At 40.3% G+C, this 288,358-nt stretch overlaps 14 protein-coding genes and 1 long non-coding RNA gene across 23 annotated transcripts; 6 read left to right on the top strand and 9 right to left on the bottom strand.

Moving 5' to 3' along the window:
- Positions 1-26,618: 26,618 nt before the first annotated feature.
- Positions 26,619-52,122, bottom strand: LOC124408683 (L-galactose dehydrogenase-like). The gene is made up of 10 exons (XM_046885810.1): positions 51,996-52,122; positions 51,098-51,246; positions 50,028-50,145; positions 49,801-49,962; positions 49,495-49,728; positions 49,281-49,412; positions 49,032-49,204; positions 48,441-48,765; positions 44,558-44,559; positions 26,619-26,632 (listed from the first exon to the last, which is right to left on the bottom strand). The coding sequence occupies exons 2-8, from the start codon at positions 51,232-51,234 to the stop codon at positions 48,690-48,692; spliced, it is 1,032 nt and encodes a 343-aa protein (XP_046741766.1). The 5' UTR covers positions 51,235-51,246; positions 51,996-52,122; the 3' UTR covers positions 26,619-26,632; positions 44,558-44,559; positions 48,441-48,689.
- Positions 31,073-38,631, bottom strand: LOC124408661 (dynamin-like 120 kDa protein, mitochondrial). Of its 2 annotated transcripts, XM_046885771.1 has the most exons (18): positions 38,351-38,631; positions 37,571-37,814; positions 37,147-37,282; positions 36,725-36,856; positions 36,102-36,146; positions 35,303-35,389; positions 35,051-35,208; positions 34,792-34,955; positions 34,389-34,653; positions 34,048-34,239; positions 33,744-33,928; positions 33,461-33,622; positions 33,186-33,373; positions 32,888-33,102; positions 32,501-32,758; positions 32,129-32,329; positions 31,815-32,019; positions 31,073-31,731 (listed from the first exon to the last, which is right to left on the bottom strand). In XM_046885771.1, exons 1-18 carry the CDS (start codon positions 38,377-38,379, stop codon positions 31,667-31,669), a joined length of 2,931 nt encoding a protein of 976 aa, XP_046741727.1. In that variant the 5' UTR covers positions 38,380-38,631; the 3' UTR covers positions 31,073-31,666. The 2 variants fall into 2 exon arrangements, with proteins under 2 accessions (XP_046741727.1, XP_046741729.1); XM_046885773.1 differs by lacking the exon at positions 36,102-36,146.
- Positions 38,980-41,416, top strand: LOC124408672. Of its 2 annotated transcripts, XM_046885793.1 has the most exons (6): positions 38,980-39,172; positions 39,316-39,387; positions 39,478-39,669; positions 39,897-40,067; positions 40,156-41,166; positions 41,222-41,416. In XM_046885793.1, exons 3-6 carry the CDS (start codon positions 39,496-39,498, stop codon positions 41,411-41,413), a joined length of 1,548 nt encoding a protein of 515 aa, XP_046741749.1. In that variant the 5' UTR covers positions 38,980-39,172; positions 39,316-39,387; positions 39,478-39,495; the 3' UTR covers positions 41,414-41,416. The 2 variants fall into 2 exon arrangements, with proteins under 2 accessions (XP_046741749.1, XP_046741748.1); XM_046885792.1 differs by lacking the exon at positions 39,316-39,387 and having other exon boundaries at positions 39,479-39,669.
- Positions 41,520-43,620, bottom strand: LOC124408682. 2 transcript variants are annotated; one of them, XM_046885808.1, is made up of 5 exons: positions 43,483-43,620; positions 42,829-43,019; positions 42,514-42,702; positions 41,818-42,339; positions 41,520-41,726 (listed from the first exon to the last, which is right to left on the bottom strand). In XM_046885808.1, the coding sequence occupies exons 1-5, from the start codon at positions 43,585-43,587 to the stop codon at positions 41,636-41,638; spliced, it is 1,098 nt and encodes a 365-aa protein (XP_046741764.1). In that variant the 5' UTR covers positions 43,588-43,620; the 3' UTR covers positions 41,520-41,635. The 2 variants fall into 2 exon arrangements, with proteins under 2 accessions (XP_046741764.1, XP_046741765.1); XM_046885809.1 differs by having other exon boundaries at positions 41,524-41,726; positions 43,467-43,606.
- LOC124408675 (E3 ubiquitin-protein ligase RNF14-like) lies at positions 43,874-45,910 on the top strand. Of its 2 annotated transcripts, none has more exons than XM_046885797.1 (4): positions 43,874-43,948; positions 44,088-45,083; positions 45,232-45,399; positions 45,516-45,910. In XM_046885797.1, exons 1-4 carry the CDS (start codon positions 43,946-43,948, stop codon positions 45,771-45,773), a joined length of 1,425 nt encoding a protein of 474 aa, XP_046741753.1. In that variant the 5' UTR covers positions 43,874-43,945; the 3' UTR covers positions 45,774-45,910. The 2 variants fall into 2 exon arrangements, with proteins under 2 accessions (XP_046741753.1, XP_046741754.1); XM_046885798.1 differs by having other exon boundaries at positions 43,929-43,952; positions 44,092-45,083.
- On the top strand, positions 46,912-48,431 carry LOC124408690. Its single transcript, XM_046885818.1, has 2 exons — positions 46,912-47,321; positions 47,384-48,431. Exons 1-2 carry the CDS (start codon positions 47,023-47,025, stop codon positions 47,898-47,900), a joined length of 816 nt encoding a protein of 271 aa, XP_046741774.1. The 5' UTR covers positions 46,912-47,022; the 3' UTR covers positions 47,901-48,431.
- A 48,335-nt stretch (positions 52,123-100,457) lies between the features above and the next one.
- On the top strand, positions 100,458-214,611 carry LOC124408660 (pleckstrin homology domain-containing family G member 5-like). Of its 3 annotated transcripts, XM_046885769.1 has the most exons (20): positions 100,458-100,883; positions 110,070-110,163; positions 110,238-110,328; positions 124,013-124,136; positions 182,079-182,303; positions 190,533-190,633; positions 198,716-198,855; positions 203,278-203,354; positions 206,834-207,119; positions 207,651-207,796; positions 207,870-208,181; positions 209,256-209,405; positions 209,493-209,753; positions 210,192-210,446; positions 210,829-211,052; positions 211,443-211,622; positions 211,695-211,900; positions 212,348-212,577; positions 212,988-213,308; positions 213,409-214,611. In XM_046885769.1, the coding sequence occupies exons 5-19, from the start codon at positions 182,124-182,126 to the stop codon at positions 212,991-212,993; spliced, it is 2,754 nt and encodes a 917-aa protein (XP_046741725.1). In that variant the 5' UTR covers positions 100,458-100,883; positions 110,070-110,163; positions 110,238-110,328; positions 124,013-124,136; positions 182,079-182,123; the 3' UTR covers positions 212,994-213,308; positions 213,409-214,611. The 3 variants fall into 3 exon arrangements, with proteins under 3 accessions (XP_046741725.1, XP_046741724.1, XP_046741726.1); XM_046885768.1 differs by lacking the exons at positions 100,458-100,883; positions 110,070-110,163; positions 110,238-110,328; positions 124,013-124,136 and adding an exon at positions 134,819-135,032 and having other exon boundaries at positions 206,831-207,119; XM_046885770.1 differs by lacking the exons at positions 100,458-100,883; positions 110,070-110,163; positions 110,238-110,328; positions 124,013-124,136 and adding an exon at positions 141,606-142,043 and having other exon boundaries at positions 206,831-207,119.
- Positions 157,425-159,481, bottom strand: LOC124408689 (27 kDa hemolymph protein-like). Its single transcript, XM_046885817.1, has 4 exons — positions 159,309-159,481; positions 158,627-159,088; positions 157,809-157,971; positions 157,425-157,708 (listed from the first exon to the last, which is right to left on the bottom strand). Exons 1-4 carry the CDS (start codon positions 159,349-159,351, stop codon positions 157,555-157,557), a joined length of 822 nt encoding a protein of 273 aa, XP_046741773.1. The 5' UTR covers positions 159,352-159,481; the 3' UTR covers positions 157,425-157,554.
- Positions 167,109-168,781, bottom strand: LOC124408688. Its single transcript, XM_046885816.1, has 4 exons — positions 168,631-168,781; positions 167,962-168,423; positions 167,559-167,727; positions 167,109-167,445 (listed from the first exon to the last, which is right to left on the bottom strand). Exons 1-4 carry the CDS (start codon positions 168,668-168,670, stop codon positions 167,292-167,294), a joined length of 825 nt encoding a protein of 274 aa, XP_046741772.1. The 5' UTR covers positions 168,671-168,781; the 3' UTR covers positions 167,109-167,291.
- LOC124408703 lies at positions 174,775-175,977 on the bottom strand. Its single transcript, XR_006929460.1, has 3 exons — positions 175,877-175,977; positions 175,057-175,520; positions 174,775-174,908 (listed from the first exon to the last, which is right to left on the bottom strand). It is a non-coding gene; the product is annotated as an uncharacterized LOC124408703 (long non-coding RNA).
- A 525-nt stretch (positions 214,612-215,136) lies between the features above and the next one.
- LOC124408677 (serine/threonine-protein kinase STK11) lies at positions 215,137-219,960 on the top strand. 3 transcript variants are annotated; one of them, XM_046885802.1, is made up of 7 exons: positions 215,137-215,568; positions 215,806-215,926; positions 216,187-216,372; positions 216,565-216,701; positions 217,096-217,439; positions 217,949-217,997; positions 218,875-219,060. In XM_046885802.1, coding segments are annotated over exons 1-7 (1,182 nt in total). In that variant the 5' UTR covers positions 215,137-215,224; the 3' UTR covers positions 218,876-219,060. The 3 variants fall into 3 exon arrangements, with proteins under 3 accessions (XP_046741758.1, XP_046741756.1, XP_046741757.1); XM_046885800.1 differs by lacking the exon at positions 217,949-217,997 and having other exon boundaries at positions 218,875-219,960; XM_046885801.1 differs by lacking the exons at positions 217,949-217,997; positions 218,875-219,060 and adding an exon at positions 218,202-218,339.
- Positions 219,961-221,992: 2,032 nt separating this feature from the next.
- Positions 221,993-228,336, bottom strand: LOC124409143 (vesicle-fusing ATPase 1-like). The gene is made up of 11 exons (XM_046886561.1): positions 228,321-228,336; positions 228,019-228,173; positions 227,137-227,225; positions 226,722-226,946; positions 226,002-226,629; positions 225,691-225,915; positions 225,298-225,597; positions 224,890-225,180; positions 224,575-224,759; positions 224,325-224,483; positions 221,993-224,230 (listed from the first exon to the last, which is right to left on the bottom strand). The coding sequence occupies exons 1-11, from the start codon at positions 228,334-228,336 to the stop codon at positions 224,113-224,115; spliced, it is 2,391 nt and encodes a 796-aa protein (XP_046742517.1). The 3' UTR covers positions 221,993-224,112.
- Positions 228,337-228,531: 195 nt separating this feature from the next.
- Positions 228,532-236,643, top strand: LOC124408733 (integrator complex subunit 1). The gene is made up of 14 exons (XM_046885881.1): positions 228,532-228,642; positions 228,917-229,140; positions 229,364-229,839; positions 229,937-231,226; positions 231,328-231,503; positions 231,594-231,746; positions 231,831-232,508; positions 232,590-234,380; positions 234,487-234,801; positions 234,878-235,340; positions 235,416-235,540; positions 235,620-235,816; positions 235,913-236,185; positions 236,302-236,643. Exons 2-14 carry the CDS (start codon positions 228,975-228,977, stop codon positions 236,415-236,417), a joined length of 6,219 nt encoding a protein of 2,072 aa, XP_046741837.1. The 5' UTR covers positions 228,532-228,642; positions 228,917-228,974; the 3' UTR covers positions 236,418-236,643.
- A 430-nt stretch (positions 236,644-237,073) lies between these two features.
- LOC124408734 (nuclear RNA export factor 1-like) lies at positions 237,074-239,021 on the bottom strand. Its single transcript, XM_046885882.1, has one exon. It carries the CDS (start codon positions 238,759-238,761, stop codon positions 237,148-237,150), a length of 1,614 nt encoding a protein of 537 aa, XP_046741838.1. The 5' UTR covers positions 238,762-239,021; the 3' UTR covers positions 237,074-237,147.
- A 309-nt stretch (positions 239,022-239,330) lies between these two features.
- On the bottom strand, positions 239,331-241,330 carry LOC124409317 (nuclear RNA export factor 1-like). The gene has a single exon (XM_046886862.1). The coding sequence runs from the start codon at positions 241,174-241,176 to the stop codon at positions 239,596-239,598; it is 1,581 nt and encodes a 526-aa protein (XP_046742818.1). The 5' UTR covers positions 241,177-241,330; the 3' UTR covers positions 239,331-239,595.
- Positions 241,331-288,358: the final 47,028 nt, after the last annotated feature.

Below are 288,358 nucleotides of genomic sequence, written 5' to 3'. Positions count from 1 at the left end.
CGACGTAAAGGCGTGGAGGGGTGTGGGGTGTACTCGGAGACAAACAAGAGGCGGTAAGTGCCATCTGCGGCCTGCTCGTGTCGCAGCCACCTCAACGCGTCACGCTGCCGCTGCTGCAGTAACGTCGGTCTGAGCGGCTGGCGCGCGCACGCCAGGGATCCGAAATGTTTGCCGAGGGATTAGCGACCGCTCTCACCCTCTCCGCAGCAGCGCTCCCGTTTCTCCCCCGGCTCAGCTCTCGGCTCTCGTCGCTCCTCTCTCCGAATCCCGGATTAGCCGCTCTTCTGGCGGCTCTCCGTCCCGCACGTATACCTACAACACGTGTGCAGGTGGGTATAAGTGTGCGTAGGTACTCGTCAACAGTCCGAACGCGCACTGGCTCGCTAGCCTCGTCTGGCCTGGCTTGGCCAGCTAGAGTCTAGCTCGACTATCTAGCGCACCCAGTCGTCGACCTGTTTTCCGCACTGTCGAGAGACATGGCAAAGAGAAAAGAGAAAGAGAAAGAGAGAGGGTAAGAGACGAAGACGCAACGGAGAACTATCTTCGGTGGTTCGGTAGTAGTATAGTAGTATAGCGCCTCACGCGCCCACCCACAACGCGAATGACGCAACGTGGGACGCAAGGCGAGGACGACCTCCCCCCTCCCCGACACTCACCCTTCGCCCCATCATCACCCCACCCCACCCGCTCCCCCGTGAGTTCGCGCGCGCTACGCCAACGTCGCCTCTCGGCTCTCGCGCGGCACGAGCTTGAAAAGTTTCGTCCGTCGCTGACAAGGCTGCGAGCTCTACTCGTCCTCTGCGCCTCGACAGCCGGGTTGCGGCGTTGGAGCGGGGGGATCGATCGACGGTCGGATGGGATCGCGGGAGCCTCACCTCTGCCCCCCGCCTCCCGGCCGCGATCCATAGATCCACGATCGACCGGCGAGCCGCGCTCCGCGCTGCCTCGCCTCGCCTCGCCTCGACTCGACTCGACTCGAGACGCTCGCGCCGCGGTCTTCTCGGATAGTCTCGGACGGTACTTGTCCCGCTTGGTGAAATATCGCGATACCTAAACGCGGCGCGCCGAGTGCCGCCTAGGCGGTTGCGGCGGGGGCGAGACGGAAGCTGTGAGCCGAGTGCCGAGAGAGACGGGAACGATTTTCGAACACGGGTGCTCGCGAAACACCCAACCGAGAGAGATCGCTTCTTATAGTTGAACGATCTTTATAATCTCGGACCATGTTCGGAACTTATATGGACTCGTCTTGAAAGCAAGGCGAGATTGGAATAATCAACCACTGAAAGTGAAACGGTAATGAATTTGGCGAAAGAAATGTTGTAATGTTTTGCAGTTGGCACACTTTCTTCCTTCAAAGGAACAAGAAGAAAGTCGAACTTCCAATTTTTACTATCCGATAATCAGATAATTTTTACTGGAGTAGGCTTTACTCTGTTACTGACATTAAAGGGCAAGTTTAATTTCAACTTTGCAGTTTCATATTAGGCTATAGACTTTACGGAAATTAAAGAATAACCCGCTTCGTTGAACGCACCTATATGGAATCAGGTTCTCTTTTTCCGGAGCTGTTAACACAAACTTACTCACTACAATCTCTACAGCACCTAATACCTGGTAATGATCAGCATTGTGAAAACGGTACTGGGATTATCGCTGATGATAATAGTCAGATTAAAACCATGCAGCATTAAAAAATGCAGTCAGATAATTTCAGACAGGTATAAATTTAGCCAGATAATCAGTGCGAAAGACTAACAAACGCTTTATCCTGTCTTTTTTCTCACTCCCTTAACAAAGAGTATGGTCCGTGCAAAATCATTCTCCGCGTTAAAATGCAGGAAAATGTGAACAATGCAATCTGCCAAGTATGCATAATGGTGATGCTCCAGAGTGCAGTTACCGAGAAAGCAATCCGACGCTGGTCTCTCTTCACACTCGAATGAACCAATGATCGTGACTGGGAACGATCAAGTTCTTGCAACGCGTACTCGATCGCCTCTACGTCGATCCGGAGGCAGGTATAGATCATTATCCATTGGGCGTCGCAGCGGTAGAAGTGCAACGTCGAAAAAGGTACTTCAGAAACACCCCTTGGACAGTAAGGTATAGTTATATAACGCGTTGGCCACCACGTATTCGCAGGGAGGCCACACGGTCTCCACTCTTGGTTTTATTGCGAGCGCGGAGACTCGGTAAGCGCGTGGTCGTGGCGGTCTCCACGGACTCCCATCCCCGCGGCCTCATCCTCATCCTCTTCCTCCTCCTCCTTCTCCTCCTCCTCCTCCTGCTCCTCGTTCTCGTCCTCGTTCGCCCCGACCACTCCCATCCCCTGAAACCCGCGGGTCCCTTCGTCCGCCGGTTTGCCGTCAGAAGGACCATCGGGATCCCCGGACGCTACCGCTCCTCGAATACCAAATGTGAAGCGTCGAGCGCCGGTGTAATACCGCGTGGCGAACTCCGAACTCCAGATCCGACGATCCTCATCGATCCTCGGTAGCTTCGCACCGCCGAATCAATCGCCCGTATACGCATGCCGTACAAAATTCCACGTGTGTTTGTGCCCGTGTGCGCCTGGGGACAGACAGCACGCACACACAGTTACGCCGGCTCGAGGCACGACTCGATTATTCATTCGCCCTCGTCGCCGCTCGACCAGCTCGAATATCCCACCTACGTCACGGCCAACTGTACCGCTCTATCACCGCTGACGTAATTACCCGCCTATGAGAGCCACTCGCATGCCTCGACCAACACAGGCACCCAACCAGACCTGAACTTCGTTGCAGTCTGTCCAACGGGTACAAAAAACCCAGGCCTTCAACGGACTGTTCAAATTTTCCCGCTTTCAGGGTAACTGGAAGTCACATTCCTCGATGTCCACTCCTCGAATACCAAAATTCACTCTTTTACCGCCATGGTCTGATCTGAAACTTCAGAATATCGGTTTCGTTTGTGGGTTCCCTTATGAGCTCCATTCCTATGTCATCGAACGAATTGCAACGATTCACCATTTCGCATGAAGCCCGTGAATTCTAGTAATACTTCGTGGCACTTCGCAACGCCATTAAACAAAGCCACGTGATGAAATTTACCGTGGCATGAAGGCGACCGACTTATTTTTCGGAAAAAGAAGAACGAACTTGGGGGATGGATTGGTAAACGAATGAAAGAACCTGCACACGCAGGCGAATACTCGCATGAGTGACCCTGCGGGCGATGGTCTGACACCCTGACCCTCCACTCCGCTCCCCTAACCCGGAGCTCGGAGTCCGGAGCCCAAAGGCAGCGCTGCCTTGGACGGCCTAAAGTTACGCGGGCATCTCTGGTATATGTATGCCCATATATATCGTCGAAGTACATAGGTAGAAGGTATATGTACCTGGCACGGCCGGAGATGCTAGCAGAGAAAAAATACCTCGGTGGAAACCAGAGACGGCCGAATATCTTCCGACGAAAAAATTCACCTCTGATAAAGACACGTGAGCTAGCTAGCCGCTCTGGTGGAGTTATCGATGATTTATGCAGCGGATTTTACCCCAAACTGTTTTAACAGCAGGCTTGAGGTTCTCTATTATTGATATTTATTTTGTCTTTAACAAAGTATAAGTATCGCTGCGTAAATGACCTGCACCTGTCGTGCAAAGTTGCAGTTATCGCTGTGGGAATTCACACTTGTTGGATTAACATGTCCAAAGGTGAAAATGAATTTGCTGGTAATCCGTGATCGTTGAACTGAAGCGTTAAATAACGATCGGCTTGCGTGCTGATGCCACATATTTCGAGGGTGCATTATTTCAAACGATTTTAGAATAATTTATGGATTGGAGAAAAGTTAAAGTGTCTTATTGCGATATTTTTTACATATCCGGATGTCTCGGTTGCATTCCAAAAAACTTTGAATTCACTTGATAGAGATTTCGTTGGATATGAAATCATTCGATGAGATTCGATACCGTTGTTCTACAGGAGTGTTTGGACCAGACTTAAGGGGTGGTCAACTTCCTTGCTCGCCAACCGTTCATGTAGTAAAATCGCTTGAGACGGTTCTCAGAGGTGTGATAAAACTTCAAGCCCGATCTGTTACCTCGAAAAGATTCTCGCCTGTACACACATATAGTTAACGGTCCCCACGAGATGCGACATGATACCACGATCCCACGTGCTCATTAATTATTCACGCAAACTTTTTCTTTTACCAACTGTGGTTAGGATTTTACTCCTTTCCTACTGCCAATCGTTAACGCGTTGAATAAATACCAAATAGTGTATATCCATAAAATTCAACGACGATTAAATATTTACATCAAACGGCTATAAGCCACGTGCAGTTCTACTTCGTTCCTTCTAAATAAATCCATCTCTGGATGTCCAGCAAAATTGTCTGCCACTTTTTTTATACGGTTTGATGATATCCTGCGAATTCGCGATAATTTTCACATCATCATTAATTAGCAGCGGAATTTTAATTTTTTTTTTTCTACAAATCGCAAAAGTCATCACTGATTCCTAATTCTCAGACTGACAGAAAACTTTGCTTTGGGTACTTACATTAAACGTTTCCAAGGATTCAACGTACATTCCTCGCATGTTTTACTTGGAAAGTCACGATTCCAGGGATCATCGATATGACATTCAAACCACCGTGTCGAACAATTGTCTTGGTGGATTCCCGCAGTTGCATTTTAAACATTAACATCCCTCGAACTTTCGATACAGCTCGCATGTCAAAGCAATCAAAGAGCCACTCGGCGCATCGGTGACGCTGCTGCATTATGCCCGACATAAAATTCTGTCCCGACATTGCGGAACCGGGAAAATAATGCGTCAATCATCCGACTTCTCTAGCGAGGAGATGGTATTGAGAAAAATCATTATCTGAACAGAGGAGTGCAATATAGGCGCCCCGCGGAGCCGGGCGCGCAATTACGAGGACTCGCCTCCTTGCTTCCCGGTCTCCCGGTTCCTCGGAGGCGGGAAGCGGCGGCGTAAAGCATAATACCCACCGCCGCCCAGAACCACCCTCGCCCATCATTACCACCCTCCTCGAGACGGGTGTCAGGCTCGGGAACGATCATTGTTTTCCACGAGGGACCGTGACAAACCCATCGAGGCGTTCGATGCCCGGCATCCACTTCTCGAGACGACAAGGATCGTAAAGTCTTATCGATCGAACGCCACGCCACACCGGCCTCCGTCTTCTTTCGGGCTCTCGGTCTCTCACTACCGGAACAAAGAAGGCTACATGGATGTATTTTCTTCTCATACACACGCCGTCTGCACTATATAGTCTGACTTTCCTATCGGGATTGTCACTTTGCAGCGCGGTGTCTGGTGGAGAAGAATCGACCCAATGGAATCAGGTTTTTCGCGTTGCGATGGTGGACCGAGTATAATATTATTTGACTTATGTGAAACTCAAAAATTGACGATTTTCCTCCATAAAAACAGGATCTCAGCTTATGCGGTGGCAAAATGGCGCCAGTAACCAGGTTAATTGTGACACCAGGAGGATTTTTCCCAATATATATATAAATATATATATACCTATGGTCCGTCCACCACCGGCGAACAACCTTCATCCCTCCACTCACTCGGTGGCGGTGAATTAATACTTAATTGGCGCACAGTCTGATCCATATTTCAGGCCGGTCCGCGCGCCCTGATCCCTTCGACCTTTTGCCCGGGAGGAAGAGGCGGAGGCTGAGGTTCGCGGACAGCTGCCGTTATCCCGAAACAACGCGATTGTGCATGAGGTATATAACATGGACGGGCAGAACTCGTAACACGCCCCGGGCTCCCCGCGGACCCACCCGAGAGGGGTAGAAAAGTCCTGATCCGGCGCGAAGGTCCTGCGGGAACACGCTCGAGATTCGAACCCCGGCGACCCGGAAGGATATCTCCTCCTACCATCGCTCATTTCCGCCCTCTCGCGCTGCACGGTTGCCTTCGGGCGCGGCAGCTATCTTCCCTTCTCTCTCTCCCACCCTCTCTCTTTCTCCCTCTTTCTCTCTCTTTCATCGGAGTCACGTTCCATCCGAGACCTCCGCTTTGGCTGGTGCACGCGTCGCACCCACGCTTAACTTGCGCCCTGAACATCTATACGGGAAAACTGTCGGGCATACGAACAGGTGAGAACGAAGCCTGACGCTTCGGATGCAAATTTTCCATCAAGGACTCCACCGTCTTATCTCCCACGTCCAACGTCCGGTGGGAAATATTTTTCCTCAAGACGACGGAGCCCGGACGAAATGCTATTACCACGCCGAGGTGTCACGATTGGACTCAACGTCTATTCAAATTCGGGGTGAAATTTACAATTCGACACTAAGATCAAGACTCTTACTCGACTTACGGCCCAATAGTTTGAGGCTGCCGCCGTAGCGCGGAGTTCTTATCTTTTCGGAAAGAGACAATCGAACATGAATTGTCGGTAAGTTGTGGAATACAGTGGGAAATTATGCAGCAGACATTAAGTCAATGTGCATGCATGGCTGTCTCCAAGCTGCAATCGAATTCACGTTGTAAGGTAAGTCTGACAGTTATTGGCACTTCTAGACCCAATTACTGATCCTCTTGTTTTTCAAAATTGTAAATTGACGGCAAAAATTCTTGATTTCTTGACGACTAAAACCAATTGCTGGAGGATTGGACAACACAAATTCATTTTTTGAGTCATTTTAGAACTAAGGATCAAACAGATGCAACCAAAAAAGGTTAATAATTACCTTATAGCGAGCTGAAAATTGCAGGCAACTTCGATACCATTTTTTAGACAAAAATTTCGGCAGGATGATTTTTGAGTCCGCGTTTGAGGCGAGATTCGTCGTCGATAAGCTGGTGTCGAAGGAGGAGCCAGTGATCTCTGGGTCGGCTGCGAGGGGTGGATGGATGGTCCAGGTCTACGGCGAAGGAAGAGGGTGAGTTTTAATCATGGGGCTCCTTTGAGCCCCGCCGAGATTACCGCTAAGCCTCGCGCAGTCGCGCCTAGCCGGCGAGAGAGAAGAAAGAGAGAAAGAGAGAGAGAGGGAGAGAGAGAGAGAATTCCGTATCTCGCTTTTGCCTCTCGTCGAGTTTTTTTATGCGACCCCGAACAAATATCCCGGCTCTCTCGTTGCGGCCTCGTATTACCTTTCTCTCCTCTCGTTCCACTTCACTCCTGCCGCTTCTCGTCCTTCCTCCTTCCCCACCCTCCTCATCCTGCAGGATCATCTCGCCGACTGGTTTTGCACCGAGATCAAGAAACGGAGAAAAATCACTCCTCCGCGTTGATACACAACGACCGCATCTTCGCTGTAGGTTCTTCGCACGCATTGCCTTGGTGGCAACGGTTTCAATAATCTACAGGTTCTTAGCTGCAGGTTTCCGATGTCAAAGGCAAGTGGGAAAAGGTCTTGAGAACCTTTTCTGTAGGTCGATCTGTTTTATCGTGATCGAGAATCTCAGTTTGCCAGAAGAAGATTATTTTTCGAGGATGAATCCAGCCTCAGATTACTAATTAGTCAGGTGAAACGTACTTCTTCAGATCGATTCACCTTGTGTATACGAGAAAAAATTTATTTTACTTCAATTGGATCGGTTATCCTCGAAATAAACGGTTTCACGTATCTGTACCGCAATTTTTCAAATTTGAAAAATCTAGCACAAGATTCCCAAATCATGTTTTCAAGGTGGTTGCTAGGAAAATCGATACTTTATCATTGAATCATAATCCTATGTTAAGTATTTATAAACTCGTCAAATTATCGTATCAAGAGTTACATTGGAAGATCATTTTTTCAAATATATAACTACGAAAATTCCAAGAATTATAAAAAAAATTTCAGTTGATAGCTTCAATTCAAATAGCTTTCATTTTCATCCACGATGGTTCGTTTTATTTGGAAAATCAGTTTCTACAAGTCACTAATAAACACGTTTTTTTTTCTTCACTAGTCAATTCAATATTACCAATTGTTGACCGTGTCAGTATAATCAAAAAGAAGTGAATCAGTGAATTTCATAGGAAAAGTAATTTTCTAAACAAAATAAATCATCGTAGAGTGAAATCGATTGAATCTGGTAAATTCTTAACCATTTCCAGGCAATTTGCAAGCTTTTGCTTATACGATTACTCAATTTTGAATTTTTGCCATTTTTAGTTCGCGAAATGTATAGGAATTTAATAAATACTCAATTTACGCTGACTATGTATATATCACGATCAGAAAAATACGAAAAAGTATCGATTTTCGGCCCTTCGACAAGCAATCTCTTCAAAATATTCTGCATGCACACACTGCGGAGGGCGAAAATGGAGTCTGGGGGTGGCGGAAAGCCCACTTCAGAGGAGCATCAGGGGTGGGTTTGGGGGTTGAGGGGGGTGAGGAGTATAGGCAATCTGCGGATACCTCGGGTGTCCCTGATTACGTTGCTGCCTCTCTAATTACACGGCCGAGGCACCGACGATATCCGGCGAACGCGGCGTCGAAAACGCCGCCCTATCCTGCGGAGAATTGCTGGGAGAGTGGAAAGAAGGGAGGGTAAAATAGGGGGAGGAAATTGACGGGGTTCCATTTGAAAATTTTCCCGTGTAGAAAGCTCCGGTAGGTATTGGAAGCTTCGCAAAGCACCGGGGTGCAAGTCGCAGGATTCAACTCAATGCGACGCGACGGGGCTTTGCATGAGATGCCTGGCTGATCGTGGGCTCCATTTTTCGCCTTCGATTCCTCCCTCAGATTTTTACTACGATTTTTAGATTTTGGCACGTGTGAGTAACACGAAGTACAAGTGCAACTGCCGTACTTGTGATAATAAGAAAAGTGTCGAGAAGTTACGGATGGTTCAAGTTTTTTTACAGTTTTTTTTTATTGTATGAAAAAACGTGGTCAAGTTTTCAAAATTATCTGACGAGTTGTAATTCGATTTAAGAAACGTGACGTATGGGATATGCGTTTGGTGAAAAAGTGTTAAAACAAAAACGCGATCAAAGAAAGGCTTAAAAAGTCTTTCAGAAGCTATAATTTGGTTTCGCCTAAATGAAAAAGTTTGCTCTTATAACAAATTATCATATCACTGATAATTCAGAGTCATTTATGATTGAATTAAGTTATTTTTTATTAGAATTTGACAAAGTAAATAGATTTTTCGGTAAAATAAAAGCAGAGTAGAACTGCAATTTGTCTGATATATGTTGTTAATCATAACGTGTTTACGATTGAAGTAAAGTTATGAATATTTCCCGATAGGATCACGAACATTTTTTCTAACGCCTTGCAATGATTTTTGTATCAATATATTTTCAACCCGATTGTAATACTTCCTACACACCCTCGACAATTGCTTTTTCAAAATGCCTACAAGTTTTTCCTCTGCAGGTTATTCACCTCCCAATTAAAAATTGACATCTTATAGAAACGTTTGCAAATATGATATAAGTATTATGGAGAGTGAAGTACATATGTCCGATAAATTGAAGAGTAGAATCAAAAAAAAAAAAGAAAAGAAAAAAAAAGGGTTGTGCCGATATAAATATTTTTTTTATTTCTTTCTGTAGAAAGTACGCATGTGCCAAGATGAGTGTTTTCTTCCAAAAAATTAGTTTTTCGTCTCTTCTTCTTTTGTTTTTTTTTAGAATTCGCCTCTTTACAATTAACATCTCGAAAATCACGAAGCCCTTCGAATGATAGAACGATGCTGCACAGCCTTACATCCCCATAATACCCAACTGTATAGAAGATATACGACGAGGAACGAGTCGCGGAAAGTTAACGATGTTTACCATATCTAATAAATAATTTATCCCGGTGTACATCTTTGCGAGAAGGTACCCTGGAAGTATATATGTATACAGGGTGAAACGAGGAGAATTCCGGGGGTGGCTCGCCCCGCCCCCCCGTGGACGCAATTTCCTGCTGGAAGGGGCCGGCATACCGCGGGGGTTCTGTTTGCTCGGAGGAGCTGCCGCGTCGTCCGCTGCCGGCACCCTCTCAATTATAACCGTATTAAACCAGCCGGCGCGACTTTTTAACGCGTCAAAGAGCCGAGCCTCGCCGCCTCCAACCCCCCCGCCCCCACGGCCACCCCTTGCCGCCGCCTCTGCGCCCGGCTGCCGGGGTGGCAATCAGTCTGGCCCAGCCTTCGTCGCGGCTTCCGCCGCCGCGGGGGATCCGGGGGCCGCGGCACGCGCGCTGACGAATGCGAGGGCGGCGAGCTAGCGTGCCTTGCCAATGTCAGAGATAAATGCACCCTCTCGCCGAGCCTTGGCTCCCTTATACTTACACGCGTAGAACGCTTACATTGTAGAGCTATACGTCTAGGTACCGCATATGTGCTTTACCCTAGAGAGCGGAGCGTGCCGAGAGAGATGCCGGCGTTTAGGGGTTGCGTATAGTGACTTTGTCTGTTTTTAGTTTGTCACGCGTGTATAATGAAATAGAGAAACGTTTTTTCAGTTACGAATAACGAATCTAAGGTCAGACTTTAAAAATTTGTAATCGTGGACCCATGATTAGTGGTTCAAAGTAGTAGAAATTGTGATATTTTTATGTAATACGGTGTCTGAAGGCCTTAATACCGTTAATCACGAATCTGAATTTGTAGTTTGAAATTCGGATTGCTTACTTTCTTGTTTTTTCTCTTTCGACTTGGAGCCTGCAGTGTGAGAAGGGGAAGCTTGAGGTCTAAGACCGCTTGTTTCTCAATATACTTGTCTTTAAGACACTTTCGTGTCTCTCGAACACGTACGAGATGCGCAATAATCGTTAGAGGAATAGTTTTTCATATTTTCTGTAACGCAGTGACTTCGATCTCATATGCATTTCATGGATACTCAAGGTTATTCCAGATTGGCACATTCCTTTATTCGACCAATCGGCTACTGTGGATAGTCTTATATTTCAGTATTTTTCCTTTTTTTTCTCTCAAGTTTCGATTAGTTGTGAGGATGTGTTGGAGAAAAGTTGCGAGGATGTGTATTTCGTGAAAACGTCAGACTCGCAATTCAACGTAGGGTAAATCCATCGAGGTTTCTCCAGTGATCGATGATTAATTGGAAAGTGAGAAGTCAGCCAATCGTGAACATTGTCACTGTAAATTTGAATATATAAAACGTAACATACCGCGATAGTTGCGATTTGCCAAAATGCAGACAAACTTTGTTAAAATATACCCTGAATTGCAAAGCGCAGGTGAATTTACTCGTGCTAAATCGTCTCTAATCAACGTTCCAGAACGTTGGGACTTCAGCCTTATCACGTGTCTCTTTTCTTTCGACTATAACTGCCTGAATGATTAATCAAAATGCAAAAACCATACCCAAGAGATCCACCCTCGTGACATCGATTCGAGGTAAAGATATGGTTTGGGTTTCAAAAGTCCACGTGGACGAAGGGCGGAAATGGAGCAGCTCGAGTTGGTCGGTTCGACCGGGAGCGTCTTGCGGCTGATGGCAGGCGAGAGTCGGGGGTTGGAATACATTACTCGACCCGAGAGCCTTGCTTCGCCAGCTCGCGCCTTTCTCAACTTTTTCCCGAGATAATCAACGGAGCCACCGCAACCCCGTCGACCCCTTCACCATCCCCGTCTTTCCAAGTATCGGGTTCTTCGTTGCCGGCGCCGAGGGATGAGAGTCCATATACATACATATATACATGTACATATATATGTATATGTATATACATGTATACATCGACGAGATATTCCCTCCAGCCCCCCAACGGACCCCTTCAAAGTTTGATCGATTCTCATCCGGAACATCGCTCTGTCTAGGTATCAAACTTGGCGCGTACGTATGCGTGTACCTACTTGCCTATCACCGATTTCAGATTAATTCCCCTCGAAAATTTCCCAAGATTTGTACCTGGAGGGTGATTTAGAATCTTCGCTGTCAATCAACGTCGTTCATTGTCACGAGATGCAAAAGGGGATGAACTCCTTCGAACTTCTGAATTCGTTTCTTTATTTTATTTTCGTAAAAGAATCGTGATGATGTGTTTGGTCTATTCTTTATGATAGATGTCTGGCTAAAAGTTGAAAAACAATTCTCACCTTTGTAGACGCTAAATTTTTCAATGGGAAGAAAAAGTCAAGTTTTCTTTTTATACAACAGAATTTTACATAATTACTTTTGCATCTTGGTGAATCTGTTATATTTTCCAACTAAAACAAAACTGTTGTACGCGTGTGCCACCCTATCTTATTTGTTACACTTTTTACTTGAGTGGTTATTAGGAAAATTTCGAAAAAAAATTTCGGTAATATTGTAAATATATATAATATATACGGAGATACTACGCTACATGGAAGGAAAGGATTATTTGAGTCAAGTGATATTCGTTAGGATCAACCGAATGCGACGAACACAATATACTTAATTAATTCAAAAAAATACATTTGCTGGTCTACCAAAATTAAGTTGAATCAACCAAACATTTTTTTGTACCGATAAATGTTGAATTGAGACAAACAAATATTCACTTCACCGGCCGTGACTACATATTTACTTGCTCCAATGACTTTTTCGGTATTCATTTATACTCTACACAAAATTCCATATTTCCATATTTTTTCTATTTATAAAATATCAATTTTCCGAATTGTTTTCCTCGAAAATACTGCAGGCACGATCGTCAATCGCTGACTGTCATTTCCCAAAGTTAGAAACGATTTCATCGTACGGGAGGGATCAAAACTGTTCAAAACGGTTTGCCTGCTCGCTCGGTAGTCTCGGTACTCGACATCCCCTTAAGGCGACATCTGCTTTAAGCGCGTCGCGACGCGCGGTGGATACATATCCGTATCGGTGGTTCGGATGGCGAACGGAACCAGCCCCCCCCCCCTCCGCCCCCTAAACCTCCCCACGCCTCCGGCACCACCGCCTAGGAGCGGGTAAACCTACAGCTATATCCACGGCGAGAGGTGGCGGCGGAGGTAAATAGGCGTGCACGTATGTAGGTAATATACTCGGCTCGCCTGGTTGTACATAATCGTACATACAGAGGCTTATTTTCATTTACACATGCAGAGACGCAGGTACGACGTGGAACGCGGCGTTCGCAACGCCCTTAGCAGGCGAAACCGAAGAAAACCTGGTGCGGTTATGTGCTTGCGTTATTTTAGAATTTTTTCCATTCGTAAATAGGGGTGAGATTGTGCGGACTCCAATATCTGAACGCTATAGTTAACCCCTTGCATTTTTTGAATTTTTTACACCCTCAAATGCACTTGTGTATTTGAGTTTGTGATGTAACGAATGTTAAGTTTTGAGTCTTCGCGAATGCGGATGCGAATATACATTTTTAAATCGCGCGCCATTTTTCTGTGGCTAAAAGTGGATAATTGACTGAATGATAAGTATGTATACAGCATCATGCAAGTCGCACGTACACATTAGTGCCGTTTGCGTCTTGTTCCGGGAATTGCCGAGCGGTTACGAACCGAGCCGATTTTTTGTTTGATTATTATTTAATGACAAATTGGTAACGGAAATAAATTAGTTTTGAGGTTAGAGTGTGATTGAAACGTGAAGATAAACCTTTATAATAAAAGTTTATTATCAAACTAATTTTTCTTGTTTGATTTATTATTGTTTTGATAATTTTTATAAGCAATATATGAAGTATTTGTAACAGTCACATTTGCAAAATATTTGCAGGATTTTTACAAATGCGGATGTCGAGAAATATGCGAATATTCGTTACATCGTTAGTATCAATGTAGATGTGGGGTGGATTTTTAATCTGTGATTAGAAAAAATTTCGATGCATCGTGGAGAAATCCAGTTCCGAATTCAGCTGATCTGCGCATTAGAGTGCAGACAATGAACTGGCTGGAATTCAATTCCTTGCTTATCACTAATTTCATCTATTTTCTCGACTAAAAAACTGTGACATCGTTCATGGAACAAATTTGCGAAGAACTCAAGAAATTCACTAGATTGCTGGTGACAAAATAAATGAACGACTGATACTTTGACTTGTTCACGTTAAAATGAAAATATTGACTCAAAATGGCTGTATTTGAGTAAGAAAACACGTTTTGGACCATTTTGAGATGTTTCGGACGTGTTTCAGAAAGCGAGTTCTTTATCTTCAAAATTTGTCTTTTTTTCACAATTTGAGAATACTTCTACAGAATAATAAAAACGATAATCTGTTTTTCACAAAAATATTACCCCTCTTTCATATACTTCACAATTATTTAATATCCATATATATCTCAAGAAAATCGTAAAAATCGAAAATCAAGACTGTGCACTATAGTTTACAAAAAAGCGAATGATTTGAAAATTGCTTGAAATCGAATATTATTCGATTCAAAACCGTTCGAAATCATTCGAAACCATTTGTCACCAGATCTGCAATCGACCAATCTATCGAACGATACAATCTAACATGTATAAAACAGTGTCTATACCACAATCGCAAAAAACACAATTTTCCTAGCACCCTAAGCCCACTTCACAAGAATATCATATTTCAAAAACTTTCGTGCCCCAATTTAAATTCTCTCTTTTCTCCAAATCCCAATTTCTCATCATCCCCCCTACCATTATCCTCAATGACATACCAACCCCCATGCGCAAAAAAAAAAATACCCAATTTTCTCAAAACTCCATTTAACCCATCAAAGACTCGCCGGTGCATTGCCTAGAAAAGCGAGGAGTCATTAGTCCTGCGATACCGATGTGTATCTACCGATGGACGCCGGAGCGAGAGGGACACCGGCGACAACCGATGGTTCCAAACACCCCAACCACCTACCTTCTCTCCTCACGAAGCTGCGTTTCGCGCGAGCACAGAGCTACGTGGGGCGCGAGCGGCAGGGGGGGGGAGTGGGAGCGTGAGCGCAGAGTGAGATCGAGCGGAGTGGGAGCGACTGCCGTGCGTCGAGGACGGCTCCCCCCCCCCCCCCCCCCCCCATCCACACCAATCCTCGTGGCTCCTACTCCGCCTTCGGTCTGAATTCCCGAGCGACGTGGCTCGGCTCGGCGCCCGAGGCTGGCGCGAGGAAGGAAGACTGATCGAATTACGAGCGTCTCCGTCGCTGCCACCCCCCCCCCCCCCCCCCCCTCCAGCCGCTGTCTCCTCGTATAAGTCCGCGCTGTCCCGCTCCCGCCGGCTCTTCCGGTTCTTTTCCTTCTCGCCGTCGCGGCCGCCGTGCCTAGAGCCTTGGATTAGACGGTATATCTTTATCTCGTGCGCCGGGAGAAGTTAAACCTATGCAGCGGCGTAAATCCGGGAGCGCAGACTCCGCGTTGCTGCCGCCCGGCGAAACGGGAAAGTTTAACCACGGCGTGTGCAGACCCAGACCCGACGGACTTTCGGCTAATGGCAATTAATGAAGGCCGGTAACGTCAGCTCGCCGCGCACTTCTCTTCTCTGCAACCCTCCGGAATTGAATGCGAACTAGACGATTCGAATACGCTTTACGATGTGTGTGGCACACTTATGTGGGCAGGATCTATCTGCGGGGGTGCGGTTTTGCATGTATTTTTGAATCGAACCAGCGTCAGTCTTCTCTCTCGTACATGCACGAGCGGTTTTTATAGCTTTTGGGTCACTGACGTTGGGCGTTGTGCTCGCTTCACACTCCTCCGGGTTCCGAAATTTGTCAGTATGTTCGCCGCTGCTGTAATGATTATTATTTGATAAAGATACGCTTGCGGTTTCTCGATACTCTTCGGTCGACATATTTTTCAGCTTATATATTTTCAACGCTCGTTATTCATAGGTACTCTCAGATTTTCAATTATCAGGGCAAATCTGCATCTCACCTCGAGCGGAAGTTTCTATAGGATAAAATGCACAATACAGCAAGTTTGAGGCTCTATTTTCTGTCCACCTCGAGCGATACCTCGAGAGTGCATCGAGCCCTCAAGCAGGGCAAATATGTGCCTATAAACCTCTTTTTTTTCACAAAAATCTGTACATTGTGTACATTCGATCATTTCGGTACGAAAGTAATAACGTGACGGGACGAGTTTTGTCCGGTTAAAACACACCATATCCTATCGATTAACGATTATCGATATTGAATTCACCGATAACTTGTTATAGAAAATTTTTCAGAATATTTTTTTTACCCTGCACTGATCACACACCGACTAACTTTATACATATGTGTATATGTATATCCCGCACGGAACGATGCACTGACCACAGCTTTAAATTTCGCAGCATCGAATATAACCGAGGAATATTACAAGCTGACCACATGCCTCGAATACCGTGCAACAGCCAATGTATTCTATTATAGGTACGCATCACATATGTGTGGATAAATGTACACCGTGTAGTATAATGCGGTAATCACTGCATTGCCCGTATCCTTGAAATAGAAAAATTTAGTAACGATACACATGAACGAGAATTATTTTTTTTTATCAACCGAGTACCTGTCTCTATAATTACACAAACAATTAAACATTTACAGAGAAAAACAAATAATTATACAATTTTGAATGCATTCCCAAAGAAATCTCGTATATCTAATTATGCAGATATGCACGATTCTTTGTTCAAGAGACGCGCAAAGGCTTGAGGCGAATTTGAAAATCGATGTCCCTGCCGCGCATACAAGTCATCTCCTCGATTTCGGCGGTGGGTGTGCTTTGGAGCTGCTGAGTGCTCGGAGATCCTGGAGAGGACAAAACAGCGGAATTATCCAGCGAGCTACCAATAAGGGATTGATCACCATCGGCGGCCTCGAGAGCGGCTCGAGGCGAAGGAGGGCAGTTGATGGGAAAGCCTGCGGCGGGTTGAATTGCGCTGTCGAATATATCGTCCCGGTATCTGGTCCCCGGCTCTCTATCTCGTCGCTCCGAAATTCGATCCGCCCCCTTCCGCCACTACGGGAAGGCGATATACCTGAGCTCCTTCAGCTCGATCGCTTCCATGCTTCCTTCGGCTTCTGCTTCTACTGCAACTCATCGCCTGTCGTCACCGATATCCGATCGAACGACCTCCTCTGCTCCTCCACTCAGGCTCCTGGAACCCTCGTCCAAGTAATTCCCCGGCCAGGATGAGCTTCTGCCTTGCTCTGCGCTCTGCCCCGAGAAAATGCGGGCGAATCAAGTTATCTCTGGCTAGCTTCCACCGTCGCCTCGCGTACTTCCACGATCTTAAGGTCTCTGCAGCCACGCCGCTTTCTCGATCCGCCACAACGATAAACGGTTTTTCCATTATTTGCGAACCGAATCGTCGCATTCTGCAATCCCAGTCGTTTTGCAGAAACCCGTGCTTACAGCGCTTCGCGATCGTGGCTTTCAAAAACTGCAAGGAAAGTCGTTGAAAAAGACGTAGCAAAACATTGCAAATAGAAATGAGCATCATCGTTGTAATAAATATTGATCCGATGTGTTTTTTCTCTGGATTAGAAAAAAAAATCCAAATTTTGAATTAAAAATTGGGGGAAGAAATTGTCAGTTTAAAATATTTTCAATAATATTATTGAAACAGCATTACTGCTATGGGACAGAAATTAATCTGAACAAATTGGAATAATTACGAGTTTAAAAATCAACTGTTTGAGAAAAATTTGTATACCTAATTAGACCGTTGAAAATGATTTGAGTCTGGTGTTTTTGATGAAATTTAAATATTTTTAGACACTATTATGTTCTCCGGAAGTCGTCTAAATTTTTATTTTAAAATCGGACCCCTCTTTATCGATCCCTCCCGAAATATAATCTCTTGAAAATGTTGTCACGATTTTATGCTGACAAACGTTCCGACTTCTTCCTAATTTTGCCCTTTTTGCTCGGCATTTTTGTAATTTTCGATAAAAAAGAGGTCCAATAATTAATAAAGAGATCCAGACAACGAGACTGCGTATCGTATTACCCGTTCGGTTGGAATCGTGATAAAACCCAATTTTACCTCGTTGTACTAATTACATTGTACCGTCCATATTGTTAATCTGATAACCATGCCATATACAACACATCTAATTATTTACAAACATGCTAATAAACACCTTTGAAAACACAAGCCAGTGATATTAATTATACCACAATTATAAACAACCAAAGTGACACAGATTTTCAAAATCTCGAACCTCAATACAGTACCACTGAGCAACTTTTCTCTTCCCCAAAATTTTTATTCAGACAGTGTAGTCGATTCATTTTTAACACCAACAGCATGCGGGTGTAAGCCTGAACAATAAACACCAACATTTCCTCCATAAAGCTTCGTGCCAGGCTTCCTTGGATATACAGATATAACATGTGTGCGTACATGCAGGTGTACGAGTACATGCTCAAGTTATTCACCTACAGGTATATACGTGCCGCGATTGGCGATGCTTGACCTTTCAATGACGTCGTGTCATGCCCACACGTCGTTGCAGAAGGTTGCGGCTAAGTATACCTACACGCCTATTCAGAGAATAGAATAGAAAGCACGAGCACCGGTTGCGTAAGAGGGGGGGGGAGGGCGCAGCGTGCGTGTGACAGAGCTTGCCTAGCCGCAAGCACATAATTTGCCGAGGGACAGAAACGGAAAATGTGCTTCTGCATGTGAGCGTCGCGTCGCGTCGTCGGAAAGTTTGCGGACCGAGGACCGCGACGCCGGCAGCGCCGGACTTTCTGCACTCTGCAATTACGACCAATTTCCAAGCGACTCGGTACGCCCACCCTACCAGAGGGAGACGCCAACGGCGAAAACGAAACTGCGACCGTACCCTTCCACCCCCCTTCCTCCTCCTCCTCCTCCTCCTCCGTAAGCTCGCTCGTGAGATACGACCCTCGGCTAGAACCCAGAGGCTGGAGCACGACGGCATGGCGCTTCTCTTAACAAATGCATCGTGCAACTTTCCTGTTCCACTACTTTTAGGGGAGGTTCCGATCGGGTACCTACAAATATGTTATATTCGACATGACGTGTTAATGGATTAATCGCAAGGGATGGATCTGGCCGCCGATGTTGATGTAATGTCAAGAATCGATTCGGTATAGAGTATAAGGCGATGCCATGCAACAAAGTTTTTAATCGGTACATTCAGCTTATTGAAATAGTTGTTTTTGTAAGAACTGAAGTATCAAGAAAACCGAGGGTAACAAGAAAAAATCGGAGTTCTGATCGTTGGAAACGAATTATGGAGGCATGTAAAGACTGCATGAAGCAAATCCACGTGGACAAAGCTACTTGCGGAAATATTTTCATGTTCCATATTTCAGTGTATGCACGGGCATTGTGCTGTTATTGTTCCACACACATAATAATCAGTCTCAAAATGACACGTTTCGAATGGAACACTTTCCAATGATTTCGCGATTGCAGCCCCTAATGTTTACATCGTTTATAGATACAACAATACCGTAAACAGAAAAACTAGTTCTTCTATTTTGCATCTGATTTTTCACCCTTCTCTGACAATGAGTGGATCTTGTACGGAATATTTTCAAAGGAGTCAACAGCAGGCTCTGAACTCCGGGCGATTTATTATGCGGATGAGGTAGAAGGGAGAAAGAGGGAGGGTGGGATTCCCCGCGTTGCGGATAACACGAGCCACGGGGTGGCATCTCCTCGCTCCGGGTTCCCCGCACAGCCGGCACATCCGCCGAGCTGCGTCATATCCGGCCTCCCTGTAATTTTCATCCTGGATAACGAGGCGCGAACCGCCCCAATCGAACTCTAGCTGGGCTATAACAATCCACTCCATCCAAAATGCAGCCGCAGACTCGACGCAGCGTGCGGTGGAGTTTCAGGTTTCACGTACGCCCGAAATAATGATATATCATGTATAGCGCGAGATACGTATTATCTGCATGCATTAACTTCGCACCGCGCAAAGATCCGAAGGCAGCCTGATAGGGTCGCTTAGTGAAAAGGTTGAACGTGGTTCCTGATGTGTGAGATGATGTGACTCGAAAGTTAGACGTGAAATCTAGTAGAAATCTTTGAGCTAGGTGAAGCATGAACGTATAAAAAAAGGGACGAGCCTGTTATCGAACTCTGAAAAACTGGTTGAGAAAAAATTCTTTAAACAACTTGAATGAAGGCTATTTAATTCGCGATAAAGATCTATCCAATTTATCTGAGGTGAGCTGCCCAAGCTGTGTGGACTTTGAAATTTCCCTCATTCTTAGTAAACTTTCTTTGGACTCTTTGGAAAAAATGATCGTCACATTTTCGGGTCTTCCAGCTACCCTTAATCTTTCTCCGCGTCCACTCTGCGTATCATAATCAGAAATCGCATCGTAATTTTCAGACACCACCACTTCGCCGTTTAGGGGTGTATCAACGGCACGGTTTACAACAAAAGAGAAGCAACCGCGCGGTCTTAATGCAAGCAGGATCACGGCAAGATCAGAAGAATAAAAAAGTGACAAGTCAAAATCCTCGCGGAGCTGTAACCGCACCTTCACACTTATACCTATATCCTCGCGCGTGGGAGCCAGCAGATAGCGGTCGCGTTTTATTCCCTGGCACCCCCGGCGCCTCTATTCATCCCTATTCGCGTCCTCGTCGCGCGATCCTCGCAGAGCCGTCGCGACGCCGTTTCGGAGGGTGACTGAGGGTTTTACGTCGGCATCCGCGGGGGGCAAGGCGGGGGCGTGACCGCGGCCGTGCCGTGCCGCGCCCTTCTCACCCTCCCCGAAAGGCAACGTCGTCGCCACCGGACGCGAGCCGCGCCGCATCGCAGTTACCGAAACTTATCCATTTTTTTTCCTCCAGTTTCTTCCTTTCCGTTTGGCTTTTCCTCTTATTTTTCTTTTTCGTTCTTTCTGCCTCCTTCCATTGGTTCCCCGCTTCCCTCCTTCTCTCCTCCCCACAGTCAACTTCACCGCTCCATCCCTACACCACTTAAATACCCCCCGACCTCGGCTGAAAGCTATGTACGCGGAACGGTGCTGCGGCTTTGCCCTCTTCAATCTTTCGTTCACTTCTTGCTGAAATTTTGCACGGTTCGCGAAATTTTTTTTCGTTTTTTCGTCCCCTTGCACATTACATTAATATGTATCTATTATTACTAGGTCAATTTTGCACGGTATGTACATGAGCCTACAGAATAATAACCTCTATTATTCTCATGTATTCGTGTTATTTTGTCGAAAAAATTCGACTAAAGCATTTATCTGGAAACTTTTCTTTTCAGCAATTTCTCCTGGGTATCTAATCACGATTGTCAAACTCCATATCATACGAATACCCGAAAGTGACAAGCGTCTCATCCCGCAAAAAAGAACAGCGTCAAAAAGACAGGTTCAAAAAGCGCGGGAAAAGTTTTCGATGACGTCGTGCGACACCAGCCAATCACAGCTAGCACCTCAAGACAGTGGCTCTCATTCTCCATTCCTCTCCATATCGTATAAAATCGACATGAAATCCGATTCTATCAAGTTGTCTAGTGAGCTAAAATAATTCACCTCTATACCCATAACTCTATGGGTACCCATTCACACTCTTTACAGTTGCGCATCATTATCCACACAGGTTTACCAACCTACATATAAGTCCGTACATATTTTTGTAAAAAGTACGCGATTCATATACCGCTGCAACAAAACGAAACGGTCCGCTCGACTCCCCCGCGGATGTTCCTTTGTTGGAAATCGTTCGGCGCCCAGAAGGTCTTCCTTCCTCCTCGGGGTTCGATTACCCACCCCGCGGTCCCGGAGCGGAGGCTATTAGTAGCCTGCGTCGCGGTCGCTTCTCGCCCCCCCCCCCCCCACACCCCCCGCCACGCCCCGCGCCACCGCTCTTGTCTCGCAGACTCCGCATGCAGCCGAGCGAGTATCTGCCACCTCTGCAGACCCTCGTTGATATAACGCGTCCCCGCCTCGCTTGTGTAGCCGAAACGAGACGCGTTTGTACATATGTATAGGTCTATATACACATAGATACCCACCTATATAGGCGAGGGCACACCCGGGATTGGGATGGGGGATTTCTCTCTCCTGCGTGAGATCCGAGGATCGTCGTCGTCGTCGTCGTCGTCGTCGTTATTCTGGTCTCGTTTTCGTCTCGGCTCGCTGCTGCAGGTCGACTGGTCTTGCCACTTGGGTGGCTACCGGCGACCCACTGCTGACTGTGACTACCCACGTCGACCTCTACGCACTCGTTTTAGACTCCTCTGCTGCAGTCCGAACAGCTACGCGCGATGAATTTTCCCGCGCCGTTCTTACGGAGCCTGAAGCGTTAATCCGCGGTCGTCAATGGCTCTTGAGGGATGCATTCCATCGCTAAAAGTGTTTCATTTTTGAGCCAATCAGATCAAGATCGGTGATTTGACACTCTGAACAAGATCAGTATTGCGTTTCTTCTGAACGTAGCATTTCGGCATCCTAAATATCCAAGGATGCCATTTGGTGGTAAGAACGTGTATGGCACTTACATGATCGTATTTGAATTATGAAGGTCGTTTTCCAACGTATATTGTTCGTTCGGTATATTAACTCAACGTATCTAAACAGAAGTCGAATCACTTGCAAGGCATCTTCTGTCTCTTTATGTTCGAGTATTTTGGCTAGCAATAAGCCGATCAACTGGTAACCCAATTGCGACGCCATATTGCTCTAGTAACGCCAGACGTTAAACGTGGATGAGCGAGTGATCTTTGTCACTTCCATCTATTACGATGTATGAAAAATGCAATAAGGATAAATGGATTGATGAATGCGGTGCGGACAGTAGGAGGTTGTTTAGCTCTTTTACTCCGGCTCGTCCTATCGTCCTTGCAATTTCGCCTGATATTGCGAAGCGCGCGAGAAGCAATTTCGTTTGGCCGAAATGATCTCGACTGGTCTTCGGCTCCTCTGTACGTATACCGCCGGCTAAGGACTTCCAGGATCTGGATTCGCGGCGTAATCGTGACTCTTGGGTTCTGCTGATGCAGCCTAGATTCTCTTCGGCTTCTTGGAAGGACGGCATGTTATGTATGGTTCTCGCCCCGTCTACCTCCTCGACGCAAGCTCTCCGGTTTCGCGATATTTTCACGCTAAATTTATTTCCCACACAGTGAAGTATCCGTGGGTTTTTATAAGTCAGGCAAGAAGCTGTGTATGCAGTTCTCTTCTTTGATTGAAGCGTCGACTCAAGAGCAGGTGTAATCAGTTTTTTTTACTCTTTATTCAAATTGCAGTCAAGAGCAAGAAACAGGGATTTTTTTATTGTAATAAGTTTCTCACAACATACCGTGACTAATCAATGATCGACTGCAGCAATCGTGAATTATTGGCCTAACATTGAATAACATTCCAGGTGATGCCTGCTCGAGAATCTTGACTATTTGAAACAGAGGTAAAGAGAAAGAGAGAGAGAATGAAATATACGTGAGCAAGTGGATTATAGGCGCAGAGTATCTGGGGGAGAATGTACATACTTACGCTCGTGCTTTATTAAAAACTGTATATATATGTACATAAAAAACGTTCCAAGTGTCTGCAAAGCAAAAACCCGCGCGTTTATTGCCACTTTTAGCTGAGAGTCGAGACCCCCTGCCATACACTTCGCTGCTACCCTCCACGAGTCTTCATCAGTCTGAGCTTAGAAGCCCCGTGACATTTTTCCACCGAAGAAGGTGCACCCGACGCCGTGTGTAACTTCCTTTTCTTTGATAAAGAATTGTTTGCTAATGTCACGGCATTATTTTCATCCATTTTCTCCCTTCAGGTACATAAAATGCAGACAGGAATAAAAATTTTTTTAATGCATTATGGCCGATAAATGTGTTGGAGCTCAAAATTTCAATCATATTGCATTTTTTCCGTTCCTTTATCTGTTTTTGTTTGAAAAATATATACATATATTTTTTTTTGTTTGTTTAAACGGCGGAAGTAATGAAATAACTGATACGAATTGTACTACAAACACTGTAGATCGCTGAATATGGACAACGACTTGATTAGATACTTCATAAATCCAAATTCTTTCACATTCGAAAATGAACTTACTATGATACCAGCTATAAGAATGTTTAGAAAAGAAGTTTTCTCACCGTCCGAGCGGATTACAGATTTCGATCGAGTTCAGATAACTGTGATCGAAAGTCAAAATTTCGAACAAAATCGCGTAATATGTATGTCTAGAGTTAAGGCATGACTAAATTCGTTCTAATTTTTCCCATAAAATCCAAGAACGTAAGTTCGCCCAAGTATCGTACACAGCATTCTAGATAGCTCGTTGAGAAAAGCGAATGAGATTGTAGAAGCTTCAAGGGTCCGACAAAGCTTGCGGAAGGCTTGTCGGTGCGCAGTGAACCTCGATCGCATCGGGCCTCGAAGCATTAAGAGGGATGCACCATCCCCTGGAAGGGTTCGTTGGTCATGCAGCGTCATCTGTCGCCGGGGGTTCCTTCTCTCCGAGGGATATATTTGCGATTTATTGACCAGGGAGAAGGGAGCGTGCGGAATGGGCGAGCCACTCGCCTAACCGAGAGTAATGCCATATATCGCGATTAAATTCAATAACCGGTGCACAAGGCGGCGCGTTCTCGCGGATCAGTGCTCGTGCAGCCTGTGCAGCCTGTGACTGGCGGGACGTAATACTGCAGCCAGCCCGGTCCGATTATGCCGGCAGAGGCGATACCTATACCCATGCCGTTGAAATATTCAGCGACTTTTCTCTCGATTTACCCGCCCCCCGACCTCCGTTCGACCAGGTATCCCACCCCCTCTCACACTCCGTCGTCATCCATTTCCCTCTATTTCTACCTTCCTCTCGCGCCATCCTCCTGATTTTCCTATATATCTACCCACGTACATTCACGCTGTGACCTGGTCGCTAAGAACGTGCTCTTCGGGGAGAGGCTGATCAGCAAAGCGAGGTAAACATCAAGATAGTCGGACGGTAGGTACTTCAATTTCTTTTTTTACTCTTGGCAGAATTTTTGGAGGACATCCCGCTGGCACTACGCATCTTAATTAGCTGTATCAGGATTAGAATTTTTGGATTTTATCTTCTACTTAATGCATGTCAGGACTTCGATCTATGAGATAGTTGTATACATTCTTCAAACTAATGTTATCGGAGATCCCTAATTCGATGTACCTATATACATGGTATATGTATACAAAAAAAAAAACTGACTTGTATAAGTAGAGATCTAGTGTCTACAAGAAGATCCGCGACACCCCCTCGCCCCTGAGTAAAAACTTCCAACGTAAAAAAGGCAAGAATGAGAAATAGAGAGAGAGAGAGAGCAAAGAACCAGTCTGCACATTTACCCGACTTATCAAACACCCATAGGTAGACACATATATTCCAGCCAGTCTTATGCCCCAGAGAAGCTCGCGACAGGCCTTGCAAGGGCAGAAAAAAGAAGGAAGGCGATAGTCACTTACCATACAGATTAGGTAAAGCTGCTCGGTGGTTGGCAGAAGAAGAATCGCTAAAGCCAGCGACATGGTCGGGCCAACGGCCCCTTACAGTCAGTCGATTCTAGCCGCTACGCGGGCGGACCGCACCCTCCGAGCGAATAAAACGGGGTGCATACGCTTACAAGCCAACGATTAACTGTAGGTATCTATATCCCCGAGCACACCAATACGTATGCAAATCGTCTTTACACGAGAACCGCACCGGGTGGTGCTTTGCACGTGTTCGGCACCGCGCGTGCAAGTAGAACGATTCTAGCGGTCTTCCGAGGTACCGGAGGCAATTACTCTCTGCGGCCACCGGAATTATCCAATATAGGATACATCCCGTTGTAAACAGGCTGCACTGTATCTCCGGAACACACCACGGTGGTAGCTGAAGGTCTTGTCCTGAGCTGCTTCCGGTTCTTCATCCTCCTAAGGGTCTCACTACGTTTCCAAAAACGGTCTTCGGAACGTGTGTACAGTCAAAATCAGTGTGATCAGTGATTTTTTCCGTTGGTGCATGTATGTGGAGTAGCAAATAAAGGTAGGAAAAGAAGTTCGACGACCTACACTCTGGCATTTGAAGACATCGGCTGTATCCACGGTGGAAGTGCAGATATTCGGGGAGTTGCAGGGGGTGCCGAATACGGTGCTGGGATAGACGAAATATCTGTTATAGCCTGCAGCAGAGATTGTCTTGAGCTTGCCCCTTCCCACCCGAGGTTAGACATTCCGATACTCTGCAGTTCGATGTGGCGTGGGAATCTGGAGGCAAACCTGCACGCCTCAGGATGGCTGACTACCCGCCTACCACCCGCAGGGCTTACGTTTAGAAAATCCTGCTCAGACTAATCACGCGCTCGGAGCTTGTGCCTCGCAAATTTCCAGACTCGGCTAGGTCCTTTCTTACTCCTTAAAATCTGGGGTCCATTGATTTCGCCCTTTGTTGGTGATCCAGTTCTCTTCTCTAAGCAGAACTCTGCACTCTCTCTGGGAACTTTGGTATCAAAAAATGAGGAAGAATTATCTGAAAAATCACTGAAAACGTAGCAGCAGTTCATTGTAAAAAGAAGTCATTTCAGCACATGGACTTAGTCGGCGGTTGGCTAAATGAAGATTCCAGAAATTTTCAGAACTGCGGACCTTACTATGAGCGAAAAAAGGGCGAAATCAATACCCCATCCTGTCGCTCAAGTCCAGGACTCTTCCTCCTCCTTCTCCTTCTCCTTCTCCTCCTCCTAGTCCTGCCCCTTGCAGACTCCTTCTGCGGATGAGCGGGCGCGTTGGCGAAGCGCTTGCCGATTCCTGGGACGAACGGGTGCTGGAGTCGTGCTCCAGAGCTATTATTACCTCAATCTCTATTCCGACTCCGGTCGAAAGACGCGCCAAGGATCGGTCGGTCGGTTCGCGGAGGAACGAACATCATGAGCGAAAACTGACGTGACGAGGAGCGCCGCAAGCAGGACCTGCGTCTAGGTCAGGCTGGGTATTGCGATCCAAGGTAAACTGGTGCGAGGATCGGCAGATTCCCGGAACGAATTCACCCGCCCGATCCGCCTGGTCCGACCTACTTCGCAAATTCCTCCGGGTATATAAGGAACTCGGCGGAGGTGAAACTGGTCCGGGTATACATAAGCCTGCAGAAATAGTGTACGTATGTATACACACGTGTGCGGTATAGAGGTTTTACAGGACACTTTTTTCGCCCGCCTGATCCGGCGGAGGTCATCGTTTTTTATGATAGCCTCGAGCTGCATGCTGCTGAGCTTGTAGACTCGAGCCCTAGAACTACCGTCTGTGGTTCCGTTCTGGGACCATTTCTCGCCAATCTGCATGGTTCCCATCTCGGTGGCAGGATCGAGATCTGATTCCAGCGAACCTATCTCGATACTGGAGATTCAGAATGTTGTCCCCAGTACCGCCATTTGCAAAAAAATGAAACTGCATTTTGAGAAAATGTTATATAAACTGCTTAGAATAGGTAACAGAAAAAGTTGGAGCTAGTCAAAAATTGGAAAGTTTGAGAAGCGTGAGTATTAAGTAGGTCAGCATTGTCAACTTTCTTTTGGTTTTCTAAGCTTAATGCTTGTACAGGAGAGACTGCGAAGCATCGGTGTCCCAGACCGATTTAGGACAAGTCTGGAGCATGTATAGAGGTTGACGTATGGACGACTTGGGAGTTCTGCCTCGTTCCCATCTCTCTCCAGCATCCTTTAGCTCTCCCTTCTCCGCCTCCTTCCCCGCCTCACGACCCCCAAGCACGCGGTTCCTTCCCGGGGGAGAGTGAGGCTTATGGTAATGGTGCGTAATACGATCTGATTGCATTTATGACGAATGGGAGAGCGCGGGTATAAGGGCGGGCGGCTCGGCACAGCGGAGGACCGAAGGGTGAGGAGCGAAGGGTGCGCGATACGCGGGGACGCGTGTCGGACTTGGGAAGCAGCGTGGAGAGCTGCCTTCTCCATGGTTTATAACGAGACCGCAGTTCAAGTGTGGCGGGATGCCGTCGAAGCGAAACACGTTTTATAACATCGTTGTGGGTGATCGTATACGTAAAAAGAAATAAGACGAAGAAAAAAACAAACACGAACGAGAACATTCTTCTAATTCAGTATTTGTTCTTTATATCCACAATAATTTTAAAAGCGTCGGATTATTATTGAGGTGAACAGATCAGAACAGAGCCATTACACACATTTTTAAACGAATCTACGAATCATGTTTCTCTATTCTCTTCCCCGCTCTCTGGACCTTCTTTAATTTCTGTACTGATTATACCACCCTAGCGAGACCCGTGCACGAATTGTCAAGGGGTTGGGCAAGTCCCTTGGGGGTGATCGAGGGGATAGTTGCGTCTGAATCGAACACCCGCCGTATGCGCCGGTGATGCTTATGTGCATCGCATCGCACGTGAAAGGCACGTGCGCCGAAGCGCCGGCGTTGAGAGAGAATAATGGTCGATGACGATCAGTCGGCAGGGTAAAACCGCAAACGGGACTAGGATTCAAAGTTCGGGGAAGGCGATAATCGCCCGGAAAAACGCCTGGTCGCTCTTGAATCGTCATTCCAACGCGCTCAGCCCTCCGATCTCGACGCTCGATAAGGTGATCGATGATTTATGGGCTCGTCACGGTTGCTACCGCGACGCCTGCCCCCAGTGGAAAAAACCAAGAAGCGGTCAGACGATCGAGCGTCTAGGCGTCTGGCGAAAGTGGGAAGTGGTAAAAGACGGTATCAGGTACGGAAGGTTTGAAGGCCAGTGAAAAAGTCAGTAAGTGGCGTTACGGTAAGACGCATCCAATATCGCGTCGCGGTCGACGAGTATAGAGAACTAACGTACAGGTAAGGCACAGCTATATAGTGCACTCGTGCGCCTAGAGGCAGGCAATATGCCAACAACACGTCGCCTTATTTCAGGCAAAATTATTGCATACACAAAACTCAGATTGTTAGTTTTCAGGCGCTAATTGAACGTATCCCTCTTCACTACTTTTTTTCTCCGAAACGAATAATGCAAAATTATTCTCACCCTAATATAAATTTCTTTATACTTTATCACGTTTTCAATTGATACATACGTATATATCGACGCCTCTTACGAAAACTGGCATGTTTCGATTAATGCAATAAAGATTTTATGAAGATTTATACAGAAATGCGTTCTTTCGCTTTAAAACAAACTTATAAATATGATCCAAATTGTGTTGTCGATGCAGATCTTAGAAAAATGAATACTTTTTTTTACACTTTCTTTGCAGATGTTTGAAATCTGTTCAATTTTTTATCAATTTAAATATCAATTGGTCTTACTATATTTATATCAAGTAGTCCTTATCTAAATTATGCGTAATCTTTCCACAAAATTGTAAAAACTATTGTATTTTATTGGAGATGACTAAGTAAGTCTTTATGGATATTTATACCCAGCAATACTACCCTCTTACTGTATTTAAACGTGTTAGTTTTCGCGGTGAATATCGAAACATGCTAGTTTTTGCAGTGAATGTCGAATCATGCTAATTTTCACATTGAAAATTGAAACGTGCTAGCTTCGCGGTGAAAACCACAACGTGTTAGTTTTCGTAATAAATCTGAAACGTACCACTTTTCGTAAGAGGCTTCGATATAATGTATACGCAAGTTCCTCGTTTCTGATATCTGATTGATGGTGTCATTTTCAATCCGCATACAAAACACAGATATTTTCAATCACTCTCTGAAGTTCCTCTCATCAACTAGTTACAGATATTCTTCTTTGATTTGAGATATAGAACACGAATATACACACTACGACTCTTTTTACACACTCTTTGCTTTGTGCGCTCTCGCTTTCTCCCCTTACGAGATCCCTCACCTCATTTTTATACCCGCAAGGGAATTGATAATTCACAGCAGTGCCTCCCCTTGTTTCTGTCGCTTCATCAGGCTCCCTTTACTGCCGCACAGTTACAGATATGGTACTTATGTCTAAGAATTTGGATTTGAATCTGAAAATATTCATGCCGCAGGGAATACTCATTCTTTTTTTCGACTCCCGTTCGGATAATGCATAATTTTTCATGCATCCAATTGAGCGATAACGAGGCAATTGGTTTTCACGGTATTATTCATACTGAAGAAAGATCGTTGACGATACACTGAATTCCTCGTTCGTTACTGTGACGATGGACGATGTGATATTGCACTCCTTGAGTCGCCATGGAAGGCCATTCAACGAAATTTACTTTAAGAACCAAGTCTCGATGTGTCGAAATGGGTTGCGGTACGAAACGAATTTACGTTACGAACGCGAGGCGACTGCGGAGCTCGTAATACCATCTCCATATACCATCTCGGGCTCAACGGTCGCCGCTGTCTGCTCGGTGAAATGAAATCCATAACTGCCTCGTAAATTCTGACCCAAATCGCCTCGGAATTATCACCTCGACGGAACCAAAAAAAAATTACTTTCATTCTCTGCCACCGTCTGCGGAAGCACCGACGTTGCTTCTCATCGATTTGTAGCTGCGATGTAAAATTTAAGGCAAATTCATTCCATATCTATCCCCCTATCCCTGCCGCACTAGATCTATTACTTCAGACGCTAAGGCCAGTCTCAAGTCGCAACTTGCATATTCGATGTCGATTTTAAGAAATTAGTTTTTCGTCAGTGCTTGAGGATAATTATCGCCAATTTTATAGATGTTTCCAGCATATTCAACCGGTTAGATGAATTTTCAAAACAAAATATCGTTCAAAATAAGAAGCGAAAAGCTGAGTTTAGGTTCAATTAGATATTACCGATTATGCTAGACATGTGAACGCATCACTTATACTTGCAAGAGTTCACCCCAGACTACGAGGAAGTGAACTGGATTAGAGGATAAGGGTTTCTTTGAGGTACTACGAGGGTAGACGAGCGGCGGAATATGACGCGCTTGCCGAAAAGTGCTTGAAAGCATTTTCTATTTTTTTTGCACAAGTGAGCGTTATACTGACGAGGTTTATCTATCGCTCGAACTCAATTTACAAACCCCTAAATTGAAAAGATACGCCAAAGTTTTGGCTATGTGATAAAATAAAAGATACCGTTGAGCCATTTAATTTCGACTTTTCTGGGACGATTATTTCAAAATTTACTCTTAAAGTTCAGTAATCCAAAGTCTCTGTGCATTGATTACTGTTATCGCACGACTATCTCGTGCAAACATGTTCTTCAAAAACAAATTACAACTTTGTTTTAATAACCATCAGTCGTTTTAATCAATCCGATTTTAGTTGATTACGAGGCATTAATGTTAGGACGTCGAGTAGGATGAGAAACATGATTTATTAGCGTACTAGCGACCTAGGTGATACAGTGACAACACACTCATACCTGAAAACGGTAAAGCTTCACTGTAGTTGAATAATTTAAGATATTTTATTCTTACATTAGATGGCCTGTGTACATCGCACAGCCTGTTTGGTAAGCACGTATTTTCCTAGCTGTTCTCGATATCGGTTAAATTAATTTCAGTTTATTATTTTTTTTTTTTTACATCATCCCGCCAACTGTAAAGAGCGAAAATCTTTTCGTTCCAGTACGGTTTTTGTCGCGCTTTGTCGGGCATCAGGCGAAGAATTATTCGTATCGAGAAAACGCTGGCATGATCCATTTAGATGAACGTTTGGAATTCGGTGGAAAAATGATTGCAACGCCACCTCATCCGGAGATACAGACATGCACACGCGCTTCTCGCCCAGTGAGCGCTTCGAGAACGGTAACATTACCGTAATTGATATAACTATACTAGACTCTAAGCACGCACACAACTGTCAAAAGTCTTCTCAAGCATCGTTGAACGCGTTTCACAACTTCGGGTTATTGTTGGTTCAATTTCACTCGATTCTTGACCTAATCCTTCACTTCTCCTTGTTCAAAGCCTGTATAAACTCTTCTAGCTTTTCTTGGATCTGTCTCACTCGCTCTGAAATTAAAAAAAAAAATACAAGATAAAAATATTACAAAAACGTGTAAGAATCATCGCGCAAAAGCAAGTCAAAAACATACTTAATTCTTCCGCTAGGGTAACACGTCTTCCGGTCAGAAGTTTTTGCTTTATTTCAGCGTCTTGGCTGTAATCTTCGAGTACGTCTTTGATTTCCTTGTCCAATCTACGCGCTTCTCGGTTCATCACTTGTTGCCTCAGCGCGTTAGCCGTCACCTTAAGCATCTGTTGTATGCGCCAAAACAGCACCACATCGTTGCACTCCACCTATCAATGCGAAAAATACCTTTAAGCACCAACTCAACACGGCCACGAATCGATTGAAAAAAAAGGTATTGTATTAGTATACGTCAATTGTCACGTTTTTGGCACGCACTTCGTTCTCATGACCCGTATGGTAGAGATAGTATCCTTTTCTACAATCGTAAGCTCTTGCCAAGCTTTGCTGCAGGAAGAATCTTCTATAAACTGGATGCCACGTTTCCCTGATGAACTCATTGTCCACCTCAATGCCGTTACGTTGCAAGTTTTTCCTCACTGCCGTCAACTCGTCCTGCGTCAAGGTTGGCGTGTGTTTCTAGAAATAGTAGAAAAATTTGTTTACTGAGCTAGTTGAACGAGTGCGATGTTTAAATATGCAACAATCACAATCTAAACAGATATTAATAGGTAAGATAAATAACTGGCAGTCCCATTCTTATGGGATTTCAGACTTTGCTTTAACCAGAGATTTAAACGATCTCATTACCTTGTCCGAATAGAGGATTTTATCCAGCTCATTCTTAACGGATGTTCGTTTTTGCTGTTCTTCTGTTTGGCTCTGCCAATACAACCAGCGTTCTTTTCGTCCAGGGCCGAGCATGTCATTTAAAATTTGTTCAGTGCTTTGCAGCTTTTCCTTCACTGATGTCTCTAAAAATCTGACTGCCTGGTCCCAATCTCGTTTGTCATTTACACTCCGATCCTCGAGAGTATTCAACTGGATAACGCGTAGCATTTCGGATGCCTGAAAAGTGAAATAAGATAAAGTAAGTTTACTGCGTCTTAAGATTTTTCTTTTAACAAACCTATATTTTCGGCACTTTATCACATTCAATACCATAAACAGACACATTGAAAAAAAGTTTCACAATACCTTGTCCTCCCAAGAATGCCTCTGCATCGCCTCAGTGACAACTGTATTCTTCAAATTATCAAAGATGTCGTCATGGTCAGGGCTCAGCTTTGCCTGGTTCATGAAATGGTAAAACTCATGCTGCAAGCTTTCCCAGCCACACTCAACGCTTCGTGCAGGTAACTGCTGTTCAGCCCAATGTCTGAGCTTTATGTCAACAGTCGTGTTGAAGGTTCCTATAATGAAAGACGTTGTTCGGTTAAGACTTTCACAAATTTTTCAAATCTTTTCACCCTACAGAAGGACAATTTTTTCGAACCTGGATTCCCGGTCTGGGCAGCAGGCATGTAGATGTTTTCGAAGACGTGCATGCTGACCTTTTCCCAAAGACAAGACATCAGGACTTCTTCCCAATGCCTCGGAGACACTTGAGACAGATTTACTATCTCATCTAAGATTTCACCCCGCGCTTTCTCAAACAGTTCGTCTCTGTCGAGCTCTCGTAACCTAATAACCATGAATGATATCAATAATTTCAATATAGACTCGACCGTGTTCTGAATGTTTTTTATATTTTTTTCTTTTTCACATTACCTGGGGAAATTATTCTTCCACTCAGTTTCTAAATTAAATCTAGTGGCCTTGAAGGCATCAGCCTGTTGTTCCACTGTTTCTCTAACCATTTTCCAGAAGCACTCGGCCACTGCCAAGCTCAGGTTTCTAGTAGTCACTTGACCAGACATCGCTAAACCGTCTCTGCCAAGTAAAATATCGAACTTATTACATAGGTTGAAAATGCTGATACACCGGAAATCAGAAGGTGAGTTGAAGATTTATTCTGGTCGTTAGGTTTTCTTTCATGTGTCAGTAAACTTACTTAAAGAGCTTGGAATTTCTGAAAAATCGTTCCTCGTAATCTTTGATGGTCTGTATGGTGTCATCTTGTCGGCCACGGCCAGTCACAACAGCAAAGTATCCCAATGCCTTCATGGGAAACAATTTTCCAGCCAAAATCTTTCGAAGTCTATCTGGATTTGTCAAATTTTCTTCCGCCAAGTCGACCTGCAAGAGTGAATTCAATAACTAAATTAAAACAAGTAACGTTTGAACATTGGATCGTAGATTTCGAGCGGCAAGCAATTAATTTTTGACATTCAGAATCCAGAACAACGGAAGCTTGCCTTTGTGAGAACAAAGATGGTTCTCTTTCCTGTAGGATCCATTTGTGATACGAGATCTGTGACGTTGCTTCTCTCTGCATCAACAGCACCGTCTTGTATACAAAGTATAATGGCGTTCGGATTGCTCATGTATTGTTGGGTCATTTGGCGAATTGAATCTCGAGTATCTTCCGACATGTCGACCGTGACTGTCTGTTGCAAAGTATAGAATATTTCCGGGTTAATAATTGATTATTTTTAACCTTGATTGGAGAATTCATCAGGAATTCTAAGTGAACTGGGACAGCGTAATTGTTTCGATAAATATTCATGCTATCATTGAGATAAAATGTCATTCTTACGCTAATGATTCCAGGCAAATCAACTAGCACCATGCGCTGAAGACCAGGTCCCTTTACAGTCATTGAAATAACGTCGTGACTGACTGTCTTCCCATTCTTCACACTGTTTTTCATTCGAAGCTCTACTTCTTTTCTCAACTCAGCTAATTCAGACTCTTTAGTCAGGTCAAATTCCCTAGAGCTATCTTTGAATTGCGCTATATGGTAAGGACCTTCGCTTAGAGTCACTTTAACCGGCGCTCTTGTCATCATTTCGCCACCGCCTCTGTTTAACAAATAACAAACAACTACTTAAATCAAAGTTATTTTGGACTAATGTTTTTTCATGTTTTCAATTGATTTAAATAGCATGTTTTTGCAAAATTCACGACGTTCAGATGAAAAATTGTTAATTTAGAGTCACCTGGGGAAAATTCGAGCCTGGGCTATCATTTCCAGAACGGACGTTTTTCCTGAGCTCTGATCACCGACTACTACAACTCTGGGAAGATGATCTGCAGTCGAGTATGTGCTGTCATAATCACTGAGTTCATCCAGGACATCACTGTACATGTCAATCAGTGACTTCTGAAAGGTAACAATGATAACAACAGATGAACAAAAAATGAACAACTGCTTTGTTCCTGCCCCCTTCTCCGGTTCCATCAACATTCATTGATTACCTTAATTTTGCGATTGCTGAGCTTTTGATTTCCACGGAGTAACATTTGTTTGCGTAGCTCTTTGTTCTCCCGCTCGAGCCTCTCCAGTTCACGTTGATACTTGAGCTGTATCTGCATTACTTCTTCCTGCATCGCATCTAGTCTTTGCTGTGACGTTTCTAATATTTCAATAAAAATGAGGATTTAGATTATAAAGGAAATGAATATCATAGTGAATAAAGATGATATTTCAGATATGTAGAGAACACTTACGAGCTTTTCTTCGCTCCTCTTCAATGTTTTCGTTGATCAGTGGACGAGCGAATGCTACAGAATTCATCATCAATTCTCCCTTGGCATCTTTTGATAGAACAAATACTTTATTAATTATGTTGGATAAAAAAATGTAGCAAGTACAACAAAGAATACAGGAATTTTCCATATGTGTGCAGTGTGATTCAAATTTTCAAGGATACAATCTGGATACTTTGAGAAATTTACTGTTATATATTAATCATATTGATTATCAATAGTTTGATTGACTTCAGTTTTTTGTACATTATCATACTTATTTTCAATGACATCATTGCATAGGCATTGCAGTTGCACAATTTATAGATCTTGGTTCATGCATGGAACATTTTTAAATTAGAGAAAAAAAATTAAAAGATTGTGAATTCGGAAAAAAGCTGACTCTTTAGATACCTAGAATAATATTAGCATTTATTAAAAAATTGAGGAAACTTCTATACTTCTGAAAACCTGGTAAATTGTTCAAGCGAAAAAGTATTAACCTGGTTCATACGAAAAAATTACCTTCGATTTTATCAAAGTTAGTAGAAGAGAACTTTAGATAGGTGTAAGTCTTTACAGAATCACAGTTGAGCTAAGAAAAAATACAATGTTGATGGGCGACATAAGATTCTAAAGTAGTTCGACTCTGCTGTGCATGAACACACTGTGCAAAGAAATAATTCGCTGGCAATATTAGATTCGCAGAATTGACAACAAGATCTTCCGTTGAAAATAAACAATGTACAATAGATAGATAAATTGTCAAGTTTTTACACACCTGAATAAACTTTGTTTGCTACCGCAGTGATTGCTTCGAACACACCTGAATGGAAAAGAGGAAACGATAAATTAATGAGTAATGTAGATTATATCCGAGGCATCAAATCACAATCCTATTTTAAACCAGGAAATGTTTTGATTTGTGACATTGTCGAAGGTTTGAGAGCAAAGTCTCAATCCTCGTAGGAATACCTATCACAGCATAATCAATTTGAAAAATTTGATTCCTCGTTAAAAATAGGGTGACCAAATAGTGAACTGCAAGCCAGCTGATTATTTTAATGACGAAAAAAATTCTATTCCCAACAATTTACTTATCTATTGTAAATGAATTATTCTCAAGTACGATGTACTCTTGCGCAAACTCGTGATCGTTACAATGCGCACAAACTTAAGAAAGAAATAGATGTTAATTGGACCGGTAATAAACAATGTAATGGGTGAACGAAAAATAACGAGATTAGTGTATGACATGCAATGATTGATGAACTGCCCAGCCAGTCAAAGAGCCTGAAAACTCTAGACTCAATATTTCTTGATGGTACAAGCGATGCTTTGGGATTAAACACAAGGAGGGGAGCCAGGAAGACCTAGAACAAAAAAACCAAAGCACGGACTCACTCTTCATTGGATTCTCCGTCTTTGGTGCATCAGGTCGGCTCTCTGCTGCTTTGATAGCGTCGTCCAGCCTCTGGTTAAACCAGGCCTTATATTCCCTGTACTTAGACTCTCCAAGTTCCTTTATACGTGGGTCTATTTTTTTATATCGGGTTCATATTTAGTCTTGGTTTAGCACCCTTGTCATCATATTTATGTTTAAGAATTGATTATTTTTAACCAAACAAGGCTATTTCTGATAAATATTTTTGTTTTTTCTGTTACTGTTATCTATACTGATCTTGAGTTATCAAAGGATGATATCTACATATATAAACTTAGGTGTTCATCATTGTCACGATGACGTATCTATTTTGATTTATTGAACACAAATATGAAATTTAACCACGGTACTTCGGTATGCAAATATGTCAGAAATTACTTACCGATTTCAACTTTTTCCGAGATGTTGTCCTTCATTGTCAACAGCGAGCCACGAAAGTCTCGCCACTGTTGTTCGGTCGGCATGAGACTGTCCACCCATGTCATGTCAGGAAGACCTTCTTTCCATTGCTCATATTTCTGTGATACCAGAATGGAAATATTTAATTTGGTAAAAACTTGAGTATTAAAATTAATTTAGAAACTATACGCAGGTGATATTTCACATTTGATATAACTTGTAACAAAAAATTGTAAAAACACTTGAAAAAATAATATCACCAGCTAACACTGTGGTGTAATAACTATTTTCAATGATATGTCTCAGTTCTATTTCCATCTGTCTCATCTTAATTTAACACCCTAACAGAAACACTTTGTTAGAAATATTGAGAGTATCAATGTGGATTGGATTGAGTTTCTGGTTACCTTTTGTAAAGTGATGCCTCCGCCGACAGCTCCTCCCAGTACCAAGTACCTGAGTTTAAGAGCTCCTCGCAGAACTTTAGTGATAATCATGGCGTAGCCACGGTTTGAATAAATCATATATCGCGGCTGTGGCGCAGCCAACAATGGCCTGCTTAGTCGAGCGATCTTCCCAGACATCAGGCTCCGGGAACTTATCGCAGATACGGGATGCCGTGAGGATTTTGCTACGAGGAGGATTCCGTAACTGTAAATTAGGAACAAGCAATAATGATTTCTTAAAACTGAAACAGTGAAACAGTCTTTCATTACAAACGAACAGGATTATTTCCATATGACGCATTGAAGGAATTTGAAAATGAGACGGATATCGAAGACTTAAGAAGTTCACTGAAATGGGCTAATGAACTCGGACGAATTGACCTTTGGAAGTTTTAAAACGACTGATAACAACGAATTAGAACTGAGTGAAACAAGCTGATTCAGTTTCGAACTAAATTCCGTTAATTTAAAATCGTGATACTTTAGAATTGTTCGCTTTGATCTTGTTCACCGGAATAGTCATTCACCGATAAAAACACTGTAACTTTATACAGAAAATTAGACTATTTATCGGTGCTTGGGCGTATTTGACATAACCTATTCCAGCCTGGATGAAGTTTACGGAAAACCGATCATATGACAGGATTAGTGACGAACAACCGTCAAGGTGAAGGAAACGAAAACAGACAAATGCGCTTAAATGTTAAATTCCTAAAGTACCGGTAATTCTGCTGTTCTTACCCAAATTTGCCGCATAATATCTGCTCCATTTTAACCGACTTTTTGAACTTGAAATAATTACTTTCTATTGATCACTGGAGCAAAGATACACTTTCACGCTGACAAACATTGAGTATCAAATCACTGTTGTAAAACATGTATAAAACTCGTGACACTTTGTATCATTATTTTGTCATAATTGCTGGTATTTGCAAAGAGACGTTGGTTACACAGTCGAACTTTTTAGGATTTGACCGAACTTATGCTGGCCTTGAAGGCTATTCGGCCTTCTGCTTGAACCCGATTAAGTTCAGTTCGACACCAAGCGGCGATTTTGTGAAGTTTTGAGCGTGCGCGACTTCATGTCTTGAATTTGACGTTCTGAAGTGTTCTGACGACGACCAGAGTACTCTTGGATTTTCGTATTATTCATATTTCGTATTTATTTGCAAATGATGAAATTTATCTGTGACCTTTTTACTTCCATTTATCAGAAAACTGCATAACATTTGTATGTACATACATACTAATTTTCGAAAATAAGAAAAAATATTCTAGAGTACTATTCTAGGGTAATTTATACTAGGGAATTTAACTATAACATGTTGACAGCACGATTAGCCCTAACTTCGGTCATTGGGAGATTTAAATCAAAGAAGAAAAACTGTTGTGAAGAAAGGCTTGCCTGTAGCATCCAAGGACGGTTCAAGTTTTCAAATTCAGTAGTTATTTAATTTCTAAAGAGGCTACGAAGAGAATACGATCAAAATTGGGTATTTGATTTTATTCCTCGCGTGAAGTAGTGTAACACGCGAAAAATTCAAAGTTTTTTATTTCATTCAGGTAATGAAATCTTCCATAAAAATTCGTGACAAAAAAAACCGTTGACAAATCGACATCCCAGTCGAAGGTACTTTCAGTTTTCGTGAAACAGTCAAATAACTCGTTAAATTTACAACGTTTCGGATGTTATTTTCGTGCCGCAGATCATCCATCACTCCGAACAACATACTTTTCAACCAACACTTGTCTAAAATTCGACAGACCTTTACATCAAAGTGAATACACAGTTCGTTTTATACTTTCTTCCAAACATTTTAATTTTTTTATAATACTACGGTGAATCGTAATATGAGTGGTACTTTCAGGTAAGAATTAAAGCAAGCATGGGGAGCTTTGCTAGTAAACTGTTGGGTCGCTACGGAGAAGATGTAACAGAGTCAAAGGCCAAGTCTACATGTTTAGAAGAAACTGTTCCCTGCACTCCAACAGCTGTAAAAAAAACAGCACCAGTAGATCCGAGATCAGCTTCCGCTGGAATCCCTCGCACTCCAATTGAGGTATGATATTATATTATATATATACATATTAGAGATGATCTTGTAACTAATATAGTGGTGAAATATAATTAACTATTCTTTGCCACATTTGGTGTTACAATAGACATAGTTATTTGGTTTTGGCCACATGATTACATGCATTTCATACCTTTTTTTGACAAATGAGATGAAAAATCTGTTAAAACTGACAGAATATATATCTAATTCTAATGATTTGGAAATTCAAGATCGTTTACACACCACCGACTGCACACAGACGCCCTATCAGTGCCATACCACCGTACTTGCAAAAAAAACAATATCTAGAAACGGACTTGGATGATATTGCCACACTTGCTCCTCGCAAAGGTTCTCCTGCAATGCCACCAGCTACTGGCATTCTATCTGTCCCCGATTTGGTAATGTAATCAAGAATTACAAAAGTTCAATTCCAAATTCGAATTTTTTTGTCATACATATTACTAACTTAAAACATCACTATTTCAGAATGGCTCGCCAAATGTCAGTAAGATGAATCGACCAAACATATGCGTCATCGCTGAAAGCCCGTTAGCTGCCAAGCAATCACAGGATACTGATACACTTGTTGATGAACTGCGCTACAGAATTTTCGGACTTGATCCTAGGTCGCCTGCCGCAGACTTCAGCAGAACTCCTATACTTTCACCTAAATCCATAAGACGTCTGAAGGCACGGTCTTTTGAAAACCTGAACAGACGTGATAGTTACTTTGAATTGAATATCCCACGCCACACGAGATTATCTTACTGCGAAACTACCACAGAGGGTTACATCGCAGAAGTTCTTGCATTGCCCGACATTGCGTTGAACCAATGCACAGATTCGAGCTTGCATTTGTTAGCAAAAAATTTGGAAACTTGTGATTCATGCAGCACCAGTTCAGACACGAGTATAGAGACTATTTATGGTGATTGCGATGAAGTCACAGTTATACCCAACCCCAATGTTAAGTTGGGACAAAGCATTCCTACTTCGCCTGTGGCGTCAAGTTCAGGCTCTAGTATCGAAGTGATTGACGATTGTCCGGATGTCTCTTGTCCAGCTCAGGCTGAAACAGAGGATTACCTCCATGGCCCAACGGAAAAGGTCAATCGCGTTTTATCTATTGCCACAAAAGCCCATGAAAAACAAAAGTTAGTTTCTGAAGTCGAGAAAAGAGTTACTGTCTGGATGGACTCGATATCCTCTGAGGTTTCAGAGACCCTAAAACTCAACGTGCCCAAGGATCTAATACCAGTGCAAGGCGATGTTAATTCACTGCCGAATGAAGAGGTGCTAATAGAATTTGATGATGATGAGATAACGAAACCCACGAAAACTCAAGCTACAAATCTCTTTGATGAAACTGAGAAAAGTAAAGTGAAGAGAGCAGAGACGGCAGGACGAAAAAAGAACAATCTTGAAGTAGATAGCAAGGTCTTCTTCCAGGAAAAGATATTCACTCCCGACGGGAAGAACATTAACCAAGCACCAAAGGTACTAAACTAAACTTCAAATTATTCATGACTCTAAGATTGAATTCTGCTTTTAGGTACGCACGCCTCTTGGTAATCGATCAAACAACCATGTTAAAGCAAAGAACATGCCCATGAAATCCCCGCAGCAACTACTTCGAGGGAAAGTCATGTCTGCCAAATTACATCAGGAAAACACGCCGCCACGTTCCATAAAATCAAAACTTAATAGCACCCAGTGGGATCCCGATTCCACTTTCCTTATTTAAAGATAAAATAGACTTAAAAACAATTACAAAATTTTGTGTGTGTAGATGTTCAATTGTTTTTAGAAGTTAATTATTGTATTTAAATTATAAGGATGGTAATCACTTCAATGAATTTAACAATAAGTCGTATAAACTGTGTATTTATTAAATTGAAATAAAATATTTTTATACCCTTCGAAGTTATCGTACAAATCGATAAATATTTGTACATCACAATAAAGCCTAATTTTTCTTCATTGCTTCTCTGATCTGGGACTTTGCCAAACTTATAGAGGACTGGAGATCCGTGTCAGGTTGTAGCAGGCGAATTGTACTGCAACAGTTTCAAAGAACACTATAGATTAATCCTATGATTCTCAACATTGTTCACATTTATTAGTAGCAGATAAAAAGAATTGACTCACTTTGGATTTTTCAAGACAATCCTTTTTTTATTTTTCTGCTTTTCAGGCAATAGTTTAATTTTAATATTGCTTTCGACCTTCTTGATATTCGTAAACACTGGTTTTTCATCAATACTGTTTTGCGGTGGCGTTGTCATCTTTGCCATATTCCGTGTGTCTATTATATACGGTCTTGTAAGCTTAACAAATCTTCTCTCCTTGATGTTTTGCCCTTTGTAGTTTTTATGCTTAACAGAGTCTGGCCTACTGGAAATATTTGTCGAGCTTCTTGTACTAGCAGCTATCAGAACAGCATCGTTTGGTTGATATGGTGCAAATTGTAGTTCCTGGTCAGGCAGTGATTTACTACTATGTGGCAAAGGCCAGTTTTGCGGTAGGCTTGGTTCTGCGACTGGTCGCGGGTCAATTGACCGAGGAATCCCATCATATATTGATGTTAGAGATTCTCCAGGGTATGTTTGACTAAGGCGATCTTCAGTGAGAGGCAGCGCAGGTGTTTTTTTCTTTCGGTGGTATTGATCTCTATGGAAAAATGAATTTTTCATTTACACTCAATGCATAAAATATGCCAGTATTGCATGCTGTATGCAAGTTTTTTCACAAATTGCTGTTTTCATTGACAGTAATAATAACAGTAATCGAGAAGTTGCCTAAAAGTATTTTTCTTCTATTACTTCTCTAAATTATTTATCATACTTAGGGGTGAACGAGTCTGTTTCTGGGTTTGCCGGATCTTCCTGATTTCTCTTTATCCGGGTAGCTATGTCTCTTCGTCTTTGAATTAGTTTGGCTCGTGTTTCAGATATACTTTCTAATTCTGGCGCATAGAATACATGTAGCAGCCCTCCGTAGAAGTTCTTACAATCTATAAATCGCTTGGCTATTCTGCATGACAAAGAAATCAAGAGAATAAATAAACGTAGGATCCAACACAGGAGAATAAGAACAAGTTCAAAGTATAACTTTGATTAAATGAATTCCCAAAACAGATTCGGATAAAAATTAAGAGACCTGGCGCTTTGAATCCGTCCATAATGCACATGATACGCCTCGGTGAATTCTTCTGTGGGATACTCTGGGACGAGTGCGACTTTTTTTACATCTCCGTAAGGAGATGCAAGCTTCCTTACCTCCTCACTGAGCTGTAGCTTAGGCACACCACATATCATCAGATGTTGGGATTCGTCATTTACAGTATACACCTGTTCACACAGAGCTAAGGTGTCAAGGAAATTTTGTTGTATAATATTTTTTGGAACAATTTTAACCATCTAAAAATTATGTGGCAATATGGCCAGCACATCAGTTATAGACTTGCATCATAATTAAGGCTCATCGACGAGATAAACAAACAATCCCTGGTTTTAATTCTACACAAGCTATTGCAGATTATATACGAAAACCGGCATTGAATAATCAAGAAATACTTCGGAGCAATATTAACTCTCTATAGTACGATGAGATCGTCTCGAACCAAGGGGCGTCAGATTTTTTTTCAATCAACGTCAAGACAATATTTTGTAAGAAATTTGAAATTAAAGCAGAGCATAATTCAGTGTATAACTAAACTTTACCTAACCTAACTTATCGGGTGTAATGTCACACGACAATAGGTGCGCACGAACCAATTTTTATATTGTTTAGGATACATCTTCGTTTTGCTACCTTCACAGCCGTTAATTTTCTTCCTTGTCTGTACGTGGGTCTCGTTACGCACAATTCTTGTTGCTCGTGATGGGCTAGCTTTACAATTGCTCGGGTTACCGCCATTTTTTTTGTTTATCATCTTCATACACTGAAATCACAAAGTGAAATACAGCTGTGTCAGCGTTCTGCTCCTGCACTATTCTTGGGGCGCGTTCCGAAATTATCTGGCAGCGCTAAAAAGTCCCTAGGATAGAGACAGATCGAGTCATAAGCTCGGCAGTGCAAAAGAGATAAGACATTGCTGGTAGCACTGGAAGCTAATTTTGGAACGCATCTATGGTAGTATTTAGCAGCATATAGTATTGATTAAAGCAGGTGTGTGACGTTTCTATATAGGGAGGGCTGTGGATGCAAAAATTTGATATCCGCCAGTGGCGCGAAAGTCTAGTATTGTTATTGTAAACGAACTGGTAAAACGAACATGGTAGGTAGACGACATTTTTTTAAATTCTACAGACCGCGATATTTACGCAGTATGAATGAACCCGAATTTAATTTGTTCTAACGATGTGTCAGCGTACATTTATTCTTACAATATGTAAATCGTTAATCTTATTCTTAAGGCAGCTGACAAAGACAGACGGGAGGATGAAATCGCGTCGCTGGCTGAAATCTATGAAGCAGAGGAGTTTTCCTGCATCAAAAAGGAGGATTCGGATAGTGCAGTAGAGTGCAGGCTAAGCGGGCTCTTCAGTTTGCCAGAAAAACTGCTGAAAGTGAAATATTTGAATCTTAATCTACAGCGCAAGTGTCCGTCGTTGCCCTACTTGAAATTTTTTGTACGACACCTGCCGCCTGCCAATTTATTTGTTACTTTCCCCTCCAATTATCCCTCGGAAAATTCGCCCAGCTTCAGAATCTCTGTCTCCTGGTTACCGATCTGGGAAACTTCAAGAATTTGTCAGAAACTTGATGAACTGTGGTTGGAAAATAAGGGAAATGAAATCCTCTTTATATGGATGAATTTTTTGAAGTTTGAGCTGCTCAGCTTCTTGGATATTCGTTATTGTCTTGATATATCTTTGATCTTTACAGCTTTTGAGGACCCTGAAGAGTACTTAAACTCTGATTTGCTTGACCTATCTGATCCCAGAGCGGTCAATGATCACATTTTTTTGAACCCTAAAGTGTATCTGACCAAGTACGACGTTCATCGTCACCGCATTCACTTTCACAGCAGTTTTTACACATGCAAAATTTGCTTCAACGAAATTTCAGGCAGACATTGCTTAGAAATGAACAGATGCAGTCATATTTACTGTAAGGATTGCATGAGGCAATATATCAGCTTAAAAATAAGGGAGGGTCAAGTTAACATCATATTTTGTCCTGAATACAAATGCAAGGCAGAAGTAACGCCTGATCAGATCAAGGAACTCGTGTCTCCTGAGATTTACGAGAAATATGAACACTTGCTCCTGAAAGTCACACTCGACTCGATGAGCGATATCATTTATTGCCCACGCTCAAGCTGTCAGTATCCAGTCACTACAGATGGCGACGACACTCTTGCCACTTGCGCAAATTGTTTTTATAGTTTTTGCGCCTTTTGCCGTAAGGTACGGTTTATGCCAAGATTGAAAGCCAAAGTTTTAGTTATACTTTGATAACTGTTTGGTTCTATCAGTACGTCATTATTTTGTTTACCCTTAATGTCGAATTCCGTTTTCATGATGCAAGTGCAACTGGGACAATTATTAATTGCAGGTGTATCATGGCGTTGCTCCTTGCACAATGAATTCTCAGGAACAGATGAAACTCATTGTCGAATATCAGACTGCCAATTGTGAACAGAAAAAGTTGCTGGAGAAAAAATATGGGCGTAAACAGTTACAAATTGTTGTAGAAAAACATTTGACTAATTCGTACTTGAAGGTAATTTTTCTTACATGATAATGTTGATCAAAGTGCCAGCCAAAATTTATTTTTGCAGTCCTCTACCATTTCTTTCCTCTGAATAACAATCCAACGAATTATATACTTAATTATAGGAATATACTAAACCATGTCCGAACTGCTTGGCTCCAATAACTAAGATTGAGGGATGTAATAAGATGATTTGCGGTCATTGCCAAGCACACTTCTGCTGGCTTTGTGGAAAGCATTTAACTGGATCAAATCCTTACGAACACTTTGATACGGCTAACAATCCCTGTTACGAACGGTTGTTTGAAGGTATGGACATGACGGTAGATATTTTTGAGGATGACATTGAGGGAGAGGAGATATGGGAGGAATTTCCTGTTTAATAATTTCCCCCAAATTGCTTGAGAGTGGGGGATGAGCTGTAAAGAGCTTATATCTGCAGCTTTTGGATAAATTGTACTTATGCCAGCAAATAATAAGATTAAGAGAATATGTGTTTTTTAGTTATTTTTGTCTGTTTCTTTTTTCAACTTTTTGTTCATTTCAGATTTACAGGAAAATAATTGCTTAACTTTTATTTAATAATCTGGTTCACTAATTAAATGAGTCTATTTCTTATAGACTTTGTCCAAATTCTTCTAAATTAGGAGTAATCTGAGATTAAGAATTGTAGTGTGTGCTGTATTATACTTCGCAGCGTATCTTCAGAAATTTTTTGGATCTGATTATCATTGAGGCTAGAACCAAATCTAAACAAATGTATTCGTTTAATAATTACAGCCCAATTGAAAATGTAGCTATGGATTTCTCGCCGAAGGCATAATGAATTCTGTAATTTTCTCTTGAATTATGTTATTTTTTATTTTTGTACTATTAATACACTCGTTACCGTGCGTAAAGACAATAACTACGTTTTGTAATTGTCACACATTTCAGGGATTTTTTACTAGTTCCTAGAATATATATATTGTTAAGCATCGTTTAAAAATAGACCCGCAGATTTCAGGGATTTCAGATTTGTACGTCGAATATGTACTTTATACTTTTAAGTGTCGTCTACAAATAAACGAGTTGGTAATCGTTATATAGTTACTTATATATTGGTACTGTATAGCAAACTATAAGTAAATTCTAAATTTTTTTTCAATCCACTCACGGGACGATAAGTTGTTACCGATTTTCCGTGGGTACTATTTTTTTTATCGTAATAAGTGATATGCCATCGTGCGACTAAGCGTAAGTGATAATCGCGTAAGTTAAAAATTCTTTCGTATATTAGACTTTTCGTTTTTCAAATTATTCAATTGCTCATTGCGCTAAGTAGTCCCCTCATGTATCCGTTTTATCGGTACGGCAATTGATCACGTCGGCATTGCAGAATGCGTACTGATCGATTGTTCCATAAAAGACCCTTGTTTTACAACGATTGCATTTCGTAGAGATTAACCTAATCTAATCTAATCTAACACATGATCTGACTTCCCGCAGTGGTATTGCATGTTCAGGAAAAAAAAAAATAAAGCGAGCTTGTGTCAAAACTGAAAGCACTAAACAACGAAGAAGTGAATAGTCATAAGTAATTGAATTGTGGTAGAATAAAAATTTGAAGATTGATTTTTATATTGTCAAAATATGAGTCACATAGTAGTGATTCGTAGTTACAAACCAAGCGACGAACTAAAATGCCGTGAAATAGCCAAGGACGGTATAATGTCGTCCTTTAACACGGCATTCCTCGGTAACGTGTTTAGAGAGGTTACGTTCGAGATAATGATATTTTTCGCCGCTCTCATGTTCATTTTCTTCGGCGTTCCATTTACAATCTGCATTCTGGTTATACCAATTGTGATAATTTTAACCTACGTCATCACCTACGCGTCCCTGATGGCTAAGTCAATGGAAGTTGAGCAAGAAATATCAAACATCCCAAGGTACGTGGAAATATGAAATTCAGTTCGAATGGGTTCGATCTCACATCGTATTTCAATCACAGGATCTATACGTCCCACGCATTTTGTGGCTTCTGGGTGGCAGAGGCATTCGAGCCGTACCTAATGACGAGGAATCCGAAAGATGTACGATATTCGATAATGACTGAGAAGCAGTTCCGTGAATCCAACGTCGATGTTTCCTCTCAGACAAGAAAATCGGTGGGCATGATTGCCTTGACAAAAAGTCGGAGAGTCGACAAAGGAGCATGGATCAAGAGGTTGACGGTCGATCGACAGTACCAGAGAAAAGGAATTGGCACGTGTCTCTTGAATGTTGCGATTCAATTTGCGATCGATCAGAGATATGGCTCAGTTGAAACTGTAGCTTCTGAATACACGGAAGGAGGAAGAGAATTATGCTTCAACAGAGGATTCGAATTAAGGCAGATGTATCATAGGCAAATCGTTGGACCGTTGATCACTGTTCTCATGTACGAGTTAACTTACCAGATAAAACCATTGGAGAAAGAGGTTGTGATTCCCCCAATGTCGCATGCCAGATCCTTTATGTGTAGTTAGCTAAATCATTGTGGAAAACAGAGTGTGACGTATATAAGCCTGATACTGCTACATCCAAGTATGTTAAGCATTGATCAAATGGCACAAGGTGTTGAGCGCCAGGTCGACGTACCCATTCCAAATGTTCTGATAGCTGTTGCATTGTTCAAATGTTATCTTTGCAACTGGACTCACCAATCGAGTCCTAATTCCTGTGATGGACATTTATATTTCCTTAACGTACCAAGAGCGTTCATCTTTTGTGTCCAGCCTTTGATTATAGTGTTATTTGTATTATTATATAGTTTTAGCAGAGTATTCAACTATGAGAAAAAATAGTTCAGGCGGTTATGCCAAAAACATAATTTGTTTGGGTGTACCTAGGAGCCATTGCAAATGTGCTAAGTTCTTACAATTTACAGACTTTTTTGCCAACGGACTAAAAACAGAAAAAAAGTATTTACTGTCCGCTAAGCCGCTGTTGAAACAAATAATTTATAAAATAGGTATTATATTTTCGCCCTTAACGAATCTCTTAAAATTATGTAGTTGTATGAGGACCTAGATTTATGATCGCAATATTCTTACGATTTTCAACCGCTTTGATCTTGTGAGGAAACCGTCTCAGTTATTGGCGACTAAGGCTGATAGTTACATTTTTACACTTTCATACGTAATAATAATGTATATTCTGTGATTTAGAAATGCATAGTTTAAGGCCGACATTAATGATTTCGCATTACCAGTCTTGTATACAGGGCCTTTACGTGTCGATAACCAACGTGCCCGTACTTGAAGCAATATATTTTTCTACTTCTTCATCGCCTTCCAGTAATTTTCTAATTCAAATCCTTCCCAATGCTTCTCTTTTAATTTTGAAAGGTATCTATAACAAAAAAAGGGATTTAATTCCATGTCTAATCAATTCTCATTCAAAGTTCCTATTAATATTTAAACGAGATTATCAGATAAGACATCTTAATAATGATCGGAAGATCGTTTTGAGGACTCTGTTGATTGTAGAATTACAAATTGCGGCTGATATTGGTTGTGCTTATTGCTTGTCATTGGTCGTGAATTCTCGTAAAAGAACGTTGATACAAATATGCCGGAAGTACACTTAAGATTTGGACTAAGTGCAAGTACACTTACTTATCCTTTGTCGCAGATAAAATCTGTTTTTCATTTTCCGTGATACCGTTTATCATAACATCAAGGTTCGAGTGCACAAGTTTTAAACTTTGCATGCCGATTAAGTTCGTGGTTACATCCTCGTACTGCATAGAATGCCAGACTGCGAGTTTACCCAATTCGACGTTGTTTTCCTGTGAATTGGAATCATTGCTGTGCATTACTGATGGAAAACAAAACCAAACTTATTTACTGTATTTCACATCACACTTTGCAATATTGTGCAGCCTCTGAGCAGATTTTCTTGAGATCCTCTGAAGCTGGGTGCCAATCGGGTGGGCCTTGGCTTGTCAATAAACCCAAGGCTGGAGCGGCGGCATTAATTATTCCGATATTGCGTTCCTATTGTACAAGAGACTCGTGTGATTACATCGAATGCTTATGGCTGATATAATCGCCTATTATTTTCTATCGATTCTTATACCTTGAGGAAGGGTATGTAACTTAGAAGAGTATCGTCGATTAAAGTCAGTCGCGCATAGCTCAATATGCACTGTATTTTGATGTTGCTTTTCTCAATGCATTCCTTCAGGATCGAAACTGGGTATCCGCTAATCCCGATGAATTTCGCCTTTCCGTCCGCTACTTGTCTAGAAAGTTCGGGCAAAGTTTGCGTCAGAACGATGTCCAGCGACGGTGCGAACTCAATGTCGTGTACCTGCGTAATTAACAATTAGACACGTAAAACGATGAATGTAACAAACTTGTCCAAGTTTTCTTGGAGTCTTACTTGAATCACGTCAACGTAATCCACCCCGAGAAGCTCTAGGCTTTTGTGAAAACTCTTCCTGGTTTTCTCAATAGAGAAGTCGAACATTTTCTCAACGTCTAGTTCGTATCTTCCGACTTTGGTTGCCACGTAATAAGCTTGCCGCGGAATTCCTTTGAGAGCCTTTGACCGGAAGTGAAAATAATATTAAAGACATTCACTCCGAGACTAAATTCTGATTAACGTACCTTGCCAATCACTCTCTCAGACTGACCCTGACCATACCAAGGTGCAGTGTCGATGTAGTTTACGCCGTTCCTAAAAGCTTCTCTCACCGCTGCTATAGCATCTTCTTCATCGTATTTACTGTTAATGCAAAGAAGAAAGTTGTGCTGTATAATCGTCGTTACTTAGCCGAGCCTAATGCTGTTTAAGAAAATGATTAAGTGATGGATTCGGTGCATCATTGCTTCTCATCTATTGACCTCCACTCGACGAAACTCGATCATCGAAAGTTTCGAATATATGACTGAATGTCATGTTGACCAGACTGACTTTCGTTGAAATGAATTTGATTTATGACACTTTGGCTAAAGTATCAAGATACATAAGGGGCCATTCATTAATTACGTAAGGACGATTTTGGCCGTTTTTGACCCCCCCCCCCCCCCCCCTGCCCCCATGTAAGAACACGTAAGGTTTCTCGGACCCCCCTTCCCCTTTCTTACGTAAGATTTTACCTGGAATTTCCCTAAGAAGCGTTAAATAGTTGAATGTTGTTGGAAAAGGTTCAGTTACACTAAAACACGTCATTATTTGATATAAATCAAAGATTTTTATTTTTATTCTGAATAATTATTTAGTATTTGGAAGAGTAATAAAATATTACGTAAGAATGGCTTTTACCCCCCCTCCCCCCGAGATAAGGTCATGTAGGGATTTTTTAAACCCCCCCTCCCTCTCTGGACCCTTACGTAATTAATCAATGGCCCCTAAGACAGTTTGGTGTGATACCAACGCGTAGCTTGTGAATGGAGGTGCAATTAAAATTTCTTATCATATCATTATCTTATCGTAATAATATGATCTCGTTTAAATTATCAGTTGCCTCTTACCTCCCTGCACTGGAGGACTATTCATGACATTCTTTAGATGAGGAATATAAAATGAGACGACGAGACCTTCAGGGGTCACGTTGCACAAATGCTACGTTCATTCACGTCCGTGTCTATATTTGTTCGCCTTGTTGTCGACGTAACGATATGAGCAGGCATAAACAATAAATTGCGAGAAACACCGGTAAACAAGAAATATTCACCCGTAATGACAACCGAGTGCACCACCACCGAAGGATAGTTTGCTGACTAACAGTCCCGTGTTTCCAAGGGGTCTGTATTCCATCTTCTTAACGGCTTCCAAGTCATGGAAACCCTCGACGTATGTTGGTGGAAGCATTTTTTTTTTTTACTAAAATTCGTGAGTTAACAGTATTAGATTAGATTCTAAATGTGCAAGGCTTATACACATTTAGAATCTGCCGCCTTGCGCAAATATCAAACTTTCGAAATATACTAGAAGAGGACAGGAGCTAAAAGATAGTCTGGCTAAAAAGTATAGGCAGATGCGTTGGGTGACCGGCGCTATAGTTTGTCCTTGAAGTTAATTTAAAGGTACAAGGTGAACTATGATGTATTAATAGGACGTACTGCAATCCGTGTACACTGGCTCTATATAAAAATTGCATTATTGCAATACGTTTCATCGATGAGATTTATTTCTTGCTCGGATAGTTTTAAAAATGAATAATTAATGAACTGATTATAGAATACCTCAACTGCTATTTAAATGTTCAGGTCAGTGACTCCTCATTTAACGTTTCTTTGAAGTTATCAAATTGCTTTACTTATCACAGCTGATATAACACTGTGTTATATATATCGAGCCTTCTAACTACGGACAATTTGATAATGCGGTTTTTGTTAATAACTAATCCTTGATAACTAGTTGTTTTGGTTTTTGCTACTGTACCAATAACTTGTTAAAAAATTCTATTTACAGTAATTATATTTTTCGCGGGAATATTGAATTCAAATTGAAACGTCTGTCGCGGCGATTGAAACGTCTTGCTGTTATTGAAAATGGTCGACGTTCGTCACTATCACGAATGCGTGAAAAAAATAACTCGATGCATATCAGGAATAGATTATAATACCTACTTGGTATTTTTCTTAAGCTTGTCGATTGAAAACTGATCCAATTTTTTCACAAGGAAAATGTGCACGTACTATGGAGATACAAGTTCGTCGTATCTCTTCGACAGTGTTCTTTTTTTAAAATTGTAAATAACTGAACAATGCAATACAATCGTTTAGACACGATCCACGGTGTCAAGTTTGACGGTCAAGTACCAGTGACCGACTCACTAATAAACGTTATGCGCATTATCATCTCTCTCTCGTATCCCCATCGAACAATCAGTATTCCCCACTTATCTGGCAAATACCAATGACGTCAGAGCGTGCAGAGAGAAATACTCGCTTAGAGTAAGGAGCCCTCTGTAGCTCAGGCTTGAAACTTTCGAGGATAAAAACGGTATCGCGTTTTTAGGTGATTTTTTAGTCGTATCCAAAGAGTACGATTGCCACTTGACGGTAATAATCTATCACTACGACTTCTTTGTTCTCCACTACTGATAAGTAGGTTTTCACATTCCACACGCCTAACTTCTTAACTCGCTTCCAAGTTACCGGCAGAATGCACAAGCCAACCTGCTAAAGTTCGACTTTACCACACAAGTGAAAACATCAGTTTATGACGGATCTTCTTCGCTCCAAACCTTATCATCGACTTGTTGTTAGGGTGAACTTTATCTTAGTGAATGGTACTTGAATTGTTGGTCACCGGGAGAGATAGAGGAAACGTTTAATTCAAGTATTTCTAGCCGTTCTATATCAGAGTTTGACAACAACGTTGACAATGGCTCTGCAAGTCGTTACTCGGCTGGTCTCTGCAATTAATTCTAACGACTCTCCTGGGGACCATAAAGAATATTCGTTAACGATTTGCCACTAGTTGTCAGATAATAATGCTAATCAGATCGGCGATTACGATAGGATGTCTGCGCTGACATTAAGTACTAAAATCATAAAAACATTTCGACTAATGGCATAAATAAGTTATACCAATTACGATTATCCGCAGTCCTGCATTAGTAGATCAAAATCTTTTCAATTTGTAAGGTAAAACAACATGTCAGCTGCACACAATGTTCTTACCTTAGAGAGAGAGTGAAGGGAAATATCGTATGTTTTTTGTTTAAGGTACAAGCTTAAAAAGCGAGCTTTCAAATTTTTGCATTTGCATACGAACTCCCTTTTCGCGATTCACGTTAGGAATCAGACTTTAATAATACCTTTGGATTGTCGAGAGATACGACAGACTTATCGGTATAAATAAAACTCTGCTTACTTTGTTTGTTTCCTTTTTTTGTCTTATTCTCACCAATTTATTCTCAACGAGTCGAGCTTTCTGTTTTCATTTCATTTTAACCCGATTATTATTTTAATTTTATTCAACCCGAGACGAGATGTATAAAAACAGATTCCAGTTGTTACAACCAAGCATTGCTGCAGGAATCGAGTTTACAGCTTTGTTAATTAAACGTTGTACTAACGGGGTGTCTCTGCTCGTTCACTCCACCCATAATGTGATCACAACTTCAATCTTCACAATGACGCTTATTTCTCAAGTCAAAACGAGTTCAGCATGCGGTTTTCCCCTGGAAAATGACCCTTGATGGATATAACATGGACGCAGTCTAACCCAGCGTTAAGATCAGGGTGTAAACGCGCGTCTGGACTAGAATCGAGATGAAATGTCTACATGCATGTTTACATCAATTTACATGCGGAAGCGGGTTCGTTCGTTCGCCAACCGTGCGAAGTACATTCAAGGTGTGGTGGCCTTTAATACACCGAAGCCAGGGGGTGAATTTTACACCCAGGGTACGTGGCTTTCAAGGGATCAACTTTTTGCTTCATTATTATACGCACACGTAGCCCTGCGCTGGCAGTCGCGACTCTCACTTCTATCCTAAGCTCTGTTAGCGGTGATAAATTACCTCTTCGACCGTGCGCCGCCACCCCTTGTCTCCATTTTCCTTCACCATCCTCTGAAATCACCGGCCGTCGAACTGTCCCCGACTGTCGCTTTAATTTTGCAACGAAAATCTCTTTCAGTGGTTCCCAGACTGGACCTTAGCAATCTTGTTCAAAACTGGACTCCTGATGTACACAAATGGTTTATAGACATTTTTCTTGGTGTTTAGCAATACTCAGGTACTAAATGACCGTTGCAATGCGTGCGTGACATCCCAATTTCAAGTAAAAAAGACGAGGCTGAAGTTAGTAACGTTAACGTAACGAAACGTCAGGGAAACAATCATTACTGTGCAATTTCTGAATGACTTTCAAGGAGTTGGTTATTAAAAATGTTAGTTGATATGTTTTGTTTATCATGGTTTTTCCCATTACAGTTGATCGTAAAGGTGCGAAGTAAGGTCTTCTCCTAAACATGGATTGTTAGACTAACATCACAAACTTCACCCTCGTTAAAAGACATTTAACACGTACTGTAAATTATGATACAGTATGACTTCAAGTTTTATATTAAGGTTCCGGACACACACAGCAGGAGTTGGGAACTCTTATATTATTATTATACACACCATACACTATACCAACTAGTATGCATTACAATATTGCAAAGATGGGACCCAAATCCTGTAGGAGTTCTTTGCACTCCAAAGACGGTTTCTGCACAGGTTTTGTACCTTAGCAACATCTTTCAAATTTGATATCTGATTTATGGGAAATTGGAGGTGTTACTTTCTTTCTGAATTCGTTCGTTTATGAGGGTGAATGACATCTCACCTGCACGTATTATTGTGATAAAGACGATAGAAGAGGCTGTAAATTCTTGTCACGTGTTTCTGTGTTGAATTACCCAATTTGTTGGAGATGCTCAAGCTTGCGTAGTGATACGGTATAAATATTCCGCCTTATTTTCATTCTCTCGTTATCGCCGTCCGCCACCCGTCGACTTAGCAGTAATAACCGGCTACGAAAGTGTTGTTGCAAATCAGAGCCGAAACCTGGCTGATTATAAAAATTGCCATACTAGAAACGGTGTTTACTGCCAAAGCTATGATCGAACGAGGATTAGGGTGTTCTAGACCCTTACTTACGCTCGAGGGCAAGTGAAAGACTGCCAGGATTGAATTTAGGTCGACTCGTTAGGAGTCTTAAGATGTCTTCTTTGGCACGATCTTGTGCTTTCACGTATTCATGAAAGTTCTTAAAAACTGTGAATCGTAGTTTTTAACTTGAATGAAAGCTACAAATCTTACTTCGACAAATTCTATCGTCAATGAATTTTTGCCACAGTTTCCAATTCGAAATATTCTATGATTTATACTTTGGCTCTGAAAATATTTTTTACAAATTGACGTCATACACTTGAAAGAGTCTGTCGTGTTTCGTTTGACAATGATTACTCAAAGGTAGAAACAATGTCGAAGTAGATCGACCCGCATTTTTGCTTGGAAATATGTGAAAGTATCAAACTCACCGATTCCAAACAATGTGGGAATATAATATAAAGTAAAATTTGAAAGGAATCGATGACGTCAAGAAATAACACCGATATTTCCCGGACACCCTTATACACGCACGAATTTTTCTTTCACCTGCGAAGCATGAGCCACTTTGTCACTTGATCGTGGAAAGAGAGTGATGATGATCGGGCTCGAATAGCGGTGAGGTGTTTCCTTCTCTCTCTCTGTCTTTCACTCTCGTTTACTCTCTCCTTGTTTGCTCGACAAATTTAATCTGTCCTTGAGTTATTGAACCTCTAGAAATAGAGAGGAACAACCTTGGCTCAGGCCTTGGATATTATCGTCCGTAGTGACTCGTAGGCAGGCTACAGCCCTAGAACTTCTTAGGGTTGGAAAACTCGCCCGAAGAGATGGCAGGGGTTGCCCGTCGGGAATTAACTTGATCCGACGTTTCAATAACAACTCTTCCCGTACGAACCACTTGTGTTCTAAATTTTGATGATGCGCGATGAAATTCAAATTAACCAGTTTCCGCTCATCTGAGATTCAATACGATACAAAATTATCATCCGACCGTTTTTGGCCGATGATTGATGACCCAAAACGAGCATTCTCAATTCGGCTGTAGTTGCTACTGGTGTTCCGGGTTTGGGGCCCTAGTTGAGCTTCATCGAAGCGAAAAGGGTCGACCAAAAGCTGATCTCAGTGGTTTGGTATGTCCACTTAAAACATCCTTAGGGTCGTTTCGCTCTAGTTTTCCTGGAGCGGAATGTCATATATACACGTGGGCAACACATAATATGTGAGTTTATTCATCTCCATGCAGATCATCAGTGAGGATGTTGAAGAAAATTGCAAAGTTTAGCCAATTTGCGACTACTTGGCGCGTTGTGTAAGATAATAATAATAATTTTGCACCAGGTTTCGGGTTCGGTACAAGGTATATGTTTGTGTACATGACCCATGTGACCCTTGCCGAAACCTCTAGAGCAAACCACTCAATCCCTGAGTCAGCTTGAAACCTTGAGCCGCAAATTAATTTGCAGACAGAGTGATGGTCAGCGAGATCTGCACGTGAAACCGAGCGAGAAGGTTTGCTGGTGGTGGCTCAACCCCACTAAGAAAAAAGTCAAAGTCGGTTTCGGGTGGACGAAAAAGTTCCCGAAGCCGTTATCGTCGTCAGAAACACCTTGACGGGGTTGGAATCAGGTGAAATTGCATCGCGTCCTCGTCGCCGATGAACGTGGCTTGGTAATTCGGGACTAGCAGCAGGATCTCCGCGATAATCGCGTCAATTCTATTTTTGGGTTCTCATTCTGCGAAGCCGGTTATCGCCCAGGACACGCGAGTACGCCATTAGCTCGGCGGCTCCGACTTGGACTCAAATTCGCGGGCGTCTCACTCTTCCATGCGACCCTCTGACCCTGGTGATGACTCGCTATATCCCTTGCCCTTCCAGATCGGCCGATAACCGAATCGAATTACCGAATCTACCTCGGTGTCAGTTCAGGTGCGAGAGAGGAATAATGAATGAATTACCTAAAAACAACGCAGTGGATGGATGGTTGTGATGGATGGACCCTTTCGTCCTTTTCTCTCAATCCTGAGAACTTTCAGAAGGGCGAAATGTGCTTCCACCAGGATGGTTTAGTTTTTGGAATGCAACCCATCAGACAGCTGCCGGAGTTTCCGCTTTACAATAAACCGGACCGTCGAAAGGATTAACTTAGCATTGTGGATGGCCTGAGCTCCATATCCCAACCTCCATCGCGGATACCTTCTCCAGTGCATATTGCATTCCTCGGCCACACAGCCAACACTGGTTTACTACACTTGTTAGGTATATTAATGTTCGAACTATTAATACCGACATATTGCTCAAATTCTGCACCCGCTTTGGGACCAGGTGAACCAACTTTACAAAACCTGGCTTTTAGTGGGAAGCGAAACTTGCACCGTCTTATGTAAGTGTGCTTGTGTTTAAGAAAGTCATATTGGCTAATCTGAATCTAAAAATGAAAATGATCGATGTTTTAGAATTAGTCAATGCATAGTTTTTTAGAGAGTTTTTTTTTTGACATGACTTTCATAGAGTCAATTCTGACACCTAATTGCACATCAGACTGCATAACTCGACCGCACCTCACGGTGTCACCTGCGTTCAGTTCTTGAAAATTAATTCTATCCGAAAGCTCTTTACCACGCGACGTTTATAAATATACAAATTTTGTTCTAAGGATCGGTGCAACAGCTGTTAACGAAGTTGTTTTCGCCCTCTTCTTTCCATCACCCCTGGCGCACAACTTTTAGAAAGTTAATTTTGCTTACCTCGTAACTCGGTCCCTGCAGCACCGTAGAGTTTTTGCCTTCTTCTTTTTTCCAGGCATTTTCAGTCGCGTTCCTTTCCTTACTTCCTTCCTTCCTTCCTTTTCTATTTTCTGCACGAAACACAAACTAGTGTCGACGTGGCAGCTATTTCGCCTCGTCATCTTCTCCTCGCTCTCTTGTGTGAAATATAGCAACTTGCACCCTGAAACTGGAGACACCGGCGGCTATTAATTGCCAGAAGGTACTTGGTACTGTAGGCAGCAGGCTTCCCATTCCCGTTTTCGACCCCGGAAACCAGCTGCAGCGCTAAGCGTAACTTCTGCACGTTGTTACAAGCTACACCCCGCATCCCCGAGGCATTTCCGGTTCACAGTTAGAACTGCGGAATGCCAGCGAGTCTGTTTAATCTCTGTACATATATATGTATATGTGTGATATTAAAGTTTTGCTCGATTGTTCGTAAAAGTTTTATTGGATCATTTCACGCCGCTCGGTTCATGGCCTAGCCTTCGTGCTTCCACTCCCCTATTGTAGGTCTGAGTGCCACCTTAACCGCCTTACAGTTTTCCGGAAGGGATGTACCGCAATCGCATTACAACACTGTCGCGTGAACAGTTGGAAAAACGAATACCGATTTCTGTTTGACACTGTGTTATCGACAAAGTCTCGTGTCTCAAAAGCTGACAAGTACTTTTCAAGTATGTACAGTACAGTTGAAGGTTGATTAATGCCAGCTCGAAGTCGTTTCCCAAGATGGCGTCATTTTCTTCATATTTTTATGAACATTTGAAAGGAATATCGTGGATTTGGACTGTTAACAGAAAATAGAAGTTTTCTTCTCCGTTCATTTTCTAATTTTCAATACTTCTCGGTGAAGGTGCAGGTCGTGAGATTTGTCTTCAGCCCCTCTCGTATTTGAGATGTATTAATAGAGAGGGGGAGAGAGAGAGAGAGAGAGAAAGGGAGAGAGAAATCTCTGAAAATTAGTCAGAGCCTCCGCCTTCCAGAGGTGTAATGTAATGTACCGTCTTAACGGAGGTGTGAGAGCCGTTGGGATTTGCTGGCGGGATGAGTCGCGGCAGAGTCGGAAACGTGGGAAAATGGAACCATTAACCAGGTGGTCCCCTTGGTACTGTTCGTTCCCACCTCCGAAATCCCGACAAAGAGCTTCGTCCGAGGATTGACTCCAACTCTCTCGCCTGTTCGTATCACCTCCTTGTCCTGTGATAATACAACACTTGGTCCACGCGTGAGGACTCAGAGTGTGCTCTGTGGGTGTGCAAATAAACAGGATCATCCCGAGTTTAAGGATTTTTCGGAAGGTTTGCTACCCCTTGAAAGCTGAAACCAGGCCAACGATTATCCTGGAGGTGTTCGATACACAAACGATTTGTTGGTTATCCTTGAGAGCGAAGAAGTGTTCTTTCAGAACTTTGACCCCTGATCACGGATGCGGTAGAACATCTCGTGCATGAAGAAGACGTACTTCTCCTTTGTTTGCGGGCACATCAGCACGTGAGGGCTCAATGGTTACAAGGAGGTGGAGAGTCGTCACGTACATTCTGTATTTTGGTGTTGTGAGGTATAGAGCTTGTATACATAAGAGGTAGAAGACAGCTAGCCACTAGGTACTGGATATAACAGTTGAACGCATAGTGGAGCCCGAGCCATTTACAAAGTTGTTTTAAGTCTTACTCGCATGTAGCGCAGGTAGGCATCGCGTGATTTGAATTGCAAATTCCGTGCACCCTGCAGCAGGAAGGAAGCTAGGTTAAGAGGCCTTGGAGGGTGCGGGCCGGCCCAGGCAGAAGGAGGACTCGAGTGCTATGCGCCAGGATGCACCACCGCACCCCCCACCCCTAATTCAATTCCCTCCCGTGGTTCGGGCTGTTTGAAAATATATCTCCTAGTTGCGACCGCGTGCATACGCCTATTTTCCATGGCGCCTAAATCACCCCGCCAGCTTTTTATGCATTCAATTAAAGGGGACGTGAAATGTGCAACAGACTTTTCTGAAACTCATTCACGATCTGGCCGCTGATGAAAGGATCCAAAAGCCAAAGTAAGTTTTTTCCATAATTTCCTTCAGTCAACTTTTAGGGGTTGTTTATTCAACACTTTTCTTGTACAGGTTGATCAAATTTTTTATCACCACGATATTTCTGTTTCGGGCATTAATGCATTGAGCGTTAAAGTTATCTGCTCTTTCCCCGTCTTTGTCCGTGCTTTATTGTGTTTTCATTTTCAAATCCGTATGGCCGGCTCTTGACCAGTAAACATAAACTTTGACTCGGGGTGGCCGAATGGAAGAATGTGGGCATCCGCCTGACGCAATTTTAAGCCGGACTCTCCCGCAGGTCCGAGACGAATGATCAACGTCGACGAGACACGCAACCCCAGAAGACATTGCGGTCCGCGTTCACCTTATACGATTCCCTTGAATTACAAGCACCCGCATTTACGCTGGTAGAATGTTAGGATCGCGTTCTAAAGGAAGACGTATTGCCGAAGTTCGAATTCATGTTTTTGTTCTAAAGTGGTAGCTAGTCGACCCTGCAACTTTTACCCTTTCAATTACCCCCCATTCAATGGAAACAATGTCTACGGGATAAAAGTTGTTTCTTATTTTTTTTTTTTTTTTATCTTTCCAAATTTCAAATCCACCAATTGTCACGTATACGTACAGTATAATTTTCAGATCTTCAAGCAATCTCGTTACAGCAGTGGTATAAACTCAACGAGATATCAGCGCGAAGAAGGAAACGTTTGGAAAACAGAACAAAGTAAACATTGAACCGTGTCTTATCGCGACAGAGATTTTCAGCGAGTGTCTTATCTGTAGCTCTGTTAAGCGATTACATTACACCTTATCTACTCGCACATATTTTTTATTCTCCTTATCTCATCGCGTAACTATCTTTGTAATTTAATTGCGATGAGGATGAAAAGTCGACGTGGACGATGCATTAAAGTGCAACTGCAATATCACGTGATATTTTTTCTCTAACGGTTTTCAATTCACTGAATTGTCATTGAGAAAACCCCTCGACAATAGTTTGTAGCTTCAGTTTCATCAATTTTTATCATCAACTTTCTTTCCACCCGTTGCTCCTCGTTCTACTACGACAGTCCATTGTGAGTTCCAAGCTGCAAGATTGCTGGCGCTCATGTACCTATCTTGGTGTATGTGTTAATAATTTTTTGCGTGGGACGAAGTTGGTCCTCTTGGGGGGTTTCGATTTGAAATCTGTAAAATCTTTCACCGCTTACCTCTCGCCTCGTAGCTCTGAAAAACGGCGCAAGGTCGAACGACCCCCTTGGTACTGGGTGGCCCAGACGAGGTGAGGGGTTGTCGCCCGGTCGATCGTCGATGAGGCTTGACTTGATTCGTTTCGTTTCGTTCGCTCGTGGTCGTTTACGGGTGGCAGCAGTCCACCGGAGGAGTCGACTGATGGAAATTCTGGGTTGAAAAAAACTCCCGATGGGATTCGGCCCAGAGTTCGATATTGAAAAGATCCACGAGCGCCCGAAACGCCGTTGATCGTCTCGTACCTACGTATTTCTATATTCGTTTCAGGTTCAGAAACATTGTTCGTTCCGCGGACCATTGACGATAGAATAACTCGTGCGAGGCTAGTCTCGAGAGAAATGAAGTGAAAAATGTTGTTTTCGAACTTCGTTGTAACGCCCCTAGGCAGCATTGCCTCCAGCTCCCGAGTACTTAGTAAGGTTGTTCGATCCTGTGTAAAAAATCGATCTCTGGATCGATTCGGAATCGGGCGTGTGAAAATCGATTCTACTAAAATCGAATGGTAAAAGATCGATCTTGTTGAAATCGATCTTTTCATCTTACGTGTCCCAAAAAGCCAAATTCCAAACGAAGCGAGTGATCGAAACCTCAAGCCGAGCGAGTAACCAAAATCCTAACCTCGATGTCTACTGTTTAATCTCTGCTCTAGTTATTCTTTGTTCTAAGCGTTCTCGCACTCTATTTTCACGTGTCTCGGCATTATAAGATTTTTTATTGTGTTATTGCCTTAGAACCCAAACACCCGCAATCCAGAAGCAGGTAAAAGTATCAATTCCACCGTATAAAAATCGATTCTCTCGAAAATCGAAGACTGGAGAATCGATACAAAAGATCGATTTTTCTCATCAAAAAGATCGTTTCTCCTGAAGGTCGATTCAGAATCGAACATCCTTATTACTTGGTGGCAGCGGTGGGATAAGCGAGTGGGTTTCACGGCATCTACATCCCTTCGTCGACTCATGACCGCCAATTAGCCGGTGCAGTGGGTTGATCATCGATCGGGTATTGAATCGCTTGGTAATTGGGCGATTATATACACCGTGGATCGGGAATTCTCTTGCTTTCGGTCTCCTGCATCGGGTATTAGAGGGCGAACCGCCTCCTTGAAAATCTATCGTAAACACGTTAAAGCTGTTGGTCTCCGAGGTGCTTTTATGATACGGTATATAGATTACTTATCTCTGTGTGTAATTTCTGTCGTTATCTAGCCGCTAATCGCGACTTTTGATCATGTTGCTTATGGATGGATTTGGCTCGAGAGGCTGAGAACGTAAAACATCGAGGATTCGAGGCTGGCTTGTATTGTTTCGAAGTAATTTTTCACTGCGCGCAGGATCGATTGGCAGCATCTTTTCCGTTGTATTGACTGATATTTGTGAGTGAAACGCGAGATACGTAATTCCCGAAGTGATACGGCTATTCGAGGTGTCTCTACGATACTAGGATGGTGGAAAAATGTGCATCATTGTATGTGTATTCAAGAACAGTATTTGAGATAGCCAACCATTCTTACCGAGGAAAATTGCGCCGCTCTGTTTGCGGAAAACTGAACGTCAATACCCTGGTGCCTCTGATATTGTCGACGTATTTTCATAACGAAACCCCTACGGATTGCCAAGAGACCACAATCGCAGGCACTCACCCTTTTACCTCTTTATTGTGTCCTTCGAACGTCCTCTTTGTGTTGAGAGGATGTATCGAAAGCCTGTGGTAGTATAAGCTCGCTGCATGGAGTCGTTCTCTGGGATATCTTCATGAATAATAAAATAAAGCATCATGTTATTGAAAATATGATTCTTCAGGCGTTAGCTTTATGAAAATAGTGTAGGAGTGAAAAAAGTATTTTCTATTGTTAATGTCTGATATGCTTTCAAAAGTAAATAGAAGTTACTCTCGAATATCTTAGAAATTGTTTATAATGAAATCAGAAACGATACTTAACCTATGCGATTTCCAACTGAAATAAGAACACTTTGGTAACCTTGTCTAATTGCTCTAATGGCTGATTATTCTAATATTTATGGATGCATGATGAATAACAGAAAATGTATGAGAGTAACAGATAAACTGACAAGTCAATTCGGAATTCAATGGTCTCTTGAGACTATCTGAACAAACTGCAGTGTTATGAATTGTTTGGACCATTCAATTCGGTACCGCGTAGGGATACACCACAAATAATTAATGATTGACCGACCCAGTAGTCAAATTATGAATTGAGGCGATGGATGTGTTGCATTGCAAAATCCTCGCTAGGTTGAAAAGATAATTTACAATCATACATCTGTAGTTATAGTACCGGAATACAACGAATCCCAGAGAGAGAGAGAGAAAGAGAGAGAGAGGGGAGGGGAGGGGGAACTAAAAAGTAGGAGAAAAAAAAATAACAAAACTGTATACAGGGAAGTAGGTGAATTAAAAAAAAAAGAAAAAAAAAAGCAAGTAGGGACTGTAGAAATGGAGAAATAAATAGGAATATGTGTATATAAAATGGAGAAATAAAAAAAGAAAAAAAGAAATGAATGAATAAATAGTGAAATAAAATAAATATATGTATAGAGAAAGAGAGAGGGAGAAAAAGAGAAAGAGAGTTGCGCGGCTCTCTCAGCGTTCACCCGCGGCCCGCGTCGCCCCTGCTGGAATTGCAATTCCCCGCCAAGGGGTGGCTCCGGCTAGCAGGCTCGATTGCCCGACTACCAGTGGGGGTAAGAAGACGCGGCGGCGTGCCAACGCCACCCCCGGTGTCAGGTACCTCGCCACGCGGTCGCCCCGCGAGTAGTCAGTCTCGTCGAAAACATACCTAGGTACGCCAAATTTGCCGGAATCGCTGATGCCGGTCCGCGTTCTTGCCGCATTTATCTGCATCACGGTAGCCCAGTCGTTGTGTACATTTTTCTTCTCGTCATTCCGACCGATGGTTTGAATGCCGTGATTGTTGCTACTCCTGGTGTCTTCAATCGCGCTTCTTACTCTCGCTTCGTTCTTCGCGGGATTTTACACTCAGTGACAGAGAGGTGCGGAGTGTCGAGTTCGCCTCGTTGAACGTGTCCGAAAAGGTACGGAACCACAAGCACAAGACTCGTAAGCCAGACAATCTTCGGCCAATTTATACGCACTTCATGACGAGTCCTGACACTCCACATTTAGTGAGGAGATATGTAAACAGTCAATGCTGCGAACACGGTTTTTGAGAACGCACATGTAGTATTTTTCAAAGCCATAATCATCGCTTTCATTGTCACTATCATCGCAATCTTCGTCTTCACCATTATCTCCAACTCCTTTGCACTTCACTTGGGACTATGAGGTCTCGTCTAGAAACTCATGATGCTAGTCACAGAAGCACTGAGTGACCTTTGGCATGTCGTGTTCTTCATTCCTCTATTCCATTATACCTAAGAGATCCATTATAAGTTCACCGTCATTATCGTAACCAGTGTAATCACCATTATCATTACCATGATTATTGTCACCGTAGCCGCAACTGACTTAACCACTGATTGTTATTCGAGTAAATTGATTCGGTTTGTAATTCGCTGTATCGTGAGAAGCTCTCACCCTCGGATATATCGGTTTCCACTTCAGTTCCAGAGCGGTAGAGAGGAAGAGAGAGAGAGAGTGGTAAAATCGACTTATGGGCATGATTTGCCCACAGCAAATAAACCTCGTTCAGTCACCCGCGGCTCGGTTCAACATGACCTAATCCCCAAAATCCGATTAGAGAGTCGACGGGTTCAAGGGTGTCACCAAAACTCTTGTGGGATCGATTAGGAATCTCTAGGTCTAGCTAGGCACGAGACGTGGGCGTATGGACAATGGGTTGTAACCAGGACGTCGACTCGACCCAGCCGCGTTGAAAACTGGGAGCAATTAACACCTCGACGGAGTTACGGCTCCCTAGAGAGAGTTTTTACCCTGAAAAAGGCGTTCCAGGTCGCGACTTGGAGGGCCAGGTTGACTGTGAATTTGTACCAACTGCTCGATTTCACGAAACTAATGACCGGTGCAAGATCATCAATTCAATTGTAATTAACGGATGCGCGTATATCATATCCGGGGTGGAAGAGGAAGGGGAAATTTCTCTTCCTCATGCAGTGTAATTAATTGATCCTGGCTACACGAGGGAGGCGATGCGAGGCGAGGCGAACCGAACCCTTCGCTGTAATCAGACCACCTGCACTGCAGCGATGCACGTACTCGTGGTTCATCGTTTCGTAGACTATGAACAAGCGTTTAACGATCTTTCGGGATAAATTCTACTCACAAAAAGTAGAACACTTGAAAATGCGCTCCATCGCATGAAGAGAAGCTTGGGTGCTCGAACAGTCGAGTCTTCCGCATGGATACATAACCGAGTTTCGTCATCCGTGTATCCTGGAAACTACACCCGATCAACAAAATATACTTTATTGTTCGTTAAGATACTTGAATTGCCTTCGGTAACGTCTTCGCTTTTGATTTGTTCGACTTGAACTGGATTTTCGATATATCCTGTCTTCAATTAAACAGGATGTTTCAGGGTATTCTTCAATAACGATGTCTTACATCAATCTGGTTCAACGGTTCTTTCAAGGGAGCGTGATACCAGTTGTAACCAAAAATAATAGCTATTTTTACCAGTTTTAAGGCCTTTTTAGTGGTCTTTTTCCTTTCACACAGCGCGCAACGGATAGATTGCTTCGTTGAATTTTGCGATCACACCGGTCACTCGGTACACCTTCGAACACAACTTTTCCGGAGTGCTGCTCCGTGTATTGAACGTTTTGTAAGGCACGTCGGGCGCGTGAAATATGTACAATATCTCGTTCCTTTCACCTCCAAATGCTCCTCATATTTTGAGACAGAGTATTGCAGTTTTCCAACTTGGACTCTGGCTGCCAGACGTATCCCACAGAGTGGGCTTGGAAATATGAATCTGTAATGGAGGCACTGAAAGTGAACTTTCCAGAGTGAACTGTCCTGTGACTGTAAAAGGAGATAAGTAAGACGAGAAAAATATTGGACGTGGAAAGTACTCGATGCTTTCCATTTTTAAATGACTTTCTCCTCATCGGTCGGTGATCAAAGAATTTGCTATTTTTTGAAAGGGTTTTTTAAATCTTCTAGAATTTAGTTGTTATTCTTTACGCTTCACGCCTTGATCCCTTGGTTCATCGGCTCTATCGGCTCTCCATCTTTGCCACTAACCGTAAAAGTGATCGGAATTTGTAGACCGAGAGAAACTTTTGCGAGATTGATTGGCGAGGGGGTTCTCACAGTTATTGGCCATAAATATTGATCTGAGTTAAAATCTGCGACCGGCAGTTCAACATACCTGCCAACTTCCGTCTATGAGTAGTTGGCAACCCAGATGTGTTTTAGACCCTCGCAAATTCTTAAAGAAAACTTTTGCGATGTGAGGTGAAAATGGGTTCGTTTTCTTCCATTTTATATAAAAATGTGAATATTTGTTCAACACGGAGAAAGCTCGAGATGCTGAGTTTGTTTTTCATCGTTTTAATAAATAATAATTAGGAATCAAATTTATCATACATTGAATTTCATCAGTTTTTCATCTCGCACATCGTAGCTTGTCGTGGATCTAAATTAAGCCTCCTCGACTATAAACGGTTCCAAAAATGTCCAAGCATTTAATAAATTGACGACTGAAAGTATAGCTCAGGTGGAATAATCGTGTAAGAGATAACAAGCTCAAAAAATATGACTAGAAAAAGGTTAAAAACAAAATTAAAAAAAACATGATAAAACCCAAAATAAGGTTCGGGTCAGTATTGGCACGGTTCCAAGTAGGATGTCAAGAAACAGAGAAAAATGATCGAAATATCAAATTCAAAATTTCGTGAGACGTCGATGACACGTCATTTATTTCATCATACCGATGTCACAGCGGAGTAAAATTAATCTTCTCAAAGTTCATGGAAGAAATTATTGATCAGATGAGAACGAATCGTTCGCTAGTTCCTGGCAGATAGATGATGTTCCGCACGTGGGAGTTTCGGCAAAAACGAACGATCACGAGGAATTTGACGTAAAGCCTCAGACCCACGTGCCATCGTAATGTCCTCTGACACCGGGAATAATAGCGCGATGACCTAACAGTCTGATGGCAAAGTGGAGCGAGATATTTGACTTGACCTAATCCATCTGGAGTGGTTCGCCGGCGATTTCCTGTCCATATTATAAGGCAATATCGATCACATTCGGCTGAAGGGATGCGGCGAAGTGGCTTAGTGACGTAACCCCAAAGAATTTATCGTTGGCGGCAAACGGAAGGGTTCTTTTTCTCTTTCACCGCTGTCGAGAGTTCTTCGCTTCCGAGTCCCACTCGACGGATCGTTTCGAGCGAAATGCTTTTAGACAATTCAGTTTAAAAGCTGCAATTAAAGAGTTCCGTGCGACCCGTGGTAGTGCTTTGTTTTCCGTTTCGTCGCCTCTCGGCATTCACTTTGGCTCAGGAACTGGACGGTTCTCAGCTTTCTCCTGCAGGAATTGAAAAGGCAACTGGGGGTGTTAGATTGCAGATTGGGGCTGGTAAAAGCGGACTCTGTATTTCCAGTGCACACCATTTTTCTAACTGAATTTAAAATTCTAATCTAAGGTCCGTTTGTCACCTGTCGATATTCCATTCATGCTCTGTTCAGAGCAAAGAATCTCAATGCACTGACGTTTCAATACGTATTTGGCGTATACTATTGATCGAAGTACCAATGATCGACGCCACGTGGCCTGTCGGTATCGGACGTATCGGACAACGCCATCTGGGGAAACAAAGTATCACACCGCGTGCTCTGAGATCGTCGTAATGAATGATGAATCTTCTTTTCCGGTGTATTCTTCACCCTCTATCAACCAAATACAACCAAAATGAGGCCTATCAGCTCGCACGATGTTTTCCGTGCCTTGTATTCCTATAATATCTCCCGGAACGATCAGTTGATTGCTTCTTTCGCCGCCATATTGCTTAGTCACGCTTCGAATTTAATGCAAAGCCATTGGTTATAATACTCAGGTGTTTGTGAGCTAGGTTCGCTGCTCGAAACCACAGTGATCGTTTGTTCATATTATTCGCTTGGAATTTTTGAAAAATTTATCAAAGTAAAGGGAAACTTGCAAAATTGAGTTGAATTTTTCTGACTCAACCAGAGGGCAATGGAGTTATAAAAAATGAGGGTGTTTCTAGCGCGGTTTAAAAGTTATACCTATAATAAATATAATTCAACGCTTGCATAAAAAAATAAGAATAAAAGCTTAGTTTATATCCACTCTGCGAAAATGGGGCAGCTATTTTTAATTCTAGAATTATATAACGTTCTGCCCGGGGGCTATTTTCCCGGAGTTTTTATAACGTTACGGGGAAAGAAAATGTACCTCAGCGTATTTATGCAGCAACAAAAGTTTGACGGCTCTAATTGAGAGCTGCGTAAAACGAGTAAAATTGCGGAGCTCCTCGAGCTCCCCCTTATATTCGCGATGCAAAACCCGACCCGCCTTCTCACTCTCGGAAATTCATGCGGCAATCCGGGCGAAATCGCGAGGCGAATTGAGGCGAATTCGACACGCTAACACGAGAAATGAAAACGACTCGATCCTAAATCCTCGGTCATAAAAACCCACCCTCCACCCCCCAAGAACATTGCACGGCATCTATTTCAGTCCTGACAGAATCAGTCGCGCCTGTGACGTCAGCAGTTCGCTACGGGTTGTGCGTTAACCTATAGGTGACATTATGTGCCAGTGATTAGCACCAGGTGGCAGGTACCCTCGGTTATTGGGGTCGCGGCCAGTAATCGCCCCTAAATACCATCCCCTATACCCAAAACTGACAAATGTTCCCCGCTTGTTTTCCCTCGTCACAGAGCTTTCGCTGCACCGGACAGCGCGGACGGAGCACGTAAATCTCCTCCTAAATTCTTATGTCTTTGTGTTCCAGGTATGAACGACGGAAAACCGTGGATCGGTGAGTAACCTCAAAGCTGCGAACAAAACTCGTGAGACCCTGGAACACAAGGTGCTTATAAAGACTTGTTGTACACCTCGAAAACGTGGGGATGCAAAACTCCTATACCGCTTGAGCAGTCAGAGTGAAATTTGGGCAGTTAATGCCTTATTTTGGCAAAAAGTGGAGCGTCTTTTTAGTTTTTCAAAATTTGGAAAAAAAATTTACAGATTGGTTACCACCCACAGAAATTGGCCAAATTTTCACAGTTGCACTGAATGGATCGAAATCTCCCGTATGATACCACTCGGCGGTGATGAAACACACATTTTGAGCCCAGTCCCATGCGATTTGATGGTGAAATGACGAAATGGCAGCTGATCTGGTTTTCGATTTCGAACAACACCAAAATCGCATTTTGGCAACATTTGTTACCCACATTTCCCGCATGCCGGTAATTTTTTACCGACATTACACGCATACATTACCGGCATGCGCGTAATGTCGGTAACAAATGTCACCAAAATGAGATTTCGGTGTTCTTCGTAATCGAAAACCACATCAGCTGCCATTTCGTCATTTCACCATCAAATCTCATGGAACTGGGCTCAAAATGTGTTTCATCACAGCCGAGTGGCATCATACCGGAAAGTTCGATCCACTCGGTGTAACTGTGAAAATTTGGCCAATTTCTGTGGGTGGTAACCAATCTGTAAAATTTTTTACCAAATTTTGAAAAAGTATAACGACGCTCCACTTTTTGCCGAAGTAAGGCATTAACTGCCCAAGTTTCACTCTGATTGCTCAAGCGGTATAGGAGTTTTGCATCCCCGCGTTTTCGAGGTGTACAACGCGTCTTTATAAGCACCTTAAAGCTGGAATTTTCGCACGGGGTGAGCTGAACATCGGATGAGGGTTGGTCGTTGCACCGCCACCGACATCGATATGTCAGCCATAAGGACGTGGCCCGTTTTATAGGGTGGCCATATAGCGAACGGCTGGCCTTTCTGCACCTCTGCTCTGCTCTGCTTTGCTCAGGAGTCGCGCGTATCAGTCGGAATTCAAATGTCTATAGATAATTTGTCGGTTTAATTCCAGTCGTGCGAAACAGCCGCGTAAACATTTCATGCAGAAATTATATGCCCGTTGCGAATCAGGCTGCGAAGATTAATCGCTGCGCCATATTCGTTACGCATCAAGTTGTGCAAATTATTACCCACGTAATTCTGATGACCCTTCAGATAATTGCAGGTTGATGTTAATGCGCGCCGGTTGATGATTCTTTAATTCAAGTTTGTTGCTATGTCTGATTATCGGGAATTGAAATGTCGATCGTCGTGTTCATTCGGCTGATTAATTTATCGCGTTCATGTAGAATTGTAATGAACTAGGCGTTACAGAATAAATAATCAGTGAAATAAACAAGCATTAACAAGCTGTGAAATTAATTGTGCGGAGAAATAATTTAACGGCAAAATGTGTGTTTACAGTTTTAAGTCTGAAATAAGACTGTTTTTTTTTACAATAATGATGGTTGGCGCAGCACCTTTATTCATTTTATAACATATGAGATCGTTTTTATGTTTTTTTTATCTATGTTGACTACTAGATCATTCGAGAGGGTGGCAAAACGGCTGATTTCAATCTTTGCAACAGTGTTATCAAATTTTTCAGAAGCAAATTTTTAATGGATCTATCGAGGATTCGGTCAACTAAAAATAAAACGAGACGATCGAATCGTGGAAACTTGAAAGATTACAACGAACTAGCAGAAGTCAAAGAGATTTGTATTTCATATTTTCTTTCACACGGAAAGAAGTTTATGTATTGATTTGTTTAAATTTCCGGAAAAATCGGACTAAACGTTTCTTCATAATCAATGTTTCCAAGAACTCTTCAATACTTGCAATAGTCTTGAATGTCGAGACAGTTGGACAGTATGCATAAAGAAAATGATCGATCATATGGATACTCATGTGCGTTTCGATATTGCTAAAGACAAACCGTTCCATAATTCTCAAAAATCTGTCGATAAAACAGTAAGCAACATTCATTTAAGAGGGAGTAAGAGGAGATGAAAAGAAAAGTTTTTGTTCAGTAAAAGCATAATTTCCAACTACCACACGTCTTTCACGTCGCATCTAAGAACAAAAGAATCATCGTTGCATTCAGTACACTCCATTCTATCCAACGGTTGCCAGTCATAAAAGGACAAATCAAATTTGCCGTTGAAACAGCTGCAATTGCACCGCCAGAACTAACTCTACACGTCGGTAGGTAGTAGAAATTACTCTGCCAGGTAGCAGCGTACCTACTCTGGTTGGTGTAGAACGAAGTTACGACGAGCTCATTGCCCCAGAATTTTGGTGTCTAACTTCGTCAAGAACCACCATGTAACAATGTCTCCTCCGGAAGTCACCACTGCATGGCTTCCGGACGAACGTCCGCCCTGGACCTTGGCTATTTTCTCGGCCAGCCGTGGCTCTGTTCCATATTTGCACTGCGACTGGCGCCCAATTTGGCACTGATTTAACGGGCCGTACGTTGGCCATGCAGCTTCTAGCTCTTAAGGGGCCATATTGGAGCGCTGATAGCATCGTTTGGGCAGTTTGTTCAGAGAGAGAAATTGTACGTATTATGAGCGTTCGATGACGTACGTTTGTACCAAATGAGATTTGTTTCGATTCAAAAAATGGTCTATATGCTGTTCTTTAACTTTGTACAGAACTTTAAAGAGTTTGTTGAACCTAAATAAAAAAATAAAAGATAAAACTACACGGTCAGAAGAAAAATGTCCCAGCAGGTCTACTAAGATTTTTGGGTTGATTTAACCACTTTTAATTGTATTACTAAGTGAAAAAAAGAGAGAAAATTACAAATATTTATGCCATATTCACTAATAGAATAATCTAACAAGTAACATAAACATTAAGTGCACCTGATGGGATATTGTCTTGAATAAAATTTTGCTGACATTGTAGTGTGTTCTCTAACCTTCCCATATTCATAGCAGTCATTCCAGGTCAACTTGAAAGTCAAACGTGAAAGGGTGTAGAATGTGACCCTCATTACCCGCGGTTCATTATACTCACGTATTCTTTCGGAGAGAATCCATCGTTTTCTTGGATCCTCCTCGATCCTTTATACCGATCGATCGCTCCGCCAGCCGGATCGGTAATGTAGCATATATGTGAAGTAGTATACGAGGGTGGTTTGCACGCGCCGAGGTTATCCCGCGCGTTTATCCATCACCAAGAATCCAGGTCACGGGTCTGTAAGAGAGGTGAGAAGGGCGATAAATTAAAACTGGAAGGTGTAACACGCATACATAAACGAAAGGTTTGACGATTGCGCGAGTGTTTTTAATTTTGTGGCGGGGGGTTGGCAGTGTCTCCTTGATTTCTAAGTGTCGCCGTTTAAATATTCGAGTTTACGGCGGGACGTTATCCCGTAAAACAAATTGAAACTCAGATAGCAGGTATAAGCGGTGCGACGCGAGGCGTAATAATGCTCTCGGCGGCTGTTTGAGGTTATGCACGTCAAGGAGCAAGCAATGAGTGTAAACCTTAGCAGCCCCATAAACGTCAGCTTATCTCATGAATTCGAGGACCTCGTCCCAATTCCTCTAGAGCCCTAGTCGCAACCCCCCAGAGAATTGTCGAACCTTTTCACAATCAGTTGGATTAAAAAAGCGCGCGTGCCGGTGAAACATTTTCTCAAATTCACAACGAAACATGATCCTATCAAAGTCAATCTTCCGGCAAGAATGAAGTGAAGTCTCCTTGAGAGAATAACGCGATTGAGGGATGATTTCCGAATATCCGACACTTCGTCTTCCTGCAATGGACAAGATCGATACCCTCCAAGTGTACACGGAAACGAGGGCCTCCTTCACCAGGTATCGGTGTGAGCTGCTGCAACCTTCGCCGGTTCTTAACGACCCTTACCTAACGCTGGTTCATTGCAGAGCACCTGGAAGCACGTATCGGATGTGCAGGCAGTAACTCCGATACGTGCTGGAAAGTGTATATCGGTACATTGCTTTTCCACTTATCTATAAGTTACTGCAGTCTGTAATGGAAACGTTAAAATTAATACGCAATGGAGTGGAAGACGTTTATAATGACTTTTTTCCCGCTTTGTATATATGGAAAAATGCACCCGGTTTTGGCCAATGCAATTGGACTTCTGTAGGTACCTATATCTACCATTGTGCAGAGGCACGAAACTGGGCATAAATATTTTAGTGTTGTATTAGGTAGGGTGTTGGAACGCGGGTGTCGGTGTGTACACTATGGTGTTTGAGGAGATTTGTGCTGGTATGCGCGTCGAAAGTGGATATTAAACCGTTCCGGCTCTGTTTGAAACTTTTACTGCTTTTCAATATTAAAGCAGACCTATTCCGGCCAGTCCGGAACGGAAGTATGTGCGCTCCGGGTGTTTCATCCTGCCGGACCGCAGTTGTTGTAACTTTAATCAGAAGCCCCGGGAAATAGTGGTCGTCATCTGCAGTGGCGTGTAAGGGTGGACTGCGCAATAGGCAGTTCACGTCAATGGGATCCCCGCCGTTTCGACGAGTCTTATGGTTTCCGTCGAGGAATGGATATTTAAAACCTTCGTGTATCCGCGGAAAGAATCGGACCGCGAAGAGCGGCTCTTGCGAATCGAGACGCTAACGACGTTGTTGTCGATTCGTAATTGCGATCAGAACACAATCGATACTGCGAATTGAATATTATCCTCGTTTTAAAAGCGGGATTTTTTGCCGCTTAATCAATTCTGTTCCTTAATGATGTACTGGCTATACATTCTCAACCAAAAGTGAGTCTCGTAGACAATATTCAATACTTTTTGATGAGATAAGAATCGGAACAAAATCAAATACAATAAAGACGATAAGAAAATTAAATTTCATTAATAATAATGTCCAAAAGTTGTCAATAAATTGTTTAAATTAAATACTGTTTGACAAATTCTTAGGGAATGTTTTTCTTTTTTTTTGTCATGTGTAATGAATTCGTCGATTATTCTGAATACACATGTGAATTTTTTAAGGATTTTCTCATTATTTTGAAATTTCCGTTCTCGAAAATTTGTAAATGCTGTATTTACGAAACTATTTGTTCAAATCCCCGCAATGTTCTGAATTGTAGTAATGTAGAACGTTTTTACGAAAACGTAAAATAAAAAATGTACCATTTTTCCTCCATTTTTCAAAATTTACAAATTCTCGAAAACGGAAATTTCAAAATAATGAGAAAATTCTTTAAAAAATTATATATGTATTCAGAAAAATCAACGAATTCATTTCACATGATGAGTGAAAAAAAACATTCCCTAAAAATTGTTATTCAAATTTAATTTGGTTGATTTTTTTCCGATTTTTATCTTATCACAAAGTATCCAATATTGATGAGACTTACTTTTGATTGACAATGTATAGCTAGTACATCCTTAACGTTGCGTATGAAGGACCCCGATATTTTTCAATTTTATTTCGAATCCACGTCCGTTTACCCCAGTTAATGGATTTCAATTTGTCGCTTCAACCGCGAATATAATACGCGAGGTTCATCAAAACACGACGAATTTACAGCATCCAACCGTTCTTCTTGGAATAAAGTTGTATACTAATTAGCAGGTTCCACGAGGATAAAATGTACCTACTTGAATATAATTATAATAATTAACGGTAGCTAATTGAGGGATTGAATTCGTTGATGGGAATGAGTTCAACGGTGATAAACTACCCTTGCGAACCCCTTACCCTAAACTTTTCCAACTTGCCGAGCCTGACGAGGCATTATTTGAGGTCTCTTCCGCGAAATGAATCGTTGGAAGACTTCTTGCGGAGTGAAATTTTCAAACTAGTAGCGCAACTCACCGGATGGTATATTCGATTAATGACTGTTCAAGATTAGTGCTGATGCACTTAACGATCGACTTAACGGGTCACGTTTCGGCATTCATCCGATGCTCGCAGTAAAGCAGACGATGATTGATAGTGGTTCATAAGAGGGTTACACTTCGATAGCGAGGGTGAAATTTATCGTAGAAAATTCGGGTGTCGATGAACTTCGGCGTGCAGCATGCTGCGCAAAACCTTGTTAATAGAAAAACGTCTGGGTGCAGGATTTAGCACCATGGTGCCCGGTAAAAGATCCGTAAAAAATTCAGGGACATTTCCAGGACAATTTCAGGTTATTCGAGGACATTGGGAATAGAATATATGTAGGACAGGAAAAGTAAGTAAAATTTAAGGACATTTCAAGGACCACCGGACATCATGCACGTTTCCCTCCCACGTTTCCAAATGACGGTTAACTTCTCGCCCTCGATACTGAGGAACAAAAATAACAACCGACTCGCGTGTTTCCTCAACGGAACGAGACGTCGCAGGCGAACAAATAATATTTTTCATTAATTCCGAATTGCGAGCCTCATTCCCTCCTGCGTAAACATTTGTTCGAGGTTATGAAATCAATCACCGGCTAGGAAAATAGTTGAGACCCGAAGCGAAATCCTAACCCAATCCAATGTAATCAAAGCAACAAGCGAGTTAGATTCGCCTTGCCAAATTTCGTTTGGGTGAAAACTGGACGACCAAAATGAGGAGAAGAAGAAGAAGGAGGAGACGAAGAAGACTTCGTATGGTGCCATAGATCAAACTGTAACACCGGCAATCCCATTACCCAGCAGTAATTTGGCATGAGCTCACTGCCTGCATTTCTGAGTAAGTGCTGCACTAATTCAGGCACACACAACCTGTGAAATCGTCTATGTAACGCGGTAAGCATATACAATGTGTGCCCGGTTGGTGCCTGCACCCAGCAAACATCCGACGACTGCATTACGTGTTAAGTGGGCGTTTGCACAGCACCATTACCGCACGTTTGACGGTGGTAGGAAAATAGCAAATGCAGCTTTACACCATGATTGGACGCCGATGATCGTCGTCGCGACATCGACGTCACGCTTGGCCAGGCATGGTATCGATGAGGAACTGTTGCAACGGGAAGCGGACTGCATGCCGAGGGTTAATAACGTGTGACCAGAAACGGGATATGACGACAGGGTCTGCCATGCTGGTGTAAGCGGCTCGGAATCAATAGCAAGCGGTACACGGAAGTGATTGGCTTTCTCAGGACGACGTGCGGCCATTCAAATTTAAATTGGCCCCTCTGTTGTGTCAGTCGCGGAGAACCTGCGACTGCTGTAGTCTCATCAAGCCCTCATTCAAAGGCCTCATTCAAACGTCGAAGAAAAAAGTAACGAAAAACAACAATCTTCGCGGAAAAATATCACGTGAAATATGTTTCTACTCTACATACACACACACACACACACACACACACGTATTTAGAGGTACTAACAAGCAGAGCCACAGAACTAGGAGCCCAATAATGGTCTCGGAATGTGCAGGTTTCTATACACGGAGAATGACTGCGCGCTAAATTACAGCCGTCTATTCAGATTATTATGATCACTATTCGTTCCTGTAAGCGCAGATTTTTATCAAACGAGTCGAAAAACTCATCCATCTAATTGATTCATCAGGTATATATTCCTACATTCCAATAATAAGCGATGCACTGTTTTCAATTAATGTTAAAAATAAAACAACAAAAAAACAAAAAAAAACATGAAAACAACAACACGTCGTTTTTATCCGCTTGTTCTGTAAAGGATATTTACACATACACATATTTTTTTATTTTTTCACGTACGGTGAAGGTATTTCAGGGATGCAGGGGGAGACCGGGATTTCAGTTGAACTACCCTTTATATTATGCATGCGGAAGAAATGCCGGAGAATTTAGATACACATCGGTTTGCTTCCCTCTGGGAGAGCCATGCCAAGGCCCTCGAGTAGTGGCGCATAAATCCTTACACAGCAGATATTGAATCGAGGTTAGGTATAGGTTAGGTATACGTAGGTATAATCGGGAAATCGGTCGGTCGTAATTCCTCTACTCTTGCACCCTTGTCACCCTTGTCGGAAAACAGTATTGCGATTCCGAAACTCGGTTTTCCTGCAGCGAGTTTTCGCCGTAATGATATTATACGTACAGTCCACTCTAAAACTTAACCTCGATATATGTTTGCATATAACAGCGATGAAGATATTTTTTTTCAAAAATATAGGATAATAACAAATGTTGTATTTTTATTTTTCTTTCATGTTATAAATTCATTATTTGTAGATTCTACTTGTTTTTTTTTTTTTTTTTTTTTCAAAACAATAACCTAACCTAACCTAACCACCTCTAACTAAGAATATCGATATTTTTTAGGGTGTATCGTGTCATTGATTTAGGTTTAATTAATATCGAAGGGTGCATAAAGAATGGCGAAGATTTGCACCTCTATCATCACTACTGTCTTCGTGACCAATGACTGGTTCATAATTGACCCCGAGGTGGCGGGTCATTATCACAAATGAAGATCAGCGACCTCAGAATCATATTGGGCACAGCTGTCCACGAAATGTAATTGCATTTGATTCAGCTTCTTCGCGTGTGTTAGCTGTGTCACATTCGGTCAGAAAATAGACGATGTGTTTCACCTTCGCACACATCGCATGAATAATTCGTTCGGTTATTCCGGGCTCTCTTCAACCCAGGAATAAATTTCTATCCGAATGGAAAAATCCACGAACCTCGCAAAATCTTCATCCATCCGTCGAGGTTGAACAGATGCTTCTATCTTTTTGTCACTTTCTGTCACTTTAGTCGCAAAAAAAGTATCGGTTATGGTCTAAAGCGAACTTGAAGTGTTTTGACGTATCTCGGCGATTCTTCTCCTCTGGAAACTTCAAGGAAAAATCCGGTTTTAGCGAAATTTGAGTCTATCTGTCAGTTGAGAAAAGGCTCGGATATTTAAAAGTCGGGAAAAATGTGTCAGATTTTTTAGCTGTGAAAGGAAAAAAAGTTTGGGTGGAAAATCCTAAACAAGAGATTGTAATAGTTTAACTTTTTGCTCTGATACAGAAATATATTCAGTGTGAATCGTAAATGCAATGGAAAGGATAATTTGTGCTGTTTATCAAACATTTGTTTCATTCCGAAAGAACCAGATCTGAAATCTACAGAATATACTCAATTCATACTATGCAAGATTATTTTAAGAAATTCCAAATCGATTCAAAGTTTTACGAAGGAATTAGATTGTTTAAAATAGCAGGAAAATCTGGTTTAGTGATAGAATTCAGGGTAAGCTGTAGGAACTATTAAAAGATAACCACTCTTAAATCCCAGGTGTTGAAAGTGGTCTTTTCCGTACTGCGCGCATGCGCTGTCGCGAATAAATCTGACGTTACGTGAGCCTAACCTCACTTTCGTGCTTCAAGCTCTAGTTGTATTAAGAATCGTGTGCAACAAGGAGATAACAGTATCTATTTTCGTGCTAGTTTTCGTAAGGACTCTAGACACACACTATTCGCAATACACAGAAGCGTTCTGTCTCTCTTTCAAACACAGCCAGCTTTCTGAAAAACGCATATTGCGCACATGATGCGGTACGGGAATTACGCAGCCTGTAAGAAACGCTTCGTCTTCCTGGTAGATTTAGGACTACAGAGGTAGGCGATTTGGGGGCCTGATTAAAACGAGATGGTGATTAATCGAGGCTGCGGTTTTCCCGGCCCCGCGTGGATGGCAGCCCGGCACGCGCGACAAGTTCGGCTTTTACGGCTTTTCCCGCCCCGATTGCGGCCATTTTCCAGCGGCCGATTGGCCGAGTTTGCGGACGCTGGCTGTTTTCCAATCGTGATTATCCGCCGAGAGACTGGCACGCGATTCTCCCATAACGAGACGCGCTCTAATCAGCTTACCGACATCTCGCCCTTTCGCGTTTTGGGCGCGCTTCGACGCCTCGCACCATCGACCCTCCACCCCTCCACCCCCGCTTGGCCAACTCAACCAACCTCGCGGAGGCGATGCGTGTGCTTATATTTGGCCTGGCATTAAGCTTCCTCTGGCTTCTCGGGTCGATGGGCAGCTATTTCTTGCCCGCCGATCAACCGCGACCTTTCGAATCCGATGGATTCACCCTCGCTTTCACATCATCGATCCCCGATGACGCCCTTCGACTTGGTCTGATGTACGTCACGCTAATACCGCGGACCGTTGAGACCAGGAGGTTATCCGCTTCTTTTCGAATCAAGAATCGCCTTCCGTGAAGCTATTCCTGAGAAATCGGTTCAGAATCACGATTTAAATTTAAAATTAAATTCACTCATAATTATTTACTAATTTTTTTTATGTTTAATTTGTAATTGTTTATGAGAACTGGTATCTGATAAATTTTCTTCTCGATTAGTTTAAAAATTATGAGAACATGGTGAAATGTTTCTGGCAAACCTGAATTCTCTTCTTTTTTTTTTTGTCTAACGAATTTTTCATCCACCCCTGGGCATAAATCATATTTTGTAAAATGATCTGGGCGACAAGTGGAATCGGAAAATATTACGTTCTCACCTGAAAAGATTTTTACATCAATTTTCTTTTTCGCACATAATGGGATAAAGTACCGAATATGTATGCCGTAGGCTTATTAAATTCCGTAAAAAAGAATTCCTTGTCACGTATGTATTATATAATGATATAATATAGGGGGATCTTACGGTGGTGACCTAGTAATTACATTCCATTACGATTTAGGAGTTTTCAAGCTCATGAGATGGAGAGGGGGGAGGTGGTAGGCGAAAGTTCTTTCATTAAAAGTTGCTTGTTGAATCAGAGGACTTCGAGTATTACGTAGGCATTGAAAATGACGAGAAAAATATTAATCAAATATAATATATCATGTAAATATATATTATATATATATAAGCTGTAAAATTTGCAAGAGGATCGGTACAACGAATTTTTAATCCTGACTAATTTTTTCTCCCGTCAAATTCCCCCGTATAACTACAATTTTTTTTATCAACCAGCTAAAAATGCATCATTGTTCGATTTTCATTCAATTACACCTACAAGTTTTCCAGACTTTCGATTTTTCAACGGTTAAACCGAATTATCGATTCATAACAACCATCGTATAAGGTGAATAAATTCTGGGAGAGGTTATGGAACGAGTTCATATCGGGTATTTACACTGCAGACAGAACAAGGCCCAGATAGATCCATAAATCCACGTCGGTCTGGCCGATATGACGCATCGCCGGAGAAACGAGGCCTAGGTCTGGCCTTATACGGGTCGCTTCTCAGTCCTCATTGTCAGTGATCGGCCTTAAGGTGCTTTGAGTGTGGTGTCACGTGACCGACTTAAGAGTTTTTGTGACGAGAATCGATGTTGTACTTTCGTAAAATATTGATTCGATTTGAAATTCTTTTTTTTTAAATGCATTTCGATGTTACGAGGGGCGTTATGGTCGGCCAGGACCGATAAATTACCCACATGAACTGATAATCGAACAGTTTGGAAACCATAACCTCAAAACCCACCTCGCGACGAAATAAATGGATAAAAAATTTGTGCGATGTTTGTTCAGCCCTAGTTGACCAGAACGCACTTTTCAACAATGGCAGGGTCATTTTACGAGGAATTCCTAATTGATTCAACGTTTTACGAAAAAATTAGATAGATTCTCGTAAAAATTTTGAATCGGTCACGTGACGCTGCGTTCAAAACAGCATTTGACTGGATTGAGTATTTTTCAAATTGCTTTATTTGTCATTTCTGCACGACAATGTGAGGGAGAAATACAGAAATTGCAAATCGCAGCATCTTCATCGATTCTGCATATCCAATCGCTTCGAGTGGTTGAAAATGTATTACACGAATTCGCTCGATTTCACTCTTCGGTTATTCATTTTATTCGGAAAACTGTCGCTGCAATCTTACTAAAACACTGTTTTATTTTTTTTAACACGTCGAATCGTTGAATAATATTTTGAAAACTATGTCTTCGAAATTGCAAAAACAGTTATGCAAATCAGTGCAGTTTTAAATTGGTACAGTGAAGTGAAATCGAATGAATATGCAAGATTTGCATTACAAGTGTGACCGATCCTCCGGGAGAACGAAGTTTCCACGGCTTCTGAATTATGCATACTGATGCACGTCATGTGCATCACGCGATTAGTAAAAACCAAATTAATTTATAATTTTTGTAACGCAAATTTCCGTTGAAAATTCTCCCTTTTATAAGTGAAATTTTTGAAATTTGAAATTCAAGCCCAACCCAGACATTCGATTAGAACTAGACTCGGTCCAACGAAGCAGGGAATGATCCGAGGAACCCGGAGTGCCTGCGGGGCCAAAAACCACGCTCGAATTATGAAGACGAAGCTGTTGTTGGGGCTCGAACGAAGATTGGATGACATCGAGAATCAAGCGTCGTAAATCGTGATGTGAGAGGAACCGGGCTGCAGGATCAATTCGGGACAAAAAGCGGCGAAGAGGAACATCGCTCCCCTCTTTTTACGCTCGTTTCTCACCCCCCTCTCTCATTTCTACGGCCCTTTATCTCCACAACAAGTAAGGAGTTTTCCCTCTTCGAATTTTTGAAGCGTAAACGATCACGGCTCGCGAAGATGTTGCGAAGCGTTGTGCAGTGAGAGAAGAAGAAGAAAAAGAAAAAGAAGAAGAAGGAGAAGAGACCGCGTCTTCGGGTACCGGAAACCGGCTGCTTTTTTCATTCCGCGAAAACCTCCGATGAATTTAGGATGTACGAAACGTACAGTCTAGTCGAAGAGCTGTGAACAATGAATTTAGTTGGAACAATATTCCTTTTGAATAGAATTTTTTGTTTCTAACCGTAAATTTCAATTGCAATAGCATAATTATTGATGACTTTGAAGAGATCTGAGTATCGAGTCATTTCTAAGATTGAAAAATTGCATCGTTGGAACGGTTTTTATGAAACAGGACTCGTTTTGATCGTCAATGAATTTTTCACAAGTCAACAAAGTCCTATTTTTGATTTAGCATCTCAGTAGCAAAAAACGATGATAAATGAAATCATTACAATCGATGAATAATGAGCCAATACCGTAATAAAATAAATAAAAAACACTACCATTATCCAAAATCTATAATTCGACAATGGAATCTCTTCAAAGTCATTAATAATCGTGCCATTATAGCTGAGTGTTATGGCTTTTCAATATCTTTCCGAGTCAAGAGTATTTTGCTTCAACTCAATTCAACCCAATAAACACCTGAGTTGCACTTATTTCAAACCTTCGTCACATCACATTTCTGTCTTTACATCTCTTTGTCTGGACTGTACAGGTTTGATACACCCATCACCCTGAGCTTTTACACTCTTATGCCACATTTCATCTGCGCAGAGCGCGTGTTCCATTTGGTTGTATCAACTCGAAGAATACCATTTTCCTTTCTTTTGCAACATCTGCGTGACTCGTCATGTATCATAATCATCATGCGGGAGATCAGGAACTTTTAAAGTGCGAACTTGACGTGCTTACACTTGCTTTGTACTCTCGGTCGAAGGTCGAAATAAACGTTTGATCAAGCATCTAAACCCGATTCTGAACCCACTTGTTATCCGACGATTCAGCGGAAAGATCTATTTGGTCGGACGGCTAAAGACAAGCAGAAAACGCGCGCGTTAATTCAACTTTCTGAAATTCACTGACGATGAGAGCGGGACCCTGGAGATAATGCCTTTGGACGAAGTGCTGAAAGTTTTGAGTACATCGTGCGGGTGCAAATATTATACAAAGGGTGGCCCGCTTAGGACCGAGTGACAAGAACATCTCCTGAACTCACGATTTCTATCGAAAAGTCTTTTAGAGACGAAATTTCTGAGGTTTTCAGGAAGACGGCAAACTCAGGGTTTTCAGTTTGGTTGTTCAATGAATTTCCTAATTTTTGACGAGGTTGTCATGACAGCAGTACTGGCTTCTATTTTTTTTTGTTTTTAACAAATTTTTTTTTTTCTTGGAGTTAGAAATCGAAGTTATTCTTATGACAACGTCAAACGTTTTTTAATTCCGTCACTCGGATGATTTTCCGTTGATTTTAAAGCCATCCAAAGTTTGAAGAAAACTTCAGAGATTGAAAATCGAAGAAGAATTTTATGAACTGTATGAATGAGAAGAAACTTCATTTCAGGATCAGCTGATCGCAGATCTGGATTTTGGATACTCCAATGTGACGGTTTTTTGAAAAAATCGCGTTTGCTTTCTAAGGGCGACTATTCTCAAATCCAAAAAGTCGTAATGACCGTTTCTGAAATTTTCAACTTTTGTGCTCTCTGAACTTTGAATCCACAAACTCACGAAAACGTTCACAAATCTTTCAAAAATGGTCATTTTTGCGAGAAGTACTACAATGTCTTATAAAGAAAATAGGTATTCAAAATTTTTATGAGTATTTAAGGTCATGTAGTACTCCTACCCTTACCGACCGAGCAACCTGGTTCTGGTTCAAACTGGAAAAGGGTTCAAATTTCGACGGTGACTATTTTAACTTTATTTTAGAATATGAGTAACTTTCCTGTTGTTTCCATTATTTATTCATTTAATCTAGGGAGAAAAATGGTGAGTTTACTCGGTCGGTAAGGATGGAAGTATTACATGAACTTAATGACTAATGATTCGTTTAAAATGGGACACCCGTATGTCATCACGGGTTTCTGAGAAGAAAGCGTGAGGAAAGTTCTTCGTTCTGATTCCGGAAAGATCAACAGCCCGCAAGCTCATCGCGACTGAGTTGTCGAAAGAGAGGAAAACCACCGGAGGGAATAGAATCGGATCAAGTTTATTTCATACCGCAGTCTGCCGAGTTTGCGACGCAAGCAAAAAGTAAGGCAGCCCTCGTATCGGGTCTCGGACCAACTCGCCCCAGATTTTTCCCATGATTATAGGATCAGCCTGATTGGGTTCGCCACGATCCGCGGTCAATCGAACAGAGCAGGCTGGACTCGGACGAATTTCCCGAAAAATATTCAGGTCATGTCCTTAAGGGTGGGGGTAAAGGTGTAAAAGGTCATAAAACAAGAGGGTCACGATACGGAATTTTCAAAGACGCTAAAATCTGTTTTACAGAAAACCTTCGATGCGAAAAGTCGAAGAATAGAAAAATGAAAACGCGTTAAGAACGAATTACAAAATCAAAAACGCCAAAAAGAGTTTGAATGTCGCAGGATTTTGGTGACTCTATGTTACGGTTTTCCATTTAGAAAATTTGATGTTTTAGCTATTCTATTTTCCAAAATAAAAATAAAAACCCTGATTCTAATCGTCCTTTTTGTTATTAAGTATACATATAAAAGAAAAAAGGTTTTTGAAGCAGTCTTTCCTTTCTCGAAGCGTGCGTGAAAAGTATGGAGTAACAACAGAGGATTTCATTGTTAGACGGAATTTATCTAAGTCTAACTATTGCTTCCGTCATCCGTGATACGGATTCCGTACCCTGTTTGCACGCTGCGTGTATAACGCGTAGAACACGTGATACAGATGCGGATTTTAAGCGTTACGCAAACAGTTTCTATGCTGCATCGTTGTGTCGAGCAGCTCATTAAATTCCATTGATATACCATACGAGTTGTAGGGTGGAATCAGTTAATTAATCAAACTGCAGAAGCCGCGAGATATTTTCACTAATTCCAATCCATTTCCCGTTTTCGGAGTCATGGCAACGAGTTTGAGTTCGATTTATCATTCGCGGTACGTTTTAACTTGTGAAAATCTCTTACCGAGTTCGGGTTTTTATCATCGTCGCGTTACAGAGACGATTGAAGATATCTCGAATGATGACACGACGAAAGCTTCAAGAGTCGAGGTATAAACATCAGGATTTTGAAAGGTTCGAAGAGACTGCGAAGAGCTTGAAAGGATTCTCGAGAGCCTCGAGGTTACGATTCGAAATGGAAAGTTTTTTGGAAACGCGTCGAAAATATAGATTTTAAGGATACTTCATGGGACAGAGGTGTACCGTCAGGTTAAAAATGCGTCGAAACAAAAGTTCAAAAAGTACAATCGAAGCGAATCAAATTAAATTTAATTCAAAAAATGTCAATGCTTTCTTCCAAAAAAATTTACTTTTTCCATATATCAAATTGAACTTGTAAATATCTCGTTGCTAGCATCGTCAGCAAAACATTCGTTATAATTTACAGACGACAAGTTTATGATCCAGCAAAAAACACGTTATAGTATTAAATCGAAAATGTAACTCTCACAAACGATGTGCAGAGAATTCATTGTTAAAAAATTAATGATAAAATCACATTATAACAATATATTAATCTAGTAAATTGTCTCGTTGAGAACCCCTGCAACGAACCACGTCGTGAAATCCCCCCACCCCCTCTTCTTCGAATGTTCACAAGTGCTTATACATTTGGTATCATCGCACCTATCTGTAAGCCACTTGTTCTCTCTCTCTCTCCCTCTCCTTTTCTTATTTTGCCCCCCCCCCCATCCTCATCTCTAATCCTAAGGTACACACTCGACTCTTACTCTCACTCACGGAATATTCCCCTACCTTCTCTCGCCTTCCCCTTCCCCTTCCGTTCTCTCACTCACTCCCTCGCTCTCTCTCTCTCTCTCTCTCCGTTATAGTGAGCATTACAAGCCAGCTTTGCTTACCTGTCGTTAATTCTCCTGGTTAGTTAGTGGTATCGGAATTTTTGCATTCGATGCACGCGTGTCCGCCGGTTCTTGCCTTCCGTTCTGTTCGATCTGCGGGTGTTGCAGAAACGGAAGTGCGCGTCATATTTTTAGTGAGCGTATATACGTGTACATGGATGAGTATATATGTATGCATCTGCACAGCAGAGAAGAATTTGTTTACGATAATTCATATTTTAATTACTGTGTCAATTGTATGGTTCGAATATAATAACGCGGGGTACTAAAAATTTGTGCGATTCGCCGTTTGTTTGTTTGTTTATTTATTTTCTTCTTTCTCTCGTCGTGTCTGTGTTATATATTTATGAATTTCATGGATGCACCTTAAACGTCTCCATCCAACATCGTACGCAAGTGATAATTATTTGTTGAACAACGAACACTATTCACGATAACTCGACTAATCATCCGTGGATAGATATACTGCAGTATATAGGTTATACGTTTCTATAATAATGATATTGTAGGTATTCATGTTTGTACGTCTGTATGTCTCTGTCTGTCTGTCGACTAGCGAAACGATAAGGCGAAACTCCCAGGTTTACAATTCACGTTATATAGTTTTCGAATGTCTAGTAAAACTACATCCATATATGTATGTGTATAATGATGTGTAGATGCAATCGCCTACGTGTACGTATAGGTGTACATACATATGTGTAATGGCTTACAAGGAGTTAATTTGCGGACTACGTGCCGCAGCAGCGTGGATCACACGTTAGGTATACCTACGTTTGCTACCAGATCCGTAGATAAATAGACAAACAGATAAATGGATAGATGGCGGATAGATTATGTAGAGCTTCATTAATCATTCGAAGCTCCGTTTCTCCGTAACCTTTTATGATATGTACATAGGTATAGGTAATATAAACGATAAATTTCGCGAATATATCTATGTATATATACCGTGTGTACACGAGGAAAGTGCGCACGTCACATGCGCGTGCGTCAAATCGTTTGAATTTTATTGGCCTGAAGTTATCGCCTGATTGAACAGCCGATGCAATGCCAATCGTGACTGCCAGGAAATGTCCCTAGGAGTCCATAGTTAACGATGGGTTTCTAGGGATATTTTTTTATAGTCGCGATTGGTATTGCGACGGTTGTTCAATCAACGCAAAAAAATGTCCCTAGGAGCCAATAGCTAACGGTGGGTTCCTAGGGACATTTTCTGATAGTCGTCATTGGTGTTGCGTCGTCTGCTCGATCAGACGCGGTAACTTTGGACGAATAAAATTCGAACGACTTGACGCACGCGCATAAGGTGCGCACTTTCTTCATGGACACACGTTATATGATACCCACACGTCGTTATCGCTGTTACAACGCGGATCGCTGACAGACTGCGGATCAAAAGAGAGAGAGAGAAGGAGAACCGAGCGGTTATCTGTGCTTCTGGGATACTACTGCAGAGTTCTTTTTAATTGCCTGACGAAGAGGCGACGTCAGGTGAAAAAACACCGCGTTTTGTCCTCGAGGTTGGTATATGGGACTATGGAGGGTAGAGGTAAGGAGAAGTATCTCGTATGGGTTTTAGACTGAAGAAGTGTCCTTCAAACGCGAGTGGGAGTCCAAACTTGGAAGGATCAACGTTTCGAATGATCGATGTATCGAAATTTCAAACATGCGAAAATAAAGTAAGGATAGATGAATTGTTCGAAATCTCGATTTTCAAAAGTGTCACTGATTAGTAGTTCTACTATTATTATTTGTAATTAGTATTCCTTCGAATCAGTGACACTCTCGAAAATCAAGGTTTCGGACAGCTCATCTTTCGTTATTTTATTTTCGCATGTTTGAAATTTTTATACATTGGCCGTTCGAAATATCCGACCCTTCCAAGCTTTTACCCCCACCACGAACGAAATACTGGTTTAAAAAGTCACCAGAATGGCGCTAATAAGCAATCGGGGTTCAATCTGATTGCCACTTTCTTTTAAATGTGAAACTTTTAGTACAGCAATCCCATCTTGATTGTACTCTAGTTTATGGACACTTTCCATACTCGCAAATAGTCCTCTTTACCTCTTACACGTTCTACCCTCCACAATATATGAAATGGAGTGGTTTGATGATGCGCATGCGCTGAAATCCGAAAGCACACGAACAGTTTTTTTTTCAGGGCGACCAACATTCTTAAATCCACGTGACAAGTCCCCGCGATGTATAATAACCTAAAAAATGTTGGTCACCTTGACAGAATAATTGCTCTTGCTCTTAAATTTCAGCGCATGCGCATTAAACCATTCAAGCTTCAGTCCTAACCAATTTACTCTTGGAATTTTTCACACCATTTGTTATATAATTTCGAATTGAAGACGGTATAGCAAATTGAATTATTATATACGAAGCGTAGTGAAAGAGTCGAGAGTGAGAGAAAATTCTTTTCATATTTTCCACGGGGTTTTTAAAATCACCAAAACTTATTCCTTGAACTGCATGACTTCACTGCGCAATTTTTTTTTTTTTTTGCTCCGGGCGGGGGGGGGGGGAATAACGCTTTCGTGACGAATTTATTTCACGAGAATTACACGCGTCTGTAGAAATTGTCGGTTATTCACGTCCCTGAAGTTACTGCGCTGGTAACAAAGCAGAGAGATTGAGAGTAAGAGAAGGGGCGACGAATTTTAGCGATGATTCTTATACCAGGATTCGTAAGACTCGCAGTTATAGGTATAGATACGGCTGATGATTCTTCAAGGATTTAAATCTCGCAGGCGAAATTATACATGCATGTTATTAACTGGGAATCCAGACTCCGAATATCGTGTAGGTTATGTACGATGATGCAATCGGTGTTCTAAGAATAGTTTCCATACAATATATTGACTGTAATACGTTAACTCGTGTGACAATAAAAAGCATACAAAAACACAATTCTCATTAAATTTACCCAACTGTACATCATATGCTAACGGAAGCGAGAGAATTAATCAAGTTTCGTTTATTTAAATATAAACTCGGTTTCGCTGTCTAATGCAAATTATTGTTCTTATCGTTTCCCCCCCCCCCCCCCCCCTTTTTTTTCTCGAATCGATCAATCACATTATTATTCTTTAAATGAAAAATATTTATTTGCAAGGAATTTTGAGCGGTGCAAAAAATGTTTTAAAAAAAATTTATAAAAAAGGAGAAATTTAGTGAGAAAATGTGAGGCGAGGATTCTGTTTCTAAAACGTGTGTAATATAAATTAATAGGCTAAATCGCGTAGCTGGAACAAAGTACAAGACACGGCAGCCTTGTAAGGCAATATCTTAGAGGGTAGCGAGTTATAATTTAAACCCTAATTTGGGACGTGTCAAAAGTTAAGGAGGCAACGATAAGTCCGCTTGTTAGATCCGGAAGGTTGGTAAAGGATTTCGTAGAGGGTGAAATCCGAATCCTGCATGCGAAAGGTTGGCGCATTGGCACCGGGACGAAATCCCTCTGCATATTAATTAATTATAACGTTAGGAACGGATTAAAACAGACGCGTAGGCAAAAAAATGCAGGCGCAACGAGGATTAGAGGATGAACTGCACAGCAGCAGCAAAAACGCGATCTCGACGGATTTTATCCCTCTGCAGCAGCTTCAGTGTAGGTCGGATTTTTTAAATTAATTTCCCATTTCTTCTCTCTCTCCTTCATTATTATTTCGCGAGATTCTTAAAAGTTTGGCTCAATCTGCACGCGAAGATCATTCTGCGAATCGTGTTGAAATTTTTCCTCATCGAAAAAAGTATCAGGCTTCTTTTTATGGCTGCTTATTTTAAAGAAGTTCGATATGAACGAATATCGATGCTTTTTATAAGCTTTGTTACATGTACGAAAATAGTAGCGATTTAATTAGGTTGTTACAAAATTTGATATTCCACGATGCAAATATTATGAAACAACAAAAGTCTTTCATTTTATATGTACTTTGAGGAAAATATTGTTCGAAGTAAAATAAAAAATCGTTAAAATTGAAATCTAACTAAGCTGTTAGATTTTTCAAAATTTCGAAACGATCTGAAATGAAGCATCGATATAATTCCAGTATTTCTTATATTCTTGTATATTTACATATTCAAGCATTCCATGCGGTTTCAAATGGTCAAAAATTTGTTCACACACAAAAAAATGGAAATTTTGTCAAATTACTTAAATATATGCAAAAATAGAGTGGCGTAAATTTTTTTTAGGCAAATCGAAACTGACGTACCGATAGAAAAAAATGATTTTTTCATATTTTTGGTAAAAATGGTCATTTTTTCAACTCGAAAAATGACGAAGCAAAATTTTACACAAATTTTATGTAAAACTGAAACTTTTTTTGTTAAAAAAACTTTCTGTTCAATCGTAAGCTTTCAAGATATAACGGTACTTGGAAAATTTTGAAATTTTAAAAAACTCTACAAAAAAAAGGGATCCAAAAATTTTCAACAAATTTACGCTATTCTTTTTTGCATACATAATTAAATAATTTGTAAAAATTTCAATTTTTTTTATCAGAGTGGACAACTTTTTGACCGTTCAAAACCGCATGGAATGCCTCATATACGTCAATCTTATTCGTCTCGAATTTCGTCCGCGTTGCAATATATTATAGGTAAAAAAAAAAAAGAAAGAATTTTGTAACAATATCGCACAGAGTTATATAGAATAATACGACGATTCGATTTGCATTATAAGCTATACGTATATATGTATGCGTGCGAATACGTAAATGAATTATATCATAATTACCTAGAAATACCGGGGAAATGTTAAATTCATTCTCTCGTCATGTAATACGTGGATATCTACCTACGTACATATGTTTTCCTGCAACGGAAGTGAACGAGGATGTGAAACGATTTTGAATTTCATTCGGTGTATCAATTTAGGCACATCATTACCACGCGGCTTCCACTTTCAGCCACAGTCGTGCAGACGTAATTGTTTCAATCGTTTCCCAAATTTTAATTATATCACAAAATAAATTTTCATATTATATCTACAAAATCGATTACATGCGCATAAAATTCTTTCTTAATTATCGATCAATTTTTTTCACCAATTATAAAACTGTGCGAAGAAAAAAAAGGGGGGGGGGGGTGGATAAAAAAATACTGAAATAATTTCTGAATTGCAATACGTATTCGCAAATTCCGCAGACCGTCTCTCGTGTAATTTCTTTGGCCAATTAATAACGCGAATTTCGTACCGTGGATTCGATTGTCATTTATCAGAGCTTTTTATTAATAGCACCGCCATTATTGTTGTGCTTGAATTTTTTTTCATTGATTGCCTTCGTTCGTTTTTCATTTATTTTTGTTTTTCCATTTGTGATTTATTAGATCCCCCTTGGGATGTGCAGTGCAGGATTATTTTTATCCAACGAACGATTATTATCAAATTTATCGCGAGTAAAACGGTATAATCTGTTCAGCTTGCGAATATTTGTATAAAAAAATAACGGTAGATGAGTAAAAATTTGTTGTTTTTTGATGGATTGAATTTGTTTTAATTTTTTTTTTAAATTAGAAAATTTGTAAATATATTGTTATTGTACTGTAGAAATTATTATGTGTTGTCTTATAATTGATATTTTGAATATTGGCGTTTTAAAACGAATCTCTTTCGTTTTTTTATCAATTTTTCATGAAGAGAAAAGGAATAAAATTTCTCAATGCACATGCGGTCATGAAATTATACACTCCTTACGTGCCAATTAAGTTTAATTTTTCTGTCTTACACCGCATCGATGCAACATTAATTGCTGAAGGAAAAATAATGAAGAGAGAAAGAAATAGGAAAGAAAAAATTGCCCGGAAAGTCGCCGTGTCATCGCTCGTGATCCTTGTACATACGCACATCCTGCCCCCCCCCCCCCCCCCCCCCCCCCCCTTCTCCTTGCAAGTGTGTCTTGTAATAAGGAAATTGAAGTTTACAAAGTCGATGCAACGGAGAATTTTCGAAAAAAATGAATGTTTTGAAATTTAGTACATCGTAATAGGATCGCAACATTCTCATATTCTATAACGAAAAAACTTGAAACTCCGTAAAAGTTGTTACAAAATTTCAAAATAGTGTTTTCTGTTGTAATATCGCGTTACGTTAGCGAGAATAACTTCAACCGAGTTTATATAATATCTCTGTCATATTATACGTATGAGTGTAGAATTATTTCCTCTGTTTTATTTTTCAATCATCTCTGTTCTCTGATCTCCTATTTCTCTGAGTTTAATTCTCATTTCTGATCTCCCTGTTTTTAGAGGGAAAAAATGACGAAGTGAGTTACTGCAGTCACTTCGAAAATAAAGATGGATTTCTGTCTTTACTGTATTTCCACATTTCGAGGTGCGGAGAATTTTCTTCGGCCATTTTTATTCCTCTGTGTGTGATTAATTTTTGTCCAACTATGTATATGTCGAGGATGAATGAACAGGTTTTTGGTTTTTCGGTTCCAGTCAACGTATAGTAACTATTTTTTAGTCAGAACTAATTGGATTTTGAATTCAATTTCTAACCTCGAAACGTACGCATCGGAGATTAAACACTTGTTCTTCTGTGTAAATAAAATCTGATGTCTAGTCGACAAGTAATTGAATTAGTAATAATACTTTATCGAGAATCGGTGGGCGGTTGAATCGACACTTTTACTTCAGTTTTACCGCGAAATTTGAGTATTCCTTGAATTTTGAATTCATATACTCGCAAGCTACATAAGACGATTTTCCTGGAAAAGGAAGAAACAAATATACTTGTATTGAGAATAAGACGTTATAGGTATATCGATAATAATTTGTTTCCAACCTGTTTAGAATCGGTCGAAATTTGGTACACTCGTTTAATTTTTATAATCAGAACATCTTTTTTCAACAAATTGACTGAAACTCGTTTTATGTTTTTTCTTTCTAAATCATATTTGGGATAATTGGCATAGACGAAAAACCAATTTTTCAGGATTTTACGTAAAAATTGATTTTTACGAACAAATGACAATATTTAATTAACTAGTGAAAACTTTTTAGACAAATTAATTAGTAATGTTCATTATCTAGATAATTTAGTCTAAGATAATCATTCGATCTATCCAAAGAATCATTCGCCACATCAAAAGCAATATCTCATGAAACAAAAATTTCCTTTTTCTCAATATATTCAGAACCTCATATTATTCTCGTTATCTTGTTGATTATCTATATTATCTTCTATAGAGACAACTGCGTCCAGGGAAACGATCTTCGGTATTATTTAGATAAATTATTTCATCTTCATCTCCAGATAATAGTGATACCTACATTAGTATTAATTACATCCAGAAAAACAATCTTTCACATTATCTCGACAAATTATCTATCTCTGAATCATCTTATCTGCAAAGATAGTCAACAATATCCATTATCTCTTACAACACTCTACCTTATAATATACGCATGTATAATTCATCTTTCCACAAATTTTCCTTCTATTTCATTATCAGCTGTAACTTCTGTCGAAACGAGTGCACTGCAATAAATCCCTTGCAGTTAGATAAGAAATGCCAAAGTGCGATGCCGCATGGCAGCGTTGTTGTTGATCAACAGAATCTATCTACACATCGTCGAAGGAACGAACGACTAACCGGTTGAATGAGGCTGTGCGAACTCTACGTCAGCGGCGGGGGGGGGGGGGGGGGGGGGGGGGAGTCGAGTCTTGAATTTTGGCAAGTTAGCCTCAGCGACTAGCGAGCGGAAGATTCGACGATCAGTCTACGTCTGATTACGGACATTGAACCACGCGTCGTCTCCTCGCCACCTGTCGAGTATCTATATATGTCTACTCGTGACTATCTCGAGAATTAAAGATTGACGTGAACCTCGTGCTGCATGGCAGCTTTCGCCCTCGCGAATTCTGGGAGCTTGCAGGATCCCGATGAGTGCGGTGAACGTATTGACGATAAAAACGGAATAGAATTTGAATATTAAAAATATAGAAAAATATTTAAAAACGGTAACCTTCAACTAATAATCGCGTTTCACAAGTCACACGTCGATTTTCAACGCGTCGAAGGGCGACGGGAGGGGGGCAAAGTGATAGCAGCGGCAAGTCACCGTTCATTACCGACTCGATTTGTCCTCGATACGATATCTCTCTTTCTCTCTCTCTCTCTCTCTCTCTCTCTTTCTTTCTCTCTCTCTCCCCCTCTCATCTCCTTCGTCGTCAAACGACACCTGTTGCCCACCTCGCGTCTTAACATGCAATTAGCTTTCCAATTTTAACGAATTTCAAAGGTGTTCGCGGTGATCGAAGAGTGCGAATATTATTGCGTCCGCAATTGGACGCATTACACTTACTTACTTTCTTATACTTACTGTAAGAATAATTTGGTGTTAAATTTTGTTTGATTCTTAGTTATTTAGAGGGAAGAATTTTTTTTAAATCAATTCGGGAAATTCACCACCAGTTAGATATATGTGTATAGTGTTAACTTGACAACAAATTTTAGTTTATAGATTTCTAAACCGAAATATATTTATTACGGTCAGAAATTTGTATACATCGGTTCGAAGGGTGATGACTTGCTGTTTTCATTTTTGTCTTTATGTTTCTTTTTTTTTTTTCTTCTTGTCAAAGACCTTTGTAAATATGTACCGGAAATTTTGATACGCGATATATTTATTGCAGGCATGGTTATCGTTCAAGTAACGCGTTATATATCCTGTCGAATATAGATTGCAAAGGGTGAAAAATTTCGATATTATGTACAGGTATAATCGTCGTTGAAGGGTGAATTGATTTTCGAAAATTTGAACATTTGAAACGTAGAATTTAAACCTACATTGATTCGGTCGGAATTTTTGTCAGGTAGTGAAAACATTATCATTATAATTATTATTATACACATGTGAAATAAAAAAAAAAAAAAAAATAAAAGTGAACCGATTGGATCTATAATATATAAATAAATAACGAGAAAAGCCTGAAATTGAAACAAGAGAGAGAAATATAAATAGAAAGAATAAAAGTGAAAGGAAAACGCGAAACGCCGGATGAGGAAGTGCAAGTGATCGATCGGTGACTTCAGTGAAGTTTGCTGTGATTATTCCCGTCTGCAGGAAGAAGGGAGCTTCTCGAGTTGCTCGGTTGTTAAGACGAGTTGGAAAAATGACGCTGCGGAAGGACGGGAAGAAGAGTTCGGCGAAGGGAAGGGGGGCTGGCCGGAAGTCCCGGAAGGACAGCGATGAGGGGGAGGAGGGGGGCGAAGGCGAGGTAGGAAAGGATGTCGAGAAGACGCTTCACGCCTCCTCCAAGGCCAACTCTGCGAAGAGCAAGGCCTCCAAGGGTGGCAAGGATACGGGGGGAAACAAACCCCCGAAGGACGTGAATCAGGGGTCGAACAAACCAGGTGATTTTTTTATTTTCGAAAAAAAAAAGGTGAGGGAAGTTTTTAGGTTGGTAATACGGAAATGAAAAGCTGACTTTTTACTGGATTTCGAAAATTCGAGTTCTTGATCGATTGATTGATTAATTTTTTTGATTAGGGATGCCAGGGTGGTCAGTATTCATGAAAATTATGGAATTCTCAAGGAATTTGATATCCCCTAGAAAATAGCTGGAAATATTAGGGAATTTCATGTCGTAATTGGAATATAATAATTTTTATCCTAGGATCGTAAAGACTTAGCCATTTGGTGAGAAAAGAAATTTTTTCTTTCAACTTCAAGGCACTAGTTAAATGTAAAATATTCTTGTTCGTATGACTGTTGCATTTTTTATTTATTGATCAACCTGAATAAATAATGATTCTTGTCTGGAAAACCTGGAATTCTCAGGGAATTGCGTTTTCATAAATATAACTGGACACCCTGGAAGCGGAAGTTGGTAGTCAGAATTAGTAAACAAGCGTGTTGCGCTTTTTGGATATAGAAATATGGAGCTCAGTTTCACCCTCGTAATTCTATAAGAGCATTTCCGGTTTCAGGTATTTAAAAATTTTCATCTCCGGACTTCATTACCTTGTTTGAATAAACATTAGAACGTTTGTCTGCTGATTCTAGTTTTCATAGCTTTAGTTTCGTGATATTTTTGCAGATGATATCTGGACAACGAATGAATGGATTTTTGCATGATTTTGGATTCAGTCGATCGGACTTTTCTTGACTGATTAGAACTCGTTAGGTTTTTTATGTTATTGGTAGAGTAGTTTTTGAACTTTTAGATCGACGACGTCAAGGAAATAAATAAATAAATAAAAATTATGTTGACTCGAGAATCGATCAACAAATTTGATGATTTCGATCTTACAATCGATGCAGTATTTTCGTCTTAGAACTGACTGACTGAATTTTGGATTTTTTTACGGATATTTCAATAACAGAATGCAGAAGTAAAAGATTTCACTTGTCGTTAAAAAAAAGGAAATTAAGTCTTTGAGTCGTTAACAATCCTGATTTTGAATTTAAAAATTTTTCTCGATGTGAAATTAAAAATGAAGATTATACACAACGATTGCAAAATTGGAAAACTTGGAAATCCCTCGAAGTCATGCAGTTGAGTTGAAGCAGATTGAAAACGAGCTTTTTTTTTTTAAATCTTGAAACAGAATAGATCAAGTCGTGTTTTTGAAACATTATTTAAAAAATAAGACAATCGTAAATTCTTAGTAACGATAATTCGGATGATCGATTGATCGTTGAAAAAAAATCAAAAAAATCGTGAATCACTCGTGTTACTGTCAGTGAGCTTCCAGTAAAGCAAAGACGAGTTTTTATTGGTACAACTCGAGCTGAAGAGAGCTATAAATGACGAATAAGCAACATCGTTCGATAGGTGTCATGCTGGCCTCGACCGGAACCGGAAACGACGTAGAATAGTCGATACTTATCGTTTTGACGTATCTTATCGAGCTTTTCGTTCAACGAAACTCACTCATGTAACAAACTGATTTATTTATTTGAGTTTCCGTCGAGCCGATTGCGAGCAAATTACGATTATGGTTTATTTGTTGGCCGTAATTGAAAAAATCCGTAGGTACCGTTTCATTAATTATATATATATATATATTACATATATATTAGGGTGGCGCAAAAAAACGACTATTTTTTTTTTTTTTCAGTCTCGTGTGACAAAATGTTAGTTTTTGATGTTTTAAGAGCCCACTCCAAAGAACAGCTCAAAAAAAAATTTTAAGAGGTAGCTCCAAATTGTTTAAAATGTCAAAAATCGTCAAAAAATTAAATTAAAAAAATTATATTTTCAGTATTTTGTTTGATTTTCAATTCATGTCGTGGTGTATTGTTATCGATTCTTTCTTACTAAATAAAAGAAAAAAAATTTATGAAATTTTAATATGAATAATAAAAGGTCGTTCGAAAAGATCTAAAGATATGCACCAAAAAATTGAAAAAAAATTATGAGCGACCTTTAAAAATTCAAATTTTGAACTGAAACCTTCGGCAACTTATTTTTTTTTTTCTGTCTATAAAATTATACTGTAACGAGAAAAAGATTGAAAAAAAAAAAAAATAAAAAATCGATTTTTGACGATTTCTAACGTTTTAAAAAATGTGAAGCGACCTCTTAAAAATTTTTTTTCGAACTGTCCTTTGGAGTGGGCTCTTAAAACATCAAAAACTAACATTTTGTCACACGAGACTAAAAAAAAAAAATAGTCGGTTTTTTTGCGCCACCCTAATATATATACATATTTACATGCACATCTAGTTTATCGAATAATTATGGCAGCTAATTTTTCCGCGACGATGAGATTGCTTTATTAACGTATAGGTACTCTGAAATAATCAAAGTCATTGCGTTTTAAGTCTGATTAAAATCGGCCTGAAAAAATCGTTAATAAAGTCTGTATATGTAATTAGAAGAAATATCTGCACGGTTAGCGGAAAAAATTGACGAAGAAACCTCCGTTTATAAAAGATCCCGAGCTTTTGTTTCGGATATTTGGAAAGAATGGTGAGAGAATGAGGAATTATGAGAGAATGAAAAAATGCTGGGAGGATACAAACGGAGAAAAAAAGAGAGAGAGAGAGAGAGAGAAAGTACGTGTAGAAATAGAGAAGAAGAAATAACGGTGCAACTTATTTCAAGAGATATAAAAAAGATTTCTCGTTCTCTGCTTCACGTTCATTTATAATTCACTCGTTGTGTGTTAAATTCTTTATTTCGTTGTTCTTTTTTTTTTGTTTTTTTTTTTTTTTTTTTTTTTTTGCTTTGCTTCAACCTTTTTTTAATTCGTTTTTCTTTAGAAATTAGATTGCCAAGCTCTGAATTAGATACCTCGTGACTTTGATGATATTAAGAAGAAAAGGAATTGAAAACAAAAGGATTTTTGGATAATTATTGGCCAACTTCTTGTATCCGATGAAATTTTATTCAAGATATTTTCAACATCGTTGATGCTATCGATACGATATTTTCTTTTTATACCGAAAGTGTTGGATATTTAAGCTTGCTACGAGCTTTTCAGACTGAAACGACGTGATCTCACAAGCAACCGGAAACGCAAATCTTTTTTCGCACGTCGTGTCTATAAATCCTTGCGTTGAGTCATTAGGCTGGAATTCGCGAGACAAAATCTATTGACAGCCGTTGTAATCGAGGGGAAATTTATTTTCAGTCATTTATTTCCTGTGTGTAAGCTGACTATTGATAAGTAACTTGACTTGAGGCCTTACATACGTCTATAGCAGCGCCAAAAATTCGGTAGGAGAAAGTTTTTTTTTTTTTTAGTAGGGATAAGAATAGAAATTAATAAAAATAAATAATACACATTGTTTATTGGTATTTAAACTTGATGAAAAAAATTTATTTCACTTTTTTTTTTTACTAAAATTACTGTATAAAAAATGACGCGATCCACAGAATTAAGGAAAAAAAGTTGCTCCACGTTCGGCATCGTATCTCGAGTAAATGTTGATCGATTTGAAATTTTTTTTAAAAATTGATGTGAAATAAAGTTGTAGTTATAGTATGTCGAGTCGGATTTTTGATGTTTTGATTTTAGAATTAAAAAAAAATTAACGAAGTATAAAATTTATGACGTAAAACGCTTACTTTTGTTTTAAACTACCAAAAATGGATAAATTTTTCGAAATTACAATTTTTCCGGCTCGACATACTATAGCTACAACTTCATTTGACAAGATTTTTTTGAAACTTTGCAGTTTCGCAGATCAACATTTACTCGAGATATGATGCCGAACATCGAGCAACTTTTTGTTCTTAATACTAGTTGTGGATCACGTGATTTTTTTTATACAGCAATTTCAGTAAAAACAAAGTGAAATAAATTTTTTCATCAAGTTTAAATACCAATAAACAACGTGCATTATTTATTTTTATCAATTCCTATTGTTATTCCTACTAAAAATTTTTTTTCTTGTAGCGCATTTTTGGCTCTACTAGACGTATGAAAGGTCTTTAAAAACGAAAATCTGTAGGTTATGTAATATAACTGACGACAGAATTGAAAGACATAAAAGAAGAGCATGAACGAATAGACGAAATTCACCTCAGACACGTTTCGAGTCTTGTGTAAACGTCCGTAATCGGCCCGAAGTCGATATCTTGGCGGTGGTGTGAAAATCCATCGCGTGGTGACTAAGAGGAATGAAATTTCATTGTCAACTAGCTTTAGATTTTGTAAGACGGATTTAAGCGTTTGCGTAAATTGTTTCCAGCAAATTTCAAACGTGATTCATAATTAAATGTTACTTTTCATTTTCTAAGAATACAATTAATAATTATAATTATTGTACTTAACCGGCATGGATAATAATCATGCAATTTACGATCGTCCGATGTAACTGCCTGTATTTTCGCTTTAATTCGTTGCAATTGGCAGGAATTTTTTAGCGCTAATTTTACCTTGTTGTAAAAATTTATCACAAACTTTCTCGCGTGTGCGGAAAACTTTTCACGGTCTTATAACCGATCATTAAGTCTCGAGACTCGGTTAACCTTCGTTGAGGACAAAAAGAAGCCAGAATGTTAAAAGCACTCGCCGACGTCGAGTCGAACTCGCTTATCGCTCGCTCGTGTTTTTCTAGTTTTATTGTTATTACGTTTTTTAATTATAGATGTTTCCGTGTCCCTCGCTACTCCGATAAGATAGTATAACTCTTGTAGGTACTCGATTATATTGTGGTCATGCCTCTTGTAATGCGGGTCTCCGCTTCATCTTATACTTCCCTCAATTTTTCGTACACGCAATGAAATAACAGATCGCTGTTTTACCGACAAGAAACTCGCGTCAAGTCGAATTTACACGCATTTTAATACATACACTTTTTTCTTACGGATCTCGTACAGAAAAAGTTGATTGAAATATCTGCACATTGAGGGATACTTGATTCTACTGAAATTTAATTTTAGAGGTTATGGTGGATTCTCGATTTCCATTGGAATGAACTCTGAAGAATCTCGTATAAATATTCAATTTTTCTAGAGTTCTCAAGAACGATTTTCACGATAAACTTGTCGGAAACATAATGAACAGAAGATCTGACTCTCCTCTCTCACTTTTTAATCTTAGCCCTTTTTTTCGTTTTCACCGAGAACCGGAATTGAACGTTTTTTGTCGGTTTCCACACGTATGCGAAAGAAAAATTCTAAACACTCTGAAGTTATGTTCATTTCTGCGATCTGAAACGATTTTTTGACAAAATCGGCGGTGAAACATCGCCAATAAAATTTTCCTCAACCCTTTGAATCTTTACTCTCCCCTCTTTTCTGCCTTTCAAAACGAAACGAGAACCGAAATTGGACGATTTTTAATGGATAAAATTTGAAACATCTTCAAGTTACTTTTATTTCTACGATCGCAAACGATTTTTCGATACGATTCGCGAAAACCATTGATCAGAAAATCTTCTTCCACCCTCGTCACAAAACAAGGATCGAAGTTGAAGAAATTTTTTGTGGTTTCCGCAGGTGGTGGGAAGTCGAAACCGGAAGGCGGTAAGCTCGAACGGAAACCGTCGCTTCGTCGAAAGTTTGGCGCGCTGATAAGAGGGAGCGCCGATTTACCGGCTGCGATAAATCGCGGACTGGCGCCGATCCGGCGGAGTTTCAGCTTCAGCAAGGAGTTGAACCACCTCCACGAGTCTCCGACTCCTTACAGGACTCGGGGGGCGCACTGGTACAACAGCCTCGTTTCCCTCGCCGAGGATCAGATAATCGACGATCGGAAACAGAGCGACGAGGAGGAGGGGGGGGAGGATGATCAAGACGCCGTAGATCATCGGGCGTCATTTGCGCAGCCAATCGCCTCGAATTCCTTCGAATTTTCTCATCTCGAGGACGAATTTGGCGGAAGAATTCTTGCCAGGGCACAGAGTCTCATCGAAAAACATCCTGTAAGCATTTTTCCGACATTTTCTTTTGTTTTTGGGGTCAATTTTTTATTTTTTTTTCCTTCTTTCTTTTTAATCTTATCTTTTGTTACTTTATGTGTAGGTAAATTTCCATCTTTGAAAAATATTTTTTCTCATTCGAGGAAGAAATAAACGTTTGACAGAATTTTTGTTTTTGTAACGAGTGATTCGACTTGTTCTACAACGCGTACCAAAATTATCGTCCCTTGTTTATCACTTTGTTTGATGTTGATGTAAAATGCCGATCAAAGAAAGAATGACTTTAAAAAAAAAATTTTAATTATCGTTCAAATTGAGTGTTTCGTTTAAGAATGCGAGAGATTGTCGTTGAAGAAATGAAAAAATCGTTAACGAGGACTGAGATTTCAAAGAGATTTGACTGGGTGCAATTAAGTTTCGAATAATTTGTTTACGCTGATTATAATTTTTTCGCAATTTCTGTTGGACATCTCGCTTCGTATAGCGACAAACGTTTCGTCACAGTTTTCGCAAACAAATCAGTCGGCTCGACCCGTCGAGGATTTTATTATCCAAGGGAAGGGAAGAAAAATTAATCAACTTCTGACCTTTCATGCGCGTTTTTAATTAGAAAATTTATTAGCTTGGACGAAATTTTATTCCGTCGACTTGACGATGCGATGCTTGGTAAATAAATGACTTTCTCATTATACGATTAATCAATGGTACAATAAACAGCAGTTTTTTAATATACTATTAATCACGATATTTGATGAAAAAAGAAAAAAATTCTTCACGTTGCATTATTCATATTTTCATTTCAAACGAGTCTGGAACATTTCCCTGTCATCGCTGATAATGCTTACCGCGACTTTGACAATGCATATCGCAGAACATGAACCGAGGTAGTGTTTAAATAACCACTTCCTCACGACATATTACGGCTTCAGCATCATATCAACTGAACAATTCTATTTGTAACTGATATAAAATGTCTGACGAATCGAAAAATTGAACCTCTGCGTTGGAAAAGGCGTGCGTGATTTCCTGTATCGAATACTTGATTAATTCGACGCACATGAAGACCCTCACTTATATTGTTTTCTTTGCCTCATACCGAATTGCATAAGATATGAGTTTTGGATTGCCGAATTCGGGCAAAACCGATTATTTGTTCTTTATATTTGATTTTTGCTTTCTTTTCTCGTATTCGTTTCGTTATTTCATACATATTTCATCGAATCGGGCAGCCAAATTCGCGACGTTTTTTTTTTTTTTTTTTTGTTTTTTTTTTCGTAAATATCATGACGCGCGAAAATTTGGAAACATATTAAACCGTTTTATAATATGACACGCATAAAATAAAAAAAAATAAAAAAAAAAAAAAGTGGCAAACTAAACTAAACAGCGTTAAAAATTATTCACCTTAAAAAATCCAGTTTTGTTCGAAATATCTTTGAAAAATAAGAAGAGAATAAGAGATAAAAGCTGTACTCGGATTACACATTGACAGTTGCATATGAATTAAATTATAAAATTTTCCCCAACATTCGATTGACAATAAAATTGTTCTCTGCAATTTGTAATCTGTTTTACGCTTGCAATATATATGCGAGTCTTTTTTATACAAGGCGAAATGAGAAAAAAAATATGATATTGCAATTGGCTGCGTTAAACAACGGGTTTAATTTGCGGCTAATTTTTCCTTCTTTTCTTTCCGAAATTCAATAATCAGATGATAAATTAAATTCTTAGAACGATACGTACTGATATAATACAATGTTTATTGAACGCGTTATTAATTTATGCAGTAATAATGATGTCGAAAAATTTGACAACAATTGAGGCTGCCTCGTTAGATAGATTAAAAATGTTAACAAGATCGTTTTTGTTGTTTGTTGCTAAAACATACCATTATACATATACATGCCACCACCTGTTCGCGTGTAATCGCGTGTCATTTATGGGGGGGAAGAGAAAAAAATGTGTTTTTTCATGTCTTTTTTTTTTTTTTTTTTTTTTTTTTTTCATACGCGTCGCGTGGCGGTGGGCTAGTCGTGTTATATTTATACCTACACACACACACTCATATATGTATATGCAATGTTTCTTGTGCAAAGATCCAATTACGAGAAATTTCGCCTCGCGGATAATTAAATATCGACCGAAGTTCGTCGACGTCGCCGCCTCGGTTCGTTCAGCTCCCAAAGGGAATTTTCCCCTTCTCACCCTGTGCAAAACGATGGTGTTTGTTGGGGTTGTAGACATACATTCTTAATAGAGGCACGTGATTTTGCAAACTTTTCGCCGGCTGGTTTGCATGTTTTTATTGTTTTTATTTATTAATTTTTTTTTTTTTTTATTTCTCATGCCACTTTTTTTTAATTAGTTGAAAACAGTTTGACATTGTGAAAACTATTGTCATTTGTTTATTCCAATCATTTCAAAATTTGTTTTAAGTTGAAATAATTTTTTCTTTATTTTTCCATTGTATTGAAACTTTTGAATTTACAAAAATTATTGTTGACGAGCTTCTAAGATTTTGAAGAAATTGTTAATTGTATGCCCTCTGCTGTAGGAAACAAGTTATGAAGTTATATTGTGCAGGTGAAAAATAAATTTTAGTGAATATTTTTAAGCACAGGTTTGTCAAATTTTTACTCAAAAGCAGTTTCTTCCGTTTTATAATCGATTAAGATACTTTTTACATGTCGAAAAATAGTCGAAAATAGCGTATATATATAGCAACTGTTTAATTTTTAATAATGGAAAATTTTCAAATCAGCTAAATCAAAGAAAAATAAAGGAAGTTAAAACATCAATGATAAGATATCAAATTTTCTGGATACAATGAACACTGACAAAATCGGTGATTCTAGACAACCGACTGTTATTTATCCACGTAAAAAAGTTTCAACCAGATTGAAGAATGCAAGGTCGACAGCCGGTCGAGTCGCCACGGAATGCCCTATATACGAATGCTCTGGACAGAAATGTCCGTTTTTTCCGCCACCGCGCCGCTTCTGCTACTTTCAACTCGTCCTATTACACACAATGCAGACTGTGATTCACTATCGCAACAGGGAAAACACGACGTAGTTTTATAATGTTATTTACACCCAGACTTCCTTTCAGTCTGCTTGTATCGATCATTCTCTCGACACGTTTGAGAATCCTTTACTTAATTCTTCTTCTTTCTCAATGTCGTTCGTGAAAAAAACGTGTAACGCAACATTTATCAATCGTTTGAATCATGCCGAAGAATTGTCAGATCAAAAGATATCTTATATTTTTTATTTATTTCTTTTCTTTTTGTTTAAATATTGAATAAAAACTTTGCGGATAAGGAATCCGAAGAGTATACGAATGTATAATAATTTTGTGGTTGTGATTAAATTTTGTGTACTTAACTAGCATAGAATTTTTTACTTCTGATTAGAAATGAAAATCTTTGATGTTAAACTGTGATTGGGTGACTAAAATAAAACTTATATAATAATATCTGCAAATAAGTTTCATAATGAACTTCATCTGGAATCTGATCAGTATTCTACCGTTTTATTCCAAAGTACGTATTTGCAATTACGTGATTAAATTGATCTGCACATCTAGATCTATCGATCCTTTAATCTGTAATTGAAGTATTGTGAGTGGTTTTTACTGTAGAAGTAATCAACTTGAGAATCTTTATTACAAATTACGAGGTGAATAATAATAGCAGTACGTGGTATAAGCATCGAATTAGTGTTTTTCATTCGGATTTTTCTGCCTCGCCACAGAATGAACTTTTTTTATAAACTGGAATCAATCCATCGCCGTTTCCTGCACAATGTGCACGTATGAGTGTATAATAATCGCTTGGGTGCATCTATATTGGTTTGAATAATTCATAGAACGATTTATGGGAATGATTTTGCGGACAATACGTCGAAATATCGAACCATGCAGTCTGCATGCTGTGGATTAAAGTGAAGTTGGCTTCTGTGAATTCTGCGAGACGAAAATTATACCCCCTTTAAGGGTGTTCACAGAGCGTTGAACCCTTAAGTTTTACCGATAAAGTTTCCCAAATTATGTATATAAATTTTTCTCTTTTCTCCAAACTTTGAACAATCACAGGGCTTATAGTCCAGCTAATGTTCTCGCCTATGAAAGGATTGTGGCATACGATTTGGTTACTCGGTCGGTACATCGTTTACCATAGTGATAAAACAGGAATACCAGCATTCTACTGGAATCCATACTAAGGATTAGCGATTAGCTTGTGCTTCAATGAATCCATCAAGTTTCGTCTGACCTGTTTTGAAGTTTCACAATAGTAAGGTTTCAAGTCACTATGTACATACGTCATAGTTCTCATGGCAAAGTGGCTATTTTAGGAAAATTTAATTCAACCATGTAGTGAAAATTAATCGTGATCGGCGAATGTGCGTCCCCAATGATCCATAGAGTAAATAATTTTGAATTGCTACAATAAGATGATCCTATAAAATTTTATTTGATGATGACACGAGCAGATTTGCATAAACTCGACTGTATTTATGAAAGTTCAACACGACTCGGTTGATCGAAAGAGAAAGAAGTGCGACATACGATTTGGTTACTCGGTCGGTATATCGTTTAATGATAAAACAGGAATACCAGCATTTTACTGGAATTCATATTATATAGTTTCGTAATAGTAAAGTTTCAAGTCACTGTGTATGTCACAGTTCTCATGGTAAAGTGGCTGTTTCAGGAAAACTTAATTGAACTATATTTACACTGAAAATTGATCACGATCGGTGAATGTGCTTCCCCAATGATCCATAAAGTAAATATTTTTCAATTGGTATAATCAGATGCTCCTAAATTTTATTTGTCCATAGCATTTGTCAATTTGTGGTTAGCTTTCGAGCGGGATGTCATAGGTCGAAAGCGTTCCTAAATCGTTGGTTGGATTCATCAAGCATTCTTTTCTTCCGGCGAAGCGCGACGATGTAATCCGTAAGAGGGTGGTGCGGTAGTATTTAGCCCGAAGTACTCGTACCTACAGACCGTGGGCGAACCGAGCACCATTAGTCCTACATTAGGGTTATTAGGGGGTACGAGTACCGATTCTCTGACATACAAATGGCGGGCGGACGAGGCTTTTTGAGAGAGAGCGAGAAAGAGAGAGCGTAATTGCGAGTGGCTGTAGAGAGTCGCCGAGTATATAGCAGACGCCGCTGAGTCTTGCGAATTTTTATACCTACTCAGGGCTGCTGTTTCTCGGGTTGAAGAATTTCTCTCCTGTACTTTCGTCATTCGCATTAATTTTCTCTTTGTCAGACGTTCGCCAGATTTCGCGGAGGACTTAATCCACCGCCGAGACTCTCGTGGCTCTTTCACCTCGTTGCAACCTTTTTATAATCGTTTTGTCCACCGTTTCTTGCGCCTCTGAATTCAAGGGGTGGCGGTCAAAACTTGGAAGGGGTTAATATTTCGAATGGCCGATATATCGAAATTTTAAACGAAAGTGGTCATTGTAATCAGTGACACTTACGAAATTCAAGATTTCGAACCGTTCATCTTTCGTTGTTTTATTTTCGCATGTTTGACATTTCGATATATCGGCCATTCGAAATATTGGTTCTTCCAAATTTTGACCCCCATCTGTTACATACTAGGTTGTTTGTGAGGTAGATCCGCCTGCATTCATGCAATTCGGGATACATTTTATCGATCTTCGCCTGAATTCCAACAACTCGGAATACATCTTGCCGATCGACATTTGTCTCGTTGTACACCATTGGTTGAGTACTCGCTTCGCGTTTTTCCGATCGTCAATCGAGAAATAAGTTGCATACAGGCAGGCGCATTTATCCCTATATGCATGTTAAATAGTCGATACGAAAAATCGACGAAATAACAGGGTATGATGTATAACCTTATAACCTATCAAGGTACTAATTCGCTTAACTTTTATTCAATTGTACACTTACTTACGACGAGTACCCAGGTAGTTGAAAAGAGTCGTAAAAAGACTCGGTTCCATCTCGTCGCGTGTGCGTTACACAAATTGAACCCTTGAAAGTTTAAAACGTGCTGCAGTATCGAAGAAATTGCAAACTCGCTAAATTTAATCAGGCTTGTTTATACTTGAAATTATGATCAACGAGTTTAGCAACTTTTTATCGGGACACAAAGAACCGATGAGCCAATTGTACAAGTTTGGCGAAGCGCAACGTGGATAGTAAAACCCTCTTTCTCAAGACTCAGACACAGGAAAACACTTTACGTTGTTTCTTTACACGACACTCGAGCTTCTCTTTGTCGTTCTTTTCTCATCTAATTATGATCAGAGTCGTTGACACAATTTGGAGGTGGCCTAACACATATTGAGGAAAACTTCAGAAATTGTGGTTTTTATAGAGTTCCGTAGAAAAAGTATCTACTTCTAGCAACGATTCTCTATAAGGTTATATAATATATACGCAAAATATGTATGAAATTATATTCCTTAAACACTGCTAGACGTCGCATTTTTCTTACAAAGTAAACTTACAAGTTGAAAACATACCAGATATAGAATTAAAACCACAGTATTCTACGAGAAACTTTATTTAAAAAAACTAGGCGATAGTACGTTTTGAATTTCTCATAACAATGGTAAGAATTTTTCTTCTACAGAAAGACGACGTTGAAGTTTTCAAAGTTAAGCTAACGATGCATTTTTCACAAAAAAGTTTATCCCAAAGTTGAATTACAAGAAAGCAAAACATACTGATAATTTAGAAACTCAACTCCAAACAACAAATTGGTCATTTTTAATGTTTCCGTCACGGTAACGTTACTAATTTTTCCACTCCATATATAAAAAGAGTATTCCTTGAATGTTAATGATGCGAACGAGGTTTCGCCGGCAGATAGGCAACCTCAATTACACCTAACATACTTACAGCGTGTGAGATGTAACTTCGGTTGTCTATTTGCCGGCGCAAGATCGTTGGCGTTGGGAACCTTCACCGAAAACTCCCGATGGAATGAACCAGTGAGACATAACAAGGACGATGAGGCTCAGAATCAGGGCGATATTAATTAGCGCGTAACTACTGATCAAATAATCATCATTCCTCAGAGCTTCCCGGTAAAATCGCCGCATCCCCCCCCGGCCTACTTTTCCCCTGACTATTCGAGCCGACATTGCATGGATATGCAGTTATGGGCACTACCTTCGAGATATACTCACGGTGCTGGCTGGTACGTGGCGAGACGCAAACATCCATTGGGCGAAGGTATGTACCAGCCTACACCAAAGCTAATCGATCGATCGCCTTGGCGTGGCAGTTATGTAGGCGTCTAGGCTGCAGGCTTCAGGATAATATCGTTTGCCCGTCATCCGCGGCGAACGTCACACGCAACGAGTTCGCACCCTTGCCGATCTCGTCGATGCATGCAAGCACCGCGAAGCGCATTTTGCCTACTTCAGGGAGTTGCTCGTGGGGTGAGAATAGATACTGTTTCATCGCTATTTTATAGCTTGACATTTATCGAGTTTTTATAGTCAAAAGTTACGATAATTTAAAAAGAAGAACGAAAAAAATACAACATGGAAAATACTTGCGTTATTGGAATTGTCTGTTTCATTTTTTAAATTCGTTTATAAAATTTGTTTTAAAAATCACACTCAAGAAATTGATGTACGAAATGCATTCCCGATCTATGTAGCATGAAAATCTTCAGTTTAGTACTTATTTATTATACTCTGTGAGAAACGTTATATTGGTAAAATGCTAGCTGGTCTTATTTAGGAAATAAGATCCATCTACTCTTACAATTTTTTAGATCCGTGCGTTTAAATAGTGTTACGACGATCCTTAAATCATTTCCAGCGAACCTTCATTACGATTTTTATGCTATTTCGTAACGCTCAGTAATTGAAACGAAGCGTGAAATCCTTAACTCAGGAATCCCTTTAGGAAAATTCTTTTTCCTAATCTTTCTTTTGCCTCTCTGTATTTTTTTTCAAAAGGACCGATGCTTTATATGTACAGTGTTATACCGTCTTTGATCGGTAAAAGTTGGATAATTGGGTCGGGACCCATGATCTATGAGTGATGTGACTCAAAGGGAGAACCGGATCCAGAGCAGGCAGCTCTTTGAAATTTTTTCTCCGAGGCTGGACAATTTCGAGGAAACTCGATTTTAGACTAGGAACTACCGAGGATTCAGGGTTTCGAGGCTTAACTTATGCGTATATATATATATATATATATATATATATATATATATATATATATATATATATATATATGAAAGAAAGTAAGAAATCCCGTTCGAATGTACGCGTCAAAGAAAGAGAGACAAAGAGAATCTCTTTAACTTGCTTGTATAATTCTTTGCGTTTGTAAGAAACGAGTTCTGCGATCCTCAATTTCTTCTTTTTTTTTTTTCTTTCCAGCTTATAAACTGATCCTTGAAAACGGGATTGATTCTGTATTGAATAAACTTTTCAGACCAAATAAGAAAGGAGGAAAAATTTTATTTGAGATTGAGCGTCTTGTGTATAAGCTTTAGGGTTTTATTCCGTCTTCATCGTCTGATTACGTCAGGTGGAAAAAAGAAACGTTATTTAGAAATATATTAGCCGATTTGAGGAACATCTTATATTATTGAAGATTTTTCTTCAAATTCAGATTTCAAGTGATTTAAGCCCTTCGGACTCGCAGAACTGGATTTATCCGTTTGGTAGACTTATCGAGCGGCAACGATCCCGATATTCAGAGTGAAAAAATGTATCCAGAACGGAATTCGATCAACTTAACCTCTCAATTCATGCTAGGATGCTTAGCGTCCCGTCTTTTTTTGGAGCTTTTTATTTGTTTGTCGGCCATATTGGATCCGCCATTTTGAATTTTCTAATTTTGAGTACAGATTCATAATCAGTGACCCCAAAAGCCCATGTATGCAAAATTTTGAGAGAATCGCGTGCAAGAGAAAATGCATGCATGAAAGGGTTAACCTAGATGATGACCCACTATCGCTCACCTGTAAAATAAATTTGCGCATTTAGATGAATTTGTTTTTATCGATGTACCTAACCTATAAACATAGGTTGAAATTGGGTCGATTTACGACGTCTTCATGATGTGAGCTTATGGCTGAGTAAATATCATCATCGAGACACGCCATCGGAAGGAGTCGTTACTGCGTCTTATCACCGACCTCCATTTCGTATTCTTGTTGCAGGCGACCTTCGGCCACAAAAAAAGGACATCGACCCGCAAGGGACAGACCCTTCCGCCCTTCGGACGTCACAGCGATCACTATGACTCGAGAATAGGTGAGGAAACCTAGACTTAAAACTAACAGCCTGATTTCATATTGAATTTTTTAATCCTTCTCCTCGTTTTTCAGACCTCACTAGGCCACCCTTTGAAGCCTCCAGTCTGCCGGCTCTTACAGCCCCCGAAAACCTCGAGGAGGATGAATCGTCGCCAACGAATGTGTGAGTATTCATTTCTACGGTTTTATGTTGGCCATTTTTTGGCCTGGGAGCAAAATGATTTTAAAAATTTTATCGCTTTTTTAAACAACGTGGCTAGAACTTACGGTTAAGGGGGTGAAACAACCCTTTGATAACTTTTGGCGATAGCCAAAAATTTTGTGCTTTGATAAATTCTCAACCCGTTTTTGTCGAATTTCGTTTCAACGCGCTTTACATCAAGTTCTTTAGAAACCCGTCGTCGAAATTATAATTCCCAAAATGAGGGACATCGGCGTGCATTAAAAGCGAAAATTCGATATCCAAGAAAAATTGATTTCTACGTGATTTTCGAATCTTATTTTGAAATTCATTAGATTGAGTTTTTACCGTTTCAAAATTGACATTTCGGATCTAGAGAAAAGAATGGCTTTTAGTATGACGTGAAGTTATCAAACCTTTGAACGTGCGGCGCTATGCGTAGGAGTGATTTTTGAAAATAGAATTTGTCTGAATGCAATTTGAAACCGAATCCGGTGAAAAAATGGTCGAATTATGTTCTGAATCGTGTGGCTATTTATGGAAAGTCGCTAAATAGTTATAAATACGAGAACCTGACCTTGACATTGCAAAATTCAAACCACCAGTTGAAAATAGCAAGAGAGTACAAGAAAGTGCAGAATTTGATCTCAAATTTTAGTTGCCTTGGATCCTTCAGTTTAAAAACCAATATCTTGTACTTAAATTCAGAAAAGTCGACTCCTAAGATTTATAAACATAAATTTCTAGAAACATTGCGATGTTTTCCATTTTCTCCAAGCGATATCTGATCTGCCATTTTGAATTTATCTACTATAACCTGAAGTTATGTAGAAAGGAACGGCTTAAAAAACCTTTAATAGACAAATATCGAAGGATAAAAAAGAAAAAAAAATCAGGTTGTTATATAAAGTTTGTAGAATTTTTCCATGATCTGTGTAATAAAAATGAAATTTAGATAAAAGTATATAAATCAGATTGAATCGAAGATTCTATGACGAATGAAAATGAATCTTCATAATTTGTTTTCAGACCCGCGTCGCAGCGACTGATAATAAAGTTTACTCGCAATCGGATAAAAACGTATCTTCGTTATATGGCAGCCGGGTTTTGCCTCATTGTCAGTCTCTTTTCACTTCTTTCTTGCAGAGTGTTATCCCGTCTTATGCCAACCATTACGATTGTTAAAAAATGGCTAAAAGCTCGCGATTATCACCTCCAAGAAGCAGAGACTTTTATTTTTTTCTATTTTTATTTTTATCAATCCGTCGTCTTTCCTTTTCACTTTTTCCTCGTATTATCATTATTACGTTTCTTCTTTCCCCCACACAAATGGGACAAAATCATCCTACTTGATTTCGTAATTCTCTTCTTATCTTATAATTAAATTTATTCACCCTCCGCCAGGATTATATATCCTTCCTCCCTTTTCGCCCCGCTGCTGCGCTCTTCTAGCTTCCAGATTTCTCACTTCAATATCGCAGCCTCATTCCGCTATAAATGGTGTATAATATCCTCGACCTCGATCTGCAATCGATTTTAAATGCACCGCGGCGTTGAAATAATAATAATAATGAAAAAAAAAACAGGTTTCAGAAAGAATGAAGAAAACACCACAAGGGGATGAGAAAAAAAAAAATTCATCTCCCTCGATTCTTAATTGCAATTCTTTCTTGCGCGCTATCCGATCGGTTAATCAATCAATCCCAAAAATTTGCCACATCAGCTCTGGATAATTGAAAATAAATTTTTAACCCTAGGGTAAAAAAAGTTACCAAAAATAAAAACGAAAAATCGTCAATAAATTTTACTAGTGTGAAGAAAAAAAAAAAAAAAAGAAGAAAAGAAAAGAAAATCTTCCTCTCGTAAATTATTGCGCAACTTTTCGCCGGCTTCCCACTCAATTCTCGACGTTTTCTCCCCTCCTTCGGCTTGACCCCCGCAGCATTCATTCCCTCGGAACCCGACCCACGGAATGGGCGAATCCATTGTCGTTCGTTTCGATTTTGACCATCAATAAGTTTATGTCCCTTGGGACTTCGAGTTCGGAGGTAACCTGGAGCGCCGCAAGTAGTAGAACCAAGTCGTTGGTCAGACGGCCGCCGCGCTGTTTCGCCCGCGGCAAATCGACCTAGAACCAGGCGGTTGTGTTTACGTACAGTAGAACCTCGATATTCTAAAACTCGTCTGCAAGCTGATTATTTCTTTACGAAACTATGTAGATCGAAAAAAAAATCGAGTCGGGAGAAATTGAGGAGAGTTAAAAAAGGATGTAGGTCTCACTTGATAAAATAAAAATAGGAAAAAAAAAAAAAGAAAAAGATTGACAGATTATTTCAAGAGATAAATTTTATAACTACATATAATACAGTAAAGAAAAACACTTTTTATTCCCGACTCAACCATAATCTTGTTTTTTTTCTTTGTTTCTTGCGGGACAAAAGTGGCATATCATTTTATTCCCTCTTAACTTTTTGCCCCTCATTTTGCGGGAATAAAGTAACACGTTTTTTTTTGTGGCAGTTATTAAATCATTTTTTAATTCTACTTGGTAATTATTCACGATCAATGTTTCGGTCTCTGCAAATCGAATCAGTGACCATTTTATTCGACTCCGATTTGAGGTTCTACTGTTATACGGATCTTCTGCTCGAATGTGATATAAAGTTGACTCGGTCTTGATCGCAATATTTCCCATTCCCTCCAAATTCGAGCTGAATAGCGAAGTAAACGAATCGAATCAGAAGCCCGAGATAATATCGTACCTACTATTTGGCTGAATCGCTTTATTTAGTCGACCATTTCTCTCGGCAATTGGTCCAACTTTTTTCAACCCTCGAAGTGTTGAGTTTGACGGATTTGCATTCAGTTATGCGATGATGATTAAACCAAAAAATCAAACTGTTTTAAATTCAGTATTTTAATGGCCTTGGAATGAATGATACGAGTTTTGATATTTGCAAAATTAACAAAATGGCGGTGATTTTTTGAAAAAGTTGAAAGAGTCCGTTTTTTTTGCTTTTATTTGCAAACAAAATACGGCTAAAATCAAAATTTCAAAAAATGCATGATTCATTCCAAAGCCATTTACCTGCTGAATCTAAAACCGTTCGATTTCTTGGTTTCAGATTAACCATCTCCGAGAAATCATCAACACCGTAGACCTACCTTTTTTCAGACTGACTTTTAACTATAATTTTCGTGTATAAAATTTTTTTTCTTTAATGTAACTTATTAAGCCTAATAAAGCCTGCGTCAATATTTACAGTTGAGACTTATTAAAAAAAAATTTTGAAAAAACATGAATTATAAAACCGATCTTGACATTACGTATTACACTGTGATGTAATATTTGCGAGTACTTAAATAATTGAAAAACAAGAGCAACCCCTGAAAAATGTTCCCGAATTATATTCTCACCTCATCTCATGCTTATTATTTCATTCTCCCTGTACCACCAAATTTTTCCAGCACCCTATCCGTTGTTGTGCTGCATGAACCCTTCTCTCCTTCTTCTCTCTCTGTATAAATTTCTTTTCTCTTCTCCCCCTCGTAGCTTGAACTTTTAAATTGAAGAAACGACCCGCGCTTCAACCCCCGAAACACGCAAGAGTTCGCCCTTATCTTATGCAAGCCTATTATGCGAAGCTTTTGAGATTGCGAGAAGAAAATCCTCACCAAATTTCAATTATCTACCTACAATTATCACTCGGGTATTCCGTCTTTCGAAAACTGATTATATTCATATCTGTATACACAGATCTGCGCAGAGCCCGTGATAATCCGTAAAGCATTGAGATCGTGGCGAATTATTCTCTCAATCAATCATCGCGTTCCACAGCTTAAAACTGGAAACTTCAAAGGAAAATCGTTATCTCAATTATCTTCCACCCATCGACCAAAAAAAAATAAAAAACTTTGCTCTCCAATATTTTTCTTCTGTGATTTTCTCAAGTTACATGCTAATTTGTAAAATTTTCGCTTTCTCACATCACTTTTAATTTCTCCTCATTTCCAATCCACTTACGTCGAGGTGCAAACGTGCTTTAACCTCCGAATCGAAGTATCTGCAAGAGCCAGAGTGAGTCGAGCTTCCGGTCTGCAGCGTACTATAGATGAGACTTTGGCCGTATGTCTTCGCCTCGAGATCGAGTGCACCTCCAATCTACCTTCTACCTTCTACCTTCTACCTTCCACTTTACTTTCTCCTCCTCCAAACTACGCGACGTTATTTATCACCACCGCACCACCTTCTCCCAATACGTTTTACAGACGTTCCTGCAGAGGCTTTGAAGGGTACAAATATATACCCATACCTATACGAATACACTGCACGTCCAGGAAGTCAGTGCACCCGACGAAAGCTGCATCAAGGCATCGCGCGAAATGATGCAATTTGAAAGGATCAGTTCTTTTTTTGAAACTTCCCGTTTCTCTCTTTTCAGAGAAAAAAGGATTTTCGGTTTTTTCTTTTCTTTGGTCAGTCACGTATTATCAAACTTTTTGAAGTTAGTTGAAATTGACCAAAGAATTGAGAAAATTATTTTCATCATTTTTGTAAATCGAAGATGCAAAATTTGCTGTCAAAACAAAGTTTTCCGATTTTCCGAGTAACAACTTGCCAAGTATTTTCTCCACGCTGATGGATGGCAGTTACTTTAACTGCATGCGTGAAAAATCTGTTTAGACTTGGTGGGAAGTTCGCTGCATACGAGGAGTTGAAAATTTATGGGTTTATTTAAGGGCGCGGAGACACGTGCATCTACGATGCAAAATGTTTTTCCACCGCTTGCAGAATTTATGTATGTACGTAACGAAGAGTGTTGCATGGGCAGGGATATCCATTGCCAAGGGTATTTCATGTTGCCGTGGCGAATTTTCCCTTAAGGTCATTTAGTACTCCTATCTTTACCGACCGAGTAAACTCACTCCTTTTTTTCATATATTAAACAAACAAACGAACGGAAAAGGTTAAAATTTCAAGACTATGCATCGCATTTTTCTAGCAGAATTCAGGAAAATTACTCATATCCCGAAAATCGTAGATAAAATGTGTGGTTTTTTTTTCAGGGGTTAAAAAGTGAACAGCTGAGATGTTTTGAGCAATTCCGGAGAACATTAGGAGTAAAATTAGTCATCGCGAGACTCTTTTCGTGCAGTATTGTGGTCGCTAGACGAAAACTAGGAATCACATAATAATTTCGTTTGTTTGTTTAATATAGAAAGAAAAAGGGCGAGCTTGCTCGGTCGGTAAAGGTAGAATTACCGAATAACCTTAAAATGTAACTATAAAGTTGGCAAAACGTCTGTTTATGAAGGTCGAAGCGAGCATGGAATAAAATTATACGCAATGTATAATACGCAGAGTGTTGAGATAACTGGAAGCTTTTGCAAGCCAAGTGACGCATTTCAAGAGCTTTTTCCTTCACCACTTGCCTCTCGACGGATTCGTTTTTGCTTTTGCTTTTTCAACTCGTAATATATCCCCTCAAACACGTTTGCACATTAGCAAAGCGTCAAATTGCTTGAGGATAATCAACGCGAGCAAACATTGTCTGTTATTATACCATGTGTAAATATATCTATACATATATCTACACTCATTAAATATACGATATACATATAGTTGTGTAGGTATATAGCTATAACAACACACGGCTCTATGCGCGCTTTGAATTACGGACCGAAATAGACAGCCGAGAGAGTCGATAAAGAGCGACGGTTGGTATAATTAATTTACGGGGGATTATGTTTTTCATGGATTTTTTTTTTTTTTAACTTTTTTTACTGTCTTTCACTTTTTTATTAAAAAAATTTTTTTCTTAATTTTTCTTTTCCCTTTTTTCATTTTGTTACTATATACACATACATTATAGAATACGTTACGCGTACTTTGCATAGTATTTATACCGGTTGAATGCACAGATAAATGAACGAGACTGAAAAAAGTAAATAATAATTGAGCTGTTCGTCAAAGATTTTGTATAATAATAATATCACTATTTTTTACGTCTTGCGATCATTTGATGTACAGTATTAATTATCAGATGCACACACACACACACATATTTTGTGTAAAAAACAAAAAAACAAACGAGTACTAGATTCGTTGGTGTATTGATAGTTTTGGAAAAAAAAATGTAAACAAATTTGTTGTACGATATTGTTTCGTATATTCAGTTACACATGTCATAAATTGTGTTGAGAAATTTGATGAAATTTTTCCTCACTGCTAGAGCGAAACGAGTTGAAATAGCCACGCTAATTTGATATTCGTTTGTAGCAAAGTGCAGAAAGTAAGAGAAAAAAAAGCAAACAAACAAACAAAGAAAGACAAAACTTATCTATAAACACCAAGTTCACGTGATTTCGACGTCACATTTTATACGAATTTTGAGTCTGGCTTCAAGATGTCAATAAATAAATAAATAAATATTGGTTGTAGCGATGAATCAAAATCTTCAAGATATATTTATCAACGTAAAAAAGAGAAAAGTAAACTTTATAAGTAATAAATGAAGACTTTGGTTGTCATTCCAAGGTATAGAATCAAAATCTAATTATTATATTTAACTGTAAATTGAAAGAAAAAAAAAAAAAAAAATTTCTTGTCCACCTGTGTTATGCAAGATCCTGAAGCGTCAACCTACTAGTTTTGAGTCAATTTACAATAACACACCGAGTCAGTCTCACGGCGATCGATTCAGACGATGGGGTAGGTCGGAGACTATCGATTCACCCGGAGAATTGCCAGGAAACACACCGTAGATTCTGTGAATTTGTGATCACGCGGCGCGTCTGCAAGGCGCCCCTATCCTGGGGGTGAATAAACCGTCGGCCACCCAGCAGGTCGCACGATCCTCCTGGCCTGAGGTACTTCCGCTTTCTAAAAAAGTTTGAGCCTGTCTTATGGTTCCTTGAATATTCGAACGACAGGTCGGTGGTTATTTTTTTTCTAAAAATTTTTTACGATTTTTGTCAAGAGATCAGAATACAAAAGTAGAAAAACAAATATGTTTTAAAAAAATTTTTTTTCGTAGTTTTTGGGTTAAGGACTGTAACGTAAAAATAGATATAGATAAATGTAAAATAGTCAGGGTAGTAATAGAGGCTAGACAATGTGGCATGGAATTTATGTTTCCCCAATAAGTCTAAGACATCAAAGTTATCGATAAAAAATTGCAGAAATCGTAGAACGATTTTCATCTTTAAAATTGACCTATTTTCAATCGAATTTTTACATCAAAGCCACGTTTTATAGATAAACGAAATTGGTTACTTATCCAATCACACAAGCTAGATTCAATCCTGCAGTTTCTGTCAAAGTAAAAAAAAAAAAAAAAAGGAAGCGAATTTAACCGTCTGATCTGTGGAAGATAAAACGGAACGAAAAAAAACTAATAAAACCGATGAAAAAAAAAAAAAGAAAAACTAAAGAAATCGAATGGTAAACTGTCCAGAACTGTCGTTAAAGTGAGCAGGAAAATACCTGGAACCGACAGGTTCCTGATCGTAAATGGTTTTACCCGTTCATCGGTTGCACTGGAAACCTCTATTCGAAGAATCAATTATAGTTCCGCTGAGAAGAAGAAGAGATTAATTCAAAAAGCGGTCACTTAGGTCACCGTCAGTCAACCTTTGTTTTTATTTTAGCGTTATTTGTCTCGTTTCTCATTTTGTTTAAATTGTTTATACCGTATTTTTTTTTTAATCATTCATTTATTTCTCTGAAAAAATTAAAAAATTGTGACAAAACCGTCACGTATCGACGACGTGTTGCTAATTCTTCTATCATCCATTCATTTAATCCCATGTCGCTGTACGATGCTTCAGCTTCGCTTTTTGACGACTTGTTTTACGACCTCCCGTTGACGGAACGGAGAGAAAATTCGCGGCAAAACCGCCCCAACGCCTGTCCTTTATACGCGCATTAAAGCTAAGCTGTTATTTCGCACGTTTAATCGCGTCTGTTACCTACTCCAGTTTTCAACTGTTTATTCGACTTGCCGCGGCCGGTAAGGAAGATTAGCCAGAACGAAAACGCGGAGTTTATAGAAGTGTAACTGTATCAGCCGATCGAGTGAAATTTGATTTTATAGAAAATCGTTCTGTAATAAAGTAGAAAATTTTTAAACACTATACTTGAACTGTAAACAACGTGTTGTATTGGAATACGTCCTTATGACGTCAGAGCCTGGTTGTCAGCGCCATTTTACTACCACATAACCTAAGTCTTTGACTTCAATAAAGGCAAATCATAATTCTTGGGACTTCAAATGACTCATGTCACATAAATTAATTAAACGTAATTAAGAATATATCTGTTTTACTATCCACACGCGCAAAAAACAGCCAATGGTCAGCTATCAGCCTGGTTCCATTAGTTTGATTTAGCTATGAAAACACCAGGGAAATCATATTATATTATTTCACTATTTTTTCTCAAAATTCGTACAGTTAGTCCAATTTTGGGGCAATAAATAGCTCGTTTCATTTCTAAATGAACTTCTCAGGAATCGTCCAAGATAGATTTTGTTTTGAGCTCGTCAAGTAGCAGAAAAATCACTTTATCAACTTTGGATTACGTCAGGTTTTTGCTTCGATAATTTTTACATCCGACTGTACGCGTCCGATGCATATTTATCTTTCGATCTTGATTCGATTAGATAAGGTATCGCGTGTCTAATAGTATAAGAACGTACGCGCTATTACACAACCTTTCACCACGCGTAAAGACAATAAGGCGTTATTTTCTCCTTTGTACTTACGCGAAAGACATGAAGATGCTTTCGAGAACGTTGAAATTGAAAAATGAATCAATCAACAGTAAAAGGTCGTAAGTCTTGTCGGTTATGGCCTTTCATCACGAACCTTATGAAAAATAATCATGTTCACCCGAAATCGACGAATCTTTACGTTTTGAAGGTTTTTACGTCATTTACGATAGAAAAAAAAACACGAAATAAGTGGTAGAAGTGACTTAATATAATTTATAAATCTTGTCGTTGTCGTTGTTATTGCTCTTTCGTTCTTTCCGTTGGTACACGCTGCAGAGTTGCGTATAGATTGAAATTGAAATTGAAATTGGTTCTTCGAGGGAAAGTCGATAATATGCGGGACTCTGCATTCGTGTAGGTATATCAGGATTTTGGAAGGGCAGAGGCGGAGGACTGGAAACCAGATCTGCGATTATTATTATGCGAATGGCAACCCTCCCGCCTCACTATCCGGGTCGTTATTAGCTAACTTTGGAAGACCCGAAATTGCTCGATCGCTTTCTCTCCTCTCCTCTCCTCTCCACTCCTCTCCGCGCCTCTTGGGCGATTATACGCGAGATACAACCTCGCAGCCGCGGGATTCGGCGTCCCAGATGATTCTCACCAATTAATTCCCCCCCACGTACCTTAAGCTTCGTGTGTATTAATAGTTATTTTGGGAATCTCTCGGGGATCCGGATCTCCTTCTCCATTCCCTGCATCTAATGTCGGGTAATTTGCTCGGCTTTAACACTCGTCTGAACACCGAATGAATTTAACTGTCGTATAAGGCTTGAATGATCTCTCGCTCGGCTCGGAAGGCTGTTTGATTTCATCACGTGGCCGATAAAAGCATTAACTCTCTTCTCTAATTCGTGCATACACAGTAAATTGTACAATTTCTTAACCTCTTCAGCGTTCCATAGCGAAACTCTTCGAGTCACTTTCACAGGTTTCAATTTAGAAAATTCGAAAACACACAACGGCAAAGCCTCGGCAGCGTGGTGTGCCTTCGAAGTCAAAGCCTTTAAGTGAGATGCGTACCATCTGTCTAAAGAAATCCCTATATTGTTAGGGAATTATTTTTCTTGCGAACGCTACCCTGCTCGGTAATGTCATCATGTATAGTTATGGCTTGAGTTGTTTAAACTCCCGCTAATTTTTTCCCCACGCAGATTCAACGTCATAACAATTAATCACCGCCGATCTAGGGTATTTTGGTGCTGTGAGTACGGATTCTACTTAAGTCCAGTTCAGCGCGAGAGAGAACTTTTTTGGAAAAAGAAGTTGTACTCCTACTCACACCATTCTCTGCAGTTGAGAGATTCGAAGCGCCATCTGGTGGCAGCATTATTCCGACGCAGCGAGTACACCCATCTAGATACTACAAAGTTCAAGCCTAGTTGCTGCAATACGATACCATTACTGTCCAATTATTCTAGCGACGTTTTAAAATGTTCGACTCTCTTTCCGGAGCAAAAAAATTGCTCGTTAAATAGCCATCGAGGACTGAAAGATTAACGATTACATGTGGAGATAAGAAGCTTTGTATATTATCTTCTGCAAGAAGTGTAATAGATCAACGTCAACGTGAACAAAACACTTGGCTGCGTATCTTCGCTCATCGTATCTACATAGAGTATAAAAAAACGGAGAAAAAAAAAAAGAATAACAACTAACTCATTCCACTCGATTATATTATTCGGGATCAAGGATTACGAATCCTGTCGAAATACGAATTAATGAAGTTTGCTGTTCCACGTTATACTGGGTGGTTCAGAGTTAACGACTAGAATCTGAGAAATTGCTCACCTCACGGGTCTTTTATTTACTTGTATGTTTACTTGAAAGATCATATTTGGAGATTTATTGCGAAATGTTTGTATAAAAATATCGTGATCTCATATTAATTTGAGGGAAATTTATGTGTTCTTCATGAACATTTAATACTTGTACACAATACTTTTTGGTTGCGTGCATTCGGCAGTAGACGATGTAATGGATAAATCAGTATTAATGTCTTTTTTTTTACAATTTTGTGAATGATACAGTTTTCTCATGCTCTAACTTACCGACAGACGAAAGATCGGTCGGTAAAACAGAGGGTGAAGTTACCAACGATTCACGCGAACTGCAAGTTTCACCAAAAAAACTCTGTTTGTAACGCGTGAGATTGGAAAATTATGTGTTTTTATTTTTTTCTACGCAGTTAGAAGCGACGAATCAATGAAATTTTATTCGGAGGGCTAAACTCTCGACGTTTTTGCCACATACTTGTACAGGCTTTGAATTTCATCGTAATGCAGGAAAATGGAAGTTTTAGGAAACTGAATGAAATTTATCCTGCGGCGGAGCGCACCCCTCGATAAACTCGCGGATCGAGTCCTTCATCCCTTCATCCCTTCATCCCTTCCCTTCTCTTTCCGCCTGCGAACACCGTTTCACGTTTATAACGAGCAGACGTCTCGTTTTTCCGCGGCGTTTCATTATGACATGAACCGACGCACTTTACCGGCATCCCTTTCGCATCGCTCAACGATGTAACCCCGAGTATCAAGGTAAAATCAAAGCATCTACCCTTCGGATGGGGCTCGAAGTTTCTTCCCTGAAAAGCTGCCACTTGAACTCTGGTATTGCAGACTCTGTATTAGAAATTATATAAATATTATCATCGAATTGATAGAGTAATTCTACTCCTTTGGTCATTGGTTGATGGTCGTTTTATTGTCCGATCATTAGTGGGCAGGTTGGTTTTCAGGTTCGTTTAACCAACTTGGAGAGAGATTGAGGGAAAGAAAATTTTGGACGAAAATGAAATTTTTAGGGGTGTCAAAAAGTGGAATGATTTTTAAACGTGCTAAAATCTAGTTTTTTTTTTTATAATATTTTAAAATGTAGAAATTCGAAATACATAGGACGTTCGATGCATATAGAAATTAAGCCAAAATATAGAACTATCAAGATAAACGTAAATACATTTAGAAACAATAAATTGTTATTTTGGCATTCTACTTCTGTATCTTTTTATATTTTCATCTTGATATAATTCAAAATTGTAAAATATTCTGAGAATTCAAGATTTTTTATCTTTCCATGCATTTGAGTTATGCTATATTTATTTAATTATTATACGTATCTTTCCTACAGTATAAGCATAAAATTCGACGATAAGATTTTCCCACACTTGTGAATTCATTCTGCCTGTCCTTTAATTTGACTTTATACGTATTTTGACCATTCAACATTTTATCTTTTTCATATACTGAACTCCTGCATTTAACAATCCTATAAAAATCAACTATTCTGTAATACTTAATCACTTTATTTCCCGACTCTCTGCCGAATCGGTGAAGATTTTTGTAGCGCCAGACGGAAACTGCGGGAAAGCTTATGGCTTCACTGGTGCGTTTAGCGTGGTCCTTGAAAGTCTAGCTTTTAATCATGAAATGGACGCAGGAGCAATCATCGTCAGTGGCGAGAGTTGGACGCATCAGCGTAGTCGTTTCGGATTTCGAGCAACTGGGCCAGGGGATTATTTACGAGCTGCTCTTATTTCAGGAGTTTTCAGTTCACGATGAAAGAAACTGCAGGTGCATCACAGCGAAATCTCGGGTCGAGTCGAGGGCTGCAGGGAAATTTGCAGATGGCGAAAATTAAAATGGATCTATCGCGGCAACGCCGCTGCAATTTAGGTCCCGAAGATAATTGCTCAGCCTCGAATCTCTTTCTCTCTTTTTCTCTTCTTCTTTGTTCCAACTTACCGATCTCCAGTTATTTTTCTCCTTTACCCCGTTTTGCGGGGGATGGAAATCGGCCAATATTCAATCCCACGATGACGGCTGTTGTTCTAATCCAAGGTACTCAAATTTGTGAATTCTTATTTGTGAAAAACACGAATTTATGCACAGATCACCGCGGAGATTGAAACGAAAATTGCTATTTGAAAATATCATCGTGAGTTTGAGAAATTTTTTGGTATTTCAAGTATATTTGAGTGTCTTTTGGAAGTTATTTTCAATACACAAGCTATTTCTCTGATATCGAATAGCATCCTTAAAGATCGACTAATTTTAAGAATCCACCAGTAATCAGAGACGTTGCAATTGTCTCCTCCGTAAATTCTGATGTACTATATTCATCTTTTTTCTATTTTCTTGCTACTACTTACGAGGTTTATTCACTAGGGTGGTTTAAAAAATTAACTATTTCTTTCAAAGTTACACGTTTAGTAAAAGTAATACTTGTAGGAAGAGAAAATACGACGCCTGTTATAATTTGACCCATTAATGTGAATATTTAATGGTTTTTGAATGCAATTTTACATTTTTCATTTAATTAACACGCGAATAGGAAGAAAAAGGAATATTGCCTTCAGAAAGCACTAAATTAATTATCATTAATGACTCAAATTATAACAAACCTCTTATTTCCTGTTCTTACGATTATTGAACGTGTGACTTTGAGAAAAAAAAAAATGCTAGATTTTTTTGAACCACCTTATATCATTCCAGGACAGCCGCTTCCGGATACTAATTCGGAAATCACAGAAAGATAATTTGGCACAAGCAATTATTTATGGTTGAACACAGTTTGCAATGTTTAAATATTTTCTGCTTATCGGAAAATTAAATCTGTTTACTAGAGCTATTTTTTTTTTTTTTTCGTTGCATTGGCGTCAAATTATTACAATACTTATAATAATTTTGGAAAATAGATCATTTTCTCAATCAAGCAATCAAGATGGAGTTCATTAGAAGAGAACTCATCAATTCTATTCGATGTCTACGATTTTTGACCAGAAATAACGAGGCTTCTTCACAGCAAAAATTCGTTCATCAAATCTTGAAAGTTCTTTAATCCTTTGGGGAAAAATTTCTGCGGCGATTGAAGCTTTTATTCATTACCGATTTCAGTCGAACAAGAGAACCGCAGATCGGAGACGGATGGGGACACTTGAGGAGCGGCGTTCGTTACAGTTCTATCGCCTCTTTCCTGCATCCGGGTCCTAAAAGTTCCCGGAGTCCTGTAAGCTACTCGGTGAGTGATAATTATATCTTGTATAAAAAGAGGAGATGAATTTCTGATCCCGAACTTTTATATTGCGCGTAGTAATTTTTGTGCAAGAACGTAATTAGAAGCTGACGGCGACGACGACGAGATTTAGAAGTAAAATTAATGAAAGAACGGATGAATATTGAATGAAATATCGAAAAAATAACTCTGCTAAAAAGTAACCTCGGTGCAAACAGAACTTGATTAAATCGGTAAAAATTAATCGATCATTTCGTATTTTTTTTTCTTTCATTATCTAAATGGTGCAGTTGAAACGGAAATTTCGTAAATTTCAATACGTAGTCATAATAGCAGAAAAGTTTTTTTGGCGGTTTATAGTTTCATTCGAAATATTTTTCAATTTCAGGACAAAATATTCATTTATCCTTAACTTATTATATCAAATAGGTACTTAGTGAGTAATACAATGATACCAATCGATACTCTAATAAAAAAAAAAAATGATATTTTATTGCATCGTTTATGGGAGTAAAAACAAAAAATTGTTATGCAGAAAAGTAATCGATTTATTCGAAATCTTATTATTTTTGGTAATTATTATTCGATTGGCGAATCAGCCAAGCATCTTCAGCCCCAAAATTGTTTCTACAAACTTGCTCGATATACTCTACGGTTAAATTAAAAAAAAATGACATCTCGAATTCGATTTTTGGACCTGAATTTATCCCAAGGAGCCGAAGATTTTTTAATTTTGGTTCAACAGTCGCGGGGGGTGCAGGGGGGGGGGGGTGCAGAGGGGTAATCGAGTATTCCCGAAACGTATATCTCTTGCTTAAAAGCCGGGTCACAGCATCCCTCCGTTACTTTGTAGCAATTAATGCCGACGAAACGAGCGAACGAAAAACGCTCGGCGAATACTGTACGCTGAGGTACAATGGCCGCCATTGTTTCACGAATTTTTCGTTGATGATAATTGCAAACGGAGATCTGTGTAACGAAGCAACGAAGCGTTAAGAGGAAGCCGCAGATTCCTGCAAGCCTGAAGTGTAAGGTCTGCTTTAATAAAAGTGAAATTTAAATTTTGGTTCGCAACATGTGAACCCAACTACGGAATAAAATTGTGTTGTTATTATTGTGTCGGAAGTACTTTTTGTTAGAAAGGTTAGGAGCAGGAAAGAAACTCTCACGTAGGTATTCTTTTAACCTAAATTTTGTTGTTTATTGTAAAAGAAGAAAACTTGGTACTAAGAATGGAGACGACCATAGACTAAACAAAATGCGAGACACGCACCTCATGGTTCACGATAGCATCTCTGTGTCTAACTGTTTTGTGGCTAAGTATTTTACACTTTCGTGCATACACTTTTCCTTACGTGCGATTCACTTGGAATTTTTTTATGCTTATACGCTTTTGGAGTCGCTGATTACGAATCTGAAATCGATATTCGAAAATTTGAAATAGCGGTTCCAATATGGCGAACAAACAAACAAACACGACAAGAAGAAAAATATTGAAAATATTCAATATAATTTTTTTGGTGTATATTAATTTTGTGTAAGAATTGGCAGAAAATACTTTTTTTCACGGAAAAGTACGAATTTCGACCATTTGTTTACATCTGCTATTCTTGAAGGAAATGAATAAATAAATTTTACAGTTTTTTTAGACACAGAAATATTCCAGTGAACATGTGGAACCAAAGAATTAGTCAGTTGTTACCAAAAAAGTTATTTAATAAACGAGAAGTTGCAAAAAAAAAAAGGTGGAATGCTGAGCGTCCCAGCGTGAATTATGGGGTCGAAGGATTACCCTGTCGGTAAAATGATTTCCAACACTTTTCAATACAGAATCTGCAGAAATTTCGGTGACGTCTATCAATTACTGTAAATAAGTTGTAAATTTCAGTTGAAAAGTTTCTGTAAATTCTACTACATTGAAAAATACAATTTAGGTAAATTCTAAAATTCATTTATGTTCCGTCACGGGATTTTGACTTGAATTTAAGCCCGCACCCAAAATTCTGGATCATTTAGGCGTGACGATACGACGTGTTTTGAAAAACTAATCTCACTATCTGTTTCGGCTTCCTATCCCTCTGCGGCAGTACGCCAATCGGAGTTTCTCTTCAGGAACAGGCGGACATGTACAGTCCCGGTAATTTCCGTCCGTAAATCGCACCTTATACGCCCCTTCGATATTCTCCGGATACGGGGGGACAGGAAATGTACCCTCAACTGATGGTTTTGGCGCGGAAACTTCTTCCCTGCTATGTTATATATATAGTTTTGATGTCAATTCGTTTTCGAAATTCATTGACGTTTTTAAAATCAGAGCTCGATGAGAAATATATAAGCAGGAAATTCTTTCGGAAATTACTGTAAATTTATTAACTCACAATCAGCAACAAGTTTTGAACCTCATTATTTTTCATTTCGATATAATTATATTTAGAAATAATTAATCAAGTTTCAGTCGTACGTTTTTTGTTTCAAATTCTTTACTCATGTGAAAATCTTCGAGTTATGTATAGTTTTTTTTACCTTTCAATCGTGCTTTGAAAGTTTGAAAAAATTCTACCGCATCCACTTTACGGTTATATGAACAAAATAACTTGAAAGTAACTGCGGTTTGCCGACTCTTTCGGATGCTGCAGCGCGGAGAAATCAAGTTCTTTGTTGTAAAATGTGAATGTTATACGCGCAAATTGCAGTGAAAACGAGAAGATGATGACGCAGGCGTGATATTGCGGCTGCTTAAACCACAATTATGCTGTTTATTTGTTTGTTAGTACAAACAACCAACCGAAATGCAATTACGGTCTTTAGCTCGTTTCACTAACTGTATTATTCAATCCACCACCCCGTCAATTGGTGATGGTTATTTCTTTTTTTTTTTTTTCATTTCCAAGTGGTCTCATATTTTCTTTCATCATGATAATCGCCGCGATTTGCAATCTTGCGACTTTATATTAGAGATAAAGAAAAACTTGTCTTCTTTTTGTCTATTCTTATTAATCACGATATAAATTTTCTGAAAATAGTTCCTAATTTCCGCGACCAGAGGGTGTTATAAAAAGTGTTCCGAAAATAAAATTCTTATAAGACGTAAGAAAAAGTTTTCGGAAAACTTGTTTTCATTTCTGAAAGACTTTTTGCAAAGCCCTCTGGTCGCGGTAATTGGAACTAAATTCAGAACCGCTATATTGTATCGACTAAAAAATTATTTACGCATTGTCCGTACCGCGTTCGATCTCTCTCTTTCTCTCTTTCTCTCCTTCTCTCTCTCTCTCTCTGCAAACAGCAGCCGCCAGCATTACACGGAGTAGGTATAATAGCGAAATTTCGCTGATGCAATTTTCCAGCGGTGATTTCAATTCTAGGTCTGATTAAAAACCAGAACTACTGCACAGCCTGCAGACCTGCGCTAGTAGGCGAAAAGCGGGTTCCGGATACACAGACGGAGAATCGATTGATTCCATCTATTCGATATATTTCACGCATATAAACGTGTATATATTAGAATAGTCGTTAAATAGAAAATCATGCTGGATAGTCGTAAATCGGTTAATAATGAATGTCGAAAAAAAGTTGCTCTATTTTTTCAGAATTTCATTCTGAGCCCTCAGTATCCCTATGGATCCACATGAGTCGTGGGTGTTTTAATTTAGTGAATAATTTTTCAATCATTTCTCAAGCTTTACTATATAACGTCGTATTTTATCCTTTTTTTTATTTTTAATCTTCCTTGAATTTTGAATCATCGTTATGTTCGATTGTACAGGAAAAAGATGTGTGAGGAATTCCATTCCAGTGCTCAAGAAAAGTACAAAAACAAAGTCCAGCACGGCGACTCAGGGCTCAAAAGAGAAATGTAAAAAAATTAGAGATTTGTGTTTTGTTTTTTTTTGTTTTTGTTGTTTTTTTTACATTTAAAACCGATCCGCGACCATCCCGCACTGAAATAAAAATAAAAAACCATCTAACGACCACCTCAACTACATATATAGTATACATATATGTATATTTGTAAAATATATAAATATATATATATATATATATTTCGATGTGATAACCGCACATTTCACACGTATGTCACGAACGATTTTCCCCCGAGATATTCGCCCTTTTGCGGAAATAGCCTGCTGGTCGATAGACAGAATATGTATGCCTCCATGTCTTTCCGCACACGCGAGCACCTGTTTTTCACCTCCTCCATCATTCACCCATACTCTCTTGTATATTTTTCCTGTATCGACCTCATTGACCACGCGGAGAAATTCTCTCCACCTTCTCATCCTTCATCTTCTCCTTCTCTCTTCTTCTCTTCTATACATATATCTATATCATTTATAATATAAAGGGGCGTCTTTCCGAACGCATGTTCGCTTATAAATTCAAAACTGCCCAACCCATTTCGGGTATTCGTTTTTTTCTGATCAATATAGTTTTCAATATACAGATAAGAAATAAATCAGATCAATACTTTTTTCATATATAACGGTATTTGTAAACCAGATCGGAACGGAACGCTGACTGAACTCTTAGAGATAGAGGTTAGGTTAGTTTAGTTTAGTTTAGCTTAAGTTAGGTTAGGTTATGTTACATTACGTTACGTTACGTTAGGTTAGGTTGGGTTAGGTCAGATATTACCAATATTTATTCAATTATTCTCAACTGCGAGCAAAATTGTTTTACTTGAATGAAATTTTCATTTTATTACATTAAATTTGGATGCTTCGGTGGGGCCGTGACGGGCTGCTCGTGCACATATCCGATGTGTTACAATGAAATTGAAAACTGGAAAGCTCTCCGGGGAAACGATGAAAATTGTGCTAAGTCATGTTTGGGCAACGTGCGATCGAGTATTTCTACGGATCGGATGTGGTTGAAGCTGGAAACGATCGCGTGAAAAGTTTATTATAAGTATTATATACTTGTAATAAAGTTGTGATTTCTGTGGAATATATCGAATTAAGGATAAAAATCGTTGGGGTACAGTCCAATGGGAAATTAACGCAGCAGATGAATAGAGCAATTGAAAACAATACAAGTCGTGTTTAATTATTATGTTTATACGTGTGAGCTATTTTTTTCCTTTTCATATAGTGTTGCGTTAATTCATTTTGTAAATTTCTCTGTAATTTTCTTCGAGTAGAAAATTACTTAAAATTTCGTTACGCATCTACATATTATGTAAATTTCTTGGAACAACATGTGGGAGAAATTTTGCGAAAAGTATACGCTTGACTGACGACTAGAGTAAAATAAAATAGAAAACGAAAACGCAAGATTGTTTCAAAAGTAAAGGTTGTCGAGTCACGGAAAATCGTGGTAGCGAAGAAATTGGGATCGGAAGAATTTCTTTTATTGCGTTTCTGCACACCGCGCGGTCGAGAAATTCCTGCAGCCAGGTCGGATGATCGAGTCCTTGGTCTTTTTCTTCTTAATCTTTGCCGTTTTCTTCTTCCTACATCCTAGCTCTTCCTCTTCCTCCTTTATTTTTGTTAAGAGAGCGTTATTACTTTTCTTGGAAAAGTTGTGCTTACATTCTTACTTATACATATAGCCTGGGTCCTGAGGATACGATAGGAGGTAATAAAACCGGATATGAAGCGGGATCACGCGTCGAGCTTAGAAACGCCGCAAACGCCACACCCGGGGTTAAGGACCATTTCTATATCCTTTATATCATAACGCGAGCATCTTTCACGCCGTTTTCCATGCGTTTTTCCCGTACACCAATGACCCGTTTCTACGACGGTCGAGTCAGTCTGCGTATGCGCATGCGCTGAGTGCTAAAAAGACCACTTTTAAATCCTCGGTGTTGAAAGTGGTCTTTTCCGTATTGCGCGCACGCGCTGTCGCGATCGAATCTGACGTTACGCGAACCTAACCTCAATTTCGTGTTCCGTGAAAAAACGCGTGACATACACTTGTTGTATAAAGAATTGCGTGCAATAAGGTGCCAACGGTCTTTCCGTCTCGAGCATATGCAAAATTCGTCTTCGGCTCACCGATCACCCATATTGCAAACTTACGTTGGGCCTGAAAATAAAGAGTTTACCTCCTTGTTACACAATGTATACTATTCCTTCACAGTCTACATCGATTTGGATCGCTTCGCCGTCTCTTCGAGGCACGCGAACCTCTTTGCTTTGTCCTCATCTCGACTTCCCGGTTGGTGCTAGACGACGCAACACGCATGTCTCCCCCCCCCCCCCCCCCCCCGCCCCCGATACATTCTAAAGTCCATTAATCCTGCGCCCGTGTCACCGAACGGTTCTTCATCCCGATTCGGAGAGGCCTTTTGTCTCATTCCCTTCGTCAAATGTCGCACAAAAACTGTAACTAAGTACTTAGGGAGTGATGAATTGCACATACTGCTGCGAAAAAAAGTTTCTTCGTTTTTTGAAATTCGTAGAATGATGTAGTGGTCATTGAATGGGTATCGTTTGCACGATGTAACGGTTTCATTTTTTTCCTAGCTCATGTTGGTAATCTTGGTAGGTACAAGTTTTAGGTTATACTACCCCTAATGCAGTCTTTATATAATGCAGTTACCTACATGTTATGGTCACTGCAATGTTGAATATGTTTGTCCAGTTTATTTCAGTTTCTTAATTCGAATAAAACGCGAATTTGTTGTTGCGCTGACATCAAGTTATCGTAATACAAGTTGCCAGATAAGAATATATAAAAGTCTATAATGAGCTTAGTTTTTTGCGGCAGGTGAAGATCTGCAAGCTTTATTTATCGAGCTCTGTCGAGAGTCTTATTCCTGATAATGGACTTGGAATGTTATACCTATTTATAATAAAATGGTAAAAACTTTCAGGTGTTTTTCACTTTTGAATTCGAATGTCTGAGAATCTTAACCTGATGTACGCCATTTCTTTTGCAATAAGCTTTTCGTTCGTGCGAAAACTCTAAAAATTAAAAGAATTGCATTTCGTTAGGGTGGATTGAAAATATGATTTTTTTTGTGCCAGGTACGGAGAAAAATGTCTAGTTGTCGTCACTGTATAAAAAAACAACATGTAACGATTAGCCTGAAAATAAAGTTCGAGTCTTCACCTTTGTGGGTGAAATATTTGTTTATTAAATAGTATTTATTTTTTTAGTCATGGCGTGAGGTGGGTTCAATTCCACTTTCCACGCGAGACCATAGAAAATTCTCGATATAACTTTCTCCTGGAATTGAAATGCATACATTTTTTTGTTTGCACACGGTTATTGGATTACCGATATATTGGTGTCTCGATTGCTGATGCAAATTTTTCAATATTTGTAGAGAACGTCGGAAAAGCAGTGATGAAAAGTTGTAAAACAAAATTGCGAAAGAATATCATTTTGCACAGTTTGCGTGTTTGGAAAAATAGGTGATCAATGATATTTTTTATTTTGAGTATTGAAAAATTCTGATGGTAATTAATCTTCCTTAATATGGATGCCATTAAAGTTGTGAAACCAAAATGACTAGCAATAAAACATATTAAATAAATGAATCCATTTGCTTAGAAACTTTATCAACTACAGATTTACTTCACTTTCAAGAGCTAGCTTGAATTCACAGTCCTTTGTTCGCGTTTTCCGAATTCACCATTTTTCTTTTATACTCTTTCAACTACGTGAGTCGTACAATGCTGACACAATGTCGACGCGTACTTGTCGTAAGAATTTTTTTTTTTTTTTACACCCGTCGATTCTTTACTGCAGAAAAATTGTTCATCCCGGACACGTGACCCATTTATTTCTGTAATAAGTCAGAATATAATCTTTGATGGAGTGAAATGAAATGTAAATAGAAGCTGCTGGAGAACGAAGGGACTCGATAATTGTACTCGTCAGAAAAATGGCGGATCGACGAAGGTTTTAAGCCTTCAACGAAATTCAATTTACAAAACTTAATCAAGGCTCAGTGGAATTCATCGCCTCTCCCTTTTCGACGGAAAAAAAATCTAAACCACTTTGCAAGTATTGATGCGAAAAAAATTTTCCGCTTGTTTTCACTTACTTACTTGGACTGAAAATATCGTCGATTAATGAGGATCAACGAGGTTCAAAGAATTTCGGAAATATGATGAAACGAGATAACCGTTAATAATTGAATAAATCAGGCGTGTTTTTTTCTTAGTTCAAATTTTCCTCGAGTAAATTTGTGAACAACGTTGCAGACCAAATCCTTTCTGTCCAAGTCGGGTAAAAAAAATTGCTCGCCACTTTGTGGCGGCGAATTGTTCGCGTGTAACGTTCAGTCACATATAACGGTATACAAAGTGCGTGAATAGTCAAGGAGACACTTGTGTCCTCGTGTTCCGTTGGGTCCAGCCGCTGGTGAAAGCGATAAAGACCCTTGCCGGGGGTGAGATGGAGAACCGAGAGTCTCCGAGGACAGAAGGATGGCCAAACTTGGAGGACAGAGGACAAGGAATAAAAAAGGAAGCCAAGCGATGAAAATTTGAATAAGTCGAGAAAAAAAAAAAAAAAAAAACGATTAAAGAATAAAATAAGAACTTTCAGAAGAGCTGCAGAGACTGGAGGAAGAATAAACGGCGCTCGTGATCAGCGTATTTTTCCATAAATTTCACGTCTTCAGCTGTTATAACGAGGACCTTTAGACCTTATTTTTGCTGCGAATAGACTGTACATCTAGTGAATATTTGGCCAAGAATCTTCCGAGAAATCACCCGTGAAATGAGACTTGACCCTTCTCTCTCAACGTTTATTCGGAATTTCTTAACGTTAGAGTGAGCGCTGGTCAAGGAGAATAATTCCGATTCGTTTTACAGGTTTTTCGACACGTTTAAAGAATTTTTCACTCTTGCACGGCGTTGACGAAATTTCAAACTGTTCTTTGTACCAGAAATCATGTTTTTGATCCCCTTTAACTTCGAATGCTTGGCGGAAATTGTATGTGTAACGTTCAATAAGAAATCAATATGGCCACCGTTGACACGCTTCAGATTTTATTTTCCCTATAACATCATGTTCCGCACTCGACAGCCATTCAGCGCAATCTTAAGCCGAACAAAATGATGGCAAGAACAGTTCACGAATAATTTCAACTGAAAGTAATAGCCTAAAAATCGAGAATTCAGCTTGGGAAAATGATCGCAAACATGGCTGTCGGAGTCGAGAATGTCTTACAGCGCTATGTCTTTCAAAACAAGTCAGAACCTCTTAGTAAGATTGCCGAAACTCTGGAAAAGATGCAATCACGTGATAAAATATGCCTAAATATTCTGAATTTGAATTGCAACTATAAATCAATAATACTCCAATTAACTGGGAATATTTATAATGATGATGATAAATATTTAACCTCTTCAGAATATAACTGGTAGAAAAATTTACGTTAAATATTTATCAACGTCACTGTAAATATCTCCACTGATAATATTAACCGATGAAAATTGAGATTTAATCAAGCTTCTCAAGTTCGTCATAAGATGTTAAAAAAAATGGTCACATCACTATTTTACTTTTTTTTTTTGTTGACACTTTAAATTTTACTTATAGAAACTTATAAGTTTGACCAAAAAAGAAAAAAAAAAGAAGTTTAATTATCCGCCGAAAAATTCCGGAAACGCGTATCTCTTCAAATGTATGTACGTCAAACGTCAAAGAACGATACACTTTATTGCCAGAAATATTCGAAGTTTGGTATATAGAACGATTTCATACGATTTCAGTCGTGCATAAATTCTTCAAAAACGGACCAGGGTGATATTTGAACGGCGTAGGCGGCGGCGGCGGCGGCGGCGGCGGCGGCGGTGGCGGCTGACCTCTACCCCCGTATTTCCCACCCGGCCCTTCGGCGCATTCAATTTCACCCCCGGCGTCAGGGGCGACGGAAGGCCGGCATAATAGTGAATATACTTGGGGATGAGTCGAGACTCGATACGGCGGAGATACGCACACGTCGAATTCACTTCGAGAGGACGACGCGGACGACGCGACAGCCGCCGGACCCGGTACCTACAGCTAGGACGTTGCGCGCGTTCCATGCCAGCATCGGCGTTCAGGCGTCGCGGCGCCGGCGTCGCCGTCACCGTCACCGTCACCGTCACCCTCGTTCTCTCTAAGCGCGGTTATTTTCCCCAGTCGAACGCGCGACCGCCAGGCGGAAACTCCGCGGCGTGTAAATCTCCTCCAAGAGTATCTGTGACCGGGAGCCACTTTCATCGGCAACGCGTGCTCGAATCGAAAAGCAAAACAAACAGGACGAAAGTACAAAAAATACTCCTAAAAAAAAAAAAAAAACACAAAATACAATCGCTGGACGTCGTTTTTCCTTTCCTTAATCTCATCCCCTCTTCCGTTTTTTTTTTTTTTTACTTTTTGTTCCTCCCCCCCCCCCCCCCCCCTCCCCCAGCGGACAATTATATATTTATATGTATGTATACGCGTTTTATACACGTACGTAAAAAATGTCCGCAATCGCGTTCATGTTGTATACACGTGTGCATAAATTATTACGACTTATCGTCAATCCGAGTGATAAATAACATCGCGAATTCCACGCGCTGACTCTCCTCGCTCGCATACGATCGAGTATGAACCGATTTTTTGGGTCTCAGTTGAACAGGCCCACCATTCGATACTTCAATCTTTACTTTCGCCGGACGAATCGGCCGCATATACCATAAACTAACGAATAACGAGCCTTGAATGATAATTAATTAGTTGGTCGAATTAAGGAATGGATCAATTATGACCGTATTACGAAGCAACGATCAACAAGCGAAAGAGATAAACAGACGACAGACTCTCGTCGTGTAACGAATGATCAAAGAAACTGAAAGGAAACCGAAAGCTCGTTCTTCCCGCATGGCGGAGGGGGGAGGAAGCTTTTGTTGTCCACCCCTGCAGACGAAGTATGCTTCTAAGATACGAGACGAGCTCAGGAGGGATCGAAATGTGAGTGAATTATACCTAATTGGTAGAACGGCTGACATGAGGGTGCATATCGGACCTCGAGGCTGACGGTGACGGTGACGGTGACGGTGACGGGGAAAATCTCTCTCGGTTTTCCCCAAGTCGTTAGGGTCGTTAGGGGGGTGCAAAAACACGAGGCGAGGCCGTCTTCTTCGTCTGATACTAACGACGAGTGCCAGCCTCCAGACGTTCGTTTAAACTCCTTCACGCAGGAGCGGGGTAACAAAAACAGCAACGTCGAGGCACCGCGATTATCATTCTCAATTGCTTCGACGCTACGTTGTTGAAGCTTTAATCGTAAATCACCGATTTGAGCTGGCGATTTGTTCGTTGTTTTTTTTCTGTTTTTTTTTTTGTTTTTTTTTGCACAGTTTTAATTGACGTTCACCGACCTCGATTCTCGCCCCTCGTTTCTCTAAGGCGCTTTCAACATCCTCCACACACGTGATTCTATGCCGCTTTTCACGTCAAATGCTGTCGCTCTACTTCGCCCGTCTTCTTATTTCACAATGTTTTTGATATTTTTTTTATTTTTGTGTGTGTTTTTTGTTTTTTTTTTTTGTTTTCACCAATCAACGAGAGTTTTCAAAGCCTTTCTGTTTATCCCAGAGTCTTGTTGTTAGGTTGAACTTGTTCACTGGCGGGAAAAGAAATCACGTGACACGTATAATTTGTGGATATACCTGTATATATATATTATATTTTTATATATCTATCTGTAATGAAAAAGTTTTCTCATCCCGAAGTTTGTTGTGGTCTTGAAAGTCGATTTTTTCGTCTATCGTAATCTGCTCGATGAAAAAAAAAAAAAAGGAAAGAAGAAGAAGAAGAAGTAAAAAAAAAAAGCTTACACGAAAATATTTTATCGACGTTAAAATCAAAACTTTGGGAATTACTTGCAAGAAATATGCAGATAAATATTCATCGCATCGAAGTTTGCGAGTATAATAAAAATTTTATGTTTATAATATTTGTAGGTATGTATTGGGAATGAAGACGGGGTGAAAATCATTGGGAAATATATTTCTTTTTTTTTTTTGTTCCGTTTGAAACTATTTTTCATCCACGCCTCGAACTATGCCGTTAAAAAGCGAGATAATAAAACGATGAAGGGGATGAAAAATGCGGCGGAAACTAACGTCGACCCCGAAAGTCAACCCTTGCGTAACTCTGTCGTATAGTAATAAATATAATAATATCAATACGTGATATCAAAGGGGAGAGAAAAGGGTTCAGGGCGAGAGTCGGCTGCACGATATTATTCCTCCCTCGGGAAATAAATTTGTTGGCCACCCAAACATCGATACGAAAGCGTCATGCCTGTGAGACGGCTTGACGGAATGCCTCTCGAATTTTTCATCGAGCGTACGGAATTATTTAAAAATCCATAAAACCGTGGATCGAGTCGAACTTTACTTCATTCACGGTGGAAGATCGACGTTCGCGTTAAAACTCGGGAGGTCGATTGAAATCGGAGAGCTGAGTGGTTTCTTGAATTGGATAAATTACACGCTCCCTCAGCTGCTGCAGGGAAAAGCTCTGGCTAATACGAAAGAGCAATTTTTTGTTCGCCCGTCGTCGACGTCTCGTCGAGGCAAATCAGGATCATCGAATTCTCACGAGGCCGGAAGTTGGTAACGTTAATAATGTAACGAAACGTCAGGGAAAATATTATTATTCCAAAATTTTTTGAATGGTTTTCACGGAGTTGAAAGAATATATTTCGTTTATCATGGCTTACTAAATTTTGGACATTGCTATATTTCAAAATGTGTGCGAATTATAATTCTTACTCTACGCGAAATTTGGATACACCGGTTTCAACTTTGATAATTCTTTCCTGTAATTCGAATTAAATATTTGGATTTATCCGGATTCGGGATTCTTATCCAAAGATCAACCGAAAGCTTCTTTCGAGTATTTGATCAAAGTTTTTTGCCCGTCTGGACTTGGGATGCCTGTCACGTCTAGTGGAATGTTAGATTAACATTCACCCTTCCATCGTTTCTCGCTGGAGTAACGGATTCTGGGATAAAAAAAAAATCGTCGGAGGATTTCCAACAACCTGTTAAACAATGTTCAGCGGCATTTCATTGTCCTCAGTCCTCACTTTTCCGTGATGAATTTCCCTCACGTTGAAAGTCGATGAGAATGAAGTTAGTAACGTTGCTGTAACGATGCATGGTAAGAGAAAATCGCTTATTCGCACCTTTATGGTTTTCATAAAATTTAGTAAACAATTGCAAACAATATATACACTGATTCTAAAAAGCCAACTCCTTGAAAATCATCCAAAAGCTGCCCAATAATGATTTTTTTTTCTTCTAATGTATCGTTACGTTAACGTTAATAGTCCTTTCAGTCGTACATTTTTCATTTTAATATTTTGCTACAAACTTTGTTACTCGGTGGTTTCCGGGCTCGCTGATCACGAATCCAAAGACAGAATTTGATAATTTCTTAATTCATATGCGGCAGATCCAATATGGCGGATTCGAAATCGTAAAAACTATCAAAATTTGATGATTTCGACCGAAACTCGTTACTCGGGCATTTTTTGAGTCATTCGAAGTAACAAAAATCATTCAAAGTTTTAAATAAACTGTTACACAGCTAGGACAAGGACATTTTTAAGGTTAGAATCTGAGCGTTTCATTTCGACAGTTAGGATCAAAAATCATCGAAATTTATACACCGATGAATAGCGATTTATACACTCTATCCGCGAAGAATTTGTCTGGCTACGGTTTTAAGAATAAAAAAATAAAAAACAAAAACGAAAAATATGCAGAAAAGCAAAAGAACAAAGCAAGTCGAGGAGAACATCGTCAAGTGCTCGAAGGCTCCGACAGATTTCTTTTTTCGGAAAGTAAATTTGTCAGATATTCAGCAGCAGCAGCAGCAGCAGATCAGTTCGAGTTTATTTTCTATTTGTTGTAACATTCTTTTTTCTTACCACTTTTTCTCTGTCTCTTGGTTTTTCTGCCTCTAAAGACGAATGGCTTGACCTAGTCAACGAATATCATTCTTCTTCTCGGAGAGGAGAGCTATCTCTTGAGCGCAGGCGAGTTATTTCCATGTATGTGTGTATGGATGTGTGAGTATATATTTCCAAAGGGAGAGAGAGAGAGAGAGAGAGAGAGAGAAAGCTGGGACATGGCGCAGGACACGGTATGGAATTAATCCCCGTCGCAGGACGACAGGACACCTTTTTTCTTCCTTCACGACAAATCCCTGAGAATCTGAGCCGGTCAGATTCTCAGATTAACCGATTCACGATTCACTTGGACATCGGATGAACGATTTCTAGTAAACTTCACCTCATCGTGTAGCTTTCGTAGATTTTTTATAAATTCTTATCGTTTTAAGCGATTTTCAGCGATCTCTGGAATCGGATGAAATCGTAGAAAAATCATTCGATGATAAATTAGAAATCAACGAGAGCTTTTTTCAGTTTCTTCAACCTCTTAATCACGTGATTCAGAATACAGACTCGCAATGGTTTTCAATGAACTTAGACATTCTTTGATCAGTTTCCTGTTACCTTAAAGAACATTTTAATCATCCAAGTAGATCCCTAAATTTTTGGCTTCCTTGAGCGCCAAGTGGAGGCCTGAATCCTCCTCGAATCTCAAAAGCCGTTTATGGTTTAGTCGCTGATAGACGAGGAGGCGGAGACTCTCTTCGGATGCCTCCTGCCGACAAGAAACGGATCGAGGAAACGATCCTCGTTTCCGGTTTGCTGATGCGTGGCTAATCACAGCTATAAGCTACGCGACGTTTGGAATTAGCAAGAACAATCGGCCATTGTTTGATGCTTTCCGCATCGCCGACAATATTCAGCGGCACATTACGCTGTAAGGAGGCCGAAGGTGGTTTACTTCGTGTCGTCGTGATTTCTCCGTCGTTCTTCATATCCCAGAGACGACTAATCGCCCATTTTCTTCCCTTCATTGTCGCGAATTTCCACCCTTTCATGCATCTCGAAGTGAAAACAACAATCACTGTAGCGATTATTGCGTTTTGCGCCTCTTCGTAATTATTACGTGTCGTTAAAATTCTGTCTTGTTTTGTAAATCGTCGATTGGCGAGGAGAAATTTTTGGTATAGGTACGATAAAACCGAATTTGTGAGATAAACGTTCCCGAGAAATTTTATGCACGAAACCGTATTATTATATATCTTACGGTATAATTATTGATGCAAAATATATTTACGCGAAAGCGTTGATTAAACTTGAGAATCGAAACACGTAACGTGAAAAATTTTCTCGTCAATTGAAATCCAGTTTTACTACTTTTGGATTAGTTCAAGATAAAAACGATTTTTATAAATATTGTATGATACTTTGTATGTACATCAAACACAGGATAAAAACACAGGGTCAAAAGACACAAAAAATTACAGCGTTTCAAATTATTATCAATTTACAGATTAAACTCAAAAACTTTATATTATTTAAACGTGAATCGAAAGATTCTTCTTCACTATGCTTTGGATTTTCGTTAAACAATAACTATTCCGCGCTATAAATTAATTCCCGACCTCGTACAATTGTTATAAGTGAAAAAATCTGGCTAAGAAATCAAACTGTCAACGAATTGGAACGTCGATTAATCCTTCCTCGTAACATCTCTACTCTTCCTCGACTAAATCTTAATTAAGCGTCCGGCCATTAGCCCAGCGATATTTATCGACGCGAATTCAACTGCAGCGAGAGAAGTAAATCAATTCAATCCGATCAAGGATGTCCGTTCAATCAATATAACGACTCTGATCTGCAGATATTACGAAGCTTTTTCAGATTTGTATAAGGTATTCGTTCATTTTCATTTTTTTTCTATTTTCTTTTTTCTTCTGTTTTCACTTCCATCCCCTTTTTCGGAGGCCTTGGCACTTGTATTCTTGCGGTAGGAAGTATAGCGGAAAAATATTTCACGAAGCTTTCCCCGTTGCCGTTACGCCGCGTCGAAGAATGAAAAAAGGGACGCGAAAGAAAGGAGAAACGGCTACAGCACTAAACCGCTGCGGAAAAGTCAACGACAGCCCGGACCTCCCGTCCATTCACGTCCCTTTTTCTACCCTCGAGATATATGTAACAAAACGTTATTCCGTCAGCTGGTCTCCAAGAGCGATGGAAACGTCGTTGAAAAGTCGAGCTTCGTCCTTGTACGTAGGACATAAATGCAGTCCGTTCCAAGGACTGATGTGAACGAATTTTAAAGACTTTATGCCTACCCATAAGTGTTATTAGTTTATAATCTAATAAGTATGGTAAATAATACAAAGAAGCAACTGCAATGCGCCGTAAGGAGGAATTTGATTGAAATTAACTTTTCAAACGTCTAAATTTTATTATATCGTACGTAAAGAATTTTTATATCGTAATATTAAAGAAAATCGAGGTAAGTTAGGGGAAAGATGATGCGTAAGATGAAAAAACTGTGCCATTCATTATTATTTACGATAGAAAACGGAGTAATTTTCATTTTCGAAGAGTCACGAAATCGAAATTATCGTTGTATAGAATTGAGAGTGGTTATTGGTAAAAAAAAAACAACAAAAAAAAAAAAAATCAATTTTTAGCTAGTAAACAATTATTTTTAGAATTTCTCGTCTTTCCCTGAACTTATTTACCTCATAATTATATTTATAATTATTAACCGTGATACTTACGATACTCTACAGACATCTAAATCAAAACTATCGGACCATTAGCTATGCGGAGAAGTTTCTAAGAGCATTATAGCAAGTAATGGGAACACCGTGGTGGCGGAGATAGGTATAATAATAGACAAACACTAGATCGTAGTAAGGGTTGAAAAGTTGGCAGTGTAGACGTCTACTTAGATGTAAACGAGGAGGCGAGGATAGAAAAAATGACATTCAAGGATGTTTTGGTGGTGAGACAAAAATATACTTTATCGTAACTCCACTTGAATTCATAAAACCAATGATTACCATGCTCGTGTTCGACCAAACTTTCGAATTTCGTCATCTTCGTCTGACCTCTCTTGAAGTTTCCCAATCACATATAAATCACGGAAAGAAAAAAGAAACTTGATCTCCGTACAAGTTTTCTTTGAAAACAATATCTACTTCGAATTAATGTGAAGAATCTGTGATTTTTATCGGTGAAAAATTATGTGATGAAATATTAACCCTGCAGCGATAGAAGAAAGTTGTCTCCATTGGGTTTTCGTTCTAAAAAACTTTCGTATACTTATACCTACATATTATCATAACTTAAGAATACAAATAATTATTAAAAATTTGTCAATGTCGCCGGTATAAAATTTTTGACTTTATGCTAAAAAATAGCGTGACCAAAATATCCTTAATTAAATCTAAGAAAAGAAGAAAGCGAAGAAAGAATTAAACAAAAGTAACCTCGAATACAGTGTTTCGGAATTAAATAAGGACACGAAACCCAACGAAAAGGACATCGGTGGTGGTGCGCGTTGGTTGTTGTTTCCTAACACGTAACTACTAGAGGAACGAGAAGAGGAGGAGCAGGAAGAAGAGGAAGTCAAATAGGAAGAGGAAGAAGAAGAGAAGAGTTACAGGGCAGAGAATAACCGGAAGCGGCGGGAGGGGGGAGGGGAAGAGGAAGGGGCCGGCGGCAGCACGGTGTCGGCAAGGGGGGACCCTGCCGGAGGCCGGGGGTCCGTCAGCCGCCGTGCCAGTCGCGAGTTGAGTCCCTCCTCCACCCCTTCCTCGTCCTCTAAGGGCGGTTCGCAGTCAACGACTCCGGGGCAGAATGCGGCGTCGTGCGCCTCGGGAGTCCAGCTGCCCGGGGGAGGCGGTCAGGATTGGCGACGGCTAGTCGGCAGCATCCGCAGGAAGGTTAGGCGCAAGACGACCCAGAGCAGCACCAGCCTTGCCGAAGCCACCCTGCGGGACACTTGCGCTGGTAACCGGAACCAGGATGACTTCCTCAAGGCCACCATGAGGATATTCCTGGTCGTCTCACCGCCCATGAGTCGCGTTCAGGTAACCCTTGGATTACTTGTTATTTTTCACTTATACACTATCGTAATGCATGCTGTAGGTAGGTACGTAGTGAGGATGCAGACTAGTAAGTGAGGTTAAGTGAAGCTTGAAGAAATAATGGTCTCTTAGTGGTAATGATAGTTTTAATATTGATGAGGTGAAGGTTTTGGTTCACGTGACGTTGGACCTTGACGTGGAAGCCAGAATGGTAGTAGCTTCATTACGTGGTATCCAGTAAAAAATACGTCACATTTACAGGACATTTTTAGGTTATTCCAGAACATAAGACATAGAATATTTCCTGGATAGTTTTCAGGATTCAAGGATGTTTTCAGGATCATCGGAAACCATGTTTAAAAAGTTGATTAGTTTATGCAGAGAAGAGTAGATCGGAATGTACTACCTGAGCCTGTTGGCTAAAAATGGTGAATGATAGTCTGTTGTGTGGTCTGGATGTGGGTACGTGATAAGCCTTGAAAGCAGGCTGCCTACTTTGGAGAAATTCGTTTTTCTCAATCTCAATTCTCCGTCCCTACTTCATTTCTCTTGACTAACGACCCGTTGTAGCCCGTCCCGAATGGAACCTTGACTTATGTAGTACTACCTGCCCTCCGTAATAGGGCTTGGGACCATCAGCTGCTGGTGATGAGTGACAAGCGACAACTATTCTCTTGGGAAGTTATTACCTTCTCTTATAGCTCTAAGTCATTATTCTTAGGTTAAACCGGAGATGTAATAGGGTGAAGAACCCTTCTTGTCATCGTCGTTGGGAGCTCCTTAAACGTTGTATGAGAAGCTTGGGATTACCTGGGTTACATTGCTAAAAAAAATTTGAATTTTCGCTAGTGAGCACGTGTCTTCTTATTGCATTGTTCGCGATTTTTTAACACGAATTCGAGTCTCTACCCAGAAACTTAATGCCATATCACCAGAGGCTTCAGGATACTGCACACTTGATCGAATCGAAGACTTCTCAATCACCGTTGTTAGGGTGCTGATCAAAAGTACGAATAGTCCAAAGTAGTCAAATGTTTGTATAGTTCTGATTGTAACGAAAAATTGGATACCTGCGTTATTTGATGCTACACCCTGAAATTCCGTCTCCGGATCCGTCTCTTCCGGATATATTGATCATTCGGAAGCTGGATCCACACTCCATACACGAGCCTTTTAATTTCTGGAAAAATGCATTTCGTGGAAGCGTGGGAAAAATCCATGTGTTGGGATATCCAGAGGTAGAAAAATAGGTTATGGAAATGGCTCTTTTCCTCAAGGGTAACGCAGACACGTTTAAAATTGGGACATTTGCCATCCAAGGTAGAATTTTTCATCGTTTATAAAACTAACGGAGGCTTCTCTTTGCGCCACCGTGTTCTTCGACGGTGCGGTGCTCGGCGCAAAAACGTCCGATAGCTCGCATCAGCCAGACGGAAAAAGAGGGAGAGAGATGGAGAGGGGGAGAGGGAGAGGGGGAGAGGAAGGAAGAACTTGGCAATATTTGGCCGGCTGCCAGAGGCGTTGCTTCCACCATAGCGTGCCGTTTCCGTCCATCCCTGATGGTAACGCTAATGGCAAACTTTGCGGGGTGTGATCCGTATCTCGGGTAATGAACACAGCAGCAAGCACGATTCTCGAAGAGGATCAACTACGGATGAGGCCAGGTGTGTATCTCGAACGGATGCGAGCCGACATATTTGCTCTGGATTTGCCCTGGCTTTGAGCTAATAAGCCGCCCTTGTTCCACAGTCTTGTTAAGCACGCTCGAAATCCGTTGTGAACTTCTTTCCAAAGTTCGAAATGCACGTTTCTGGTAGCCGAACTTTTTTCGTGTCCAGGATATTGGGAGCATCGTAAACAACGAAGCTCGTCAATATTCTCATCAGACAAGGTTCGAAGATGCGTGAAGAACCCAAATTTTCCCCTCCATACACTTCTTGAAAACTTAACCAATCCATGCAAATTGACAAACTCATCTGGACTTCGGAAAAGGAAGCGTTCGGTAAATTAACAAATTCCTAACTCAAGTCATATTTTAATCGAATTGCTTCTACGCTAATGTCTCGGGAGTGGTTTTGGACCTGGGTTGGATTATTTCAATTCGAAATAAGAGTGTTGATCGAGTAACAAGTTAGCAATAAACATCATCATTTTATTCATAACAATCAGTCACCCGTTGGCCTGGCTTTGTCAACTTTTTTAAAACTCGACATCGCTCTCGATTCCGACGAATCTACCGTATCAATAAAATCAAAATTTAGGGAATAAATCATCAACTAAAAAGCACTAAATTCCAATATAGATCAATTTTCATTTTGCTGAAGTAGTTATTTCAGCTTATAAGAGACGTAAAAAAGGATAAGATTCCAGACGACTTAACTAACCTTGTACTACCATAACGTCTGCCGGGAACATCCGGTCCTGGCGAAGATTATCTTTAGTTCTCATTCGTGGTGCTTGATCAGACGCTATGATAGGATCAGATTGCTATGGATCGTTTGAGGAGATGAAAATCCCTTCTGGACGGAAAGTAGCGAGACTCTCATGACCGTTACCTTGCACGTAACAACCAAGCCCATGCTCGTTCTCTGTAATTTGAGTGGTCAACATCGTCAGTGAAGTTTCACCGAGTTGAAAGCCCGTTCAAAATTTAATGGACCTCTCTGGAACGCTTAGTAAAGTGACATTCTCACGTGTGTTCATCAACTGTGAAATTTCGCCCGGCTCTTTAGCACTGACAGTGAGTGTCTCCAGCATGTTCTAAACGGAGAGGCCTATCTCTGCGTTTGACATTCCTGGATTAACTATAGTCGGCAGAAGTTTGTGCTCTTTACCAGACCAAGCTGACTGAGGAACGTTCTATTGCTCCAAGTGAAAGTAAATTCCGACTGTAATTTATCACAGTTTGGAGTTAGGTCGGAACGAAGTTACCGGAAGAAATGAGTTCATTGAATATTGCTGTTGACCATGACTGTACTTTGTTGCACATTTTCTCTTCGATGTATATACGGATGATGAAATCCCAGTAATTTCCGAAACGAGAGGATGTGATTGATTGCACCTGGCACCGGAAGTATAATCTTCGTGTCGATGCAAACGTCGACGACAATCAGAAATCGGAATCTCACTTTGATCCTGTTCAGTTATTGATAGGCAGGTCTCGGTAGTCAGGTGCTTGGACTTTTAACGGGTCGACGTCGCGAGGAAACGTCGAGGCTCGATTAACCAGTTCAAATTTAGAGTTTGACAAAAGTCAAACCAAATCCAATTCCAAACTTAAGGTGCTTATAAAGACCTGTTGTACACCTCGAAAATCTGGGGATGCAAAACTCCTATACCGCTCAAGCGATCAGAGTGAAACTTGGGCAGTTAATGCCTTATTTTGGCAAAAAGTGGAGCGTCTTTTTACTTTTTCAAAATTTTGAAAAAAATTTTACAGATTGGTTACCACTCACAGAAATTTGCCAAATTTTCACAGTTGCACTGAATGGATCGAACTATCCGGTATGATGCCACTCGGTGGTGATGAAACACACATTTTGAGCCCAGTCCCATGAGATTTGATAGTGAAGTGACGAAATGGCAGCTGATGTGGTTTTCGATTACGAAGAACACCGAAATCTCATTTTGGCGACATTTGTTACCGACATTACGCGCATGCCGGTAATGTATGCGTGTAATGTCGGTAAAAAATTACCAACAAATGTCACCAAAATGAGATTTCGGGGTTCTTCGTAATCGAAAACCAGATCAGCTGCCATTTCGTCACTTCTCTATCAAATCTCATGGGACTGGGCTCAAAATGTGTGTTTCATCACCACCGAGTGGCATCATACCGGATAGTTCAATCCATTCAGTGCAACTGTGAAAATTTGGCCAATTTCTGTGGGTGGTAACCAATCTGTAAAATTGTTTTCCAAATTTTGAAAAAGTAAAAAGACGCTCCATTTTTTGCCAAAATAAGGCATTAATTGCCCAAGTTTCACTCTGATCGCTTAAGCGGTATAGGAGTTTTGCATCCCCGCGTTTTCGAGGTGTACAACGCTTTTTTATAAGCACCTTAAGAGAAGAATGAAATGAACGCCGTTTCTTGACCACATAATCAAGGGCCTGACGCATTTGGAAGATAAAGCACATTCCAAACTGCCGAAACGACTAGGTTTCGCTTGCACCATACGGGAAGTATACCGGAAGCGGGTGCCCTCTCCCAGATCGATTATACTCCCGTAAGCAGACTGCGGTTGGTCATCCCGATCGAGACTGGCCATTACACCACACGCGGCCGCTGCGCTGAGCGGATATCCGAATACCCTCGAAACGGTCCTGGACACAATGGACTCTCCAACAGATGCGAGAGATGCAGTTGGGCGGTGGACCGAAACGATAAATCTGCTCTATAGAACCGATTATCGGTCGGTTATACCTTTCGTTTCTCCCTTATCCTTCGTTAAAGAGGTGAAGATGGTCTGCGGTGATCCAGGTGATAAGATTCCAGTTGAAGACGCAGTTTTACGCGTCTCAACAAACACCAGGTGGTGGATTCACCCTCCGTTCTGTTGTGGGGATCATAGCCTTCATTTGGACTGTGGTAACAAGAGTGGAAGAAACCGGAAACGCAGGTGCCTGTGTGCAGTAGTCTCCATCCGGCACCCAGTTCAAATACATCTTTTTGTTACAATAAATTTGATAATGGTTTATTTACCTTACGTACCAATTATTCTCTCGAGTATAATCCTTTTACAGGAGTAGACCTGTTATTCGAACAGATAACGAGACAAGAACCTACACTTTGCGGGCATATTAATGCCGAAGAGGGTCAGGTTGAAGCTGGCTACCTTTTCCGGGACAGACCATGAGCTTACAATTAGCCCAGCTGATGCGGTGCCGACCGAATCCACTCTTGATCCTGGTATTACACGTGCTCTAAGCTCTTCAAGACTTTTGTAAATCATAGTCATACGTCTAATTTTCGTCGTCTTACCGAAGCTTCTACTGTCTATCCTCTTCAATGTTATTGCATGAACCGCAATATTAAGAGACGACTGAACTGACTGGATACTACTTCTTCAAAACTTCTAATGATCATTTGCAACGCTACGTTTCCGAGTCCTACTCTCTGGATACAGCATTTGTAACAATGGCTACTTCTGAAGCGTCAATATTGAGGTGAATACTCTTCGCAAGCAAGCTTCAGTCAGTCAAGTGTCCAACATGCACTTCGGAAAGATTCTGCGATCGATTGGTTCTAATTGAAGCATCGTCGCTTCAATCCGGACTATTGTGTGTCCGAAATTGTGTTCCATGCGTAATAATTCCGTCAACCTAAGCCCTAAATCAATAAACAGCAGAGGAAATCCTCAATCCGATAAAGGCCACTTATCACGACCGAAATCCTACTTCCAATCGATCTGCTTGTTGGTAAAGTAAGAAAAAAGTGTGAGGTAAGAAGGGGGATGACGAAAAGGATTACACAGGTATCTCGAAACGGCAAAAAATTCCCTCGACGACACCTGCGACCCAAAGTCCATACGAAACGTGTCGACGTGTGGAAATAATACGAAGGGAAATAGGGAATAGAGGATCGCCGAGGGAGAATCGAATTAAGGGGTGAAAAGAAATTACATCCATCCTCCGCGTACCTAATCTCTTATCAGATCAATTTCCAAGCTCTCGCAAAATGCGCTCGATCATCCGTTCGCCTGTTGTCTAAATTCGATCAGCTCCATGAAACGTCCTTTTTTCTCGACCGCATGCGTCGTCAAGTCCCAGGACATTCGTTCAACTGATAACGTGATACATCTTGGTTATATTGATGTACAAATATCTCACACGTTACTTCTGGCCAATATCCAATCAGACCAGTAATGGATACTCGGCATGAGAAGATTGCGGATTTCTGCTACTCAGGATTCGCATGCCAATCCAGCGAAAATCGTCAGGCTACTTTCATCATTCCCACGTTTCTCCGCTCAGACTTGAGAGGATGCATGCAAAGTACTTGCTTGGTAGTTACGCTCAGGTATACTGTTCAGAGTATAAACGGAGAGAACAGTCGTCACGAAAGTGTAATTAATTTTTGTAAGATATAACGCAGATGTGCTTCAAGTGTGCAAAGTTTTTAGAGCTTTAGTTAAACGTCGCGCAGACAATATTTCCATCCACAAGATGTTGGAACGTTCTTCTGGTCTCTGCTGCTTCCTTTCTGACAAAAAGACACCACGTGTCGTGTACTTTTCGTTTTTTAGTCCAACAATTCTTCTAACCCAATGATTTTTCATCGTGCATCGATCTTCCCCTTTCAATTTGTTCCTTTTGATCCTGAAAATCTAAGAGCGTGTTTACTCTGTGCGATATCAAACCCCGTCATGCACCAGGATGTCAGACGTTGGTCGTGAGGCGAGGAAATCACCCCAAGGGTTAGACGATATTTTGGCACATTCCTGTGGAGCGACGAGGAATTCCTGATGGCTGCTGGGTAAACCTGTCGAAATCAGACACGGAGTTGAGACGAAGGCTCGTTCCTGGTTTTGATGATCTCGGAGTCTTGGAAAAGGAGAACCAAGCTCACCGACTCCTCGAAAAGGATTGGATAAAACGGATTTACAGTGAATGAAATACGAGTCTCGTGGTGTGTGACCTCCGTTCACGAAAATGTTCACCGATATTGACGAGCTGGTAGTTTGCTCGAGAAGTTTGAAGGCGTGGGCTGCTTTCTGGATAAGGATTACACTCCGACGGTCGCGGTTGGCCAGCTGCAGAGCCAACTTTCCGCCTCTGACTTATCGCTCAATAGTTCTCTCTCTCTCTCTCTCTCTCCGGCACTTATGCCACAATCGATCACAATCGTTACGGAAACGTGGGTAAAACTTTCCCGCACTCCGAGAGAAATATCGGGAGAAATTGTGCTCGAGCAATAAACGTCAAATGTATAACCTAATCCTAGGTCAAAAGGACAGCCGCAGATCTATCGGGCGGAAAACTTTACCATGAGAACTCCGTTGTAGAAACTTCGAGCCTTTCATCCTCCTTCTAGTCCTTCTCTTCGTCTCGGTTTTATACCTTCTGTCTCCCCTAAGCTCTCGTTGTCTAGACAACTTAGGCTATTCAGGAGGAAAGCGTGCGTTACCGTCACACTGGAATCAACTTCATTAGAATTTATTTCTGTATCTGACCTTTGCTGCTGTTTCTTGGTTTTTATCTTCGCTCTGGAGATTGAGATCATGAGAAACAGCGGTGAGAACGAGAAAAAACTTACAGCACATTCCGCGAAAACGTGAAAGCCGTAGATATTCATATATATAAATGGGGTATTCCATGCCAACTTGACCAGTGTTAAACCCCGACTATCTAAAAATCATTTCACGTTTTTTTCTGACATTCTACTTGCTAAAAAACGAAACCTGAATTTTTTTCAAATTTTTTTATCAAGCCGTTTATCTTTTATAAATATCTGAAGTCGATTGGAAATGCCTATTTTTTGAAATCTGAAAAAATTCTCTGAAATCCAGTGAATGACACAAACCCCCCCCCCCCCCGTCAAGGAAAACGTGGGCCGAATTTTTTTCCTATTTTTTTATCACCCAGTTCAGGTTTAAAATTTTTTTTTTTAAGTTTTCGCAACTTTAATAACATTCGAAAATGTACTAAGAAATTAACGCTAGATTAAATGGTAAGAGTTACTGTCTCTCAGGACTCAATGTCGCATTGCTAAGGTACAATTTTTATTTTAGAACCTACTGTCACACATAATTAGACGATAGTTTTCTCGGCAAACACGACTGTGTTCACGCTGATTATAAAACTGCGTAAAAGACTGACTGAATGTTCAATTATCACCATATTGATCTTACAATTAGCTGTATAGGCAGTAGACTTTTACCTCAGCTACGTCTTATGTACCCATCATTATTTTAGTCGTAATTGCTTTGCTCTACTTCGTATTGTAAGACTCGGGTAAAGTTATTTCTAAAAGCCTGTTTAATCGCTGTGACATTCTGTTACAGTTGTTTCACTTCGAAGATTAGTCAACTCGACGCTTTTTTCGTCTTATAAATTCACACTGTTTTTTTTTTATCTTGTTATTTTATAAATGAATCCAATTTTTTACAGCTCTTATACCGAATTTTTTGATGATAGATTAAAGATGATCAGAAAGTAGTTTGCAAAATTTTTCTAGGATCTGTTCATCTCGGTTGTTTTTCCCGCAGAAAAAAGAAAACAGAAAAAGAAGAATTTTGATAAAAAAGAAATTTTCGACAGCAACGCATTTCGAATGAAAGAAAATTCATACGTGCAGCGGTCAATTTTTCACATACAATCCAGTTTTCATTCGAATAAGCTGAAACGTGGTGCGAGCTTATTAAGATTTTCTTTTTTTTTTTTTTTTAACAAGTCCGAGCTTTCGTTGGTATTAAATTTTAACGAGAAAAGTAAAGAAAAATTAGGAAAGACTGCAAATAAAGTAAGGAAGACAAAATGCGAGTGAGAAAGAGGGAGAAAAGTAACCGGAAAAACTTAACTCGATCGGCAACCTAAATGCGTATAAGCAGAGCTTTTACGTAATGAAAGAAGTAAGGATTAAACGGAAGTAAAGAAATGAAAAGAAAAACGCTGCGCATTATGAGAAAAAATTAAAATCCCCGAAACTAGAGGCTAATTAGTAACTTTCGGAACTTTTCTCTTGTAACCATCGCGACACGAAGTCGTTCTCGGGGTTGAATAAAATTTAATTCTTCACCCCTCCCCCCCATCGTGCCGGTTCGACTAATTGAGCCGAGTTGCAGCCCTTTCGTAGTTCCGTTCCATTGGAAAGCTGCCATATAACCCATATAATTCTATTCTACTCGGATACGTTACATCACGTTTCGGCTTTCCTCCAAGCAAAGCTCGGAAATCCAAGCCGAAAGCTCTTCCTGAAGAATAGAGCTTGCAGCTCGGTTGGCTTCTTCGACTTTCCGGCATTGTTCTCATGTCAGGGAACAAAAGTATAAGGCTAGAGACGAGTCTTTCGTCTTAGTGATAAATGCTATAGCTCTCACTCTCTCTCTCTCTTTTCTCTTTATTTCTTTCTCTTTCTTTTCGTTTCTCTTCAGCGGTCGACCACGCCAATGGAAATGTTAGCTTGGAACCGTCAGCCAGTCAACCGTCCAGAAACTTGCCCCTCGGATCAGTGACGAGCGTTAGAAGAGGAGGTTGATTTAATCGGGGATCAAAAAGGGCGACGAGCCTCGAAGTCGATTTGGTGCTTTGATGAAGCTCTGTGAAAAATTGAGGTTTAACGTAGCTTCATAAGGATTATGTTGAAAAAAAAAAAAACACGTAGATTTTCAACAATTTTTCTTTACGTGAACATATTAGGAGGATAAAGTTACTCCGTAATTGTAACTGTAGGTTAATTAATAATTAACGCCAAGTGTGTAAAATGAGACAAGGAATCTTGTTATTTATGCGGTGTGAAATAATAATCTTTTACTTGTGTTAGTAGAGTGCAGGATATTAGATCGAAAGAGATCAGGGCTTGAATTGCGAGATCTTGACGGCAACAATCTTGATTTGTTTTATGTACTGGAAAAACCTACGACAAGTGGAGTTAAGAGATTGTATCATTTCGTGGAATACGTCCTAGATGTCTATGACTATTACTTTTAAGGATTAACTGTAAGCCGAACCATTATTAGAAATATATTCGAATCTATTTTTTTTTCCTTTATACAAGAGTGAAACAATAAAAGAAATTATTACTACATTATATTAAGAGGACGAGGTCGGATTTTTACACAGAGGTTACACACAAGCCTTTGAGGAGTTTCAGTTTTTTTTTTTTTTTTACAGTTGAAAATATCTATTCCTAACAGACTTATTTATTATTGTTAGTACAAAAAATATATTCAACCGCGGTGTGATCCAACAGCATGGATCGAATCTTAAAATCAATTTGCCCGATTAACGGATGGTTTAAGAAAAAATTTATTCGTCGAAAGACAAAATTTTTTTTATAAGAGTTACCATTTCCCAAATTTTTCAATCCCTTACAAAGTGTCCAAACATAGAATAGAAAGTGTTACAATCAAGGATCTGTCCGAATTTCAAGTCAATCGGACGAATAAATTTTGAGTATCACTTTTCTAACCTAAAATTTTTATTTAAATATCTATTTTTTTTTTCTTTTTCTTTTTGCAAGTTTTTCCAGTAGACTGTACGTCCCATATATTTTTGAGGGAGTCAATTTATGACCGAATCCGGTATACAAATAGCCTAGATTACACCGAATTACAAAAAATTCATCATCACCCTTGCGTGGTAAGGTAGGTAACCTTTTTAACGATGGCGTCCCCCATAATTGAACCGAAAGCAAATCGTTCGATTTAATTTCGAGCCTCTTTTATCCAGCTGATTAGGTATAATAATAACAGCGGTTAAAATCCATCATATAACAAAAAGGAAAGACAAGGAACTTTTCCAATAATCGTTGATCGTTATGGTCTCTCACTTCGATTATTCAGTGAGTATCAAATGTTGGTAACTCCAGAAGGTTTTATCCCGGTGATACGAGACAATCATCATTTTTCAAGAGTCCCAAACCCGCTGCACCGGGTTTTTAACGACGATAGATAAATCTATCAAAAGTGTGCCTCACTCGTTGAATGGCCGGAGCACTCTGCTCGTGTAGAGGTGGAGGAAAAAGCGGAAGCACCAGCAGCTTGCACGAAGCACGCGATACTTCTGCAGCCCTGGATTCCCAGCCTGGGATGATTTCCATTACTTTTGCTCTGGTTGTACGCCCGAAGCGAACAAGGAAATAAGAAAAATGACGAGGAAAGATATAGAGGGACAAAAAACGATAAATCAAAAAATAAGATTTAAGAAAAACAGAGAAAAACAAAAAACAAAAAAAAAAAAAAAAATACGCGCGACGAGAGGAGACATTTTTCACTCACTGCTACCGTATGTATTGCACGTGGAATGTCTTTGGACATTTGCTTGACGATGAGTGGGAGGAACGAATATATATTATCGTTTACATGTGTTTACCGACTGAGCAAAGAATAAGAGTAAACTTTGCTCCACGATATGTCGTACGGAAATGTAACGTATCTGGATTCTATAGAAATAATATGTTTGTTTTTACTTTTCTTCCAACGGGCGGTAATGAGTCTTTTGATATATGAAGTGAATTCCTAACCACTGCATTGGCCGTTGTCTGCTAAAATTTAACATGCATGCGCTACAATTCGATAACGGCTGGTTGCCAGGGTGATCAATCGCCGTATATCTAACCTCAAAATTTTTTACAGTTATTGCTGACGTGCAGCAGTTGAGCTTAACGCCGATGATTGTGAATATTGTTTGAGGTTATAATCTGGCGATAGCTACTTAACTAAAATAATTGATGCATCGATTAATCAAGTCCAAAAAAATAATCGGACATGACTCAATTGGATCGGTAAAAATTAATCGATTGATCGATTAATCGAGTTTGAAAAACAATCGATTATACTCGATTAATCGGGACAAAAAAATAAACAGTTTAATCGAAAATCAATTATTTTTGGTCATTCTTAGGTTACATACATCGCGCGGAAACCGCCGTCTAAATTTATGACGGTTGGTCACCCTGGAAAACAGTTGCGCTCTCGTTGTAGCGCGTGCGCATTAAATTTCACCATACGACGAACTATCTAGTAGTTAGAAATTCACTTCATAACATCTGAATACATGTATGGAGATGATTACATTTCAAAACTTTTAATGGCAAATTGAAAATTAATACTTTTAATTATTCTAATTGCGCTGTAGTAGCATATTCAGTATTACCAAATTATCGTATTTCATAAGTTACGATGATCTTCCCAGACACGCATAAACGAAATTATAATAGTTTATAACAAACACGATCTCAGATATCCGTCTTATATTTCAAATTGCTTAAAAATGTTTTGAAAAATCTTGTTAATTCGTCTGATTTCACTCCACCTTCACTTGTTCTATGGATATGTGTTTCGAAATAAGAGTTTCACTCCAATTTCCGGTGCACCAGCAGTCGAGAATCGTCTGTGGGCGAAGAGTTCCTCTGCAATTTCCACGCTCTAAGTGCCGCTTGTTTTGGCTAATTATCAGGAGTGGTTAGAGCTGTTCGAATATCCGTGAAAGATTCTCGAGTAGCTCGCCACGAGTCTTTTAATTCAACTACCCCACCATAATCTTACCTACCTGCAATATCCACTCGGCAGACAAACTCCAGGCAAAGCAGACTCGCTATGAAACTGTTTCCCCGTGTTTCTGGAGGGTTTTCAGCCGCGCGAAATCGGATTAATGCATATAGGGCATTCCCTGGCAAAACCCTGGCTCTCACAAAGCCGGATCAAACTCTGTGAAATGCTTTTGTTAGTCGATAAAGGCAAGTAAGATTTTCGCTAAATTTTCCTTCGTATGAAATACACGCAATAATTGACAATTTGTGAAATTTGTATGAATTTTGAATTTATACAATATGAAAAAAAAAATACAGAGACAGTCTAAAAGTGATACAATTTTATTTGAGAACTCAGTTCCTATATTTCTTCTGCGTAATGTTACAGGTGCACAATTCACTTGAAACTGGAATGATTTTGCGAAAAAATTTTCAAATAGTTTTGGAGTAAAAAATTACAAAAATCCCGGACGGACTCTTATCGATTAACAAAAGTATTTCACGAAATTTCAGATCAGATTTGAGTGGATCAGAGATTTTGTGAGGTCAATTACCGACACATGGAATGCCCTGTATAGTAAAACGCAGGAAATTCTCTCCGTTTCAAAAATTATATGATGCCAGTTCATTCTGGCAGATTAAAGAAACAAAAAACATGAAGCAAAAATTGAAATTATAATTGCCAAGATTCGGCAGCTCCCGCTTCCCGTTTATTCAGAGATTACTCAACCAGCGACCCTTAATCCATTTATTCCAGTATACGGCGAGATTGAGCCGTGACGGCAGTTTTGCGATCGTCTCCTACTCCTTCTGCCTTTTCCGCTTGATATTATTTCGTTTTACGATACCGTAGAGGGAGGAAAATAAAACAGTAGGTAAAGGTGCATAAAAAAATCTCGACCATCAGGATGGGCCATGTTTTATGAGATTGAGTCCCGACAACAAACCTTTGCCAAGTTATTCAGGAATTTATGTAGGTAGCTTTGTCTACTTTTCGAGAGTTCCGAGTATAGCGATACATCAATTTTGTATATTCTGATCGTATAACCGCTGTTTATTTAGTAATTTTCTTATTTTTTTATTTTTATTTTCTTTTGTACTGTATAAATCAGATTGCTCTCGTTCTCCTTGCGATCTAATATTGATCAAAATCAACTCACTTAACGTTGCTCAATTTTTGATTCCCTGATTTTAATTATGCACGTTGCAATCGTCAATATAATCCGTATAAACTCTAAATCATCATCGATGCAATTCACGTTTACCGAATCGATTATTCAATTAAATTTGGATTCGCTCAACCAAGTCCGGTTTAAGTTGGTTTGAACTAATTTAATAAATTTGCTCCAAGCGATAGCCGAATCACGAACGAATCAGCCGAGAGTTGAATAAGCTTCGTACCTACGCGAAACTCGCTACTGATCTCAAAAACGCATCGTTCAAATAAAAATCTGAGTAATTAAACAATCGTGTCACATTTCGTATAATGCTGCAATTTTATTTCGTCTACTCGTGCAGCGATAAGAGAAATTTATTCTTTCTGCACGGCTAATTCATTGTTAAACTTTGCAAACTTTGGCCATCAAATTCGTGACCGAATGGTTTTTAGCTAATAACGGGTTTATTGGTGAGAAAGAAGAAGCTACGACAGCAGAAAAACTGTTTCACAAATCTAACCACTCCGTCCCGCTGTCGCGAGGATCGCGGCTAACCGAAAACCGATATTTCGTTTATTCGGAGCCATATTTCGCGCAACGGCTCGCGAATTATTGTTGGAAACACGTTTAGGCAGCTGCGATGTATCGATACGCGAGTTTTGTCGCGGCTTTATTCGGTCGGATTCTCCAGCTAACGCGATGCACCGAGGAATTCGTACAACCGCAGGTGCATTAGAAGCACTTGAATTCGCCTCGAAACCGGATGTGTCGACGGATCTGCAGAGCAGATGACGGTCTGAATTATTTGTCGGCTTCCGGTACATTACCCCTGTCTCTCTCACTCTCTCTCCTCTCCTTGAGGATCCACACTCGATCGACGGATCTACTCTATCTTGTTTCTCAAAAGTTTCCCGGGGATTTATTTACCCGCTGTTTTGTTTTATAGATCTCGAATTGTATTCTCACTACCGCAAAATTTGGCCATCACAAGAAAGCTACTATTTAAAAATACTTGGTATATTTATGTCAAGACATTCTCTGTACACGAATATTCACGCTTATAAGAAATGTGTCGCGTTTAGTCGTTTGTTCCTCGCCAACCATTTTTCTTCGACTGCACTTCATTCGCACGCCATATACGTGTACCTACTTGCCTTTATCATGTTTTACATGTTTCCACTCTCGTTTTTTTCTGTATCCCACATCGGTCTGCGAGACGGTGAATATATAGTCACCGAAGCGAGGCTTTCCCGAGGGTATTAAAGATCGACCCTCCAGTGATTTGCGGGTCTTTGATCCCCGCCCTTCGAAAGGTACATGTACCTACTCGTAAATATATGTATTCCAAGAAACACAAAAAAGGCGGCAAAATGCGGGTACCGATTTCAAGTCTGCGGGGATCGTCTCACGAGGGTTAGAAATTCAAACTTTAGCCGTTCAGCAGAATCAGATTCCGAAGGTGAGTCTGCGACTGGATGTGCAGAGAATTTTCCGCGGAATCAAAAAGCGCAAGACATTCACATCAGGCGATTCGCAGAGTGCATTTCATGCGAACTCGAGTAACGTCTGCCTCACGACCCCGTTGAGGCCTTCATCGATTATCTTATCTGTATTTTGTGTTCGATTTTTATCGGAAGTTGTTGGTACAGTCTGAAATTTTCTTTACCTTACATGTACCTATTCACGGTATCGTGCTGATTTTGATTTTACTTTTTTGACTGAATGTGAAATGAAAAAGGCCCCTGGATTTACGGATTATTTTACAATGCGAGATATGAGCCCTTCGTCGTGAACTATAACAAGGAATTCAAATAACGAAATTCCATTGAAGAGACACGTCGCGTCGGTTTCAACTTCTTGCTCTCGTTTGGGTGATTCTTGCTTGCTTGGCCGTAACGCGCCTCCTGCTCTTCGTCTCAAAATGATGGAGGGATTTCTCACGGAAAGAGGCATATCAAATAAAGATTTCCAGAAAATACTTTATATTTACCATACATTGGCCCCAGAGGACCTGTCGTATGTACATACATATAGTATTCCACGAGATTCCAAGCTCATAAAAAAATATCACTCGACGTGTCCTGGATACTGTACTAAAACTACATCGAAAGCCTTGCGAAATAGTGAAGGTCTCACCTTCCTCCTAGCCTCCGCAGTCCTCTTGTTTTCAGGCCGCAGAAGGTTCCTGCGCTTTGAGTATGTTGTCACAGCCTGCTGCTTTTTCGATAGCATCAAATGTGGAATACACCAAATTTGAAGGTTCCGATTGCTCGCATCCACTCAATCTTTCGACCCCGCAGGTTTTGACTCTCCGAATTTTCCTGTCGGCCAATTCATAATCGATTATATTTCAGCAAAATTTTCACTGCAGTACGTGCTGTGTATAGTATAACGGCACGAATTTTTTCATGTTCCACTAACCTGCAATCGTTCACACTTGGGTAAGATGGTTCATAAGACCATGGCGCTCCAGCGATCCGGGCGTAAGTGGTGACGGTTGAATTATTGTGGTACGACTCTCTCAGGGAACATTTTGTCCGAGCATTTCTAATGCTACACTCTAAGCCATGGGCCCTGTAAAATGCTGGGAAAACACAGAGAGCAAAACTTTATACAAATTTTCAACGCGTTAAATAATTCGAAAACGTTCGAGCCCGATAGATTCGTGTAATCGTTTTTCGCCTTCAAAATGTTATATGTAAGCCTCCGGTTGCGCACCTTCAAGATTGATTTTGCATCTAGACGGCTGAATTTCACCAAGTCCTAGCTTCGGATCCAACCAAGAAGTGGTATTTTTTATTATTCTTTTCTTTTCAAAACGGTTGCAGAGTCCGTTTACTTTAGTCATTACTGGTATACTTTATAGCGAGTAGTCAAGTTTTGTAAATACGTGCGTATGTGCACTTATTCACAGGATGTTTGCCCCTTACGAGAGTCAGCAATGCGTGTTCAATTGCTATGTGAAAGTGAAGTCACTTTGAGGACTGATGACTCGTTGAACTTTATTCCAAGACTTATAATCGGCTGATGAAAGGAAAAGAAATTATGCCACGCAAATGAGCAAGGGAAAAATCGAGTACAACTTTGTCTTTAGAACGAACGTTCAGGAGCTATTCAGTTCATTCTTATAGATGCAGAAATTATAAAGGCAATTTCACAAATTTACCAGTCGATGAAGATGCTTTGCGAGTAGTTTGCGAGAAAAATAATCCACACGTATGTGCAGTGGATAAACTTACAAAGGAGGTTACTTCCGTTGTTCCCGCAGACGAAATCCACAGCTGCGATTCTCATATTGTACATGACGTCTCCAGTCGCGCGTTCCCCTTCGTCCAGGCAAGGTCTGACTGAATCTAGAGCTGGCTTAGTCCAGTTCATCACAGTCTTAACCGTGTTACAAAGTTTAGGGATCTGTTCCTGCTCGTTCCATGATTCGAAATTGACCGTCGGAGTCTGATTCACAGTGTCGTTGATCACAGCACGTATCGAATTTCGCAGGCTCTGCAAGCTTTTCTCAGCATCGTCGTACGCCGTGGGTCCACCATTCTTTGTGCACTTGTCGATCACGGCTTGCTTAACAGTCGCATCCTCCCTATCCAAGTCATCAAAAAGACTCTCTCTCAGTATGGTGATCCACAGTTCCAAAATTAACTGTGGATTTGATGGAATTTTTTTTTCGGTAGAATCGGAACATGAGATCCCTGTACATAGGAACGAAAGAGTTTATTTTACTAGCTAGTAACAAATCACGAAGTGCTGATAGCTGACAGAAATGGAATTCAATAGATTATATGTTAGAATAGTCAGTCACTTGATCCTGAAATAGTCAAAACTCTATCGCAAAGTTATATCGAAGTTGAAGCTTAATTCGATTGGGTTCTCTTTACTGGTCTAAACGTTTAGTTTGACAAGTTGGCTTACCAGCAATCAGCTGAACGACTACAAATGCAAAGAGAATCTTCATTATGACACGAGAACTCAGACTCCTGACTTTCGCCTCACGAATTCAGACCGCAACTCACGTCCTTACGAATCTCAGTAACCAAGATCAATTTCTTCTTTCGTCGAACAGTAGTCAACAACTAACTTTGAATTGAAGAGTGACCAGCTTTTATACATACACACTGATCCAAATGTACGCAGGGGTCGAGGTCTCGAAACCTGTCGGCTAGCAATTTTAACAAATGTCCACCCTTATCTTGACTTGTGCGATTTTTAATGTACATTGCGTCGTATCAACATCAAAGTTGATGCTCGTTTGATCTCTTGCATCATCATCCGATGTGGCCAAAGTTCTTACTCATTTATTCGAATCAAAATATTTTCTCTCTTATCGCTCCGCCGTTTCTCCGAATACTGATTTGAAGAGAGCACGAACGGATGGAGTGAAATCAGCAACCAGGGTCAGTAGTGCGCGTTTTACGAGACGTCACACTCATGGATTGCAAATGAAACAAACGTGGAATCGCGTCACTCCACAACATTCCGCACGAAATGAAAACACCCGTGTTTTGATTAAGGTATGAATTGTCGCTTCGAGACTTCGATGCTGATCACAAACTTGAGTGATTGAATTCGATTGTTTCCCCAGGTAAAGTTCTGAACAATGCTCGGTCGAAAATTTTGATGTACATTGCGTCGTATCATCAGCAAAGTTGATGCTCGTTTGATCTCTTACATCATCATCCGATGTGGCCAAAGTTCTTACTCATTTATGCGAATCGAAATATTTTCTCTCTTATCGCTCCGCCGTTTCTCCAAATACTGATTTGAAGGGAACATGAACGGATGGAGTGAAAGCTTCGTGGGCTTTCTAAATCACTGCCAGTGAAAGATCTTGCCACGTAAGAACTCACGTCCCTAGCAATTTCCTACAATTGAAAGGAAAAGCGCAGTTGCGATTCAGTCGATAAAAAATATCTTGCGTTTTTTATGTTGGTAGTTTTCATCTTTACAGCTAAACGCCTTCGTTTTCGGGTGAAACTTATCTACAGTATGAAAAGGTTCGTAAAAACGAATTACGTCAAAATTCTGGATTGAGCTTTTCCACTTTATTTTCTCTAGTGTAGTGTTTCAATCAATCGTCAGTCCATAATGTGCAGATCCGAAGTTACCGGAATCGTCGAATGTTTAAAGGCAATTTTCGATTGACAGTGTACATTGATCACGGATATTTTTTCAGATCATTCCATGTTATTGTACAAATTCCAAGGAATGAAAAAGTCGAGATTGATAAGTAACTCGGTTCATGCCCACTTATCAGCTTGGAGGTGACCCAAGTCGACAACATTGTGCGAGAGAGTTACTTTATAAAAAACACTTCACCCATTAAAAAATACATACTGCTGACGGCCGACATAAGCACCAACAAATGTAAACTTTTCAAGCTTAGCGATCTTTCTCGAGAGGAATTACTAAGAGTAATTACCGTTATCTTCGATACCTGTTGTTGTACAATTTTTTGTACAACTTACTGAACATTCATAGAAGAATTTCAGAACACAATTGTCATTTTTAGCATTAACATAATCACGTTTCAAGTTAATTATACTTTTTTGCAACAATTTGAATATTAAAAATCTTTGAAATGACTGAAACGCATATCTTCCTCGAATGGCGTGTGTATAAAAAACTGCAAATATGTTTTTCAATGAGTGTTGCCTGCCACGTTAGTGTAATCAAATATTACACCGAATTCCACTTGGAGGAAACGGAGGTCATACTTTTCGTCGATTTTACTGTTCGAAAAAGATCAGAGCATCGGTTTTTTTTTATCGCTTCATTTCGACGTTCTGAAAAAAAAAACACATTAAAAATCGGGAACGAGATCGCGTTCGCGTTAATAAATATTCAAGTTCAATGTTCAACAAATTCGGATTTTTGCGAATATCTCGCTTCCTACGGCTCGAAGACCAATTCTAAATCAGATCGAATAGAGCGACAAATGTCCATAGAGGGTGAGTAGTGTCCGTTTCCGCACCATCTTCGAGGTAGGATTCAAGAAACGTTTTTTTATATGGTTCCCCCAGTAGGCCTAATCCACATTAATGCGTGAGGCTACATTGACGACCGAAAAAATAACCGATTTAGAATTTCTTTTCCGAGCTATAGGAAGCGAGATATTCGCAAAAATCTGAATTTGTTGACCTTTGAGCTTGAATATTTAGTATCGCGAATAAGATCTCGTTCTTGATTTGCAGTATGTTTTTCAGAATATCAAAATGAAGCGATCAGAAAAAAAAATCGAAGCTGCAATTTTTTTCGAACTGAAACCGTATTTATGTCTAAAATTCCTGGGCTATCCGTGTATCGAAAGTAAATGAATGATTGCCGTGTCGGAAACGCGGGAGATGAGTGTCGATCAAATTGACGAGAGATTTCATTGGGGAGAGATTCGCGGGGTTGCCAAATAACTCGCCATCCGGAGTTCGTCCTCTCGCAATCATTACATCACAGACATCTCGAGTACCAAACTAGTACGGTACAATGTTTGTATGGCATGGAAATGGCAGGGGCCGATGGAACTCCAAAGCCTGACACGTCTCCGCTTATCCTCGCAATTCATCGCCGTACGCCCACGCCATTCATTGAAAAAAATTCTTAAATCCACACTCTCATCATCCATTATTCCTCAACATTCATTTCGAGATCGGACAAGATGCAGGGAAGTCATTTCTATGGGACGTGAACATGAGTATCGAAAAAACAGAACCGAATGCGATTTTTGAACAGGAAATCGGTACATTTATTAATGTTTTTACGTCAAACATTTGCATCAGAATATTCACAATAAAGTAATTAGATTCAGAAGATTCACCGAGGAATTCGTACAACAGCAGGTGCATTAGAAGCACTTGAATTCGCCTCGAAACCGGATGTGTCGACGGATCTGCAGAGCAGATGACGGTCTGAATTATTTGTCGGCTTCCGGTACATAACCCCTGTCTCTCTCACTCACTCTCCTCTCCTTGAGGATCCACACTCGATCGACGGATCTGCTCTATCTTGTTTCTTAAAAGTTACCCGGGGATTTATTTACCTGCCCCTTAATCTAGAATAAGCGACTTACAATCGCCTCCAATATTGTAGTTTTGAAATTATACTCTGTTTGAAGGGTGTTATATTTTCGTGCTCATATCTATTCACTTATTTTACATCTTGGACCTAGTTTTTTGATTCGAATTTAAAATACTTGCAAATTTCCTGCAGAGGTCATATTCAAATGTACCGAAATGAAATTTTTTATTCCGTAGGTCCCAAAGTGGATTTCTTCTACCAAGATTAGGTCATCCGAATTCAAATCTACTCTTTGAAAATACTTGAGAAACATTTATGTCGAGACATTTTCCATGCACGTTTATACACGATCCGCACGGATCACTTTTCTCACTCTGTACTTCAATTCGTACGCGATATTTCCATATTAGCCTGCGTCATGTTTTGTACGGTTTCATTCTCGTTTTTTTTCTGCAACACACATCGGCCTACGAGACGATGAATACATGTTCACCGAAGCAAGGCTTTCCAAGGGGTGTGAAAAATCTACCCTCCTTTGATTCACGAGTTCTTGATCCACGTGCTTTGAACGGTATATTCGCCATGGGATGCAAAAAAGGCGGGAAAAAGCGGGTACCAATTTCTATCATACGCAGATCGTCTAGCCAGGGTTGAAAACTCGAGCCTTAGGTATTCAGCAAGCTCAGATTCCGAAGTAGAATCTGCGGCTGGACGTGACTAGAATTTTTCGTATCCTTTGGAGAAGCAAAATATTCAACCAACTCAACCGACATCTGCTCTGCAGTTTCGACCTTTCCGATTTCTGCATCGATGTTTTCATAACCTACTTCAGGGTTAAATAAAGACTCTCGATTCAAATAAAAATTCACAATTTGTAGCTCTGATGAATAAGTTTTTGAACTGCGTTAAAAACTAAGCTAAAAGTCATTACTTGGCTCTTTCTTTAGGACCAATTCCGTTTTGTCGGTTCACATACTTGTATTGTCAGGAATCTTTGTAGTTGGTGATCAGAATTTTCATTTAAAACTTATTAAAAAATGTATTTTGGTTAAAGTAAAACAAGCATTCAAAACTCGATGCCAATGTTAATTTTCGTTTTAATGTCTTCAAGTATTTGCTTAAATGGTCTCGAATGTCTTCCTTCATGAAATCATCCATCTTCCATCGTTCTCGAGTGGCCATCTTCAATTGCCAGCTTTCGGACTTCGAAGTAAAGCCAACTTTCACATTTGGCATGCCTGTATCAAATTCGAATTCTTTCTCTCTCGTGCTTCGAGTACATTTTTATTCACAGCCTGTTGCTTCTTCGAAGATATTAAGCACGAAATGCACCAACCATCTCAATGACGGTAATGACATTTGAATTATTGTTGCACGAGAAATGTCAAGTACAGTTTTGCAGCATTTTGGGTTCACCCATCATGCACCCAAAGCCACAAATTGAAATGTCTCGTAAAATTTTCAAACCATCTGACTCGTGACACTTACAGTTTTTACTTACTTACACGAAATAAAATATTTCTCTTCTCATCGTTCCTGCACTTCTCCAAATGTGTTATACAAACCCAATGGAATCAGTAGCGAATATCGAGAATGTGAGTTTTATAACACGTCACACTTGTCGATAGGAAATGAAACGCAAACACAGAGTCTCAACACTTACGAGCTGGGTTACATTCCACTCAAGTTTCACCGTCAGACTTACGATCCTGATCACAAACTTGGATGATTGATTTCAAATTTTTTTAGGTTTCATCAATGTGACGAATACCACATTGATAAGAAAGGTTCCCGAAGCTCACCCCAGGGTGACATTTCACATTATTTATTCCATACAATCATACTTCGATCAATGTTTCATCAATTTTATGCTGTGCTATAGTAATCGTCGAGTAAAGCCTCGCAAGGTTGCTTGATCCCATGATCTTGATTACTTCAAGTTCTTCCAGGTAACTTGGCTTTCTGTGGCCAGTTACGCCGCCGTTGCTAGTAACTTATCGCAGCCAGTTTCTGTTTTCATGAAATTGAGAACATCGTTCGCCACCTCGAAAGGCGCCGTTTTCTTGCACGTTTTCAATTGTTCGAGAATGCAGTTCCTGAATATCTCGAACCTTCTGTTGAATCAATAACACGTAATTTAATAATTACTTTACCGTTGAAGCACGACTACGAAAATCCGTGTAGTCCAAGTTTTCTACAATTTCCAAAAATCCAATTTATCACAAACCTGCATTGTTCCAAGTTTGGACCAGATGCTGAATAACTCCAAGGTGTGCCAATTTCATCAACAGTATCAACGGCAGCTGGTTCAACGAGACTGGAATATCCTTCGGCACAAGTCATTACGGCTGTAATTTTTTCCATCAAACACACAACTCCATGCGCTCTCCAAAATGCTGTGAAAAATACAAAACACTGTAAATATCTAAGTATGGATGAATCGTTTAAATTCATTATATTCAATCATCCTGCCTTGGTAGATCGGTAGTCAATCCAAAGTGAATAAATATGTAAAAGCTTCTATGAAGCATAAATGATATAAGAATATTTCGGTCTTATCTCATCTCTACACGAGTGTTTCCCCCCCTTTTTGCAATAGACATTAAACATACTCACACAAGGCACGACTTCCATTATTCTCGCATACATGATTCAAAATATTCATTGTATAATTATGACCCGTGTAAGCCTTCTGCTGTTCCTCTTGCGTCAAACAACGTTTAACAGGTTCGAATGCCCGAGTGGCCAAGTCGTTCAGAGTTTGGCTCATTCGACAAATCTTGGCGAATTGTCTCCTTGGCTTCAACCGTTGTTCAGTGCGCGGTATGGATTCTCGTATCGCTTTGGTCATCATGGAATTCACGGAGTTTTTTAAGCTTTCCAGGCTTGCGATGGCATCGCTGTGTGCGGTGTACCCGCCATTCGTCTCACACTTTCGTATTACAATTGGGTTGTACGCGTTCTGGCCGTAATTTAGGATGTCTTGCGATATTGATCTCATGATGTTATTCAAGTAAAACGGCATAATGTCTTTTGGACCCATTCGAGTGTTTGCTACAGCCGAGTTGTAGCTCAGGATTCCTGTTACAGAAAATGGTGTTCGTGAAAACAAAAAGTAAAGAATTATCTGTCAGATCACCGAACCATTTCATGACTTGAAATTGAAATCTCACGCGAAGGAAGCTCGTGCAGTTTTTCAACTATTTGATCGTATATATTGATGAATAAGTTGGAGGAAGCTTGGTTGAATCGAATAACTCACCAATAGCCAAAACCAATACCAATGCAGCCGGGAACTTCATTTTGGAGAAAATATGTGAATATATTTATAGTTCACGTAATTGGATGTGGCGATTTTGATCACTGTGTTCACGCTTTACTTTATCGTCGGTCAAACTCCAGTGGATGAATAACTCTGAATTCAATAGTGACTCGGGATTTTATGTATTTTCGTTTATCATCGAGCAAGTGAACCGGGTCTCTGATAGCGACAGAAGGGGCCTATGATGAAATATAATTTAACTATAGAAATACACGCTACTGATAGCTGATCCAGCAGTTGCCAACCGGCGAAAAAACCTTTAAGCATATTAGTATTGTAAGATCAAGAAAATATTACGAATGGCTCGGTGTTATTGAACGCAAAACGTGATCACGTGGCATCTCGATTGACGCTTTACTTCACCTTGGAATAATTCTTGGATTATTACAATATGCATTATAGGCAATTGAAGGGAACTAAATTATTAAACAGCAATACAAAAACAATTGTACATACTGTTGGAAATAGTTATTCATTTATTTAATGAAATCAATTTTTTACTTATAAAATTGACAATATAAACTAAAATTACTCCCTTACTCAGTGAAGGTCAACAAACTAGACCCGATAGTTTATTATTATCCGGAAGATACGATACACAGTATGCGATAAACATGAAATTCAAGTAAAATTATGATAAAGGAAAACGAAAACGAATAAATGAGGATCTCAGACAGTATCGTTTAAATATATAGGAAATTGTTAAGCGTTTGAAAGGAGATATATACAATTTATTATTACATTTCGAAAGAAGTTCGATTGTATCTCTTGAATGTGAGTTTTTTATTTCATCGAATCACGTGATTTTCTATGACCTCGGGGGAAAAGATCCATAAGACCCGTTCGGCTAACTTCGTGATCGGTGGCGCATTTTATCCTGGACGAAAGGGGGTCACACTTTCGATAAATTTTGCTGGTCGAATGAACCACAGTGCAGACGGCCATCCGTGTATCGAGAGCGGATGAATGATTGCCGTGTCGGAATACGCGGGAGATGAGTGTCGATCAAATCGACGAGAGATTTCGTTGGCGAGAGATTCGCGGAGTTACCAAATAACTCGCCATCCGGAGTTCGTCTTCTCGCAATCATTACATCACAGACATCTCGAGTACCAAACTAGTACGGTACAATGTTTGTATGGCATGGAAATGGCAGGGGCCGATGGAACTCCAAAGCCTGACACGTCTCCGCTTATCCTCGCAATTCATCGCCGTACGCCCACGCCATTCATTGAAAAAAATTCTTAAATCCACACTCTCATCATCCATTATTCCTCAACATTCATTTCGAGATCGAACAAGATGCAGGGAAGTCATTTTTATGGGACGTGAACATGAGTATTGAAAAAACAGAACCGAATGCGATTTTTGAACAGGAAATCGGTACATTTATTATTGTTTTTACGTCAAACATTTGCATTAGAATATTCACAATAAAGTGATTGGGCAGAGTATGAAATATTAGGCCCAAGAACTCGGTCAGTCCCACACGATTATATCACATCCTGGTTACTGTCGAAATCACTAATTAGATTGTCACTACCAGCGTTTCCAACCCCAATGGCTTACGCAGTTGCCGATGTCTTCGCTTTCGGTAAGTTCTTGCAACCTATTGTTTCTTCATAATGATTGACGAAGTCGCTAGCAACTTTGTAAGTCGTTGGCTGCTCGCAACTTTGCAACTGCTCGAGAACGCAGGTAAAAAACGAATCGATGCGCCTGTTGAATGAATAATATGAAATTCCATAATTCCACGATGAAATTATTACTGAATATACCAGATATTGTGTGGTGGAAAATTGACAGTTCGACAGTATCTAAATGCTACTCACCTGCATATTTCCACGTTATAACTTGATGGAACAATCCACGGTAGGTTAAACCTATCGACAGCTGTATGGTTGTCAGACGGTATATGGACAGGGCGAGCTACTCGATTACAATTTTCCATAGCCCTGCTCTTCTTCATTGCACACTCAACGCCATGATCCCTCCAAAATGCTGCAACAAAATACAAAATGTTGTGTAGATTTTGCTATAGATGAATCGATCTCGTAACACTCAATTGAGTATTCTTTCCACGATTTCTTATTCCAATGTGAGAATCGACAGTAGAACGGAAAAGATCCGCCATTAAAGTGTTAATATACCCGATTATAGTATATTTTGTGAGGTGAAGTTATTGTAGTCTTTGTCGAAATTTTATTGTGTATTGTTGATATTGAATTTACTTACAAAGTAAACGACTTCCGTTGTTTTTGCATATATAATTCGTCGTAGAAATCGTCATGTTAACTAATGTACCGGCGCTATGTTGTTCTTTTTGTGTCAAACAAGGCTTGCTTGATTCCAGCAACAGGTTGACTAAGGTGTTCGTAGTTTGGCTGAAGCTACAAATCTTAGCGAATTCATCCCGATCGTTTAGTGGTTGCAAAAAATTTAGTCTAGCACTCTTTATTGTGTCGTTTGCTATTAACTCTAGAGAGTTCCGAAAGTCTTCCAGGGCTGCAGTGGCATTGCTGAATGCGAAGGGTCCACCATGTTTCTCACACCTTTCCCTCGCGGCTTGTCTTGCACTTTCATCCTTGAAAAATGAGTCGTCTTTAAGTCGAAGCCTCAATCGACTTGCAAAGGATGGCAAAAAGGTCCGCAAGTCGATTTCAGATCGTGTTTGAGCCATGCTGGAGGTTACAGTTCCTGTCGAGAAAAAAAGCCGTTTACTCGAACTACAAATACAGAGAGTAACTATTAATTGATTTGAATAGATAATCTCCCCAGATGGCGAATCATTCCTGGGGCTCAAGATTAGAATCTGCCGACGAAATTCCACCGGTTGTTTAAACTATTTTGAGACTTCTTGAAAGGATCAATCGTATGGGAATTCATACGGTTAAGGTCACTTACCAACAGCAAAAATATACATCAGGGTGGTGAGAATCTTCATTTTGACAAAATTGGTCAAGGTGTTCAGCACTGCGGTCCAGTAAATTAAGGGGAGCGATTGGCGCAGTTGAGTCAATTCGACGTGCGTCCTGCTCTTTCTTGTTATTCAAACTGCAGTGCATGAGTGATTATGAATTCAGCAGCAGTCGATTATTATACATATGTTGCTGTTTATCACCGAGCAAGTGATCCGACACCGTAGGTCGATGATATTTGAACTTGTTAACGGAAAACAACCCTGTTATCGAATTTCATGCTACTGAGAACTGACGCAATCGCCTGAAAATGATAAAGCTTCGGTTGTGACGAATTCGTGGAAGAGGGTAATAATCGGGATACCATTTTTTTGCTCATCTCTTCGACCTTGTTACGATTTTGCGAATTGAGATGTTTTTGGTTCCGACCATTAACCGCGGTAATCGTCAAATTCTTCTAGTCATCCGGATATCAACGTGAATGAAGGTAAATAACAGTGGAGGTCTCCTTGAAAACAATCCGTGAGACGTTTTCGGTTCACCTGTTGATCGGTGGCTGATTTAACCCAGGACGAAATGAAGGTCCTAGTTCTCGTGAACTTTGCTGGGAAAGTCTGGAGCAGTGAATTTGGCAATTCGATCTTCAAGAGAGAATGAATGATTGTGGTATCGGAATACGCGGGAGAAAATGGTCGATAAAATTGACGAGAGATTTTGTTGGGGAGTGATTTGCGAGGTCCTAGTACTTCTAGTACCAAACTGGTACGGTGTAATGTTTGTATTGCATGAAAATGACAGGTGCCGATGAAACTCCCGAACCTGATGCATTTCCGCTTATTCATCGCCTTACGCCCCGCGCTATTTACTACAAAAAGAAATTTCAACGCCACACTTTTATCGCCCAACGTTACTTAAAATCCACTTTTCGATACGGGTATTCATAGAGAGCCTGGTAACGTGGACGAGACCATGTAACAGACCATCTGATACCCACCAGAGCAATAAAGTTCATGCCATTCACGTTTCTGGTGTGCGGCGAATGTTTCGGACAAATATTTATGGCAATGATGGCCTCGTCAGGAGTGGAAAATTTTCTGTAAACAGTGAATTGTGCCCTTCTTCTTTATTGATATACTGATCATGTGTTTGCCAGTTCGTACCTACCCAACTGACTGAACATATCTCTGTGTGAGTCAACATTGTCGCGATATTGAGGAAGATGCAGGCAAGTCATTTTCATGGGACGTGAATATGAGTATCGAATACACAGAACAGAATGCGATTTTTGAACAGGAAATCGGTACATTTATTATCGTTTTCGCGTCAAACAGCTGCATTAGAATATTCACAATAAAGTAATTCGGCAAAGTTTGACTGCCAGGACTAAAATGAAGCGACGAAAACCATAAGACAGGATAAATCCGTACTTTGAGGCCCGAGAACTCGGTCATGCATGACAGATGGAAAAAAGTTTTCACAGAGAACGATCGTGCTTTCAGCATCTATTCCAACTTTCTGGATAATTTCTGATTCCCTTAAAATTTACCAATTCTGTTATTTTATCGGCTGTGTCGTCGCGTAGACAGTTAATGTTCTGCGGCAGTTCATCACCGTGTGCCTGTAGTTGGTTGAATGAATCGAACTATCCGGTATGATGTCACTCGGCGGTGATGAAACACACATTTTGAGCCCAGTCCCACGAGATTTGATGGTGAAATGACGAAATGGCAGCTGATCTGGTTTTCGACTACAAAGAACACCGAAATCTCATTTTGGCGACATTTGTTACCGACCTTCCATGCATGCCGGTAATTTTTTACTGACATCAGACGCATACATTACCGGCATACGCGTAATGTCGGTAAAAAATGTCGCCAAAATGAGATTTTGGTGTATTTCGTAATCGAAAACCAGATCAGCTGCCATTTCGTCATTTCACCATCAAATCTCGTGGGACTGGACTCAAAATGTGTGTTTCATCACCGCCGAGTGACATCATACCCGATAGTTCGATCTATTCAGTGCAACTGTGAAAATTTGGCCAATTTCAATGGATGGTAACCAATCTGTAATTTTTTTTTCCAAATTTTGAAAAAGTCAAAAGATGCTCCACTTTTTCCAAAATAAGGCATTAACTGCCCAAGTTTCACTCTGATCGCTTGAGCGGTATGGGAGTTTTACTTCCCCGCATTTTCGAGGTGTACAACGCTTCTTTATAAGCACCTTAAGTCGAGCGAATGACCATTCCAACTGCAATAAATTGAGTTAGAAATCAAGTCTCTGACTTGTAGTGATTTCTTCACCTTTTCTTGTTCTTGGATCTTACCTGATTTTGTCCGATAAATTCATTATCATTCATTGGCTTGCTCGGACTTTCACATTTAATGCGTAGGAGTTTTTACGCATCGGCAAGTCGTTATTCGTTGCTGGTTTGTTTGCTCAATTACCGTGTTTTTATTTAATCAACCCGATTACTCATTCCTTCCCAAATTTTGCCTTTCATCACCATAAGAGGTATGAGTATTCGTATGCATTATAGCAGCAAGGATCATGATCGCAGACCGCAGCATTGGAGTGAGGAATAATAACTTTCGGAGGAATCATTGCGGCGAGGCATTTTCCCGTGCAGGGTTTAAATATTCTGGGTTCGGCGAAAAGGGGACCAATCCTCAGCCGCGAATTGATCACGAGGGTCAGACTGGGTGATTCAAACCACCGTAACCTCGGTGAGATCTCTCTCTTTCTCTCTCTCTCTCTCTCTCTATCTCTCTCGAACAAGGCAGAAAGGAGTCTTGCTTTTTCTATCAATTGCTTTTTGCTCTTCCGATCCACCACAAGCCGGTATCTCTGGCGTGATTCAGGTTCCCAGATGTGAAACCCGCGGGACAAAGCACCCGGCAGCTTGGCATTTGATAAAACATTCATTCACATCTGGGACTCCAGTTCATTCAACCAAAAGTTCAGAGGTGATCACGCGTCACGGGATGAAATTTATAAGCAAGCGAACATACCGTTAAATTCTACAAATCAAACGTCACACTGCACTGGATTATCAGGAACAAGTTACAAGAAGCATCGTCAACATCCTTTGCTGATGCAATCCGCCATTTTTGTGTGGCACGATTAATTCAATTTATTTGGTCCCAGCAGCCCAAACTGATCCTGTACCTATACTTTACGAATTGGTTATAATTTGGGATATACAAACATGATTAATCCACCTGCAGTTAGATGGTGACAGACTGGGCTGAAAAGCCACGTGAGATGGTTCAATTTTTACGTTGTTCAGAACGTTTAGAATTTACTTTCTCTCCTGTATAGCTGATGTTTGCTGCGCTTTAAGTAACCCGTCACAACCTAATGCCTTTTCGAAAGCTTTAAACGAAGAATGAATGAGTACAAAGATTTTCATTTTTTCGATACTGCCTGTTAATTAATGAATATAATCAATAACGTTTTATCGAAATTTGGATTATTACGATTGAAACGTTTTCTATCTTTTCCATGCATTATCCGTTTTAGTCACTAGCATTCGTGCAAGTTTGGGCGGAATTTATAGTAATACCATGGGGCATCAATATCGAAAATTGGGTTAGGAGGTGAATTGAATTTCAATTTATCGCCGACGAAACTGTTTGTGACACAATCCCGAAGATCCCAGTATATCTACATAATCTTTGAATGACGTCATTAAGGCCGTTCTCCAAAATGCTGAAACAATTAAATACATGCATGTCTCATTATAGTCAGTTTGAACGATTGATTTACACACGAAGCGTCTTCTCTAAATTATGACTCGTAAACGCACGCTGGGCGAGTTTGCCCTCCAGGCCTTGGTTACGTTGTTCTAAAAGTACTTCACAATTGTCTTTACATGCTAAGGTGGACTCCTCGGGGTCAGTTGTAGACCCATACGACCTTCTCCGAACCATCTGGTTGAACCACGTGAGTTCCTACGCTACCATCCCGAGCTCGTGAAGAGACACGAAGAGAATAAAAGCAAACAAATAAATGGGATTAATTAAATTGAGAGTCACGAGATCCCCTTGCACCACACCTTAAATCATATGTGCACCTTAGCTAGGGAAGTCAAGAGCAACGGAAGCCGAGGTCCATGGTTCAGAAGATGGTGTCAGAATACGCCGGAGAAGTGAGTGTCGATGAAATTGACGGGAGATTTCGTTCAGGAGAAATTTGCTGGGTCGCCAAATAACTCAGTTACCGGAGTTCATCGACCTTCCGCAGTTTCAACGTTACCAACATCTCAAGCACGAAACCAGCACGGATATAATGTTTGTCTTTCACGGGAATGACAGGTGCTGATGGAACTCCAGAGCATGACACGTCTCCGCTCACTCTCACAATTTATTACGTCAGGCCTTACGCGATTTTCTAAAGAAAAAAAGAAAAAAAAAATATCATATCATCGAATATTTTTCACACCCCCGTGAATATGGGAATGTCCTCAAATTATCTTCTCAGCGCCGAAGGGACCGTGAAATCGACTTTCTGGCACCAAAACCACGTTACTGGGGCTACAGAGATATGTTGCGATGTTCTTTTTGCTTTCACTGTGAATATTTTATTCCATTTTTACAAACTTTCGGTGAATTTTTTTTACCTTCTTTAACACTCCAGCCACGTGCAATCTGATTCTACGTTAATGTTGGGTGCCAATTTTGCTTTTTGCCATAACGATTCAAAGAACGAAACTGAAATAGATGAGCGGAGAGTGACAAGATCTTTCTCAGGACGTTCAGAATATACGTACCATTGGCTGTCAATAAACCTAAGGTTATGGTAAATGATTATCTAAGTTAACAGCATAGAGAGACGTACGTGCATTAGTGGGAGTCATGATGTTGGGTGGATAGGAGTTAGCACAATTTAAAATCTATTTGAGAAAGGAGAGTTTTTAAAATGACGTCACTTTCGCTATCGGATAGTCATATCTACTCAAGGATACTTAAGGTTGCACAAACATCCAAGGATACTAAAGCTCCGGTATTGGATGGTTCCTCAGTGGGGAATACCAGCGAAAACGTAATCAAAAATCGAAAAATGAATGCTTGTCGAGACACTTTAGTCCAAAGTTGAATCGCGTCAACGGACCTAATTGAAAGTTTAAATTTATATAAATTAAAAGTTTTCATCGTAAAAGAGAATCAAAGTCGTGGATACGTTTTCTGGAGGTATGTAGAATATTGCGAATATTTTACTGAAAAAAAAAAAAAAAAAAAACCTCGCAAAATAACTGGAATTAAAATTGTAATTGAAATAATAAAAATTTGATTGTCGCTTTTTTATTGTTGTTGCGTAACATCATCAAAAATAACCTCTTTACGCAAAAACGAATTGACTGTGTTTTTGATTAGTCATTGATGGTTTTTCATATCTTGACGTTGCGTACTTTTTCCTTTTAGAAAATAACAGTAATGAAATTGAATTACAAAAAAAAATAATCGCTAAAATTTTTAGTTTTTAATTTTTGTTGATAGCTTGAATAATCCACATTCAGTTGCACAGTGGTAGACAAAAAAAAAAAGTGTAATTTTGATTTTATATCTGGCGTGGTGAATGTATGAACAGCACTTTTTTCGAGTCAAATACACATACTGTAACTCTTTCGATTGGTTTTATAAATCTTATCATCGGTTTTGTATATCTTGCCACAATTGTTGTAGGTCTAACTCCGAAAAAGCGCTGCTCATATATTCACCACCGGAGATGTAAGACTCAGGATGCTTTTCTTTCCGTGTATACTGGGATAAAAAGCCTCGTGAAGTGGTTTAATTTTTACATTAATCAGAACGATTTGAATTATCTTCCTCTTCTGCAGCTGAAGTTCTCTGTGCCTTAAGTAAGTTGTCGCAGCCTAATGCCTTGTCGATAGTTTTGAACAGAGAATTAACAAGCTCGGGAAGTTCCGTACTTTCGCATTTCTTCGTCACTTCGACTGTGCAGTTTTGGAAAGACTGTTGCTGCCTGTTAATCAATAAATATAATCGATAATGATTTACTGAAATTTATATTGTAACGGTCGTAACGTTTTCTATCTTTTCTATCCATTTTCCGTTTTACTCACTGGCAGTCGCGCAAGTTTGGGACGAATGCCTCGAAATACCATGGAGAACCAACTCGGTAAACGGGATTAAAAATTGTATAATTAACTCCAGGTCTTTCGACATCGAAGCTGTTTCTGCTACAATTCCGGAAAAAAACCATCTCTAGCGAAGCATTGAAAGCCATTTTCTCTCCAAAGTGCTGAAACAATTAATTAAATATATGCATCTCGTTACAGGCTCGGTGATTTGACATGAAATGGATTATTCACTCGCTTTGGGAGTGATACGTTAGAATTCAGTCATCTCGTGGATGAATACTCCGCATATTTATGGAACGTTTGACTTACTTAAAAAGTGTTTTCCGTTATCCTCGCAGGCAAAATCTATTATGGAAAGATGAGTGTTGAACGCAGCGTTTGCAGTATGGCGTTCGCCTTAGTCCAAACAAGAGCCGATTGAGGCTAAAGCTGTCGTCGTCAAGTTTCTTACAGGTCGAGCTATGCGACAAATCGTCGAAATGCTTTCCTGCGCGTTCCATGATTGATAATTGTTTAGTGCAGGGTTAGTGAGCGTTTCGTTGATCAAAGGATTTAGAGCGTTTCGAATGTCCTCCCGGGCTCTTTTCGCATTATCATACGCATTGGGTCCGCCATTTCTCGTGCACTTTTCACGTATATTATTTTCTTCATCTTTAATACTCTCGAATCTATTGTCCAGACGGCTTAGCTTAGTAGACTTCCAAAAGCTTGCACTATGGACTCTGCAGGACTTAGATTTACTATTTCAACAGCAAATGCATTATCTAAAATCCCTGCGACAAATGAAAACACAGTATTTATAGCAGCAAAGGTGACTGAACTTTTTTATCGTTGAGTCAAACGTTTCGTTGCCCATCATCTAACAACTTAGCTTCTACCGCTACTAATCGTAAAAGCAAATGGCGCGTGGCTAGCAGACATTTAATACCAGAACAATTTGTTTTTAGTAGCAGGTGACAAGTAATCTGATTTGAAGTTGCAGCATTTCATACTCAAACTTTGATTCATGACTCGATTCTAAGATTCAAACGTACTTCGTAACGTCACAGTAAAAATTGATCAGCTTACGCTTTAAACGGATTTTTCTTTGTAGTTATATATAAACGCTTATTTTGATAAATTCACTCACCGACACACAGCGAAGCAAATATGAATATAAGCGGAATCTTCATTTTTGGCAAGACGCAGTGAAACTCGTCCCTCTTGCCTTAAGAATTTGGTATCGTAATTATCGTCACTGAGATTTACAAGAACCGCGTCTCACTTCTTTGTCGACACAACTTGAGAGAACTTCAGCGATCTTGGAGTCAAAAAATTTCCAGGCTTTATATACTGGCTCGTGACCTATGGACGGGTGATCCGAATCCGCTATCGCAAAGGCAGACATTTTTTACAAACGAATCGCGTGAATGTCGGCTACAATAATCAGAATAGACCGTGATTTTATATAACATTATTAATATATTCACAGCTTTCGGTCCCATTACGCAATTTGGCCAAAGTTCAAACTTATGACCGAGGATCAAAACAACTCTCTTCTTATCGCTCTGATACTTCTTCAAATGTATATGTTGAGCGAATAAAGTTTTTGATCGAGAAGTTCTTGAAGCGAAAATTTTCGGAAAATCTGACCTTATTCGAGACGAGAAACAAGTGTCAGGAAATCGCGTGTCGATTATATGTCACTGTAGATACCATACGTAATTTTAATTTCAAGATTATTTTGAGCCCTGCTGGAGCGCAATATTCGTGTTACAGTCATTTGCGTGATCAATTTTCAGGCGAGGAATAATACAAAAGTTATGGAAACACTCGAGCCACTGGTTAATTAAGCGGCAAACTAGCTTTTGAATCTGAAGTTGGAATCTGAAGACGAAATTCCTTCAGTTTTTTCACCATCCAAGGCTTCATCGCGTGAGATGCAATTGCGTCGAAGCTTGTTGCTTATTTGAATAAATTACAATCGTGATGATGAATAGGCCAGAGAAAATTCCGTCCCAACGCACTGCAAGAAAATGCAAAAAAACGCACTGCAAAGTTTTGAAATATTGAATATAAAAAAAATTGTTCGATGGATTTATTTTAACCATGGAATTCGTTAAAAAAAAATTTCAATAGTCGAAAAGATCGATAAAATTTTTTGGACAGTTTCATCCGGTTCGACATGGATTGACGTGTGAGCTTAATTAAATCCACCTTCAGTTATATTTTATACTTTTTATGAGTTGAATCAACAGTGGTGTCCGTGGATTGACTTCGACCCTCCGTGCTCGCTAAACTGTCTTGATTTTTGCAAAGAGCAGAGATTTTAGTATCTAAATTCATATCTTAGCTTCATGTAATTCGCCCAGTATCTAGAGTCAAATACATAAATTCCCGGACAACTTCTCGTTGCGTTTCAAAATATCACGTCACCTTTTTCTTCTTACAACTCTGACAACTCTTAGGTGTCGAATCGTTCGGTGAACCGCAACACACAAAGCAGCTTGCGAGTAATTGCAAAACACGCTTGAAAAAAGTTTACCCTCAAAATTGACTTTGGCGATGAAAGTTGAAAGACGGAAAGTTATTCCAATTGAAGGGTAATGAATTCGAATACAAAATAGTTCGAGGAAAAAATTTCCATAACTTCTGTTCATCACTTTGGATCTATTCGTTGGAATTTTTACACTGTACAGGTGCTGCGAAGATTATTTCTGTACCTTTGAGAATATCTCCTTCAATAATGGATCGAAAGTGAAGTTGATGACCTAATTAAGCGTGTCGTCAGAATGATATTACAACAAACTCGAGTCATATTCTAATTTATATTGAAACACAATTTTGAAATTCTCTTCCGAACAACATCAAGGCATGTTTTCAAAGGTATAAAGAACGATATCAGATTGCTTGATGAAAATCACACCTCGGTTAATTTCACAAAAGCTTTCTCACGTCACAGCTTTTGAACAATAAATTTTCACCGATTAACAAACAAACAAAGTGCGTTAAGCGATCAACTTCATCACCCCTCCAAAATTCTGCGAAAATAAATATTATTTACTCTTCTCGAATTCGCCTTGTTCTTATATCAATTTGTTATTTCTCGCGTTTAAGTTGTAATTGAGTGAAAAAACGACAGATTTATATCCAAAAGTTAACGAAGACAAACTTGTGTGTCGTATTTCATAGATACAAGAATACTTTCTGTGTAACTTGAGAGCATAAAATAATTCCCTACATCTTTCAATCACCGTCCATACTTCGCTGCTTCTTTCCTCAAAATCTCGCGACTAAATTATATCCTCAATATTCAATAATGGCTGATTACTTTGATTACCTTTTACACGTATAACCGAGTCAGTAGCCTGTGGTATTGAGAAACAGTTCACCTACAAATTTTCTTTACCACGTGTACCCTCTTATTTCTAAGTAATTTTGAAACCTTGTCTGAAATGATTTTCGACAGCTCGCATTCCTGGTTATGTTCTGCGTGGAAAGTACGTTTTCCCACACATCGATGCCTGGCAACGTACCTTATGGCAACATTTTACATCCTCAATTCTATATTATTATGCATGGAGTAGAATTTTTTTTTCATATCGGAACTCAAATCTTCATACCAACAAATTACTGTCCAATTTTTGGATGGCAGCTTGTCATTGATTATTCATTTGAAATGTGAAAATCTCGCGCTCGGGACGTTCGGTGTTTTCAAATTTTTCAAGTCTCGAGGCGTAACCAATGAGTCGCCCTCCCCCCCCCCCCCCCCTCTCTTTTTACTTCAATCTTAACTTATTTGTATTTCCTTGAACCCGGTTTTCCACCCTCAACTTCAATCGTCACTTCTTCACCCCGCCTGTCTCACTCTAATCGATCTTTTGTTAGATAAACGATCAAGTTGAATTATTATTATTATTATTGTGATATCCAACATCAAGACCTCCTATCTTCGCGGGAAATTAATGATACGGATCACTATTTGCGGTTCGTCTTGCATTATAGAAAGTGCTTCATCTCTTGTTCTTGTTGTTTGTACCTTAAATGATTATTGCGATCGGGAATACTCAGGAGTCGGATCTATTCATTGAAACGCAGACAAGGTATTGCCCGATTAATTTAGAGCATGTGTCGAAAAATTTTTACTCACTGTCAGTCTTTGTTAATGATAAAACAAAAAGATGGTAAATGATTTAATAGATCAATAAAATAACTGTTAAAATATTGAATAGAAAAAAAAAAAAAACTGTTTGATGAATTTATTTTACCAATAGAATCCGTTAAAAAAAATTCACAACATGGATTGATGGACATGGATGGACATGGATTGACTTATAAGTTTAAATAAATCTATCTCCTGTTGGATAGTGGTAGACGGAGAAAAGTATAATGCAGATCTTACATCTGTCGTGGAGAATATATGAACAGTATCTTTTTCGAGGCAAACATGCATATCGTAACTTTTTCGATTGGTTTTAAACTCTCATGAATCTTGCCACAATTGTTGAATCGGACTCCGAAGAAGCGCTGTTCATGTTTTCACCACTGGAGGCGTCAGGTCTACGATACTTTTCTTCCCGTGTAGACTGGACTGAAAAGCCTCGTGAGGTGGTTTCATATTCACGTTGATCGGAACGATTCGAATTTTTTCTCTCTTCTGCAGCTGAAGTTCTCTGCGTCTTGAGTAAATTGTCGCAGCCTGATGCATTTTCGAAAACTTCAAACGCAGAATCAACATACTTGGGAAGTGTCTCAGTTCCGCATGTTTTCATAAATTCGACCCAGCAGTTTCGGATCGCCTCATTCTGCCTGTTAATTAATAAATATAATCGATAATGATTTATTGAAGTTTGAATTATAACGGTCGGAATATCTTTTCTATGTATTGTCCGTTTTACTTACTGGCAGTCGCTCAAGTTTGGGCTGAATGCTTCGTAATACCACGGAGCACCAATATGGTGAACAGGGTTTAAACGGTCGTGAGGATATTCATGATAAAAGGGATTGTAGTTTTTTTCAATACAATCATTGAAAAATACAAGTTTTCTTCTGCATGCATACCCACCATCGCTAAAAAAGGCTGAAACAATTAAAATTATGCATCTAGTTACAGGCTCGGTGATTTGGCACGGAATGGCGCATTATATATATACGCAAGTAGTGAGTTATTCCCTTACTTCGTGAGTAATCCATTAAGATGCGATATTCTCGTGGATGAGCACTCCGCACATGCATGGAAGGTTTGACTTACCCAATAAGCGTCTTCCGTTATCCTCGCAGCCAAATTCTATAACGCGCAGTAGACTGTTGAGCCGAGTGTTTGCAGTGTAACGTTCGCCTTCGTCCAAACAAGAGTTGAATGACGCTAAAGCTGTCGTCGTCGAGTTTCTCACAGGTCGGAAAATGCGACACATCGTCGAAAAGCCGTCCTGCGCGTTCCACGATTTAAAATTGCCTAGTGCACGGTTGGTGAGTACTTCGTTGATCAAAGGATCTACGGCGTACCGAAGGTTCTTCTGAGCTTTTTTGGCATTTTCATACGCGTTGGGTCCGCCAATTCTTGTGCACTTGTCACGTATAATAATTTCCGGATCTTTCATGAATCTGAATCCCCCGATGTTGTTCTGCATACGAAATACATTCAGGATATTGAAGAAATCTCGAACTGCGAAAAACGCATCAAATAGATCTGGTGTTTCAGCGGCGAATGCGTTATCTAAAATTCCTGTAACAAAGGAAAATACGGAATTTAATAACAAGAGACTGGAAATTTTCCTTGTTGAGTCAAACGTACACCATTTGTCCACCATTTGACAGCTTAGCTTCTACAGTTACTAACGTAGAAGTGAATGGCATGTGCTAGCAGGAATTGAATACCAGAGGAGTTTTTTTTTTCATACAAGCAGACGACGAGTGATCTGATTTGGAGATACAGAAATCCATACACAAACTTTGATTCATTACTCGATTCTAAAGGTCAAACGTATTTCGCAACGTCACAATAAAAATTGATCAGTTTACCCTTTGATTGGTTTTTTCTCTGTATACGTACGAACGTTTATCTTCACAAATTCACTTACCGACAGATAGCTGAGCGAATATAAATGTAAGAAGAATCTTCATTTTGGTACGACGCAGTAAAACTCGTCCTTTTTTTGCCTCAAGAATTCGGTATCGTAATTAACGTCGCTGAGAATTACAAGAACCGAGTCCAACTTTTTCTTTGATTCAACATCAGTGAACTGCGATCTTGGAATCAAGAAATGGCCAGGCTTTATATACTGGCTCGAGACCTACGGTCCGGTTATCTGAATCCACTACGTGGAAGGCAAGCATTTCTTACAAACAAAGCAAGTGATTGTAGCCTCCAATATGAAAAGATACCGTATTTTTGGATAGCAAAATTGATATCTATAGCCTGCCGTCCCATTGTGTAATTTGGTCAAAGTCCTAATTCGCATTGTGCGATGTGTTTATTAGCTGACTCTTAGCCTCACAATTCTGACAAGAAACGATACTCTAACGGGGCACTTCGATCACGTTGACGATTTTCCACATCGGTACTAGGTACTGATTGAAACAATGTTTACTAGACGAGTGGTAGGGACCTTGAAGCATCTACAAAGAAATGAAAAACCTCGACTACCAAAGCAGATACCATCAATAATGATGGTGAAATGTTCAAGTGGATGATCATGGAATGAAGGTCTTACAATAATGATCACCCCAATTCCATATTTAAGGGTGCGGATTGTATGCTTGCACTATCCACGTTTGGCAAATGCATCGTTTTCCTCATGATGATTAGGTACATGGATTGCTATTGGAATTAGTAACAAACTAACTGGATGTTCAGTGTTTCAATAAATATGCAGCTGTATATCATCTTGCATGCTCAGAATGACGCCACATCTTCAGACACCGCGGTGATCTGAATTGACTAACGATTAACGAAGAATATTGCCCATTTGATTTAAATTACAATCCCTGACTTGAAGCCGCACGCGATCACTAACATTCCTTTCATAATCATTCTAAGATTAGATGTGACGTCCAGAGACTGACACTCACAACTACAAAATTACAACTTATAAATACTAAACACAATGAAATTGAATCGTCATGATTATGACCTAAGATGTTCGACAGCCGAGCCCTCGAGAGCTTCTATCCCTTGAAATCATTGGACCGAGTCTGTATCCATGCTACAACCCAAAGTACCCAGAGGCATTCATCTCTCGTTATCATGTTTTTTTTTTTTTTTTGTTTTTTTTTTCTTCTAAATTGACTGAAGCCATCAAGAAAACGGGCACCGAGTCATCTAACCCGACGTTTTCTATTTCCGGTTTCAGGTGCGATCGCGTTCCTTGACCCAGCTTGACGCCCTGGGTACCAGCATGCTGGACGCCGGTGAACATCGGCTGGGCGGCAGCCCCACGACGACTTCGCAACACCAACAAGCCCATCAGCATCCCCATAGCACTGGGGACTGTAGCCCACGACTCCTGGTGCCAAACGCTTCCCTCGGTGAGCCGGTCAGCACAAACAAGACAAGGCACAAGCTCTCCAGGTCACAGGTGAGTCTGCACCATCTGTAGATTCCCTGAATATAACCGCAGCCGGAACTCGAGATCCGTACCATGCAGTCGGCTTTAGACGACATGCTCCAAGCTCTCCTCGTGGGCTAATCCTCGCTATTTTTAGTTTTATTCTCCTTTCACAAGGAAGGTATCCGACATGAATTTCTCCGATTGGATTTCTTCGGCAATATATTATTGTAGACTAAAAAATAAGCGACACGTACTTTTTTTAATTGCCATTAAACACTAAAAGGGAGTGAAATCACCCTTCAAAGTAAGACGTGTCAAGAGGCGACTTGGTATGGTAGTTTTTTTTTTTTTTTTTTTTGCTTTTTCTACTCAGAAAATGATATTTTTCATTTCTTGTTATGAGAAATTTCTTCTAGTTGGAATGGTGAAAAAATATTATGTCTTATGACTGGTTCCCTTCTCGACACTCTTCGCGATAATAAAACTTGGTGAAATTTTTTTAGTTAAATTTTATGAGTAATTCACTGCGTATATTTCATGATAATCGAAGTCCATCATTTTTTAAATCGTGTCTCTAACGGTGTTCTAACTCTTACGACACGTTAACGGAAAAATGATATTTAAAACTGGGAGGAAATTGACCTCGAAAAATAATTGATGACTAGGAGTATCACGCAGAGGAGCAAATGTGATCGGTCTCAATCACATAACCTCGCAACTCGTTCCGTTGCTCGGATAACTCAGAACCTGGATTCTCGAAAACTAAACTTTGCACATCTGCTTGGTTCGACACGAGATGGTCTGTTTGGAAAAGTGTTAATAACCGCACCGTCCATGGAACAAAACACGATTATGGGTGTTGAAATCCATTCTGGAACCTGGCAAGCTGCGCTCTTTTCACCGCTGTCGACGTTCCTATTACAGTTCACAAGTTTCGCTGTTAATCGGATTTTTGGGATCTCGTTTATGACGCCAAAACATACCGACGCGTTAGCGGTTAACGAATACCATTCGAGCCACACCGAATTGGGCGATAAATAAACGGCCACTCGCCAAATCCTCTCAGTCCTCGTTTCAAGGGTTCCTCCTTCTCTTGCTTTTCACTTCCTTCAACGCCATTGTATTGATTTTAAAGTCATACTGGCTGATTAGGTTAAAGCCAAATATTTCGTTGTTGTAATATTTGTGTCTAGATTTATAGGTATCGAGACATGCGATGGAATCGTCGTCGTGAGCTACGAAATCATTGACACAAACAATTCAGAAATAAACGCTAAAATTCCATTTACTGACGATGAGCAGTCTGCTCTCAATTCTCCTACAGCTCTGTGGTATTCACATTGGTTGCATACGACTTTTAATTCATTAATATAACTTTATTTTCGAAAATTATAAAGTATTGATAATAAACTTGAGGAATATTAGAAAAATATTCAAAAATAATTCATCCAACGACTCGATTTTATTAAGTGTGTCATGAGAATTGTCATATCACGCCAATGAATCTTATGAGTTTCCATAGCAGCCAGAAAATCATTCCCCATACTACCGTTATCAGAGTGTAGTGAGCTATCCGTAATCTGTAAATAAAAACAATAACCTTTATATAATCTCTGTAATACGTGGGACCGCAAATTATTGTAAACTTGGAATAAAACGTCGAGGATAAGAATAAAAATTTCCAGAATACATTGGATTGTTAGAAATATTGTAAAACACGTAATCGTATGGTTTTAATTCAACAGCATAAGACAGACGCGATTATTCAATTTTTAATTTTGTAAAATTAAAGGGTCAATTATTGGGTCTAAACGGGTCGATAACCGGTACACTTAATAAACTCAAACTCGATTGATAAAAATTGGAAACGATTATGCGAACCTTGCATATCTGACACTTCCTTGGGGTATGGTGTCCAGTGGGTCTTTCACAATATGAACACGCAAACCACGAACATGTCGATAGTTGTATTCCTCCCAGCTGAAGTTCTCCATGTTCAATTGAAATTGGTTCCGATCGGCGGGGCTCAATTCAGCCGACAGTCTCAAAACACCGTTGTTACTAAAGCGCCATTGTTGCGTCGCGAAATATGAAATCACGGTGCTGAATTTGTGGATCTTCTTATATGCTTTCCATAACCTGTAAGGAGTCAGCATGACTAATTAAGCTTCTGTAAAAATTGCCGAGTGAATATTGAAGAGTGACGATAAATTGACCACCATTTTGCGATTAAGAATTGATGCAATGATACTCACATGGGCTTACGTCCCGTAATCCAAGCTACACTGTCCACAATAAGAGCGGGAAGAAGGTGGAGAAAAATCGTGTATATCTTGTTAACCGATTTATATTTGTTGAGTTTCAAGTAATAGTACCAGATGCACATCATACTCGGAATGTGGAATCCATAATTTTCTATCTGACGCATGAGTTCACCCCACGTAAGGCGTTTCTGGCACGATGATACGGCGTTATAGATCGGAGGCTCATCGACCTCCGGAATCTTTGAACTATCTGTGCTGTTGACGTTTAAGCTTCTGAAACAGAATAATTCACCTAATGTTGATATTACACTTTTCTATTAGGGTTTCCGGCGCTGAAAGTAAGGAGGATCAGCGCGATCTTACCGAGCTTTGCCGATGTCCCATGCAGCGACAATGATATTGTTGATCACGTAGTCCGCGGGAATCATCTCGGCGGTCATTTTCGCGTCACAGTGAAGAGTCCTTATTAATCCAATCGCAGCCCCAACCACTATTCCGGTGGCACCGTAGATGTTGTCGATCCAACCAGCGACGGGCTCCTTGGAAGTGGCGATCACTATGGAAGGCCTGACAATGCAAACTGGCAGACTATGGCTATTGCGATGAATAACATCCTCGGCGACCGCTTTGGTGAAGACGTACGTGTTCGGATATTTACCCAGGAGTCTGTGAGTTCACAAGTGATTACGAACAGATCAGGGTAATTCAAGTGGCGGGTAAATTTTGATGTACACTTTGTACGAGATGAACTGGAATATCATTTAAGGTGCTTATAAAGACCCGTTGTACACCTCGAAAACGCGGGGATACAAAACTCGTATACCGCTCAAGCGATCAGAGTGAAACTTGGGCAATTGATGCTTTATTTTGGCAAAAAGTGGAACGCTTTTTTACTTTTTCAAAATTTTGAAAGAAATTTACAGATTTGTTACCACCCACAGAAATTGGCCAAATTTTTACAGTTGCACTGAATGGATCGAACTACCCGGTATGATGCCACTCGGCGGTGATGAAACACACATTTTGAGCCCAGTCCCATGAGATTTGATGGTGAAATGACGAAATGGCAGCTGATCTGGTTTTCGATTACGAAGAACACCGAAATCTCATTTTGGCGACATTTGTTACCGACATTACGCGCATGCTGGTAATGTATGCGTGTAATGTCGGTAAAAAATTACCGGCATGCATGAAAGGTCGGTACCACTGTCGCCAAAATGAGATTTTGGTGTTCTTCGTAATCGAAATCCAGATCAGCTGCCATTTCGTCATTTCACCATCAAATCTCATGAGACTGGGCTCAAAATGTGTGTTTTATCACCGCCGAGTGGCATCATATCGGATAGTTCGATCCATTGAGTGCAACTGTAAAAATTTGGCCACTGTCTGTGGGTGGTAACAAATCTGTAAATTTCTTTCAAAATTTTGAAAAAGTAAAAAAGCGTTCCACTTTTTGCCAAAATAAGGCATCAATTGCCCAAGTTTCACTCTGATCGCTTGAGCGGTATACGAGTTTTACTTCCCCACGTTTTCGAGGTGTACAACGCTTCTTTATAAGCACCTTAAGACTAGCAAATCAGCGGTCGAGTTACATCGGGAAGAAAGAAATAGCGTCACTTACACCGGCGCAAGGTGTTCGAGAGAGGCGTCGTCTAGTATCTCAACGAGATTAAGCAATTTGTTGGAGTCGATCGGTGGTGAGTAGTATTTTTCGTCGATGAACTGGCGAACACAGTTCGAGAAGGCTGTCGAGACGTGGACGAACGCCTGAAGGTTGATATAAGAGAAAAAATTAGTTCGAGCTGAAATTCAAAGATTGACCATCGATCAACGGTTACCTTAAGATTTGGCATTTCCTTGGCGAGTTCCAGCATCTCCTTGGTGCCTCTGACGTTGACGTTGGTAGCAATTCGCACAGTTTCGTCAAACCGAACAGTAGCTGCACCGTGTATCACGATGTTCGTGGTTCGGAGTAGCTCCCTTTGTTCCGGTGACAAAGCCAAACCGATTTCCCCCACGTCACCCTCGACTAACCTAACTTTTCGAGCAAATTCCGGCTTCTCTTTCTTCAGTCGTTCGAAAATCTACAATGAAATTCACGATTCAATACCGATTTCCCTCCAACGCATTCCTTACTCAATGTCCAAGGATCTCTTCTGCAGGTGTATCTCCTCATTTCCATGAATTCATGGAAATTCAATTCAACTCTTTACATATCTCGCGACATTGAAAAAATTTCAGGCTAAAAGTATTTTAAGATAACCTCACCACGTCCTTGAAAAGTTCCTCAAATCTATCTTCCGGGGTTTTTCCTTTCTTTGCTCGCAGGAGAAGAAACAACGTGTTTACCTCGCAACATGACCTACAAATTATTAAGTGTTTAGTCTTTACTGTCGCCTCGTTTTGATTTTTTTCATATTCTATTCCAGAAACTATAAGTATTTACCCATTATTACTCTAGCAATAAAATATGCATTGTGACTATACCCAAAACACGTGGATTTTAAATAAGTGAATCCACCCTCTTAAAGGGAGAGGTTAGAGTTGACATGAAAATTTGAAAAAATTAGGCAATTGTTTTTGCATTATGTCGAGCCCGTTGGGGGGGGGGGGGGGAGGGGCAAATGTTAAGAAATTCATACGAGCTATAAATAAGGACCAATTTATCGGAACGCTATTCACAATCCTGCATATTATTTTCCTTATATTCCTAGCATAATATTCATCCGGATTTTTCATGAATTTTACATGTGGGTGAGTGAAATAGGCTGCCAATGGCACGACAGATTTAGTTTGGCCCACGCTAGTCAACCTTGACGTTTCACAAGGTTACAACTGCTGTAAAACCTGTTTGATGATGGCTAGAAACGAAGGAGACATTATGAACAGGAAATATTTTGTCATCGTCGGTTCTCATTAATGAAGCGTAAAATTGGGAGCGACTAGTTTTACTAGTTTTACTAGTTTCAGTATTACTCAATTTTTTCACTCTTCGCTCTTATCGTGCATATCCAATGTCCTGACTTACCTCAGTATCTTGTCTATCAAAAGTTTTCCTAAAAACCCGGCACCTCCGGTGAGAAAGATGTTCGTGCCTGCATAAAAACTTGCAACTTCGCCAGGACTCGTGGCCAGATTGGACCCAGGATCTGTCATCGTGTCTCAAATGTACAAGTCTTGAAATATCTGCACGAAAAATAACTGATGAATGAAAACGGAACAACGTTTTCAAGCGCGAACTTTCTCCAGACCGATTTGGTATTTTCGACCATATAATTTTGTGTTCCAACCATATCGTACGTAGAGAGTTTCGACGTCCGGTTAAATGAGCGAAAAAGAATCTAACATTGAAATTAGTTAACTGCATCTATTTTTCATTCATGATTATTCTCGTATAACAAAACAAAGGCAATCACATAGTGCGTTATACACGCGTTTGGAAATAGCGAATTTATAAATAGCTATCACTGGTGAAGGATGATGATTTGAAAAATTTCAAAGCGTTGAAATGAATCTAAGATGAGTAAAAATACTTTACCTTTTTCGATCGAATGAACAGAACTATTTTAATTGGTTGATTTGACTTGATTAATGACACTTTTTTGTTTACCACTTTATTCACTTCTCAAAACGATTGAAATTCTTCGGACATAGCAAAGCAACGATGCGAAAAGTTAACAACTGGAGAACCGCCTCGAAATCGAACCGTACGTCAAGGAACTCACGATTTAACTTAGAATTCTTCTCTATGGCTGTTATTTAGTCAAATACCGCCTTCACTGGTTACCTTATGAATATGTATCCAGTTTCGGGAAAGGTTAGTTGGTTCTATCGACTTCTAATCTTGTCCTTCTAGCGGTGACATGATTGGATGCCAATGATCTATCGCCATAATTATAATAATAGCATGAATAATCGACTGTTCCCCAAATTTGAAAAAAAAAACTGATTTTAATTACCGTTATATCGCGTATTATGACCAGAAATCCAAACATTTAATAATTAGGTATTTGGCGATATTTGATCTTGAAATATTTTATTTTCCTTTTCTACCGAATCAACATTCCGTCTACATTCATGAAGATACCTACAAGAAAAATTTTGAGAGTGTTTCCAGGTATATCCTGGTGGAAATTCGGGAAATTAATCGAGGCGGAATTACTCGGTGTTTCTCAATTCCTGATCCCATCCCTAAATTAAGCAGGAAAATCGATGGGGTTGAACTTTGCTGGTAATCGTTCTTTCTTTGTTTTCACGATGCCGATAGAAAGGCGAAGGCAATTCCCTTTTGCGATAGGAGTCGTCTCCTTTCACGGAATAAGACATTATTCAAACACATTCGCTGATTATCGAGGTGACATTACGAGGCTCCGAGTGAAAGTGGCTTTGTGACGATCCAAATCACCATATAAATAGCTGCTTGAACTTTTCTTCCGCGTAAATTTTATCAGCGGGATAATTGGGCTCAATTATTGTTTTGAGAATTTTAAAAATAAAAAATTTTATACCTCAAAAATCTGTAGTGATTATTGGCATTTAAATTACGCGGTTCAAAATCTAATTAACTGTATTTTGTATTCGCGACCCAGGTGTGCAAAACCAATGGTTTTGTCAAGCCTCGGAAAATTCCAACGGAGCCGAAAACCAGCGGCGTTTATATTCGCTGGCATCTGTGAAACAGGCTGTGCCGTATTCATGGTGAAATATGAACCTATTACGCGCATTTCCCATTCCATCTGGTCACGTGGCCGCACCTCGACCAACTGCGAAACGGTTTGTTCATTTTTCGTGAGAACGAGCCGTGTCTACATACATGTTGATAAATGTCTATAGGTATGCGGGGGCAATAGATATTCTCGTCCCCGATTTTATACACACCCTTGTATACAATTGTCCGAGAGAGAAAGAGAGGATGAAAGTGGTTTCACGCATTTACACGATCTATTTACTAGAGTCAGCCAGATACCAGATAGTCAAAATAGTTCTGAATTCAAAATATTCTGCTCGTTGCTGCATTTCGGTTTCTAGGGATTTTCGACCCCTAGGAATTCATATCTGGTGTTATTTCTGAGCTGCATTGTCAGGGTTTCGAGAAAACAGCCAAATTTCACGTTTTTTACATTTTCCTCAAAAACTGCTGTCGATGCATAAAAATTGACTTGGCCATCGTGTACAGCGGAAAATTTTACACCGAATTATGTTTTCATATGTTAGGAAACGGAATCGGATTAACAAATTGAGAAAATAGAAATTCTACTTATCGACGGTATCTGGGGAATTTTTGTGAAATAGTTTCTTTTCGGAAAAAATTACTATTTTATTATTTTCACAATGATTTTTAAGAAACTAAGACTGCAGAATACGAGTGTGTTCTGTTTTATTACGGTTTACCGGATTTCAAACTGTTCAAATTGTACAAACAATTGATATATAACACGAACAATATTTTTCAGACGATATAGCAATGAAATCATCGATTTTGAAGAATACAAACCGCTGTCCATGTAATTTGAAAGTGTGAAAATTAAGGCTTGGAATTTTGAAGTTGTTGTTGAGATTCACCAGCACAAATTTTCACTGAAAATTCCAACTACGTCAATTGACGTGAATTTCATTCGAAAAGTCTCTTCTCGATACATAAAAAATTGAACCACGCATAATCAAGTGAAGAAAACTTAGTTATTAACAAATTCACAATAGCCAGATTATTGTTCTCTTCTTTTAATCCCAGAATCGCGTTGTTTCTCCAATTTCGATAGATTGGACCTCGTTTAACTTGTTCATCATAGTTCAAATGATCCATAAAAATTCAATAAACGATATAAATTAAGAATTGATAACAAATAACAGAAATATTTTCGCATAATTTTGTCCACTGGACTGTCTTCCCATACATTCTTATGGTGATGGTTTTCAATGTCGTTTGATGGGTTCGGATTCGGATTAATTCCACGCATATTAAAGCTGGGAACTAACAAGGTCTTCGTTGCAGGTATCCAGCAGCGAGTACTTCAGCGTGTGCTTCGAGGCCGGAGACGAGACGGGATTCGATCGAGAAGAATTCTTACCCGCCACGAAGGGAACAACTTTGGCGTGAGTATAATTCAACTAGGCTTAACCATGTGTCCAGAATTCGTTCTGAATGTTATTATTATGCAAAATAGAAAAGTGCGCTGTGGAACCTTTTAATGTTAATATTAAGAAGAGAAATTTTAACAGACATAGTTTAACGCCTAAATGAACCCTCTGAACCTGTTTGGAAGTAAGAAAAAAAAATTCTTCTATTCTTTAAAACACCCTGTCATACGAATGCAAGATTTCGGAAGATTTCGCTTCAACATCACGAATAAAAATAGCAGTCGTCCCATGTCCTTGAAGAGGATGAAGGTATATTCAACGCCAAAACAAAGGGGATGTATGTATACTCTAATCTAATGAACGAAGGGTGGAGTCACGTTTTTTGTCCCACCCTACCCTCTTATTACCTCTCTTCCTCCCTCGAAGGAAGGTATCATTTACTCTCGCACGGTGTACTGCACCTATCTTTGGCCTAAAAAGGGGTTGTGGGGGGGGGGGGGGGGGAGGAGAAAAATGACACGTGAAACAATGGTAAGTTATTCTTCTGGGTCAATGCCTTGCGTGAGCTTATTCCTTAATAAATTTCACCCACCCCTATCTGCAGACAAAAAATCGTACTTTATATACCTAAAATAAGGGTTGAATCGTTGCCAGATTTCCCGCAAAGCGAAAGTTGGGAGACGAGCAAAAACTGTTTGCAAAATCCGCCAATGATTATGACGCACGTGACTAAAGCATCCTCGTTGGATAAATTCTAATAACACAGGCCAATTAAGATGCAGTAAAGAATTTGAAAAAGGGATTAATTTGTAATTAGAAAGTCAAGTATTGATCAGACTTTGATGTCTTCCATTCGGTTTTAATGCTATCGAGCTTATTTTGTCCATCACAGAGATATCCAGAGATCGAAGCTCTTCTTTCATGTATCTTTTCATTCGGACGATAGGATCGATTCATCCGTAACCACTCACGGTTTTCCCTTCTTTTATCTTTCTCTCTGCTTTTACTCCCATCTTTCGTTCCTTCTCCGTAGCTTTTTGATGCTGTCTTTTGACGTACCCCCGCAGTCGTACCCTAAGGCTTTGTCGATTCGACGAATACCCAATCGGCTTTCTGCAAGCTTAATTCTCCCCTCTTCAAGTTCGTTTGATACCATTTTCTGACTCGTCTTGCCCCCGGCTGTGCAAACACGTTCGTACATTCAAGGTGCATTATACACAGATGGAAAACGGATGCTGGTCTCGTTCCAAATGCCGACGTACTCGGGGCGTTTTTTTTTTTTTTGTTTTTTTGCAAATATCAAACGTTGTCAAAATTTGGTCAAAGTCATCATTGATTCATGTTTTTTTTGATACGATTAACTCCATTAGAATGCTCCTTTATACGGTCATTATCGAAATTATCTTCATTCCAACCCTGTAAGCTGAAATGTCTTGAAATGAATAAGAAGGAATGTAAGGAAAAGCCCAAACTCTAGTCTCAACTCTGAGTTCCGTCACTCCAAAGCTTTTGGATTTTCCCATTCGAATAATACTACAGAATTTTTTTTACATCCCGAATTTTTTTTTTTTGCTTCTTATCGATGCGACGAGTCGAAAATTGTGCGGAACCTATAAAAGCCGTAAGTATTGAATCAAATTTCCAGAGATTTCACGGAAAAAGAATTAATAACGAAGTAACAAAAAACCTATGTTTTTCAAATGAAATGAATGATCGTATGCAGGTTCATCCTAACACAGTTATGTTTTATTCTCTATTTTTTCTGCACAAGACGATACACTCGTCAATATTTGATAGTCAAGTTCAACAGTTCAACGAGAACTTGGAAATGGATCCACCCCACAAAAACCTGTTTCCAATTTTGCTTTGAAAAGTTGAGTAAATCCAGGCTTCATTCTGAGACTCGGAAAGCTCTCTTCATGCATGCAGTCGAGTCCTGTTAAAGGCCCACGTCATCCTCGTGGGAAAACACGGGACCAAAGAAACCCCTGGGGTTTTTAGTGAGCGCGGTTCGCTTCGACTGCTCGGCACGAAGAGACCGTGTGCAGTGGCGAAGAATGGGGAAAAACCGCGGCTCCTTTGGCGCTATGAAAAGGGTTCATCTGGCAGGAGTGCTCGGCGCACGACGGACGGAATTCCGGAAAGAATGAAACGGCCTGGAGACGAACGACGCGTGGAGGACATTATGCTCGGGCTTTGTGGGCGCCCTGCAGGCTTGCAGATAGCGGCATGCCCTGGCTTTATATTTTTACACTTCAACCCAGTTTACACCTACTCATCTTATACCGCAGCCGCGATAAAACCTCTCTGAGAAAATACAAAACGGAGACATGTGTGTTACAGGGTGTCTCGTAAATCCTGGATAACTAAGAAGTTAGGCCGTTACAGCGGTGTTCTGCATGAAGATTAACGAGGATAGTTACTATTAACGAAACTGTTTTACCCTCAGAGGGAACGGCGGAACTTAACCAGACCACGTGAGCGAATACGCATGCGCGAGATAGTTGAACTCTACTAGTCGTACCATTATTCGTACAAGGACTTGCTGTCCCTGTGTTGCGGGACACCCTCTATAGGCGTTTGTAGCGCGTTATTATGGCCCGAGAAAAAGATTAGCCTGCTTGACGCGAAAGATGCCGGTGGGGATGGGGTTAAGCAGTTCGGAATTAATGGGAAGAAGAGGAATTCGCGGGGAAAGGTGCGAGACGTAAAAAGTGGGATCAGAGCCAGAGGACTCTTTGCTAATTGCCATTTGAGGGGTGGATGATACGATTTTGCGGAAAACACGCCTCGCTGGAAAAGCTGCGGACATTTTTCTCCTGCGAGGTCGACTTTCTCAAACCCCGCTATTCATGGACGGTTGAAGATATGAGTGCCAATAATCGGATTAATGATAAGAAACTTTAGTTTGAGTATATATATATATATAACCTATAGACCAGCTTCTTCAATCGTATAATTGCTTTACGACCTCAACTTTCAAACTTTTGCGAGTTAATCTATGAAAACTTGACTTTCTTCATGCTTGAGCGGTAGGTATAACAGTCTAGTGGAATAATTGGGAAAATTAGAGAACGATCAAATCAAGATTTAAGAAGTTAATCTTTAGTTAATTGAGTTGAATTTTATTAAAAGAATCTCTTCCCAATGAACAATTCTCAATAGAAAAGAATGTCAAAAACCGCAAATCCCAATGAAGTCTGCTTGGTTATCTTTCATTTTAAAAACGTAATTGCATTGTTGTTCCTTGTTTTAATACCAAGATCGCTTATCATTTGTCCGAATTTGATCAAGACTCGTTTTTTGTGTAAATACAGAGTTTACGAGCCACCTGAACCGTATTTCTACTCAATATTTTACTTCGTCGCAAAAACTTTATGCGCAAAATCACTACAGGTTAGTGTAATGATTAAACTCATGGTTTATTGGCAATCAAATAAATGGTTCACGAAATTCATCTCAAGTGATCTGTAGAGAATCTAATTGTGAACAAAATGAGCTCCAATGCATCAGAATCGAAAAAACAACGTAACTTTGGAATAGAAGAAATGGAACAATAATTTGATGATTTCAACAAATTTTCAAAAACAAATATTACGAGTAAAAAGCTGTAATACCATCGCAGAAAAAACCTGAAAAATTTTGATTTTGAACAAGTAAAATTTAATTGTTTAAGATGTTTGATTCGAGGTTCGAAAAATCGCACCATTCTCGCAAATTCGCAAAACCCGTTTTTCGCACCGCCTCGGCCGGAAATTCGGCTTCAGCTGTAAGACTGGTGATTTTCTCGTCCTGCCTTTGAAAAGGTGTCGCAATTACCGTGATTATCAGTTTTCCATTGTCGCAGGGAAAACGGTTATACGTGGCTTTTGTTTGTAAAAGAACGATATCAGCTTTGTTCCACGGCTACTGCCGAAAATTGCGCGAACGCAAAGCTGCAGGTTCTTCGCGTTGATAGGACGGGATTTGTTCCCCCCGGGATCGAACGTTATCGACGTTCCTGTCAGGGCAGATTTTCCAAGACGGACGCATTTTTCGAACCGAAACAAAATCTTAGCAAATATTATATACCGGCTTGATTTATTACGCGCTGGCTAATGCAGAAGAATAATTCGACAAGCGAACTCAGCGATATTTCCGCCCAACAGCAAACTGTGTACAATATCTAAAAAGTGAATTTCTATCTACTGCATGGTCCGTCGTCAGCTGAAATCTAATGCGCACGCGCTTCAATCCGAAAACAATTGTTTGCCAGGGTGACCAACCGCCGCGAGGTATCTAACGTCAAAAATTTTAACATTTGTCGAGGACAGTTGTGCTCAATTCACAAGTGTCGAAATTTTTAAGGCTAGAAACAGTTGGTCACCCTGGCAAACCGTTACTCTCGCATTGTGGCGCGTGCGCATTAAATTTTAGCAGACGACAGCATGGTCTGTGCAATGAAATAAATGCGTCTGCGATTTCTGAGCATAACAAGCAGCATCGATCCGTTTATCAATCTCGTAGTTGTCAGCGAATTTTTCAAAAAAATCTGAAATTTTTTTTTTTCGAAAAAAGCAAAAAAAAAAAAAAAAAACGGTACTCATTTTGTGATAATATCTGATAATACATTAATATTACACCCGTCACGGCAATTATCTTCCAAGTCCATTTTCTGTCCGCGTTTCGGTGAATAATTTCACCACGAAATGAAGATTTTAATTTCCATTTCTGGATTCACCGTTTTTTTTATTCATTAATATATTGTCCTACACGTCACGGCTAATTTCACCCTTCATCTCTAATTACATATACTGTTTAATATTCATTTTATCCCACCGCCATTATGCATAAATCACAGCTAAGCTGTAATAACGACAATCATTAAACAAAAGAGGAAATCCCAATTTAATAATCACTGTACATACAAAAAATAATCTTTTCACCCTTATTTCTTGTAAACAAAAATAACAGCGTAATTGTTATACTTGTCTTCAGGCTTTGAACTTGTATCGAGCAACCGCGGTTACCGCAACAAAAAATGTGTCACCGGTGACATGATTGACGTAGTCCAATTATACTTGTTCGAAAACTATGATAAAGTATCTAACTATGTATGTATCAGATCGTTTACTTTCCGAAACTTTTTCAATAACGTGCTTCAGCACGCACGTTGGTATACGAATCGATAAATTAAATAGCGCGGCTCACGAGTTTGGCGCGCTTTGTTGTTCAGCCCCGAAACACGTCCTCACGATCAGCTTTTCACCCACAAAAATGCGATCAATTTTTGGTGACCAATTTTAACGAGCATGGCCATTGAGTTATGGCGCCGTTACGGCATAATGACGATAACGCAGTGTCAATACACCCGAACAAAGAATATTACGATCATGCCAGTATTGGATAACACGAGCAGGGTAGAGGCTTGGTGTAATATATTTGGGAACCATTCGACATGGTTCGCCGAACCCTTAATAGATAGGTAGAACATATTGACTATATACCTACATATGTACACGTAATCGGAACTTCCTGAGGGGAAACTCGACGTCGCGTCGGTGACAATAATATTATATTTAAGTATACAGACGTATAATTCACGGGAATAAACAATCGTTAAACGCGTTTATCGACTATACAGTTTCAAACTTTTTTCTACAGAGCTTTGCGATTGATCGATTAGTCGCGTTATACTTCGATAAATTAGTGGTTCGATCTGCTGCTTTTTCGCTTACTCGATTAATCGATTATGCGATTGGGATGGGTGAAATATCGCGGGAAAACCGAATTGGAAATCAAGAGTCCAAATGGATAATCGAACACGGCTCGATTGAATCGGTAAAAATTAATCGATCAATCGATTATTTCGTATTTTTTTTTTTTTTTTTTGAAACAGTGCATTTTATACTTTCATTCAAAATATTTTTCAAGCAAGTAGGTCGATTAATCGAGAAAAATCATCGATTGTACTCTATTATCGGGTGAAAAATAATCGATTTAATCGAAAATCAGTTATCTTCGATCATTCTCTAATTCATTTCCACCTCAAATGATCCCATTCCCGTTCCACATTGCGTAACGTTCGATCGCCTTTAAACGACTGGCGCCAGTCAGCGGTGCAAAGAAGCTGAAAAATCAGCTCAACGGCGCCACGTGACTCCACAATTTTGCACCGCAAATTTCAACCCCTTTTAATTCGCCGCCCACGTTTATGCATTACATACATATATAAGTATATACGTACGTATGTAAATGCCCGGTATATCGCGGAATCAAAGCTCGAGGTGATAACGGCTGTTTGTATGTTTGTGCAAACATTGTACGAATTTGCATATTTGCCGAGGAGGGAATTTAACCTGAGGAAAAAAAAATTCCTGCGCTAATTTTCGGCTTCGAGGGTGAATTTTCGGGGATAAAATCTCTACCGCTAGACTGTTGTTCGTCACAATTATATAGATCATTCATTTTCTTACATCTATTCGATTTGTTAGATAGATTCTTTTCATGAGAATTGCTGCTTTAATAAAAAAAATTTTTTTAATAATTTGGAATCGACGCGCAATATTGAGAAAGAAAAAAAAAAAAAAAAAAAAAACTGAAATCTCAAGTGAAAAAGCAGATTCCTTCCTTTCCGAAAACCTTGGCAAAACTTGGAAACAACGCGTTCAGTCTTATCGCCGGAATCTCCCGTAGGGGCGAAATTTAATCGTGGGTAATATACAGAATTGGTTAGCCATTCGGTTGATTCGCGGATGTAATTTCCCGGCAATTGTATTCGCCCGTTTGTTCTTGTCGGGTGGAAATTGGTTGGTTCCTACATTTATTTCTTCCCGGGGCAAAGCCTTGTTTTAGCTTTAACGTCGGTCGTTAATCGGCGACAGAAAGCCGCCCCAAAATTAGGGTTATAATACTAATACAAGGCAGAAAGACGGCGGATTGTAAACTCCAATTGAGCTGTGCATAAGCGAAATGGCTCTGAAAGTCAGGATCATCGAGCGTATAATAAATTATAATCGCGAGCTCGATCAGCGAATAATCATCGGAGAACCATTTGTTATAATTAAGAAATTTTAAGGAAGGGATGTATTATAATGAATTAAAAACGAGGCCGCATATTCAACGATAATTGCGAACCACCCCCGAGAGTATTTCACCATCAACGACATACTGCAGCGAAAGTTGGGAATTGTCGGGGCATTCCGGGATCTCGATCACTTGTTTTCACAAGTATTCAACAAGGTCGTCTCTAAGTCTAACTATATTCTAACCAATTCGACCCGAAACACCGCAAGCACGCTTACACAGTGACCGTGCAATTCATTTGATCGATGGCTGTTTATACACCGAAATTGAATTTAGACGTGGTCTCATTAATAATTTGTACAATTCAATTAAGTATAACCAATTTTTATCACTCCTACAAAGTTTATTCCCCAATTCGAAAGCGAAGAAGCTTGTAATTGCCATACCGCGAGGAATTAGTTAGTCAATTTGTTGTTCGTGCGGTTAATTTGTTAGCTCATATGTATTTCTATCGAATTATAGTCGGACGAGAATATCGTCGTTGATAAACAATTTTCAAACATAATCCTTTATTCATTCTTTTTTTTTTAACTTAGTGTCGAACTAACATGATTAGAATTTTCCGTGACAGGTAAAACGCGTTGACGCATACGCATCTATAATAAGAAAGCTCGGTGAGCAATTACGAAGAGCTCTTTGTCCGGCGACAGGAGGATGAGAAATTCGTCCCTGAACGATGGAGCTATATCATATTGCGTCAAGACCGCAAACAGTTGTTAAATTTAATTAATTCCGGCAATTGGTTTCGTCGTGCAACGCGCGTGTCGATGTCGCCATGTCTTCTTAGAATGTCTCGAACATTTTTGGCCACCGAAGAAACATGTCTCGGAGATGCAGGGTTGGCCGACTGAAATCCAAGCCCAGAGTCGATGGGCACAAAGCCTCGCAAGCTCTAAATCCCCGAGCAATTCGTCCGCTTCGACGCCTCCGTCAATTTCTTCTTCTTCTTCCTTTTCCCTCCCTTTGATTCGACTCGAGGTGCCTAATTAGATCACTCTTAATAAAGTCTCTTTGTTCTCTGACTAATTTCAGGGAGGCTTTGAGCGGGGCCTGTGAACGTCGAGGCATTGACTTGGGGCGCGTCGACGTTTTCTTGGACTCCCTCAACACTCCTCTGCCGGTTCTCACCACCGAGACTTCCTGCATGGGCGGAAGGCATCTTCGCATCACCGGTAAGTCCCCGAATTCCAGTCAATATTCGCCAGTTAGACCCTCACGAACTGTTCTTCTCTGTCACTTCTTCATCGTATGAACCCCGGTCTCAAGATCCTCGAATCCTTTACCCAGTTCCTTACTTCCTTTCTTCCCGAGGAGTCCCCGTCCACAGATCAAGTCTCACAATGCATATTATATGGATAACAAGACTGGATGATCATTTTCTCTCTTGTGCTGAAATAAGTTGTCGTAATTAAACTCTGGTCTGAGTTTAAGATTAGCCCTGCTATTCATCATACAACTTCCGAAGCACATCGCATGGATGGAAACTCCGTGAATTATCGACCATTTCAAAGTCACAATGCAGCAGATGATGAAGCGCCAAGTTGCCGTTTCAAAGACACAATTTGTGGATCAAGACTCCAATCGGCAATGAATGACCTCCCTTATAGTTCCGGGTATAAGTAACAAACGATGATCGCGGAATGTTTCTAAAAGTCTTTGACACGTTGAAGGGTGATTAAACGAGTTCAAGACCAATATTGGGCAGACGAACCATGCAAAGGTGAAGATATTGAATCCAACTGTAGAACTCAAACGTTGCTTGTTTCTCAGGAATGAAGTTGGTCAGTTTAATTATCAGTTCCCATTCGGGACATTTCCATTAAGAAACGGTCCTCCGTGAAAACAAGATCTAATGACTTCGCACATCACTCGATACTCCAGCCGATTAGGCAGCCGAGTATAAACGAGCTAATCGTCCGCAGAGATTTGCATTAGTAACGATTAGACCTGCCTCAGTGTTCACGTCAAGGGACAAAGGGATGACCGAAGGATGCTGCGATGGGACACCGGATATGGAGGTGGATGGACGAAAACGGTCCGTATAATGAAATTGCCAACGGCTGTACGATACAGAAGCTAGCATCGCGGATTATGCAGGGAAGGAAAGGATCCATCCTCGCTTGACAAGCTTCCGGATTTGACGTCGTCCTGCGCACGCGGTTTATCCGGAATGAAAACTCTGGCTCATCGTGTTTCTCTGCATTAGTCATGTTCACCCTCCACCTGATATCGGCTTACCCTCGCCTCGGAGCGAGTCGCTGATGGCCAGGGAGTTAAGTAGATTTTGATGAATTTCATGCAGCCGTGACCCGCCCTCGTGACTGGACATTTCAACGACCAGTGTAGAGATGTCTATCATCCTCCATTCCCCCAATCCCTGATCCGCTTTGCCACCCTTTTGATTCCCTTCCCTTTTCGCGTCCGAATTGTAGCTTGGGCTTTAGTCTGAGTGATAATTGCTCTTGTGGAACGAGCTGGGATTTTCACTCTTTCCAAATGTTGTTAGCCTCATTTTTACTACGCGACTCCCTAGAGAAATTATTCTCTCAAGTTAGATCTCACCGTTTCAAAAGCATGGCGCTCTTTATTGTTGATTGATTCAAAAATGCCATGAAAATCTTTCGAGACTGGTTCAAATGGAATTACATCAGACCATGAGGAAATATGAATTCTCGTATTGAATTCTCGGATGTCAGAGTTTTGTTGCTTAATTTCAGTATTAACTTCGTCGAGACTGACACGAACAGTTCTGAAGTACCTTATATACAGAGGAAAATGAAGCCATGGTTTTATGACACTTGGAAGGGTCGCGTGTCTCGAGGTAATATTTTAACAACATTGAAACAGTCTTCTGGAACATAATCAGGAGGTGGTCGGAATTTGTCAAACGTTGCTTCTCACAAGTTCAGGTTGAACGCTAATTCCACAGACTTTTCAAGTTTGATATCTGTATAAATATTCTGGATTAATGAAGTTCAGCTCGCCGTCGTACGGTGGGGGGATATTTTCTTCTTGCCTACGAAAATGCTTAATCAGCAACGACAAAACGAGCGAGTGTAAAATAATTGGTGAATATTCTCGTCTGTCCATGCTTACGCGGATAAAGTAACTCCGAGGATATTTTTCATCAGCGCGACGTTTTAAACGAATTCCTCGTTTCGGGGTAATTGGACATTACCGTTTTTCCTCTGCAGCTTCTACAGCCAGTCACGTTTCGTTCTAATTCCCGTTTAATTATTTCGAGTAAACACAATTTTTCTTGCACTGCACTTCCATCTCGTAACTAATCAACTCCTGTAATTCAATACCATCTCGTCTAATCTCCAATTTTTAAATCAACTTTGCACAGCAGACGAATTTCTCTTTAAAAAACGTCACGAATTCATTTCAACGAGAGATTTTATACGTCGTTTAGAATTCTTAGGAGGGAAAGACGTCGATTAATCGTACTGAAACACCCGCTGTTTTCGAGATTATTTAATTAACTCGCTTCTTCTCGGTGAAATAAAATTTCACGGTCGTAAGTCGAAAAATTGATTCCGATGTCCCGCGTCATGTCATCCACCTGACAGCTCGCGATAACCTTTAGCCGTTTCGGCGTAAGATGAGAATTAATATTCCTCAGCCCCGGGAGTTTTGCTAATCTCGTGATGAATCGCGTGGCACAATACCACAAAAATTATTAATCAACTTTAACGTCTGATTAACTTGCTCAACGTAGCGCAACTCTCCATTGTTTCGCGTTTCGCGTATTAGTTATATACTTATTAAATCCTATACCTATACAGCTAAAATCCACCTACAGCTTTCGAATTTCGCCCGAAAGCGCGTTTCACACTCGGAAAACACTCGAAATCTCGTCGACAACGCGATTATTATTATATTAATACAATGTTTGCTGTATGCTTGAGAAGTGAAAAGCTCTCGTCGGATGTTATACTCGTTAAAACCTTGTCACGCACCGTTTAATTACGCTTTCAAACCGTTTCAGGAACATACGTTCCTAACAAATACGATCGTCTTTGAACTTGCTTACCCACGATGAACACGATTACATAGCGAATGCTTCAGCTATATCAGCCGTGTAATTGATAAGCCCTGGAAGTTGACAAACCTCTACAAGCGCTCTGCTTATTATGAACTTATTGATAGTCTGAGAATTTTTTGTGAAACTTTTTGCGTCTGAAATTTTGAATACGTGAGGATATGGTGGTGTGTTTTACAGAAAAATCCTGATAGCAGGTACACTAGACCGTTTCTGGATGCAGGTTCTCATACCGACATTTACCGACACTTAGCCAAGACACAAACCTTTTTCTGGAATATTGAACGCTGGGAAATATCCCCAGTCTAGTTGGCTTGAATTCTAAGAATGGGTTTGTATCTTGGCTAAGTGTTGATAAATGTCGGTATGGAAATCTGTATACAGAACCGGTGCTGTATATTTATTTCCGATGCATCACATGTTCGCATTGATAGCTGGAATATTTCGTTGACATTGAATGTCAAGCGTAGGGCTTTGGGTAGCTTGAAAAATAGAGGCTTGACGTTGAAAAATGAAACTCACTCGTCGCCATTTCCAGGTCCGAAATTTCAGATACTGGGTAAACGGATCGAGCCTGTCAAATCCAGCTGACGCTGTCGCATATTTCGTTCAACAAATTATAGCCACTTGCCTACTTGCACCCTGTAATCACGAGGCTTAATTGTCGGACACCCTAGGAGCGAAATACCATGTTATATTTTAACACGAAATAAGTATAATAATATGGAAAAACGAAGAATGCAGAAGCATATGATGATAAATCGACGTACTCGCGGTAACGACCTAACTTATTGCTCTCTTTCCGTTCGGAGCATAACGAATCGCTTCCGGTCCAACCTTCGGTGTGTTTTATTTCCGCATATGTGGTTCCGGCTTTTATAATTACTCCTGCGGAATCGCGATAATATAACCTTATAATGCGACAGAAGCTCGACCCTCGTTAAGGCAATTATGGTTATTACCGCTGTTTCCGCGTGAGCGCAGCCCGTGTGAATATAGAAAATATTGCTGTCTTTTTAATTTCGGTTCGTTACCGACCGAGCTACCACCGCTGTCTAACTAATGAATAATGAACGTCGTGAGAAAAATGCTTTTCGACTTTTCTGCATGCACAGGACTTCAGGAGGACTAAAAGTCCGAAATCCAGGAGTCGACTATTGCCACCCCAAGCTGTATTTCAATGAGCATGTTTTTCGAACTAGACAAGCCTCGCGGACTGTCCGAGGGACGAGATCAAATCAGAAAACGCACGACAAAATGGCGTCAATCGATAGGAAAATTGCGGACTATTCGCGTGTTCCGCTATCACTGAACTAGGGTATAAACTGTTATACCTTTCATACGTATGCGGAATGAAAAATGGAGACTTATTTTTAGTGCGCTTCGCATTGGAATCTACATCGCCCCGCTGTTAGTAACCCTATCCTTCATTCCTACGGCGCGGCGGTGAGTGACACAGAGAAAGAAGTAGTGCGGGAGAGAGAAATCGATCATCCGTCGTCCACACAGAAAAAGCGGTTATTACCGTCTGCGACTTTATTTGTTTCAGCCAGAGACGATAGAACGAGCACAAGACCGGCGACTCAAAAGAGCAATCAGAACGTGTCATTACGCAAGGCGAGTGGGGTGAGTACACACATTGTCACTATATAATACATACTATACGCAAACCGACTCCCAGTGCCGTTTAATAACCGTCACGGTAATTCTCACCCTCCGCGATGCGATATCAAGGGTCAGGCATCGTCAAACACCCCGTTATATTCCAACATAAGTGCACTCTCGAAGTCGCGATGAAGCGTGTTGTGAAGAAGGCCAAGTCGATAACCATGCACACTCTTTCTCAACTTACAATTGCTTTCCATTTCATACTGAGACCATGTTTTCAGTCATCTATAATTCGCCTCTTGAACACCAAACCAAATTTCCGGAACGGCTGCCTCATGTCGCAAATATCAACCATTCAAAATTCTCAACCATAAGGGATGCATTTCCCATAAATAGGTAGAGCGGGGTGACACTCAATGGTTTAGTTAGATATCTTATTTTAGACAACATATTGCAAAACATTACCTGCACGTGAATTGAGCTGCGTGATGAAGTAACTAAAGGTTCGTGTATAGAAGCTTTGAGTTTTCCCCCACGTTCGTTGGAGACAGAATTTTTTTACAACGCACTGTCGAGATAGAAAAGCAAAGAAGTCTCCATTGTTTGTTGTTATTGTAATCAATGCTACCACTCCACTTACTAGTCAATTTCATTTTCAACGTTTCTTTTTCCTGCTGTGGTAATAGAATGTCATAAGTTCTCAAATGAGAAACTGGAAATGGAAACCACCCGGATGGATAAATAAGTCTTCAACTCGCATTCTACGTTCAAAACGAAATGAAAAGGACGGGAGATAACAATCCTGTTCTATGATTAATAAACTGAGATAGACAAACTTACGTGTATCGAGTATGTTTGGAACATATTAATGTTTGCACAAATTCGCGTGTGTTTTATCACTATACGGCGAAAATATGACGGGTCATTGGGGCCAGAATATGTTCGAATACACGTGTGCCGATTTTCGCGCTTTCGTTTAGACTTGTTTGTCTTCCTGACTTTTCCTTTTTTCTTCATTTTCTCGAGGGGCTGGTGCGATCTACAGGCTACTGTATTAAACCGTGTTTCAAGTACGAAAAGCAGACAATCCAGTCATACTGAATAACTGATGTAGGATCAACAAATATTCGTTCATGCACTTACGTCTTTCGTTACATCTGCGGATATATTTGTATAACTATCGGTTACTGAATATTCAGCTCACTTACTGCACAGTGCATACAACCTACGATTCACTTAGTCCAGTCCTTCGATTATCCAGGCACTGGTATCTAGGAAATCTGATGAAATAATTCTACCGGTATCGTTTTTTTTTCTCTCTCTTTCGTATCTCATTCTCATCCCTATGGGTTCGTGTAATTTCGCCATTTATCCAACTTCCGATTAATTGACTGTTGAAAAGGCTCAAACATCATTCCTGCATTACAGTTGAAATTCATCCTTCTGTCAAATTGTGTCTGTGCAAAATTCATACCCAACACGATTTGGAAGGTACGGAGCTTTTGTTCGCAAGTCACGATTTTGCCAGAGAAAATCAGTGCAAATATCTAATTGCGACCAAAAGTCGCCTCCGCATGGTCAGCCTTTTGATCACCCTTCGCTTTCGGCGGGGTGGTTGGTGTGCTCAGATTTCGATCTACGATCTAGCCAGCGTCGCGACGTCGCGACGTCCCAAGAATCCCTTTCGATGCTTACGCAGCGATTCCTCCTCGTCCGTAACGACGACGCACTCTAACTGATACGTTTCGTCACCCCTAAAACGTGAGTTTTTCCACGGAGGACGCGAGGATCGGCTGTAAGGGTGGTTGAGCAATACATTAGTTCCAGTGCCGTTGAATTTTCGACGAGCCATCGATCTCGTGGATCAATTTTTCCAAATTTCATCATTGCTGAACGGGTTCTTCGCCTCGGTTTTCTCGTACATTTCGATCCAGACTTACGTCGGTATATATTTTCGCTTTATCGAATCCAGCTCATGATCTCGACACTTTTACTTGGCGTTCGGTGTTTGGAGGGAAAAATTATTATCAAGTGACACCAACTATCAGACGACAGGCTGTTCACGAGCTTATTTGAATAGGCAATTTTCTCGCTTCGAAGTTTATAAGTCTGATGGAATTCGAAGTTCTTCTGTGTATAACGAAGCCCTGCCATGTGCGTGCAGAGTATGTGAGGTATAATTTTTGTGGAATATCGAATGGAGAGACAGGCTTGTCTCTTTAAAATCCGAACTCACTTGAAAGTTGAATTACGTAACAGGTTTACCGGCTTCCTATACGTTGGCAATGCTGCTCGAAAACGGCGGTGGAGTTTTTAACGAGTAATAAAAAGTAGCTGAAACTCTAGTGTTCGTATATACCTAGCTGTTCTCTTTGCGAGCGGGAACGGTGAAAATAAAATATGTAATATCTCACGTGCGCACGGAGTATAAGGCATACAAAGCCCCTCAAATCCCTCCTTTATAAATATTTCGCTTGCCTTAGAGGGGAGTGAGGAAAGCGCTATTCCAGAACAGAATTATACGCCATTCTCAAGCGTTATCGCATCCACAATCTCGTTTCTTATAGGATATAAACCGACGATGGAGAAAATCCTCAGTTTATATTATATAACTTGCTGTTGATAGGAGAAAGAAAATACACACGAGCAAATTCAATCTGTTGCGTCATCGGATTATTTTCATATATTTACGTATATGGGCAGGGCTTGTTTACCATCCACATTTATCAAACTTAAACATCTTACGACACCGTATTGACTACAATAAATACTGCATAAAGATCATTAAAAATAATAGGAGCAAAAAATTTTGAAGAAAAGTGAAACTCTGTTACAACATCTATTCGTACATTTGCAACACAATTCCAACCCCTTAAATTTTATGTGCATATTAAATGTATTTTAAAACTGTGTAAAAGACAGTCGCTCGAAAGCTGAAAGTATGGACGCGTATCTTTTCACTGTCTGAATGCCAAAGTTGGCCAAGAAGAGCGATTTCAATATTGCGATATGTGGCGCTTCTAGTTTCTTTGGCACAAATCTGATGGCAATATTACCGTAGAAATGCTGCATCAGATATTGAAAAGCTGCCAGATTTAGGTAGCGTTATTGTCAGATGAGTAATAAAAGTCCGCTGCATCTTTTCGTCATCCAAATGTGAAACTTTATTTGCAAGCATCCTATTTCATAGTACCGAGCAATATGAGATTTTTCATTAGAAAAATGCATACCTTCGATACTAATATCCATACCGATACTTACATAGAAGTCACCAACAACCAATCACAGAAAACTCCGAATTCATGAATCTCAGAGCTGGTTGATTTGCACAAAATCGATCTACCTCCTCGCCGACTTCCGGTTTCGTGAGATGAGTTCCAAGTGAAGGGGAAAAGCTGAAGCAGCGAATCCCTCATCCTGAAACACAATTATTCCATCACACTGTCTACTGCTCGTTCAGAACATTTTCTCTCCATTTTCATAATCCAATCCAGCAGAGCTGCCGGGGCCGCAGCAGCCGATTCTTCAGCGTTTCTACGGAGGATTCGAGCGTCGACTCGGAGAATCCAGCCCTCGTCGGTTCCACACCCAGTGGGAAATCGTCCTCGGGGGCAGCGGGTCTCAAGGCCAGCAAGCAGCGGTGGAGTGGCTTCTTCACGAACACGAAGGGTACCAAGATGGAGTCGCTCGTTGAACAACTCAACGAGTACACCAAGCACGGGGTGCCACGACTAACCGACATTCAGCTACCCTACGTCGGCGAACGAGAAGCTGACGAGGAGGGTGAGGATCACTTCATTCACCCTATGCTGTCACTTTAGCGTTAAGTTTCTACTTGTCATACGATTTTTCTCAAGGAAAATCGTGTTGGCTGCATTCACACAATACTGATGATGTCTTTCTGGGTGGCAAGCAATCGGTAAAGTCTGACCCGGCTGGTCAAGAAATATTAGAACACCAGTTGAATGACGCTTTTTACATTTTTCCTTATTGACAGAGGATGATATAGAGTAAAAATTGTATTTCAATGTATTATACCGTTTCATTTTACTTGTAATATTTAATCCAGTATTACTTTCAACAGTACCAAAGTTTGGTATTAAAAAATCCGACCGAAATGTGTGTGACGATTGACACGGTATACAAATACTCAGGCCTTATAGATCAGCGAACATCAATTTGAACTAATTGACAATAGCGTGACGTACGGTGTATTGAACAGGAGACATCGCGCGACCCTAAATTAGGAAGCAACCCGAAGTAGAAGCCGACCTTCCTCCGAATCTAAATTGAAGTAAATTGACATTTATGCAGGTCTTTACGCCCTGGAGGAGGATTGGCGCGACATAGTGGAGGCCTCGGATCGACTGTCAGAAAAGCAACAGCAGCAGCAAACCGCACTTTGGGAATTGGCGCAGACGGAGATCGCCTACATCAGGACGCTGAAGGTCGTGACCGACGTAAGACGCCATTTTGATACTTGACATCGGCTCTCCGCAAAGTTGAGGAACTTAATTGCTGCTTTGTTTCCAGCTCTTCATGGCCTGTCTATGCAGCCTGCAGGCCTGCGGAATCCTGATGGAAGTCGACAGGTTGAAGCTCTTTGGTAACATCCCAGACATCTATGCCGCGAACCGATTCTTCTGGTGCGAGCATCTTCTGGCCATGGTCAACACGGCGAGGGTCACAAGGCTGCCTCTCGACCCTGGTGACCTTCTTCATGGCTTTGAAACCTTCGAACAGACCTTCGCACCCTACACGAGGTACTGCGCTGAGCAGAGCAGGTGCCAGCAGTACTGCAGGGACCGTTTGAACGACAACGAATTATTTACTGCATATCTTGTGGTGAGCTGCAGGGTGAAAAAGATGAAGAAAGACTCCATAGAATCTTTGTGGATATTAGCTAGCGGTCGAATTGGCGGAATTTTTAGTATGTGGTAGCGCATATCGTCTGATCGAAAGTTTTTATGGATACAAGTCAGAAAAATCAGGAATTATAAATCTTTAAGGGGACTTGAAATCAAACGGATCACTCAAAAAATTGCAAGCTTCATTCTCAAAGATGAGTGAAAAGCTGTGATCCAGCGAATTCGACTGAATGCCAATTTTTGTAAGGATTCTACGGGGTCTTTAACGTATACGAAGTTGAAATAAGAAATTTGAATTCAACTCACAAGATCTCTGTGAGATAAAAGATTCCGCGAATTTGTCTGAGATGATTATATTAAATGAAATTAGAGAACGTATAGAGCACTGGTGATGAGTGCTTAAGTTAGGATTTGGTGCCTTCTCTACCCTCCAAATCCGTTCACCCCGTTTCATCCCCTTCCCTCGCTTACTACGTCAATAGAATTGTACCTACCAGCGAATCGAGGAGCGTGTGGTAATTATACGAGAAAATCCTTGGTATCCAGGATAACGTGGTAATAGCACCGACTGCGGTGTACAACTGGGTTGAAATTTTCAAACGGGGGGACTCAAGTCTGTTGGGCGTTGTAAACGCGAAGTACAGAAGTTCGGTGAACGTGAGGGCTCGTGGTGGAACGGGATGGCTTGGGTAATACCGCAAGTACAGGACTCCCTTGCTTGTCATCCCCTTATTGTCGAGGGTAAGAGTATTAAACGTCGGTGCGTGAAACGAGAGTCTTAGAACATCTGGAATCAGCTTGCCAGTAACGGCTGTCTGATCAGTATCTATCTCGTTGAGAGCTCGGTGTGACATTGCTGAAAGAAAACTCTCCGCAGTTCATTCGTTGTAAGCGTTGTAAATATGGAAGACTATTCAGCCATTCGAGCTTCGAGCATCCCCTAATTTTTTTTCATCTTTAATCGCGTGACATCGTGATCAACATTCTAGTGATCATCTTCGTTCACTTGTTTGATGACGCATTGTCTCATCTTTTCATTATTATTCCGCAGTGGTGCGAAACGCAAAAGGACTGCAATCGATTGAGGCTGCTGGACATTTTAGTGAAGCCGATGCAAAGGCTGACCAAATATTCTCTACTGCTGAAGGCCGTCCACAAGAATACAGAGAACGAGGAACAGCGATCAGAACTGACGATGATGGTAAGCCACACTCCTGATTCGGGAATGACGAGGCTCCGTCATCGAATTGCGATAGGAATTTCTATCGGTGATTTACCTCTGTTGCAGATTAAATCTGTAGACAAATTTGTTGCTTCGGTAAACGCTGCACTCAGACGAAGCGAGGAGACGGCTCGTCTGGCTAGCGCAGCAGCTCGTCTCGAAACTTACGAAGTCGTTGAGTCCCGAGACGAGGAGCTTGACAGACTCGTCAAAGCTCACAGCAACCTCGACATCATGACTACGCCGATGCCTGGGTGCCCGAAGGATGCACCGAGGACCCTTCTCAGGGAAGGGGAATTCAAATTACGGGACGGTGCTACGAGCAAGGTATGATTTATGAACGCACTGTTATCGATTCCTGAGTGTCCTGTCTCGGGTTACACCCTGAGTAGCACACTTGTCGAAATTTAAGGAGATGGAAAATTTGAATAGAAAGATGAAAGATTTGACTAAAAACAGATCCGATAATTTTACAAATTCCAAAGTTTTAGTTTCACTATTTCTTGATCAGAAGTCAATTTAATTACAATCGACTTGAACACACGATTGACTGTCAATTGACAACCTAGCAGACGTTCGTGAACGTATCTTCGACATTTAGTCAACTATTGGCTACAAACGCATCTTCCAGGTCAGTCTTCACTTGTTTGACTTGATTTGCTGCCCCCAATAAGTGAAACCTGAAGTCACCACGTGCTACTTAGGGTTAGTAGGAAATTTTATTAGTAAGTCGTTTGATCCGCTAATTGTAACCGATTTTTTCAGATGGAGGTACGAGTCCTTCTGCTGACTGACATGCTGCTCGTATGTAAACCCTCAACGAAAAAGACCTCATCAAGCAGCGGGGCAGGAGGGGGGGCGGTTGGCGGTCTCAGGATAGTCCGCCAGCCCTACGTCGTAGATCGCATCCGCGTAAACGAGCTCAAGGAACCATCTAGTCTGGGTCTGGTTTACCTTAACGACTACGGCGCCGCATGCGCCGCTCTCATACTCAGCGCTGGAGAGCCGAAATTGGCCAAAGTAAGCTGATGCCCTACCTCTTAAGGATCCAAAAAAAAAAAAACTTTCGGATTTTCTGGCTCATTTTTTTATACACTCAGTGGTTTATGCGTTCATTAACACTAGAACTACCAGACCAGACACAATGACTGGATTTACAATTTCATTTTAAAATTCTTACTTCATTTTACCTCGGTAGTTCTAATGTTAATTTACGATTTTTTTATTATACATTTATTGCTTCGGCTGTATTCGTTACCTCTTCTTCTGAAATTCATTCGTGAACTCGTTGAATGGTCGAAATATTCGGTAGTGGTTTTTCTATATCAGCCACTTCCTTCACCTATTCATATTTATCCACTCACTTACTCGTATCAATCGTTACTCCTTGACTCGCTTACAGTCCTGGGTCGAATCTCTTCGCAAGGCGCAACAACAGTTTGCGCGAATGAAATTACCGCCTGTGGTTGGTGCAGCAACAGTACCGACCCTCCCTGTCAGCAGACAAGCCAGCACCTACCTCGGAGAAGGGGACTTTGATGTGGAAGATGCTGAAGGTCTGTTGGGTCGGACCCCTCGTGGAAGCAGTCGGGCCTCACGCGTCAGCAGTCTGGCCCACAGCCACAGGTACGAATAATTAGTTATTGAACATGAAATTGAATGTTGTGAGTAGACCAACTATAGCATATAACGAGTATCCGCAGTATTCGAATAGAAATTTATTCTACTTAGAGAGAATTATTCTACTTGAAAGTACACTGCAGCACCATTTTCAACTCGTATTTTTTCTCAGCCTTATTTTTTTTTTTATCGGATTTACCTAGTTTTGCATATCCACTCTCAGAACTCCTCGCCTCGTCTCAAAAGCTCGCGTCCAGGGTGTGCAGCGTATCCTGCAGATATAGTGTTGGAAAAGCACTGCTGTTATGCCCTGCGACATCTTCCTACTCTACAAATTTACATTCTCATTTACATTTCCAATTTTCCACTGTATTTTGACTCGTGGTTTTTGCGCAGCGGAAGCATGGAGATGGAGGGCGTTTCTCCCGGCAGCAACAGCTTCGTTGCCAGTTACAATCCCAGCAGGAACGTCAGCGTCGAGACGAGCGAACCTCCTCGTGCCTCCAGCGTATCCTCGGAAGAAGGCGCCAGCGAGTTTACAGCTGCTGGGCACAATATCAGACCTCTTCAAGTCAGGTAAATTAAATTGCGTCAGTTTTTCTCCACCTGCATGCGGACTTCACTTCAACTCTCATCCTCCTGTTCCAGGCGCTCGCTGCTCTGCAAATCCCCGACGCCAAACACCCTCAGCGTCCAAGTACCGGCGTACTCGGGTCTCGGTCAGTCTTTACCGAATCTGACCCTTGCCACGTCGCCACAAACCTCAACCGTCTCGCCAACACCACCTAACTCTCTCCTGATCGTTCCTCAGATCACGAAGAGTAAGGATACTCTCCTGTCTCCTGGACACAGAGGTTGGTCCAAATTTATATCATTCGATACATACCGTTTTAAGTAAAAAATTCGGTACCTGCCCGCAAAGTGTCCAGTGCTCGTAACTTCGAAGATCAAGATTAATACCTTGTCCATTCTCAGTTCAAATAAACTGATCAGAATTGACTTGGAGAATGCTAATAGACGGACCAGGAATTCATCAGACGTCAATGAATCAAACTTTATTTCTTTCTCTAGATTCTATCATGATTATTTCGAGTCGTTCCAGCTCCTTCATGCATTTTCCAAGTTAAGGCTGATGATGTATATTGCCTCGGACTAGAGACCATTTCCGTGCCATCAATTACGAGTAACATAATATCCCAATATCCATTACCAATTTTTCGTCCCCTTGCGCCGTACCTCGTAAACGAAGCGGTTAATCAACCTCGGATTACCAATAATCGCCCCCGAACTCATCGTCGTAGGTATATCGTACCCGCCTCCTTCACCACCACGGGGAGCCCTGCGTAGAGCGTTCGCGGTACCGCAATCCCGGAACCCACCCTTGATTAAGACTCGGCATGTGAACGCCTCGGTCGTCGCACAACCGATACAAACAACCGTGAGTCTTGACGCCGATGCCGCCGAGGAGAGGCGGCGGAGACTTGAACCATCTCAGAGAGTTACATCGACCAGCAGCATCGCCGAGGAAAAGGTGAGAATCCTAGTTTGATCGAAATGTCCCTCATATTGGAAACGATTAGGGAATGACCCAGTTTCCTGCAAAGAGATTTCAAAAGACGACAGATCTTGCATCGATCGATCCTTCGCACATAAATGTCATCACGTAAATTCAACGCTGTTTGTAGAAATTATCAAAATGGCCGCCGTTTACTCACTTGCGACTTTATTTCTACTATAAAATTGTTTTTAGTTCTTGTGTGCTATTACAAACTATTTCAGGGTGCATAAAATCGTGGCAAGAATCTAGTTTTATCATAATTTGATTTTACTTTGTCTTTATAGCTTCAGGACTTATTCTTATAACTTATGCTGCCTTCATGAATACATATAATAATAACTTGATTGTTGTATACACCCCTTGCGTCATTTTACCTGTTTCAGAAATGACCGGCGTAAGGTGAATGATTAATTTTGAACATTGATCACCTCGACGTGATCCTTGGAGGGGCAAACCATTGTCGTCAAGGTTTACGACGCCCGGGCTTAGCGGCGCACGGATACCTGCGGATCTCGGCCCGTCAACGTTTCTGCACTGAAGTTGAAGATCGAAAGATTGAAATGTTTTTCACGCATCCGCTAGTGTGCGAGTGCTGCACACATTCGCACACAGCGAAGGCGTTTTGACTTAATAATCAACTGTTCAAATTCTCTCACTGTAGTACCAAGCCTAAGAATTTAACGCATCAAGCAATTCCGAAATCGGTAAGAATTCGAATAAACTTGATCCCGATGCATGCAGGTGATCAAACGCTGGAACCTCGCATTTCGCATCTATTAACATACCGATGTAATTCTTTTCCAGATTGGGGCCATTCGAAACAACGTGAAATTTATAATAACAAATTATAGAAATTATTTATTAAAATAAGTTACAACGTATATATATATACATTATATAACATAATTATAAATATAGTGTAATAATATATCACATAAATCTTCTAATTAGCATACTATACTTAGAAGAAACGTAGTTTTATAACGTTGCATAGGTTGAAAGAAAAACCAAACTTGACTCATGCAATTAAGCTGTATCTTAAGCAAAATCAAAAAGGCCTACGTAGTGTTATTTAAACTCTAATTAAATAGTCATTAGTATATAGATACTATATATTGCCTATAGCGGAAGTGTGATCAGTAGAGAAAGAGAGACAGATATTTACAACTGTAAGCTATTTATTATTCAGCGGACAATCGCCGCACGACACCCTTATCATTCCATGCAACGTCTTAATACACGCTATCCAGTGAGTCTCGCGAGAAATTTCTCTCTCTCTATCAAATAATGTAATGGAGAGTAATAAGTGTTTCGCATTAATTGAAGGCATCGCGATCACCAGAGTCATTTGCAATCTTTTCCAGAAGTATTTTTATCGCTATTAACCGTCATAAACAAGATGATATTTACTCGAAATAGTAATCCGGGATCTATTCAGTTTATAATTGGAGCAAGAATTGATCGCAACGACATACCTGGTATACGCATGTGAAGACGATCGCAAATTGAACCGGCTTAAATAACTCTGTCCAAATAATATTATTATACTTTAAGTACAAAACCGACGGTATATATAATTTACGATTAAATATATACTGTCCACTTATATGGGGAAAAAAGATGATGTGGTGTAGTTGTGATGATTTATAAATTATTATTATAAATACATAAATAATGTAGTTAAATTATTGTTTCTATACATTATAAGTATGCTCGTTTAAGGATACGTATCATAACTAGAGACAACATTCCAAAATAGGGAGGGGACTTCGTTTCCAATGGTTAACAATGGTATTGTAAATAATCTATTCTATCTCATTTACAACCATTAATTGTACTGCGACATTCGCATTTCGTTTATAGTCATGCTAATGCAGTACGTATTGTCTATCATTATACATACATATAATATATCAGCTACTATCAAGGCTGCCGTGAAGGAGCCGATTGTAAAAGCCAGCTGCGTTTCTGTGTAACGAGACAAGAAATATATCAAATAATTTATTACATTCCGTTTCCTTGACCCGATCACATGTTTTCCCAGCACAAACATTTTTCAGGAGATTGTGTCGACACAACGTGAAATTTTCTGGAATGAAAATTACTCCAATCCATTAACAAATTGAAAGTAAAAATGTTTGATTATTCAATTTGAATGGTAATTCTATTTATCATCGTTCACAGGTATCACCTGTGGTATCTTCTTTTAATAAATTAATAAATTCACAACCTGAACATCGTGTCTTCTTGCCTTGCAAGCAAATATTTTAACTAAATAATAGGTTTCCTTTTTATCAATTATTCATACTTTTTTTAATAGAATGATACTTATCGATCTTATATAGCTAGCATCTTACCAAACGAACACGCTATACCAACGGCTTTTGAGTCTAATTTTCGATGTGCTTGTTTGGTAAGGTCCGATGCGTTTTTACCATTTGGTTACGATTCGTATTTCCAATTTCCTCCGCTAGGTGGCGCAAAATTGATTTCCGTGTCCAGTGATGTTCCATCTCTTCGTACGAGGTGAGATTTCGGTACAACAATGATGTCGCCGGTGGTGTTTTAGGTTAACTTGTAAAAGATTTATGTAATTTAAGTGATATTCGGTGTTGTGAAAATGGACAATAGGATCACCATAGGTGATCCTGACGACGAGGAGATAAATAATGAAATATTCAATGACATAGAGCCGGTGAGGTGGGAGAACGACGATAGTAATTATGACTTGGACGATATCAACATGTTCTTTCACAGAGTGGATTCGGACCAAATAATATATGAGGAAAAAAAGAAAACATGTAAATTAATTGGTAAATATGTTATGGGTGATCTTTTGGGGGAGGGAAGTTATGGAAAAGTTAAAGAGATGCTCGACTCGGAAACCCTCTGTCGGAGAGCCGTTAAGATTTTGAAGAAAAAAAAACTTCGCAGGATACCCAACGGCGAACTCAATGTTCAACGGTGCGACACCATTCCAATTGCCAAAATTCTACATCTTATTACCCCGCATTTTATTCATTTCATTCACTTTTGCTCTTTCTAGTTTAAATACAATCGCTCGCTAATCATGGTTGTATCAACTCTTAATCAGTCGTTTTTAAAGCTTACGCTCATTTTCAACAACTCGCATATTCGGCGTAGAAAGTTTTTTATCTAATTCAAAAATTAACATCGATTGTTTTTATCTCTCTGTTTTAGGGAAATACAACTGCTGAGGATATTGAAACACAAAAATGTTATCGGATTGGTGGATGTTTTATACAATCACGAGAAAGAAAAAATGTATTTGGTAATGGAATTTTGCGTGGGAGGTTTACAGGTAAACACTTTCTGTTTCTTATTATTAAAATCCTTAATCGTAGAATTAATTGTTCATTTCAAAGGTCAATACATCAATTATTTTTTTCCAAACACATTCTGTCTCTTTTTTGTCACAGTGTTTGGCATACCTTAGACAGGCGTTCATTCGCACACTTTATACCGAAATAAAGCATAAAAATTGCAATAATAACATTTTTAAGTATTGATTACAGTTTTTGAGTAAGAAGAACTCCTTCAATTTATGAATATCATTTTCAGGATATGCTGGAAAGCACACCTCATAAGAAATTTCCACTGTGGCAAGCACATGGGTATTTTAACCAACTCTTAGACGGCCTTGAATACCTTCACGGCAAAGGAATCGTTCACAAAGATATTAAACCTGGAAATTTACTTTTGACGCTAGACGGTACTCTGAAAATTAGCGACCTCGGTGTAGCTGAGGTGTGTACCTTTGATTAGCTGGACCTTTAATGGCTAGATAATTGTTAGAACTAGATAGTCAAATCCTCACAGTGTACTGAAGCATTTTCAGAGCATTTTACTTTCTATATTTTGGTTATTTTCATTTAATACTTCATGCTGTAGTTTGACACGCTAATCAAGCTACTCGCTTATACTTGAAATTTTTTACAGGCCTTGGACATGTTTGCCAAGGATGACACATGCACGGCAGGTCAAGGCTCTCCGGCATTTCAACCTCCAGAAATTGCTAATGGCTGTGAAACTTTTGCTGGCTTCAAAGTAGACATTTGGAGCAGTGGGGTCACATTGTAAGTAATCACAATTACTGCTTTTGTTACTAAAATAATGCGACTCACTACTGCCCACTCTGCAGTCAAATTTCTCTTTGGCATGTTATATTTGAAAAACTACCTTTGCTCAAGTCTGAATTCATAACTCTACAGAAACAAAAAACTCTGCGAAATTTTTAAGAAAATATTTCTAGGTGGTTTTAACTAATAATTTGTATTGAGTCATGTATTGGACATTATGTAAATTTCGATATGCAATATGAAACTGACAGAACAATACATGTGTTATAAGTCATATTTGGCAAACAATATCTCAACTCATTACTTATTGTTGAGAGTTGAGTGTGTGTAAATAAATGTAATTTGTATGTGTATCTATTTGAATAGTATTTTCAACTGTTCTACTTTGTAGATATAATATTACAACAGGCGAATACCCCTTCGAAGGGGACAATATTTACAAGTTATATGAGAATATTGGAAAAGGTGAATATAAAATACCAGAGGCTGTAGACAATTCCTTACGATCACTGTTAGAGGGAATGCTACAAAAGGAAGTCGACCGAAGATTTACGTTGCAGCAGATCAGGCAACATTCGTGGACATTGTGGAGACCGCCTAAGACACTGGAAGAAGTCCCTGTACCACCTCTAAGAGGTGATGAATGGCACACTATGACTGTTCTTCCATACCTTATAGAACACCATTATGGAGTCGAAACAAATCCTACCTATTACACAGAACATCAACTCAATGGTCAGTATTAAACATCATCATATAAGTTTTTTTCTCCTCTTTTACCTGCAATTAATATTATATGATTATCACTCCGAAGGTCAGTATCTTGCGTTACAAATGCGGTAAGACTTGAGACTTGTCGCGTCACAATTATACACCACTTAGACTTGCTAATAATGAAAGCCTTGAGCATCATATAATACACAAACAGGCTTATATGCATATAATTTACTATTTATCTCTGCAATAAGTCAATTATACCACCAACGCTATGTAATAACAGCAAACTTTTATACGTAGCTATAAACATATCGAGATATTGTGTTTCTTTCTTTTGTTCAGTTTTTCGTTATAATTCATACGCTTCTCGTCAATTAACTAATTTTTAATGAAAACTTTTCATTACTCTTTATTTTTCTCTTGTTCTCTTTAGTTTCACTCCCAAAGGTCATATTAGTTCAGCTTTTTAAGAAAAAATTAATTCCGTTCTTTTTGTCATGCTACATCGAATTGTTTTAATTGGGTAGATTCATACAAATTGCTTGTAAGCCCAGATTGGTGGCCCCCACACAATTGGTAAGTCCCAGACATTACGTGCACCAATGATAAGCACGCGGAGTGTGCATTCTGCATTTGTACTATATACTAACAACTAGTACAGACTGAGATAGTATGAAAATTGCCGAATAATAGACGATTATTATCAGTTAAATTCAATCGGAAACTTGTGTTACATTCATACTCTGCAAAACCTCTTTACATACAGGTTTTGCTTTTCAGATTTAGGCCGAAGGGATGAGAGAAAGCGTTTGTTGTCCAACCGCGTTATATTATTCTTCTCAAAGACATGCGTCATTCTATAACACTGACATATGCGTAGCTGCTTTCAGTTTTGGATTCTGGATTTTTCAATGAGCGGTACTATTATTCTATCCACTCTTCTTAGCACCCTGTGTCCATCGTCTCGATCCTAAATTCACTTCGTATCTTTGAAAATCATTTCTTAATAATAGGTGGGATATCTTTTACTAACAAATCGTTCGTCTTGTCTCTTTTTTACTTAACTAACACTTCGTAACTATCAAGCGAATATTTTTCAAACTAACTATTATCAATTTGTTTATAGATCAACATGTGTTTTCCAAGTTTTTTTTGCACCCAGATATGTCATGCCGTCTGTTTTGACTTTTTAATCCTCAACCCTGTACCTACTTTCATTCTTAATCATCAGTGTTAATTTCCATGTTTTATTCTTGGCCTACCCATTCATAAATTATTTATCGATGTTCATATTTTTTCGACTCGTCATCGTGTTCTACCTGTAATTCTTTGTGCTAACATTTCGTCCATGTTTTGAAATTGAGTTTATATATTGCGGTAGTAAAATCCCCCTTTACTTTATTGAATTTTAGTTGAAACATAATTATTTATTTTTAATTCTAATTTTTTTTAGAAGAAAGAAAACTTCAGGAATTGGACAGAAGTATCGGAGATCAAAAAGAGGCATGTAATAGTCATATCAAACAAATTGGTCACCACGGAAAGCGAAGATGGCGTAAACCGATATCGTGTATCAGCGTAAAGAAATTTCCATCTTGTAAACCATCGTGATTCATTTTATTATATTTGTCAACAAGTATTCTTACTGACTATGTCAGTTGTTATGTAATATTTTCTCTATCTTGGAGATGGAACTGGAAATTATATTCATTGACTGTGAAAAGAGTGGAGAATGCGATAAATAATGCAGAAAATATGCGTTTCATCCGATCAATTTGAAACGCAGTTTGACGTGATGGTAATTAATTGATTAACATAAATCAGCAATTTTATAAATTATGAAACAATTACGTCAAAAATTTTTATAAGTTATTTATTGTATTTTTATTTACGTTATTCAGTCAGAAACTCAGGAAAAAAAGTGTAAAATTTAACGAGATGTTAAACGATCCTCTATTCGCATCTCAGCAGTCTTTCCGACTCTACTCAAGCATTCTATTTTTCGTCGAGGTATTTGTTTTCTTTTTTCTTCCTTCGAGATAAAAATTGTACCTCCTCAGAAACTCTGACTTATAATTAGCTATTAAAAATTAATATTAATGCATTTTGAGTTCTTCGTAAATCGCGCTGTAATATGTTTCAGGCGCAAAATTGCATACCTATATTAGATTATTTACTCCGGCCATATTCGATAAAACATATTACTTTTATCGAAAGAAACGCCGCGAGAATGACAGATTTCTGATTTAAACAAAATTAAAAAAATTTAATAAACTATTAATCAAAAAACTCGAGCTGTTCTATGACTGCCAAAAATTTTAATGTATAAATCATATAAAAAAAAGTTTTATATTTAATTTAATCAGAATCTGCTGTGCTGACATAATTATGTCAGATCAGATTAAATATTGTGACCTCCCTTTGAACGATTATAAATCTCACTTTATTATTGTTCGCAAAAATGTTTCAAATATTCCTAATTATATCCCAAACGCATCAAGTTGTAAGTTTATTTCTTAAAATTTACAATAATTCGTGTCCAAAAAATACAAAGAAAAAAAAATCTCCGTACTGATACTGAAGTATAAAATAATAATAAGAGAGCGTAATTCAATTATTTATTCATTTGAATGATTTGTACGAAAGAAAGAAGACAAAAAGTAGAAGGCTAATTTCTGTAAAAAGTACATAATAATAACAACAACAAATAATAATAATAATAATAATAATATTAATAATAATAAAATATGTACAAATTTTATGTTTACTGTTTCATTTCGTTTAACTAATTATCGTCCGTTTGTTGGTAAAACTGTTCTTTAGAATAATAAATTCAAATTACATAAGCACTGTCATATATTGCAGGGTGTTTGGTAACAAGAAATTGCAAGTGTGAATACTTGATAGTGTTGGATGTAAAAGTTGACGATATAAACAACGTTAAAGGTGTATATTTTATACCTGAAATTGTGCCGATTGCATAGTTTTGTAAATTGGCTGTGCAAATAATCAATGGTGCCAGTAGAATGTAGATTAGAAAGTGTTTATAAATTAAGTTTGGATAGTACGAGACGGTGTTCTCATTAACTTAAATATGTTTTACCTTTACGTAGAATTCGGTATCATTAAAATCTTAACACGAAGAATTCTAAACTCCTTCATTCATGTATCATTTCTAATCCCATTAGATAGGTAAGCGTCAAGTTTGACGCAAAATCTACCAATTTCAGAAACAACTTCCGTTAGCAGCGAACATAAAGAGTGCAAGAATAGTAAAAATCGATACACGTATGAATACTGAACATCATCTTTTAATTAATTTGTTACCAGATACTTTTCAATACGTATTGCTTAAACACTGATGACCAATATCTCTGTAATTATTATTTAAGTATTATCGAACAGAATATATATATATATTTTGTCCTTTGTTGTATTTATCGAGCATGGCCATATAAATCCACGTATATTTGTGGAATATAAGTGAAAGAATACCGTCGTAATTGGATAAATTTTCTACTTACATTACTGTGGCAACAATAACACATACCTTAAGTAATTTATGCACTCGAAATAATTTACTTTCAAACGATCAATGAACAATCGTACAATATTTTTCATTTTTTTTTTTTTTTTTCAACTGTCCTGTGCACAATCTTAAAAAATCATTTCCCCGTATTCCCTCACTGTGAAGTTATTTTTACGGTGTGGTCATGCTTCGAGATATCTCAAGGTGTTGAATGAAGTGTTATTACAAAAACAAGATTGAAATCTAAAAGTGTTTAAGAAGGTCTCGATAGCAGCTTTGCTGCGTGAGATGTGCCATATAAATATAATAATATGCTTCGAAAATATTGAGATAAATGAAACTAAAATTGTGTTTTAGCGTAAGAATGATTAAAATTGTTTTATAATGAATCGTGTAGATAATGTGACCATAAATCGAATACTCAGTTTAAAAATCATACCATTATGCGGGTATAATACCAAGGCGTAACTGCATATTGGGAGTTATAAAGTATCTAATTTACTGTTTCACAAATTGCTGATTTATGGTTGAGTATCACGTAATGATTTATAATATGATATGATTAAGAGAAATGAGATTCAAAGATTTGTTGTTGCATGAGCGCTTAAAAAAAAAATTAAATAACTTAAAGAAACAAAAACATGTTAAAAAAATAATTAATATATGTAACGACAAAAAAATCTGTAAAAAAAAAATGTGTATATTCAGTTGTAAATTGTAAGTGTAGAGAACGAAGAAAAAAAACAAATTCATATAATATTTTTATTCATCATTCATTAAATACACACATAGATTGAAAGCTGAAAATATATCTGACGTTTCCTATGTAATTTGTGTGTTCTTGTAATCATTGTAATATTTATTACCCCAAAATAAGAATTTACTTCAATCTTAGATGAAAAAGTCGGGTTTTTGAATAACAAGTAACAGCTCTGAGGAATGTTGGATGTCCAGGAAATTGTGTAAAATTGGTTCAATTTAAATTTCTCTACCACTTCATTACTTTCTGCACAACCCATTTTTGTCAGAGAAGTAACATGTGATGTGATATTGACTTTATTTTATTTATACACAGACATGTTAATGTTAAATACATCGAGAAATATGAACACTAATTGTAAGAGATAGTAATATCGAGAACAAGATTGATTAAACAATTTCTCATGTTTGAATATTACTATTTTTGTTTCCTTCGGTTCATTTTTTTTGGCCCGAAAAACTAGTTGAATTTATACATGAATAAGTACTGTTTTCATTTCTATTGTCTACGTTGTCTAAATTCTTATATTACATGGTATACTTGTAGGGAAAATCAGGAACTTGGCATGAGTTTCACTGCTCAACTGAACTTGTATCAATCATGACTAATACTCGTGAAGATTAAATACATAATATACAATATTCGGTATGAATCATGGAAAAAGAAAACAAATCAATAAAAATGATATAATTTTTGTAAAATGTAACAAAGTACGTACATTGGTTATAAAAAAATATTCAACATTTAAAAAATATGGAATGATTATACAGTAAAATAATAATCAGTTTAAAAAATACTATGACTGTACAGTGATAAGGAAGTTATTGAATGTTGGCAGGTCTGTATCATTAGTTTTGTATCATTTCTTTATCTTTTTTGTAACTTAAGCTGAAATTCAATTACTCTATACCAGGGTGGTTGTGAACGTGAAAACTACATTTATAACTTTCAAATATATTCGAAAAGGCTTTTGTTCCAGTAACAGGCGTAAAGGCAAGTCGGTAAATGAATCATTTCATGTCTTCAATCACCACTGCTATACTATTAAATTTGATTTTGTTAACATGAGATACGTGAATTGGAAGAAAAAGGCAAAATCGAAATAGCATAGAAACTCGCCCTGGACTTTCTTATACGCCGGAAGTTCTTACATGATTGTAATTTGAGAAATTATTGCTTTCTATTCACTCGAAAATACATGATCTGTACGCACATTTGAAGCACTTTTTTTTTTTAATTAGACTGCGTATTGTTCAATTCTGAAATGAGATATTAGATACACGTACGACGTCGATAAAATCAATTTATATCAAGTTTTTCAACAATTTTTAATGAAGTAGCAAAAATCAACAGATGTATAATATTAAAGAAGAAGTTTCTTTCAAGTTACTTTCCTATTGAATTATTTTTAGGCTAATTATTACTGGAAGGTACACCGAAGAATCGATAACAATTTCGGACGATCGCATTGAATGTTCTAGTTAAAAGCATGTTATACAACGTACAGTATTCGAATAACTTATTGCTACAAAGACGAAGATATTTATAGTTTAAAAGTTGATGACAGAAGCAAAGTTTGCGTTACGGCAGTATTTTACAGAAATTCACACTACGTAGATTATCAAGTCTTTTCTACCGTTAATCCATATAATATGATTCATAAATACATTTAAATTCATAATTATCGTTAATATAATATATTCTCTTCAATATATTGCATCGCGTTTGTTGTTGTCAAACACAACAGTGAGGCAATGCATAAAAATTTCCTAGTATCAAGTTCTACGCAAGAACGAGCTATACTTAATACTTTGCTCTAGTCATGATTAAACAATTGACAAAAAATATGAGTTTTTCAACAATTAAGACTTCCTCAGTGTTTGACAACCAACTTACGGTTTCAACATTATGACTAAAAACGAGTCTAATTACAATATTTTTCATCATTGGAGACATCGTGTAATAATAAATAGCGCAAAAAATTGGTTATGTCGATATACGCGATTTAATCAATCAAAATGCGATTGATAACAACAAAGTACGGGGCATCATATTAATAATTCATAAAACTGTTCAACCAACGCGTTACACGAACTTATGCAATACCCATGCTAACACTGGTATAAATAAATACATCTCAGTGCGAGATTACGAAATTCTCTGGAATGCTATATTACATTTTAATTATGTAGATTTCTGTGAACAGATGAAACAACGAAGAATGAGAATTTCGCGAATAGTAAATACCGTCTCCGAGATTCGGATATTATTGATAGATTAGTGCCAAATGCTAATCTACAAAAAGCATATTAGCATGAGTTTTTATCTAAATTCTCTAATTACAGTAATAATGACTTGCTTAGCGTAATAATAATTTAAATTTCTCGCCTAAGTTTACCCGTCTACTCTAAGCCACCCTCCTCTTCTAACTTCGACAAGAACTTTGGCACCCTGTAATTAGCTTCTGTTTGTCGTGCCATGTCGATAAGACCCAACAGCTTCTTAATACCGATGAATATGCTGCATGAATAAATGCAAAATTTCATTATTACATTGTAACAATTCTTTATACGAAAATAACCATGTGCAAGATCATTTATATAGCTCATCTTACCGATGACCTTGGAGTTTAGCGTGCAGAGCCGAAAGTTCTTCCTTTGAGAAAAGATCCGCCTCTTCCAATACAGCCAAAAGATGATCAGAAGTCGACAAGTTGGGAACATGAAGAACAGTGCTAAATGCCGACAGCATCTCCATATCTTCCATTACACCTCTAAAATTTTGAATGTTTCATAAATTATTGATTATATTTCATCACCTACAATTTGTTGCTACTTGTTCAGCTTTTTTTTCAGATTACAAACCTTCGACTCGTTGTGCATAAGATGAGCAGCTTGCGGCCACGCGGAGGTTCCTTCTTTAGAAGCACCAAGAGTGCCTGAAGAGTTAAATTCGAATATCGTGGACCAATTGGACCATAATCCAGAAGCCGTTCAATATTGTCGACAAGAATACAACTGAGTTGCGATCGATATGCGTCGTCGAAAATCTAAAATTTTACAGTAAAGGTATAACTTTTCTCAAACAGCTGTCTACTTTGATAATCCCAAATTAGGTACTTTCGATTTGAATTTGATTGAGATTCAAAACGCAAGATAATATCGTGAGTAAAAATGTACCTTTCGAATGGATAGACACTTGGCAGACTCGGTGTAGCCAACCATGTCTTCTGGTGTGCAAACTTTGACGAATGGGAAATCGGAGTTTTTCGCTATGCGTGCAGCGAGTGCAGTCTTGCCGCTGTTTGGCGGTCCCTCCAATAGAACAGAAACGAGACCAGAACCTTCGGAAGCACGAGCTTGCTGAATATAAAGTGAACCGTCCGCGAGTATCTCTGCAACTGGCCGACCCCAGTTGATGATTCCACGTGTCAACAAATGATCCAACGCATCGGCGCTGGTACCAAATGCCTGTAAATTTTGTTGAACTTTACAAACAAATCTATTTGTTTTGGCAATAATTTGAATTGGGAGAAAACAGTGCACAGATTACAATCCAAATTGCACCCGCTTAACGTTTTTACTCACAGGCTTGATGTCGTTTTCCAATGCGTGAAGAAAATCGCTTCTGCCGACCATGAGCTTCTCCATTGCTGCAGGATCGACTTCTACCTTGCTCGATGCCTTGATAAGCCTGTTCATAGCTGTGCTCTGCGCAGCTCTTACCAAACCTTCCAATTCTGCACCACTAAAATTTTTTGTCAGAGTTGCCAGTTCCTTTAGGTCCACGTCAGGTGCAATCTTCTTGTAATCTCGCATTCTGGACGTGTGAATGTTCACGATTTGATATCTGCCGTGTTCATTTGGCAAGCCAATTTCCATTTGAACCTGAAAATGGTCAAGGGGAATTTACGGTTTATGAAAAGAAATGTAAAACTTCGAAACTCTGCTTCTGCAATCAGCAACTTGCATCCCTCTCACCTCCAATCTGCCAGGTCTCAACAAAGCTTCATCAATCATGTCTCTTCTGTTCGTCATCCCGATGACAAGTATGTTGTTTAATTGCTCTACACCATCAATTTTTGCAAGCAACTGGTTGACAACAGTGTCATGAACACCGGTATTTCCGGCGACACTGCCACGAGATTTGCAGATAGCATCAATTTCGTCAAAGATTATTATGTGCAGTCCACTGTTTGGACCCAGCTGAAAAATTAAGTAGAATTCGTGAGATCAAAGCTGTATTTTATATTAATTTCCTCAAAAATTGTTGTGAAAAATTAGGAATATACCCGTTTTTCTTCATCTTCAGCATCAGCGAATAGTCTTCTGATATTCGCTTCACTCTCACCAACGTATTTATCCAGGATCTGTGGCCCGTTAACGATCTTGGGTTCCCTCGCATTTAACATTGTTCCTATCTGTCGGGCCATCAAAGTTTTACCGGTACCTGGAGGTCCGAATAAAAGAATTCCTTTCACGTGCTTACATCCAAGCTGCTCGACAACTTCAGGAGGAAATACTCTTGACGCAAAAGCTCGACGGAATATGGCATTGAACTCTTTGTCTAAGCCACCGATTCCCATTTTCTGGAAATCCCAGTCAGGATTGATGATCGATTGGCGAACAATTTTTCCCTTTGCTTTTCCAGTCAAATTCAAACTCGAATTCTCAGCTTTTTCAAATTGGATCATCGTATCGCCCAAACATCGTCCCATCTTTGTCTTTCTTGGCTTTGCATCCTGCCCTGATTTTATAGCTGCAATGTCGGCTGCCTCCAAACTCTTGACCACCAGTCCAAGCATCTTTTTATCTTGAAATTGGAATGCCAACTGCTGCCCGACTGTAAATGCTTGGCCTGAGAACTGCAGCAGAAATTCCTTCGCCATTAGTTCCGTGTCATATGGTTCCAGTGTGGTTCTGAAAAATAGTTTTATTTAATTTCATCGATTTATATATAGTTTGCCAAAGTTACAGCCAAAGCTATAAGTTTCATTATTTTTAATCCTCACGTTTTCTTTTGCAGAAAATCAGCTTCCACGACGATTGTGCAGAGGAATTCAGAGCTCGATGTTGGGTCAAAGTGATAAGGACGAACTTCGATGTCCTGATTGAGGGACAGCGTCGCCCATTTACGTTGAGGCAAGCTGAAGCCGACTGTTCCTCGAGGTATGTCATGATGAGTCTTTACCGTGAAAACGAAATGCTGATTTGGTCCTGTAGTTACTTCAATGTGCCTGAGACAATATACATTGTTAAATCTTACGAGTTCAATTTGAGTTAGATTACATTTGACAAATGTGAGTAATACAGGTGTCGACAAATTGTACTTCGCTAGTGAAAAATGAAATTTTACCAGCTTTCTTTGGTTGGTTTAATATAATTAATTCAAGCACAATTTAAGCCAGTCTTAGACAAACTACTCACTTTATATCATCTGGAAAATCATCACGATTTATCACAGCACAATTGGAGAGGCTCAGCTCATCGGTCGGACACTTGATCGCTTTCATTATCTATGAAGAATGTAATATTGTTAATAACAATGAATTGGAAGAAATAAACGAGACGCCATGGCCAAGGTTATAAAATTCAAGTTAAAATCGCTTAGCGACATTGAACTTAGGTAAAGATTGAACAGTTTAATGATGAAAGTAGAATTGATCAGGTTCAGAATTTGCAGAACATTGATTTTATACGTACACCCACAAGTTTAGGAATTTATCATAGGAATTATGCCAGCTGGTCGGACAGTTTGAGTAGCTATTTATAAATATTCTAAAATACATATGTCACAAACGTGTCAGTCTGATTTAGATAAATAATATTCCTCCGTGAGAAGATAAAATTATGATATGAATCACTTGGTGCATTACACATTATGCATTTGTTCGACTGAAATTCGACTAGTAAGTATACTTAAGAAAATATCGTCACGAGACATGAGTGCAGCTGAAGAAAAGATGAACAAGCGATGATAAACGTCATTTTTACTAATCAGGAAGAAAGTCTAAACGGAAAACCTCTTTTATCGTTCGCGATAGAGTTATGGAATCAGGCCTCAGATACGAAGGTGATTTTCTAAGAAATTCTTTATCCAGGGATGAACTAATTCTTAGCTCGATATATTCAACGTGACATAAGCTGAGACTGTAATCAGGATTATTGACGTTTCAGCTGCGTCGGAGGGGCGTGCATTATTTTATGCAACAAACCCTTAGAGGTTTTACAGTCGCAAGTATAATGTGCCTTCGTGTACGTCATTCAAAGTTTTAACGTGCAATTAACAGTTTTTAAGGAACAACTCACCATGCCCGACATACTTTTTGAAATAAATACGATAAACTTAAGGCTCCTGCTTCTATAGAACCCGCAATGCAGACAGTTCTTTTCTCCTTTTTCTCCCAGCAATCTAAATGCGATCAAGCTTCGAACAAAAGAGTAGCTAGAAGGAGAATCACGTCAGCTTGTGGGGTCGCCATAAAACTGTAACTAGAGAAGAGAGCCTGCAACTCGAGTTGTTTGCGTCCTGGGAATATTGACGCTCTCTTATAGCGTTCCAAAGAGCCTGAAAGGAGACCTCGTAGCATACGGCGTTCACTGATCTCTACTATAGGTTGCAGTCATGTTGCAGCCGGCGTTGACTCAGCCGGTCAAGAAATTCGGTTAATATTGGCCATATTGGCTCGTGTCGCAGCATTGCAAACTACTGTTGAATGCAGTTGAATGATTTCAACCCCGAAAATGAGGAAGGGGAAATCAGAAGTATATTAACGTAATACTTAAGTGAAAACCCGAATTAGAAAATATATTGAGAAGAATAGTGGTAGCATAGAGGCTTCTTCATCCTTCGAAAAATGAAATACGATGTCTTCCTGTCAAATTATGCGTCAAACGGTTTTTCTTCCTCCGTATAGGTTAGGTTGAGATGCGGTAAGAATTGCAATCGCAGATTGTAAACTCTGTTCTCCCGGTAAACTATGTTTATTGATATGCGTATTACGTTTCTGATTACTCTCAAATTTCATACAGTTACTTTCTACATAAGGTTATAACTACTCCAAAATTATGTTATATTTTCCTGTTTCTCTTGCTTGCTCTCCTCACATTCTTACCAACTTTGCATGCTAAACAAGTATTTACACTTGTATAATTGAATGGTTTAACATATTTTATTTCATTAATATTGACTTGCGTCTATATTTAGGTACAACTATCGCTCAAGAGCATAAATAGTTTGTGCGTTGCATAAAACGTGGGAACAAATGGATCGCGTAAAGACTGGTACAGGCCGCGGGGCCAAGAGCAAAATAGCTCAGCATCCCGCAGACTTATTTGCTCTCGGATCAAAAAGTTCTAGAGGCGAGGCTGCAGATTCGAAGCGACCTGGTGTGATCCATGGCAAGCCAGGCCCGAGCTCTTCTACGTCAAGTACGGCTAAGTCCTTAAAACTATCCAGAAAATCGGAATTGATTGTGGGCATAGACTTTATTCAGTACAACCAAAATTTACACTTCTTAACTTTCTTTAATATTCACGATGCTCAATATAGCTTCTGTTTTTTAAAATAAGATTAAAGGAATGAAATCTGAAAAACATTTGGGACCACGCAAGTGGTGCATTGATTATATTGGAATTGATTACATTCTTGCAGGTTCAGATCGTAAGAAGGAAGCGCCACCGGGATCATTGCAGTCACTTATTCCTCAGAAGAAAGCAAAATTAGCTCCACATGTCCCACATTCTCGGCCTCCGATGTTGAGCTCAGAGACTTGGGAGGTTGTAGCCATTGATTGTGACCCAGCTGATTTAGCCCCAATGGTTCTTGAAGCAAGTGAAAATGACGAGGCTGATAAAGTTGTTGGACTTGTTTGTGGAGCTGTGAGAACGCTTAAAAATCAGAGATGGAAGCCAGACACTTTAATTTATATGGGTTTAATGTATTTGGCAAAAATACGCCCATCTATTTTTTCAAATGACTGTATTCTGCATGCTTTGTCGTCGCTCCTCAAACGAGATCAGACACATAATTTCAAGAGCAAGGGAAATCCCTTGGTACCAGTGCTCGCCGCCAATTTATTGATGAGAGGCTTTCACGAGAAGAGGAATTGGCCAGAAATATTTGTCAAAGTAATTGCTGAAATCTTTTATCACGCCTATCACCGAATTGTAGATTTACTCATGTTCGAGTATTTCTCATGTTAACATATCCAACAAATTTTTACAGCTTTACATCGAAGATGCACTGGGCGAACGAGTCTGGGTAGATAACGAAGAATGTAAAGGATTTGTGGATAACATTTTGACGGGATTCAACACGAGGCATCCACCCAAAAGTATATTGCAGCCGGATGTGTCGATACTAACACCGAGAGAGTGTCACAGTCCATCAACCTTAGAGGACGATGACCCCGCCACCTCTGCTATTCAATTATCCGGAGACAAAGAAAAAATTGAGTTTCCAGTTATGCCGAGATATGCGCACTGCATAGAAAACATTGAATTAGTTGTTTTAGAGACAGTAAAAGAACAATTGAACAGACGTCAACCAGAGTCGATAACCAGAAACTTTTTGAAACTACTCTCCTTTGCGTGTGGCTTTGTAGAAATTCGAATCATTGCTGTTCCAAAATTAGAAATGTGGCTACACAATCCCAAGCTTATGAGACCGGCCCAAGAATTACTCAGCTATGTCTGTTACAATTGTATAACACACACACAAAGAGATGTCGAAGTGATAAGTCAGTTGGTGAAAATGAGACTTAAGACTAAAGCGGTAATTAATATATACCTGAATGGTGTTAGAGAGCTGATAAGCCTGCATCCAGAAAATTTATCAACAACTCTGAAACACACAATCTACAACGAGTTATCCAGTGCCAGAAATCCGAATAACATGCCGATGCTTGCAGTTATGTTTCAAGCTGCTCCTGAAGCTGCTGCAAGATTACTCGCCGAGATATTTCAAGATTTGCTCATGAATCGCGAGGATTATTTAAGACCTTTAAGGGCATTGTTGAGGGAAATAGTTCGTGTATGCAGACACGATATAAATCTAATCACATTAGCGCGTACATTGATGGCAGAAAGAAAAGAAATATCGCAGCAGCTGCTCAGCTTCGAGTTCAAAGACAGAGTTTTTGTATCGATCATTGATTTGTTGTGCTTATGCATGTTTTTGGCCATCAGCCCTCAAGTCAAGGAGGCTGCCTTGCTGGCTCAGAGAGGTGACAAAAAGGATGTAGCTCTCTTGCAACAGTTTCAAAACTTGGTAGCCACTTTACAGTACGAGTCTGTTTCCTGGCTTCAAAATTTAGCACCGCAGATGTACAGTGTTGGAAGGAACGAGCTAATTCATGCTCTGCATAAAATATTGCTTTTAGAATCTCCAGACCATTATTACAAGTTGGATAATTGGCCGCCAGAATCAGATCGAGTCTTCTACATTCGTCTGGTGTCGGATGTTCCTCTGCTGCAAAGCACCTTACTAAGATTACTGCTAATAGGATTTTCTAAGGTAAGTTTCTTATTTCTTTGCATCTCTTTTTCTTATTCGGGCCTACCTAATGAACCAATGTTAATGTGGAGTAAGTTTATCTTGTTTTTTTTTTTTTTCAGGAAAATGGTGTAACACATTCTGAAACCTTGGAAGTAGCTGATCAACTGATAAGGCGAGCAGCTTTAAACTCCTCTGAAAGCTATCCTACTCTAGCAGCTGACAAGATGGACATAATAGAACTGATTTTCAATCTTTGCGTCTATCAACCACCAGGTTCTATCAATATTCCTCCAGAGTAAGTTTTATACTTTTATACAATGGCAACTGATCAGTAAATCATCTTCGAATGATATTCGCTTTCTAATCATGCTTTGCTTTTTTTTAGTTACGAACCACCAACCTTAGCTATATCAAATTTGTATTGGAAAGGTTGGATAATGCTGTTGATACTAGCAGCTCATAATCCATGCTCATTCGGTGCAGTAGGGTGGAAAAGATATCCAATTTTGCAAACCTTCATGGAAATGTGTATAACAAAGTAAATATTCTTCTCATTTTTTGAAGTTGAAATCTTTTTTTTTTAGTTTCCTTCGAAATTTCAGCAATGAAATTTTTGTTTCAGCCATTTTTCATATCCCCCACCAACTATGGCCTTACCTGAAGTTAGTGAACAAGAACGAGCTAAGGAACTGCAAGTAGAGGCGATAGAGAAGCAAAAAATACTAGAATATGAAACCCACTTGGCCGCTGCGTCGACGAGAATGCAAATTTCCGAACAAAACAGTCTTTTATTGTCTCAATTGATCACAATGGATCCTACCGGAATTGCAAGAAGACCTCCGCCGGCAGTTCTGGAACAATTGCAGTCTCTAAACGTCTCTCATCGCCTAGGACATTTGCTCTGTCGCTCACGACGGCCTGACTTTTTGCTGCACATAATCCAGAGGCAGCAACAAAGTTCATCTCAGAGCATGCCATGGCTTGCCGATCTTGTTCAGAACAGTGAGGGGGCGTTGAGCCAATTACCAGTTCAATGTCTATGCGAGTTTTTATTATCGACAAGCGTTCAAGCAGGTGATAAACAACCAAGGCAACAGCAACTACTTGCTCACCTTCAGAAGTTACTCACAGATCCAACTCAGGATCAACAGCATGCCTACGAAGTATTGGAATACTTCTTAAAACGATTAAGCAGTCAGCAAAGCGCTAGTCGAGCTCAAGCAATTACTGGTCTTGAAACTGTGTTAAGCTCTATTCCTCTGGAGGAGGAAAGCATGGAAGTTGAAGGCGAGAGTGAAAAGTAAGTTTTGTGCATGATGCGTGGCATCTTTTCTATCCCTTTATGTTGTAACAGGAAATAATTTTTTTTTCTGTTTTACAGAGAGATATGGTTGCTGCGCAAGCTGCCTTCCATCCCTTACTTCTTGTCTGTTCGCTCCTTAGTTTCTACAGCACTGCGTGGCGCGTGTCAAGTTGAAAATTGCCCGGATCTAGTGCGAGCATACATAGCGTACCTTGCTGTGCATACACTGGACGATGATCTCACTGATGTAATTGATTTGGTAAATGAAATTTCGCAACTAGTCGTCGAACGAAGTACGATTATAGCCGCCATCCTACCGCAACCAGACAACGAAAGTGTACAATCTAAACAGACACTGCACGCTTTTATGGCAATATTTTGCAATTATCTTCAAAAGGCTAGAGCGCCGAGAGGCGAGGGATACACTTGGTCTGAAAGTCAGGATCAAATACTCGTTCAGTGGAATACCGGAGAAGAGTGTACCATGCATATTCTAGTTGTTCACGCCATGATCATCTTACTGACTTACGATCCGTCGGACGATCCAGGATTGTTTAACGAATTACTGGAAACCTGGTTTCCAGAGAAGAACGAACCGCCGAAAGCGTTTCTCGTTGACACTAGTGAAGAAGCCCTCTTGATTCCTGATTGGCTAAAGTTGAGGATGATTAGAAGCAATGTCCCTCGTCTGGTCGACGCTGCTTTAAAAGACTTGGAGCCTCCTCAGTTAGTATTGTTCATTCAAAGCTTTGGAATCCCGGTCTGTTCCATGAGCAAATTACTGCACACCCTTGATGCAGCGGTACAAATTGATCCAAGTTCAGTTGGCGAGGCTGTTTTAGACAAAACCTACATGGCACAGTTAGTTGAAGTTCAGCATAGAAGGGGTGCAACTGGAGGCTTAGTCTTTGTGCAAGTTTTGCAGCTAGTTGAACCACCATTGCCCGATGAAAATCATTTTGTATTTGAAAAACTGCAGGTACGCCTACCGGCCAGTGCGATGGTGCAAAAACAATCGATGATACAGTGCTCGGTTAAAACTGACGTGCCACATCTCATCAATAGACTTTTCATCGAAAATATACCCACCAATCAAAAGGTCGACGCTTATCGAAGACTGCACAAGATTCTAACAGGGGATCTGCAGAATCCTGTTAAGGAAAACGGAACTGTCGTTCTTGCAATTCAACATATATGCAGCGTTTTAAGCTCCATGCAAGTTGAACAATTCTTGGCATCACTAATTCTTATGACCCAGTTCTCGTGCACTTTGATGCGTATTATTCTGTTACCACTGAAGAAACCATCTACTTCCCAGCAAGTATTTGACCTCGGGCGTAACATGTGTTTGAATTTGATCTCATTGATGGGAGATATAAAGGCACCGATATTGTCTATACTGAAGGACTTTGCCAACATGCAATCGAGCAAGGATCACCAGCGTAAAGAACTCGCAGCTCTGACGAAAAATCGCGACCCGCTAACTATACTAGGAAACATGGATCAGTTGAATCTGGAACGAGTCGGACGCAAACTTTTGGACAAATGCCTAAAGCAACAGAACAATGACATTCTCGTCGAAGCCATGGCTAAGCTTCTTGTTTCCGATAGTAACGAAGGTGTTATAAAACCTCGAACCGGCCTACTCATAGACTGGTTGGCTGCAGTTGAGCCAGAACTACTTGGAACATGTACAAATCTTCAGATGAAATTATTGTTCGCCAAGACTGCAGTGAAGATTAAAATTGACAATAGTATCGTCAGTTCGCACGCTTGTAGGCCCTATTTGTTGACGTTGTTGACGCACAGAGCAAGTTGGGCTACGCTTCACAAGTGCGTAGGACACTTACTCGACAAATGCGACAACGTGTAAGTGGATTTCTTTATCAACCTTCAACAAGACCAAATTTTTACGCCTTCATCTTCTGTAAGAATCTCAATTTCCATTCCTCTAAACATCATTTTTCTCTCCTAGATATGACCCAACTGCTGTTCTCGACTTTTTGTGGGCTTTGACTTGCAACCCAAAGCTTTGGCAAGGCAGGGATAAATTTACGCCAAAACATTACATCCCTGAAGATATTTTACTTCTGTCTGATAAGCAGCTACTAAACCTTGTTATGTATCTGGTAGCTGAAGCTGTAGTTATTTGCAATCAGCAGAGTAGAAAAGCTGCGCTCAATCAAATGGAAGGAAGACTGGATTTATTACTGCACTGTGTATCTACAGAAGAGAAACTCATCTGCAGCGTTGTCAAGCATCTGGCTTCTCAAATGGAAGATATCGATGGGTATTTTTATTTTGCTATCGTCTATTTGTGATCAATCACTGGATTGAGTTATTACAATCCTCTTTTAATGTTTCAGAGTTCATTCTGATATGGCGCATCAATTCTTACTCCACATGTACATGAAAATACCTAAAGTAATATGTTACTTGGACGCATCTCAGTCAAAGAAATTTGTCAGTGACGCAAAAATCACAGACTGGACTGGTTCGGTACTTGATTGTACAAGCCATTCGTTGTTAACAGCTTTAGCTGCAACCCCACGTCAAAAATCATGGGTGTCAAAATCTCAAGAGTTTGAAGTTTGCGCTAGGAAAATGGCTGCTGTTCACCCTATTCTGGTTTTGCGGCAATTACCGATGCTCGCTTCTTCTCTCATGGGAAGATCGTATTTAGATTTTGGTCAATTCCGCACCGGTCATCACTTGAATCTCTTTGTCCAAGTGATGGGCTTATTGGAACTATTACAGCCACATTTGTTTAACGAAGAACACAGGATAGCATTTGAGGATACGCTCGAAAATTATTTCCAATGCTTCCAGGTACATTGAATTATTATATTCGGTTATGATGTACATTCGCAATCAAATAAATAACATCTGCGATGTTTTTTTCAGCACTACGGGCCAATAAAGGATCTCATATCACTTCTCAACCGATTTGTCGCTCTGGTTCAGGCTTACATTTCCCACGATGCGCAAAAGGCCATGAAGTATCTGTACCGACATTCGCACATTTTGCAGTAAACACTTATTTTCTCTATCCTGTCTCCCTCCTTAACTGTTGCTATAACTCGTCGTTTGTACATATTCTCTGCGCAGTGAGCTACAACTCCAAAATCCAGGATTAGCCAGCTTGCGCACATTAATGTCAGGCATCCCAGTACCGAGAGAGTGTGAAGACGAGGATGGAGAAGAGGTGATAGTCGCCGTCGTACCACCGCCACCACCACCCGAACCAACAATTCCGCAGCATTGGGCATCCTTACTTGCGACACTGAACAAACTGCATGGCGAAGGTGAATGGTTTCTGTTTTTTGGTTACACTTCTTTAGTGCTGTTTCTCTTCTGACAAATTGCAATTTTTGACTTCGTGTAACGATAACTCATTGCAGAAGTTTTTATGGCGCTCCAAGAGATTGAACACTTGTCATCTCGCAAGCCGTCTGTTCTGGAGCTGGTCAGTGACTCTATATCGGAACTCATTTTATCTCCGCAAGGCAATATTCGCTCTTTAGCCCACACGCTGTTAGCAAGGGCTTTGAAACACCGCCCAGCATCGAATCAAAACATTCTTGCTGCGTTTCATAGATGTCTAGAAAGTCCCAGAGCAGATGTTTTGATGTCTGCGCTTGATAGATTGCCTGACATTGTCGTTTGTATGCAAGGTAAGAAGATTCACATTTTTTTTTTTGAACACATTCCCTCTGTTGGGGAGCGTAAGAGTTTAACCATTTACGAATCACACGTCGTTCTGTAATGGTATTGATTGATCTTTTTACAGAGCACGCGTTACCACTGATGCAAAAAGTGTTTGAACTTGGAGTAAACTCAAATGTGAACACAATTCCTCACATAAATAAAAGCATCGCTTTGTTAAACATACAGCAGGGCTGTTAAAGCGGTACAAAATAAAAGAAGACTCTCGGAAGCAAAAGAAAAGCCAAAGGTGCTAATATTGTGTTAGAATTGTGTGTATGGTATCTTGCACTCAGTGATAATTAGATGTTGACTGACTCCAAAAATTAGGGAAACCAGTCTAACATCAAGCATAAAACAAGAACTTAAGTCACAGAACTGTTTCGACTGTCATTTTTCAGAGACGAAGTCACATTTTTTACCAAAAATACTAGTGGAGTTAGGAGAACTAACATCAAAGTAACAGTAAATTTTCTGATGATACTTTTTTTCCAGTTATGAGCATTTCATTAACGAAAGCTGGTCATTGTCGAGTGGCGCAATTTACTCACTGATTAGGTGACAAGTTTACAGAAGCTGAACAGCTGATAGAAAAACTATTTTATTAACAAATAATATGTCTAATTGTACAAAAACATAGTGTATAGGCTATTATTGTTACGAATCTAATTACAAACACATTGTACATACTACTAATGACGATAAGAATCAAAATATCTTATGTATAAAATTGAATTGTGAACAATTTTCAAATTACTTATAAATTAACTATACATTATGTATATACATATCTAGTTCAGTAGTATGTACCTATTTATTACGTCAAATAATTGAAGTTGATATAAGGTTTTTTTACCATGCATGGATGGTAGACGGATATTTTTATTTTTTATTCAACTAAAACATTTTTTGATACTTATGGTGATCCCATTTATTGAAAAGCTTTGCTTGGAACATCATTAACCATGTAAGCTTTCATAAAAGAGTTTATTGCCACACGAATATCCCACTTTGAAGTTTCTAAATATTTTTTACAAGTTTCCTTGTTCATTGTTGAAAGTTCTGATAAAAATCCAATTAGTTGATCCTTTTCTGCATTACTAAACAGTGTCGGTTTGAATCTTGGTGCATCTTTCGGCTCAAATTTACCGTCCCTGTTATCTCCGGTTGTAAAACTTGCTGGCGCAACATCAAGGTGACACTGATCATTGACAATGCTGTACTCGTTGTCGTCTTTGGCAACAATAACAAACGTTCTATTGAAAAGCATTAACTGAAATATCAAGGACTTGTAATAAAATAGTCCTTGCACAGAAATGACCAAATGCGTTTCACCTTGGTGCAATAAATCTACATGAAACGATCTTAAGTTGTGCGTGGTAGGCGGCTGCTTTCTTAGCGCTGAAATAATTTTTTCAGGTCCCCTCAGTAAATATTCTTGGCATTTGGCATAGTCAACAAATTTGAGAAGATTACGATTGTTAGCAAACACTCTGTTTAAACTCTTCTGTGTATAAGTAGGTGCATTTCCTATGGTCATAGAGTAAAATGCATCAGTGTCATAAAGACCGTTCATTACTATCCGGTCGTCCTGATCGTAAAGGGTAAAGAAATGCCGAATGAATTGTTTAACGAGCCCAAGCTTAGCACCGTCTCCTATATAATTCGTATGCATAGTTGGGGCGAGCTTTTTTTCAACTCCGATAATAATTCCGTCCAATCTTTGGATGTATGGAAATATATTCTTTATTGCTCGAATGTATTCTTCAGGTGTCGCGTAGTTTGTGCAAAGCGGATTACCATCCAACCATAGTTCGGTTATTTTAAACTCCGAAAAATAGCGCAAATAGTCTATATCGGATATTTCATTGAACCGTAAGTCCAGCTTCGTCAGGTGGTAGTTGAAAAATTTTTCAAACGGGACAAAACTGCTTATTCCATTATGCCGCAGCACCAATTCCCTTATTGGCAACTTCATCTCCCTCACGTTGCCTATTATGCCCATTTTTGCGCATCGCAACACAAACAAAAGTACCCTTGGTGCAGCGACTGGGCAATATATCGAACCGAGCGATTTTACCTTCTGGAAATTTTCTAAGTTTAATATCTTTCTACCAGATTCGTATTTGTAATACAAGGCCTGAGCCACGGTCTTCGTTGGATTTAACTGGAGATCTTCCATGCTCAAAAAACCCAAAATTATGTCTATATTCAGGACCTTTCCAGACGGTGTTATCACACACAGATTTTGTTTGACGAGGTTCTTTATCGCTTCTGTATTACACTTTGTCAGGAATGTTCCATTACCGCCTCTTTCGACATGGTACATAACGGGCAGCAGAACTTCGGGTTCGCAGGCATTTATTACAGCGATCAGTACCTCGTCTTTCTCATACTTCCCAGCATCGAATATTATAAATTTATGCCAGAGATCCTGGCGAGCCGCAAGGGCTAGTTCGTGGTTATTGAACGACGGTTTAAAATGTGTCAGTCTGAGCGGTTCCCATGATATTTGAATTTCTGCTGTTGCTGCAGCGGAAGCCATTGCTTCTATTGTTTTCCGTGTTTACTATTCTCCAGTCGAGAGTTTTCCGTTTTAAATACGAAGAATACGGTTGACAATTCGCTTACGATAATTATCGACAGACAAATGTACACGGAAAAATCGGTGAACTACCTTCAACAGCATCAAGTTATCTACGCATAGGTTACAATTTAAAATAAATAATTTGTTTAACCTCCTGCAGTGAAATTCATCGGCAATTCTCACTGGATTATCATGTTTTGCATGCATCAACTGTTTTATTATTTTTACTAAGATGTTTTGGGATCATAATCTTTCGGTAATAATTTAGGATTGACGATTGACACTGCACTGCCGTTGTGGTTCAGATCAAGTTAGGTTAGCTTAACTGCCATGTGTGTAAAACAGATATCTACTGTATCTTCTGTACAAAGCGTTGTAATTGGCTGGTGATTATACGACAGTTAATTATTTGAAAAATAACGAAAAAAGAAGTGCGAGTTTCGATCGAAAATCGAATTAAAATGCGATAATTATTCGGTCAACGGTCAACGGATGGTCGTTTTTACATTTGTGGAGTCTGAATACCTTCTAATGGATAGAATGAATGGTGGATTCTTTACTTGCTTTTATTTTTTTAATATTTACAAAACCTCACAAGTAAAATTTTACAGCCTTATTTTGATAAGAATTATCTGCCTCACATGGTTGTTTGCAGATCTGTAAAGCAAACTTTATCGTGGGCAATATACAGTCCTTGCATTTTACTTATGTTTGGCAATTGTCTTATGTATCACATAAATAACATCCAACCATACAATTGTACTTTTTCAGGAAAGAAACCTCTGACCATCATCACTTTTGAAATGCTTCAGGTGGCACGCCACATTTCTTATAGTTCTCAACAAAATCAGCAATTGCCTTATGCAAATTCCAGCCTGCATCTTCCAAGTACATTGTGCACCACTCACGATTCATCGTCGAAACGTCTCTCAGGGTTTCTTTCAATTCATTTTTCTCTGTACGACTGAAACAAGATGGTTTCGAAATATTTTCAATTGCTTCATCTTGATAAGTCTCTGCCAACCGGCCCAGAGGTCCAAAGTCCACATGGTACTGATCGTTGACGATGTTATACTCGTCGTCTTCTCCCTCCCTCAATATGAACGTTCTGTTGAATGACAAAACTTGAGTCGTTTTGTTGTCGAGCGCCCTGAATACTCCTTCCACTGTGATGGCAATATAATTATTACAATCATACATCAAGTCATATTTGAACGAGTTGCGGTCATGCGAAGATTGCGGCAGCCTGTTCAAGGCCTTAAGAATTGCTTCGGGACCACGGAAAAGGAGTTGATGACTTTTGGCAAAGTCCGTAAGTTTTGTAAGATTTCTATTCTCGGCTATGAATTTGTTGAGATTCTTTTTTGCAGCGAGAGCAGGTGGGATGCCGAGTGTCATGGAATACAATGCATCTTTGTGATACAAGCCTCTTAATATCATTCTGTCGCTCTGATCGTAGAGGGTGAAAAAGTGCTGGACAAATTGATTGACTAGTTTTTTTTTCTCTCCGTTGCTAAAATACGTATTATAAGTGAGTGGCATTCCAGGTGCCCCTATGTAGACCCCATCCAGTTTGGTTAAGTGCGGACAATATCGCCTAGCAGATTCAATATATTTTTCAGGACTGGAGTAATTCTCGCACACGGGATTACCGTCGAGCCATATGTCCGTTATCTTGAGTCCCCTGAGCGGTGTCAATGCTTCCATACCCATGAGCTTGTTGTATCTCAGATCCAGTGACTTCAACATTGGACTTAAGTTGGAACTCTCAATAGAGGACAAGCTGAGGAGTTCGTTACGTTGTAGGTTCAGGTGTTCAAAACCGCTGAGCGCGTTCTTTGCCACCTTTAGGACGTAGCTGAATGTCCTGAGCTGCGACAAGGGGCAATAAACTGTCTTCGACATCTCTATGTCCTTGTGGAACCTATCCAGGTGTAATATCTTCCTTTTTGAATCGTAACGACGATTCAGTGCAGCGAGCAGGAGGGCCTGTATATTGACCTTAAGGTCATGGATGGAGGCAAAGCCCAAAGTGATACTGATTATCAGAGGATCGCCGCTTGGGTTACTAATGATCAGATTTGATCTGCAGAGCTTGTCAAGCGCCGGACCGCAGTTTCTCGCTATGAAGGCACTGTCTTGACCACTTACATGGTATCTCACTGGGATCAGATCAGCTGGTTCAACAGCGTTGATTATTAGTTTCAGAATGAAATCCTTTTCATACCGAGCTCCTCGGATTACTTTTATTTTATGCCAGACATCCGGACGACCCATCAAAGATCGCTCTTGGAACATCGAACCTCCCATCGTTATTTTTAACGCTGTCGACGGGTCGAGCTGCACCGGATTCAGCGGTACGTTGTGCTGCATTTTTGCAGACTACTTAAGTACTCACGCAATTTCTATGTCATCAACTTATTCGAGGACTTTTCCTCCAGAAACGATGGAGATTTTTAGAGGTTAGGGTCTTACCCAGTTTCCCAGTTTACTTCACGATACGTCAACAGTTTTGCACCCTTGAGGTGTTTAGTTTTTCCGAATTATCAAACAAAAATCTGTTAAGCTGGATTTTCACGGGCGTCAAATTGACGCGGTAGCGCCACGCCGTCGGCGGGAAAAGTCGCTCATGAAAATGCATACCTTAGAGCATACCGACCGTACCGACGCGACGGCAAAATGTCGCGCATTGGAACGTACGTGAACCTTGCTTTTTTGGTCATTTGCGGAACCGAAAATTTTTCGTCTCGAAATCAATTTGTCTGACCATCTCTAGAGTAATTCGACCCCCAGGGACTCAGAAAACACATCAAAAAAAGCGTAGGACCAGCAGCAGAGAAATGACGATGAAAATCATGCGTTTTTCGGCGGTAACTTTTCAGCTATCGCTCGCAGCGTATTGGGACTGCGCTTAATCGATTCCTCTCGCAAAATTACGTCGGAATAGTGCCTCAAAGAATTTATTGCAGCACTTTTCGGAATCGCCGAAATTTTCGCCAAAAATCCAAAGGGGTTAGCCTTACTTTTTTGATCATTTTCGGAGCTGAAAATTTTTTGTCTCGGAATCGATTTGTATGACCATCTCTAGAGTAATTCGACCCCCAGGAACTCAGAAAACACATCAAAAAAAGCGTAGGACCAGCAGCAGAGAAATGACGATGAAAATCATGCGTTTTTCGGCTGTAACTTTTCAGCTATCGCTCGCAGCGTATTGGGACTGCACTTAATCGATTCCTCTCGCAAAATTACGTCGGAATAGTGCCTTAAAGAATTTATTGCAGCACTTTTCGGAATCGCCGAAATTTCCGCCAAAAATCCAAAGGGGTAAGCCTTACTTTTTTGATCATTTTCGGAGCTGAAAATTTTTTGTCTCGGAATCGATTTGTATGACCATCTCTAGAGTAATTCGACCCCCAGGAACTCAGAAAACACATCAAAAAAAGCGTAGGACCAGCAGCAGAGAATTGACGATGAAAATCATGCGTTTTTCGGCTGTAACTTTTCAGCTATCGCTCGCAGCGTATTGAGACTGCGCTTAATCGATTCCTCTCCCAAAATTACGTCGGAATAGTGCCTTAAAGAATTTATTGCAGCACTTTTCGGAATCGCCGAAATTTCCGCCAAAAATCCAAAGGGGTAAGCCTTACTTTGTTGATCATTTTCGATGCTGAAAATTTTTTGTCTCGGAATCGTTTTGTATGACCATCTCCAGAGTAATTCGACCCCCAGGAACTCAGAAGACACATCAAAAAAAGCGTAGGACCAGCAGCAGAGAAATGACGATGAAAATCATGCGTTTTTCGGCTGTAACTTTTCAGCTATCGCTCGCAGCGTATTGGGACTGCGCTTAATCGATTCCTCTCGCAAAATTACGTCGGAATAGTGCCTCAAAGAATTTATTGCAGCACTTTTCGGAATCGCCGAAATTTTCGCCAAAAATCCAAAGGGGTTAGCCTTACTTTTTTGATCATTTTCGGAGCTGAAAATTTTTTGTCTCGGAATCGATTTGTATGACCATCTCTAGAGTAATTCGACCCCCAGGAACTCAGAAAACACATCAAAAAAAGCGTAGGACCAGCAGCAGAGAAATGACGATGAAAATCATGCGTTTTTCGGCTGTAACTTTTCAGCTATCGCTCGCAGCGTATTGGGACTGCGCTTAATCGATTCCTCTCGCAAAATTGCGTCGGAATAGTGCCTTAAAGAATTCATTGCAGCACTTTTCCGAATCGGCGAAATTTTCGCCAAAAATCCAAAGGGGTATGCCTTACTTTTTCGATCGTTTTCGGAGCCGAAAATTTCCCGTCTCGGAATCGATTTGTATGACCATCTCTAGAGTAATTCGACCCCCAGGAACTCAGAAAACACATCAAAAAAAGCGTAGGACCAGCAGCAGACAAATGACGATAAAAATCATGCGTTTTTCGGCTGTAACTTTTCAGCTATCGCTCGCAGCGTATTGGGACTGCGCTTAATCGATTCCTTTCGCAAAATTACGTCGGAATAGTGCCTCAAAGAATTCATTGCAGCACTTTTCGGAATCGCCGAAATTTTCGCCAAAAATCCAAAGGGGTTAGCCTTACTTTTTTGATCATTTTCGGAGCTGAAAATTTTTTGTCTCGGAATCGATTTGTATGACCATCTCTAGAGTAATTCGACCCCCAGGAACTCAGAAAACACATCAAAAAAGGCGTAGGACCAGCAGCAGAGAAATGACGATGAAAATCATGCGTTTTTCGGCTGTAACTTTTCAGCTATCGCTCGCAGCGTATTGGGACTGCGCTTAATCGATTCCTCTCGCAAAATTACGTCGGAATAGTGCCTCAAAGAATTTATTGCAGCACTTTTCGGAAACGCCGAAATTTTCGCCAAAAATCCAAAGGGGTTAGCCTTACTTTTTTGATCATTTTCGGAGCTGAAAATTTTTTGTCTCGGAATCGATTTGTATGACCATCTCTAGAGTAATTCGACCCCCAGGAACTCAGAAAACACATCAAAAAAAGCGTAGGACCAGCAGCAGAGAAATGACGATGAAAATCATGCGTTTTTCGGCTGTAACTTTTCAGCTATCGCTCGCAGCGTATTGGGACTGCACTTAATCGATTCCTCTCGCAAAATTACGTCGGAATAGTGCCTTAAAGAATTTATTGCAGCACTTTTCGGAATCGCCGAAATTTCCGCCAAAAATCCAAAGGGGTGAGCCTTACTTTTTTGATCATTTTCGGAGCTGAAAATTTTTTGTCTCGGAATCGATTTGTATGACCATCTCTAGAGTAATTCGACCCCCAGGAACTCAGAAAACACATAAAAAAAAGCGTAGGACCAGCAGCAGAGAATTGACGATGAAAATCATGCGTTTTTCGACTGTAACTTTTCAGCTATCGCTCGCAGCGTATTGGGACTGCGCTTAATCGATTCCTCTCGCAAAATTACGTCGGAATAGTGCCTTAAAGAATTTATTGCAGCACTTTTCGGAATCGCTGAAATTTTTGCCAAAAATCCAAAGGGGTAAGCCTTACTTTTTTGATCATTTTCGGAGCCGAAAATTTTCCGTCTCGAAATCGATTTGTATGACCATCTCTAGAGTAATTCGATCCCCAGGAACTTAGAAAACACATCAAAAAAAGCGTAGGACCAGCAGCAGAGAATTGACGATGAAAATCATGCGTTTTTCGGCTGTAACTTTTCAGCTATCGCTCGCAGCGTATTGGGACTGCGCTTAATCGATTCCTCTCGCAAAATTACGTCGGAATAGTGCCTTAAAGAATTTATTGCAGCACTTTTCGGAATCGCCGAAATTTCCGCTAAAAATCCAAAGGGGTAAGCCTTACTTTTTTGATCATTTTCGGAGCTGAAAATTTTTTGTCTCGGAATCGATTTGTATGACCATCTCTAGAGTAATTCGACCCCCAGGAACTCAGAAAACACATCAAAAAAAGCGTAGGACCAGCAGCAGAGAATTGACGATGAAAATCATGCGTTTTTCGGCTGTAACTTTTCAGCTATCGCTCGCAGCGTATTGGGACTGCGCTTAATCGATTCCTCTCGCAAAATTACGTCGGAATAGTGCCTCAAAGAATTTATTGCAGCACTTTTCGGAATCGCCGAAATTTTCGCCAAAAATCCAAAGGGGTTAGCCTTACTTTTTTGATCATTTTCGGAGCTGAAAATTTTTTGTCTCGGAATCGATTTGTATGACCATCTCTAGAGTAATTCGACCCCCAGGAACTCAGAAAACACATCAAAAAAAGCGTAGGACCAGCAGCAGAGAAATGACGATGAAAATCATGCGTTTTTCGGCTGTAACTTTTCAGCTATCGCTCGCAGCGTATTGGGACTGCACTTAATCGATTCCTCTCGCAAAATTACGTCGGAATAGTGCCTTAAAGAATTTATTGCAGCACTTTTCGGAATCGCCGAAATTTCCGCCAAAAATCCAAAGGGGTAAGCCTTACTTTTTTGATCATTTTCGGAGCTGAAAATTTTTTGTCTCGGAATCGATTTGTATGACCATCTCTAGAGTAATTCGACCCCCAGGAACTCAGAAAACACATCAAAAAAAGCGTAGGACCAGCAGCAGAGAATTGACGATGAAAATCATGCGTTTTTCGGCTGTAACTTTTCAGCTATCGCTCGCAGCGTATTGAGACTGCGCTTAATCGATTCCTCTCCCAAAATTACGTCGGAATAGTGCCTTAAAGAATTTATTGCAGCACTTTTCGGAATCGCCGAAATTTCCGCCAAAAATCCAAAGGGGTAAGCCTTACTTTGTTGATCATTTTCGATGCTGAAAATTTTTTGTCTCGGAATCGTTTTGTATGACCATCTCCAGAGTAATTCGACCCCCAGGAACTCAGAAGACACATCAAAAAAAGCGTAGGACCAGCAGCAGAGAAATGACGATGAAAATCATGCGTTTTTCGGCTGTAACTTTTCAGCTATCGCTCGCAGCGTATTGGGACTGCGCTTAATCGATTCCTCTCGCAAAATTACGTCGGAATAGTGCCTCAAAGAATTTATTGCAGCACTTTTCGGAATCGCCGAAATTTTCGCCAAAAATCCAAAGGGGTTAGCCTTACTTTTTTGATCATTTTTGGAGCTGAAAATTTTTTGTCTCGGAATCGATTTGTATGACCATCTCTAGAGTAATTCGACCCCCAGGAACTCAGAAAACACATCAAAAAAAGCGTAGGACCAGCAGCAGAGAAATGACGATGAAAATCATGCGTTTTTCGGCTGTAACTTTTCAGCTATCGCTCGCAGCGTATTGGGACTGCGCTTAATCGATTCCTCTCGCAAAATTGCGTCGGAATAGTGCCTTAAAGAATTCATTGCAGCACTTTTCCGAATCGGCGAAATTTTCGCCAAAAATCCAAAGGGGTATGCCTTACTTTTTCGATCGTTTTCGGAGCCGAAAATTTCCCGTTTCGGAATCGATTTGTATGACCATCTCTAGAGTAGTTCGACCCCCAGGAACTCAGAAAACACATCAAAAAAAGCGTAGGACCAGCAGCAGACAAATGACGATAAAAATCATGCGTTTTTCGGCTGTAACTTTTCAGCTATCGCTCGCAGCGTATTGGGACTGCGCTTAATCGATTCCTTTCGCAAAATTACGTCAGAATAGTGCCTCAAAGAATTCATTGCAGCACTTTTCGGAATCGCCGAAATTTTCGCCAAAAATCCAAAGGGGTTAGCCTTACTTTTTTGATCATTTTCGGAGCTGAAAATTTTTTGTCTCGGAATCGATTTGTATGACCATCTCTAGAGTAATTCGACCCCCAGGAACTCAGAAAACACATAAAAAAAAGCGTAGGACCAGCAGCAGAGAAATGACGATGAAAATCATGCGTTTTTCGGCTGTAACTTTTCAGCTATCGCTCGCAGCGTATTGGGACTGCGCTTAATCGATTCCTCTCGCAAAATTACGTCGGAATAGTGCCTTAAAGAATTTATTGCAGCACTTTTCGGAATCGCCGAAATTTTCGCCAAAAATCCAAAGGGGTAAGCCTTACTTTTTTGATCATTTTCGGAGCTGAAAATTTTTTGTCTCGGAATCGATTTGTATGACCATCTCTAGAGTAATTCGACCCCCAGGAACTCAGAAAACACATCAAAAAAAGCGTAGGACCAGCAGCAGAGAATTGACGATGAAAATCATGCGTTTTTCGACTGTAACTTTTCAGCTATCGCTCGCAGCGTATTGGGACTGCGCTTAATCGATTCCTCTCGCAAAATTACGTCGGAATAGTGCCTTAAAGAATTTATTGCAGCACTTTTCGGAATCGCCGAAATTTTCGCCAAAAATCCAAAGGGGTAAGCCTTACTTTTTTGATCATTTTCGGAGCCGAAAATTTTCCGTATCGAAATCGATTTGTATGACCATCTCTAGAGTAATTCGACCCCCAGGAACTCAGAAAACACATCAAAAAAAGCGTAGGACCAGCAGCAGACAAATGACGATAAAAATCATGCGTTTTTCGGCTGTAACTTTTCAGCTATCGCTCGCAGCGTATTGGGACTGCGCTTAATCGATTCCTTTCGCAAAATTACGTCGGAATAGTGCCTCAAAGAATTCATTGCAGCACTTTTCGGAATCGCCGAAATTTTCGCCCAAAATCCAAAGGGGTTAGCCTTACTTTTTTGTTCATTTTCGGAGCTGAAAATTTTTTGTCTCGGAATCGATTTGTATGACCATCTCTAGAGTAATTCGACCCCCAGGAACTCAGAAAACACATCAAAAAAAGCGTAGGACCAGCAGCAGAGAAATGACGATGAAAATCATGCGTTTTTCGGCTGTAACTTTTCAGCTATCGCTCGCAGCGTATTGGGACTGCGCTTAATCGATTCCTCTCGCAAAATTACGTCGGAATAGTGCCTTAAAGAATTTATTGCAGCACTTTTCGGAATCGCCGAAATTTTCGCCAAAAATCCAAAGGGGTAAGCCTTACTATTTTGGTCACTTTCGGAGCCGAAAATTTTCCGTCTCGGAATCGATTTGTATGACCATCTCTAGAGTAATTCGATCCCCAGGAACTCAGAAAACACATCAAAAAAAGCGTAGGACCAGCAGCAGAGAAATGACGATGAAAATCATGCGTTTTTCGGCTGTAACTTTTCAGCTATCGCTCGCAGCGTATTGGGACTGAGCTTAATCGATTCCTCTCGCAAAATTGCGTGGGAATAGTGCCTTAAAGAATTTATTGCAGCACTTTTCGGAATCGCCGAAATTTTCGCCAAAAATCCAAAGCGGTAAGCCTTACTATTTTGGTCACTTTCGGAGCCGAAAATTTTCCGTCTCGGAATCGATTTGTACGACCATCTCTAGAGTAATTCGATCCCCAGGAACTCAGAAAACACATCAAAAAAAGCGTAGGACCAGCAGCAGAGAAATGACGATGAAAATCATGCGTTTTTCGGCTGTCACTTTTCAGCTATCGCTCGCAGCGTATTGGGACTGCGCTTAATCGATTCCTCTCGCAAAATTACGTCGGAATAGTGCCTTAAAGAATTTATTGCAGCACTTTTCGGAATCGTCGAAATTTCCGCCAAAAATCCAAAGGGGTAAGCCTTACTTTTTTGATCATTTTCGGAGCTGAAAATTTTTTGTCTCGGAATCGATTTGTATGACCATCTCTAGAGTAATTCGACCCCCAGGAACTCAGAAAACACATCAAAAAAGGCGTAGGACCAGCAGCAGAGAAATGACGATGAAAATCATGCGTTTTTCGGCTGTAACTTTTCAGCTATCGCTCGCAGCGTATTGGGACTGCGCTTAATCGATTCCTCTCGCAAAATTACGTCGGAATAGTGCCTCAAAGAATTTATTGCAGCACTTTTCGGAAACGCCGAAATTTTCGCCAAAAATCCAAAGGGGTTAGCCTTACTTTTTTGATCATTTTCGGAGCTGAAAATTTTTTGTCTCGGAATCGATTTGTATGACCATCTCTAGAGTAATTCGACCCCCAGGAACTCAGAAAACACATCAAAAAAAGCGTAGGACCAGCAGCAGAGAAATGACGATGAAAATCATGCGTTTTTCGGCTGTAACTTTTCAGCTATCGCTCGCAGCGTATTGGGACTGCACTTAATCGATTCCTCTCGCAAAATTACGTCGGAATAGTGCCTTAAAGAATTTATTGCAGCACTTTTCGGAATCGCCGAAATTTCCGCCAAAAATCCAAAGGGGTGAGCCTTACTTTTTTGATCATTTTCGGAGCTGAAAATTTTTTGTCTCGGAATCGATTTGTATGACCATCTCTAGAGTAATTCGACCCCCAGGAACTCAGAAAACACATAAAAAAAAGCGTAGGACCAGCAGCAGAGAATTGACGATGAAAATCATGCGTTTTTCGACTGTAACTTTTCAGCTATCGCTCGCAGCGTATTGGGACTGCGCTTAATCGATTCCTCTCGCAAAATTACGTCGGAATAGTGCCTTAAAGAATTTATTGCAGCACTTTTCGGAATCGCTGAAATTTTTGCCAAAAATCCAAAGGGGTAAGCCTTACTTTTTTGATCATTTTCGGAGCCGAAAATTTTCCGTCTCGAAATCGATTTGTATGACCATCTCTAGAGTAATTCGATCCCCAGGAACTTAGAAAACACATCAAAAAAAGCGTAGGACCAGCAGCAGAGAATTGACGATGAAAATCATGCGTTTTTCGGCTGTAACTTTTCAGCTATCGCTCGCAGCGTATTGGGACTGCGCTTAATCGATTCCTCTCGCAAAATTACGTCGGAATAGTGCCTTAAAGAATTTATTGCAGCACTTTTCGGAATCGCCGAAATTTCCGCTAAAAATCCAAAGGGGTAAGCCTTACTTTTTTGATCATTTTCGGAGCTGAAAATTTTTTGTCTCGGAATCGATTTGTATGACCATCTCTAGAGTAATTCGACCCCCAGGAACTCAGAAAACACATCAAAAAAAGCGTAGGACCAGCAGCAGAGAATTGACGATGAAAATCATGCGTTTTTCGGCTGTAACTTTTCAGCTATCGCTCGCAGCGTATTGGGACTGCGCTTAATCGATTCCTCTCGCAAAATTACGTCGGAATAGTGCCTCAAAGAATTTATTGCAGCACTTTTCGGAATCGCCGAAATTTTCGCCAAAAATCCAAAGGGGTTAGCCTTACTTTTTTGATCATTTTCGGAGCTGAAAATTTTTTGTCTCGGAATCGATTTGTATGACCATCTCTAGAGTAATTCGACCCCCAGGAACTCAGAAAACACATCAAAAAAAGCGTAGGACCAGCAGCAGAGAAATGACGATGAAAATCATGCGTTTTTCGGCTGTAACTTTTCAGCTATCGCTCGCAGCGTATTGGGACTGCACTTAATCGATTCCTCTCGCAAAATTACGTCGGAATAGTGCCTTAAAGAATTTATTGCAGCACTTTTCGGAATCGCCGAAATTTCCGCCAAAAATCCAAAGGGGTAAGCCTTACTTTTTTGATCATTTTCGGAGCTGAAAATTTTTTGTCTCGGAATCGATTTGTATGACCATCTCTAGAGTAATTCGACCCCCAGGAACTCAGAAAACACATCAAAAAAAGCGTAGGACCAGCAGCAGAGAATTGACGATGAAAATCATGCGTTTTTCGGCTGTAACTTTTCAGCTATCGCTCGCAGCGTATTGGGACTGCGCTTAATCGATTCCTTTCGCAAAATTACGTCAGAATAGTGCCTCAAAGAATTCATTGCAGCACTTTTCGGAATCGCCGAAATTTTCGCCAAAAATCCAAAGGGGTTAGCCTTACTTTTTTGATCATTTTCGGAGCTGAAAATTTTTTGTCTCGGAATCGATTTGTATGACCATCTCTAGAGTAATTCGACCCCCAGGAACTCAGAAAACACATAAAAAAAAGCGTAGGACCAGCAGCAGAGAAATGACGATGAAAATCATGCGTTTTTCGGCTGTAACTTTTCAGCTATCGCTCGCAGCGTATTGGGACTGCGCTTAATCGATTCCTCTCGCAAAATTACGTCGGAATAGTGCCTTAAAGAATTTATTGCAGCACTTTTCGGAATCGCCGAAATTTTCGCCAAAAATCCAAAGGGGTAAGCCTTACTTTTTTGATCATTTTCGGAGCTGAAAATTTTTTGTCTCGGAATCGATTTGTATGACCATCTCTAGAGTAATTCGACCCCCAGGAACTCAGAAAACACATCAAAAAAAGCGTAGGACCAGCAGCAGAGAATTGACGATGAAAATCATGCGTTTTTCGACTGTAACTTTTCAGCTATCGCTCGCAGCGTATTGGGACTGCGCTTAATCGATTCCTCTCGCAAAATTACGTCGGAATAGTGCCTTAAAGAATTTATTGCAGCACTTTTCGGAATCGCCGAAATTTTCGCCAAAAATCCAAAGGGGTAAGCCTTACTTTTTTGATCATTTTCGGAGCCGAAAATTTTCCGTATCGAAATCGATTTGTATGACCATCTCTAGAGTAATTCGACCCCCAGGAACTCAGAAAACACATCAAAAAAAGCGTAGGACCAGCAGCAGACAAATGACGATAAAAATCATGCGTTTTTCGGCTGTAACTTTTCAGCTATCGCTCGCAGCGTATTGGGACTGCGCTTAATCGATTCCTTTCGCAAAATTACGTCGGAATAGTGCCTCAAAGAATTCATTGCAGCACTTTTCGGAATCGCCGAAATTTTCGCCCAAAATCCAAAGGGGTTAGCCTTACTTTTTTGATCATTTTCGGAGCTGAAAATTTTTTGTCTCGGAATCGATTTGTATGACCATCTCTAGAGTAATTCGACCCCCAGGAACTCAGAAAACACATCAAAAAAAGCGTAGGACCAGCAGCAGAGAAATGACGATGAAAATCATGCGTTTTTCGGCTGTAACTTTTCAGCTATCGCTCGCAGCGTATTGGGACTGCGCTTAATCGATTCCTCTCGCAAAATTACGTCGGAATAGTGCCTTAAAGAATTTATTGCAGCACTTTTCGGAATCGCCGAAATTTTCGCCAAAAATCCAAAGGGGTAAGCCTTACTATTTTGGTCACTTTCGGAGCCGAAAATTTTCCGTCTCGGAATCGATTTGTATGACCATCTCTAGAGTAATTCGATCCCCAGGAACTCAGAAAACACATCAAAAAAAGCGTAGGACCAGCAGCAGAGAAATGACGATGAAAATCATGCGTTTTTCGGCTGTAACTTTTCAGCTATCGCTCGCAGCGTATTGGGACTGAGCTTAATCGATTCCTCTCGCAAAATTGCGTGGGAATAGTGCCTTAAAGAATTTATTGCAGCACTTTTCGGAATCGCCGAAATTTTCGCCAAAAATCCAAAGCGGTAAGCCTTACTATTTTGGTCACTTTCGGAGCCGAAAATTTTCCGTCTCGGAATCGATTTGTACGACCATCTCTAGAGTAATTCGATCCCCAGGAACTCAGAAAACACATCAAAAAAAGCGTAGGACCAGCAGCAGAGAAATGACGATGAAAATCATGCGTTTTTCGGCTGTCACTTTTCAGCTATCGCTCGCAGCGTATTGGGACTGCGCTTAATCGATTCCTCTCGCAAAATTACGTCGGAATAGTGCCTTAAAGAATTTATTGCAGCACTTTTCGGAATCGTCGAAATTTCCGCCAAAAATCCAAAGGGGTAAGCCTTACTTTTTTGATCATTTTCGGAGCTGAAAATTTTTTGTCTCGGAATCGATTTGTATGACCATCTCTAGAGTAATTCGACCCCCAGGAACTCAGAAAACACATCAAAAAAAGCGTAGGACCAGCAGCAGAGAATTGACGATGAAAATCATGCGTTTTTCGGCTGTAACTTTTCAGCTATCTCTCGCAGCGTATTGGGACTGCGCTTAATCGATTCCTCTCGCAAAATTACGTCGGAATAGTGCCTCAAAGAATTTATTGCAGCACTTTTCGGAATCGCCGAAATTTTGCCAAAAATCCAAAGGGGTTAGCCTTCCTTTTTCGTGATTTCCAGAGCTCAAAAACTTTTTGTGTCAGAATCGTTTTGCAGGACCCTTCTTGTACTAATTGGCACCTCACGAATGCGAAAACAACGTCAAAAAGATTGTAGGACCTACAGCAGAGGAATTACAAAGAAAATCCTCCATTTTTCGGCTGTAACTCTTGATACTAGGTTCGCAGCGTATTCGAATTGGGCGTAACCCAATGTATGGATGTATGTAGTTGATTTTTGTATTATATTTTCAACAAAAATCCAAAGGGACAATTCCAACTTGATCTTCATACGATCGTCTTAGAAGAAAACTTCTCACCCTTGAATCTATTCATACGACTCTTCCTGAACTAATAGAACCTCAGGGATTCTAAAAAAGACATTTAAATCGTCTCGGGGCCAACAGCTGACAAAATGGGAAGATATTGGAACATTTAATTATTTATCCATTCAAATTCAAGTTACACACAATAGTAACAACACTATATCATACATAATAATACATCGTATCCTGCAGAGATGCGTTGAGCCTGTACGTTAGCCCGAACTTTAACTATAATATGTACTTATTAACTACGACAATGACTATTTGATATAATATTTTTTATATTATGCTCAAGATAATGTATATTGCACTACTGTGTTCTGTTATCATAATCAGAATTATTATGTCATATTCGATTATACTTTTGCATCTCTTTTCGTCTTTCATTTTTATGCTATTTGGTAACTTGTTAAATTACCACACACTGACACCCAACACTTGTACTAGTATTAAGGCATATTGAATAAAAGGCTGAAACTTGACAGCTATAAATTTGTGATTTTTCTTTCCCACCTTTTCATCAACTCTGTGCAAATTTATGTATAACTCTTGATCCATTGTTGCTAGAAGTTGAAGAGCCTTACTTTTTTCGTGATTTTCCGAACAAAAATTGTTTTGTCTTATATTCGATTAGTAGAACCTCTCTGGTGTAATTGGACCCTCAGGAACGCAGAAAACCGCAAAAAAGCAAAGTACCAGCGGCAAAGAAATGACTACGAAAATCTTTTATTTTTTGGCTGTAATTCTTGATACGTTACTCGCAGTGTATTCGGATTGGGCGTAACCGATTCTTGTCGCAAAATTACGTTGATATAGACCATCAAAAAATTAATTCAACTATTTTCCAAATCGACTAAATTTCGTCTCAAAAAATCCAGAGGGTTTAGTTTTACTTTTTTTTGCGATTTTCAGAGCTCGGATCCCTTTCGTCGCAGAATTGTTTTACAGGATTCTTTTTACACTTCCAATTAGCAATCCTTGATATTTTAATTCTTAGGATAAAAACGCAGTTGAGAACCATTGACTCAACCAGGTAGTTCAGACCCGCGGCATTCTGAATAGAGTTCAACGGGTGCGTCGCATCCATTTTCATGAGCGACTTTTGTCGTCGACGGCATGGCCCTTGTCATTTTACCGTAGCAGCAATTCGACGCCCGTGAAAATCGAGCCTTATGCTCCTGCAGCAGATTTATCGGTATGATAGAAATCTGGGTGTAGGTAGTAAGCCGTACAAGTTAGGTTCATGTCGGTAGGCCAGTACTGATTACCTAGGGAAAGTATTTTGTTGTTGAATGGCGACATCTTTATCAACACATGGTAATGAGATTGACGCGCACGAGGAAACGAATGGTAACATTTTCATCAAGTTGATGAGCCGAGTAGGCAATATTGTTGCAGCATTTTTCCGCTGGAACAGCATCCAAGATGAATTTGAATTGATGAGTCATTCGGTTGTTTAATTTCTTGTCTATGTTCAGCTAATATTCAACTCATTCTGCAATTTTTTATTTACTGTATACTTGAACGATTGGAAATATGCAAAATATTGGTCACGTAACTATTCTTGCAATCGACAGTATTACATAGTATTCTCAAATCATGAGTATCATAATTATGTTAAGAGCGATTGATCAATCTGCCATGCTAAATTTTTAGACTAAATTAAATAGAAACGAATTCGTTCTGACAGAATGTGTGTATTTTTTTTAACAATATTCAGCCTAAAATCTTTAAAACTTAAGTTCATCAACTATTGGCGTAGGTTTGCTAAGAATTGAGACGTTTTAAATATTTCTAAGAATACAAGTTCACATTTGAAGCACCGAATTCTATATATTCATCATTTCATTACTCAACCCACTAGAATTCCATTGCCATAGGCTATTAATCCAGGATTTTCTGTATGCATGCTGTATTATATGTACGATGTTATGCCTGGGTACATCCCATATAGAGATGGAGTATAACCGTTGGAAGCTCATTCCACTTTTTACTCTCATCTTCATTGATGTTTTCCGTAAGTCGAGCGATTTATCGTAACGAATTAATGGAACCGTGAGAATTTCATAAAGACCTATGATCGTACGTAAACAAAATTGCAAGTAAACTCCGACTGAATGAGACGGGAAAACAGAGCTATTGCTGGTGCAGCTATTCGCAAGCAAAAAAAAAAAACGTCGACACGAATGCATCATTGAAGAATTCGAATACAGATATACGCGTGTAGAGGTATAACCATGCTGGGTTTATTTTGAAATTGTTACCGCTGGTGCCACTGATTGCAGCGAATAAAAAAATATTACACGAAATAGCGCTGGACGTTGTGGAGCGGGAACAGACGAACGATCACTGCATTATAGCAATTCAATAATAAATTGTAGATCCCTCGGTCGCGGCATTATGCGCTCGTAATCACAGTAATAAGCAGTTTTAAAAGTAACGTAAGTACGTTGTAGGTAGTAACAAGTACGGCGTAATCGTCGGGACGTAGTTCTATATACGTCTTCGAGGGCCCATGGGCGTCGTCCTCCGCCTCCCGCAATACCTTCTCAACTGCATATCCACGTCCTGCAGCACGAGCGAATCCCACTTTCGCATAAGGTACGATTTTCATCTTTATCCGCAGCTTCTAGTCCATATTCTCTGCGGTCCGTCGCAATTTCCAGCTTCTCCAAACGTCTCCGGATTTCTTTCCATCGGACGTCTGATCGGATTGTGCTGAAATCGAAACATGCACGAAATATATTCGGATTATTGCTGGACATGTGATTATGAGATGTGAAAATGTTGCGTTCACGCCACTGCGTAGCTTCAGTGGAAGATGCAAGAAAGTCGAGAGGCATGTGCCTGCACTATGCCAACATCTAATTTGATAAATGGAGAAGAAAAATGATAATGATGGTAGTAATAATAACCCGTGATCGCGAACCTCGCGCGCAATACGGCTACTTAATACCTACCCCTGATGTTGGTGGATGTTCCACGTTACCAGCTGTATGAAAACTACAGTCTTATAAAATGCAGTAGAATGTACTAGGATAATTGAAAATTGGCAATTTTTGGAAAATATTGTGTTAACGGTTTAAATCCTACGAGAAACTATAAGTCATTCGTTAATTATTTTTGAGTAAGGGTAAAATGCGTAGATCATCCATGGACCATCAATTACGTGAATAAAAAATTGCTGATTGGTTTACCGTTAAATTAAAGAATTTGAAATGCTGAAACGCGAAATGAATTATCTGTATAACATTTACCGCATTTGTCACAAGTTAACTTATGCCGGTTGTCTTAATAGTCGGCCCTCGACTCGCGGCTTTCCGAGGATGTGAGGTATCATGAGGAGGCGAGGAGGAGTAGCTGGCAAGCGTCGAGATGACACGAAAAAGCACACGGTAGCGTTTTATAATGAGGAACTGGTCGACGGGAGTTCGAAGCCGCGCGCGGTAGCAGTTGACACTTTATTAAAACCGAGGGGGCCACCGAACTCGCTTTGGTATCAATCTCACGGGGAATTCTGCTTGTTATAAGCACGGACGAATGTGTCCTTAAGAAATACCAAACAGTTTAATAAGCAAGTGGTAGCCTCGATACAAGATATGAGCATTCTCATCCATCAAATGCTACCGTCCGCATACAGAATCCCTGCACATACATACATACATATCTACATGCACGGAGGCTTCTTAGCAGCGCTGAAAGTTGAGAGAAACACACTTCGAAGTCGCGCCACATGCCCACGCGTTAATATACGCAGGCATATACTAGGTATGTATATACCCGTAAATGTATAAACGCGAACTCTAAGGGCAACCTGTTTTTCGTGATTATTCTTCTTTTACAGCTTCCGCTCAATCTCTGTTTCCATTTCGAACTCGTTAATTTCTCATCCTGATGTAGATTGAAGAGGTGGAGGCAGGCGCGATCCTTGTAAAGCAAATGCACCTCGCCGATACTCCAGTCTTTTATATACTGGAACAGGTACCAGCGCATATGTGTTGAGCATTTTTAAGGGGCCGCATCGTCCATCGTGTTCCCCAACAACGCCTGAGACAGGCAACCAGATGTTCATCGGTGTGAACGGTTGCATTCAGCCCAGGCGTATACCTTGTGAATTTCGCAAACAAAATTCGCGACATTTAGCCTTTCGTCGAAGATAAAATCACAAACAAATTATTCTTGCCATTGTTGATCTCAGCATGAAATATCGTTGGAACATCAGTGAGTTCTAAGAATCATCCTGCATTCGAAATAGAATCGCAAGCGTGTAAGTGGCAGCCATTTTGTTTTTTATTGCTTTTAATATAGCGCGGTTACTTTAATCAATTTATACCCAATTCACATACTCAGCAATCTTTCTTGTATATGGAGTTTGGTGTTTTTTATGTTTCCATTTTTTTTTCAATACATATACGTCCATTATGTATTCCCAAGGCCTGAAATATAGGATAAGCAGATATAAAAGCCTAGCAGCACGTATACCAGTAATAATCAACTCGTCATCTGGTCGCGTGCGAAAAATACGTTCATTTGTGTGGCACGGGCTTGCATGACCGAGCAAATAAATAAAACGGCAAACACATCGTATGGACCCTGGACCTCGTATTTTATATTTTATCCAGTTCGAATGATTGATTGCACTTGCTGCTGCGTCGATAAGATCTCGCGAAATGCCGTTGCCTTCTGTACTTGTCATTTCACGCATTGTTTATTATTACCTGACAGTTTTATGTGTACCTTTATCATGATCGGAAAAACCGCTGGGTTATATTGTGGACGAACAGAGTGTTTTGCTCTACCGTTGCAGGATCCGGGCTCTTTTTTCTGATACCTCGTCGTTCTGTTTCTCGAATACCGCTTATCGCAAATTAATCGAAACATTGAATCGCGCCTCTCATCTAATGCGCAAAGGTCCCCCACCTTGAACAGTGTACTAGGTGACAATGTTCCGAAGTTTTCACCTTGCGCCGATACTCATCACGTTCACAGACCTGTGTTATCTGTAGCGTGGAAAATAAAGGAAAGGAAAAATTGAGGTGGATTATTTCAAAATATAAAGAAGAAATTGAACCCGTGATATCGGATAAGAGTGATTGCGCGGGTTTCGTTTCAACCTCGCAGCAGAATATAGAGGGGCATAAGAAGATAGTAATTACCCACAGAAGCGGGACTCGAACCCCGTCGAACCATCAGACCTGCGAGGCACGATCCTTGATAAGTATAGTTGTTTCAGGATCGCGTCGAATCAACGCTGGATACTCCCGCTATTCTACTTTACAGGTGTATTCTATTCGAAAATTATGGCATGTGATATTAACTATTTACGGTAGATGACATGCGGTGTTAACTAAAAGTACATTTTCTTGAAAATGTAGCTTTTCTTCAACGTTAACTTCCGACCGATATTTTCTGTACCGCAAAATACAATTGGCAAATTTTTTGATGTCTTCGAAAATTTATGATTCCTCGTGTTTGCCTCTCTTGAAGAAAAAAATACATATTATGAACATTGTTATCTGAGGTTAAAAACTTGATCACATTTTTTTAGCTGTGACGTAAAATTATCTACGAGAATAATAACATTGTTACGTATAGTTATCGACGGACGATTATCGTTGCAAGTATGATTTACAGCTGTGTTGTTTTTTTCGTACCATATACAAAGTAGGTACGTTTTTGCTGTACTGCAGATATTATAAGGTAGGCGGGCTTTTAGCTGCCTGACTGAACGGCTATACATGCGATATATATTCCGCACTTGTTCGCGGACGTGTATTCCTCGCCTTACAACACGTCTATATGTATATATATATATATATTCTATGTATATACCAGAATGTATAAGCAGAATACAGGAACTCGTGCGATCGTCCGCGTCCGCCTACCTCGTCATTATCTCCCGATACAGTTTTACCCCCATTCTCTATGTTGGCTTTTTTTACTCTGTTTGTTTTTTATTCGCTTTCTACCGCCCGTTTTTACCCAGCCCCTCCATTATTGATCCCACATACTCTCCTTGCATCATTCCCATCATGCAGAACTCTCTTTTCCATACCACATAATAAAATTCACTATATCCCGCTGCACGTGAATGCAATCGGTACGGGTTGTATGTAGAATTTCTTTGAACTAAAAACGGGTAATTCGTGGTATGCTGTGGGCAAATTACCTCCAAATAGCAGCCTCACATTTACTAACGTGCATCGTTGCTTCGGCTGTCTGGATTCGCGCGCTTCAGCTTCCGTGCCAATAAACCGTACCTCTTCAACGGTTATAGACGAAGGTTTACTAGATCAGTTGCGTAAAGCAAAAATTGAATCGCGTCTTCGTTCTGTCGACGGTGTTTATTTATTTATATTATTTTCGTCTAGACTGAGTTTTCATGATAATTTTGCATCGTCGTGGGGTTAAAATTGTAATGGCATAAGAATACAATTCGAATATGCGAACGCCAGCTTCTGCAGAACCTCAGTGCGTGAAGTCGCCCGCTTATACTGCCCAATACAAGTGCAGATAATTCGACAACGCAGAACAGAAGTATTGACATATTCCGTGGCAGCTGGGCAGCCACTTCCTAACCGGTGTGTTTCCCTGAACCGTCGACTGCCAGGAATCAATGACAAATCCAATGGCAACGGTGCCGTCAGCATGCTGGAGTAGGTATCGAAATTCCGAGGTCGATATTATAGTCTGCACTCCATTGCACTCCTCTTCTTTCTCGCCAACACTCTGCGGTCAGTTGGCACCCCTGACGGAAAGGCGAAAAATTTGAATGGTAACGAGATTTTGAATTTCGAATGCAGAGAGAGTCCTTCGGGCACGGGTTGCGAGAATGGCAAGAAGGGAGACTCGGCCGACCGACAAATGAATGGGAAAAAATCGACGCCTCGAAAGTTTGAAAAGTTTGACGGGGCCTTCGGAATGCGGCGTACGGTTGGCCGCCTACACCTGGGGCACTGCGAAGTCTAGTTGAGTCTTAGATTTATTGGCGATAGAGGTTCGATAACTGCTCGTGCATTACTCCGCCCACAGGCAAGGCAGCGCCGGTAACACCCTGCCATGCCGCAAACTTACCTGCTGTAATGCTATGCTACGCTATGGTGCTGCAGTCTTGTCGGGTATATACAACGCTGTATTGTGCACGCGGGATATCGGATTCTCACCGCGGCTTCAGGCGGCTCCGCTATATATGCATTATACGGAGAGTTTTCTCTGAAACTCGCCGCTCAACTTCTGCAGGTAGGCAACCGAAGCTACATCTCATATTGATACATATACAGAATGTAGCTTCGGTTGCCTATTTGCAGGCATCGAGCGGAGACTTTCACAGAAAACTCTGGAAACGATTCCACATCCTTTTTCTCTCTGTTATACTGAAACTCTTTAAAAATTATGATTTTACAGTAATTTCGACTTCGATGGGATCGATTCATGGAAATTCAAAGTCCCTGCTATGATTCCCATTACGTAAATGCAGGGATCGGATCTCGGCACTTCCTTTTACTGCGTGCTCTGTGCTGGATGTATACCTATGTATACCTATACGTATAATGTACACTTCATGTCTCCATATCTACTTTCACTGAGTGGGCTGCCCTGCGACAGCTGCCAATCAGTACTTACAGCAGCATGAGCATCGCCAGAGGTTTTATTTGTTGTAGACGACCGCAACTTAACGAATCACAATTATATTCCCATAGCCCCCAGTAGTTGCGGCGGGAATCGCTGATCGTTGCTCTTATTATACGATTTCTCGGAGGATTTACAACGCGGTTCCTTGTTTGTTAACAGCTGCATCAATCGCGCGAGAATTACGTCAATACTGAGGATAAATTATTCTCGTTCCTTCGAAATTTATTACCGTTTCATCCGACAACTATCTGATCGCGTTGAAATTTACGCAAGCTACACGATTTACACGTATTTTATGTAAAGTTTTTCAACTGTTACTATTTCAGCTGTCATAAAAGTTTGCGTATTATTCTTCTGTGTACATTTCTTTTTCCACGTTTTTGGCGGACTGGCTGAACCGCCAATTTTAAATACTTAACTCGTAATTGATTATAAAGCAATCCTTATCATATACCACAAACAACCAAGCATATACCTATAATTTTAGTTCAATAGAAGAAATTTTGCACCTTATTATGATAAAATTATTCATGCGCCGATCATTAACGATCAGTGTTGCGTCATTCATCAAATGCTCAATCTAATGCAAACACTCGTAAATACTCATTATGCAAGAATTTTCTATCAATAACGCCAGATTATCATAGCACATATTTTTAATTTGTTTCTTAAAACGTCCTTCAGGAAATTTTAGTTTGGCAATTTGAGTTATGCAAAAAAAAAAAAAAAAATGAAGTGACCCGAAAAAAAAGTAGACTCACGTAAAACGGCTGCTTTGTATATACTGACGTGTTTTAGGGCACTTGAAACATGAAGGAAGAAACGAGGGCGAGCGAGGTTAAGATCGTTGGTATTAACCAACCGAGTCTCGAATTTTCGTGATAACTAAACAGTGTTTAATTTTCACTGATTAGAGGGGTTTCGGCTATCACGATTCACTTCAGATTTGCGGCTTGGCGTTAACTATACGATGCTTAGGCACGCGTATACTTTTACACATTACATTCCGTTGACACGTTATTTGGTGAATAATATATTATATGGGAACAACAATTTTCATCACTGCAGTAGTGGCACAATAAAAAAAAGTTTAGCGTCGCCATCATACGAATTATAACGTCAATTTTATTACTCTGATCACCTAGATATTTTTAATTAGCCTTTTCAACGTAACTTGCGTGTATAATTTTCTTTGTTAAATCTTATCCCAACAATACTTTATATCTCGACAATTATTCAAATTATATACAACAGCAGTTTTTTTTTTTTGTTTTTTTGTTTTTAACTTTTTTTTAGGTCAACATTGCACGTGCGGATATTTCAAAGTTTATCTCGCACGGTCGTTAAACAGAGGTAAGAGAAAAAAATAATGATATGATGAAAAAAGAACCACAGCACGAAAGAAAAAGAAAAAATAATAATAAAAACGTATAGAAATTAATCGATGCTTGAAAAATTGAAGACACGTATATGGTTTTGACTGGCCGCCGGTTGTGAGAAGATGAGAAACGGCGCGGGAGGTCTCATCTTTGGTGCAAAGGATTGATGGACACCAACGCACACGCTCAAGGCCTGCGCATCTGTGCCTTGAACTTATACGAATCGATGAGCAAACGAACACAATCAAACCTGTAATCATCGGTCGTTAGCGCCTCATTCACGCCAGGTCTTTCCGAACGTCCGGGAGACGTCTCGTTGCAACGAAATGCTTTACTTTATCCAACGTTTATGTCGACTGATTCGAATGCGTCCTCAAATATTAACCCTCTGATTTTACTCGAAGGACGGGAACATTTACTCTTCAATTATTAAAGAAGGACAAATGTTTTTTTAATGTTATTATTGAAACGTTCAACAGTTAGAAGATACTTGAACATTAATTGGTTCGAATTTTCCCGCGTACTCAATGACGTCACAGTAGCTGTGACCAATAGCGTGGGGTTGTGTAGAAAGTCAGCAGTGTTGTAACCAATCAGAGCTATCATGTGAATCGAGCGGGCTGTTTGAAGAGAAAAAATGCTCATAGTGGAAAAATATACTATTCACAATGAAGAATTGTTAGAATAATTATTTCAGTTGATAAACTTTGGTCGGATTCAATACGATTATACCGAATTAATCTCAAGTTATAGTTGCATTTTTTAGCTGAGCAATCTTAATTTAATAACGAACGGATCTATTACTGAGTGCATGTACTGTAAAAGCGTGTTTTTTTTTTCGTAGTGTAAGCGTGTGTAGTATAACGGTGGCGGAACCAAGCTCTCTCGGGTAAGGCGCACTCAACACCTCGTCTGGTATATGGAAGTGTTGATGATCTTTGAAACTGGTTGGCTCATTAGTATGTGAAAGGTGGTGCCACCCACTGGGCGGAGCTGCAGGTCATTGAAACAATAGTGTTGTGACTCGAGCTCATTAACCCCATCTCGATCCCCCTTCGGTTCAAAAAGCGGCTGCCATGCATATAGCTATTCGAACCTCAATTGATTTCTATGATTGATTGTTCCTGATCTCTTGCATCTCAACGTTTTCTACCTAGCTTATTGTAACTTTTATGCGATCCTCCATCTTCGGCTATGCTCTTCGTTGTATGGAGTGCCTGACGCATTAACCTCTATTACAACGGTTGAGGTTTCGCTTAATTAGGATTTATAGTTGAACGGTTTCTTTTCTTCATCTTCTTTTTCTCTACTCCTTTTTCTTATCCCCTTTGCGTTATAACTTTTTTCTCAGGTGTTTCTGCACATGTTCGTTTTGATGCTAATCTACTGTAGACCGTAGATTTTTTCAGCTGTATTTGAAATATGTTTTCATTTTCGATTCTAACGTGAAATTTTTGCGAGTTTTTAAGACTGTCATTTTCACTGAGGTTTGTCTAATCGATTGGGAAACATTCAGAACCCAGCGCTGACCTACGACAAGTTATTTCGAAGGCTAAGTCAGAAGTTGAAAACAATTTATGTGCCTCAAGGCGATGGGAATTCATTAGACATCTGATGAATATTCATCACCTAGATTTCACTGGATCATATGCGGATTCGGCCGGCGTTCATTTACAATTAACCAGATGTATATTATATATTTCGGTCGTGTTATATATACAGGATCATGCAGCCGGCTCGACACCTCGAGGAAAGGTATGGGACAACCAGGAATAAAAAGAAGAGACAAATAAACAGAAGAAGAAGAAGAAGAAGAAGAAGAAGAAGAAGATATTAGGGAGGATCTACAGCGACGCGCGTCCTTCGTGTCGCGCAGGATGCAGAGGGTTACCTTCGTAGATGGTGTTTCCTGGAAACGGATCCTGGCAGCTTGTTAGTTGTCTCCAAGAGTTTCGTAATATATTACTACTCCAACGCGCCCAAAGGAGTTAGTTGGGCCCAAACGCCAAGCGTTCGCCAGCCTAGGCCAACTCTCGATGGATGCAGGGTCAGCCTCGTAGCTTTACCTACTCAACTCTAGACCTGCAGGTAAACCATGAATAAAATAATCGTCTCATCAGATTCGTTTTGTGTGATAAGAAATCTGTAATCACAGAAAATGTGATTGACATTTTTCAATTCAGGAGATTCGCTACAAGTATTCCTCAAACATCCGATTGCAACGTTGAACGATTGTTTGAGAACAGTAGGTTAAGAGTAAGATTCTTTCACGGAGCATCTAATATTATAGCGGTGTTAAAGTCGTTAACTATTATGAAAACTCCCGTATGATCAGTATTATAATAAATTTTTAAAGAACAGAAATCTCCTCGGCAGCGTGCAAGCGTCGTGGCGTGTCCGTGCAGTTAGGGCTTCCTAAATTCTTGAACGAGTTTACCAAGAATAAAACAAGTCCTAATTAAATTAAATGGTCCCTCGGTTGGCTCGGGTCCCTTCCCCTCCCAGACCGCAGTGTGAACCTCGCGGTCAATAGTTTGTCCGTCGATCCTGCGGCAGGCGATCCTGAATTTAGTAGGATCCAACACACGCGTCGAGTGTCCTCTTTCAGGTTTATGTATATATGCTATAACGCGCGGGAGAAACAAGTTCTAGATCGTGTGGGGCTCATCGAACACCTTATAGTATCACTACACTCGCTTAGCTTTTTGCGAAAAAAAATAAGGGAGAGAAAGTAAAGAAATGGAAATAGAAACTTGGAAAACTGCTTTTGCTGACCTACATCGTTAAAGGGTGTTAATTGTTTAAGCTCATGTATAATTAATGGGCTCTATCGTTTTTTGATTTCCGAATCTTATTTTTATTTCTTTAATCAAGTCCTATTAAAAATCAATAGCGAAATCGTACTTTGCATAAATTTTCGAATCCTGGTCAACCTCGTCGGTTAGAAATGGACGCTGATCGTTCAATATATTTATATAATATGGTAGACACATTTGATTCATCCAGGAGTTTCGGAGATAAGAAAACGAATTCGTTTACGCCTTCAGCCTCTGGCTTCGACCCAGAAAGCCGGTTTGTTTTAAGGATGAACAAGTTTATAACCTCAACTGTATGTATATGTAGGCATTATACATACGTCCGGTCTCAGGTAGCTCCCTAGCGGTATCAGAAACACATCGTGTCTAACACGGGGCGAGACTGATAACACGTCTATTACCCGAACAGCATTCACGGTTTTATTTGGCTCCATTTTATTTCAACTTTTTTAGCTCCAGGAGATCAAAAGACGTTTCACAGCTATTTCGAGATCTTGGCCTGATGAAAATCATTGATTAATTTTAACATTGCCCAAATTGATTCCATGTCGTAGTAAATTACACAAATTTAACAAGTTCATCTTATCGTGGATAACACATTTTTTGAGCTTATAGATAACCATGTAAAAATCCGAATTATAATTTCAACTCGAAATGAAGTTAATTCTGGTCGAAAAAAATCAACGTTTGATTAGGCATTAAAATATCTGTCAATCAAATGATAACTGCTGCGAACTCTTGTCGTGGGAATATTGAGCGGTAAGTGACACCTAGTGACAATAATATAATTCAAAAACAAAGTGTGTAGATTTGTGAAAACTCATCAACACTTGCATGGTTCTTCACGCCAATTTCAGTCCAAAAATTTTAACATTCACGCGAATGGTACAGTCCAGCAGTGTACGAGATGTGATGGTCAGCATGTGGTTAAGGTTGCATGAGTGTATAGGGTAGAACATGTGTACCCGATGCTCGTTTAATTAAATTGGAAAGAAATTGATTGGAGTGATTGACACGCGATGATGGAATTCATCTACGTGCCACAATGAACCTGATTGCTTCTTCGTAGCTGCAGGTAACATATTACGTATAACGTATACCCACAGTGTGTTACTCGGAGGAATAAGCCAGAGCTGCTGTCCGCTTCCCTATACATGAGTTTGTAACCAGTTCTTCATGTTCGATCTGCGTCTTCGAGTCTTGGACAGCGTGCTTATACTTCATACCCTTACTAGTAGTAGGCAAGTACCCTCAACCTATCCTACTTATACGTATATGCCGCGAAGGTGACTTGATACTACGAGAAATGTTTGAATTGTAAATTAACTAAAGAAGATTGACAGGATTTTACTCCGCAGGCTGACAATGTGTGTGTATACACGTCAACGGACAAATTGAATAATTGACAAACTCGTGTATGAGCTACTTCGCGTATCTATAAACACGTTGTACAGACTCATCCTTGTCTCACCTAAATAGGAATTATTATATCCGTTCGACTTGAGTAGGCTATTTACAACGTCAAGGTGTGAATCTATGTGCCCATAACCTATCAATTATCATACTCGTCTCCTGTTGTTTTTTATTAACGTTACTCGCGTCTTTTCCCCTCTCACTCCGTGCTAGCAATAATGATGTAGCATGCTTATACGTATTGTAATCAAATATCGAAACACTGCTGAAACCTGACCATTACCACAAAGGAAGAATAAGAAGTACAACCACCCCCTGCATTAATTTATGTTAATTAATGTCGAGTGACAATTAACTTGGTCCGACTGTGAACTTTTGGAATCATGACCCAATCTCGCGACAAGGACGTGCCTCGAAGAGATGAGGCGAGGTTCACAAGCGACGAAAAGCCGCGACCCTGGCACGAACCCGTTCTCAGTTCTTCGCCCTTCGTTCCAGGAATCACTAATTAGTGCCCCCCTTGTTTTGTTTCTCTTCGTCCACTTAACCGGGTGACTTGAGGGTCCAGTCCGTGGCCCTCTGATGGGACGACTCGATCTGATTGGTCAGATTTCAACCCATCGAGACAGACTGACGCCCTGGATGACGGTTCCATTTCCGATCGAGGAGTAACTTGGCCAATTTCATATATCTTCGGGGTTCAACGGGTCCCGAGGTCGTCTCCGAACGTGTTTCGGAACTTTCGAGTTAAAGAGATTCGCAGCAGGTGACGAAACCGCAAGTTAGGAATGTGCAAATGTCTGATTGATTCAACAAATTAAACGCGTTAGGTGTTCTCGCTGCCATGTTGTATTCTTCAGCGGCTGAAATACGAGGACTTGTTGGGACGTTGACTTCAATGGCATCGAATTATGGCGAGACGTTGGATTTACTTTGTAGTTATGACACCTTTGATATTTTACGAACCGAATCTAAGCGTGCAGGCGAGTTTAGATGTAGAAGGTTTTGATCTAATGCCAAAAGAAAATAAAACGCTACTCGATACGTAGGGTATCACGTAAAAGTCCTACATCAGAAGAAAACCTGTTCCAAAAACACATATCTACATTTGGCGACCTAGAATAGTCAAAGGCAATTCAACTATTTTGCTGAATATCATGCATATTGATTACTTAACTTTAAATTGACTATTTTATCGTATTTTGATTAATTCTGTGACATAGTTTGATAAACTTCAGGCGAACTGCGTGGTCTTAATGTTATTGCTCCAAGGTATCAGTGTCGAAATATAAAATGGCGGTCAAGGAGGTGAACCATATTTCGTTAAATGTAAGCCTTGAAGTAACGATAAACCGCGTAAGGATCCTACGGCGAGGCAATGCGTCAGGTTTGTCAACTGGCGTTTCGCCACGCGGTGGTCCTCGCAAACGGCGATGCGGAATGTTGAGACTTCTCCGGTCTTCTCAGGACCTCCGCCTTGGCGTCCTGGGTGAAACGGATAAAGGAATTATAAGGCAGACTCGTGTGTGACGAGTGACGCGCGCCTTGTCGTCCACTAAGTGCAATTTACGTCACACGGCGTCGCGTTCCTCGATCGCGGCATACCAAGTGACTCGGACGCCATCTCGCTGCCTCTACTTCGCAAATTTACCCTTTTTCTGTCTTCTTCACAATTCACTGACCCTCGAAGCTTGTGGAAAACCTCGTGAATATTGAGAGGAAACGGTGAAACTTAGCATGCGCGAAATAATCGATTTCTATTGGTCGATGAGATCGCATCACGGAGACATATTCGTCTCCAAGGCAGGAGAGCCAACTTACTCGATACGGGGCATGAAACATCAAGCTTACCCGCGTCACGTGGCACATTGAAATTACGTTGTCATGATGATCCGTATTAGCAGAGATCAGTGATTAGTCAGTTGACATTTGCAAGATTTGTCAAGCCTCCCGATCACTACATGAATTATTTGAGATCTGCTCAACCGAAAAAAATTTCACCACCTACATAACCTTCACAAGCCATGTTTCACTGCTGACATTTGAGGTGGCCAGCCTGCATAAAAAGACGACAAAGTTCGCGCATGCGCAGTCTTTCTTCAGGATACTGTGAATAATCTTCTTCGGGTGACAGTGTTTATGTACTAATTATTTAGCAGCCTCGTTACCTGTCGAATATTTTTAATTGCTTTTACGAGCCTTCTGACGACCGAAAAATGGCGGGGATGTGGAGTTACCGCTGAAGAAGAGGATTTTGCTGGACAGACGTACATACAATGCACGCGGTGAAGTTCTCGGCACTCTGAGCTGCTGAACCTCGGCGCGGCAGCGTGCAACAGATAGCAGTTTTTTGCCCAATTGAATTGAATGTAAAACACGGCTTTACATCAATCTGAGCCGCGAGTCTGAATGACCCGAGTGATTTAAGTATCGGCTGTTCACAGTCTTTAGAGCTTTGGTATGTATAAGCGCGTTGGCAAGAGGCGTCTCTTTTGGGCGCGGTTAGGACGCGAACGACTTCAGCTTTTAAGCTGTCTCTTTCTTCTTTCGGTCTACGAATTTTGCTCATCAAAGCGCTTCGGAGACTGACCTAAGCTTCGGTTTATCGGCAATTGTGCTTCTTCGGCTGTTGAATCACCGAATTTCGCAATTTTTCAGGAGGTTCTGAGAGGGTGTGGATGGTAACCGTGCCTTAAGGATGCACTCGAATGTTGGACGTCTTCGACGGAGACAGAAGGACGACGATCGGGACCCGGCAAGCTAACTACCGTAGGTTGGATGGCAGCTTACGCTTATAAGGGCAGATTACCTTAAATATGTCTGACGTTTCCATGGCTTAGATCTTTTACTGGGACTATAATGGCATGCAGGTACGGTAGCATGTTATACGGTGACTGCTACTATTATACCTACTTGTCGCGATCTATTATTCAACCATGTCTCGGACCTTGACCGTTTCCACTCTGGCGAAATACATAAGAAATTCAAAAACTCTTTGAGAATTAGGAAAGAGCAATTTGAAATGGAAAACAGCATGGCGTGCAGAAATGCATATTACATGCACTGTTCGTTAGGGTGAAAAAGGTTCAGAGACGAGTTAGACAAGGAATGTCCATCATGGCTGACTAGATCGGTGCAGTGGAAGTAGGTATTGTATGCGTGTAGAATTTAGGCACTCCAGATTTTTATCGCCGGCTAACGAAGATAAATATTTGATCGATGCAACGTATTCGGCATATGCTAGTTTTTATAATAATTTGATTCAAAGTCAGCATGATCGGGTTCCCTATACAGCCGTGCCACCGGAGCTGGCAGCCTTGATCGGCAAGCAGCGCACTACATTTGCCACTATGACTCAGTTTTTCTGGATATATGGGAGAAGTTTTTTGCGTTGTACCTGCCGCGGATTCCGACGCCGGTGGCTTTACATCGGACATCAGAATCAGCCTTTTTCTCATGCCCGCGGCTCTCCCAATATATTGTTTATTGGATGCTACGCACGCCGCGACCATATCGGGATCACCACCACCGCAAAACATCGTTCGATTCAAAATTCATCCAGCTTCGACAGTTTACGGACGCTATATTCGATTGCCCATTTTTCTTCCCCACATTTCTTTTATTCTCTCATTTCTGCAGAAACTTTTGATCAATCGCTCGCTGTATACGTCTACCTTATTCCAAGTTTCGTGCGCTTCATACGAACCTACTTTATCGACACATGAAAATTTTCTCGAAAATACCTACCTTTACCGACGGTATAACTACGAATAAACAATTCCATGTCAACCAATTACGTTTATTTTCTGTTTATCGAGTGTGTTTCGTACACTTAATTGCACTCACAAGGAGAAAGAGTCAGAGAGAGAAAGAGTGGGGGGAAGGGGGGAGGATTTTTGTCGCCCTTATTTGTAACGTTCGTACTCTGTCCCTCCAATTATACGAACAGCTCGATATCTGGATTTCATGTATCGAGATGAAGCTGGGAAGCGACAAAAAGGTGCCCGCATCTAGATCGGTTTCCTGACAATGTCCAAGAAAGGACTCAATATATATATCGGAGGGAGCAATGAATTCTCACGGTTCAACCTAGCTCACCTGGGACAACCCGCAATGCGAAGCCTTGCTGATTTCTAATTAGCCGCTGAAACACTTCTGCGCGTGTCACATCTTCTTCCAATAACGATACCAATCGATCGTAGTATGATAATATATCCTATCAGCATCTTGTTTTTGTATTAGATGGGAATACCGTAATAAAACGGCCATTACCACCGGGGCGAAGCTTTCTTAAGCTCAAGCTTTAACCGTTTTTTTCAAAATTTACTCTTACTGTACAAATAGTATTCAGATCTAAAAAATTGCCCATACTTCGTTTATTTCAAACTGGAGCAGAACGTGCTATAAAATAATTGAATATTAAAATTAAATCTTCATTGACAGGATATTATCAAACAATTGTTGCAGTATATGAGTAGAAAATAAACGTGTAGACAACCACCGGAGCTGTGTATAATTAACAGAATTTAGTAGAATAAAATGGAGTCTCCTTCGAACGGTAGATAATTGGTACTAAATTAACCCTGCAGAGTTTAAATTCTGTCCCGGTGCAGTGTTTTTCGTTCTTATGTTATAAAAAACCTAAAAGTGAAGAAAAGCAAAAGAAAAAGAATACGAAAAACAAGACCAGAACAGCAACAACGAATGTCCGAAAAGTCCGGTGAAACAATTAAACGACATTCGCGCCGCACACATTCCCAAACCAGGTGTGGTGTCTCTCGATCCTGCAGGGGACTCCGGTGAACGGTTTCGAGGCTGGGGACGCCCGGGTGACTTCTTCGGTACCTTCCTACATACGTATACCCGTGATCCGTGTCCACGGTATAAGTATTGGAATCGGAGGGTGCCCTGGGCGCAGGTATACCAACCGTTGTCTCACGGCTACCATATATTACATCCTCTCCGCGGCCCCCCTCCTTATACCCCCCCCCCCCTTCCCCCTCTCGCCGGGGTCCGCGCAGTCTCGCTCGCGGGGAGCCCGAAGAGGTCCCACAGGCCCGTGTCGTCGTAGGCATTCCTGGAGCTGATTTTATTTGTAGGATGTCAACCAGTTAAAGCCTGAGGCAGCAAGCAACAGCAGCAGCAAGCAACAGCAGCAGAAGCAGCAGCAACAGCACCGCCCGGGGGAGAGGAGGGAATGCGAGTCTGGGACCGCTGCTCTGCGCCCCGGGTCCAGGAACCTGCGGCATGGAATGGCCGGGTATATATAGTCAGTGGGTACCCGGGGCCTCAGCCCTGCAGCCTATATCCATCGTATCCTGCAACGCGCGTTCGGTCAGACCTCGAACTCGAACGGCAATTAATTCCTTCGCAAAGATTTATCGCGTCCGAGTTTGCAGCTCAAGATGAGGTCCCATACGGTCCTTTCCCTCCACTGTAGTACCCTTTCAACAATAAATGATTCCGATTTCATCAGTACTTTATACATACATACTCATATATATGTATGTATACGCGACCCTTGTTATGCTCATCTCTTCAACAGGATATTCTCTCACGCCTTCAGCTGACCCGTAATTCGGATCATTGTGCCCTTTAGACATATTTCACATTACATTAGTGCTAACAATAAGTCCTCATGTAGTATGTACAGTGACTGATCTCGGTGTGAAAAAATACGACTCTAGAAGATGGTTTTTAGATGAAAGTGCTCATTGGGCTTGGGAAAGGCGTTTGTCAACCGTTCCAAGAACTTTCCATTGCTCGAGAAAACCCCCACAGCTTCTTAAAAAATCATTTTGCACTTAACGCGCAAATTATCGCCAGCTAATGTAATGGTGGGTCTGGTTGTCGGCTAAAATTGAACCAGTTTCGAAACATTCGGTTATCTTTGGTATAGTCTTTTTGGAATTTCTCTCGAATTCCAGTCGCAGATAGTGTAAGTGACTTTCAACTCAATACACGTTCTTATTGAGGATATTTATATTCCATTTCTGCAGTTGTCTTGTAAGAGGAGAGAAAGACGCAGCCGCGAAGGCTTGCGCATTTGCAGTGCGATTTCGGTCTCTGCTGCATGGCTCTTCTTCTTCTTCTTCTTCTTCTTCTTCTTCGTCCACTAAGATCCAGCGATTCTGTTCTTCAATTTGAATATCGTACGCCCTGAAGAAGGCTACGGGCCACTCCAACCACTGCGCCACGAGCAATGTGTGTTTCCACACTCGTGCTCAATGTATAGAACGATATCAGAGCCTCCGAAGAAACGGGCCCCAAGAAGACGAGAACGCGCCATAAACAAGTGTTATCGCCTCCTTGTTGTCGCAAGATGTCGGACTGCCCAGGTGGCACCACGTGCAGAATAACCATCCAGTACACACTGCGGGCTCCCCTTAAACGCTTGTTAAGGCATAACACGAAAACCGCACGCGAATGTCGCCGAACAATCCGTAATTTCTTGCCTGACGCTGCGGCCTTATTTATCATCGTTTCGACATCGATTTATAAATCTGCTGGTACAGGGTTTGGAATGAGGAAGTATTTTGCTCCTTATCACTAATAAAAAAGTCAAGATTCTTAGTGGAACAGGTATGTATAAAATTGAAAGTATCCACCTAAGGCCGGTTGTTATGTATCTGTAATTAAAGAAGTGCACTTGAAGATTTGAATAATGGATAGCTTACACAAGGTTATCGTCGTGAAAATTCGAAGGTCGTAACAAAATTATTCATCGTCGAGGCACGTATGCGTCGTTAATTATTTATGCATCGACGAATTGATCGGGATGGGCAATTTGCTGTATACACGGTTATATACCGATTAGGATCGGTAGTTGACATAAATAAATAATAATGAGAATACCTACTGCGGATAAGCGAAACGCATCGGCGAAGAATAAGAGAAACAAAAAACACAACAAAAAGGAAAGGAAAAAAGAGAAAGAAGAAGGAAATAAAGAAAGAAGCGAACCGTCAAGTCCTGAACTTGATTGTAAATTTCTGCAGCTATCAGCATCGACGACGTCTCGATTAACGACCCTCGGCTCCCGACTTTGCTTATTATGGGGAAACATTTTTCTCTCTTCTCTCTTCTGCCTCGAGAGCTGGCAAGGCAGGAGATCAACCTGGCCAGATAATGAAACCCCGCGAGTCTTCGAGCTCGGCGCGTAATGTCGTTCCCTTCGACGGATCCCGATTCGTTGCCCCTTCTGTGCAGGTCCCGATCAATCGAAGTGCGTTCAGGAAGCACATCAGCCAGCTCTCGAGTCGTCAGGACGGAAGCTCGGCTAATCCCCAAGCCGGCTTATGTCGCGCTACTCTCCGGTGATATTCTGGCCCCACTAGGGCCCCACCAACGTTTCCTCCTTATCCACGGATCGTAAAAATCTCCAGGAAACCGCATGTTTCCTATTGTCACGAGGTTCTTGACGCGTTGGACGGTTTTGAATCTCATGGACACGTTTTTGCACCTTTTTTCGGAGTAAAAAGGTAAGAATGTAAAATTGAGAACTTCTGAAACACACCTTACTGCCGATATAAAGTTCCTCGTCGGAGTTCCGCATCTGGTCATTTTTGACCGAACTTTTCTTTGAGTCCTGCAGCAAGGGTTGCGGTGGCGTGCAGGGCTCAAGAAGCCAGACGACCCGCTGAGCGGGCCGAACATTATCGGGGCGCACATCAGGCCACGGATTTCAGAAGCTACCAACGTTATATTCGAGTTTCTTCTTCTTATATGTTTATGTTTACTGGTGGCGCGCATTACGGACCCCCTGCCGGGGGCCGCAGCACGCTCCTCGGCTCAAGAACGGCTTTATGGGCCTTACGAGGTGGGCGTTGATTCCTCAAAATGGACGAGACTGCCTGAGGCTTCCCCGGCAAATCGGGGGGTGAGTGTCTCGGCTTCGCGGGGTGCAGTAACTCACTGTTTTACCTTGCAAGCTGCAGCGCGCGTGTGTTGCGCAATGCTCGCGCACCTTTCGATCTTCGATTGTTCGGTGCGCGTGCAGGATATGCAGTGCGAGCTGATCGCGAGGGAGATGGGGGAAAGGTAAGGTAGGTGCCTACTTGTACCGACACCGACTACCTCGGGCAGCTATTAAAAAGCAATGACAAAGCAGTTGAAGAGGCTAAGCAGCTCCGCACAGATTACGGATCACATTAAAATGTCTTTGTGTACGCGAACCTATTATAGAAATAAATGCATAACAAAGTGGCTGGCTGCCCTCGCCTATATATATATATATATATATATATATATATATATATATATATATAGGTATATATATATACATATAAAGGTATTGTAACCCGTGTGCAGCGCGAGACGCGAGGGATAGATTTAATTACGATTCAGATCGCCCTCGACGTTTATTAATACTTAACGAGAGGTTATGCAAGTAAGTCTTTTTCAGTTTCGCTTTTGATATACGGTAAGAAAGGCGATAGAACAAAGATGACGGAAAGAAAAAGAACACATAACTGCGAGAGAAAGGGAAAGAGAAAGAGAAAGAAAAGAAAAGAAGGCGTAGGAACTTTCTGTTGGTGCTACGCACCAGTCGCCTATAGATTCATTATTTCGTAATGCGCTATTCAGCCATTTTGTAAATTCACTGTCTAACAAAAGTCAATTATTCTTCAGCGTTGCGGTGAATCTATCGGAAATTCTCCGGTGTGAAATTCAATCTCGATGAACAAATAAACGTATTTTCACCCTCTTGAGTGGTTATCGAATCCGTTGTAAAAAATTTTTATTTGTAGTGTAAAGAATAACCATAGCTTACTTAATAGTTTACCTGTAATGATCTTAAAACCATGAATAATGACACCCAGGTTAAAACTAAATTAAAAAGATGGATATTGTTAAATACTTAATAAATAATTACGTTCCATAGTTTTATATATTTTTATAAACTTATCAATTTATGTATTGACTTTACTGGATTTTACACTTGATTAAATCTATTTCACTTTTGTATTTTAAGAATTATGCTATTAGATTATAATTTTTAGTTTATAATCCAGTCCAACAAACAGATAATATTATTTACCACTGTTGGAATTTACTGATTCATACTTGTAAATTTTATACTGGAATAGATACAAGTACAAATGCAATAAATTACTGTTTCACGAATAAAATCAATTTCAATTACTTATCGCAAAGTTTTTCTTCTACAATCCTTATACATTTCGATTATTTTCCCTATTTCATGAGGCGGGGCTCAAAGGGTATAAAAAGGAAAGTTAGTCTGTGGATTATTTCGGGACTGAATTTAGGCCAGAAGTTGGGCCCTGGGATGGGCTATCGTATATAAACGGGTATTATGCAAAATATCGGCGTTTCAGAACGCGAAACACCCGGCCGCCTGAGCGCAGCAAAAGCGCAGTTTCGGCTGCAGGCCGGCCAGCCGGGTGCGGTCAGGTGAAGTCCGAATCGAGCTTGACTATTTATCATACAGAAAACAATAGGAACTGGCGAAACACGTGCTTCGCGCCGCTGAAACCCACAAAGCCATGAGATACGTACATAATACGATGCAGAAGGAGCAAAAAGCGGAGCGGAAAGCGAGCTGCGGGAGTAAAATGAAGAATAAAACAATGAAATAAAGAATTGTGAAAAATAAACAAGGAGAGAGAAAGAGAGAGAGCGAGCTTGAGTGCCATAAACGGCCCCTTGGGGGTGGAAGGAAGAAGGACCTCTGAACGCAGCCGCGCCGCTCCTTCATTTGTTAAAACAATACAACAATTCATTTTTGTCACATTCGCTGTCGAATACGTTTTGCGATGCAGTTTCGCCCGCTGCAGCGGCTCCGAAAAGAGAATTATTCTCGTCGGAGAAGCCAAACTATTGTCACGCGGGCACGCTGAGAATTTGTATTTCACCCCGCGATCTTCTTTACCGATAACTTCTGACCCTACTAGAACGTTTTAACGCCCTTCTCACGACTGGCAGGTTCCGCTGTTCAGGCACGAGGATGCATTGATCCGGAATTGCACCGCATAACCGGGGAATATAATAAAAGTGATATGTGTTTGAGGGAACGTATTATTATTCTCTCTTCGGAATATTTTCTGCAGAATTCGGTACCCTCACGAAAATATTTACAGGGACTTTAATTTGGTGATACACGATCACTATTCGGGTGGCTGAACATTCGATGATCATCAATAACTTTTGTTAATCTATTTGTCTAATTAAGACATTCTTAAGCAGCTTCGACTATTCTCTTGAAAATTCAAGAGTAAATAAAAATTTAGTTAAAATATTCAGTAGATTAATTCTTCTGATTAAAATTCTATGATAGTTTCATTTATTTAGAATACTGTGAATTTGCATAAGTTCACTGACAATGAAACAGACGTTTTCTTTTCAGTAGTTACAATTTAATATAGTATAACAACACGGTATCGATTTTCAATTGACCAGCCTCCTTAATTGGAGATCAGGACACGCTCAGGAGTTGCGTTTGCAAATAGTTGGCGGGTGGTGGATCGGATGAAGGTCGAAGGGAAGGATCGAAGCGAGCCGCGATATATCCGACGGAGGAAATTTAAAATCTCATAAAGTTTAATCGGACGATAGATTTGCCGCAAGGTGCACGAGGTTCTGCTGCGAGGACAGGCGCGCATAAACACGCTGTAGTGGGTCCTGGCCAACCATAACTTAGGTGCCACTGCCTGCCAAACCCGATGAAAAATACTGCTGACCGTTAGCCGTATGCATGCATGCGCACATGTTTAGGTATGAGAACAGGTGATTGTGCGAATGTGTGCAGTTACATATTGCCAAATGTGTATTTACATGTTTATACGCACACCGGAGGGGCGACGACCACCATAACGCATTGAAATCCCCATCGAGCATCTGCGCACGGGGAAGGTGCCGACGTTGAAACTGCGTTTTCCGTCATTTTGAATTTAAAGGAATAGAAAAAATCAAAGACGTCGGTTTTCGTTCTTTTTTTTTTTTTTTTTTTTTTTTTTCTTGTAATAGTAAATGGACAGTGAAATTGTTTAACGAGGATTTCTCGAGGGGGTCAAATTTTTGTTCGGTAATAATTAGGTATTAAAAATGACTGAAATTTTTGTTAACTTTTCAATTCAATAATCTCGCCTCCGCTTTAACGAAGAACGTATATAATTTTATTCCAGGTTGCGTTAAGGAGTTTTCGTTACCTGCATTCAGTCTTGTCACATCGTCGTGGAACGACGATCATAAAGTATACAGTTGCATTTCGACGTAGAAAATGATCTGTTACACCTACGTAGGAGGATCTGAAGTCTAGACGGGACGGTGATGCCCGGATAACACGTTAAGGAGAACGAGAAAAGAGGGGTTGGCGTTTCACCCGGCGTCTCGTAAACCTCGCTTTATTTGTTTATAATTAACTAGATAAAGAGTCAGAGAAAGGCAGACAGAGAAAGGCGATGAAACGCGATAGCGCAAAGTCTGGACAAAGTTATTATATTACTATCGTACCGCAGCGGAGAGTAAAGATCTCCCTTGGATTCGTTTTGATTATTTCTTTTTTTTTTTTTCTTATATATACATTTTTTTTTCATTTTCCCTCGTATTTTTGTTCAACACTCCGTCGTCCGTTGGTATTTACCCATAATATCTCTCGGTAGGTATCTCTTTGGTCTCTCTTGCAGTTTGTTTGTGGACGTAGCGGCTACGCAGGATTTACTCTCTTACGATCCGATCCCTGTGTCGTCGTTGGGCATTAAGTTCTTTATGAAAATCGGTATGAATTCATATCTTGGAATTCACTTCCTGTAGATCTGGAATTAAGGGATGATTTCACAATTCCGAAGTAAAAGAAGATGAGAAAAGTAGAACAGATCGACGATTCGGCTACTTTTGAATCGCGGTTTATGGGCATTTACCTTATTTGGTAGTTAAGCCGATTTTACGTAAAATACAGCCATGACTGCAGTGCAAGTAGAGGAGCATGATAAGGTTGGCTCGTGTAAGAAGTGGGATGGCCAGCCATTCACGTGTGTACTAAACACGCTGGACCATCTGCCTGGAAATTTATGAAGCAACCGTTAATGTATATTATCTGATGCATACAACCTCTCCGCAGACACATAATCCACGCCTTATATTATTTACAGACTCGTCGCCGTTTTACTTTATACGCCGCTTAAGTCAGGGAGATTATAAAAATCCAGCCCTTTCAGAGCTGTGTAACATAGGTACGTATAGATACTCGTATATCGGTAAATATCGTCGACACGATGAATCACCATAAAGATTGAATCACACGTATCACTTGCGATGATGGAAAAATGTTTCTTTTTTTTCGTTCAACTGTTTTTTTGAATCAATTTATTCGATCTGTATCACCGTATACTGAATTTTTTTCACTTACAACAATAAATATTAACGTATCCTTATATTATTTATTATTCACTAGATTTGAGTTTTTATTCTACAATCATATCAGAATTGTTTTTTTTTCTTCAAATTAGCTGCATTAAACTGTTGAATACATATTTTTTATTATTCTATATTGAAAATCGAAAATTTGATTACGAGGAAATAGCTGAAAGAGTTTTCTGAATTTAGTTACCTATTTATAATTTGGATATTGAAATGAAAACATTTTTTATGATATCAAACGATGACATTCGAGGTATAAATAATTGGTGCGAAAAGGTGTAGAAGTGGTCGCGAGTCGTTGCGAACTGCCAGCTAAGCGGCGCGGGTTGTAAATTTATAATTTCGTATGCCGGGTCTAGCGGGTCGTCAAAACACGCCGCGAGGCGATGTCAGAGACCTGGCTAATAAAACACACGGTTCCTTCAAAACTAGTCGTCCGGACGGTCGACTAAAATTTTTCGTGCATGCATGTGTAAGAGCACCATCAGCCGAAGTTTTGGTCCCCGGAATTCTTACTACGCGACAAAGGAACCGTGCCGCTTATCCCGCCCTCGAGCTGAGCGAGCGGTGACGCCATTTTGGAGAATTTCACAACGCTTATGATGACGTGAAGAGTCGGTCTAATAAGGATTGTACTCGATAATATTTTACTCTGAATCGAATTATTACTTAATGATTTTATTCGTACTATGCAAAGAGAATTGCAGCGAGGCTGGAATATCCCGGTGGAAAATAAGGCGGGATTAAAAGGCGCTGGGATGCTGGCCGGCTGGTTGGTGAGATAAATCGTGCGGGATGAAATCTCTCCGCATAATCGTAATAACAAAGATTCTGTCCGGCAAGCATTAGTTAGGCAGTAAAGGCCCGCTCGCGCCGGGCCAGTGTCGTATTTAAACTTTAATTATGATCATTTGACCAGGTGTGTTAAGCCCCGGCGTTTTGATGATGTGTGTTTTCGAGTCGGTGCAGGAGAGGTTAACTCCTTCCACACATCCATGGATGGCTGGTAGGTATAAGGCACACATATTATGCATCTGGGGAGCAAAAACAGAAGACAGATGAAATCAGATAAAGCATATGCAAAAAGGGAGGACTAAGGAAGGAGATTAGATCAGTGACGATCAAAACCCCGGCGACGCGATCGGACAAATTGTTCGATTTATAGATCCCTCCGTCGAGGCGTCCCGCTTCGGTTGCTGCGCATGCACTGGCGTATCTTAAAAATCTTCCGAAGCTTCCGAGAAATCGTTGTCCTGCTCCGCGAACCTGCGCACTCTCACCGATGGGATTATTCTTTGCGAAAATTTATTAGTTCCGCGATGAAAAATGGGAACGACGGAACTGGGTCAATGCAGAGCTCAATTTTTGCCGTTTTTTTTCCTCGTCCAATTCTTGAATTGAAAGGAACGTGCACTATCTAGCTCTAAGTTTATACGATTCTCAACTTTTTATCATAAGTTCAGCGGTAAAGGCCGGGATCAGGTGCTCTGGTAAAATATATTTTTCACATTCCGCCGATCCCAAGTAACACCGAGAGGACCGGTCCCGGTAGGAACGGCGGAATACGAACCGGCAGAATGCGAGTCTCCATACATTAATGTCGGGGATAACTTCCTCGGACTTATGTAGCCGCACATGCGAGCGCATGACGTACGCGGGGCTTATTTTCTGGTTGGGAAACCTCGAAAGCCCCGAAAAGGCCTCAAAAGCTGTCTCGATAGATGTCGGCTAGATTCCGCTCTTGATAACGCTGATGTATAATATGACGTCCCTCGGACGTGACCTGACTCCGTTTTTGATACCTATCCTGCGGCATTGCCTGCGGTTTGCTTCGGTGCGCTCCGAGCTTCCTTCTTCCTTAAAATCTCACCCAAATTTTTGCTGGATTAAGTTGGCCATGCCAGAGCAAAGACTCGCGTAACTTTGGTCAAACTGTAAATGCCTTCGAGTAAAGACAGAATTCAAACAACAAACGAAGATTGGAACGATACTAAGTAGTTTAGGTTCAGAAGACAAGTTAAATGTAGGTTGATTTTTAGTATCTACTTACAAGACAAGTTAGATATAAGTTGACTCTTCATTTGTGCTCGGAAATGAAGTAAATGGATCCACAGCGTGGACAAATGTATAAGCATTTTTGTGCACACTCCATATAGTGCAATGAAATTATAATACCATGCAAAATAGAAATAGGCGTGAAACCAATGTACTATACTATTTCAATAAATTTCAGATGAAAAAAATTGCAAAAACTGAGAGAATCCTCGTCTCAGGTTATGTCTCTTCAATGTCGTCACGAAGCAAGCGAGGCTATTTTAGGTGTGAAAAGTGACCGAATTGAGGGGGTTGAGTGACGGCTATGGATGTGAGAGGGGATCACATGGATAGCGAGCGTCCTTCAACCCGGTGCAGGATCACAAATGCTCTAATCTGATTTATCTCATCAATATTCATTCCCTTTTCGATATGCTAGAGTACCTCGTGCCTGCATAGTGTATTAATATCAGGGTCCCACACCACACGTTTCACCGCAGATATAACACGGTGGATTGAAGGGGTCAAGAAAATGTCCCGTCATCCGGCGATCTTCCATCTTTCATCAGGTTCATTGAACGGTTATTGAAGGTTTATATTCACCGTGTCAAAATTTCATTAGCGAACCTTGCGATATTCGATCGTCTAAAGTGAGTACCTACTAAGGGATTGAATATTACTCCGATTTATTGATTCGTTTTGAACAAACTTTCTCTAGCTTTTGCTCTCTCTCTTTTTCTTTTCCAGCGACTGGCTCAGCCCGTATAAACTTCAGGCCCCGGCTCGAGGAGATTCTCTGACTTTGTGAATCTCGAGAATCACAAGAGATTGGTCATGTAGGAACAATGGTAATTACAAGGGGAGCCATTAGTACAACGCTCGTCTCCGCATGGGGCAGGTGTCTTCTGTCTTTTCTCCCACACACGACTAGCAACGGCTACAAACCGAACCACGGAATTCGATCATTTGAAACCATCAAGAATCCAAGCCACAGGATCACTCCCGTGATCAACGGTCTAAATTCAACTTTGCTAACTTATGTCATGTAAACCGCCATTCAGCTATAACATCAGGCAAAAATTTCTCACTTTTGAGAACACTCGCACTGGTGAAATGCTTGATCGGTGCTAGTTTAAAACCATCCTGAATATCTTTGAGACGGAAGAAGGATATAGTATAGTATATACGGCATCCCGCCGATGTTCGGAGCCATCGCTAGTCGTAAGACATCACACGCACGATCCGTGGGTTAGATCTGTTCGATGATTCAGCAAATAGTATCGCGCAGAGGGAATATGGACCCGCGGGGAGGCAGGAACGCTTCTCGCGCATTGTTTCAGCCCCCCGCGGGGCTCCGGCTCGCGAGTCATCCGGGGGAATTAGCTCGTCCACGGGGGGTTCCTTGTTATAGAGGCACCCCCCTTCGGACTGCCCTCTGCCCCCTCTTTCTCCGCGTCGAGGAACCGAGAAATGCTGCCCTCCGATGCGAGCGAACGAGACGGACGCAGAATTCGAGAGAGAAAGAGAGAGAGAGAGAGAGAGAGAGAGACGCGCCGAAGCCACACGTGAGAATCTTCCTCGCGGTACTCTGACCCGAGCTCCTCATCCACAGGTGTGATAAATACTAGCAGTTGGATACATTGGTCAGGGATTAAGCTGTTCCAGCGTCACGACGAGTGATGGTTTCGACAATTTTTTCACTTTCCTACATTTAAACTAACACCTTGAAATTTGCTTTACGAATTTGGTGCCGAATGACCGATGACGTGTTCTCCGTTCTCACTTACGGTTGATTAGGGAACGACTTTGATCAGTTATGTGTGTACATTCCGAAGATTTTTTTTTTTAACAAAAATCTTGCACTTGAAAGAAGCATTTTCTCGCAAACAGCGTGAGGCAGGTGAAGAAGCGTCTCTGGTTACCGGGAAAGATCTTTTCGTCCCGAATGAAAAGTTTAAGGATGAGTTGATGCGGCTGTTATGAATTTCAACATTTCAAAGATCGGTCCTCGACCGCTATTGAGGACGGGGTTTCGGTCTTGTGAGCTTGTTACAAGTTGTAATTTGACCGTTTAACGGCGTGCCCGGCGCCGTACCCCGCAGGGTAAGATGAGATTCGAACTTCTTTTCATAGTCATTCTTGTAATAATGACTATAAACATCGGTAATAATATCATTATGGATTCGAGAATATTCACGAGGTAACACGAGCTCTCCATTACCGTTCACCTACCGCTTTGGGGGACAGAATTTCGACCACAAAACACTGCTCAATTGAAACGTGAGGATGAAACGAGCTTGCCAACATGGTAAAGGTTGAAGAAAGCCAAGATGAAACTGAGAGAGATCGTTCAAAACACGTAAGAGTGAATTTTTAGTGATACTATTCAGAAATGCGTCGTATACCTATACCGGATGTGATATCGCGTTATCTCACGGCGACATTTTCTCCATTGCAGGCTTTTAGAATGGCGGTTATACGCGTTGTACATATTACATAGTAATTACGATGAAAATATCGCTTGGTGGGACACAGTTAGGCGTGAACGACATGAATGGGGCGTTGATGTGTTGACACTCCCACCGCGCCTTCGGGAACACGTTGCGAGACAAACTGAACACACACGTGCATAATGCATGACCAGGTATTATGCATGGCATCCTCCTCCACCACCTCCTCCTTCTCCTCCTCCTTCTTCTTCTCCTTCTTCTTCTTCTTCTTCTTCTGCTCGGCACATACCAACTTCACCGAGCGGTTCCTTTCCGCGCTCTTCGTGTGGAATGAGTAAATTTGAAGGAACTTTTTGTGCCGAGGGATAGTCCAGGCTAGGTGCTGGTGTAACATCCGAGACACGTGGGTATATATCACAGTGGATTTACTTTCGAATCCTACCTCGAGCCAGGGGTTGACGACGACGAAGATTCCCGACTCCCATGGCAGGTAGAAGTTTGTCTGAACACCTTCGCCGAGAACCAGAAAGTATTTTTAACCATCCATCACTCAGGAGGCCACTGGGAGGTCACCTTCGGACCCTCGGCTACTGTCATTCGAAACAAGATCCGAGCAAAAAGTCTTCAGCCGCAGTGTTTCAATTTCTTATTCTATATCTTCTCCATTTCTTTTCTCTAAATACGACCGAGCGTCTGTCTCTCCTCTTTCCAAGTCCAAAATTAACTTGCATCGGTACCACAGCCGAAGAATGTCGCAGACGTACCGTTCAAACAAACTTTCGCGTGAGTCAATCGACTTTCAAAATAGTTTATACATAACGTGGGTGCCTCTATGTTCGGCCATTGAACGGACGTTGACATATTATTGTAGTGACTCGATGGTAATAACTTACAAGCATTATGAGCAGACGGTTGTGCCCGACAAGTGGACCACTGAGAGTTTTTTAAACGATATAGATACGTCGTAAAAAGGTTCCCGATTGGGATCAGTCATCAGAGTTCTAACCGCACCCTAAAAAACCCCGAGACGTTGTAGAAATGGCCAGGCTACGGTCATGGGCATATATGCATAATGCCTCAAGATGTCTCATGCAGGCCAATCCATCACTGTATCTCGTGGCAGGAACTATCCAACTTCGCCTAGCCACTTTACTTTACTCGAGATGTGTATTGTGGCTACTTCAGCTACCGTTCCTTACGCCGAGCATAAAGGAACGCAGTTTTACCATCACTTAAGTTCCTTACTCCTGCAAAAGGGGTTATTACGAAATCGCGGATATGTGAGTATCTAAGTAAGTAACTAAGTGTAAGTGTAAAGTACAGTTTCGGAGAAGGGCAACGAGTCGAATCCTCCTCCTCCTCTTTCTCCTAGAGCACAATATAAGTTTTGCTCTTAGAATTAGCCGAAAGGAATGCGGGTACGCAGCATCCGGAGCATCTCACTCACTACGAGGATTTCGACGGCCTCCCGGTGAGTTAAGGAGAGCTGCGCGTCTCGTCGACGAGGATCCGAGCTCCATAATGATTCTCGGCTAGCTAGTGGCAACGCGCTATATCGAGGGAAGGCAAGGAGCACAGCAATCGAAGCAATCAATCGATCTGGTAGCGATGGCGGACGCTGTGCTCACCAACCGGAACATCCCTAGGAGCTACCGACGACTCGGTCCAGAGAGAAGAGATACGCCATCTGCGGTGCTCTCGCTGCGCTCTTCGCGGTGAGTCGTCGTCCTCTCTCTCGCCCCTCTTTATTTCTGTCGAAGAGTAGGTACGACGACTCGATCAGATATAATATCTCTACGACTGTCGCAGCTATCGTCCTCGGCCTCTCGCTTATCGGGGCTATCATTCCGCCGCTGCAGCCGCGAGTCACGCCACAGGGTCATGCCTCGAAACCGTGCAACTGTTCACCAAACCCGAGAGTGCTTCACTCACCCCAAAGCTAGGAGCGAGGAGCGTTTTTGCGGCGTATTCAAATCGCGCGATGTGCTCCCAGGGGAAGAGGAACAGAGGCAGGATGAGGATGAGGATGAGGATGAGGATGAGGAGGAGGAGGAGGAGGAGGAGGAGGAGGAGGAGGTCGCGCGTCGATCGGACAGCCAGTCCCGCGGTCCTTCGAGGAGCCGAGTCCCGAGGGCCATCCATCCTGTCTTCTGGGTTCGTTAGCGATTCCGCGCGAGCTGTCCGACGTGTCTTTCGTTGGGTCGCCCCCGAGTCTTCTTTGGTCTCCTTTGGGGCCCGGTGCTGCAGGTTCGTGACGCCGGACCACCCCGTGAACCCGACAGGTATCCCCGTCCGTCACGCGACCTGCTGTCCCGCGAAGGTTGCCTCGAGAGAGGAGAGGAGAGGAGAGGAGAGGGGAGGAGAGGAGAGACTCTGCACCTCCGTCATCCTCCATGTCCCAGGGTTATGGCCGTCACCCGGTGGCGCTAACCCCGCATAACTTTCGCCCTTTTCGGATGCACGGTGCGAGGGAGGGTCTGGGAACCAGACTGAGGAATCGAGTTCTCCTCTTCTTACACCACGGGGTGACCGTATTACGTTACCCAACGTTTTACACTCCAACTCATCCCCCAATCTCTTCCAAACCTTTGGGATGACCCTCAATCATCTGGAAACGGGACATCAGCTGTGGCGACTGACGATGCTACATCAAGGTAGTGGAAATATTCAGCAAACGAGGAGGTTAAGCACCGTTAGGGAATAATGTCAGTATATGGTTTACAGCACTTCAGAAGTAGCAAATTTGTTGCATATTTGAATTTATTTATATGAAGCACCATCTTTGATAATAAACAACCCATGATAACACGTGGTCACAATCCAATTAAACAAAGTATGCAATATAATTACATCGTCAAAATGGAATATCAAGACCGTATCGGTATAACGTTATGCAATTCCACTTGCCGTATGATCGTTTCTCGAGTAAGATACAACGATAAATTGACTGTAGATACGATTTACATTTGAACTGGTACAAAAAGCTCTTGTGTATTGCGTGGCATGGCGCTGACCGTTCTCACGTAAGTATAATGGGAATTCCTGCGCGAACCAAGGTGCCAAATTTGACAAAAACTCTCAAGCACCACCGGATTCGGATTGCTTCAACATCCAATTTCAGAGACGTGAGAGCATTCCGACGTTCACATGCCTCGGCGTATCAATCCGTACTGTTCACTCGATTTTTTTGAGTACAGAAAAATGCAGACGACGAGTTGTTGGATTGAGTTTAAAGAAACGGAATCCTTTCCAACCCTGATCTTATAGGTGAATAAGAGAACGAGTATGAGGAGTACCTAGCTGATCTTGAGAGCATTGTTTATCCTTAAGAATGAAAAAATAGACCGACGACAACTGGTTGAGAGTTTACTTGGCTACTACCAGTACGCTACACGTGTTAGATATCGATACCATCTTGCCGGGTATCAATTTCACGAACGGCGCGTTGCACGCTTATCCCAAAGGAATCCGTCCGTTGCCTTTTTTCTCGGTTTCTCGGTATCCCCCTGCCTTGGAATCTCGATTCTCGACTCTCCACTCTCGACTTTCGACTACCAAACTATTAAATTAGGCTGAATTATGCGTGTATCTAGGTCCCTCGTTGAATTCTTCTCCGCCCCGATACAACGAAAAAGTGAAATGTCAGGCTTATCGATCTGCTAACACTGAGCTATTCCACCAATTCACACAAGTTACAACTGCTGGTTTGACGTATAAATTCCTCAATGGTCAGCTGAATTCTTCACTTTTTCTTACCTCCGTTTTTTTGCACGATAATTTTACAGAAGTACCAATACGCTGTATAATCGTTGGTTGAAATCTCTGGTATAGATCACCTTTCGCTCCTGTACGATGTATAGAATAATTGGACTGAGCGTGAAACTTTAGTGGATAAGACATGGATATTTTTTCGGGTGTTTAATACCAATTCCGGCTAATTATAAATTTGACCCACTCGAATATTGTCCTTCATTTAGCGTTTTTCAATCGTCGAACATTATCGAATCGAACGACGGGAGTCGGTCGTTAAGATACGAATACACGAGAGCCTATTTGAATTTGATGCTAATTAGACGAGATTAAAATGCAAAATATACCATAGAATGGAGGAGAAAAATAAAATAAAAATAAGATTTAGAAAAAGAATAACAACACGCATAACGCACGTTGTAATATTCAAATGGTAATTACATTTGAACTTTCGAAAGTCGTTTGCTTAAAGATAACTGAAACGGATATTTTGTGTCAAGCGCATAACGAGCGTTGCCAACGTTCTTATCTATTGATTGATAACGTAATTTTCAATCCATCCCGAATATTCAATTCGTCTATTACATGCCCAAAGCGTCAACTATGCATGTACTCGACGCTGAGTGTTTGTGAATTTGCAACAATTATGGACAACTTAAACAGTTAAAAGCTTATAAATGCAAGGATCAACGTGTATAGCAGGCATACGCTGCATTCTATCAAATTCAATTTACGAACCGTTAGAATCTAGAATTGTTTGTCGTCTGGCTTTATTCAAAGTAAATCTCCAGTGGTGAGCAAACCGTGAAAAAGACACGTGCCGGTAATCAAAAGGACTAGATATGGACACCGGGTGCAAAAAGAGAGCGTTAAAGTATGACGATCATTGAAAAGGTGAAAGGTATAAGTAAAAGGAGGAGAAAAATATCAGCAATTAAATAAATAATATCAAAGTTTCATTTTAAACGATCGTAATCGTTTTTAGAAAACATTAATGGTTATACTAAAAAGATTGACAAAATTGATAGAGAAACCGGGGATTAAGATAGTCTGATCACTTGCTGTGATCTCGCAAAAGCTGACAGTGAGGCGTTGATAACTGTTGATCACCGTTGAAGTCAGTCCAAATTAAAAGTCGAAGCCGAAAGTTTACCATAAAAATATAATGAATATATAATATTGCAGACAGTTTTGGCTGATTATGAGAAGATTTTTGATCCAAGACGTTCACATTTTGTGTATAGCAAAAAAATCGTCGATGACTAGTGAAGATTTTTTTCCCTAGTGTAACCGGTAATTGCGACTGAATTAACAGTCATAGTTGACCATTTTGATACTGACAATGCCGCCAAACTTCATAAAATGAATTCGTCATTTACCGTTGCCTAAAGAATTCTGAAACAACAACGCAGGTTCCATTTTGGAACGTGACACGTTCAA

Source organism: Diprion similis, chromosome 8, assembly GCF_021155765.1.
Source record: "Diprion similis isolate iyDipSimi1 chromosome 8, iyDipSimi1.1, whole genome shotgun sequence".
Taxonomy (NCBI): domain Eukaryota; kingdom Metazoa; phylum Arthropoda; class Insecta; order Hymenoptera; family Diprionidae; genus Diprion; species Diprion similis.
This window is presented reverse-complemented; position numbering and strand designations above follow the sequence as displayed.

Bases quoted from the DNA above. Each gene is read 5' to 3' on its own strand.
- LOC124409317 (XM_046886862.1), bottom strand. From the start codon at position 241,176: ATGCAGCACAACGTACCGCTGAATCCGGTGCAGCTCGACCCGTCGACA.
- LOC124408690 (XM_046885818.1), top strand. From the start codon at position 47,023: ATGAGTCACATAGTAGTGATTCGTAGTTACAAACCAAGCGACGAACTA. The intron at 47,322-47,383 runs GTACGTGGAAAT...TTTCAATCACAG, and splicing joins GAAATATCAAACATCCCAAG to GATCTATACGTCCCACGCAT.
- LOC124408661 (XM_046885771.1), bottom strand. From the start codon at position 38,379: ATGGAGCAGATATTATGCGGCAAATTTGG. The intron at 35,390-36,101 runs GTGTGTAAAAAC...TTCTATCAAAAG, and splicing joins AGCAAACAAAGTTTATTCAG to ATGCCAAGGGAGAATTGATG. The intron at 33,103-33,185 runs GTTCGAAAAAAT...CTTTCATTATAG, and splicing joins TGCCCAGACCGGGAATCCAG to GAACCTTCAACACGACTGTT.
- LOC124408682 (XM_046885808.1), bottom strand. From the start codon at position 43,587: ATGGCGGTAACCCGAGCAATTGTAAAGCTAGCCCATCACGAGCAACAA. The intron at 42,703-42,828 runs GTCTCTTAATTT...TTTGTCATGCAG, and splicing joins GGACGGATTCAAAGCGCCAG to AATAGCCAAGCGATTTATAG. The intron at 41,727-41,817 runs GTGAGTCAATTC...AAACTGTTGCAG, and splicing joins ATTGTCTTGAAAAATCCAAA to TACAATTCGCCTGCTACAAC.
- LOC124408672 (XM_046885792.1), top strand. From the start codon at position 39,496: ATGGGGAGCTTTGCTAGTAAACTGTTGGGTCGCTACGGAGAAGATGTA. The intron at 39,670-39,896 runs GTATGATATTAT...TGGAAATTCAAG, and splicing joins TCCCTCGCACTCCAATTGAG to ATCGTTTACACACCACCGAC. The intron at 40,068-40,155 runs GTAATGTAATCA...TCACTATTTCAG, and splicing joins TTCTATCTGTCCCCGATTTG to AATGGCTCGCCAAATGTCAG.
- LOC124408677 (XM_046885800.1), top strand. From the start codon at position 215,225: ATGGACAATAGGATCACCATAGGTGATCCTGACGACGAGGAGATAAAT. The intron at 216,373-216,564 runs GTGTGTACCTTT...AATTTTTTACAG, and splicing joins GCGACCTCGGTGTAGCTGAG to GCCTTGGACATGTTTGCCAA. The intron at 216,702-217,095 runs GTAAGTAATCAC...TCTACTTTGTAG, and splicing joins TGGAGCAGTGGGGTCACATT to ATATAATATTACAACAGGCG.
- LOC124408688 (XM_046885816.1), bottom strand. From the start codon at position 168,670: ATGAAGATTCTCACCACCCTGATGTATATTTTTGCTGTTG. The intron at 168,424-168,630 runs GTAAGTGACCTT...TTTTCTCGACAG, and splicing joins GATGTATATTTTTGCTGTTG to GAACTGTAACCTCCAGCATG. The intron at 167,728-167,961 runs GTAAGTAAATTC...ATTTTGTTGCAG, and splicing joins CAACGGAAGTCGTTTACTTT to CATTTTGGAGGGATCATGGC.
- LOC124409143 (XM_046886561.1), bottom strand. The intron at 226,947-227,136 runs GTGAGTAGTTTG...ATATTGTCTCAG, and splicing joins GATTTTCCAGATGATATAAA to GCACATTGAAGTAACTACAG. The intron at 225,598-225,690 runs GTGAGAGGGATG...GACCATTTTCAG, and splicing joins TGAGACCTGGCAGATTGGAG to GTTCAAATGGAAATTGGCTT.
- LOC124408683 (XM_046885810.1), bottom strand. From the start codon at position 51,234: ATGCTTCCACCAACATACGTCGAGGGTTTCCATGACTTGGAAGCCGTT. The intron at 49,729-49,800 runs GTAAGACTCCAA...TTAATTACGCAG, and splicing joins ATTACGTTGACGTGATTCAA to GTACACGACATTGAGTTCGC. The intron at 48,766-49,031 runs GTAAGTGTACTT...TTTTTGTTATAG, and splicing joins TTATCTGCGACAAAGGATAA to ATACCTTTCAAAATTAAAAG.
- LOC124408734 (XM_046885882.1), bottom strand. From the start codon at position 238,761: ATGGCTTCCGCTGCAGCAACAGCAGAAATTCAAATATCATGGGAACCG.
- LOC124408675 (XM_046885797.1), top strand. The intron at 45,084-45,231 runs GTACGGTTTATG...TATTAATTGCAG, and splicing joins TTTGCGCCTTTTGCCGTAAG to GTGTATCATGGCGTTGCTCC. The intron at 45,400-45,515 runs GTAATTTTTCTT...ACTTAATTATAG, and splicing joins TGACTAATTCGTACTTGAAG to GAATATACTAAACCATGTCC.
- LOC124408660 (XM_046885768.1), top strand. From the start codon at position 134,898: ATGATCAAAGAAACTGAAAGGAAACCGAAAGCTCGTTCTTCCCGCATG. The intron at 208,182-209,255 runs GTGAGCTGCAGG...ATTATTCCGCAG, and splicing joins TATTTACTGCATATCTTGTG to TGGTGCGAAACGCAAAAGGA. The intron at 211,623-211,694 runs GTAAATTAAATT...CTCCTGTTCCAG, and splicing joins ATCAGACCTCTTCAAGTCAG to GCGCTCGCTGCTCTGCAAAT.
- LOC124408689 (XM_046885817.1), bottom strand. From the start codon at position 159,351: ATGAAGATTCTCTTTGCATTTGTAGTCGTTCAGCTGATTGCTG. The intron at 157,972-158,626 runs GTAAGTTTATCC...GTGTTTTCCCAG, and splicing joins CAACGGAAGTAACCTCCTTT to CATTTTACAGGGCCCATGGC. The intron at 157,709-157,808 runs GTTAGTGGAACA...ATTGGCCGACAG, and splicing joins CCAAGTGTGAACGATTGCAG to GAAAATTCGGAGAGTCAAAA.
- LOC124408733 (XM_046885881.1), top strand. From the start codon at position 228,975: ATGGATCGCGTAAAGACTGGTACAGGCCGCGGGGCCAAGAGCAAAATA. The intron at 232,509-232,589 runs GTAAGTTTTGTG...TCTGTTTTACAG, and splicing joins GTTGAAGGCGAGAGTGAAAA to AGAGATATGGTTGCTGCGCA. The intron at 235,541-235,619 runs GTAAACACTTAT...TTCTCTGCGCAG, and splicing joins CGACATTCGCACATTTTGCA to TGAGCTACAACTCCAAAATC.